This window comes from Notamacropus eugenii, chromosome 6 (assembly GCF_028372415.1).
Source record: "Notamacropus eugenii isolate mMacEug1 chromosome 6, mMacEug1.pri_v2, whole genome shotgun sequence".
NCBI classification, from domain to species: Eukaryota; Metazoa; Chordata; class Mammalia; order Diprotodontia; family Macropodidae; genus Notamacropus; species Notamacropus eugenii.
The window spans coordinates 79,609,399-79,897,756 of record NC_092877.1 but is presented as its reverse complement, the minus strand read 5'-3'; the positions used below and the strand labels follow the sequence as shown (position 1 = coordinate 79,897,756).

General features: G+C 36.2%; 1 protein-coding gene across 2 annotated transcripts; it reads right to left on the bottom strand.

The window, feature by feature from the left end:
* Positions 1-58,572: 58,572 nt before the first annotated feature.
* Positions 58,573-237,473, bottom strand: STIM2 (stromal interaction molecule 2). 2 transcript variants are annotated; one of them, XM_072620423.1, is made up of 14 exons: positions 236,917-237,473; positions 178,361-178,491; positions 168,287-168,458; positions 162,548-162,654; positions 144,119-144,233; positions 92,262-92,373; positions 89,739-89,854; positions 86,360-86,537; positions 82,794-82,971; positions 72,633-72,800; positions 71,790-71,890; positions 71,189-71,427; positions 65,081-65,336; positions 58,573-60,008 (listed from the first exon to the last, which is right to left on the bottom strand). In XM_072620423.1, exons 1-14 carry the CDS (start codon positions 237,248-237,250, stop codon positions 59,531-59,533), a joined length of 2,685 nt encoding a protein of 894 aa, XP_072476524.1. In that variant the 5' UTR covers positions 237,251-237,473; the 3' UTR covers positions 58,573-59,530. The 2 variants fall into 2 exon arrangements, with proteins under 2 accessions (XP_072476524.1, XP_072476525.1); XM_072620424.1 differs by lacking the exons at positions 162,548-162,654; positions 168,287-168,458 and having other exon boundaries at positions 236,917-237,470.
* Positions 237,474-288,358: the final 50,885 nt, after the last annotated feature.

The window sequence follows — 288,358 nt, the reverse complement described above, 5'->3', positions numbered from 1 at the left end:
GCAAGAATAACTTCTTTCTTATGGGTAAGAGACAGGGAAAGAAAAAGCACCCATTTCCTAAACCCTTTTGTTTCCAGTCAAAAAGAGGTCCCGGCATGTTTTTCAACAACCTCCCCAAAGTCATTATGGCTTCCAAACCAGCTGGATTACTTGATAATAATAATTCTTTGCACTTACAGAATGCCTTTCCTCTGAGGAGCTCCAAGTAATTTACAAACACTTATTAATTAATCCTCAACACCCATGTGAGATAGGGATGTGCTATGATGCTCCTTTTGACAGATGTTTCAAGTGGGCAAATAGAGACCAAGTGACATTAAAACTGAGTCCAAGGTCACGACATGGTCAAGCTTGCTGGACAAATTCCCAGATCCACTGGCTTGCCTCTCAGATGAATTTTTCTCTCACTTTGCTTCTATACAGTTCCATATATTTCCATGTGGCACCCCTTTTAGAAGGTTCCAAGTTTTCTAGATCCAAGAAAGGCAATTCGAACCTGGTTTTTAATAGTGTTTGCTCTAATATTTTTGGTTGGTGGTTTGGCTTGTTTTTTTTTCTTTTAAGGTATAATATAGTGTCCAAGAAGAGTCTGTTCTAAGAGCATTAATTTGTATTTAGCCCACATAAACTTTACTTGTTTTCTGAAAAAGGCTGAAATCTAGTCTAAGCAGAAACAAAAATGCCATAACAGCTCAAAGAGTGTGAAAAGGAGAACAGAAAGAAGAAAAAAGCATGTGCTGCCTTCACCAGGTCCTTATATTTTTACAGCAACATCCAATTAGGAAGTAAATGCAAATTTACTTTTACAAACAGAATGCACTTAAACCAACACTCAACTCAACTCCCTTAAACATAGTCCAGTTCTATTAACAACTAAACACTTACACTTGTCAGGAACAGCTTTTCTTGGCTGTAGGTAAAATTCTGAACCTAAATTCAGGAATGGTTTCAATGCATTTCCTAACAATTTCTTACTCAGTTGTGGGCTGGTATTTTTAATTTTTTCCCACTAAAAAAATTCTCGTAATAGGTTTGTTCCTTAAATGCAAGTAAAAGCTTGAAAAAACAGAGAATTTATACATGGTGCACCAAAAAATATCAGATACATTCCAAATGATGTCAGTTCAAGCCACATCCATCCATCTAGACTGCTTAAAACCAGGAGGACTCGGGTGGCACTATAAAATTGACTACAGTCATAAACCACAAGTACACAGAACTAAAGATAAATCATGCCACCCACCTCCTGCCAAAGAGGTGATAGACTTAAAATCCAGAATGAGAAATGCATTTTTGAACAGGGCCAATGTGGGAATTTATTTTGTCAGGCTACAAGTGCTTATTGTGAGGGACTTTTTTTGTTTTCTTTTTAATTGTTCAATGGGGAGGTGAGGGGAGATACAGTGGGAGAAAGTTAACAAATTAATTTAAATTTTAAAATTTAAAAAAAAAATCAAATTGGCTGCTACTTTCTCCCTTCAGTAAACTAAAGCTGAAGGTATGGAAGGCAGAAATCATCTGTACTGGTGGTTACTATTGCTTATAGAAAATCATCCGCCCATAATTCAAGGTCTAGCTCACAAGGCAGCCTATGCCACTTTTGGATAGTTTTAATTTTTAGGAAGCTTTTCCTAACATTGACAGTTGAAGAAACCTAACAATAAATAGCATGAACTGCCTTACAAGAGAGGAAGTTTGACTAGATGTCTTCAAGCAAAAGTTAAATTATCTGTTTGCTATATTATAGAGAGTGTTCTAATTAAGGTACAGGTTGGACTAGACAATACAAAGATTATTTTTTTCTAGTCTGGAGAGCGTTCATTTTGATACCCTGCTACATTATCAAAGACCAAAATCTTTTGACATAGTTACTTAATTAGTGTAGGGACTCTTATCCTGGGGTCCATAAACAGAGTTTGGGGGTCCATGAACTACAATGAGAAAATACATACAAATATAGGATTTTATATATGTATATATATATATACACATATATTACATATATATGTGTACATATGTATATACAATACATACATGTGTGTATACATATATACATATAAATATATTTTTTCACTAACTTCTCACTGCAGCTTTGTTTTACCTTTCATTATAAACATCATTATTCCAAGAAAGGATCCATAGGCTTCACCAAACTGCCAAAGGGACCACAGCACACACACACACACACACACACACACACACACACACACACACACGGTTAAGAATCCTGGACTTAATGGAAGCATAACAGTTTGGACAACGTATCGGATGCACAGCTAAGTCTGTAGGCAATTCTTTACATCAATGGTATATTCCATCAGCCTTAGACTTCTTATGTTGGCTGTTCCCACAGTCCCAGAGAAACATGAACAGTAGTAGGCCTTTTGCAAATGCCAAAGACACAAAGATGTGCTTGGAGTATCTAAATGAGTAGATCAAACTTCCCAGGTACCACAGAAATACACACAGGACTCCCTAAGACTAACATGGCCACATTAGCACATCAGGTGGAATAATCATTTGGCTTGTGCTCAAAACACCCCTATCCCCATGCTGCTGCTATAGATTCACTGTAGACAATTTTAAATGTCACCAGCAACCTCCTACTTCTCAGTCCTCTGCAAGTAATATACACACCACCAGTGTGTGGTTTGGTTTCCTTAGCTCTGAAATGAGGAAGTTAAGACTTTAAAGTCTCATGAGCTCAAATCTATAACCCTATGCATTGTCCTCTAGTTCATCCCCAGCAATCAGGTTTCTTGCCCCATTATGGTGCATTCTCTTCTTCCAGCTGACCACTTTATGTGTCTCTGCCTGTTATCATACATGAGTAGTCATTTCAGCCAGACGAATCCTTCCTTGCACAGACCTGATCATATATTCAACACCATATGCCCTATGTATAATGCTCCCCCCACCACCACCATTTTACTTTTCTGAAATTGACCTAGATTGTAAGGTCTAGCATGAGTCCATATTTCCAAACCTTCTTCTCTGAATTCTTCAGCCCACAGTGAAACACTCTGCACTTCTATACCTCTACAAATACTTGTTAAACAAGTGATGATTTCTCTCTCTTCCCTGTCTGCTCTGTCCCTAAATCTAATGGAAATAAAACCTAGCCAGTGATGGTCAGAGTCAAAACTTAGCAATTTGGAGGACACTCATGGGATCATAATTTTAGAACCAGAAAAGTCCACAAAGGTCATCCATTCCAACTCCCTCATTTTACAGAAAAGACCCCTAAATAATTTGTCCAAGGTTACCTACCTAGTAAAGATTAGAGGCAGTATTCAGCCTCAGATCTTCCTGACTCCAAGTCCAACATTCTATCTAAGTAAACTACTGGTTCCACACTCTGATTAAGAGGGAGTTGGTCAGACAGATTGTTATTCTCCAGAATATCCTGAATCCAAATCCTTTCCAGAGTCACTGGGGTCATGAGGTTAGAAAAAAAAATCTATAGAATAGAGAGTCTTTACTTCCTAGTAGTCTCAGCTGTATTAGGCCAGGTCAAAGGAGGGCATCTTGGGATCAGTATTAAGAGTGTTTGGGGGAGCAATGATACAAATGAACCTTCTGAAAGCCCTCAAGACCAGCCAAATGATCAGCAGATATTTAGAGGGTGTCTGTCATTTGCCCCTTTCCTGAAGGACTTTACAATCTCACTGAGGATCTACAAGACACATGAAAAAATTACTAACAAAACATAATATTGTTAAATGTCAAAAAAAGGAAACAAACAATGTGTCAGAGGTTCAGAGGTGACATCACTGTGGGCTAGGAGACAGGTGAAGGTTAAACCCATTCAGCCAACCCTAATCCTCCTCCTAATATCTTCAAGGCTGAAGACTCTGTTGAGGAGGTTCTGAGTGTACTTAAGGCCAGCCCTAGGCAAAAATGAACAATAAGTGGTCGTCTTTTACAAAAGACAGTCTAATAATTACTTTGGTTTAAGAGATAATGACAAAAGATAATGAACTGTGAGTACCATGTATTCACTATAGAATTCCCATTCAAACATTCAAATGGCTTACTAAAAATTAGAAAAAAATCGGATCTGATGAGAGATAATTGGGTCATCAATTAGGAACCCTTTTAATTGATAGCTAATAATTTAAGAGAAAAGAAAGAATAGTCTGAATTCACTGTAAAGAAACAAAGATAGAAATTACAGGTATTGCCTTTTGGGGAAAGGCAAGGGGAATAATGATTAATTTACATATGCATGTTCAACAGGGAGTAAGAAACCAATTAGTCACTTGTTTGTTGTCAACTCCTATAATTTAAAATATTTGCAAAGTACTTATTGAATTTTACATAGCCCTGTTTTATAGGGTAAGCTTCAAAAGAATAGTTGTTCAAGAAACTCATGCTTTCTCTAAAGAGACTAAGGGGAAAGCTATAAGAAGATATCAAAGCAAGTCTCTTCAACAGGAAACTTAAACATAGTAGGAAAGAATCCAAAGGCAAGCCTATTCTTCTAATAAAAGATTTCATACACTCTGGATAAATCACAGAGTAATTTATGAAATCAGTTTTGGTTAATTTCAATACAATGTGCACTGTTAACAATATATGGTTTGGTTGACGTCTGAATAAACGAACTGCACTACAATGACTTACTCCTGCACCTTCCTGATGTATCCCTATTATTCCTGATCTGATTGAGAAAGAAGGGTGAAGGAGATTCAAACATACCCTGAAAAACAAGCAGACCCTTAGCTTAGCACATTGCAATTTGGTTTTCTTTTAAGTATTTGTCCAGCATCAATGGTCACAAAGATGGACAGGAAAGGAGAAATACAGAGAGTAGTTTTGCTAGTGAAGTTAGAAGACTAGGTCAGTTTGTAGGACAATGGATTGAGCAGATGAGAGGACCAGACTACAGATCAATGCAGCTATGGTCAAAGGCTAAGAAAATGTGTATCACTGAAAATTCTTTAATACTATCACCAGGGTTAGGTTCTTGAACACAAAACCACTCATATACTATGATATGAATTCAAAAAACATAAGACTATCATTCTTATGAATTCAAAAAACAGAAAACCATCATCCTTGAAAGTTACCAAAGGGGGCAAGAAAATATAAAAATCCAGCCAAAATAGCAAAAAGATACAGCACTCTCAGCAATTGGGCTCAGATCTAGGCTCTGCCATATGCTAATTATGTGTCAGTCACCCTGGCCTCTGTTTTCTCAGTTGTAACAGGAAGATAATTTTACTTTTAATATCTACCTTACAGAGTTTTTGTAAAGAAAATATGAATAATCATTAGTTCAACTCGACCTGCTTTTTTTGGTTTCTTCACCACTATTATTTGGAGCATATCTTGAACACAGCAGAAAGGAGGGGACATCTAAGAGTGAGATACTATAATACTAGACAACTTGCTTCCCTTGCATAAGTCTAGAGAGATATGAACAAGTTCCATTTTACTAGTTTTTACTTGGAAGCAGCCATGAGCTGTCCAGTTAAAGCTGGTCCTGAAAGAGAGGAAGGGAGAGATCCTAGGTCCTCTACACTAGCAGCAAATGCTAGTGGGGGTATCCACTGGAAACTGCAGGTGCAACATCAGACAGTCACTGCTCAGAGGTAGCCTGTTTTATATTGCCACCAGGTGACACAACTTACATCACTCTCAGGAAGGACTAACACCTAATTTGTCGGTCTACTATCAAGTCTATGACTAGTATTTCTGAAAGAAACTCTCCCCTTCCTTCTTCACTTCCTTCAACCCCGATGGTGGATCCTAATCCTTTCCTCTTCATCATTTCAGCATAAACCCTTATATCTTCCCTAGCACCGTATTCACTGCATTGTACACAGCAGAAAAACGACATTGAATGAATGCATGAACAGTCATAACTTGAGGAAGAGAGTGGCAGAATAGAAATTATTGGTCTTTGGTTAGAATCTTTGAGAAAACAATAAACAATTTCCTCTCAGAAAAGCTGGGTAGGATAAGAAACCCAAAGTTCTGAGTGGGGCTTAAGCCTGTTGTAGAAACCCTAAATAGGAAGACCCAGATAGGAATTTATTCTAATGAGGCTCCAGAAATAGTTGTGAAATGCGAAAATGTGTAGACATAGCAGGTGAGCTGATCTAAAATGTCTTATCATTTGCAAGATGCTTGTTATTGGTTAATTGGACGTCATATCAGGAGTGAATGGCTGGTCTAGTGCTGATTAACAGCTCAGCCCGCCAGGGACAGGTGCCATAGAAATATTGGAGGATACAAGATACATCCAGCTGAAGAAGCAAAAATGTCTTTCTATTGCTGTTCTGAAAATAGTAGAGGAACATAAGGCATTACCAAATCTGGAGACTTTTGCTCAGTGACTGCCCTATCACTTCAGAACTAATTTTGTGTGGGGGTGGAGAAGAGCTTGGACATCTCCAAATGGATATCCCCAGTTGTGATGAGAACCTAACAAATAACAATTTGGCCCCATACCCAGCAGGGAGGGTAAGGCCCAGGGAAAGTTTACACTAAGGTCTCAGTAAGCACAGCATACAGATTCATTACACCTCTAAGGTAAATAATCAGTTCAAACACAACAGTCTTCAAAGAGATTTCTACTCACAAGTTTATCAGGCCTATGTATACATGTTTCTCAAATTTATATTTAAGAGTTAGCAGGAATATGTGCACATAGAACTTTGTAAGTTGTTTTTTTTTTCTTAAATCAACTCAGTTGTGTTTTTTTTTCTTTTAAAGCTTCAGACATGGTAAAGAGAGAAAGAGAAGTGCTCATATTTTCATCTGAATGGTTGCCATGCCCACATGCATTTCAGTTCATCATAAAGAACCGTATGTTGATAAAATTCCAGCAGCTTGAGACAAGTTTATTTATCCAATGGACCTAATTCTTCAAAGGTCATCATTTTCCAAGATGAAAGCAGATCTCTGCTTTGCCTGCTCATTACAGGACTTTAAGGAGGACCCAAAGAAATCTAAAAGGATGTTTGCCAGCTTTAAAAATCCCCACATTTCATCTCATAGATCACTAATCACATGCCCTTAATGCCAATATTGAGGGATATTGTCACCAGGCAACATGATTTACAGCAGTCTCAGAAAGAACTAAGACCTAGTTCATCTACCATCTACTGGTAGGTCTATTGATAGAATTTCTAAAAGAAAAAAATACTCATTCTTCTTTAGTTCCCCCTCCCCCCTATGGTGGGCTTTAATTCTCTCCCTGTGACTGCCAGTGGAAATGATAGGCAAGTGATTAAGCATCCTTCTGCCGCAGGTTCTTCTTTGCACAATGGTAATTCCATAGCACAGATTACATGCTCTTAGGAAAAGAACAGGAGCTTCATCTACATTTTTTCCTGAGCCAAATATATTTCGGGCATTCAAACAAACTACTCCTTATAGCCCCCCTTAGCAATGTTGTGTAGATTAATTAAGGATGGTAACAGCTCTGGGAATAGGGAACATCTTAGGATTCTGAGACAAACAGAGCTTACAGCAATTCTTAATACAGCAAGAATCATGCAAACAGTAAAAGACTGAAACAAGCCAGAAGGTCCTTACACCAAGGGGAAGGTGACTTCTGCCCAGTTGTAAAGACAAGTGGCAACGAAAGCACAAACCAGTATTTCCACATTGACATAACATGCAAGCTGTATTTGTTTTATGGATGTTAGAGAAACAAATGACACGCACACCTATACAGCAAAATACATGATACTGCATAGATAAAAGGATTGTGCTACTCACACAAAAATGTTTTTCTGAAGGGGTAGCACAAACTAAAAAAGATTATGATGCTCAGCTCAGAAGAATGAAGCCCTACCTGACCTTTCTTACTGATGGCATCATATGATTAATCTGCAAAAAACATGGGTCATGTCACACTGAAGAGTGCATGGCCACATTTGTCCTAAAGACCCTCAAGGTTTCCAGCATGATAGATGATTACATCGCTGTAGCACTAGTTAGAATGCATGATGTCAAAATCCCCCAAGTAAGAATATTTCTTCACCATATATCACTGATTACAACATAATAAAAAATATAATAGATTTCATTCAAATCCACTGCACAATTGGGAGACAGTTTTAAATGTTGCTCGTGACAAGGATGCCTTCATTATTTTAGTTACTAGAAGAATACAAATTCACCAGTTTCCTGGTCAATAAAAAGGATGATATCAGGAGTCTATAGAAATGCTAAATCTAGCAGCAGAGGCTTCTGAAGATTTATGTGTAAATAAAGTTAAGGCTCAAAAAAGGAAAGCTGTTCTTTTTTATATTTTTTTCATTTAGAAATATTTATACAAGTCTTTCAACCAAGCCCAACAGTAGACAGTTGTAACACCAAGTTCTCAGAAACTTATCAAATATTAAACACCCCATTTTGCAGAGATAATAATGCTACATGTGCCAAAAGGATAAAATAATATTTAAACTAACTTTCCTTTGTTTTTCACTGAAAGAAACTTCAGTTTTTCTTTGACCCTCACAACCCATTAAAGAAGTCACTAACAAGTCTTTGTCTTTGAATGATCCACTCTGCCCTGCTTGTCTTCATCTTCATTTATATGATGGGGACAAGGGGTGTGGGGAAAGGGGGGTAGAACTGGACTAGCTGGCCTCTAAGGTTCCTTCCAGCTTTAAATCTATGCTCCAATGATCAGTTTTACTGAAAGTAAACAATAAAATAGGCCCAGAATTGAATCAGAATTGAATTACATTTAGGAAATTGTACAGGATTTTCAAAGATGCTGATGTGAATACTACCACCAAAACCCCTATTTTAATTACAGTGCTCTACAGGTCATGCTGTATGGTTGTGAATCAATCATGGGTTTTGTTGTTGGGGTTTTTTTTTCAGTCATGTGCAATTCTTCATGATCCCATCTTGAGGGTTTTCTTGGCAAAGCCCCTGGAGTGGTTTGCCATTGCCTTCTCCATCTCATCTTATAAATGAGGAACTGAGGCAAGCAGGGTTGAATGAATTGCCTAGGGTCACACATTAGTAAAGTGTCAGAGGCCAGATTTGAATTCATGAAGATGAACTTCCTGATTCCAAGCCCAGTGCTCCATCTAGTGGACTACCTAGTTCTACTCTCCCAGAAAAATCAAAATTGTAAGTTAGAATAAGGACAATGGACAGCTGACTGCTAGGTATAAGCTGTTGTTGCTGTTGTGTTTGTCCTTCATTCTCAAAGAGAACCATAACATCAAGATTATGACATAACTTGCAATGGACTTGGATTTGAGTGAGGGAGGGCTGTGCAAGGTCACCAACCTCACTTTCTCCTCCTGAGCCATCTGGGTCCAGTGGCCTGATATTCATCAGGATGGCTGGAAATGGCCCAGGATGCACTGGGAGACCCTGGCCCTTTCAGACTAAGGTCTTATAACTCACTTTGAGTGAGATACCACAAATAGGCTTCCTTAAGTAGCTGTTCAAGGGATGGCCCCTTTAACAAAAAAAAAAAATCAAACTGGGAGGAGAAGACTCTCAGGGTTCCTGGGTAAAAGAGAAACAATTACTATTTAGTATTTATTATATAGTATTATATATGGAGAGGAAGATGCAGCTATGGAGAAAAAATTGGAAAAAAAAAATAATCCAAGCTACCAGTGATGACTTATTCATGAGAAATGGCATAAAACATATCCTTGAGAAAATATATTGCCAGAAAGGGAGGTAAGCCAGGCATAGAGGTGTGGGGGATGACAAATGGATAGCACAGAATACTCCACAAACTATTAAAAGAATGCTAAGGAAGTCCTCTGCTCAATGAAGGATTTACAGAAAGATATAGCCAAAGTTGTACCCCTACCCTGAGATCTTGGAATCATTTAAGAACCAAAGTAAGTATTGAAAAAGAATATTGAACTACATAATGCTATGTGAGATATGCCTCCAAGGAGAAAAAGATCTCACTCTGGAATATATTTCAAGTTCTAGGGGCAGAATAAAAAATGATGACACAAGGAAAGGTAGTACTTTTTTATTATGTGTTGTAAACTCCTCAATTAGCCTTGGAATATGCAAATGAAATTAAAACAGCAAAAAAGATTTTTAAAAGCACAATATAAAAGCAATAAATGTGAGTCAAATTAAATTATATCTACTTGGTAAGCCTAACAACATTTACAGCCAGCAAAAACAATGAGTAATTTCATGAATTGAGCTTTTGTGTACACTTCCATTCTAAAAATGAATTCATTTGTCACTTATTAAAGGTTTTTTTATTGAGAGCAGGCTATATCAGAAGGAGGGGGAACAGCTAATTTGTGAGTTAATTTATGTTTTCCTTAGATATGTAACCAGGAATGGCACATAGACTTTTCAAGGTTTTAAGTGCCCCAAGCCTTAAGAGATAAAGCAGATCAGAGAGGTGACTCTGCAATCATTCATGGGTCTGGATAACATGGGGTGAAAGTCACATGTGGTACTTCTGAAATGGAAGTATCCAGTCAGCCAATCAATTAACATTTGCTAAGAACCAAGTATTTATCAGGCAAAACAAGCAGCAGGAACACACACACGCAACTATAACATATATGCAAAATATAAACAAGTTTATATATATACATATATATACGCACATATATATATACACACACACATATGCATACATATACAACTATATATATACAAGATATATACAGGATAAATTTTTAATAATCCAAACAGGGAAGTCCCTAGAATCACAGGAGATAAGGAAGGGCTTCTGTAGATGTTAGGATTTTAGGTGAGACTTGAAGGAAGTCAAGAAATACAGGAGGCAGAAATGAGGAAGGAGAACATTCCAGACACGGGATACAAACCCATGAAAATTCCCCGAATTAGGAGATGATATGCCTTTTGCAAGGAAGAGCAGAGTTCAGTGCCACTAGATTATAGAGTATGTGATGGATGTAAAGTGTAAGAAGAAGGGGTGCATACATAAATAGGATCAAGTCATGGATAGCTTTAGATGCTTAACAGGGGATTTATATTTTCAGTCTTGGTGGTGATAGGACAACACCAGAGTTTATTAAGTATGTTGTGGGATGGGAAAAGAGAATGACATTGATATCTGCACTTTAGAAAGATTAATTGGACATCTGAATGGAGAATGGACTGGAATGGTGAGAGACTTGTGGCAAGGAAACCAATCAGCAGGCTTCAATTTACTGTCCTTAAAGCCTATGATTAGGGCACAATTTCTTATTCAAGTAGCAATTGGCATTGATAATAAAAGTCTAGACAGATGTAGAACCATAATTAATGAATTTTCTTTAATTCTTAAGAGTTCAAAAAAGGCAACTGAACGATTCTTTTGAGCACGTAAACTTCCTTGTATTCAGTTGTTGTTATTTTATCTCTAAAATATGAAAATAGAATTAGATTGTCTCTAAGATCTTCTCTTGGTCAAAAACAAATAAATAAAATCACACACACACACACACACACACACACACACACACACACACACACACACACACACACACACACTGAGATCAGTGAACTTTGTCAATAGAATCCTTCCCTTGGACCTTCTTCCACAGTTTTCTCCTCTTTAACAAATTACAAATTAAATCTATTCTATTAAGGTTATTCTGACAGGAGAGATGGATTTGCTGCAAGACTTCTTTAGGCAAACCAAAATTGTCTCAAGGAAGATCCAGCGTAACAAGATGTTCCTAATCAAAGTCTATGGTAAGGGAAATACATATTATATATGAAAGATGTCATCTTTTAATGAACTCTCATCTTGAAAAATGTATATTAAAATCTAGAAAGGCAGTTAAAGCTTAAAATATTTCAGATAAAGTGGATATTTGTTTACTCTTATTTAGCTTTCATTGGCTTTATCTCTTAGGGTACTTAAAACCTCTTAAAGTCTATGAGTCACTCCTGGTTACACATCTAAGGAAAATATAAATTAACTCACAAATTAGCTGTCGCCCTCCTCCTTCTGACATAGCCTACCCCCAGCATTCAATCTTACGTGACTATTCTACATAAATCTTATTAATGTATTCCCAAAGTTTTCTACATGGGGTCTACCCAGAATGCTCCAATCCTCTTTTCTTTCTAATAAAGATATCAGTAAAGTAAATAGACTGATAAGTGGTTATCCCTTGCTCTCATCTGATAAACTTATCTTTTTCAATCATTCATTTCTTTGGTCATCTGCTTTATTATAGTTATTTTTCATTGTTTCTTATTTATATTAGACTATTCATGCCCACCATGCCCCTTCTCAGCTATCTTCTGGGTAATATTAATGTTTAATTCTACAGAGACTATAGTGTTCCATGGTTCATAGCCATAATACAACAACAGACATTAAAAATACAGGCTTTTGTTTCTGGGGAAAGTTTAGGGTCATTAAAGGATCTCTGAAATTTGCCAAAGGCAAACCAGTATGCTCTTTTTTTCCTGTTTGATTCTGGGTCCAATTTACTGCCTATTTATACTATCTGTCTAAGGTGTATATATATACTGACAGACAAGCTTTATAGGTTGTTCATCTAACTGCATGTCACAACCTGGATAATAAGTATTGGATATCCACTTGGTTTTTCCTATGAGGATGATTAGATCAAATTTTGAGGAAGGATGAGTAAAGGTCTCTTCTAGAAGTATTTTAAATGTCCTGGTGAGATATTCTAGAACCTGCATTAAGTCATTCATAAACAAGATCATCTAGAGAACCTCACTATCCATAGGAAATCCCTAATGCCTTAACTTGGATTCTCAGCTGGATCACCTACTTGGCAATAGTGAACATGTTTGGTGAATATATATTTCCCTGTTTTAATCTTTTTCTGGTATTAATAATCAGAAAGTTAAAATGATATATTACTTCCTTTGCTATATATTCCAAAAATTCTAAATAATTTTGATTTATCTATGGTATTCATACATATATGGAATTTAAGGTGTTATTCTGCTCTACTAAATAAAATTCATCAACAATCAATAAACAATGAGATTTTGCATTCTTTGTATCTTTCAGCCAACTCTGTGGTGGTAAAAATGTGATCCTTGGTGGAATATTAATTTTAAAAACCCACCTGTTTTCCTACTAATACCCTCCCTTGAGGACATTCTTAATATGTGAATGCCTCATTCTCCTGAATTTTTCTCCAAATGGGACAGTAAGCTTTTAGATTTGCAATTGCGGATATTCTTTCATTCACCATTTTTCTACATGAATTTTTTTTCCAAATCTTTTTCCATGTCTTTGGAACCTTTTTCTCTTTTTGACACCTTATGTATTGATCCCTGAATGATCTCATAACAGTAAGCTCCACTACAGCTCTCCTTTATGTTCATCTGGTCCAACTCAGCTGTCCTTCCTATCTTTATGCTCTGTAGTATCATTTCTGCTTCCTTAAGAAGTACATCTGGGACTCTAATCTTAGAGTCCAAGTTTGGTACCTGATTATATATGATTAGGCAATGAGGAATGATGAAGAGTATAGAGCTGAGGATGCTTTGAGGTTGCAGACCTGTATAACTAGAAGGATCATGATGCCTTCATTAGAAACAGGAAAGTTTGGAAAAGACACAAGGCTTTAAGGAAAATAATATGAAAATGACAGTCTTGGGACAGTTGGAGAAGGAAAAGGAATCAGCAAAGGAAACCAAACAGATGTGATCATAGATATAGGAAAATAAGTGTATTATAGAAATCTTCTTGTCTCCGTGGAGGTCATCATCTAAAAGAGCATATTGAATATATACACAATAATTCTAATATAAATGAAATAATGAGATAAAACATAATCCATAAAGTTCAAAAGAAAAATAATCCTTCACCATTAGAGCAAAGAAAAGTAGCATTTGAATTAGAACTTAAAGGACGGGTAGAGATGAACAAGGGAAGGAGAGAAATTCAAGCCTTGATAACAAGGTGAGTGACGGTTAACAGGCAGTACAGGGTTGGATTTGCTCAAGAAATATAAAAAGTTCCTTGAAAGGATGGAAGAGATAGCTCAGAGAGAAAATAAAGAAAGAAAAAGATTCCTTACCTACTCCAGAAGATTAGAGATGGAACGTTGTGATGAAGGAAGGCTCACTGGACCTTTATTTCTTTCTTCATCACAATCACATAGTTAGGGCAATATAATCAACTTTCATAAAATGTGGGGTTTGAACTTCTTAGGAAGCAAGGATTTCTTATGCTCCAAGAAATGATCATATAAATCTAAGGACGCTGCCAGGAGATGAAGGATTCCTTATGCTAAGAAAAAGAAACCAATAACACTACTTGGTGACTTTCTGATGAGGGGCATTCAGGCAAGTATGGGTCAACCTGATGTGGATAATAGAGATATCTGCTATATATCCAGAGAATTCACTCAGAATGGAATGGAAGAGCTTCCTAAAATTTGAACTTGAACCTGACAAAGACTTCCATTTATGATTTTTCACATGGGGGATAATGATACCATTAGAAGAAACACCAAGTATTTCTATGATTTTGGAGTCTAAACTGAGAGAGAGAGAGAGAGAGAGAGAGAGAGAGAGAGAGAGAGAGAGAGAGAGAGAGAGAGAGAGAGAGAGAGAGAGAGAGAGAGAGGGAAGGAGGGAAAGAGGGAGGGAGGAAGGAAGGAAGGAAGGAAGGAAGGAAGGAAGGAAGGAAGGAAGGAAGGAAGGAAGGAAGGAAGGAAGGAAGGAAGAAGAAAGAGAAAGAAAGGGAAATCTTAGAGAAACAAGGATCATTTATCACTACACTGATAAAAGGTAAGAAAATAAAGACTTGGAAAGTACACATTTGGTTAAGAAGTTGGTGGGATAGGATGGGATTTAGATTTTTGCACTACAGTTTAAAATATAGGAATAATGGATTCTCATTCCAAAAACAGAATACATCTGCTGTGGAACAGTAAAAATATATTTGCTTAGAGTCTTATAAAACTATATAAGCAGAAAATGGAGAGGGCAGAAAATTTAAAAAAAAACTTCCCACTCATCTACCAAGATAGATACCACTGAGAGGGTAGCATGTATAGTAGAACAAGGATAGTATCAATATTGAGAACCTGATATCATAGCAATAACAATAGTCAATATTCATATATCTTTGACTATGTGCCAGGCATAGTGCTAACCATTTTACAATTATTATCTCATTGGATCCTCACAACAACCATGGGATGCACATGGTATTACTATCCCCATTTTACAGATGAGGAACCTAAGGCAAATGGGGGTTGACTTGCCACTTAAGGGTCACACTGTTAGTAAGTGCCCATGGTCACATTTGAACTCTTCTTGACTCTAGACCCAGCACTCTATCCATTACACCACCTAGCTGATCCAACAGACAATATTACAGAAGAGCCAGCAATAAAATCCATGGTCACAAATGTCAAAATCACAAATCTATGAATAGGTAATAAACAAACTGAACTCAACATTCTAGTGCACAGAGGCAAATTTGACCTCATAGGCATAACCAAGACTTGGTAGATATAAATGATGACTAGAATATGACTATAAAAGGGTATGCCCTCATTCTTAGTAAAAGTAAAAGATTCCATGAAGAGATGGTTGAGTAATATTAGACAAAGTGTTCCAAAAGTTTCAGTGCAGTGTTATGCTACTAAATCTTAAAATTGCACTAAGATTTTTGAGACATCCTGTAATTAAGAGGACATATTTATATGAGGAAACCTAGCAACAAGAGAGGGAAAACAGAATGGAAAACATTCGGCTAAGAATCAGTAGAGAGAGAAACAAAAGTAATATTTCCCTGGAAATATTCTGTATAGACCATCTGTAGAGAAGAAAGAAATAGATGAGGAACCCAAAAAACAGATCACAAGACTGGCATAGAGTAATGATATAGTATTAAACTATCCCTGGTGTGTGTGTGTGTGTGTGTGTGTGTGTGTGAAAAGTAGAGGAGTTAATAAATTCTTTTGTGTTCATCCTTCATTACTGAAGAAGACCATGCCATCAGAGATATGATGACATGAGTTCCATTTGACTTTATTTTGAATGAAAAAATAGTCTTATTCTTCAAATGGGAGAGGAAATGACAGGAAACTGCTCATCCATTCCTGACTCTTGTCCATGGGGCCAGTTTAGAAGAGGCAGCCTTGATCAGCAGGAGTTAGCATGGCTTCATCAAGAAGAGGGCATAGCAAGCTCATCTCACTTCCTTTTCAAATGTGGTTCCTGTATTGGACAGTCATGAAAATACCTGGACATGATCTTTGTATCCCCAATATCTTATACATAGTAGGCACTTTCTATGTGCTAAATGTTTCCTGAATGAATGGATATATAATCTGGAAGGCATCCTGAGGTGGGCAACCAGAACAATGAGGAGACTAGAAACCATGCCATGGATGAATTCAAATCAATTCCACAAACGTATATTAAGTTTCTATTATGTGCAAGGAACTGACGAGATTCAGACAAAAACAAAATCATTCTTGTCTTCCAGAAGCTAATGCCCTACTGGGAAGAATTCAATACATGCACAGATAAACGGCCTGAAAAATAAGAGAATTGGCCCATAATTGGGAGCAGTCTGAAGGGTTGTCATGTGCAAGAGGGATTAGACTTGTTCTCCTCTGCCACAAACAACAAAATGAGGAGCTTCAGAGAGGCCATTTGGCTTGACCCAAGGAAAAATTTCTTAACTTTCTCAGCTTCCCAAAATGAAATGGGCTGCCTTGTGGGGTGGGAAGCTCCAGGTTCAAAGAGTGTTTGTTGGAGATGGTGTTGGTACCATGAATGGAACACTGGTATTTTGTAAACCTTAAAGAGCTCCAGACATTCTAGCCCTAATTAAAACGGTTTTCAATTCAGGTACAAATTACATTAGATGGCCTTCCAACTATAAGATTCCATGATTCTAGAGTAGCAAATAGCTCATTTTGAAAGACAAAGATAAGGAAGCAAGGAAAAATAAGGTTGAAAAAAATTAGAGAGTACCAATTTGTTGAGAGCCTCAAATGCTAAACTAAGAAATGTCGAGGTTATTAGGTTACAGGAAGCTATTGAAGGCTTTTACACAATTAGGTCTATACATAAGTTAGAACTCTTAAACCTGAAAGGGACCTAAAGATCATACAAATCCTCTCAATTTGCAGAACTCAGGTATTAAGATGGCGTAGTAGAAAGACGCACATACACATAGCTCCGAACCCACAACCCATAGAACAACTACAAAGAAGTAACTCACGGCGAATTCTGCACCCAGAGTCCACAGAACATTGGAGCGAGGGAGATTTCTGTTCCGGAGGGACCTGCAAACCTCTCGTAAAAGGTCCTTCGTGCTGCGGACTGGGCGCCGGGACTGGGAGCTGAGTACAGCCCTGCCGTGGCCGCGGCACCGAGAGGAACAGATCCGAGCGGGCTTCAGGGACGGAATCTCCAGCGGCTGCACAAGTACCTCCACCCACAGGTGACGGGGGTCGGTGAGAGAGTCCCTTTGGCGGGTCGAGGGGGGAGTGGGGTGCCCCCATGGCTCGGGCCCCCTCGGGAGACAGAAGCTGAGGGGCAGCGGCAGACCAGGGCTCCCCAAGCAGGCAGGAGCCTGGATCCATTGTTGAAGGTCTGTGCATAAACTCCCTGAGGGAACTGAGCCTGAGAGGCAGCCCTGCCCTCACCTGAGCATCTGAATTTAATCTCACACTGAATAGCAGCCCTGCCCCCGCCCAAAGCCCTGAGGCTGGAAGCAGCATTTGAATCTCAGACCCCAAACACTGGCTGGGAGGATCAGGAGGTGAGGTGGGTGTGAGGAAAATATTCAGAGGTCAAGTCACTGGCTGGGAAAATGCCCAGAAAAGGGAAAAGAAATAAGACTATAGAAGGTTACTTTCTTGGTGAACAGTCATTTCCTCCCTTCCTTTCTGATGAGGAAGAACAATGCTTACCATCAGGCAAAGACACAGAAATCAAGGCTTCTGTGTCTCAGCCCACTCAATGGGCTCAGGCCATGGAAGAGCTCAAAAAGAATTTTGAAAATCAAGTTAGAGAGGTGGAGGAAAAGCTGGGAAGAGAAATGAGAGACATGAAGTCAAAGCATGAACAGCAAATCAGCTCCCTGCTAAAGGAGACCCAAAAAAATGTTGAAGAAAATAACACCTTGAAAACTAGCCTAACTCAATTGGCAAAAGAAGTTCAAAAAGCCAATGAGGAGAAGAATGCTTTCAAAAGCAGAATTAGCCAAATGGAAAAGGAGATTCAAAAGCTCACTGAAGAAAATAGTTCTTTCAAAATTAGAATGGCACAGATGGAGGCTAAGGACTTTATGAGAAAGCAAGAAATCACAGAACAAAGCCAGAGGAATGGAAAAATGGAAGATAATGTGAAATATCTCATTGGAAAAACAACTGACCTGGGAAATAGATCCAGGAGAGACAATTTAAAAATTATGGGACTACCTGAAAGCCATGATCAAAAGAAGAGCCTAGACATCATCTTTCATGAAATTATCAATGAAAACTGCCCTGAGATTCTAGAACCAGAGGGCAAAATAAATATTCAAGGAATCCACAGAACACCACATGAAAGAGATCCAAAAAGAGAAACTCCTAGGAACATTGTGGCCAAATTCCAGAACTCCCAGGTGAAAGAGAAAATATTGCAAGCAGCTAGAAAGAAACAATTCAAGTATTGTGGAAATACAATCAGGATAACACAAGATCTAGCACCCTCTACATTAAGGGATCGAAGGGAATGGAATAGGATATTCCAGAAGTCAAAGGAACTAGGACTAAAACCAAGAATCACCTACCCAGCAAAACTGAGTATAATACTTCAGGGGAAAAATTGGTCTTTCAATGAAATAGAGGATTTTCAAGCATTCTTGATGAAAAGACCAGAGCTGAAAAGAAAATTTGACTTCCAAACACAAGAATGAAGAGAACCATGAAAAGGTGAACAGCAAAGAGAAGTCATAAGGGACTTACTAAAGTTGAACTGTTTACATTCCTACATGGAAAGACAATATTTGTAACTCTTGAAACATTTCAGTATCTGGGTACTGAGTGGGATTACACACACACACATGCACACACGCACACACACATAGAGACAGAGTGCACAGAGTGAATTGAAGAGGATGGGATCATATCTTAAAAAAAAATGAAATCAAGCAGTGAGAGAGAAAGATATTGGGAGGAGAAAGGGAGAATTGAATGGGGCAAATTATCTCTCATAAAAGAGGCAAGCAAAAGACTCATTAGTGGAGGGATAAAGAGGGGAGGTGAGAGAAAAACATGAAGTCTACTCTCATCACATTCCACTAAAGGAAAGAATAAAATGCCTACTCATTTTGGTATGAAAACCTATCTTACAATACAGGAAAGTGGAGGATAAGGGGATAAGCAGAGTGGGGGGGGATGATAGAAGGGAGGGCATGGGGAGGAGAGTGCAATTTGAGGTCAACACTCATGGGGAGGGATAGGATCAAAAGAGAATAGAAGTAATGGGGGACAGGATAGGATGGAGGGAAATATAGTTAGTCCTGTACAACACAACTATTATGGAAGTCATTTGCAAAACTACACAGATTTGGCCTATATTGAATTGCTTGCCTTCCAAAGGGAAGGGGTGGAGAGGGAGGGAGGAAAAGAAGTTGGAACTCAAAGTGTTAGGATCAACTGTAATGTTCTTACCACTAGGAAATAAGAAATACAGGTAAAGGGGTATAGAAAGCTATCTGGCCCTACAGGACAAAAGATAAGTCAGAGACAAGGGCAGAGAGGGATGATAGAAGAGAGAGCAGATTGGTCATAGGGGCAATTAGAATGCTTGGCGTTTGGGGGGGGAGGGGAGAAAAGGGGAGAAAATTTGTAACCCAAAATTTTGTGAAAATGAATGTTAAAAGCTAAATAAAAAAAAATGTCAACAAAAAAAAAAAATTTGCAGAACTCAGCACTGTGCCACCTAGCTACTGCATTAGTATTCCTAGCACTTAGCAAAACACCTGGTATACAGTAAGGGCTTAACTAATATTTATTGACTTGCAAAATCTGAAGTTCAAGTATTAGAGGTGCTACCATGTAAAAGGATTAGAATTGTTCTGATCAATCTAATAATAATTTATTAAGTGTGTACTCTGTACCAGAAGATAGTAACTACCCTCAAGGAGTTTATAATCTAAAGGAAGGAACTCAGACCATAGGTAGAACTCAGACCAATGGCTAGATATTTCAGAGAGGCAAACTGAAGTTTGACATAAGGGGAAAAATCCATAAATGGAATAGGCTGCCTTTGGAGATTATTTTCCCTTAAGCAAAGGCACATTGGGTCTTCTATATAGGGTAGGCTAGATCCGTTTGCCTCTGAATCTAGAACCAAAGCATGCTGACTGCCCATCGAAGATGGTTTGCATTGCCCCACCATCATCAAAACACACACAGAACTTCACTGTGTATCACATATCCGACCCAGTAGGAAAACATAACTTTGGTACAAGTAAACCACTAGATAATATATAGACAGGTAGGTGGCACAGTAAATAGACCATAAAACTTAGAGTCAGGAAGACTTAAGTTCAAAACCTACCTCAGATACTAACTAGCTATATAATCCTGGGCAACCTCTCCGTGCCTCAGTTTCCCTTATCTCTAAAATAGAGAAAACAACAATACCTACTTTCCAGGGTTACTATGAAGATGCATTGAGTTAACATATGTAAAAGGGATTTGCAAACTTTAAAAGTGCTACACAAATGCTAGCAATTGTGATGCATAACATCCTAATGAATATAATGGCTTAACTGAAGCATGCATAAATATATTTCCTAGCAAGAATATGTATATATATATGTATATATACATATTCTTGCTAGGAAATTTTTTAGGGATGTTTATTTTTTCTAATTCTAGAAAATGAGAAACTAGCACTGACTATTGAACTGAACATTTCCTTTAGAAGGCAGATTCCCAGCCAAAGTCCTAGCTTGCTATCACTTTGGGCAAATTTACTTAACTTCCAAGTATCTCCAGAGAGGTTGATAACTAGACCATAAATTCACATCTAGGCTTTTGAGCTCCCTCACTTGATTATGTCTGAAGGAGAAACTGTAAAGTGAGGTGGGGATGGGGGAAAAGGAATATGAAATCAAGCCAGACCGTCCAGAGAGTGAACAAAATAATGAAGTGGAAGTGACATCATATAAAGTATAGTTGGAGGAATTTAGAGTATTTATAGTGAAGACTAATAATCATATTAATTCACATTTCTAAGTGCTTTGAGGTTTACAATATGTTTCCCCACGACCAACAAATAAAAGAGAAGTATGAGTTTTATTATCCCTATTTTACAGATGAGGAAACTGAAGCTCAAAGAAAGATATAGTTTTGTTCAAGGTCATTCAAGTTTATATATATCAGAAGAAAAGCCTGGGGGCAGGGGGAAGGAGGGGAATTGGGAAAAAGAGAAGAGAAGGAAAATTGAATGAATAGTTAGAGGGGACTGCAGATTTACTTCATGTCCTTGATGTCATCATTATTGGTAGATTGTAGGCTGTTCATGCCCATCATGCATCATTTCGTTGCCTGTTTTCAGTCACCTAAAATAATGATTCTGCAGAGATGATGGTGCTCCATGATTTATAGCTACATATAGTCACTTGTACTTTATTCTGATGGATTCCCAACCCCCTGAATGTGAGCAATCCAGCACAGTACAATGGGGAAGTGTTGAATTTACAGTCAGAAAAGTTGGGTTCAAATCCTAGCTTTGCCAATTACTACCTGTGTAACTTTGAGTAACTCACATCCCCTCTGCTGTGTTTCCTCATTTTCTTCCATTTTCTCATCTGTCAAACAAAGAGGTTAAAAATAGATGATTTCCAATATCTCTTCCAAAACCTAAATGTATGATCCTATGGTCCACAGGATAGAACTAGGAGCAGTGGATCAAAGATATAGGGAGTCAAAGCTGGGCAGAGTATAAAAAAAACTTTCTACAAGAGTTTTTCAAGATGAGAAGAAGCTACTTCTTCCAAGTATTAGAGCTGAGGCTGAGTGGTCATCTGCCAGGGATATATATCATCAAAAGGATGCCTGCATTGGCACTAGATTGAATGAAAAGACCTGTGTGGTCCTGGCAATTCTAAGATAATATTATTCAGTTCTGATAATGGGGAAGAGAGAAGTTTAATTCTATCTGGATTAACCTCTAAGATGTAAGTGCCTCAATCTCTACCTTTCCAAATTCAGATGACCCTAAATCACTTTCAAAATCTAAAGCAATAAAATCTAGTGTTAAAATGTGCAATGTGCTCGAACATAAAATTTAATCCTTCATAATTTTTGGTCCCAAACCAAAGACAATTTTACAAAATAACTCAAAATGAAACATTTAATTAGCTTCTCTTAAATAGATTTGTTTTTAAACCAGTCATCTAATTAACACACACAATCTTAGCTTTTTATTGAGTCCCTGTTTCCATAATGAGACTAATGCATAGCTCCTATTCATTTGCCTTTAAACTCCTCCTGTGTTTACAAATTATTTTTAGCTCTCTCCCTCAGTACATTTGTGAGCAATATTCATTTAAAGATATCAAGAAACCCTTCCAAATGAGAAATATTTTATATTCTAAACTGCATAGAAAGCAGAGGTGACTTTTTTCCAGAGTGCATTGCAGATGTGGCATCTTAATGCAAGTGCTCACAAAAAAAATGTAAATGAGCAACCCGCATCCCCGGAACAATTATATTTTACAATACATTGTCTTTCCTAATCGACTCAGGTTGTTCCAAGGAGAAAAGAATTGTCTTTTAGTTCTTTTTTTAAAAATTGGAGTTTATGGATTCTATCTGCTTACTGATAAATCTGACATTATTGAAAAAATAAGGTAGCAGATTTAGAAACAAAAATTATTCACACTGAAAAATTACATAATTAACAATTTTAAAGTCTTCCACAGTAAGGGCTCAAGTATCATATTTAGTGCAATGTTGCCATCTAGTGGTTAATGCAGGAAGTGGACATAAAAGCAACTTTTTAGGACATCTTGATTTGAAAGCTTCAAGAAGCAAAAAATAAAAAATAAAGGAATTTTCCGGGTCATTTGATAATGAAAAAGCGTGCAGCATGGGATTCAAGTTTTATAATGCCACAGTTTTCATTACACATTTAATGGAGCAAATGCTGGGATCTCTTTACTCCTCCCCTTTTTCTATTTGAGTTACTAGGAAGAATAAATGATTACCACGGGATGGTATGCCTAGCGGTACAGTAATTAACTAGAGAATACAGGGGGGAAATAGGAAAGGGAGAAAAGAATACTAGTGACGGGAGGAAAAGAGGACTCCAGAGGTTTGCCTCATTTTACACAGGAGAGATGATAACAAAAGACCAGAGAAGACTGGAGATTTATCTGTGTCTAGATTGAATATATGTGCGTGTGTATATACATATATATATATAAATTGGTATATATTTATACATATGTATATATATATTCATATGTGTGTGTGTGTGTAGGTATGTATACACATATGCAGCGATGTGTTGGAAACAACTCAAAAGAGCCAGTTGTTAAATTTTCTGTACAAGCATTTACACTTCAGACATTGGCAGATGCTACAAGTCTGGCCTTGATTTACTGTTTTGACTCTCTATCTCCAGACTTAAGAAATTTACAGAAAATATTAATGATGGCATTCAACTTAAAAGTGTGTTGTGTGTACTTTTTTCTGGACAGCGTATTGTTAAATGTTTATCAGCACATCACTATATCTGTGTGTATGGGTGTATATTTGTATATACATATATGTATATGTGTGAATATACTGGCTCCAATATACATGTACATACAAACATATGTATTCTGTGCCTGAGGGTTCCAACCGGTAATATTAAAATATATAAAGAAGAGGTAGACATGCCTGTGTATAAGCTTGTTCATGTCTTTGACTTTTTAACTCTTTGTTAAAGTGGGCTCTGCTTCCAGGTGGAGGGCCCACTATTCTCCAAACTTCAGGGGTTTTGTGCAGCTGTTTTCAGAGATATTTCTAGGGATCTCCTGGCCTATGCTCTGGTCTGTAAGTGACCACAAGCACTCTTTTCGGCCCTGGACCTGTGATAAGGGTCCCTGATGCCCTGGGGTTGCAAGCTCTGGTGTACTAGTACTCCTCCTAGCCCTAGGACTGCCACCCAGGACTGCTACCTGGATCCAAGTATGGGCAAAGCAACTGAGTCCTGCCTCAGTGCTAGCAAAGAGACTCTTGTAAATGCCTTCTGACCAGGTTTTTGACCCCCTTACCATCTGTGAGCTGAGAGCTCCAGAAGAAGAAGCCACTGTAGCTGCTGTTTCAGTTGCCCCAAGGCCTGCTCCTGGTTTACTGGGACCCCAGGCTGTGCTGACTCTGCCTGCACTGGACTGAGCTCCACTCTCCCATAGGTGTGACAGAACTTTCCTGCCAAATTTTCAAGTTGTCTTGTGCTAGAAATTTGTTTCACTCCATCTTTTTGAGGGTTCTGCAGCTCTCGAATTTGTTTTGAGTCACTTTTTAAAGATATTTGAAGGGGTTTAGGGTAGAGTTCAGGTCGAGTCCCTGCCTTTACTCCTCCATCTTGGCTCCACCCCACAACAAGGTAACAACTGGAGGTATCGTCTAGTTCAACCTATACCTATGTAAGTATAGAGAAAGCTCTAGATTGACTCTTCTAGAGTCAGACTGACTGTATCTCTCCCTCAGTATTCTAGGGGTACCCTCAGGGTGTATGGGGTGTTCAAACACAACTAGCACTTCTGACATGAGGGCTTTCCAAGCCCTTTTTAGAACTGCTCATCAACCTTTGGTGTTCACTTTCATCCAACTCTTAACTGTAATTCCAAGAAGCTGTAGCAAGCACTATACCCTGGTAAAACCATTTTGGCAAATGGACTAAACCAGGTTGAGGCTAAGTGACATGCCTCAAATCTGTCAGTGATTCAGGGGAATGTCTTCCCCAAGCATGTGAAGACTTTCCTCAGTGGAATGGGTGGATGAGAATAATTTGTTCCAAAGGCAACAAAGGAAGCTGAAGCAGGTGCTTTAGAGTATTTAGAACTTGGTTAGACATTAAAAATGCCAAGATCATCCACTGCATCCTGGGCCATAACTAGCTATCTTGATGTGTTGACACTGGACTTTGATGACTTTGGAAGACAGTTGTGTATAACTCTGTAGCATTCAAATCCAATTCACCAGCAAGTCAAGACACTACCCCATGATGCCCTTGGTCCTCTTTGAAAATGAAGAATTAACAAAAACAACAATGGGGGACCACTGAGGGGAATGAGGTGATTTTCTCTACTATCATCAGCTCAAGTCCCATTCTGTTGCTTTTATACACACACACACACACACACACACACACACAGACACACACACACACACAGAGTATTAGTTACAGGTGATCAGTAACCTGATATAATTTAACCAATTAATAGAAATTAATTTTTATAAAGTGATCTTTACCATAAAGACAAAGCAAGAACAGAAGTTACAAATATTTCTCCACAATACCTGAGGGCATACTCACCTCTAGACCACCTCTAGTCACTAGAAACTTAGGGCAGCTTCTCCATAGCATTCACCCCGCCCAGTTTACTTCCAAATGTGTCATGGTCAAATGGTAGATGAGTCAGCATCTCTGCTACAGTGGAAATGGGCCAGAAAGATCACTTGGGACTTTACTCCTCACCATCTAATGCCTGATAAATCCTTGCAGGGCTTCTATTTCTGGATGGCTGGTGTCCTTTGAATGCACACCAGTTTTGTGGGAACATAGAACTGGAAACTAAACTGGTTTCCATCAATTAGCAGAATGGCTGAACAAATTATCGTGTATAAATGTAATAGAGCTAAGCTATGATAAAGGGGATGGTTTCAGAGAAACCTGAGACTTGTATGACCTGATGAAGGGTGGAGTGAGCCAAACCAAAGAACAATTTATACAATAACAATAACAATACGATAACAACAACATAGTAATGATTGATCAACAAAAGACTCAAGAATTCTGATCAACATGAAAACTGCCTTCCATTCCCAAGGACTCATTATGGAATATGCTACACACTTCCTGACGGAAAGATGATGCATTTAGAATGCAGATTAAAACATGTATATTTTTGACATGATCAATGCTATAATTTGTTTTGCTTGACTGTGTATTTGGAGGCTTTTTGAAGTTTTATTCATTTTGAACTTAAATACAAAAAGACAAAAAAAAGAACTTTTTCAATATGAAACCATGGGTTTCCATTTTACACTGTTTACTCTTTTTAAAAAAAAAAAAACTATGTAATAAATACAAGACATCATTTTCAAAGCTACCCTGCTTCTCTGTGTTTCCTTCTCTTTTCTTTTTTTTCTCTGGTGTGTACCTTTTTTTTCCTTCCCTCTCCACCCTGCCCTAGAGAAGGCTACCACTAGGCACCAAAATAATTTTATATATAAAACATTATATATTATTTACACATTATATATTATATAAATAGTATGTTATATATAAATATTATATAATGTAATATATTGTATAATATATATTATATATGTGTGTATGTATATGTAAAATCAGATACTATACATACTTCTATTTGTCAATTCTTTCTCTGGATATAGGACAGTATCTTCCTTCACAAATCCTTTGTAGTTGATTTGAGTATCTAAATTCTCAGAAGGACTTAGTCATTCAAAGTTGTTCTTCAAACAATATTACTGTTTCTGTATACAACATTTTCTTGGTACTACTTATTTCACACTTCGTTATTTCATGCAAATCTTTCCATGGTTTTTTCTAAAATCAACTAGCTCATCATTTCTTATAGCATAATAATATTCCATCACAATCATATATCAAAGCTTGTTTAACCATTCCCCAATTGACAGGCATCCCCCCAATTTCCACAAAGAGAGCTGCTATAAATATTTTAAAACATATAAATTCTTCTCCTTTTTTTCCCAATCACTTTGAGAAACAGACTTAATAGTGACATCACTGGGTCAAGGGGTTTAGGCCATTTGGGCATAATTCCTGATTGCTCTCCAAAATGGTTGGATCAGTTCACAGTTCCACCAACAGTGAATGTGTCCTAATTTTTCCACATCCCTTCTAATATTTATAACTTTCCCTTTCTATCATTTTAACCAATCTGATGGGTGTAAGACAATATCTCAAAGTTATTTTAATTTGCATTTCTTTAATTGTTAGAGTTTTTTTATATGACTATATATAGTTTTGACTTCATCAAAAAACTGCTTGCTCATATTCTTTGACTATTTGTCATTTGGGGAATGACTCATATTCTTATAAATTTGACAAAGTTCTTGACATATTTGAGAGATGAGACCTTAATCTGAGAAATTGTCTATAAAAAATCTCTCCCAATTTTGTTTTCCTTCTAAATTTGTATAAAAACTTTTTAATTTAACGTAATTGAAATAATCCATTTTATACCTCACAATGCTCTCTCTTTCTCTTGTTTATTCATAATTTATTCTCCTATCCATAAGTCTAATAGGTAATATGCTCCTAAGTCTTCAAATTTTCTTATGATATCTCCCTTTATATTTAGGTCATATATATATTTTGACCTTATCTTAGTAAACAGGGTAAGATATTGGTCTGTGTCCAATTTTTGCCAGACTGCTTTCCAGTTTTCGCAACAGTTTTCACCAAATAATGAATTCTTACCCCAAAATCCTAAATCTTTACATCTGTCAAACACAGTGTTACTATAGTCATTTGCTACTGTGTATTGTATGTGTACTCTCTTCCACTGACCTACCTTTCTATTTCTTAGCCAGTACCAGATATTTTTGATAATTACTGCAAAACTTGACATAAATCCCACTTGGTCACAAAGTGTAATCTTTGTAATATATTGTTGTAGTTTCCTATCTAGTATTTTATTTAGGATTTTTGCATCTATATTCATTAGTGAATTTCATCTATAATTTTCTTTCTCTGTGTTTGTTCTTCCTGGACTGGGTATCATTTTCATCAGTTTCATACATATCTATTTCATAAAAGGAGTTAGGTAAGACTTTATCTTTGCTTATTATTCCTAATAATTTAATATTGGAATTATTTGATCTTTAAATGTTTGGCAGAATTCACTTGTAAATCCATTTGTTCCTAATGATTTCCTCTTAGGTAGTTCATTTATGTCCAGTTCAATTTCTTTTTCTAAAATAGGTTTATTTATTCTATTTCCCCTTCTATTAATTTAGGCAGTTTTTATTTTTGTAAATATTCTTATATTTCAGTTAAATTGTTAAACTTATTGGGCAAAATACCTCCTTATAATTGCTTTGACTTCATCTTTATTAGTAGTATATTCATCCTTTTCATTTTTAATGCAAGTGATTTGGTTTTCTTTCTTTTTTTAAATCATATTAACTAATTGTTCATCTATTTTATTAGTTTTTTCATAAAAGCAAATCCTAGTTTTATTTATTAATTCAATGGTCTTCTTAAATTCAATTTTATTAACCTTGCTTTTACTTTTTAAGATTTCTAATTTGGTGGTTAACTGGTGATTTTTAATTTGTGTTTTTTCTAGTAGTTTTAATTGCATACCCAAATCATCTATCTGTTCTTTCTCAATTTTATTGAAATAAGCATTGTACATTCTCCTCAGATTACAGCTTTTGCTGCATCCCATAGGTTTTAATTTGTTTTCAGATCATTGTCATTATATTTAATGAATTTTTTATTGTTTCTATGATTTGTTCATTAACTTATTCATTCTTTAATAGTAAGTTTAGTCTGCAATTAGTTTTTAATCTATATTCCCTTGTTGCCTTATTGAATGTAATTTTTATTGCATCATGATCTGAAAAGGATGGCTTTGATTTTTCAGCATCTAACTATAAAATTCTTATGCCCTAACATATGTCAGTTTTGGTATAGGTATCATGTACTACGGAGAAAAAAGTATATTCCTTTCTATTTCCATTCAGTTGTCTCCAGATATCATTCATATCTAGATTATTTAAGATTCTATTCACCTCCTTAACTTCTTTCTTATTTATTTTTTGGCTAAATTTATCTAATTCTGAGAGAGGAAGGTTAAAGTTCCCCATTATTACAGTATTACTATTTCCACTTGTAATTCATTTAACTTTTCTTTTAAAAAATTTAGATGCTAATTCCCCAAATGATAAATGGTCAAAGGATATGAGTAGGTGGTTTTCAGAGGAAGAAATTAAAGCTATCTATAGTTGTATGAAAAACTGCTCTAAATCACTATTGATTAGAGAGCTGCAAATCAAAACAACTCTGAGGTACCATATCACATCTATCAGATTGACTAACATGACAAAACAGGAAAATGATTCATGTTGGAGAAGAAGTGGGAAAGTTGGAACACTAATTCATTGTTGGTGGAGCTGTGAGCTGATCCAACCATTCCGGAGAACAATTTGGAACTATGCCCAAGGGCTATAAAAATGTGTATACACTTTGATCTAGCAATACTGCTTCCAGAGCTATATCCCAAAGAGATTGTAAAAATGGGAAAAGGACCCACATATACAAAAATATCTATAGCAGCTCTTTTTGTGGTGGCCAAGAACTGGAAATCGATGGAATGCCCATCAAATGGGGAATGGCTGAGCAAATTGTGGTATATGAATGTAATGGAATACTATTGTGCTATAAGAAATGAAGAACAGGTGGACTTCAGAAATACCTGGAAAGACTTATATGAACTGATGCTGAGTGAAGTGAGCAAAACCAGAACATTATACACAGTAACAGTCACGGTGTATGAGAAGTGTTTTTGATAGACTTAGTCCTCCACAGCAAGGCAAAGACCTAAAACATCTCCCAAGGACTCATGATGCAAAATACTATCTACATCCAGAGAAAGAAATCAGAATAAAACAAACTATATTTTCTTTTGTTATGTTTGGTTTTGTCTAGTTTTACTCATTCTTTCTCCCATTCATTTTAATTCTTCTATATAACATGACTAATGTGAAAATGTGTTCAATAAGAATGTATGTGTAGAACCCATATAAGATTGTACGCCATATTTAGCAACAAACCCTGGCTTTGGTGAGAGAACTTTCAGTTGAGAAATAAGGTCAGAAGTGAGACTGGAGAGAGTTAAGAAAGGAGTAAGGAAGAAGAAGAAGACATTGTAGACAATCTTCTCAGGGAGTTAGTCACAAAAGGCAGGAGAGATATGAAATAATGACTAGTGGGAATGAATGAAGTAAGGGGGTTTTGAGCTTGTGGGAGACAAGGGCATGGTTTGCACAAAAGAAATTAAATAAAAGATGTTATTGAGGGCGTATACGTCCAGAAAAGGAGGCAGAGCTGATAATATAACATGAACAAGAGACAACAGAAAGCCTCAGTGGTACCTTAGCTTGTTGTTTTTCTTTAATTGTTTTCAGTAGTGTCCTATTTTTCATGACTTCATTTGAGTATTTCTTGGCAAAGTTACTACAATGGTTTGTCATTTCCTTCTCCAGGTCATCTTCCAGAGGAAGAAATGAGACAAACAGGGGTAAGTAACTTCCTCAGGGCGACAAAGCTAGTAGTCTGAGGCTAGAGTTGATCTCATGAAGCTGACTCCTTGGAGTGCTCTAACACCTATGCCACCTAGCTGCCCAGTACTCCTAATATCTCTGAGATATTAAACAAAGATCGCTAACACATTGGATAGATTCTCAATGAGGGATTTATGGGAAAACACAGAAAAGAAACACATTGAAGGAAGTGTGAAATGAGTATGAATGCCATTCACCAGTAGCACCTTCACCAATTAAATCAAGAATGAACCAAAGGACCAAAATACATCACTTTAAGAATTATTAGTCACTTACATCTTTGGGTAAATAAGTTAAAAAAGTCATTTAGTAAAAGCAGGTTTTGATTAAAGGCAGAATAAGGAAGGCATGAGAGCATTTGAAAAGCAAGAGGAAGGAGGCAAATGGTGCAGAACAGGAAGGCATTCCCCTCATCAACCATGCTTGCTTTAAGTTGACCAAAATATTAACAATAACAACCCCTCAAGACCTAGTTTATGAAGTGCTTTCCTTCCCAATAATCTTTTAGGTTGGTAATACTAAGATCCCCTTCTGATACAACAGGAAGTTCAAATCCAAAAAAGTTGTGGTTATTTAGCCTTTGTGCAAGCCCAGGCATGACAACCAACAGTTTTATGCTCTTTCTACTGTGTCTCTAATGTACTCTACCACCTGTTTACCACAATCTTCCATTTTTTAAGAAGAGTCTGCTAAAGAGATCTTCTTCATGTTTGAAGACATAGCTAAAAGAAGAGAGTTACATGATTTTAATGCTTTCCATCCTTTTTAAGTATGAAAAGCATTCTTCAGTTTGCAGCTGCACTCACTGTACAAAAATCTGTTGACATTTATTTTTGCTACCTTTATTCACATTTCTTATCCAACGATGAACTAATTGCTATTTATTGTGTCTCATCATTTTATGTCCATATTTTGGTTGTGCTGTCAGGTACTCTAACAGGATTTCTTTAAATGCAACTCTGAACTTTCCCCTCCCTCTGTTATCCTTCCTCTAGAGACATAATGTCTGGTGGAATCATCCTTTGGTCAATATTCCTTGTCATACAGTTAATATTAGAACCTGTCTCTTGACTCCAAGCCCAAGCCTCTTTCCACTATCCTGTACTACATATAAAGAGAACCAGGTCAAAATAAAATGATGGAATAACAATTACCTCAACAAAATGCCGGTAAAATGTAAGATCCTGAAAGACAGCATCACCAAGAAATTAAAGTGATTCAGGAAATAAGATGTAATATTATGCTCTATAAATAACCAGAGGAATCTATGGTCCAATTTTCCAAGATTTGACTCCTAATAAGTACTTGGAAACTTAATGCTGATATTCTCCCACAAGCTTGCTGATAGCACATTCTAACTCTATTTTCCCCATTATGAAGGCTTTTGCACCAGGTATTCCCAGAGAATCTAGATATATCTAGCAAAATTCCCTTGCTATTAGTCTAAGCTACTTAACTCCATTGCCACCAGTAGTTCTAGGCCTTCTACCTGAGTTCACACCTCTGCACATTCAACCTCCTACCCACATAGGGCAAAGGACGCTGAATGTGACTCTATGACTTAATTGCTGCCATCTGTCCATATTGTCTAATACTGTCAGCTCTCACTCACTCAAATCCAATTCACTTGCATGTCATGGCATCACCTCCCTGATGTCATGGTCCTTTTTGAGAACAAAGGACAAACTGCAGCCAGCAACTGATACTGCACATGGCTGTACCAATTAACCATTTGGGGCCATCCTATGTTAGTTTGTGCCATTTACCTCAACTTCACTCCATATATATGTGTGTATGTGCATGTGTGTGTGTTTATATATACATATATGTATGTATGTATGTATACATATCCCTCTAACTTTAAAAACAATCAGTGCTAGATTTGAAGTCAGATACCTAGATTTATATCTTAGCATTGCTAATTTCTGCCTATGAATCTTTCATCTCTGATTTCATCTCTAAGACAAAGAGTTTCACTTAACATGAGGTTCATGAATTTTTTTATATTTTGAAGAGGAGAAAATTTAAGACCTATGGAAGTGATTGTTGCAAACTTAAATTTTTTTAAAAAATGTTTTTCTTCTGCCTTCTATATGGAGAGTCTGTCATAGTTTAGGTTCAGAACTATGATGGCATATTCATAGTCACTGTTGGTGCTGTTGAATATTGCTTTGGTGATACATTTGGCATCACGAACAGGATCACAGGGCATAAAAATCTCCATTTGGAGGCAGAAGAGCTTCAGAGGAAGAAACAGGTATGCCAGGATGGGAGGGATTACCTTATTCCTCCCTAGCAAAGGAATGAGTTTAAAAGCACCAGACCCTGTGAAAACTGGGAACTGAGGTTATGGGAGGGAGAACCTAGAGATTTGGAAAGATGTTTGTAAGAAATACTAATAAAACCAGGGAAAGAATAGGCAGGGGTGGGTAGGACAGGCTGGATTTTATTAACAGGTTACCATATTATGTGTAAAAGCAGAAACAAGCTTTCACATGGAAAAAGAGTTAGCAAGTTTGTATGAGAATACTCAGCATTTGGGCTCTCCTTTAAAAGAGTAAGCTGGAGGGCCACAGCTGGAAGAAAAAGTTGTTCATTTAGCTCAGGAGAAGAAACAACAGGCTGGCAAAAGAAGTGTGCATGCAACTTTTGTAAAGACCCAGCCTAGCTGCCACAGCAACAACTGCCAGGAGAGTATGTGGGAAGAATATGTAACAAAGTCAGTGGGAGAAAATAAAACAATGCTAGAGGGGGAGGCTTCTCAGGCAGAAACATACCCAATACTAAGGCAAAAACAGGAGAACTGGGTGGGGAATACAGTGTTTAGGAAGATAATTGAGGATTTTACTCAGCAAGAGGTCATAGATATTTTGAGTCAGTTCACCCAAAGGATGGGAGAATTGTTAATATTTTGGATGGTGAGAATCAGTGATGAAGGGGCTGGAGGAGTATCTATAGATGGCATGGAGTACTTGAAATTCATAGGTATTAGTCAGAATCCTTTTGTACATAAAGCTTTTGTATTATAATAATGCAAATAGGCAACAATACAACTATTCTGTTAGCTTTGGCTGCAGAAAGATGCAGTAAGCAGTATCCTACTCTATGTGGCCTAGTGAAGATAGATATTCACTTGGGAACTGTTTGAGAAAGTTAAAGGAGGAGGTAATGAAGATTGCCGTAATGATCAGAAATGCATATGAATACTATGATACCCTCTTTGCAGTTTCCCATAGGAATATAATAGTGAGGATGGATGCTCCAGCATACAAGCACCTAATTCTGACTAATAATTGGGGAAATAGAGCACCCTCTTTTGGAGGTACTAGACAAGATTTCACAGTTAAGTGACTTAGGGGACTGCAGAAAAGATAAATTTCCTTGAGAAAGAGGAGTAAATAGACAGCAAATTTAAAGTTAGAATAGTTTAAGAAGAAAAGAATTGTTTACTGCTCTGTTGAGAGCAGAGATAGATTTTGGAAGAACAGATGGTATTCCAACTAACGAACTATAGAAAATGTACCGAGAAAAGGGACTTGGTATTAGATGGAATAGAGAAATAAGAACTGCTCCTATGGATCCTCATGAACCCTTGTATCCAAGTTTGTCACACCCTCAGAGAGAATAGAAAATTGGTCAAGCCCCAGTTCAGCTTAAAAAAATACACAGATGAGATTACAGATCCTATATCAATATGACCATATATTGGAAAAATGGATCAAATACTGTAACTAAGGCATTAATAGATATTGGGGAAGAGGCCTCCCTTATATATGGAAATCCTGATAAGTTTAAACATGGAACTCCTATACCATCACAGGACTGAGAGGGGCTGAAATATCAGTCAGACAAGTCAAACGAATGATGAAAATTGGACAGCTGTCTAAGAAAGAATATACTATGGTAATTGTATTCGTTCCCAAACACATCACTGGAATAGATATATTGAAAGGTACCTGAGGGAAGATACCAATTTGCAGTGAGGAAGATAGGAATTAATACAGCTTTGGTGGGTAAAATAAAAATGGACCCAATCACTTTACCTGAACATTTTGAAGTAATTATTGTAAAGCAATATCATGTGCCAGGTGGGCAAGATGAAATTATTGATACTATAGAGGAATATGTTGAGACAGGAGTGTTAGATCCTACAACCACTCAATGGAATAATCCTGTCTGGCCACTACAAAAGTCAGATGGGACATGGAGAATGATAGTGGATTATAAACAATTGAATAAGATGACTCCTCTCTTGTATGCTGCTGTTCCAGATACCATTATCTTAATAGAAAGGATCCAGAAATATGATGGGACTCGTTACACAGTGATTGATTTAGCCAATGCTTTCTTTACTATCCCAATAGATTCTAAACAATGGGACCAATTTGCCTTCATTTGACAGGGTCGACAATACACTTTTACATGTTTGCCACAAGGATATTTGCATAGCCCCACTATTTGTCATAGGATTATGACTGAACATTTGGATGAATTAGAGCTATCTGGTGTACAGCTTACCCAGTACATAGATGATATTATGATACAGGAAAAAAATGTAAAAGAGGTAGAGAAGAGCTTGATGCTTTTAATTGAGCATATGAAAAGCAAGGGTGGGAAATTAACCGTTCAAAGATTCAAGGGCCAGCTCAAACCATAAAATTTTGGGGTATACAATGGAATAAGGGGCTGCAAGAGATTCTCCCACAAGCCCAACAAAAGATTTAGGATTTTCCTATCCCTACCAATAACAAAGAGGCCAAAAAGCTTATGGAATTATTTGGATATTGGTGACCTCACATACCATATCTAACACAAATTTTGAAACCCTTACATAAAGTTACTAGGAAAAAATATGAATTTTATTGGGGACTTGAGCAGAGTAAAACTTTTAAAGAAGCAAAGACCGCTATACAATTGACCCTAGATTTATGGCCTTTGTAAAATGGCCCAGTGGAATTACAAGTGGCTGTACAGGATGAATATGCAAACTAGAGTTTATGGCAAAAATAACAAAGCTGAAACATACCCTTAAGATTTTGGTCTAAGAAACTCCCTTCATCTGGAATTCAACATACTCCTTTTGAAAAGCAGTTGCTAGCTTCCTATTGGGCTTTGGTAGAGACTGAACAACTGACTCTGAGTCATGAGGTAATACTAAAGCCTGGAATCTCAATTATGACCTGGGTAATGAGTACCCCAGCTTATCACAGAATTGGACATGTGCAAGAGGCTAGCATAATTAAATGGAAAATGTATATTCAAAATAGATCTAAAATAGGCAAAAGTGGAGTTTCTCCTTTACATTATTCTATAGCAAACATAGATACTGAGGGAAATGGTACAAAAACCAAAGCAACAGTTGGTACAGACCTTGGTAAAATGGATAAGATGGATTAACTGAAGAACAGACGAGACATGCATGGTTTACTAACGTGACAGCAAAATATTTGGGCCACAAAAGACATTGGAAAATGGTAGCCTATAACCCATGTACTAGGCAGACTTTGGAAACCACTGGGATAAGTGGAAGTAGTCAATATGCTGAACTGATGGCAGTACATCAAGCTATCAAAACAGAACAAGGAGGACAGTGTCATTTATTCACGGATTCATGGGTGGTAGTTCATGGGTGGTAGCTAATGGGTTAGCTATAAGGATGCCCATGTGGAAAAATTGAAATTGGGAAATTTCATGGCAGACAAGCCTGGGGCAAAGAATTATGGATTATTATTTGTTCATTATTTGGATTGTTATTTGGTTACTAATTTGTCAATTTTTCATGTAGATGCTCACGTGGCCTTCACCACACTAGAACGTGAGTACAATGCACATGCAACTAGCAAAGATTGCTATTCAACATATTGTCCCTATTCTGACACCAACAGATGATCCTGTCCTAGTAAAATGGGTCCATCAAATGGCCAGCCATTTAGAGGCCAAGGCTACACACCAGGGGGCACAAGACCAAGGTATTAGTATCTCTCATTCATTGTTAAAGCAAGTAGCAGAGGAACATTATATATGTCAATTGGAAAAGGAACAAACTGTTCCTTGGGTAGTAACTGGAGAGATAGCAAGGGGGAAAGGTACCCACCCAAATCTATTAAACTGATTATCCCCTACTCCAATATAAAGGATGTAAATTTACATGTACTTGTGTTGACACCTATCCAGGTGTACTAGTGGCTTGTCCTTGTAAGAATGTGACACAGAAAAACACCTGTAAAACTCTAAATATCATGTCTTTATTATGGAACCCCAATGCAGATTCAAAGTGACAACGGGTCACATTTCAAAGGTAATAAAATGAAGAGATATTGCGTATTAAACAACATAGAATGGATATAACATATTTCACATTATCCACAAGCATCTGGGTTAATTGAAAGAATGAATGGATTATTGAATGAATAGTTAAGGAAGTTAAGTTCTAACAATTCTTATCAACATTGGAAAGATAATTTGTTCACTGTTTTACATAATTTGAAAAACTGACCAATGGGAGAAAGCACACCTCTAGCCAGAATGATGACCCCAAATCTGCAAATTAGAAAACAACGAACATATAAGATCACAAATATTGAGTATTGAACTGTGAGGCCATATTTCCCAGTACCATATCCAGGGACACTTGCTTCAGCAGGATGATTTACATTATTTAGAGGACTTTAGGTTAGATAGAAAAGAAATAAGAAAAATCTCTACTGGAATATGTACAAGAATCCCTAAAAATCATTTTGGACGAATTTTACCTAAATCAGCTAGAGGAATACATGTATTGGCTGAAGTGATAGATTCTAATTATCAAGGAGAAATTATTGTGACATTCCAAAATTTAGGTGAAGAACCTATACAGTTTTGTAAAAAAAATGATAGAATAGTTCAAGCGATTATTATTCCTTGTGAAACAATACCCCTTGTGAAAACTGACCCTCCTTCCAAAATAATGAGCAGGGGAACTGAAGGATTCTATCTACTGATAGAATAAAATTGTGAGCTAACGTACGGGTAAAATGGAAGCCAGACAATGTTCCAAAAGCTACAGAAATTATAACACGTGGGAAAGATAATACCATAACTGTTGTTTATTCCAGAGAATATGATTACCAGATTGTACCCTTAACTCATATATTTTACTGTGAATGAGGCTATGATAGTGGATTCACGGACTCCAGAAGCATGGCTGACCCTATATCTACCCTGCTTCTGGTTACCATCTCCTTGTTTCTTTTTGGCTTTTTGTATGTTAAACTTGTTTGCTAGATTTGTTTCCTGTGGGTTTAGTACTCTCCACCTGCAGATACCTGCACTTAAGTGGATGTCATCCCTCATCCATGACTGTCTCTCCTGGACCTGGCATTAACCAAGCTCTGGATGCCAGCTAAAGAACTGACCCCTCGAATGGGATCTCTTGAGGCAGGGACAGCTCTATGTACAATTTCAGCAGGAAGTAGCTATGGAAGAAGAGATCTTTGCCCCTTGCCCCAAGATTTTGGGTCCCATTCATTCAAGGGGGGAGTTATGGGGTGCTTGTGCTCACGCCCCACTCTAAGATATCATTTTATGTCCTTATTTTATGTGATCACTGTTATGTTGTTGTAAAGTTCTGTTGACACCGGTTGCCCCATTGACCTATGTAATGGATAAGAAAGATGTTGGGGCTGAATGTATCATTAATGTATTTTTGTTTAATTTGAAGAGCTTTCCCATCCACTAATAGGCCCATGTAACCTGCTTAAATCACATGGAAGCCTAAGTCACATGTAGTGGGAGAAGCTTGCTGAACAGCTTGAACAGGAAGGGTGGAGCAGAACCAGGAGAAGGTTGGTGAGATTGGTTAGAGTGGAGGAGAGAGGACACAGGCAGGCACACAGCTAAGACTGTGAGCATTTGCTTGTGGAAAGAGTCCAGCAGGGGGTGGGGAAGGCTTGGGAATGGCTTTGTCTCCTGCAGTGCTAACGTGTATTGACTTCTCGGTTACCATGATGATTTGGCTTTCTGCTGTCTGAAGAAATGTTTTTCTTCTGCCTTCTACATGGAGAGTCTGTTATACTTTGTGATTCAGAACTACACTGATATATTCAGTGCTGTTGAATATTGGCTTGACGATACAGGTCCACAATATACCCACACACAAAAAAAAAGATCTAGAATCACTGAACTAGATGATGTCTGAAGTCATTTCTAGTACAAATCCCAAGCATAGGCATACCTCATTTTTCAGTGCTTCATAGATATTGTGTTTTTTACAAATTGAAAGTTTGTGACAACTCTATATTAAACAAGTCTACTCATGCCATTTTTCCAACAGCATGTGCTCAGATCATTTCTGTGTCACATTTTGGTCATTCTTTTTTATTAGTTTTTTCATTTTCCTTTTCATTATTTTTTCCATCATTATTATTATAATATCTGTTATGGTGATCTGTGATCAGTGATCTTTGATGTTACTGTTGTAATTGTGTTGGGGTATCACAAACCAAGCCCATATAAAACAGTGAACTTAATTGAAAAATGTTGTATGTGTTCTGACTGTTCCACCAACCGGCCATTCCAATTTTTCTCCCTCTCCTCTGGTCTCCCTCTTCCCTGAGACAACAATATTGAAATCAGGCCAATTAATAACCCTACAATGGCCTCTAAGTATTCAAGTGAAAGGAAGAATCAATAAATGAGGCTAAGTTCTTATTGTTTTATTTCAAGAAATTGCCACAGCCACCCCAATCTGCAGCAACTACCACCCTGATCAGTCAGCAGCCATCCACACAGAAGGAAGACCCTACACCAGAAAAAAGGTTATGACCTGCTAGAGGTTCGGATGGTGCTTAGCATTTTTAGCAATGAATTATTTTTTTAACTAAGGTACACACATTGGTTTGTTTTTTTTTTTTTTAACTATTGCACACTTCATGGACTAGACTATAAAGGAAACGTAACTTTTATATGCACCGGGAAACCCAACATTTCACGTGACTTGCCTTCTTGTGATATTTGCCGTATTGGAGAGGTTTGGAACTGAACTTGCAACACCTCTGAGGTGTACCTGCCCACACTCCCACTCAATTTCATGTCTTTACCTTTCAAATGAAAAAGAAAACTGTGATCCAGCAAATTTAAAGCACGCCACAGGGTGGCAATATTGTGACTGTTTTTGTAGATAAAAGCAGTTCCTTGCTGAAAATACTGATTTTTCCTGGGTGTGAAAGGTACTTTAAACTTCTGTCTTGAATATATATAGCAAATACATTGGTATGCTTTTGGCAATTGATTTTTATTTGGAGTACTTAATATTTCATTAGACAAACATATGTTGGAGACTGCTAAATGGGGGTGTTTGTGAACTCAAGGCAAAGTTTGAGAAGTGCATAAACCTACATCTGAAAATTGAGCTTCTTCTGTGAATTTTTCTACTTGGATAGCCATTCTGGTTAGTAACTTGGAATGAGGCTAAAAAAAGTTTCTAAGATGTCCATACCTTGACCTAGAGAATCTGCTGATAGATATATAATACCCAAAGTGGTCAAAAACAGAAAGAAAACAAGTCCCTTATTCCCCTCCAAAATTCAATGAAGCACTTTTTATGTAGAAAAAACTGGAAAAATAGGCACCCATTGATTGTGGAATATCTAAATAATGAGTGTAATGAAATAATCAGTGTGCTATAAGAAGTATGAAGAATTTAGAGAAACAAGAAAAGGTATATGGGAACTGATGCAATGAAGTAGAACCAGGAAAATACAACTTTAACAATGTAAATGAAAATAAAAATAAATCCAAGTCTAAAGATCCTAGGGAGGAGTAGAGAAAATTAATCATTTTTCCTTCATGGCACAAGTGGGAGACAGGAATGTAGATTTATTGTATATATTGTCAGATGAAATCAATGTGATGAATGATTTTGCTTTCTAAAATGCTTTATCCATCCCCTGCTCTTTTTTTTTAAAAAGTGTTGTTACAAAGATTGCTGTGTTGGAGGACAGAAGGGGATATATTTGAAAATTACCATGAGTAAACAGAAGATCTTATAATCTATTTCCTTCCATTTGGCCTCTGCATCCATCAGGAATGTAGCAAACTTTGGGTGGGTGAGCTTGTTTGTGTTCTGTTGGATGATAATAGTCACTTTACAAAAAAGTTACTAAAACCCAAGTGGGGAAGGGGATAGAGTATAGGAATTCCCCTTCCCCACTTGTATTTTAGGGCCAAAAAGTCCTAGATCTGAGTCCTGTTTCAAATACTAGGCGCTTCACTTAAACCTCTTGCAGACAGTTTTCTCAGCTGAAAGGTGCAGATAATAACATGCATAGCACTTGCATCACACGAACCACAAGGTATTGTAAAGTTCAAAAAAGACATACATACACACACACACATATACATATATACACATATACATATATACGCATATGTACACACATACATAAATACACACGTAGGTAAATTTTAAAGCAATATGTTAGTTACCAGTTGATGTTGCTACTTCTTTCTAGTTATCGTGAAATGTTTTTGACAAAAAACAAAAGAAGATGTCTTACTGGAGTAGTACCTGAGAGGACATCTTTTGTTCTCCCCAAACAAATTATACGCATACATATGTACATAATTGTAGAAAACAAAAAGCACAGGGGGATCTTGTGTACTCTATGCATTTTGGTCATTTGTGTAACAACAAAGATATAATCTACTATGGAATATAAACATATAAAGACTATGGTTTGTCAAAGACTGCCTGTTCTCTTCTCATGCCATCATCTAGGATGCCCTCGATCTGTGTGAAGATTATTCTCAGGAACATTTTATATAGATGGCCAAGTAGGCATCTGGATCTGTAGTCCTTGATATCATTCACTTTTTTAGTGGTAACAGTAAGGACAAAGGTTTTTGTTTTTTTTCCCCAAGTCTTCGTATCCACCTTCTTTCAGATAACCCGAGGATCATCACCCATCCAACAATGTTACCTCTAGGATAGATTTCATCAGCACAAAACAAGAGCAAGAAGACACCTAAGACACCATTTAGTCCAACTCACTCATATCATAGATGAGGAAACTGAGGCTTCATTAGGTAATTCGTTCAAGATCACCCAGGTGGTTGTTCTTATTGTTGAGTCATTCCAGTCATGTCTGACTCTTTGTGGTCCCATTTGGGGTTTTCTTGGCAAAGATACTGCACTAGTTTGCCATTTCCTTCTCCAGTTCATTTTACATATGAGAAATTTTGGCAAACAAGATTAAAAAGTTGACTTGCCCAGGGTGACACAGTTAATAAGTGTCTGAGGCCAGATTTGAACTCAGGAAATTTAGTCTTCCTCACTCCAGGCCTGGAACTCTGTGCACTATGGCACCACTTAGCTACCTCAAAGGGGCAAGATGTGAAGCCAGAGCTATTCTACTGCACCACTCCTCTTACGAACTTGGTCTAGATCATGATTAATTGCAAAATACATACACTCATGGCTTTGACAGAATAACTTTCAACACTGTCTTTATAAACACAAATTTTAAAAGTATTCCCTGGGGCAAGCTAACCAACTATCTACCTTGCATGCCCCTACTCCATTAGTTAATTCCAATTAAATAAACATATAAGTGAGGAGTTAATACAATACTGATCATAACGAAGGATGAAAATTATGGCATATTGGAAAGAACTCTGGGTTTAGAGTCATAAGACGTGGGTTCAAATTTCACCTTTATTTTAATTTACTTTTATTACTTTTACCATTTTGCTTTTCTGGGTCCCAGCTTCCTCTTCTGTGTAAGAAGAGGACTTGGTAAATGACTGGATATAGGAAGATAGGCTGTACAAGGGAGAGAAGAGGGTGAAGACAGATGACTTCAAGATTACAAACTCAATTGGTTAGAAAGTAGAAGAGTTTAGAGGAGCGTCAGGTTTTGGGAGAGAGAGGATGAATTTGCACATAATGAGTCTCCTGTAAGGACTGCTTAAGCAGTAAATCCATGTATGGAACAAATATTTCTTTGGCAAAACAGTCACATAAGCACAGGATGGAGACTAATTATACCCTTCAGGAGTAACTCACTGTTAATAGCAATCAAACATTAATTCAGAATTACAGAACCTAAAAATTGCATAACATCTCAGAATTCATCTAGTCTGCCTATACCTGAATAAGAATACCATGTATATGCTGGTAGTGACAAATGCAAATAGAAACAAGGCCATAAACCTGTACATAAGGATCCCTATGTGGTGTTTTTTGACTTAGAAAAACTACATATTAATATTATCTACAATGTTGTGTTCTTATTCATTTAGTTAAGTATTTATTTATTTATTTTTAGATTATGACGTTCATTTCCACAAAATTCTGAATTCCAGTTTTTCTCCCCATCTCTCCCCTCCCCCAACCCGATAACATCTTGCATTCTGATTGGCCCTTCCCTCAATGTGCCGTCACTTCTATCACACCCCATCCTTCCCTTATCCCCATCCTTTCTCTTTTCTTGTAGGGCAAGATAGATTCCTATGACCCATTACCTGTATTTATTTCCCAGTTATATGCAATAACAATTCTCAGTATTCATTTCTAATACTTTGAATTCCAACTTCTTTCCCTTCTTCCTTCCCCACTCATCCACACTGAGAAGACAAGCAATTCAATACAGGCTATATATGTGTCATTTTACAAAAGACTTCCATAATAGTCATGTTGTGTAAGACTGACTATATTTCCCTCTATCCTACCTTGTCCCCCCTTTATTCTATTCTCTCATTTGACCTTGTCCCTTCCCAAAAGTGTTTACTTCTAATTACTCCCTTCCCTCATTAAATACTTTCCAAATACATTTTCATCTAGTTCAGGCTGCACTCAGAGGATAGGCAGTATTTGATGCCTCTCATCTACAACATCTCCAAAAAGTGGTTGTCTGGTCTCACTAGAAGACCTCCAGGGATAAGGAACTGACTACTTCCTGAGATTTCACATTTTGCTTGGGACATCTTTAACTGCTACATGATAGAATGTCCCATACATAATAAGGAGGATTTTTCCTTTGGGGTACTATGTTGTATCCCACCATCCACTTCACCCTCTGTATCTGCAGTACCCTTTCCTTATCTCAATCATAATATGAAACATGAAATCATGTCATTTGGTTCAAATTATTGGCAAATATCTGACAAATAAATCATCAGTCAGTAAATAATTACCAAAAAAAGCTTTATTTTGCTCCAATCTCAGCAAGGATATAGAAAAAAGATGCAGTTACACAAAGCTCCTGTGTCCCACAAGCTTCCTTGTCCCAAATGTATGGTAATTCAAGTAGTCTTCAGATACCTACAAAGTTGGAGGAACCATGACTCCATGTGGGTGGCAATTTTTAAGGTCTTAAATGATCAGAAAACTGCATCAGTGGTGGCAGGGGTCAATTAGGGCCTGAAGAAAGCTTTGCTGGGGGCAGAGCCAAGATGGCAGAGTAGAAGGACTACCTGTAGGAGCTCTGACCCCAGAGCCCATAAAATACCCATAAAAAAAAATGACTCTAAGCAAATTCTAGAGCAGCAGAAGCCACGAAATGACAGTGAAAGAGATTTCCAGCCCAAGGCAGCCTGGAAGGCTGATAGGAAAGGTCTATCATACCAGGCTTGGAGTGAACATAGTCTAGCCTTGGCCACTCAGCACAGCAGGGACAGGACTGGAGCAGGCTTCAGGGTGCCACCACCAGCAGCAGTAGTTCCCAGATCCCTCGACCCACAAACAACAGAGACAGCTTCAAAGGTTAGTGAGAAAGCTCTTTCACCTGGGTGAGAAGGGAGCAAGGTCCTCCCCTAGTTCTGGCCCTAGGCAGTGACAGTAGGAGTGTCCATTTTTGGAGCCCTTGGCCTAAAGACCCTGGGAGAATCAAGCTGCTGATCTGAGTCTCAGCCCTGAGTGGCAGTCCTGGGGCGAGGAGGAGCACTGGCTGGTGGAGGCTCTGGAGAGGGAATTCTACTCTCAGATCCTGGGCAGGAAAGCTTGTGGTAGCTCCCACACCAGAGTGCAGGCCAGGAGAGCAGTAAACTACTCTCCCTTGATTGCGCTACCTTGGAGGAACAGAGAACTTACAGCTCCCTAGAGTATACCCTCCTCTTGACAAAGGACTCAAAAGTCAAGTAACTGGCTGGGAAAATGCTCAAAAAAGGGGGGGTGGGGAAGACTCCAGAAGGTTACTTTCTTGGTGAACAGGTATTTTCTTCCATCCTTTCAGATCAGGAATAACAATGCATGCTATCAGAGGAAGGCATAAAAGTCAAGGCTTCTGCATCCAAAAACTCCAAAATAAATATGCAATTGTTTGAGGCCATGGAAGAGCTCAAAAAGGATTTTGAAAATCAAGTGAGAGAGGTAGAGGAAAAATTCAGGAGAGAAATGAGAGTGATGCAAGAAAATCACGAAAAGCAAATTAACAGCTTGCTAAAGGAGACTCAAAAATGCTGAAGAAAATAACACCTTTAAAAACAGACTAATTCAAATGGCAAAGGATGTCCAAAAATCCAATGAGGAGAAGAATGCTTTAAAAAGTAGAATTAGTCAAATGGAAAAGGAGGTTCAAAAGCTCACTGAAGAAAATAGTTCAATAAAAATTAGAATGGAGCAGATGGAAGCTAATGACTTTATGAGAAACCAAGAAATTACAAAACAAAACCAAAAGAATGAAAAAAATAGAAGACAATGTGAACTATCTCGTTGGAAAAACAACTGACCTGGAAAAGAGATCCAGGAGAGACAATTTAAAAATTATGGGACTGCTTGAAAGCCATGATCAAAAAAAGAGTGTAGACATCATCTTTCATGAAATTATCAAGAAAAACTGTCCTGATATTCTAGAACCAGAGGGCAAAATAAATATTAAAAGAATCCACTAATCACCTCCTGAAACAGATCCAAAAAGAAAAACTCCTAGGAATGTTGTAGTCAAATTCCAGAGCTCCCAGGTCAAGGAGAAAATATTGCAAGCAGCCAGAAAGAAACAATTTAAGTATTATGGAAATACAATCAGGATAACACAAGATCTACCAGCTTTTACATTAAGGAATCAAAGGGCTTGGAATATGCTATTTCAGCAATCAATGTAGTTAGGATTAAAAGCAAGAATCACGTAGCTAGCAAAACTGAGTATAATACTTCAGGAGAAAAAAATGGTCATTCAGTGAAATAGAGGACTTTCAAGCATTCTTGATGAAAAGACCAAAACTGAATAGAAAATCTGACTTTCAAACACAAACATCAAGAGAAGCATGAAAAGGTAAACAGAAAAGAGAAATCATAAAGGACTTTCTAAAGCTGAACTGTTTACATTCCTACATGGAAAGATATCTGTAACTCTTGAAACTTTTCTTGGTAGTTGGAGGGATTACACACACACACACACACACACACACACACACACACACACAGACTGAGGGCACAGGATGAGTTGAATAGGAAGGGATGATATCTAAAAAAATAAAATTAAAGGGTAAGGGAGGAATATATTGGGAGAAGAAAAGAAGAAATAGAATGGAGCAAATTATCTCTCATAAAACAGGCAAGCAAAAGCTTTTTCAATAGAGAGGAAAGGGAGGGGATGACAGAGAACAAGTGAAGTATACTCTCATCACATTTGGCTTAAGGAGGGAATAACATGCACACTCAATTTGATATGAAAATCTATCTTACACTACAGGAAAGTAGGAGAGAAGGGTTTAAGTGGGGTGAAGGGGATGATAGAAGGGAGGGCAAACGGGAGGAAGGAGTAAATATAAGTAATCGCTTTAGGGGAGGGACAAGGTCTAAAGAGAGAATAGAGTAAATAGGGGGCAGGATAGGATGGAAGGAAACATAAGTAGTCTTTTACAGCATGACTTTTATGGAAGTCTTTTGCATAACTATACATGTATAGCCTGTATTGAATTATTTGCCTTCTCAGTGGGGATGGGTGGGGATGGAGGAAGGGAGAAAAGTTGGAACTCAAAGTTTAAGGAATGAATGTTGAGAATTGTTTTTGCATGCAACTGGGAAATAAGAAATATAAGTAATGGGGTATAGAAATCTATCTTGCCCTATGGACAAGAGAGAAGACAGGGATAAGGGAAGGGAGGGGTGTTAGAAGGGAGGACAGATTGGGAGAAGGGGTAATCAGAATGCACAGTGTTTTGGGATGGGGGAGCAAGGAGATGGTGAGAAAATTTGGAACTCAGAATCTTGTGGAAATGAATGTTGAAAACAAAAAATAAATAATTTTTTTTAAAAAATAAAGTTTTGCTTATTTTTAGGGAAAATTCATTCCTGTTGCTGGGAAACAGAGGGATACCCTAGTCTTATTGTAGTACCTTTATCCTAATAGTTTATGTTTTTCAGTTTATCAAAAACAAGGCTGTTGTGTTTCACAGTTCTAGGTCATGCTTACCTTTTTTTGTTCCTTTGATCAAATTTTTAAAAATAATTTTTACCAGCACTTACTGCATTTGATGATGTCTTATATGTTGTTTTATCAGACCTATTTTTTATTATATTTCTCAACATTTTACAGAGCCCTCAGATAAGGAACCATCTTCAACATATGCAGGCTAACATCTTCCCTACAACTTGTCCGAATTGCTTTGTTCAGTGGTGACAAACTCCAGTAGAAACAGGGGCCACTAACCCACATACTGACTTAGAACATACACACACACACACACACACATTTGTTTTTTCATTAAAACATCAACACATTAAAATCAGATAGAAACTACATTTTAATCTGGCTCAGGCTGGACTCAGAAGTGGGTTATATTGTGACCTGCAGGCCATTTGTTTGACGCCTCTAGCCTACAACACAGAGAGACTGACTTGGTCAGAATCACACAGACAATATATTAGAGTCAGGACTTGAACCCAGGCCTTACTGGCTTTGAGGCCAGCTGTACATCTAGTATGCTATGTTGTATCATCACAAGTACTTTTACAACAATTGGAAGACACCTAACATAGAAAACAATGAATAAGATTATAAAAAGTATATCTGATGCTATTTCAGCACATTAGGAACTACTCGTTACCAGTATGGGAGTTATTTCAGAACCATGTGTCTGTGGATAATCACTGATCTATTACTATTAATGGCAATATTCTAAACCCAGAGAAGTTAAGGGACTCAGTGAAAGGTCACACAGGAAAGTAGGGAAGAAGGAAAGGGAAAAAAATGAGGAAAAGTGAGGAAAATGGGTAGCTCCAATGGCTGCCTCATCAAAGAGGATATTTTTAAGCTAAAGACCATACAAATAAGTCAACACAGTCTCTGAATGCTTACATTGCTTATAATTTTGCAAAGAAGATTCAAGACTAAGCCCTACAATGTGGATGAAGAGAGGTATTCTTCAAGTTGAGTCACATCTCATTGCAATCTCTCTCCCCTGTACCAGTCCTGCCCCCCCATTTCTAGACTTTTCAAAGTATGCAAACTGTCCCTCATGACCTGTGATTTATTTCCAACTATCCCAACAGGACATTTGTAAAATTTGATAGGACTAGAAACGGGGGTTTCAACTGCATAATTATCAAGACGTGCTTATGAAAAAATAATCAAGCTTGATTTTATGGTAAAGACAAGTTTTTTGGTATGAACAAAAGACAAATGTGCCAACAAAAGCAGTACATTATACAGTCACTTAAGGATTCAAGTTTATAATGTGAAATATTATGTATCAAATATAGAAATATACATTCAAATTTTTGTTTCAGTTGTAGAAAAAGGATGTTATTAAGAAAGCAAATATCATCAAGGAACATTAGGAATGGAAAGGAGTTGAAAGAACATTTAGCAAATCCCATCTTTTTTGAAACAAAGTTTTGGTATCTTTTGTTTCAAAATCATCTACATTCTCCAATTCATCACTCATTTCTCCAGAACTACTCTTATAATTGATAAGGAAAATGAAGCCCAGAAAGTTTAAATGATTTACCTAAGTTCACACAGGTACCCATAACCAAGACAGGTACCCAATTCACTGTCTCTGCCCAGTATTTCCTTCACTTTTATATGCCTTCCTCAATTATATTGTTAAAAAAAAACAAAACTCTGTAAATGGTTTCATGTAATGCCTATCATTTTTTGAGACTTCAGCCTCCATGTTGACTCATCTGACTTACCAATTCTTCACATTCTATGACTTCATGACCTTCACTCCATTCCACATTAGCTACTGAGAGCAAGACTACATGTTGGGCCCTGCCACCACTTAGCATGGTTCCACTTCCAGGCTTTCAAACGTGCTTTTCCTTGGCCTTTAATGGCATTTTCATTTATTTCATTCATATGCATCTAACAGAAACTTATCAGATACTTACACAAAGACAAAAACAGACCAGTACCTGTCCTCAAGAAGCCTCCTTGTTAGGGGAGGGAAATAATAAATACGTATACAAATCCATACAAAATATATAAAAAGTAATTTGTGTGTGAGGAGGGCACTCAGAACTGAAGAGGGGAATGTATGAACCAAGGACAGCCTTTTGGAGGAGATGGCACTTTGGCTGAGTCTTGAATGGAGCTAAGGATGCCAAGAGGGGGAGATGAGGAGGTCAACATTCCAGGCCTAGAGAACAGCCTGTATAAAGACACAGAGAAAAGAGATAGCCCGTCATTTACAGGGAGCAACAAGGAAACCAGTTTAGGGGTAATGTGAGATTAGTATGGAAAGAGAAGTAGGAGTCAGACTCTGTAGGACTTCAAACACCAGAGAGAGGAGTGTGTGCTTTATTCTAGACAATAAGGAACTGCTAGAAATATGGAAGGGAAGCTAGGTGCAGTGGATAGAGTGCCAGGTCTGGAGTCAGGAAGACTCATCTTCTTGAGTTAACCTGACCTCAGACATTTACTAGCTATGTGACCCTGGGCAAATCACTTACCCTCCATTTGGATAAATTTAATCATCTATAAATAGGGATAATAACAGAAGCTACCTCTCAGAGGTGCTGCAAGGATCAAGTAAGATATTTGTACACTACTTAGCACAGTGCCAGGAACATAATAGGAAATTTCAAGATAAACTCTTGGACTAGTTCAGAGGATGACCCATCTAACTGAAATACCATAGCCTAGAAGTAGTGAAGTGGCACATGGGACAGTCAAGTCCACTGTAAATGCTATACAAATGCTAGCTGTCATTGTATTATGGACATTGGCATTCTACATTCACTTTTCTCATGTGAGTTGGGCTGAATTCTTCTGTGTGACCTGAAAGTCACTGAATAGACTCTGCTGTGTTCCAGTGCATGATACAATCAGTCCAATGTGATCAATTAACAGCAGTATCAGGAAAACTTCACCATCAGCAATGAACCTCTTTCATTTGAACTCTACATAGGACAGCCTCCATGAGAGTGTCTTAGGCATTGATGAGCATAGTTCTTCCTGTTTATGCCTCCCTTGATTTTAATAATGTAAAGGTTGATAAAAGTTACCTCTATTTTTCTTACTTTTCAAGGAATTTTTCATTACTGTTATGCAAGAGACTTGTTAGCCTTTAAGATGACATTTTTCTCCAACAAATCTGATTTTTTTAAAATAAAAGTAAATGACAGAATTCTGTTTTTCATTTTTGTTAGTCAGTTAAAGAAGTGGTTTGCTAAAGAATACCACATGAAAATCTGACTGCTCATTTCTCATATTTTCAAATAGGATGCCTTTGACATACATGTAGATTATTTTAAAAATTTTTTTATTTGTTTTGACATTGAACTCTTTCCAAATATAACTTTCCAGAGATCTATTTATTGTAACAAAAAGAAAAAAGGAGTTAAATAAAACTAACCAATTCACCAAGACTGACAGCATATGCTATGTTCCATATCTTAGTTCTACCACCTGGCAAAGGAAGAAGATATTTTTTTCTTGCTCCAGGCAAACCTAATTTGTTATTTTCAAAATAACTAAATAGCTTAAATACTTTAATTTGAATAATTAAGTTAAATACAAAATAATTATTCTCCTAAATATTGTAATTAAGGTCCCAGAACCACCTCTAGAGCACGATGAGTCATAAGACTAAGTCTTTGTGGAATAATAAGGTATACCTGTTTTTACTGCACTTCGCAGTTATAGCTTTTTATACATAGTTGTATGCATGCTGTTTCCCTCATGAGACTTAGGGTTCCTTGAGGGAGAGACTATTGTTTGCTTTCTTTTGTATTCCAAGCACTTATGTGCCTGGCACATAGGAAGCACTTAAGAAATGTTTAGTGACTGACAATAAGGAGAATCTGTCTATGAACAGAGGCTGCTGTTGTCCTTTGTTCATGAAGAGGACCATGACACCAGGAAGGGGATGTCATGATTTGCAAGAGAATTGAAGTGAGGAAGGGCTGTGCAGTCATCAGCCTCTCTCTCTCCTCTGGAGCCAGCTGGGTTCAGTGACAAGCTATAGATCAGATGGCCCCAGATGCAGGGGACCTTGGCCTTTTTAAGCTTTTCTAGGTCTCGGTTTGCCTCGCACAATGTTCATCTGGTGACTGAGATGAGCAAAGAGGCAGAAGCAGACAGGCAGAGACAAAGGAAAGGAAGAGAGGGAGAAAGAGAAATACGAGAGAAGATGGGAGAGTTCTGTGGCAAAGGACAAACATGGGTAATGAACCGTTTTCCCTGCTCTAATCTCTAACACGCTCTTCTCTGCTACCTTTTGCCTGCTGCCTTCAGTAAGAGACAGCGTGCGTGTCATTACTCTTAAAGCCTATGTTAAGGGATAGCAATGACGACTACATTCCACTGAAGGAAACTTTTTAAAAAGTGAATGGGGTGGCATCATTTAGTAAGTGCTCCCAAAGACTTCAATGTATTTACAGCTTTGAGCACTGTCATGATTCAAATGTATAAGCATGTTTGGATGCCTCAGACACTTAAATCCATCAAAGCAAGTAAAGCAATGAAGTAGCAACTAGAAGGATTATATTTAGACCTGTTCAGAATAAACAAACAGAATCATACCCAGAAGTCAACCACCCTTCCCCCAAATGCTGAGGGAACCCCTTCAAAAGTACAATGATACTGGTTTTCACAGTCTTTAGTTGCTAGTTGCATTGTAATGCAATAATCAAACTCTGGAGAAAAATAACATAAACTGGCTTGGGAATGATTTTCAGTTGAATGGACTTGAGATTTTAAAGGTTATTCTCATCACAAACAAGGTCAATGGTATATGTCATATAAAGTACAGGTCTAATATATATGAGAATTGAAAGTTTACGTGAAGAAAAAATGTGGAGCCCGCTTTGCCTCAGTTTTGCCTGCCTTTCAGGACTGCTGTGAGGATTAAATTAGATGATAATTTCAAAGTGCTTACTGAGCATAGGGCTTGGTACATAGTAAGCACATATAAATGTCAGCTATCATTATTAGTCTTGCTACTGGTGTCCTTTGACAACAGTCCATCCCCAAAGGCCTACTCCAGTCCAGCTCTGTATTCCTAACATAGTCTTAAAGCTTAATGATTCGGAAAAATGTAGGCTACGGCTTAATCACTGGTCTAAGGGTTTGCAAACTCTAAATAAGCACTCTTATTCCACAACATATCTATATACTTCCAGGGAGCCTGGAAGAGTAAAAACTATGCCCTAAGTAAAAGCCATTTTTAACAAAAGTGAGGTATCACCTGTCACTTCCTAGAACACTATTCTACACAGAGAGAGAATCTAGAAGTGGAAAATGGAAAGACAAGATGGGAACACCAGAGCATGTGTCTGAATCCTTAATATGGATCTTATTAGAGATAGAAAGTAATGATTAAGTATATAAAGACTTGGGAATGGAAGAAATGTGACACTTTGTGATCCTAGAGAAGGACTTCACTTAGGGTTCAGTTATGAAATAGGTATCAGAATACTGGATAAAGGGCCAGCCTTGAGGTTGGTGCTCAAGTACCCTCTCTGACATTTACTAGTTTTGTGACGTTGAGCAAATCATTTAACCTCTCAAGAAACTCTCTAAGATTATAAACTGCAAAACAGCTGCCAATCTACACTGGGAATTTTCTTGACCAGAAGCTCCACTGATTTGGTCACATGTCCAGACCAAAACAGACAAAAAAAAAATGCTTCCAGGATTCCTCATAGAATAAACATTAAGAATGTGGAAAAGGGAAACAAGATTGCTAATAGGGATCCCAACTACTGCCTCTTCTTTAGAGATCTGTGATTCATCAGTGCCCCCTGACCTTTGAAATATTTTTCGATGCCATTTCGTTATGCCACAAAAACAATTTGGGGGGAGGTGGACAGAGGATCCAAGATGGCAGAAAGAAGCCAAAAGTTGCTTGAACTCTCCCCAGTTTCCCTTGGAAGCAATGTTAAATCAAGTCTCTAAAGGAATTCTAGAGTGACAGAATCAACAAAAAGGCAGAATAAAATAATTTTCCAGTCTAAGATAACTTGAAAGGACTTCAGGAAAGCTTTGTCTTGCATGGGTAAAAAAGGGAGCACAGCCCAGCACAGAGGGTGTTCAATCAAGCCAGTGGGAGGGTCTTACACACAGCACAGAATATCACCTGAGGCCACATGGTCCTGGCTCAGCAGACCAGTGATATATATAGCAGGCTGGCTGTGAGGCCTTCAGCCCCAGCACAGCAGGCAAACTGCCAGCCCAGGAACCTCGGGCACAATAAGCAAGACTTGACTGGGTCACCCCAGCACAGCAGACAAGCCGCCAGCCCCAGAGGCGCTGGCACAGAAAGCCAGTGATCAGGACCCTGGCCCTAAAACAAGAAGTTGAGGACAGGACAGTGCCCCCTTTACCCCAGGAGCAGAACTCAACTTTTAAAAATGAGCAAAAACCAAAAAGAGCCCTGTTCATAGAAAGCTACTAAAGTGATAGGGAAGATCAAAACATGAAGAGGACAACAATGTAAAATATATGTGAAGTCTCTAAAGGGAATATGAATGGGTCCCAAGACCAAAAAGTCCTCTTGGAAGAGCTCAACAAGGATTTTAAAAATCAAGTAACAGACATAGAAGAAAAACGGGGGGGGGGGAGGGGAAAGGTGTTGAGTTATGCAAGAGAATTACAGAAAAAGAATCGACAGCTTAAAACATAAAGTACAAAAATTAATGGAAGAAAACAACTCCTACAAAAGTAGAATTGGCTGAGGCAGGGAAGTGGCACAGTGGATAGAGCACTCCTGGAGTCAGGAGGACCTGAGTTCAAATCCAGCCTCAGCCACTTGACACTTACTAGCTCTGTGAACCTAAGCAAGTCACTTAACCCTGATTGCCTCAGCAAAAACAAACAAGAACAGCACCCTAGAATTGGCCAAATGGAAAAGGAGGTACAAAAGCTAACTAAAGAAAATAATTCCTTACAGATTAGATTTGGGCAATTAAAAGCTAATGACTCTGAGACATCAACAATCAGTCAAACAAAATCAAAAGAAAGAAAAAACAGAAGAAAACAAAATATCTCATTGGAAAAACAACTGACAGAAAATAGATCCAGGATTTAAGAAATTATCAAGGAAAATTGTCAAGGATATCCAGGAAAACTGATATCCCAGAACCAGAGAGCAAAATAGTCATGGAAAGAATTCACCAATCACTTCCTGAAAGAGATCCCCAAATGAAAACTCCAAGGATCATTGTAATCAAATTCCAGAACTTTTCATGGAGAAAATACTGCAAGTGGCCAGAAACAATTCAAATATCAAGGAGCCACAATCAGGATTGCATAGGATTTAGCAGCTTCTACATTAAAGGATTGGAGGACTTGGAATATAATATTCCAACAGGCAAAGGAGCTTGGACAATCAAGATTACCACTCAGCAAAGTTGAGCATAATCTTCCAGGGGAAAAGATAGACATTCAATGAAATAGTAGACTTCAAAACATTCCTGATGAAAAGACCAGAGTTGAACAGAAAATTTGAGTTTCAAACACAAGATTCCAGAGAAGCATAAAAAGGCAAAAAACCCATGGTATTCAATAAGGTTAAACTGTTTACATACTACATAGGAAGAAGATTCTTGTAACTCTTAAGAGCTGTATCTCTATTAGGGCAATTAGGAGTACACTTAGAGAGTGTGGGCATAAGTTGACTTTGATGTGATGATAAAAATATTTTTAAGGGGTGAAACAAGGATTGTACTGGGAGGAGAGGAAAGGAGGAGGCAGAATGGAGTAAGCAAAATCACATGAAGAGGCAGGGAAGACCTATTATAGCATAATGTGAGGACTGTCTGAACCTTACTCTCATCGGATCTGGCTCAAAGAGTATTCAGTAAAGAAATCTATCTTACCCTGTAGGGAAGTAGGACGGGAAAGGGAAAAGAGAGTGGTGGGAAGTGACAGAAGGAAGGGCAGCTTGAAGGATGGAGTGATCAGAAGCCAAACACTGATGAGGAGGGACAGGGGGAAAAGAGAGAGACAGAGAGAGACAGAGAGAGAGACAGGGAGACAGAGAGAGAGAGAGAGAGAGAGAGAGAGAGAGAGAGAGAGAGAGAGAGAGAGAGAGAGAGAGAGAAGTATAAACGGGAAAAATAGGATGTAGGGAAATACACAGTAATTATAACTGTCAATGTGAATGAATGGGATGAATTCTCCCATACAACAGAAGCAGATAGCAGAGTGGAATATAAACCATAATTCTAACAATACATGGTTTACAAGAAACACATTAGAAGCAGACACACACAAAGACACACATACACAGAGCAAATACAAAAGAATAAAAGACAGGAGCTGAAGTTTGAAAAAAAGCTGGGGCAGCAATCCTGAACCCAGACAGAGCAAAACTAAAAACAGATCTAATTTTAAAAGACAAAGAAGGAAACTATATCTTGCTAAAAGGTACCACAGAAAATGAAGGAATATCAATACTAAACATATATGTACCCAGCGGCATAGCATCCAAATTCTTAGAGGAGAGACATACAGAAAGAAATAAACAGCAAAACTATGCTAGTGTGGGACCTCAACCTCCCCCTCTCACAATTAGATAAATCTAACCACAAAATAAAGAAATTAAGGAAGTAAATAGAATTTTAGTAACGTTATATATGACAGACCTCTGGAAAAAACTGAATGGGGATAGAAAGGAATATACCTTTTCCTCAGTGGGATGTGGCATCTACACAAAAACTGACTATGTAGTAAGGCATAAACATCTCACATTCAAATGCAGAAAAGCTGAAATATTAAATGCATCCTTTTCAGTTCATAATGTAATAAAAATTATATGTAACAGAGAGCCATGGAAAGACAGGCTAAAAACTAACTAGAAACTAAATAAGCTAATCCTACAGAATGAATGGGTCAAACAACAAATCATAGAAACAACCAATAATTTCATTAAAGAGAATGACAATAATGAGACAAACATACAAAAATGCATGGGATGCAACCAAAGCAGCACTTAGGGAAAAATTTATATCTCTAAATACTTACATGAATATAACAGAGAAAGCGCAGATCAATGAATCTAAGCATGCAACTAAAAAAGCTAGAAAAAGAACAGATTAGAAATTAGAATTAGAGTGAAAAGTGAGCAGAACAAGAACATTATGCACCTTTATAGCAACACTGAAAAAAACAAGTAACTCTAAAAGACTTAAGAACTCTGATCAATACAATGTCCAATCAATATTTCATAACACACTGGGTTAATGATGAAGGCTAATATCAACTTTCTGATAGAGAAGTGATGGACTTGAGGTGTAGAATAAGACATCTTTTCTTTTATATAACAGATGTGGGGATTTGTTTGCTTAACTATGCATATTTGTTCATTTTTTTTTTCTTTTTTGCCCCAATAGTGAAGGGAAAGGATTAGGGGGGAAGAGGAGGGAGGAAGAAGTACATATCCACTTTTTAAAAATAAATTTAATTTTTTTTAAAAAAGAGTCACTTTTCTCCTGTGTAAGGCAAATAAAAAGTAATAAGTTAGTTAATCTAATTATATATTCACCAAAACAAAGGGGGAAAGGGCTACATATCTTGGAAGTTTGTAAACTATCATATAGTCATAGTAATGGAGGACCTAAAATTGCTCTCCAGCCACTTTTCTGCTTCCTAATTACTACTAAGTACTCTGCCAGAAAATTAAAGGAGTAAGGCAGGTTCTTGAGCCTCACTGACCTCCAGGTCCATGGTATATCACCTATACCTTTGTGCTTCCTTCTTTCTATGCTCCGAGGAAAACATTAATACTTTTACTTAAGGATTCCTTTTTTTACTGAATAACACTATTAGATAAAAAAGATTTTGCGGACTGGCCTAGAAGCCCAATTACTATTTCTATGAGAAAATGATTCTTAAGTTAAGCAACTAGCTCAGGAATGAACTTTTGGATTAACCTCTTGGTTTTACAAACAAATCCTGATAGTTTCTTATTTTTATCTTAAAAATTCTTCCAAATCTGATTGGGGATTCAACATTTTATGAGCTGTTAGTTTTCAAATCTAGCCTTTAAAGTCACTTTGGAAGCCACTGCATACACTACTGTGAATGGCAACTAGCATTTTCCTCCTCACAGTTTTCCAAGGATGTCTGAGCAAATCAAAGCTGTCTCAAAAAATGTAACAAAATAAGTCATTTAAATTACAGTTGAATCTCAACTTCAGTCTGGTTATAATGAATACACTTTTCATGGCCTATCACTGACATCTAAACTCCCAGCATCTATTGATGAGGCCTTAGGCATTCTATATAAACATGACAAAGGCATTTTTACTTTTTGTATGTTAGATTAATGGATCCTAATTATAGAATCTCTAAAATGTAGTTCATGCTACCTATGAAAGCAAACATGCTGCAAGTCACATATGGCAAACTTGAGTCCAGCCCCTATGCAAATCATGTGAAATTCAAATTAATTACAATTAACCAGGTTAAAAATGCATTTTAAGTGCCTATTAACCGCAAAGTTCCAAATAAATGTGAACTTTCTATTGCTTCAAGGAAGTAAATCATTAAAAACTTATAACAAACTCTTTATCTGTAAAAAAAGACAAAGTTAGAAAATGAACTTAGTTATCTACCATACAGAGAGTCTTCACTAGTAAGGCCAGAAGATTTAAATTCATTTCCCAAAGTTGACAGCTGAATGGCAAACAGGATGCTGCTCACACTCTGGTGCCTGGTAAATCAGTCAAGTGAATTTTGGGTACTTCAAGCACTTCAGTGAAGGTCTCTGAGTCCTTTCTAATTCTTTATAACTTTCCCCTCACTTTTGAGCATGCTTTACTTTTGACAATATCTCTTCCATCCTGACCAAGTCACTGGAAACCATGCTTCTACGTCTTTTCTATACCTTTCAAGTCAGTGTATCCTAATCTTAGTCAACAGGTTTTTTTTTCTTTTTACTTCAACCTCTTTTTATCTTCATTCTGGAACTTGTGGATCAAGCACCCTAAAAGCTAAGGGGAATCAGTTAGATCATTCTAAATTCTATTCTAAAGAAAAAATCTTAACAAGTCCTTCAACAAATATTAAAGAGAATCAATAGTTATAAATTTACGTGAGATTTCAACTGCTAACATTCATAGAAGTGAAAGCATTTCTTTGGAGGGAAAATTCTTGTTTACCCATCAGTATTTTTACATAATCTTAACAGAAAAGTGCAGCTAAACACCTCTTTTTGAAACTTCCATGATGTGCAAGAACTGACTCCAGTTAATAAGTATAAGTCTTTCATCCAAGCACACGAGGCATTGAAGAGAGAAGATCTGATTTGTTTTTTAAGTGCTGAGAGGTGAAGCCCAATGAATTCCAAGCATTATACATTTTGTTGCTCTACGTTAAACCTGTTTAAGTAATCCAACTAAAGCTATTTATTGTTCTATCTGAATATTACACCTGAAATGTCAATTTAATGAAGTCCAAATTGATAAAAACACAAGACTAAATGCACCATACATGTATATTTGTTTGCCTTGATATAAGAACATTTAACACTACATATATATTATAAAGAACAACAAGAATTTCTTTTGAAAACTCAACTTCAAAAATGCCACTATTATTTATATGGCAATGAAACAATAAGCTTACCACAGCTTTCAAGCAACCATAACTGTTTTGGTGGAGAGTTACCCTCAACATAAATCAACACAATCCCACACAATAATGTCTCCAATTTATTATCTTTTCCACAGTACAAAGTTTCACAAACCAAATATCCTCTGTAGTTATTCAAAGTCTGTAAACAAGTGCCCATATTTCCCCCCCAGTTTAAGTTTGTGAATGTTTTAAGTCCTTCAGTCAAGTTCCAAGTATGTCACTTGCAAAAAGAATCAAGAAGCTCAGTTCATTAAATTATGCATATCTTTTATCATACAGCCTGCAATGCAGTAAAATCACAGTGAAAGCCCTTGGGAACAAACAACAGAAACAAAAGCCATGATCTCTACAGCAGGACTTGAAACTTGAGAATAATAAAGGTGTCTAAAGAAGCTTCCCCTAATAAAAGTGTAGGTTTCCATTTCCAGAAATCAAGTCAGTTAGAAATCCTAGGTTCTATTTAAAAACCCATTTAGATTTAAAAGTGAAAACAGCCTCCTCTCCTTAGTCATTTTATAAGCCCTAGACAGTTTCACTTGCAGAGATTTTTTTTTCCAGTCTGGAAAACAGTAGTGCAATTAGTTTTACTTTAAGTTACTTAGTCCAGTATTGTAAATAGCTCTGTGGAAAGATAAGAAGATGCTCTGGTAAACAAGAAATTTTTGCAAGCCCATGTGGGCTTACTAGTCCATTAAAGCTCAGAAGTCCAAAGTGGCTTTCAAAAAAAGTTTTTTATATACATAACTAATAACAAAGCAGAAATAAATAGGCAGGAATAACTGTAAACTGTCTCAATGTTTTAATGATTTTTTCAGTGACAAGCTGGTATGACGTACGGATGGCAGAGTCACTTTAACAAGCAAACAGTTGCCTTTAAGGGCATTCCATTATGGCATTCATTCTGGAAAGCCCGAATGGAATTACATTCCTAAAATTTTAAAATAACAAAAAAATTTCTTAAGTGAAAGATAAAGAAAAGTTTAATGATGCCACACTTGTGGATTTCTACTAGCCAATTCATTTGGATTTCTTCTTAAAAAGGCTTTTAATTTTTGATGGCTTTTTGCTTTTCTCTCCATTCTGACAAAGGTCCTGCGGGATACTGCTTATCCTGGGGACATTTCGGATTTCTTGAATGGGTTTGCTTTCATTGTTGGCTGATGAAGATGAAGTGTGGCGAGATTTAGAAACAGGCATACCACTAGAAAGTTGGTTCATGCTGCAAGATTTCTCCAAGATACCATTATAAACTTTGCTTGCAGGACTGAATATCATACTCTTAGTTTCTGTCAGACCTATACAATCAGGAGAACCCCTGGAAATATTAACAGTTACTGGTGAGCCTCCTCTTGATGAATCTTCTAATGAGAGTTCCTCCCTCGATATTTTTCGAGGAGATAATGTATGGTACATCTCAAGGCTTGAAGGCGGAGACTGTTTTCTTCCAATGGATGAGTTTAAGGAGTCACATTCTGAAGCTGTATCTGGTACTTCCCTGAATGAGATAAAATCAAAACAAAAAAAGGTAAAGATAAAATGCTAACAGGAAAAGATGACATTCTAATTTACTCAATATACAATTATATTCACTCTACTGTGATTTGAAAAGGGGGATACCTAAAGTGAATTTCACAAATTTCAATAACCAAACCAAGAATAATCTTCATTACTAAGATTTACATTATTTGCAATAATGTAAAAATATGTTTAATTTAGGAAAAGGAAGAAATGATGAAATATTTTTATTTCTAATCTGGAAAATATATCTATAACAAATTGAAAATAGGACCGCCTTATTACATTCTAGGTAGTTTAGCATTTTTATTTCAAGATTTACTACAAATCATTGTCTCTCTCGATGTATTTTTTTAGGTTCTACATATACAATCTTATTAAACATATTTTCACATTAGTCATGTTGTATAGAAGAATTATACTGAATGGGAAGAACCATGAGAAAGAAAAAACAAAACAAAAAAGGGAGTAAATAGCAGGCTTTGATTTGCATTCATACTCCATATTTCTTTCTCTTGATGTGGATGGCATTTTCCACCATGAATCCTTTGGAATTGTTTTAGGTCCATGTGTTGCTGATCAATGTATATTTCAAAGCACAACTGAGTATTACCATTTGAAAAAGTTTTCTTTGTCTTCCTTCTCCCAGTTATTTTCTAAATTTTTTGCTCAACTGGACAGTTAAAAATTTACAATGAAAAATTCAGTTTCATTTACTTCAAGAAAAAAAAAGGTAGATAATCAATTGAAATGCATAAAAGTACAGCTATGAACATGCTAAAGATTATATCATTTAAAGGCAAGATAACACAAAATAAAATTGGCCAAGTTGTTCTATCTTATTTAAATTTTTTTTATAAAAATGAACATCCCTTTAAAAATTGCCTTATAACTGCCATGTCTTTGGAAGAATAAAATAAAGATTTACACTGGAAAGTTCTACATTAGAGTCAATTAAATTAAACAAAGGGAACAAGTAAAAATGTACACTTCCATGGGTACAAACATTAAGAGAAATACTGTAATTTTCTATTGGGAAAGATGTTATCCTAACCCCTGGTTTTTCAGTATCTGGTTATACTCTTAGTTTCTGTCAGGTACATGATCAGAACATGAATCATCCCTGGATAAATTCTCAAATTAGAATTACTCCCTTGAAAATTAGATTGAAGTCTTTTGTTTTTATAGCCCAATCATTTCTCACTTACCACTCTTACTGATCTCTTGATATTTTTAAAGAGACAAAAATGTTTGGCCTATGACAATATTTTAGGAAACTCAGTTAACTTCAAATCAAGAATTTTAACCTACAATAGGCAAAAAAATTTTAATCTCCTTATCCACCAAAATGTACAAATGAAAGGATTATAAGCAAATAGGTATCTTTCTAAACCCATTTCTTCAAGACATTTCTATTGCTTCTTTCCCTCCCTGAGAAAAGTAGAGAGAAAAAAGGGAGAATAACATGGTAGAAAGGAATAATGAAAAAAATAAGGGAGATAGTCAAGAAGAGAAATAGTTGACAAAAGGTAGAAATGGAGTATAAATAGAGAAGAATGCTAAGTAAGGAAATTGTTCATAAAACTATCTGTTATGCTACTGTTATTCTTACAAATCACAAAGCCATCCATTTCCGAGGAGCAAAGCACCATGCAAATTTTCCAGAATCGTCTGGGTGTCTGAAATGAGTTATAGGCCTGAAGAGCCCATGTAGGAGCATACTCTCAAAGTCACCACTGCCACTCATCCTAAGAAGCACAAGGTAGGTGAGAGCATTGCCTTTAAGTGACATAATCTTCAGGAAGCTGAAAAAATTAGTAACACATTTCTGGTACTATAATTAGAAGTGAAAAAGCTTCCTTTTTGGTAGAAGAGCATTTTAACTAAACCCACATATCACTGTTACCCTGGGAAAGATGAGTCCTGTTACTGCTGGAGTAGCATTCCACAGTAATAAGCAGAAACACTGCCCATTCACTGCATTCTACAGTCTAAAGTTACTAACTTAATACTTTAGTAGAGGCATAATGGAGAGCCAGTCTCAGGTTCAGGAAAACCTGGGGTCAAATCCAGCTTCAGATATGTATTGCCTTTGTGACCCTGGGCAAGTCTAATGTTTCAGTTTCCCAGGCAACTTTTTAAAAACATGAATTGTAGAACAACTATTGATCTATACTGATTTAAGGGAGTTTCCTCACTAGGAGTTCTCTACACTGATGAAAGCACAGGTCCAGACCAAAAATAAATAAAAATAAAATAATATAGTATGCTATAATGAAATGAACACTGGATTGGACGTGGGAAGAACTGAATTTTAGTTTGGATTCTTTAACCAATTGTGATTTTCAATAAGAAGCTAAACCTTAAGCATAACTGTAACAATGCATCCCCAAGGTGTGGAAACGAACTTGTTCAATCACTACCAATGACTAACTAAGAGAAGAGCTCTCTAGTTTACAATCATTACTAATGTATTTAGAATGATCTCAGGTTCTTCTCCACAACTGTCTCTTCCCTATTCTACATAATCGTATGACTTCAAGACACTGATCTTTAACATGCATTTTATCTTAATATCTAGAACTGTTACCAATAATTTGTTCTGCACAAATAGTAGTGCCAAAACATTCACGACAAAAATTACTAGAAAAAGAAGTTGACTGAATCAAAGATACAGCCTGAGGTCCTAGGGATGTCAATATAATACAAGACTTAGAAGGAGATTTCCATCATACTGGGTAGCTTTCCTATGAATCCAACAGGTTAAGAAAGATATGTATTATGGAATATATATTATATGTAATGGCTCTTTTTTGCAATGGCAAAGAACTGGAAAGTAGGAGAATGTACATCAATTGGAAAATACGTAAACCAATTATGGTATATGAATGTAATGGAATACTATCATAAAATAAGAAATTATAAAGGGGATAATTTCAGACAAATTTGGGCAAGTTTGAATTCACAGTGAAGTGACCAGAACTAGGAGAACAATTTATACAATAACATTATGAAGAAAAACCACCTTTGAAAGTCTGAGAATCTGATCAATGAAATGACTAAATATGATTCCAGAATATTCATGACAAGGCATATTATCCTCCTGATAGAAAGGTTCTGGACTCAATATGCAAAATGAGATATATTTCTGGACACAACCAGACTATACGACTATACGGATTTGTTACGAGAATGTCACTGTTGTTTTTTAATGGGGTAAAGAGATTGCTGGAACAGAACAGAATCCACATACACACACACACACACACACATACTCACACACAATAGCAAAAGAGAACAAAGAATCAAAGACAAGCAAAAGAGCTTTGAAAGGTGGGGGTTAAATTTGTTGTGTACTAAAAATAAAAGCAAGCAACATATAACAGACTGAAATTTCATGTACAATCCTCTGAGTTTGTACAATGTTTACTGAAATGCTGATTTTTATCAGATGGTATGTGTTGAAGTTCAATTCAGAATTTTTCTTTAAAGGCACAGATGTATGGAAATCTGTGCTGGCGGAGGGAGTACTAGACTAGAACACACGAAGTCTGTCTCCTGGTCTATTTATGCATGGAGCTACTACTTTCATTTCATCATGTGCACATGCTTTACTTAGGCGTGTGTGAATGCTGACTTCACAAGCTTATAAATTCCTAAGACAAATTCTTTCTCTGTAATTTCTTTGTACAACATAACAAATAGATAAATAATTAATTACATGATTGATAATTATGCCTTATTTTACCCAGGACTTCTCATTTCAAAGCACTTGGGCATAAATTCTCTCACGAGTAGAAACACAGTAAAATTTACAGCAAGGAACAGTGTACACATGTGGACAAATATCCAATCCAGGGTTATCAGTAACTGGTTGGAGGCTCCACCAAACTTCTTCTTCTAAGACAGGAGGGCCAAAAATTGAATGGCACATGTCATTATTCCTTGAAGCGGTTTGGTTTTTTTATCCCTCAACTGCCTCTGCAATCAAAGAGTTATTTCATTATAATTATTAATTTACTTGATCTTTTGTTATGTAGCTTAGCTGTTCTCTCTCATTTGGCTGCTTCGTGTGTGAAATTCTAACCCAGGTTAAAAATATTTCACAAGATAGTATCCATAAAAACCTAATAAAACTAAACCCCTTAATATATTGGAAGGTTTCTTATCCCTACATACCCAAATGAATTTGGGGATCAAGCAATTCAAGTATGCTAAGATATTTAAACTGAATTTTCCACATTCCTGGGTTTTCTCTACTACATATGGCAAATTTTACTACAGAAAATTTTATGTCTACAGAAGTACAAGGAAAATTAATCCTATAGATTTTTGCCAATTTATGCAATCTAGATTCTCTAAAGGTCAGAATTAGAATGATGAAAGACAGTATTATTCCTTAATGACACTAGTCTACTAATCACTTCATAACCAGACTTCCTTTAAACAAAGTGATTATTTTGCAACTGTTAAGCTGATTCTTCTGTTTCTTTTTGGATAGATTTTTATAAAAGTTAGAGCAAATTAGAGAAACAATGGTTGTAAGAGACAGTCTAGGCTAGTGTCCTAGCACAAAAGCCTCATGACAATTGTAGTTAACAAAGTCAGTAACAGAATCATGGGCAATTAGAGCTAGATATCATCCAGTCCCACCACTTTATTTGAAAGAAAAGTAAATGGAGATCTACAGGTGTCAATGACTAGCTCAAAATCCTGGTTCCTATGATAGTGTTTCATAATTTCCAGCATATTTTCTCATGCAATCCTCACAGTGATGTGACAACTTCCTTATGAATTGAGACTTAATGAGGTTAAGTGACTAACACAAGGTCATAATCTAAATAAGTACACAGGCTGGGATTAGAACCCAATTCTTCAGACTCCCAAACCAGAGCTCTGACACATTATATCACACCAGTCACATCAACATTTAAAGGGGAGAGAGGGGATCATGGTTCAAAGACAAGCTCTCCTAGGATGCCTCACTGACATGCTACATTTTAAATGCCTCTGCTCAACCAATTTTTAAAATAATCAGTTCAGTAATCATACCACTGTTTGTCAGCAGTGAAGTAAATGGCCTCTTCCTCTTCTTCCGTGCGATAAAGAGCAGGGCAACTTGAAACTGAAAGAATGTCAGGATCAGGGGAAGGCAAAGAATGTTGTAAGTGCTGAGGATGCCGAGGATGAGGCGTATGTGAAGGAAGCTGAGCATGTGGAGACTGTGGGGACGACGGCACAATACTTCGGCGAGAACGACATAGGCTGCTGCTTCTTGCTAATGACATGGGAGGTTTCGGAATGGACCCTACAAAAAGAAAAAATATTTAAAGAACACTCCCCTAAACAAAATTCAAATTACAATGATGACCATAGGCTCCCTTTATTCATATGATTTATTCACATACATAAGAGAATTATGAGATAGCACTGTCTGACCATCTTTACTTCATTTATCCTCTGACTTTGGGCTGATACTATTAGCTCATAAGAAAATTAAGTCTTTTTCAGAAATAAGTACTTATTTTGAAAGCAACTGGCTTAAAAGCCAAGAGAAATGAAAAGAACATGTGCATAGAAAAACAACTGAATCATAACATCGCCAACTGCCTAACCTCTTTACTGAGTCATTCCAAAGATGACTAACACGGTAAAGTTTCACAGAATTAGTATAAGAAAGTATTTAAAAGATAATGTTTCAAACTGAAAAAGCATTAATGGTTCCTGATATTAAATAGGCCTTCTTTAATAATGCAATCATATTTTAGATTGATTTTAGGCAAACAGTTATCTTTTCAGATACTGCAATCTAATACAGATATTAAAATCAAATAACTTCAAGAAGTTATAAATTAGGGAATCATTTTGATCTATGTTGCTTAATATTTTGGTGTTTTTGCTTCACCTTCTCCAGAAATTCTAACTGAACTGATGCCAACTGATGTGTTTTTCTCTGAGGCTTTGCTTGTATATGTTTTAGACTTGTTTGTCTTTTTCTGAGTTTGCCTTGCAGAGGTCCCTGTCACGCTTTTCAGGGTGGAACACTTTTTGTTTGTTCGTTCTTCCAGTCTATGTCTTGACTTCTGCCTGGATAATGGGCCTGGCCTTTGTCACATTCTTGGTCTTGTCGTCGCTTTCTTTGGGGTACTGAGTATTGTATTATTTCTGGACTACGGAAGAGCTTGGGTTCAGAACTGCAAGTACTTTTTAGTGCTCCCAAAGTGATCTGACACAGGGTAAACTGCTGCCCTCCTACTCCAAGCTCTACAAATTCCTAGGTTCTGGTTTGAGCAACACTAGAATGCTATATAGAACTCTGCCCGTTATAGTCACTGTGGAAGGCTCTCTTGCATCAGAGTGACAGAAATGGAGGTTCCGCTCTGGTCTGGGTTTCCTGTCCTGGTTGTTCCTCTACTGTGGAGGTGGAGTAGATGCTGAAACTGAGATACTGCTCTTTGCTCCTGTGATCTAAGCAACATCTAAGCTGCTCGCTTCTGAACTTCCTTCTTTCTAAGAATCCTAATGCACTCCAAGTGCTTCCCTCCCCTTCCCTCTACCCTTGGGAACTGGGAAATAAGAAATATAGATAATGGGGTGTAGAAATCTATCTTGTTCTACAAGAAAAGAGAGAAGATGAGAATAAAGGAAGGGAGGGCTGTGTGTGATACAATGGAGGGCAGACTGGGGGAAAGGGGGGTAATCAGAATGCATGGTGTCTTGGGTGGGGGGAGGGAAGAGATGGAGAGAAAATTTGGAACTCAATATCTTGTGGAAATGCATGTTGAAAACTAAAAATTAATCAAAGTTTAAAAAAAAAAGCAAGCTTGGGATTTTAAAACCATATACTGTATTAAGCAGCAACAAAATTTATTTCCAGTACTTTATTTCTATTGAATAGCTCATTCCTAAGGACATACATATATACACACATAACCCTCACATACTGTGTGTGTGTATGTGTAGATACAGCTATAGACGTGCGCACACACACCCACACACACACACATATTCATCCTTATCATCCTTAGATTACAGAGTTTTTTCTTCCTTTGATGGTGTGCAATGCTACTACTTTCAAAATTTACTCCTGAAAGAAATAATGGAATCTAAAGGCAAATTAGGTATACTTTTTAAAAACTTTATTTTTCTTGGGGTTTTTGGGGATGGTGGGGTGGTTCTTTCACATACTAATCTGGAAATCTGTTTTGCATAACTGCCATGTATAATCTATATCAGATTGCTTTCCTTCCATATATATTTCCATACACACACACACACACACACACACACACACACACACACACACACACATACACACACACGTATATAAACCCTCCAACTACCCAAACATTGAGAAAAGTTTCGAGAGTTACAAATACTATCTTTCTTTTCATGCTTCTCCTGATTCTTGTGTTTGAAAGTCAAATTTTCTATTCAGCTCTGTTTTTTATCAAGAATGCTTGAAAGTCTTCTATTTCACTGAATGACCATTTTTTCCTCTGAAGTATTATACTCAGTTTTGCTGGGTAGGTGATTCTTGGTTTTGATCCTAGTTCCTTTGACTTCTGGAATATCATATTCCAAGCCCTTCAATCCCTTAATGTAGAAACTGCTAGATCTTATGTTATCCTGATTGTAGTTCCACGATACTTGAATTGTTTCTTTCTGGCTGCTTGCAATATTTTCTCCTTGACCTGGGAACTCTGGAATTTGGCTACAATACTCCTAGGAGTTTTCCTTTTGGGATCTCTTTCAGGAGGTGATTGGTAGATTCTTTCAATATTTATTTTACCATCTAGTTCTAGAATATCAGGGCAATGTTCCTTGATAATTTCATGAAAGATGACGTCTAGGTTCTTTTTTGATCATGGCTTTCAGATAGTCCTATAATTTTTAAATTGTTTCTCCTGGATCTATTTTCCAGATCAGTTGTTTTTCCAATGAGCTATTTCACAATGTCTTCTGCTTCCATCTTCTCCATTCTAATTTTTAAAAAACTATTCTCTTCAGTGAGCTTTTGAACCTCCTTTTCCATTTGGCTAATTCTGCTTTTTAAAGCATTCTTCTCCTCATTGGCTTTTTGAACCCCTTTTGTCATTTGAGTTAGTCTATTTTTAAAGGTGTTATTTTCTTCAGCATTTTTTGGGGTCTCCTTTAGCAGGCTGTTGACTCATTTTTCACGATTTTCTTGCATCACTCTCATTTCTCTTCCCAATTTTTCCTCTACTTCTCTTACTTGATTTTCAAAATCCTTTTTCAGCTCCTCCATGGCATGAGACCATTGCATATTTTTTTTGAAGGTTTTGGATGCAAAAGCCTTGACTTTTATGTCTTCCTCTGATGGTATGCATTGTTTTTCTTCATCTGAAAGGATGGAAGAAAATACCTGTTCACCGAGAAAGTAACCTTCTATAGTCTTACTTTTTTTCCCTTTGTTGGGTATTTTTTGCCAGCCAGTTACTTGGCTTTTGAGTCCTTTGTCAAGTGGTAGGTATACTCTGGGGACCTGTAAGCTCTCAGTTCCTCCAAGGTAGCACAATCAAAGGAGAGAAGTTTACTCCTCTCCTGATCTGCACTCTGGTCTGGAAGCAATCACAAGCACTCTTCTGCCCAGGATCTGAGAGTAGAATTCCCTCTCCAGAGCCTCTAGCAGCTCCACCAGCCAGTGCTCCTCCTCACCCCAGGATCGCCACTCAGGGCTGAGACTCACATCAGCAGTTTGATTCCCCCAGGGTCTTTAGGCCAAGGGCTCCAAAAATGGATGCTGCTGCCACCTGGGGCCAAAGGTGGGGAAGGACCCTGTTCCCTTCTCACCCAGGTGAAAGAGTTTTCTCACTAACCTTTGAAGCTATCTTTGGCATATGTGGGTTGAGAATCTGGGACCCACAGCTGCGCCTGTGATTTCACGTCCTGAAGCCTGCTCTGCTCCTATTCTTGCTGAAACGTACCGTGCAGTCAAGGTTGGGCTGTGTTCCACTCTGAGCCCCTTGTGATAGACCTTTCCTGTCAGCCTTCCAGGCAGCGTTGGGCTGGTAATCTCTTTTACTCTGTTGTTTTGTGGCTTCTGCTGCTCTAGAATTTGTTTAGAGTCATTTTTTACAGGTACTTTATGGGCTATGGGAGGAGACCTACGACAGGTCCTTCTTTCTACTCCACTACTTTGGCTCTGCCACACACCACCACCCCCCCAAGCTTGTTTTTATTTCCACTTTCTACCTATATTTTCTCACTGTAACTATTCTGATTTGGCAGCTAAATTTTTTAAATTATGCACAACAACATCTGAAACTAACTCATGCTTTTCATATAGATTTTTTTAAAGTATATGTATAAAGTACTTTGTAAACCTGAATATGGCACAAAAATGTCCTTTATAGTCTTCATTACTATTAACTGAAAGTCTGTTTTAAGGTAAAGCATAGTAGCATTAAAAGCACTGAGCTTGGAGCTAGATGATCTGAGACCAAGTCCTAGTTCTGTCATGTGTCTTTGGCCAAATCACTACCTAAGACTCTATTTCCTCATATATAATATAGATAGAAAGCCAATCTCAATGTCAGGAACATCTGGGTTCAAATCTACCTCTGGTACAAACTGGCTTTGTGACCCTGGAGAAATCATTTGAACTTCTTTCTTAGTGCCCCCAGGCAACTTTCTAAATGTATATATTGTAGAGCAGTTGCTAATCTGTACTGATAAAAGGACTTTCATCATAAGAAACCCCTACAAATGAAACCATGGGTCCAGAAAGAAAAGGAAAGGGGAAAGGAAAGACAGGGAAGAGACAAGGAGGATATAAGGAGGGAGGAGAGAAGGAGTAGCAAAGGAAGAAGGAGGAGGAAGGGAGTGAAGAAAAAAGGAGGGGAGGATAAGCAAGCCTACTGTTTAACAATGGAATATCCAAGTGAAAATTTAGCCTGAAACCAATTAAGTTTTTTGTTGTTCTCTGACATTCCATATGCTAACATCTATATGTCTCCTCCACCAAACTATCTGATGGGCAGTTTTGCTGTTCTTAACAGTAGTAATAATAAGTCCATAACGATAATAATGACATAATAAAGACATTATTAGAATAGCTAATTTTCAGAATAAGCACTTCATTTCACAGACATGCTATAATATTAGAAATCATATCAATAAGAGAAAACAAAATTCAGTTAAAATTTATAAATTATCATGTTTCTATTCCAAACTTTGATAAAGAAGTAATACTTGGGATAAAAAAAATCCATATTGGGTATTATATATGCTCAAATGTCATAAATCCAAAATTTTCATTTAAGTATTAAAGCCTCACAACTATAGATAGTTTAGTTAATGTATAGTAAGGGCTAGCTAATTTTACAGGGCTTGTTTGCTGTTTGGGTGATGTATTTTTTTGGTTAGAGAAAATCTGAAATGTGGTCTACCCAGTAAAAGAAGTTTCGATACGTGTTAGTGGAGGGAGGTAGTGCCAATAATAAAATTAGGTCATCTTGAAGTATGGTGATAGTAAATTTAATATATATAAAGAACTGTGCAACCCAAAGTATAACAGTCATCCCAAAAGTCTTAACACAATCTAAGCACTAATAGCTGCTAGCATTTATACGGGGTATCTCGAAAGCCTTAGTGCAGATTTAAGTACTAATAGCTTTAAACTATCTGTGCTACTGTGCCATCTACCTTACAAGACTTGTTATGCCCTCAATTTTAAAAATGATTTAGCTTTCTTTAACATTTGACATATCTATTGTTCAATTATCCATATTTTTTGGACAGTACTTTCATCAACTATTAGTTATTGGCTTATGTACATATTTGCAACCTCAACGATGAGACATCTCTAAAGCAATCACTGCCTAGTGCTTCTTTGTAACCACAATGCCTTGTGCAACAGGTGTTTAATAAATACATGCTGATTGGTTCATTAAGCAAATTCATCCCCAATGTTTATTTAAATTCAATAAAGTCATGGTTTTACAATTTATACTTTTGAATTCTGAGTATTTAAATGATAATGCAAAAAAAGCCTTAGAGGAAGAGAACAGATAAATGTCAGGCAACCATAAAGAAAGCTATGCTAGAAATCTAGTAGTTTTTTTAAGTTATATCATCAATTTAACTATTTTAATTATAATCATTTATTATATCATATATTTTAACCATACAACCTACCTGAAAATTGTGAAACTATTGGAGGTGTGTCTTCATCTAAGTCATCAACTCCACCAGCAATTGGGTAGGGTGGAATAGAGACTCTAGGCATCACTACCCAACTGTGATCGGAATAAAGAGAAGACGTCAGGCTAGGCAGGCCTGAGTTATGCGCTATTTGAAATCCACAGATCTTCTCAATCTGCTGCCAGCGAAAAAGTCGCTCTCGTAAACAAGTTGTCAACTCAGAGAGAGCTTTCCTGGGAAAAGTTAAGACAATAGTTAATTATTCATCACCTCAGTAAATTTGATGTGAAATGACAAATGTCACTTGTGGAAAGAGACCTACATTTTTAAAGGAGTTTTTCTTTTTTTCAGCATTTTTGATGTCATTTGTCATTTAAATTTGTCAAATAAAGAGTTCACAGTAGAATAATTAACCCCATGTATTTACCAACACTGATAAAGGAAAAAAATTAACCATTCCTAGAAGGCCATAATAGTTTGTACAATTTACCTAATCAAAATAATATGCCAAACTCTGATGTAAATGTCTTTGTAAATGTAAACTTACAATTTAAAAAAACATGTTAAAAAAGATTACTGATGTTAATTTTCTTACTTTGCTTCAAGAATTTTATGGTCCACCTCATCCAGAGATGAGCTGTGTGCAACATGCAGAGTCCCAAAGACTGTGTTTCTCTTTTTTTTTATCTTCTCTGCCTAAGAATATCAGAAAAGAAAGAATGAATCTAAACATCAACTTAAAACACATTTATACACAATACCTACACATGAATGAAGTTTATTTTACTTAATATAAATTTAATAACCATGGAAATTGCTACAAAATTAGCAACTCAGAAACCAATTTTATGGTTTCCAAAAAACGGAACAATGGAGTGGATTGCTTTCTCAAAAGGCAATATTAATCAATAAAACTCAAATCCCTGTTCTAAAGAATTTTTCCCTAATCTCTATTGCTGAAACAAACAAACAACAACAAAACCTGAATCTTTCCAATGAGGCTACAAAAGAAGTATTAACTAGACCCTATTAAAATGGAGAGAGGGAGTCAGTTAAGTAGCACTTGGGTTTACTAAAAACCAAGCTAACATTTCATCTTATTTCAAACAATTAAATAAGGTGTCAGATAAGAACCTCCAGTTACTACTAATCTGAATCTGATATGATGCATCAACCTAGAGGAGAAAAGCTCCATATAAAACATTTATAGTAACGATGAAAAATGTTACCTGTCATTAATTTCCTCTGGTAAAATACATATTCTTCCAAATTTAGAGTAAATTTTATAACCTAATACTACAGAAAGACTAAATCTAAAACCCCAAAAATATGCCTCAGGACACTCCAATACCTTGGAAGTTAGAATAATGCCATCCTGAATGGTCTTATTAAGAAACAAAATCAACATGCTCTTAAAATATGAGACAAAATAAAATACCTCATCTTTAGCAATTGCTAATTGCATTTCAGCATTCTGTCTTTTAATATTGTAGTACTGTACTTCCACTTCATGTGTTAACTGAAGCCATTTTTGCAATGCATCAGGAACAGACCAACTACTTCTAAGTTCAAATTCCTTCTCAGCTTTTTTCAGAGCCATCCGAACCTTAAAAATGAGGAATACGTAAATGATTAAGATTTTACTATGTACTAAATTTATTTTTAAAAAGCCATCTTCATTCTTTTAATGGTTGTTTTAATATACTGTTCTGGACAATTTTTTTTTTAAATCATCACCTGGCAGTCACACATACTTGTAATACTTATTCAGAGCTATTGTCTTATATCAAATGGGATGTTTGTGTTGAACTGGAAAAGAAAACGCCTAAGTCAGACCTTAAGTCTATGTCATACCTCTATGAAATTTCCCACACAGCAAAAACTTAATTCTTGCTAAATTAATCACTGAAGGCAAGATATGGGTACTGGACAATGACAGACAATGGCGGTAAGAATCTAGAGAGTGGAATTACTGTGTAACATGGATACCAGGTAAAGAGTGGTAAATCAATGATCTGGAAGTAGTACTAGGACATGGCATTAGAGATAAAATCAATTACTCGTCTCCTACTGAGGGAAGAAATGAAAAGAGAATTTATGTGAAAGGGGAAAAAAAGCCCTCAAGAATTTAATAGCTTAGCAAATTCAAAGTGTCAAAAAAAATGAGTAAGTAGTCAAAAACCCATTTCAGGCTACATTAACAGAATTATTCCCAGGTAGGTAATAACTGCATCATTCATTGCCCTGGCTAAGACAACATCTGGAATACTGTGTTGAGTTTGTGGCGCTTCAGTTTAGAAAGGACACTGACAAACTGGAGTCAGTCTAAAAGAGAAAAACCACACTAGTGAAAGACTTGAAATCATGTTACACAAGAATCACCTGAAAGAACTATAGCTGCTTAAGCTAAATCAGAGACAAGAAGAGACTTGAGGGAAGGAAAGTAATCACTGTCTTCAAATATTTGAAAAATAATGAGGAAGAGAGGGGATTAACCTTATTCTGCTTGATTTCATGGAAAGAAAAATAGCATCAACAGGGAGAAGTTATAGAGAGGCAGATTTCAGTTCAAAAAAGAATTTCCTAACAATGGGCTACCACTATTACTCAGTCATTTTCCTCTTTTGAGGTTCACCATACCTACCACCAATCAAAACCTGGATATCTGTGTCTACAGACCTGTCAGACGCTCTCCTTCTTTTCTCAATGAATTCAATACTCCCAACTCCTGCTCTCATACCAGGTATTTCAACATATATATTGATACTCCCTCTAAAACCCAAACACACCAGGCGCCCAATTTACTCATATTCCATGACCTATATTTCTTCACCCTACTTCAGCCACACACAAGGATGGGCATACCTTTAAATTTATCATCACCCCAAAAGGCACAACTTTCATGTTCATGAACTCTGAAATTTCCCTATCTGATCATAACCTATTAGCATTTCATTTTTTACCTTGCTCTTTGTCCATATCATGACCTCTAATTCTTCCATCCCTCAGTTCTCAATCCCATCAACATCAACATCACCCCTCCACTAGTCACAATCTTCTTCCTTATCCATCTTAACACCTTGGTGAACCAGTTCAACTATACATGGCCCTTACCTCAAGTCCTCTGCCCCTGTATATTGCTGTATACCCTGACAAGTCCCAACCTTGGATCACCACCACTATCTACACTTCTATGCATGTGTTGCCAAAAAAAACTGGAGAAAGCTACCTAAACATGCTGAGTCCATTACAAATTTATGTTACATAACTTCACCTGAGCCCTAAATTATTAGGGGTGAGGAATCTGCAACCTTGAGACCCCATGTGGCCCTCTAGATCCTCAAATCCCAAAGGATTGTTCTATGAAGTTTGGATTCAGTCAAAGGGCTGCACTTCAAGACCTAGAAACCTACATGGTCTTTGAAGACACAGGTTCCACACTCCTGTTAGACAATCCCTCTTTTCCCTTCCTCCTTATCTTGTATCACCCAGTTAAGATGCCTTGTGCCACTATCTCTTCTTTCACCCCATCTCACATGAGGAGGTGGGCATTTACCTTGTCAAAGGTAACCCTTCTGCATGCACAAGTCAACCCATCCCCAAAAGAGGATGCCCAAGCCCTCTCCATCCTTCTTATTCTCACTTACCTTCAAACTCTCTGTGACTGCTGGCTGACTCTCTACTAAAAACATGCCCATGTTTCATCCATTCTCAAAAAACCCTTACTTGATACATCTATCCCAGCTAATTACTGTCCTATATCTTTTGTGCCTTGTGCAGCTAAACTCCCTGAGAAAGTCATCTGCAAAAGATGGCCGCATTTACTCTTCCCTCTCTTTTTAATTTTCTACAGTCTAGCTTCTAACCTCATCATTCAACCAAAAATGATCTCTCCATAGTTATATCTTAATTGCCAAATTCAATGGCCTTTTCTCATTTCTCCTCCACGTTCACCTCTCTACATCCTTTGACACTGTCAGTCACAAAAACTGGTACAGAAAACAAATGTGTGGCTATGTAACACTCCACTAAGTCTAAGGGAAAGAGCCTAGCGCCTCCGTCTGTGGCTAATTCTGACTCTTCAGAATGAACTGGGGCAATGTCGAATGTGAATTGCCCTGCATGAGAGAAGGCTGCGATGCTGTTGAGGCTCAGCCTCTAAGGAAGACACAGATGATGAGGAGTCAGAAAGTGAGCAATAGGGGAATTTAAGGAATGAAGACTGAAATTACCAAAGATCCTGAGAGAGAAATAAATAATTTTATTTATCAATATTAATAACGAGGAAATATAGGGTCTTGATCAGGTAAGAGTCTAGATAGTTGTGAATATTGCAAGAGAAAGAAAAATTAATCAATACCTGATGAAGCAGAAGTCTCTGGGGATTGCTAAGAGGGTATGGAACGACAGTCAGATATTCTTTAATGTTTTAACAGATGAATAAGAAATATAAAAACAGAATTTATGGCCTCCATAGTAGAAATAATTGGTAAACAGAACAACTTGAATTGACAAATCTCACCAAAGAAACAAAAGATATAACTGATTGGGAATGCAAATACACAGAAGTAAAGAGCGATCTGAAAGAGATTTAAATAGCTATTATGTCACAAGAAAGCCTGATCTCTATAGTAAAATACACTGATATCAAAGACAGGATGTAGAGAGACAACTTCAGAATTAGAGTGTTCCCAGAAAATCACAAGTTGGACACCTAAACTTGATGATGCAAGAAATAATACAAGAAAACTGAAAAGAACTTCTAAACACAAATAACAAAGTGCCAGCTGAATGGCTCTAGATATCACTTCTAGAAAGGAAAAAAAACTCTATGACATTCACTCCAAGAAACTTACTGGTTAAACTTAACATTTCCAAGGACAAACAACAAATTCTACAAGGGAACGGAAGAGTAATCTGCAGATATAAAGGAAAGGAAATGTGAATTACACCAAGACTATTCAGCATCTACTATAGTGTATCATGAAGAGTAAAGGAGCTCAGGATGTAACCCAAGATGATGTGCCCTCTAAACTGAGTCTAACCATTAGTGAAAAAATATGGATGTTTAATATAAAACAGTTTGAGGCTTTCTTAAAAAGAAAACTAAACTTTAATAAATTATTTGCTTTTCAAATACCTTAAACAGAAATAAAAGAAAGGTAAACAAATGGAGCAACTAAAGGCAACAAAAAGAAAATAACAACAAAGAGATCATTGAGAGATTTCTTCCAAAAAACAGAGGAGACCAGGGTAAAGGCAGAAGACAAACAGAAGTTATGGTGGGAAAACAGGCCTGAAACATCGTAAACCTCACAACATAATACCTACAAGTGAATCAATGTTTTAGAGAGACTAAATTACAGAAAAAGGGGACAGGGGGAAGAAGAGAATAGAAGGGAATATGTGATGTACCCTAATCAAGTCAAAGGTTCATGAAGAATAATGCCTCTAATCTCTCAACAAGAAGAGAATCTACAGAATCAACAGCAAGGAGGCAAAGGGAAATAATGAAAGAGAAGAACAAACGGGGAAAATCTCATTATAGTGGAGAAAGGAGGGTGTCCCACTGAACAATGTTCCCAAAAGGAATAGAGCTTCTATAAAGAGACATGAGGACATTTTAATAAACATGATAAATATCATCTGTAGGGATTTGGTTCTTAGATGGCACCGACTTCATCCTGCCTTGCCAGGAGAAACAGAGCTCTGGGGGGCAAATGACACCCCGAAAAGTGGGAGAGCACGGACCCAGGGAAGAGATTTCATGGCAAATGGGGCAAAAAATGATGAGAACAAAGGTTAATAATGAGCTGCACAATGAAGGACACAGAAAATCTTCTAACGGGGGAATAACTTATCGCCTGTAGGAATTGGTATTTCTAAGAATAAATCACAACAGGAAAAATGTGCCCAGGGAATGAAACTTCTAAAGCAACAACACAGAAACTATTTAGAAAAAAACTAGTCACTTTTGAAGCTTTATAATTCCATGAAGAACACAGAGGCTAAAGGACTAAACAAATGTAAAGGCCATCACTCACAGGATAGATGTCTAGAATAGATAGAAAATGAAGATAAACAATAAAGAAAATGAGGGAAAGAAATCTTTTTTTCCAAAAAGACACAGGAAATAAAAATTCTAAAAGACTAAAAGAAATACAAGGTGAAGTGAGGAAAAGAAGAGGGATTTTACTTCACTACTTATCTGAGAGTAAAAATAGGGAAAGATTAAATAACTAAATAAAAGTTATAAAGAAAAAGGAAGTAAGGTTAGCTTCTTAGTAACTCCAAAACTAGGAAAAGGAGAAACAATAGATGGGGGAATGAAGCTGAAGGGAAGAAAGCCAGAGTGGAATAAAGTTGTCTTAAACTGAAGAGACAAAGTACTATGTTTACAAAGGAAGAGGGAAAAAATTCCAAATTCTGGGGAAGAGGATTAGACACAAAGAGAGGAAAATATAAACCTAACTCTTGTATCTTTAAGGGTGAATGGATTAAACAATCTGATAAACTGGGAGAGGATTCTAGGAAAATGACAAAATAGGTTGGAAAACTTTCAGCTCTCCGAATTTCCTCCACAAAAAAAGACAGAACCACATCAGGAAGAGTGGAAATAAACAAAAGTTGGAGAAAAGCAGCAGTCCTCCTAAGAGAATTTAAGAAGATCCTGAGTGATGTGCAAAGACTTCAAAGACCCATTCTGCAGAATCAACAAACAGCTAGCACTGAGGGTACTTGGTTGGGGAGGCAATCTCAGCCTCAGGAACTTTCACCCATAAAATAGTGTGGAGGTCCAGAGGCTGAGGAGAAGATTTAATGACCTTCCACTGTAGGAGGAAGCCAAGTACAGCTATGTTGATCAGACAAGCCCTGGAGAAGAAGCTAGGACACTGGGAGAATGCAGTAGCAGAGGGGCAGGGACCCTGCTGGCTGTGGACATTAGCAGGAGAGCACAGTCACTGGTTGCAGCTCCAGGACTGAGAAAACAGTTGTAGTCTACAGCTACTAAAGGGACAGTTGGGAGTAAGACTGTTTGAGAGGTAAGGTGCTTGGGGGCCCTAGATGAGGCTTAGCAGTGGAGAGGAGAGACCTCTGAAAATAACACTAAGAAGGACCTAAGGTTTGAGGAGTCGTTCCCCATACCTCAGGCCTAGAATTTGGTTATACTAATAGCTGCTAAAAATAAAACAAAATAAAAAGAGTAAACAAAGGAAAAAACAACCCAACCACAGAGAGCTAATATGGAGGTAGTGAAGATCTGGGTTCATATTCAGAGGAAGATAATGGAGCTGTAAAAAAAAAAAAAAAGCCTCTCCTTTTCAATGATAAACATCAAATGGTTCCAAGCACAAAAAGAGTTCTTGGAAGAACTTAAAAAGGACTTTAAAAAGAATCTTGATACAATATTACAAGAAATTATCAAGGAAAATTGCCTTGGAGTTCTAGAGAAGGCAAAACAGAAAGAGAAAAAATTCACTGACTATCACCTGAAAGAGATCCCAAGAGGAATACTTACAGGAATATCACAGCCAAGTTTCAAAGGTCCCAGGTTAAAGGCAAAATTTTGTAGCAACAAGAAAAAAAAAAACCAATGGAGCTACAATAAGGATTACACAAGACCTATCATCTCCTACACTGAAAGATCATAGGTTTTGGAATATTATATTTCATAGCAAAAATAGCTAAGGTTACAATCAAAGGTAGCTTACTCAGCAAAGTATAATCCTGAATAGGGAGAGGGGAAGGGAAGGGCATTTAACAAACTAAAAGACTTTCAGGTATTTATGACAAAAATAGTAGAACTTAAGGGAAAATTCAACATATAACATCCAGGAGAAATATAAGGTAACCATTAAAGACCAATTATATAGGACTCAATAAGGTCAACTTGTTTACTTCTTATATGTGAAATAGTTATCCGTAATCTTATGGTTGTCATCATTATTTGAGTAGTTTGAAAGAAAAGTTTGGGCTGAGCTGTGCATGATAGGATCATTAAAAAAAAACTGTGTAAGGGAGAGATAAAAAGGAATAATTATTTCATATAAATGAGGTATAAAAGGAAGCACTGATAAAGATGGTAGTAGGGAGAAGGGGAGGTAGTGCTGGAAACTTACTCTCGTTGGAACTGGATTAAAGAGGGAACAACATATATATCTAGAAGGGCATAAACATCTTTTAAATTCAGAAAGAAATAAGAAGGCAAGGGGATAAGGGAGGGATAAAGGAGGGACTTTCATGGGGTAGGGTAGGTTAAGGAATAAGAGGGCAAGGTAGCCGATAAAAGTAAAACAAAGGAGTGAGGAAGGACAAGATAAATAAGGTAAGAAGGATGGGGAAAAATAGGAAAAAGGAAAACACAGAAATAATTACAGCTTTGGAATGTGAATGGAATGGATTTACCCAAAAGATGGAAATGGATAGCAGATTAAAAATTTGAATTCAACAATATGTTGCCGCTTTTAGAAAATACTATAAAAATGAGAGATACATGCACACACAAAAAGGCAGGAGTAGAATTTATTATGTAAAAAAAAAAGGGTTGTAATCATTATCTCAGGCAAAGTTAAAGCTAAAACAGATTTAATCAAAAGAGAAAAATAGGGAAGCTACACTACGTATCAGCAATATTATATAAAATTGTTTTAGATCATTTGAAATTATCAAACAGTATAAAATACCTAAAAGTATACCTACCAAGAAAGACAAAGGAACTATATGGTCATAAATATAAAAACACTTTTTATACTAATAAGGTAAGATATAAATAATTGGAGGAATATTTATTGTTCATGGATAGGTAAAGCCAATATAGTTTTTAGAAATGAAAATTTTACCCAACTAATGTATTTATTCAATGCCATCCCAATTAAATTATGAAAAAAACTTACTGAGTTAGAAAAAATTAATAACAAAGTTTATCTGGAAGGACAAAAAGTCAAGAATTTTAAGGAAACCAGGGGAAAAAGGATGTAAAGGAAGTACCTTCAGTAGGATTCGACCTTAAACTATAGTATAAGATAAGAGCATTATGAAAATATAAAATGGATAATTTTGATTATTTTAAATTAAGATTTTCTTATAAAAATAAAACCAATATAGTCAAGAATACAGGGAATGCAGAAAATTGGGGGGAAAACTTTCAAAGATAATCTCTCAGAAAGGACGTGTTTGTGTGGAATATTACTGTGGTGTAGGAAATGAGCTGGTTGATTTAGAAAAACAAAGATTTGGTCTATAAAGGAAGATGCTATCCACCTTCAGAGAAAGAAATGAAAGTGGAAATACACATAGACATGTATGAGTGTATATGTGCATATTTGTAGATATCTCTCTGTGTGTAATTGCTTTTAACTGTAGACTTGGGGGAAGAATAAAGTAAAAAGTGGAAACAGAGAACAAAAGAAAACCTACAAGGAAACAAAGAAAAGCTGGGTAGCTTTGAAAACAATGAGTAGTATTTATTATATATAGGTTTCCTTAAGATGGAAATGCATTGTTTTATACTGAACTCTCTCTTACACTCTGCTGTGTACACTGCAATGTTCTTTTTTTCTTTTCTCATTATGTATTTAAGATTAAAATAAATACTTACCAAAAACCGAGAAAAACAATTTAATAAACTGAAAAAGAATGACAGGTTGGACAGGACAAGAAACACACTTAAAAATACACACACACACACACACACACACACACACACACAGAATAAAAACAATATGCTGGAAAAAATTACTATCAATAGACTAATCCAAAATAAGTGAATTCAAAAAGTAGGAGTTGCAATCACATTATCAAACAATGCAAAAACAAACATTCACAACATAAAAAGGGATAAAAAAAAAGCAGCTCAATTAAGCTGAAAGGAACCACAGACAACAAATCAGTCTCATTATTAAACTTATGTGCTACAAGTGCCTTAGCATCTAAATTAATAAAAATAAAAAAAATGAACTGAACTACAAGAAGACAGACAGTGATACAACAGTAGCTGGAGGTTTCAATGGTCCTCTGTCAGTTTTGGACAAATTTAAGAGAAAGACGTAAAAAAAGCAAACACAGTATTAATAAAACTCAAGAGAAACTACAGCTAAAAAGTTATGATGTCTTCTAAATAAAAATGCTAAAGAATATACATTTTCCTCAGAAATGAAAACCACAAAGAATTGAGAGACACATGGGGAGACAAACTTGAGGCAGAGTGATATGAGCAGATCTATAAAAAACAATATACATAATACAAAAAATGCAAATGGAAAAATAAAAACAAAAGAAATGGGATGTTGTATAATTATAATGATCAAACTTGGTCCTAGAGAAAAGTTGGAAAAAATGTAACTCTCATCACTTTTTTGAAGTGGTGGAGGACTATGGATATAGCATACAAAATATACTGTCAGAAATGGTTAATGCATTGGTTTGTTTGGCTAAATTATTTTTTTCTCTTTTCACTAGGTGTGTGGGTAGGGATATATCAAAATCAGTGCAATAAAAAACACAAGATGAAAAAATATCAAAAAAAATCTGTTGAATGAACATTAAACGGCAACAAAGTTCAGTTTAAATATAGCTGATAGAACTGCTCAAAAATAATCAAAGCTATATAGTTCATTTTAAAGAGATAATACAAAGCTAAGTAAATAAACTAACAAAAATTATAAATTATTATCTGCGTGGTGAAAAATGTACTTTTGAGAAAATCCTTTCAAAATATGGAATCTTAAATATTAAAGAATTAATCTCATTAAACTGAACCAACTTTTAATTTCTAAAGGAAAATATTCAACATACGATTCTGTCCTTATCCTCCTATGGCTCATGGTTCCTGGCCAGAAAGGTGGGTAGATGCTTTAAAAATAAATAAATAAAACCCCTAGATTATTTGCTAATAACTGAAGTTGTAAAAATACGTCCTTTCCCCAAGGCCTGGTGTGCAACACCTAAATACCCACATTCAAATGCAATTTCTTTGAGAGAAGGAATATGCTGAGACAGATAACCTTTACATATCATAATTTTTTTTTATAAAGCTAAGCTGTAAAAAGTTGTGGATTTTTTTGCATATACACATGCTTACTTTTAAAGTAAGTTAAGTTGTTTTTAGTGATGCTAAAACTTAAGGTCATATTAAATCTTTTTTTAAAGCTACATCTTGGTATCTAACTCAAGAACTGGTACACAGTGGAGACCTGTATCTCTGGAGAAAATTTTCATATGGAATGTTTTAAAATGACTATCTCCTAGAAATCAAAATAAACAAATAAGTAAAGGAATGAGTGGACAGACACACAGACAAAAAGCAGATAGCTGATTGGAGACTGTAATTCCATTCAACATGACTTATGAGAAAAGAATCACCATCAAAACGTTTTGAGTGGAAGGGGATTTAAAAGGTAAATGGATGAGCATGAGGGTACTTTAGTTATGTTACTGACTAGATATTGCTCCAAATAAAAATTTGCCTCATTATTTATGTTGAGCTATATGTGTTGTCAGTACTTCTTCTATAAATACAAAATTATGTATAAGTATAGCAAAATGAAGCAGGACACAAATACATAATATGTACATATATTAGAAAAGGGAAATTAAATACCTGTTCCAATTCCTGCTCTGCATATTGGCGTCTACTCAATTCACATTCAGCTCCCTCTCGCAGTTCTCTCAGTCGACAAGCCTCCTCCTTTGCAAAATTAATTTCATCCATCATTTTGCGCTCTAAATTTTGCTTTTCCACAGCAACATTTCTATTTTCTTCTTGTGCCTTTTCAAGCCTTACAGCAGAATAAATAGCAAAGAAAAAAGTTCATTAAAAAGTTGAAAATGTTATATCTGACTACAGAATTAACCATAAGAAGATGCAGGCTAAATTTTTCAAAGGGAAGTTACAGCACTTTCAACAAAATATTGAGTTTATAAAAGCAGCAGAAAGCTTGCTTATGGTTAATTGGATTTCTTAAGCTAAAGGAGTACAAGTACAAAAATGTTCTCTTAAACAAAAAGAGCATATAAAAAATTCACAATTTACCTTAATGTAAATTAAAATGAATAAAACTCCACATTTTCTCCAAAATTCGATTTTCCCAATATTCCTAAATTTGTTTTTTAATTTGCTGAATATTTTGAACATTACTTTTAAAATATATTAATAAATAGATGATATCCTAGAATACTAAATAAAACTTTCATATAACCTAAGGTTCCATATGAATTATTTTAAAAGTACATCAATCCATTTCTGGGGCCACAGCCAAGATGGGAAAGTAGAGAAATCACTCTGCTGAGCTTGCCCAACACTGCCCTCCAAACAACTTCAAAATAATGCCTCAAATCAAATTATGGAGCAGCAGAGTCAACAAAAGGTCAGAGTGAGAAATTTTTCCAGACTCAGACCACTTAGGAGATAAGAGAGATCTGTGACATCACAGTGGAGGTTGATTCAGAGTCCAAGTAGATTAAGCACCAATGATAAGACTACCTGGTGGCAACAGAAGCAAGAGTAGCTTAAGAAACTCTCAAGCTAGAAATGGTACGGGGACTGAGCAAGTGATCAGAAAGAGACTACAGAGGATCCCTGTCCTAGCACTGGACACTGTTTGGCAACTCCACTGTCTGTACCCACAATAGTTCAAGGACAGAGAAAAGCACTTTTGGTCAAAAAAGTGAGAGTGGCAGTCCTAAGGGGCAGTATAATTTTGGGTAAGAAGAGATCAGGGACCCTGAGGAGTAATATCACTTCCAGTCCCAGATGAGCAGGGACCCTGAAGGTCAGGATCAACTGCAATTTCAAGGCATCAGGAGCCGTTACTGGATACGTACCAGAGTTGAAATCAGGAGAGTAGTGACTGCGCCTCTTCCCAGATCACACTACCTTGGAAACACCAAAAACTTGCAAACCCCCAAAACCAGCTTTGACAACAGCAGCTCAGAAAAAAAATTTAAACTTAGGATAATGGGGCAGGACACAAATACATAATATGTCCATATATTAGAAAAGGGAAATTAAATACCTGTTCCCAGGATAGTGCTCAAGCTGAGAACAGAGCCCAATTTTAATATAAAATTCAAAATCAACAAACAGGGTGGGGAAATGAGCAAACAAAAAACAAAGAAAAAATAACAACCTGACTATTAAAAGCTACTAAGGTAACAGGGCAGATCAAGATACAAACTCAGAAGAAGACAATGAAGTCAAAAAAGCTACAAATAAAACCTCAAAAAAATGTAAAATGGACAGAAGTCCAACAAGAATTTCTGAAAGAGATTTTTAAAATCATTTTCAAACTCAAATAAGAAGAGTAGAGGAAAAATTAGGTAAAGAAATGAAAGAAAAGAAAAAAATTATGACAACACAATCAACAGCTTGGCTAAAGAAAAAAATGATGGCAAAAAAAAAATACTGGAAAAATACCTTTAAAAAACAGAATTGGTCATATGGAAAAAGAGGTAAAAAAAAAATTCAGTAATAAAAGTAATTCCTTAAAGTAAGAACTGGTCAATGGAAAAATGTTAAAAAAAAAAAAAACTCACTGAAGAAAAATAATTCCTTAAAAATGAGAATTGGACAACTAGAAGTCATCAAGAATGTGAAACATCAAGAATGAAAAAAAGGAAGAAAATGTGAAATATCTCACAGAAAAACAATTGCAAGAAAAAATAAAATAGACCAAAGGAAAGAATTCATTTTACAGAGCTAGAAAAAACAATAAAATTTATCTGAAAGAACAAAAAATTAAGACTATCAAAGGAATCAATGAAAAAATTGTGAAAGAAGACAACCTAGCAGTTCCAGATTTCAAACTATATTACAAGGTGGTGATCATCAAAGCAATCTCACACTGGCTAAGTAATAGAATAAAATGTAGCTGTCAGATCTATAGTTAAGGGAACAGCTCATAACCTAAACAAAGAGACAGGATTGTTGGAAATAAAAATGGAAAAGTCTGATTATATGAAATTAAAAAGTATTTTGCTCCAAACAAAACTAATGCAACCAAAATTACGCAGGCAAGTAGGAAAAAATTGTATAGCAAGTTTCTCTGACGAAGACCTCATTTCTCAAATATATAGGGAACTGACTCAAATTTATAAAAATAAGAGTCATTCCTCAGTTGATAAAAGGTCACAGAATATGAACAGGCATTTTTCAGAAGAAATCAAAGTTATTAATAATCATATGAAAAAATATTCTAATTCATACTGATTAGAAAAATGCAAATTAAAACAACTCTGAGATACTACCTCACCCCTATCAGATTGGTCAATATGACAGAAAAAGAAATTGAAAAATGGTGAAAGGGATGTGGAAAAATTGTGACATTAATGCATTGTTGGTGGAGTTATGAACTAGTCCTACCATTCTGGAGAACAATTCAGAACTATGCCCACAGGGCTATAAAACCATGGATACCCTTTGGCCCAGCAACACCACTACAAAAATATTATAGCAGTTGTGTTTTTGTGTGTGGTGGTGAAGAGTTGGAAACTGGAGGCAGCCCATCAACTGGGGAATGGCTGAACAAGCTGTACTATATGATTGTGATGGAATAGTACTGTGTTATAAGAAATGAGCAGGATAGCTTCAGAAAAACTTGGGAAGACTTCACTGAACTGATGCAAAGTAAAGTGAGCAGAACCAGGAAACCACTGTCCACAGTAACAGCAATATGGTGTGATAATCAACTGTGCAAGATGTAGCTACTCTGATCAAGACAATGATCTAAGCCAATTCCAAAGGACCCACAATGAAAATGCTAACTACCTCCAGAGAGAGGACTGATAAACTCTGAATGCATACTAAAGCATTTTTTTTTTTACTTTTTTCATTTTTCTTGTTTTATTTTTGCCTGTTTTATTTTGTAACATGGCTAATAGAATAGCTTTATATGACTCAACATATATAACAGATATCAAATTGTTTGCCTTCTCAAGGAGAGTGCAGGGATGAAAGGGAGAGAAAATCTGGAAGTCCATTTTTCTTATTTTTAAAAATTTACATGTAATCAGGAAATATTTAATGAATTAATAAAAATATATTTGTAAAAGTACATAAAACATAAATTTATGCTAAATTTTTATAAAAACTACTTTACCATGTAATTTAGTTATTAATATCACAATGTTAAACAGCTTACAAGATATGTATCTTTTTCTCTTCCATACCTCTCTTGTAAGTCCATTAGACTTTGCTCTGCAGTCTGTAGGCTCTCCAGGTCTTTCATCATTTTTGCAACATGTTCTTTGGAAGTCTTATTCTGAGTATAAGCAAACCAGCAGCCTGCAACCCCAATTACTATAGAAACTGTGAGCACAAAGTCCTTCATCCAGTTGTGAGGTGGACCTATGTCAATAATAAAATATGTACATGTGATATAGGCGTTAGAATGGCAGCTCATAGGAGAAATTACTTTGGAAAAGCAGGAAGAACCTAGATTCCTACAGTTTGAACTTCAGTCCCTTTTAAAAACTGTTTGATCACAAAAGAAATGTTTGAACTAATATTCACACGCACATTTTACATCATTACAGCAAGGAGAGGGTAGAGAAAGCAGATGGGACACTCCCTTATTACCAGAGGAAGTTTCAACTCTTCTACCATTTACTGTTTTTCTGAGTGTTTGTTACTCAGCCGTTTTCAGTCACATTCAAGTCTTCACGACTCTATTTGGGGCTTTCTTGACAAAGACACAGGAGTGCTCTGCCCTTCACTTCTCTAGCGCATTTTACAGATGATGAAACTGAGGCAAACAGAGTTAACTGATTTGCTCAGGGTAACATTGTCTGAGGCCAAGTTTTAACTCAGGAAGTTGACAATCTGTGCCAATTAGCTGCTCCCTCTGGTATGTAATCAATACAAAAATCAAGAGCAGTAGTAGGCAGGAAGTACAGTGAACTAGAGCAAATAAAAAGCACAAACTCTCAGGTAGAAGTTGGTATCAAAGGTCAAAAGAGAAGGTATCATGGTCTAGTGGATACCACATTTAATAGAATTCAATCTATAGATCACTAACTAAACCAATCACATCTCAAAAGGAATGAAAAATAATTACTATCTCAGCTCTTGCACTGGGTTTTTATTTTTTATTGTTTTAAAGTAGGGTAAAAGAAGGGCAGCAGCTAAAGGGACAATAAAAGCCACGTTCCTCTTGGTTCCTCATATGGCAAAAAGAGATTTGTAGCATGAAATCTCTCTGTACTGCTAAGGGCAGAAAAATAATACTTTTCCAGGCCTCTCAATTATTTACCTAAATGGATCTAATTGATCAACTGTGTTCAGATTTCAAAGGAAAAAAATATTGAGCATAGTTCATTGCCAGATCAAAGTTTCAATCCATATTAGCATAAGGACACTGTAGATTCCCAGAACACTATTTAAAATAAAAATAAACTAAAAAGAAGCCTAAATAGTTTTCTAGTACCAAAAATGACTTCTCTAGAAAGCTAAAGAGCCCAAGGTAACAGAGACACAGAACATAGTAAGAAAGAGCCTCTAAAATATTCCTTACTAGAGAGAATATTAGTCTATTAAGAAGTTTTTGATGAGAGAAAATTCAGTAAGGTTTTTAAAACATGTTGCATCAGAGTTTAGGAAGTACAGCTCAAAATGCAGTTTCCATGTGCAGGCCTCCTTCTATACACTGTCTCATATACTTGATAAGCATTATGGATTCTTTGGAATAGCTAAATTCAAAAAATGACCTTGACCCATAAAAGACATGTTCTACAAAGGAACAAAACTAAAATTCTAATATTTTTATACTCTTTAGCACTAGTTCTTAACTTTGTTTTACATCATATATCTTTTCTGCAGTCTGGTGATTCTAAGGGAACCCCCTCCCAGAATAATGTTTTTAAATAAATAAAATAAAACTAATTATACTGAAGCAGAGTTGTCAAAATATAAGTAACAAAACTCCCCCATTTCAAGCTTATCTCAGCCTCCAGCTCTGATGTGAATTGGTATATAACTTAAGTGTATAATTATTAGAAATAAACTGACTTCACAATTGAAGAACAAGCCATTACATAAAGTGGAAATGATTTAAGTTTGATTTAACTCTTAAAATTTCATACATATTTGCCGATTTTAGAACATTTCTTTCTAATTCTAATGTGAGTGTTTAGAATCATTTAATAATTGAAAATTTATTTTTAAAAGTTAATGAATCAATAAATTTTAACTGGTTTATTATAATGTTTGTTTTCATACATTACTTTTGAAACAAATTAGCTTGATAATATTTTTATTCACAAAATTATCTTTTTATAAAGCCTATTCCTTCAAAGCTCAGTATACAGAGAAATTTTCTATATAATTTTTTTAATCTTCCTACTTAATTGCCATAGAGTATGGCCCAAAGGATGGAGTTCAATATTTGGCAAGAAAAAGGTTCAGAAAGGGTTCTTCTCCATGGCTCAGTGGGTAAAGTACAGCACTTCCAGACTGTCTGGCCTCCAGGGATCTATAGCTTTCACTACTGGTTCACCTCTAGCACATATCAATAGTAGTATATATTGTCTTTCTATATTCCAGTAGGGAAAACTGTTTTAGCAACTTGTTTTACCTAGCTCGGTTTTATATTCATACCAAAATAAAGTCATTCCACCCACCACTACAACAATCATTTTTAGCAAGCGCTGCAAACACCAAAGGTGTGTGAAAACTATATTCTGGCAATATAGATATAACAAAACAAGTTTTAATTTTCAAATTTTGCCATAACATATTTTCATGTATTCTGTTTATTTATGAGAAAGACGAATCATAATCTATGATCATTCCCCCCCAAAAAAATTCTTCCTTAAAATATATAAACTTTTAAGGAATTTCCAGAAGAATTCTGGAATTAAAAAATAAAAATACAATAAATAACTTTATTTTTTTTGAAAATGCTATTTATATGAATACTGAGAAATGATTGAGAAATAGACAAAAACCCTTTAAAAAATTTTCCATGCTGATCCTTAACCAGTCTGAAGAATTACTAGCTAATGATTAAAAAAAAAAAATAGCCTCTAACAGAGAAAATATAATACTCTTATACTATTCCAAGTATCGTCAAATGATAGAGAGACTAATAATGTATCTTTACCTTAAATCAGAGCAATCAATTACAGGTTGGTAAACAAAGAATCTGACTGTAGAGTAAATGCAATCAATTGTCTTAATGGCCAGCATCATCAAGTAGCAGTGATCAAATTGTCTTATTCAAATTTTTCCCCCCAATTTCTGATTGATTATTTCCCCAATGTTCAGGTTTAAAAACATTCAAAGACGCAAGCTAAGTATAAAAATGTTAAGTCAGAGTTCTGCCAATCATTTCTATAAACGATCAGTTCTATAAATTTCAGGCTCCACTTCTGACATAACAAAATTGTAGAACATTTTAACCCTAAGTCTCTAAAGTATAAATTAATTCCCTCTTAGTCAATAACCAATTCTTCCTACATATTTCCTACTATTTCATGCTATTTCTAGACTCAGATAATTGCTAGTTCTTTAGCTTATCCTTTCCTCTCTTGGGTTAGAAAGAATACTAACGTGTTAGAGGTCCAAATAAAACCACATCCAATGCCTTCAGTTGAAGCTTTTGTCTATGACTCCGATCAATGATTTTCAACTGAGAAATCACAAATGCAGGTTCAGGTCCTGCTATCCTGTTCATAAAAAAAAATGTTGAAATGAGAACTCATTCATACAGATACACACATATATATGTGTATGACATTTAATTTTTTTCATATATATAAGAGTTTACATATAACCTATTTGCAAAACTGAAGCAAAAATTATAATGAATCACTAGATTGTGATCCACAATTTACTTAAGGCTTTAATTTTTTTATCTGTATCATTAAAACAGTAATTTAATAAGTATGAGAATATCTCCTATCATTCTTATTCAGGCTCTTTATAATTATCAAAGCAGCTTACAATCACTGATAGATTATTATTACTAGCATTTTAGATAAATCGAAAAGTGTACATGCCATTTATGCCTTTGTCTAAATTACTGAGAAAAATGTTATACTGCAAAAGATCAAACATTGTTTCTTGGAGTATTCCACTAGAGAACTTCCAAAATCATTAATGAATTACTCTTTAGATCTATCCCTTCAGTTAACTGTGAATTTACCTAATTGAAATCTCTTCTAGCTCACATCTTTCCATCTTATCTATGGGAATAGCATAATAGCCTTTATAATATTGTGCTAAAAGCAAGGCAGACATACTAACAGAATGGATTTCTTAAATGAAATACAAGACTAACTACAAATCTATCAAATATCACTTATTACCAAAGCAAAAAATGACGTATTAAGGAACCCAACCTTAGAAAGGAAAATCCAGCATAACATAAATAAACTGCCTCCAAAACTCAGTCCAAAATGATTTACAGATGAATTCTGATAGAAAAGCAGTGAATGCTTATGCTACTAAAATTATTCTTGACAGTAGAATTAATGAAGGAAGAACCCTTTGAGTTTATCGAGTCTAGTCATCTCATTTTACAGTTGAGGAAACTGAGGCTTAGAGAGGTGAAGGCATTTATCCAAAGCTATCCAATACCAAATTGTAGAATTAGAATTTGAGCCCATATCCTTTTGCCAGACTCCTTTTGTGATGGAAAAGTGGTTCTCATACCAAATCAGGGGAGAGGAAGAGAACTATATATCACTTTGTCTAGTAAATATTTTGCAAAAAAGTTTTAAGTGAAATATTAGCAAAGTGACTACAGTAATATCTACAGTGTATCCAAAACTGTACATATCCAACTACAGTAACATCCAAAAAATATTCATTTATAACCACGTGGGATTTATACCAGGAATATAAGGATGATTCAGCATTAGGAAAATAATAGCACATCGATAAACAAAGAAAAAAACCTTTGACAGTGTAGCTCTCATTTATGTTAATCCTAAAACCGTGGGCATGGGATGGAGTCTTCTTTAATAGGATCACAACAACATATGTTTGATCTTTTGCAGTATAACATTTTTCTCAGTAATTTAGACAAAGGCATAAATGGCATGTTTGTCAAATTCACAAATGCTGCAAAGCAAAGTGGGACACATTGATGTAGACAAGATAGGATATCCTAAAAAGCATCCTAACAAAATTCCAACAAGACTAGAATATCGGGCTGAAATCAACAATATGAAATTTAACAAAGATAAATGTCAAGGTCCACACTAGGGTTCTAATCTCCTTCACAAGTGCACGGCGTGGAAGGTCCGGCTAGAGAACAGCTTCCTTCTCTCAAAGGTCTGGCAGTTTTAGAAGACTCCAGCTGAATGTGTGCCAATGGTGTCATATGGCAGTCAAGACAGTGCAACACAAAGCTGCATTAAAAGTACAGAGTCTACGACTAGAGGCAGAAAAGTCCCACTGTACTCTACCTTGGTCACACAGACAATACCCAAAGGATTCTGTTCAGTTTGGAAAATGCCTGAGAGATGGTTTCAGACTTTAAATTACCAAACCAGAAGAAAATATTCTAATTTCATACTTCTCTTGGAACTGAGTAAGATACAGAAACTCACACACTGAAAAGCCTCATTCCCTTCAAATGATCCTTATATGGCTGATTTTAAGGCAATAGAAAGATTCTCACTGTCCTACTCTAGACACTCTCCAGTTTATGAATATTCCTTCAAAAATACTTTGTGCACTCAGCTACAGTTGCACTGGCCACATATTATTCAGCACAAAGGGACTCAGAATTCAATAGTAATTAATATACATGCCCCTCCTTACAGTAGCTGTGGTCACCAAAGGCTGGCCACCTCACACAAGATTAAAAAAAAAAAAAATGAATTCTTCTCCTGTCAAACCATGAGGGCAGGGAGTGTGTTCCTCTCTTACCAGTATGTTTGTCATACACAGAGATGTTCTTAATGTATATCTACATTTACCTCAAAAATATTTATTAGTAGAAATTTATGATATCTCTTTTAAAATATATCTCTGGTGAATTTATGTTTTCATTTGAATCTATAGCAATCACACAGTTTCCACAATGACTTTTTAAAAAATAAAATAAAATAAAGAAGGAATCACCTGGGAAGGGTTGTTCCTTTGACGTTGTTATCCCTAAAATTCTTCTCATACTGAGGAAGTTCAACAAATTCTATCAGCCACTGAAGGGTGTCTTCAAGTGTCCAATTGTGAACTAGAAAAATAAAATAAAGGGTTCCTTTCAAACATATTTTCTTTACAGAAGAAAAAAATAAAAATTACTATAAAGGAAAATCAAGTCATTAGGCTAGAAAATTCATTTGATCCATAATGAATGCCTAAAGTATATCTAGTACCCAGAGGAGAAGAACTACACAACAACCAGAAAACCTAATTCCTGCCTCAGGAGGCTTACAATCTTTAATGGACAAGAAAGAAAACAAAAGCTTCACAATGTTTAAATGGATGCACAGTGCTAAGAATAGCCATTTGTGCATATTTTGGGAGTAGCTACTAAAGAATTTCAGGAAATGTCATCAGATGGATTCTGAGTGACGGAAGGAGAGACAAGGGGAAAGAAGCTGCTCCATGCACAAAGGAACCACCAATAATGACTTAGAGTTGAATCTAGGAAAAACGAATGTGGGAGAGAATTAACTTATCTAAAATGGATAAAGAAAATACTATCTGTCTAGAGAAAAGCTAAACAATACAGTTTGTAATAGAATTGAAGATTCCAAAGTCCATTGTAAAACTTGTATATATTATTTTGGGGAAAGATATTGTGGAGGGTTTTGAGAACAGGACTGATGAAATGGAAACAGTTTTAAAAGACTGCTTTTATTGCAATATCAAGAATGAGATACAAAAATCTGCAAGCAAGGAAGTTCTGATAAACAGCGTTGCAGCCAATAATATTTGAGTGAAATATCAATGAATTCCATTGCATTGATTCAAGATGAAAGAAAGCAACATCACATATAAATAATTGGATAAACATGGCAGAGAAGATTAAAGAAAGTTTAAATAACTCCTATATCATATGACTGAATACAAAGCCTGTTAAAAAATTATTAAATACAGAATGTCAAACATGGAAAGAAATTCAGAAATTATCTAGGACCAAGACTCTCATTTTACAAATGAGAAAACTAAAGGCAAAAAAGCTGAAACGATTTGCCTAAGGTAGACAGCTAATTTTAGTATTATATTTGCATAATTTTTAGGCTCTTATTTTTAGAATATGAGAAATAGTTAAGCAAGAGAAAGAGTGGTGAGAATCAACTATGTACAAAAAAGCTTCAGATTAGTAAAACAGTAACATTTGCTAGCAAAATACAATTCTGGTCATTTAATTTCTTCAAGGACTCTTTAAAGATACTGTATGAAGAAATTTCAAGTAAAAATGGGTCTATATTATTATAAATATACCTGTGACCCTGATTAAGTCACTTAACCTCTTAATGCTCTGCATAACTCTTTTGCGCTACAAATTACAGAGAAGGCACAAGCCTACACTGGTAGGAGTTCTTCAACTGGTAGCTTCCTATAGCAATTAAATCACAGGTCCAGTCCTCATCCCTGTCTCTTTTGTCATCTGAGGGGCAATGTACCATAATACAAGGAATTTGTAAAAAAAACCTGGTGTTATTTTCTCTCATACTTAATAGCAATGTGGCTATTAGCAAGGGAGCTCACTGATACAGAGTAGTCCCAAATAAAGAAAGTCCTTCTATCAATTCAGCTTGGCATTGCGTGTATGTTACCTGGCAATTTACTTTTCTTGGGTATCCTTTAGAGACACAGTATAAAGAAATTACAAGTAATAATAGGCTTACATAGTTATCCTGTGTATTAACAGAAATGTTATCTTAGTTTTCAAATTTGACATGAGAATCTTTTCTTTTAATTTTTAGGTAATTCCAAAGCTGTATTTCAATGTTTTTATTAAAGTGTTTTCTCAGGACCTAAATTCAATCATCCCTCATAGAGTAAAACCATAATTCAGAGTTATATATCTGCACCTGCTAGCAATTCTGTCAAATGACTAATGACATCAGCAAGAGACAGAAGTGGTAGGTTCCTCTCACTCAATTTACACGCTAGTGTAAGTCATTGTACTCTTATGCCTCTTCTTATTCAACAAGATCTTGGAATGGGAGCTGCTCTATCTTAGCTGCTAAGAAGCTCCATCATGGCATGTGCATGCGTGCATGGGCATGTGCACAAACACATGGAAACAAGATTAGACTCTTGGTGGAATTTTTAAGGCTAGTTGTCTGATCAAGAACATAAGTCCCTAATCTCCAACTAACTTGATCATCAAATTTATCTTAATTCCCAGAGTCAGCATATAGAAGTAAAGATAAAGTACATCTGTTTTCAAAAAAATATTAATACTTCAAAATGATGTAGCCTTAAAACTATCTGCATAGTTTCTAACGGCATATTTTCCTTGGTAATGGTTGGTTTTATTAAAGACTAATAATTAGCTCTTTGCCATTATGCTATTCTATTTATCTTGTAATTCAATGAGATGCAAAAGAAATACATATATTCTCCTTCATATAGCCCTTACCAACTCATTCAATTGTTTTCAGTCTTGATGGTCAATGATATAACAGAGCAGTGTGCCTGGCCTGTTTGATGATGGTCCCTCAGAGAAGCTTATTTCTTTCTAGGTAGTCACTGTATGGTGTGCAGAAAAAAGTCAGTCCCACTGGATGCTGCCCTGGTCAGGTCACAGAAGAAGTTAACTGTATTCTAGTTTTAGGCAGACAAAAATAACCTGCAGGGTGCCTAGAAAATAGTGACTGTAATTGTTCTTTAAAGGAGGGTTTCTTAAACTTTTTCCACTTGTGTCAGTGCTCTCATTAATACAAGTACTTCTTTAAAAGGTGCAGACTTTAACCCAAAGAACTCTGTGACACTCTTGTCCATGTCCACCCATCAATCCACCATTCAATGGATTAACTCAATGTGCTAGGACCTTTCCCCGGAATTCCTGACACATATATAAAGGTACTAACAGAGCCCATAGGCAGTACACTGATTCTTCTTTGCTACTGCTACAGTAACTCACCCATCTCTCTTTTTTTTTTTTTGATGATACATCTCCAATATTATCCTTTATGCCATTTCTCATGGGTAATTCTTCCTTGGTAACATTTAAGTCTGTTCATAGCAACTATGGCTAACCCAGAACATTAATTCTTTAGAGACTAAGGTATTCCATGGTGCACAGCCACATAGCAGCTTACTGTATGGCAGCAAATTTCCCAAAAGCCATCCAAACTATGGTTTTTTCTGTTCAATTTTGGGCCCAGCTCATCATCCATCTGCTATGTCTATCCCATAAAAGTGAATACACACACACACACACACACACACAAAATGCCAAGCTGCACTGGTATAAGGTCTCTTTTCATTTGGGACTTCTCTATATCAATTAAATCCTTAACCGATGGAACTGACTTGCCAAAAGCCATATAGCTATAAAGTATGAGAGAAAGTATTAAAAACTAGGTATTTTCCTAAGTTCCTTGACTGGGAAATTCTAGTACAGCATGTTGCCTCTCAGGTGACAAAAGAGACAGGGATAAGGCCTAGTACTGTGATGCAACTGATATAGGGAGCTTGCAATGCAAGTCTACTAATGCAAGTCAGCACCTTCTCTGTAATTTATAGTATTAAAGAATTACTAAGAGCACTGAGAGGTTAAATAACTTTCCCAAGGTCACACAGTCAGTATGCATCAGAGGCAAGACTTGAGGCCAGGCCTTCCTAGATCTTAGGTCAATGCTGTTTTTTTGTATATGTGTACACAAACACATACATACACGTATGTGTATATGCTTACTACATGATGTATATATTTCATATCTATATGTTATATGTACGTACACATATATCTACTAATGTACCATGGATATGTATATGTATGTATATGGTTTTCCATTCAATTGCAAATCACATTCTGAGTATCTTTCATTCCACTGTTTTTCCTCCTCATGTGGAAAAGTAAAACTGAATTATGTTTAGTGATTATGGATCTCACAGAGCTTCATGCAATCAGCACTGTGTCAAACTCAAACAAGAATATCTTGAGATCTGAAACATCGAGAGGGAATTCCTCATCTTTGGAGTCTCCGATGGGTATCCTCCATGACAGTCGCAGAAATCAGATATTTTGGTTATTTTTTTGTTGCTTTAAATTACCATTACTCCCAAATGTATCCCTCCTACTCCCCTACCCAATTAGCCATACTTTCTAAAAATGATTTTAAAAGACAAGAGGGGAAAAAAAAGCAGTTTGACAAAACTAACCAACCAATCTGATAGTATATCCAATGCTAGTAGTTCTTTATCTTTGATGAAAAGGGAGGTGCATCTTCTCATCTCTTCTTAGAGCCAAGTTGGGTCACTACAGTATTCAATTTCAGGTTTTTTCTTCTTTTTATTTACGCAGTTGTAGTCATTATGTATGTGGTTTTCCTGGTCCTACTTATTTCATTTTACACCAGTTCAGGTAAGCTCAAAATTCTTTATATTCATTCTTTCTTATGAGCAAATTTATGTGCCACAACTTATTTAGCCATTCTCCAAACAATGGACATATGACAAAAAGTGCCGCTATGAAATATTTTAGTCGCCAGAAGATATTCTTTTCAATAACTGACTGCCTTGGAATATATATATGGCAGTGGAATCTCTGGATCAAAGGATAAGGAAAATTCAGTGTGGAGGTTTTCCTAGCATTATTTCAAATTACTTTCCAGAATGTTCAGACCAGTTCATAGCTCCACCATTAGTGTATTAACGTGCCTGTCTTCTGAGGTCCCTCCAGTACCATGCTATAGATTTCTGTTGGTCAGTGGTACATACATTTGTCATACAGCCTAAATTCTTCCAACGTATTTTACACTTGGCTATCTACAAGTTAAATTATTGGATTCATAAAGCATAGACTATGATATTTACTGGTAAACTCACAGACAGTAAGAGAAGAAATATAAATTCATATTTTCATTCACCTTCTGCCCATGTGAGATTTTGAGGTGCTAATTTTTAAACTGTCTAGGTAATACTGTTCAACTAAAATTGTTTGAATTATGAGTATATAAGAATTACCACAATAGGTAAGACCCACATGTCCCTACAGGGTAATATACCATTTTGCAGAGTGGCACCCAGGGACATATTTTAGAAGGCTATGACTGTATTCACTGATAATAATAGCTTATATGGAACATTAATTGTTACAAAGGACCTTGCTCACAAGAATCCTGCAAGGTATTTTTATGCTCATTCTAGATATAAGGAAATCTACAAGTTTAAGTGACTTGGACACAGAGCTATTACAAGTAAGAGATACTATCTGAAGTCAGGTCTCTTAACTCCAAGCTTGGTACTTCCCATTACAACATGTTTCCTTTACAATGATGGAAACCTCAATCTAAATATTCTTTTTTTTTTCAATCATATCCATTTTATTTACATTCATAAAATATTCCATACTATATTTCTCTTGTTAAAATTTTCTTGAAGGACATATCTCTGAAATTTGCCACATCTTTTGGAATAGTTGAGGCAACATGGTTTGGTGGAAGGAGTGGAGGGTTTGAAATCTGGAAAGACCTGGGTTTAAATCTTTTCTTGACATTTCCCAGCTGTGTGGCCACAGACAAGTCATTTAACCTCCCTCAGCCTTCTTTTCTTTTTTTTTTCCTTCTTTATTTATTTATTTATTTAACTTCTAACATTCATTTTCACAAAATTTTGGGTTCCAAATTTTCTCCCCTTTTGTCCCCTCCCCCCACCCCAAAACACCGAGCATTCTAATTGCCCCTGTGTGCCAATCTGCCCTCTCTTCTATCATCCCTCTCTGCCCCTGTCTCCATCCTATACCCCTTTACCTGTATTTCTTATTTCCTAGTGGCAAGAACAGTACTCGACAGTTGTTCCTACAACTTTGAGTTCCAACTTCTCTTCCTCCCTCCCTCCCCACTCCTTCCCTTTGGAAGGCAAGCAATTCAATATAGGCCAAATCTGTGTAGTTTTGCAAATGACTTCCATAATAGTCATGTTGTATAAGACTAACTATATTTCCCTCCATCCTATCCTGCCCCCCATTGCTTCTGTTCTCTCTTTTGATCCTGTCCCTCCCCATGAGTGTTGACCTCAAATTGCTCCCTCCTCCCCATGCCCTCCCTTCCCTCATGCCTCCCACCCTGCTTATCCCCTTATCCCCCACTTTCCTGTATTGTAAGATAGGTTTTCATACCAAAATGAGTATGCATTTTATTCCTTCCTTTAGTGAAATGTGATGAGAGTAAACTTCATGTTCTTCTCTCACCTCCCCTCTTTATCCCTCCACTAATAAGTCTTTTGCTTGCCTCTTTTATGAGAGATAATTTGCCCCATTCCATTTCTCTCTTTCTCCTCCCAATATATTTCTCTCTCACTGCTTGATTTCATTTTTTTAAGATATGATCCCATCCTCTTCAATTCACTCTGTGCACTCTGTCTCTATGTGTGTGTGCAATCCCACCCAATACCCAGATACTGAATAGTTTCAAGAGTTACAAATATTGTCTTTCCATGTAGGAATGTAAACAGTTCAACTTTAGTAAAGTCCCTTATGACTTCTCTTTGCTATTTACTTTTTCATGCTTCTCTTCATTCTTGTGTTTGATAAATATTCTTGCCCTATGAAGTTGATAGTAGATAACATAAAAGACGAGTCTAAGAAATAGGTTCAAGTAAGAATGACGCTAGCTTTCAAATTCTTAAGGAATTTGTTCACTCAGTGATGTTTTGAAATTAGCAACAGAACCACAGCCTACTCTATCCCTTAATATTTTGTTAATATTATTTCATAATTACTTAGATATGTAAGTGTAGTTTCTCCCAATAGAACATAAATTCCTTGTCAGAGGGGACTATTTTCTTTCTGTGTCTCAGGCACCTAGTACAGTGACTGGCAAAGAATAGGTGCTGGATAAATGTGTGTAGACTGACTGCACCTCTAACAAAGAGATGATGGCACTAAACTGGAATTAAATGAAGTATCAGGTAACAACTGATGGGCATAGTACCTAAATCTTCAGTCATCTATTTGTAGTACGTGAATATCTCATTTAGCTGTCTTTGCAAGACATTTTGAAAATCAAACTGATACCTGTACCTAAGAGGCAGATTAGCTTAGCAGACTAAACACAGGACTTGGGAGTCAGGAAGAACTGAGTTTAAATTCTATCTCAGACACTTATTAGCTTTATGACCATGGGCAAGTCACTTAACTTGTCCAGGCTAAGTTTCCTCATCTGTAAAATGGGGATAATAAGACCACCTGCCTCACAGCTTTGGTGTAAGGAAAAAATAACAGAGCTTTGCAAACTTATCACTAGATAAATGTTAGCAATTATTAATTTTTTTAAAATTCTGAAATACATGACTGCCAAAGTTTTAACCGACTGGACTATTTCTTTCTATGACATATTTGGCTGGACCTACAAAACTTTTACAAGGAAAATATCATCTGAAGAAAATGGATAAGACCTGTTCCTCTGTCAAAAGTGCACTAATATGTAGGTCTTGCTGGATACTTTTTATACCCAAAGTTCACAGCTATTAATTTTTCAAGATCAAGAAATTTTCACAAGAGTTTTCCATATAAGCCATTTGAAGACAAAAACAAGTCCAAAGACAAAAGGAACACAAATGACTATCAGGACCAGAAGTGAGCAATACAAAGTAACAAACAGACCTTTGGAAAATAAAGATAACTCAAAATAATAGAACAGCTGGAAGAACAAATCAATGCATTGGTTATCTTTTTAAAGTCTGAATGTATATGTCATAAAAACAAAAATGAAGTTTTCAAAGTGAAACAGAAAACTATTTCAATATAGAAAGAACTCATTTCTCAAACCTATGTAAATGATTATCCAAAAAATAAACTTAGATTTTTAGCGTAGGAATATTAATAGAAGAGCGCTTTGGGGCAGCTTTCTATTTGATCTGCAATTTTATGTGATTGTTTTATGTAGTGTTTTAATGTCTCACAGGTTACTAAAAATAATGAATTTCATTTATTCGGTGAAGTACAATTTGAAGCCAGGGCTTCATTTGTTTAGGGTTAATGAATGATGTTCTCCCATTATAACTCCATGATACAAAAGATAAAGAAATAAACTGTAGAACATCCTGCCCACTACTGCATAAAGTACAGTAGAATGGAAGGAGCACTGGATTTGGAGCTGAAGTCTCTCAATATCTGTCACTTACTTTTGGGTCCATGGACAAGTCTGGGACTCACTCTCCACAGCAATGGATTAGGTAAATTTAAAGGTCACTTACACTTCTAAATCCATGATTTTAACCTTTAACTATGAGAACTTAAAGGGATTTGCCCAATAACACACTGGTAACAAGTAACAAAGAGGAGATGCAAAAACAGGTCTTCTGAGGACAAAGTGAAAATTATTTCCCTTGCTGTTATTTAGATCGTTATTAAATTGGTGAAGACCCTGAGGACAGGGATAGTGTTCTTATAATTATTTGAGTGAATGTGTATGTATGTATATAATGAGATACTTCTCAAAAGTATTTATTTAAAAGATATGCCAAGATATTTTTTTTAATTACTAAAACCTTTTGGACACAAAGAATTAAAAAACAATAAAACCTGAAAAGACTACTGCCACCCCCTTTTAACAGAACACGCTTCCTGAGAGAAAAAGGCTTTTTAAAAACCCATTATTAACAGAAAACATATTCTTTAACTTGGACAGTACTGGGGAGTATTTTAATTGCATTGTTATAGTGACTGTGCAAAATGTTCGTGTATCCCTGATTTCAGTTTGCACCATTTCATAAAGTCTTACCATGTCTATATCCCAAAGAGATCAATACAGTGACTGTGCATGATTCTAGAAGAATGATAAAGAAACATATTATCTATCTCCTGACAGGTGATAAATTCAGGGTGCAGAATGACTCACACATATTTTTGTATAGAGCCAATGATGCTAATTTGTTTTCCTTGACTGATGCAGATTTATCAAAAGGAATTTTTTTTGTTTCTTTTTCCAAAAAGGTACAGGGGTGAGAAGGGGAGAATCTGTTGATTTAAAGGAAAAAAGACACTTTAAAAACAGAGATTGAGAGGTTGAAGAATGCACTTTCAGATAAAGTCACTGTGCTGTTATGTTTTCTTCGTTATTCTTTATTAAAAGGAAGGCTAATGGAATTGGAGAGGAATCTAGGAATGATTCTAATGTAAAAATAAAACTTGTCAATAATCATTTTTTAAAAAGAGATCAAAGCAAAAAGAAAAGGACTGTATAGACAGAAACATTTACTGCAGCTCTTTTCATAGCAGCCAAAACTGGAGGAGTCTGCTTAGTGGGGGAAAATTAAACAAATTATATATAAAAGAATACTATTATGCATAAGAAATGACAAACTAGTCTTTCAGAAGAACCTAGGAAGATTTCCATGAACTACGACGAAGTGAAATAAACAGAACTAGAAGAATAATTTGCACAATGACAAAAAAATTTTTTTAAGAAGCAACTGGAAAAGATTTTACAACTGACCGGTGAAACGACAAATTGCAAGTCCTGAGGAACAAAGATAAAACATACTACCTACACCTTCTGCAACTAAGGTGACGAACTTAAAATGCTGAAAGAGACATATATTGTTGGATATAGTCAATATGAGATTTGTTTTGCTGGGCCGTGCATACTTGTAGAGAAGGCTTTCTTTTTCCTCTTTTAAAAAAAAAATGCTCAGTACAGAGCAAGGGAAAAATCATGGAAAGAAGAAATAATAAATGAAAAAAATAAAAATATTAAAGTTTTCCCATGATTCTCTGAAATCAGTCTTCATATGCTTTAATATTATGCTATAAATATTGCATAGTAATATTTTATTATATTTATGTCACAACTTAAATATTCCCAGTTTAATCAAACCTTTTTTTAAAATTAATGTTTTCAGTTTTCTTCAATCACTTCCATATATCTTAGATTTTTTCCCCCTCCCTCCTTCAATTTTCTCCCTTCTTCCCCCTTCCTTCCCCAAGATGGCATGAAATCTTATATAGCTTGTACATATATATTCTAATACATGTAGTCATGTTGCACAGAAGAATTAAAATGAATGGGAGAAACCATGAAAACAAAATAAAACATAACGTAAGAGAAAATGGTCTGCTTCATTCTGTGATACAATTCCATAGTTCTTTCTCTGGATATGGAAGGCATTTTCCCTCAAGAGTCTATTGGGAATTTTTTAGGTCCCTGCATTGCTGTGAAAGGCTAAGCCTACCAGAAAAATTCCTCACACACTGTGGTTGTTGCTGTGTACAAAGTTCTCTTGATTCTGCTCCTTTCACTCAGCATTAGTTGATATAGGTCCTTCCATGTCTCTCTGAAGTCTTCCTGTTCATTGGTTCTCATAGCACAACAGTATTCCATTACATTTATATACCATAACTTGTTCAGCCATTCCCCAATTGATGGGCATCCCCTTGCTTTCCAGTTTTTGGCCACTACAAAGAGAGCTGCTATAAATACTTTTGTACAAGTAGGACCCTTTCCCCTTTCTATGATCTCTTTGGGATACAGTCCTAGAAGCAGTATTGCTGGGTCAAAGGGTATGCACATTTTTGTAACCCACTGAGTATATTTCCAAATTGCTCTCCAGAATGGGTGGATCAGCTCACAGCTCCACCAACAATGAATTAGTGTTCCAACTCTCCCACATCTTCTCCAATATTTATCATCTTCCTGTTTTGTCATGTTAGCCAATCTGATAGGTATGATGTAGTACCTCAGAGTTGTTTTGATTTGCATCTCTCTAATCAATAGTGATTTAGAGCATTTTTTCATATGACTACAGATACCTTTAATTTCTTCCTCTGAAAACTCCCTGTTCATATCGTTTGACCATTTATCAACTGGGGAATGATGTGTATTCTTGTACACTTGACTCAGTTCTCTATATATTTCAGAAATAAGACCTTTATCACAGACACTAGTTGCAAAAATTTTTTCCCAGTTTTCTACTTCCCTCCTAATCTTGGTTGCATTGTCTTTTTTGTGCAAAAACTTTTCAATTTAACGTAATGAAAATTATCCATTCTGCACTTCGTAATGCTCTCTATCTCTTGTTTAGTCAAAAATTTCTCCATTTTCCATAAATCTGACAAATACACTATTCTGTGCTCCTCTAATTTGTTTATAGTATCAGTCTTTATACCTAAATCATGCATCCACTTGGACTTTATTCTTATGTATGGTGTCAGGCATTGGTCTATGCCTACTTTCCGCCACAATGTTATCCTGTTTTCCAAGTAATTTTTGTCAAACAGTGAGTTCTTATCCCAGAAGCTGGGGTCCTTGTGTTTATCAAACAGTAGATTGCTATATTTATTTACTATGGCGTCTTGAGACCCTAACCTATTCCACTAATCTGCCTCTCTATTTCTAAGCCAGTACCAAGTGGTTTTGATGACAGATGCTTTATAATATAATTTGAGATTTGGTATGGCTAGACCATCTTCCTTACCATTTATTTTCATTAGTTACCTTGATATTCTGGACTTCTTGCTCTTTCAGATGAATTTTGGTAATATTTCTTCTAGCTGCAGAAAATAATTATCTGGTAGTATAAATGCTATGGCACTGAATAAGTAATTAATTTAGGTAAAATTGTCATTTTTATTACATTAGCTCGGTCTATCCACGAGCAACTGATGTTTTTCCACTTACTTAGCTCTAACTTTATTTGTGTGAAAAATGTTTTGTAATTGTGCTCATATAGTGCCTGGGTTTCTTTTGGCAGGTAGACTCCCAGATATTTTATAGTGTCTACCATTGCTTTAAATGGGATTTTTCTCTCTATCTCTTGCTGTTGGGCTTTGATATGATCAATAATTTGATCTGACTTGATTTGATATGATCAATAATGCCGAGAGTTTTCCTAATATTGAACCAGCCCTGCATTCCTCGTATAAAACTTATCTGATCATAATGTATTATTCTTATGATAAGCTGCTGTATTCTTTTTGCTAATATTTTATTTAAAATTTTCGCATCTACATTCATTAGAGACATTGGTCTATAATTTTTTCTGTTTTGGCTCTTCCTGGTTTAGGTATCAGAACCATATTTGTATCATAAAAAGAATTTGGTAGGATTCCACCAATTTTCCCAGATAATCTATTTAATATTGGAATTAACTGTCCTTTAAATGTTTGATAGAATTCACTTGTAAATTCATCTGGTCCTGGAGATTTTTTCCTAGGGAGTTCAATGATGGCTTCTTCAATTTCTTTATCTGAGATGGGGTTATTTAACTATTCAACTTACTCTTCTGTTAATCTGGGTAATTTATGTATTTTTAAATATTCATCCATCTCATTTATATTATCAAATTTATGGGCATATAATTGGGCAAAGTGATTTCTAATTTCTGTTTTCATTTCCTCCTCATTGGAGGTTAGTTTACCCTTTTCATTTTTGATATCAGTAATTTGGTTTTCTTTTTGTTTAATTAAATTGAACAAAAGTTTATCAATTTTATGGGGTTTTTTTTTTTTCATAAAAACCAACTCATTTTTATTTATTAGTTCAACAGTTTTCTTAACTTCAATTTTATTCATCTTTCTTTTGGTTTTCAACATTTCTAATTTGGTATTTACTTGGGGATTTTTAATTTGTTCTTTTTTGAGCTTTTTCAGCTGCATGCCCAATTCACTGATCTCCCCTTTCTCTATTTTATTCATGTTGGCATTCAATGTTATAAAACTTCCCCTAAAAAATGCTTTTGCAGTATCCCATAAGTTTTGGTAGATTGTCTCATTATTGTCATTCTCTTGAGTGAACTTGCTGATTGTTTCTATGATTTGCTGTTTAACCCACTCATTCTTTAGGATTATTTTAGTTTCCAAATAATTTTTGGTTTATCTTTCCATGGCCTTTTATTATATATAATTTTTATTCCATTGTGATCTGAGAAGGATGCAGTGACTATCTCTGCCTTTCTGCATTGGATTGTGAGGTTTTTATGCCCTAGCACATGTTCAATTTTTGTATATGTGCCATGTACTGCTGAGAAAAAGGTATATTCCTTTCTATCCCCATTCAATTTTCTCCATAAATCTATCACATCTACCTTATCCAGAGTTTTATTCACCTCCTTAACTTCTTTCTTGTTTATCCTGAGGTTAGATTTATCAAGTTCAGAGAGGGGGAGGTTCAGGTCCCCCCAGTAGTATAGTTTTACTGTCTATTTCTTCCTGTAACTGCCTTAACTTTTCCTCTAAGAATTTGGATGTTATATCACTTGGAGCATATATGCATATACGCATAATGATATGCTTTGCTGTTTATGGTGCCTTTTAGCAGGATATAATTTCCTTCTGTATTTCTTTTGATTAGATGTGTTTCTACTTTTCCTTTGTCTGAGATTAGGATTGCTAACCCTGCTTTTTTTACATCAGCTGAAGCACAATACATTCTGCTCCAACCATTTATCTTTACCCTGTTATACATCCTCATGTTTCAAATGTGCTTCTTAAAAGCAACATATGGTTGGATTATGGTTTTTAATACATTCTGCTATCCATCTCCTTTTTATGGGAGAGTTCATCCCATTCATTCACAGTTATGATTACTATCTGTGTCTTTCCCTCCATTCTCTTTCCCCCCGTTTACATTTTTAGTTGTCTTTTCACCCTTCCCCTCTAAAATAGTTTTAATTTTTGACCATCACCTTCATTGGTCTTCCCTCCCTTCTTTCAGACTCCCTCCCTTTTATTCCCCTTTTCCCTTACTACTTCTTCCCTCCCTTTAGCATCCCCCTCCCTTTTCTTTCCCCTTTCCCCTCCTACTGCCTATATAGCTAGTTAGATTTCTACACTTAACAGAGTTTGTTGTTCCCTCCTTGAACCAAATCATGTAAGATCTTAAACAATGCTCATCTCCCCTCCACCTTTCCCTCTACTGTAATATGCTTTGGGGCCTCTTCCTGTGATGGAATTTACCTTTTTCTGCCTCCTCTTTTTCACATCTACAGTTACAATCCCTTCATACCCTTAAATCACATTTTTTTCATCATATCATTTAATTTTTACTCACTCCCTATATCTATGTATATCCCTTTTATATATCATAATAAATATACAATTCTCAAGATTAACAAGCATCATTTTCCCTTATAGGGATATAAATAGTTTGCCCATATTGAATAACAAACTTTTTTCCCCTTGTTTACATTTTCATACCTCTCCTGAGACTTGTGTTTTAAGATCAAATTTTCTATTGAGCTCTGGCCTTTTCATCAGGAAGGACTGGAAATCTCTTATTTCTTTGAATGTCCACCTCCTTGCCTGAAACAGTATACTCAATTTTGCTGGGTAATTAATCCTTGGTTGTAGTTCCAGCTCCTTTGCCTTACGCAATGTCATATTCCAATCCTGCCAATCTTTTCATGTAGAAGCTGCAAGGTCCTGTGTGATCCTGACCGTAGTTCCTCGATATTTGAATTGTTTATTTCTGGCTGCTGTAGTATTTCTCCTTCACTTGATAGTTCCGGAATTTGGCAACAGTATTCCTTGGTGTTTTCAGTTTGGGATTCCTTTCAGAAGGTGAATGGTGGATTCTTTCAATGACAATTTTGTCCTTTGGATCTAGGACTTCTGGGAAGTTTTCCTTGATCATTTCTTGGAAGATATTGTCCAGGTTCCTCTTTTCATCATAGCTTTCTGGTAAACCAATAATTCTTAGACTTTCTCTCCTGGATCTATTTTTCAGGTCAATTGTTTTTCCAATGAGATATCTTAGATTTTCTTCTATTTTTTCACTCTTTAGATTCTGTTTCACTGACTCTTGATGTCTCATAGAGTCATAGCTTGGACTTGCACAATTCTAATTTTTAAAAAATTGTTTTCTTCAGTTAACTTTTGCATCTCCTTTTCCATCTGTCCAATTTTTCCTTTTAAGGATTAATTTTCTCCAGTTAGTCTTTGTACTTCCTTTTCCATTTGTTCAGTTTTCCCAGTTAGGATTTGTGCTTTCTTTTCCATTTGTCCAATTTTCCCAGTTAGGTCTTGTGCTTCCTTTCCCATTTGTCCAATTTTCCTTTTAAATTCTTCTGTGATTTCTTTTATTCATGTTTTTAAAATCATTGTCCAGTTTTTCTTCTACTTCCCTAATCTGGCTTTTAAAATCCTTCCTGAGATCTTCCAAGAATGTTCTTTGAGCTTGAGACCAGTTCATATTTCCTTCTGAAGTGTCAGACGGGAGTACAGTCTCAATGCTGACCTCTTAAGTATTCATGTTTTGGTTCTTGTCCCCACAGAAAGGTTCTATGATCTTTTCTTTTCTGGTTTGCTTCTTGCTCATGATGATCACCCTTTTCCTGGCTTTTAAAGTGGATCTCTGCTCCTGGGGCGCAGGGGGCTCTATCTAAGCACTGTTCTTGTGCTTAGAACTTGAGGCTTTGTGTATTGTGGCCTCTAGTTCTTTCAGCTAGAAGCTAAAATGCTGCAGCTTACCTGGTACTGAGCTGGCTGGTGTTGGAAAGCAGAGGCCAGGTGAAGTCTTTCTGAGTTTCCTCAGAGTTACCCTGGAGCTAGTAGTGTTAAATGTGGGGAAGGGGTAGTCTGGCCACAGGAGGTCTAATCTCCTGAGCTAGAGCACAGGCAAGCTCAGTGGTTGATGAATCCTGTCTGTGCTAGTGTCTTCCCAATTCCCCTGGCTGTGCTGAGAAAGGCCCATGGTCCTGGTGTTGACAATTACATGCTCCACCCCCCTGGGGCTCAGGATCTCCTCCTGGTTTGCTGAGACTGGGTTGTCTGGGATAGTTCCAGCCTTGCACTTGTTTCCCTCAGCCACAGCAAAAGGAATCCTCCCCTTGAGATTTTCCTAGCCTCATTGGTAAAGAGACTATTTACCCTCTCGGCTGATTCTACTGCTCCAGGATTTTTCCTGGATTTTTCAAGGTCAACAAGGGGAGGAGGATAGCATCCATGATCACTCCATTTCAGCCACACAGAAAGATGATCAGACTTGATCCCCATTTCAAAACTAGTAACTCTAAAACTACGTTATCCTTTTATCACCCAATCTCTTCCAAACCTTATTACTAAATCTATTCCTCATTCCCAACCTAACACCCAATCACTCTATCCCTCAATATTTTTCTATGCTAATATCCCATTGCTGGCTATACTCTCCTCTTTTCCCAATTTCTACAATTTAATTCATAAATTCAATTTGACACTATCCTCTACATTCAAATTTCTTTCTCTCATCAAGTCACAACTACACTCTTTGTCAAATGCCAATCCACCATCCACTATCCACCCAATCCAGAAGAAGTCATGCAACTATGCTGCCTAAACCCACTACAAAATTATGTCTCCTAATCTCAACAGTGCTTTCACTGCAATAAGTCATCCATCCCTAATTTATTCTCTAGTCTACTCACAAAAGCAACTCTTTTAAAACCTTTTCTCTCTTCTAAAGTTATTTTACCAAAAAATGTATTGACCATGATATCCCACTACCCAGTTAACTATTTCTAGCATAAAATATAAACTCTTCTGTTTGGATTTGAAAGCTCTTCACCAACTATCCTTTTCCAACCTTTTCAGCCTTCTACTATACATTACTCCATTCCACACACACTGTAGTCTAGGCATTTGGTGTTCTTGCCATTCTAAACACAAGACATTCCAGCTCTCAATTGTATGCCTTTACACTGATTATCTGCTTTGCCTGATTTACCCTATAAGTTCAAATGCCAACCTGTGGGGGTCTCCCCAAGCTGCTACCATCTTCCCCAACAAAGTTACCTTAGGTTGGCTTTGTATGCATGTCATGGATACTTTAAAATATTCACAGTGCCTGCCAGGTGGCAATATAATCTTCTGGTTGGGGGTGGGGCATTTTGTTTTTCTTCTTCTATCCCCAGCATCAAGTCTAGGGCTCAGTATACTTAATAAATGTCATGACTGTTACCCCTCCATAAAGAGTTGCCAAGTCCTATTGATTTTATGTACTCTTTTCTCCTGACATAGCCACCATCCTGGTGAAGGCCCTCAATACTTCATACCTGGACTAATGCTATAGCCTGACAGTTGTCTCCTGCCTCAATTCTGTCCTCAATCCAATCCATCCTCCATTTAGCTGTCAAATTAAATTTCCTAAAGAAAAAGTTAAACCAAGCTATTCCCCACTCCCACCTCACAATTCAATAAATCCCTATCACTTTTAGGAACAAATAAAAATCATTTGTTTCACTTTCAAAGTCCTTCACACTCTGGCCACAATAGCCTTACCTCCCCCACCCACATCCTCATCTAATAAAGACCACATTTTAAAGACAAACAAGTATGAAAAACTTAAGAAGTCTCACTGACACAATGAACAACAATTATTATAGAGAACCCAAGTTAATACAACGATGAACATTTTATGTAAATTTGGTAATAAATGAAAATGCTTCTTTCATGAAATAGTGGGAAAAGAAGAAGGGAAAGTAAAGGAAAAAAGAAAGCCTTAGTCTAAAGACATCTATTCAACATGCTCCCAGATAGTCCCAATATCTCAAAACAAATATTTTTTAACCTTCAAAATAAAGTATGCATTATGTTCTAACAAATAGGCTCATTATAGTCTGATGAGCTCTAAAAAGCTCTTAGATTAGAGATTGTGTGCTAAAAGAGACCCTGGAGGTTGTCTCATACTGCCTCCCCTCTCAAAAGTAACATTTTAAGAAATCATAAGTGAATGCTGCTCATTTCTATTAGAACCAGGGCGAATAGTGAAGACAGAAATAATTCACACTTGCCCCAAAAGGAAGGAAAAGTCTCAGGAATAAAGATTCAAACTCCAGAGCTCCCACCTCAAAGAAAAAATATGGCAAGTATCTAAAAAGAAACTATTGAAGTACCAAAGAACCAAAGTCAGGTATATTCTACTTAAAAGAGAGAGATCTTTGAATACAACATCCCAAAAAGCAAAAGAAGATTTACAAAGAAGCATAATTTATCCAACAAAGCTGAATATAATCCTAGAGGGGGGTAAAATAGATCTTTAATTGATTAAGAGGGTTAGCAACCATTTCTGATGAAAAGACCAGAGTTTAATAGGTACATAATACACAAAGACAAGGGTGGCCCAGAAAAACTCAGAAAAGTAAATTTATTTGAGCAACTGGAAGGAGTTTTATGATGATGTAATGCTGACATTTTAATAGGGAGAAAAGTATATGTATCCCTTTGGAACCTTAATGTGTCCAAAGGGCAATGAGAAAGCTAAAGAAGAAAAACAGAGGACATGTGAGTGAATTGGTTCTCTTCTGAGTGTTAGAAGAGGTGTAAAACAATTCACGTTTAAACAGAAAAGGAAGAAGGAGAGGTAGAATTTGTTATTTCTTATAACTGGAGTCAAAGTACACAAAACATGGTTTGTGGGGTGGGGGAGTGTGCATTATATGAATTTCATTCTTATCTAAAATGGAAAATAGAAGGCTGAATATACATATGTACAAAAAGAGCTATTACAGAAATATATCAAACTCTACAGGGAAACAAGTGGCATTGCGGTGGAGGAGGATGGGCATATAGGATATATTATAGATATAGCTATTGTGTGGATTCCTTTTGCTTGACTCTTTTAAGTATTTATGTTACAAGAGTCTCTCTTTCTTTTTCTCAGTTGAGGAGAGGGAGAGAATTATCAATAGTTATACCAAAAATAAGAGTCATAGAAACCTTTTAAAAATTAGAGAACAGAAGGCAGTTCAGAAGGAAGAACAGAGAAACAGGAAAATTTTGAAGTAATGTCTAATTTAATGAATATTCGGTTTTTTAAAAGCCAATTAATAAAAAATGGAGATGACAATTTCAAACAAAATTCTCTTTTTTGTATGCTTTTGTTCATGTATTCATGAAAATGTTCTTTTTTGTCATTTAAATTCAGAATTTTATATTAAAATTAAAAACAAAAAATATCTTAAAATATTTAAGCTGAGGAGATATAGTAGCTCTGAATCTCCAGTCTAATGCTTTATCACAGAATAGAAGTGAGCCTAGGTTCTAAGAGGTTATGTCAGTGAAATATATATTCTGGCAAGTACTACCAGACTGAAAAAAGCTTTAAATCTAAAGCCAGGATTGGTCTCTATATCCTACAGCTCTTTTAAATGTTTTCTTTGTTTTAAAGCATGAAGACCAGAATGTAACATTTCTGAACAATGAATCAATTATGAATTAAACTATCTAGAAAGTAACCTTTTGTCTGGAACTTGCTCGACTTGAGCAAATAATAGCAGTTCTATACCTTCATTTCCATTTTAATAAGTGATAATAAAACCCTTTTAAACTTCCTAAGCCCAAATGTCCAGACGATATCTTCAGGAATCCCCAAGCATATTGCAAAAGGCCATTACAGATTAGGTCTACTTCAAATTAAAGTGACTATCATCCTCCCTAGGGGTTATTCCAACCTTTTCCTCTTTGAAAACCCTCTGTGCCGCATAATTCCCTCCCTGCTCAGTACATCTTTTGCTTTACTGTGAAAATTGAGCCCAGCTCCTATTATACTCCCTTCCCCAACCCTTCTTGCAATGCTTCAAAACCTCCCTGCCTCTTCCTCCATGTCTGCCCTTTGAAAGTCTTTCCCTCTGCCAAAGTTATCTTCATTTACCTATCCCCCTTTACGTACATTCCATTGTAACATTGCCTCCTTCCCCTTGCCTAGAACAACTGCATCCTTGAAAAGAAAAATTTTCACTTGATTATGCCATGTATTCAAGGCATCTGTTTTTTCTCATTTTCAATGTCAACCTCCCAGAAAGATTCATCTCTAGTTACCTCTACTTCCTCACTACTTTCTCATTTCTCAATCCTTTTTTAAATTACTATTTTATTTTTCCCCAGTTACATGTCAAGAACATTTTTATCTTTCATTTTTACAAGAGTCTGAATTCCAGATTTTTCTCCTTCCCTCCCTCCCCTCCCTTTTTCTGAAAATTTAACATAGCTTATACATGTGCTATCATGTAAAAATATTTTCATATTACTTGTGAAAGAAACAGATCAAAAGGAAAAAAAAAACAAGAAAAAATAAAGGGAAAAATATGCTTTGATCTGCATTCACAGTCCATCAGTTTTTTACCTGGATACGGACAGCATTTTCTTTCATGAGTCCCTTTTACTTGTCTTGGATCATTGTGTTGCTGAGAAGAGCTGAGTCATACATATGCTGCTGTACGATGTTTTCCTGATTCCGCTCATTTCATTTCACATCAGTTTTTTCTGAAATCTGCCTGCTCATCATTTCTTATAGGACAATAGTATTCCATCACACTCATATACCACAGCATGTTCAACCATTCCCTAAGTGATGCGCATCCCCTCAATTTCTGATATTTTGCCACCATGAAAAGGGCTACTATAAATATTTTTGCACATGTAGTTCTTTTTCCCTTTTTGATCTCTTTTGGACACAGACCTAGCAGTGGTATTACTGGATCAAATATGTATGCAAGTTTTATAGCCCTTTGGGCATAGCTCCAAATTGCTTTCCAGAATGACGGGATCAGTTCACAATTCCACCAACAGTGCATTCATTAGTGTCGCAATTTTCCCAAATCCTCTCCAACATTTTCCTTTTTTGTTATATTGGCCAATTTGAGAAGTGTGAGGTGGTACCTCAGAGTTGTTTTAATTTGTATTTCTCTAATCAAAAGTGATTTAGAGCATTTCTTCATATGCCTACAGACAGCTTTGATTTTTTTCATCTGAAAAGTACCTGCTCATATTCTTTGACCATTTATCCATGTGGAAATGGCTTGTATTCTTGTAAATTTGACCTGGTTCTGTACATATTTGAGAAATGAGTCCTTTATCAAAGGCATTTGCTGTAAAGATTGTTTCCCAGGTTTCTGCTTTCCTTCTAAACTTAGATACATTAGGTTTGATAATACAAAAGTTTTTTAACTTAATATAACCAAAATTATCTATTTTTCATTTTGTAATGCTCTTTATCTCATGTTTAGTTATGAATTCTCCCCCTCCCCATAGATCTGACAGGGAGATTATTCTTGCACTTATCTGATTTTTATGTCTAAATCATGCCAAAGATCTGTCAAATTTAACTTTTTTTTAATATTCCATTTACCTCCTTAGTTTCTTTCTTGTTTATTTTTTAGTTGGATTTATCGAGTGTCTCCACTACTACAGTTTTGCTGTCTATTTCTTCCTCTATTTCACTTAAGTTCTTTAAAAATTTGGATGCTATATAACTTGCTGTATATATTCTCAAAATTAATATTGCTTCAGTGCTTATGATACTTTTCAGCAAGAGGTAGTTTCCTTCTTCATCTCTTTAAGTTTATTTTTGATTTTACTGTGTCTGAGGTCAAGACTGCTACCCCAATTTTGGTTTGTTTTTTTTTTACTTCAATTGAAGCATAATAGATTCTGCTCCAGCTCCTTACCTTTACTCTGTGTGTGTCTCTCTGCTTCATGTGTATTTCCCAAAAACAACATATTGTACAATTCCAACTTTTTAATCACTCTGCTATCCACTTTCATTTTATGGGAGAGTACCTTCCATTCACATTCACAGTTATGATTACTACCTGTGTGTTTCCCTCCATCCTCTTCTCCCTCCTGTTTGTCCTCTCTCTCCTTTCACCCTTTCCCTTCTCCTCAGTTTTACTTTTGTCTACCATCTCCCCTGACCTACCCTTCCTTCTGCCACTCCCCAGTCCCCTCCCTTTATTTGATCTCCTCTCCCCCTACTTCCCTGTCAGATAAGATAGATTTCTGTATTCAACTGATTGAGCCAATACTGATGAGACTAAGGTTCAAGTGATGCTTGTCAATCACCCTACCATCTTCCCCTCCACTGTTACAGGTCATTTGTGCCTCTTCACATGAAAATATTTACCCCATTCTATCTCTCCCTTCCTCCTGCACCCAGTATACTCCTCTTTCCGATTCCTTATTTTATGTCATTCCATCAAATTCACTGTACCCATATCCTCTATGTATATTCCTTCTACCTGTGCTATTAGTGATATGATTTTTAAGAATTATAAGTATCATCTTTACATGATGATAAAATAGTTTAGCTCTACTGAATGCCTTATGTTTTCTTTTCACTTTTTACCTGCCTATGCTTCTCTTTGGAACTTGATATGAGGGGTTAAATTTTTGGTTTAGTTCTGGTCTTGACCTTTTGAAACCTTAAAATCATAATTTATTGAATTACCATTTTTTCTCTTGATGAGTTATGCTTAATTTCACCGAGTAAGTAATTCTTGGTTGTAGTCCTAGCAGCTTCTTTGCCTTCTAGAATATCATATTCCATGATCCTCCAGTCCTTCAATGTTGTAGCTGACAAGTCCTGTGTGGTCTTGACTGTGACTCCCTGATATCTGAATTGTTTCTGTCTGGCCACTTGCAGTATTTTTTCCTTGATCTAATGGTTCTGAAATTTGGCTATAATGTTCCCTGGAGTTTTTATTTGGGGATCTCTTTGCTGAGGTGATCAATGGATTCTTTCAAAGTCTATTCTGTTCTCAGGTTCCAGTACATCAGGGCAGTTTACCCTGATAATATCTTGAAAGAGGTTGTCCAGGTACTTCTTTTGATTATAGCTTGCAGGTAGTCCAATGATTCTGATATTGCCTCTCCTGCTCTATTTTCCAAGTCAGTTGTTTTTTCCATGAGGTATTTTACATTTTCTTCCATTTTTTCATTTTTTTAAATTTGTCTAATAGATTCTTGATGTCTCATAGAATCATTCTCTTCCACTTGTATAATTCTAACTTTTAAGGGGTTCTTTTCTTCAATTAGCTTTTGTACTTTCTTTTTGACTTGGCCAATTGTACACTTTTTCTATTAATTTATTTTAGTTTTTGCTATTCCTCTCCACAAGATTTTGAATTCCAAATTCTCTTCCCATCTCTCCCCTCCCCCACTCTAAGACATCATGCATTCTGATTACCCCTTCTCCCAATATACCCTCCCTTCTATCACATTCTTCCCTTCCTTTATTGCCATCTTCTCTATTTTCTTATAGGGCAAGATAGATTTCTATACCCCATTACCTGTATTTCCTATTTCCCAATTGCATACAAAAACAATTCTCAACATTCATTCCTAAAACTCTGAGTTCCAACTTCTCTCTCTTCCTTCCTCCCAAGCCATCCCCACTGAGAAGGCATGCAATTCAATATAGGCTATACATGTCTAGTTATGCAAAAGACTTCCATAATACTCATGTTGTGAAAGACTAACTATATTTCCCCTCATCCTATCGTACCCATTTATTCTAGTCTCTCTTTTGACCTTGTCCCTCCTCAATTATTCCCTTGTCCCATTTGTCCTCCCTTCTGTTATCCCTGCACAACCCAGTTATTTCCTTCCCCCCTCCTTTTCCTGTAGTGTAAGATAAATTTTCATACCAAATTAAGTGTACATGTTATTCCCTCCTTAAGCCAAATGGGATGAGAATAAGGTTCACTTTTTCCCCTCACCTCCCCCCCTTTTCCCCTCCATTGAAACAGCTTTTTCTTGCCTCTTTCATGAGAGATTTGTCCCATTCCATTTCTCCCTTTCTCCTCCCAATATATTTCTCTCTCATCCCTTAATTTTTTTCGATATCAGCCCCACCTATTCAACTCAATTGTGCCACCTGTCTATATGTATATAATCCCTCCAACTACCCAAATACTGAGAAAAGTCTCAAGAGTTACAAATACTATCTTTCCATGCAGCAATGTAAACAGTTCAACGTTAGTAAATCCCTTATGATTTCTCTTTCCTGTTTACCTTTCTATGCTTCTCCTGAATTCTTGTGTTTGAAAGTCAAATTTTCAACTCAGCTCTGGTCTTTTCATCAAGAATGCTTGAAAGTACTCTATTTCACTAAATGACCACTATTTCCCCTTAAGTATTATACTCAGTTTTGCTGGGTAGGTGATTCTTGGTTTTAATCCTAGTTCCTTTGGCTGCTGGAATACCATATTCCAAGCCTTTCAATCCCTTAATGTAGAAACTGCTAGATCTTGTGGTATCCTGATTGTATTTCCACAATACTTAAATTGTTTCTTTCTATTTGCCTACAATATTTTCTCCTTGATCTGAGAACTCTGGAATTTGGCTATTATATTCCTAGGAGTTTTTCTTTTTGGATCTCTTTCAGGAGGTGATCTGTGGATTCGTTCAACATTTATTTTACCCTCTTGTTCTAGAATATCAGGGCAGTTTTCCTTGATAATTTCATGAAAGATGACAGCTAGGCTCTTTTTTTCATCATGGCTTTCAGGTAGCCCCGTAATTTTTAAATTGTCTCTCCTGGATCTATTTTCCAGGTCAATTGTTTTTCAACTGAGATATTTCACATTGTTTTCTATTTTTTCATTCTTTTGGTTCTGTTTTGTAATTTCTTGGTTTCTGATAAAGTCATTAGCTTCCATCTGCTTCATTCTAATTTTTAAAGAACTATTTTCTTCAGTCATCTTTTGAACTAATTTGGCTACTTCTGCTTTTTAAAGCTTTCTTCTCATTGGTTTTTTGGACCTCTTTTGCCGTTTGGGTTAGTCTGTTTTTAAAGGAGTTATTTTCTTCAGCATTTTTGGGTCTCCTTTAGCAAGCTATTGACTTATTTTTCATGATTTTCTTGCATTGCTCTCATTTCTCTTCCCAATTTTTCCTCCACTTCTCTTACTTGATTTTCAAAGTCCTTTTTGAGCTCTTCCATGGCCTGAGAAAAAACTGCACATTTTTTGGAGGTTTTGGATGTAGAAGCCTTGACTTTTACGTCTTCCTCTAGTGGTATGCTTTGTTCTTCCTCATCCTAAAGGATGGAAGAAAATACCTTTACTCCAAGAAAGTAACCTTTTATAGTCTTATCTTTCCCCCTTTTTGGGCATTTTCCCAGTCAGTTAACTTGACTTTTAAGTCCTTTGTCAAGTGGAGGGTATACTCTAGGGATCTGTAAGTTCTCAGTTCCTCCAAGGTGACACAATCAAGGGAAAGGAGTTTACTCCTCTCCTGGCCTGTGCTCTGGTCTGGGAGCAATCACAAGTTTTTCTGCCTAGAATCTTCTCCAAAACCTCCACCAGCTCCACCACACCAATGCTCCTCCTCACCCCAGGACCGCCACTCAGGACTGAGACCCAGATCCGCTGCTCTATTCCCTCAGGGTCTTTAGGCCAAAGACTCCAAAAATAGATACTGCTGCCACAGCAGCTGCTGCCACCCTGGGGCCAAGGCTTGGGCCAAGCCCTGCTCCCTTCTCACCCAGGTGAAAGAGCTTTCTCACTGACCTTGGAAGCTGTCTTTTGGCATTTGTGGGTGGAGAAATCTGAGAACTGCAGCTGCTACACGTGATTCCACACTGTGAAGCCTGCTCCAATCCTGTGCATGCCACATGCCAAGGCTGGGTTGTGCTCTGCTCTGAGCACAGTGTGATAGACCTTTCTTGTTGGCCTTCCAGTTATCTTGGGCTGGAAATCTCTTTCACTCTGTTGTTTTGTGGCTTCTGCTGCTCTAGAATTTGTTTAGTCATTTTTTACAGATATTTTATGGGTTATGGGGGTACAGCTAGAGCAGGTCCATCCTTCTACTCCACCATCTTGGTCAGCCAATTGTATTCTTTCCATTTGGCCAAGTTTACTTTTTAAGCAGTTTTCCAAGCTGTTGACTCTCTCATGATTCTCTTGTATCACTCTCATTTCTTTTCCCATTTTTTCTTCTACCTCTCTTATATTTTTAAGCCCTCTTTTGAGCTCTTCCATTTGTACTTTCTGGGCCTGAGACTACTTCCCATTTTTCTCTGGGGTTCTGCCCATAGGTGTTTTGACATTGCTGTCCTCTTCTGAGTTTGCATCTTGGTCTTCGCTGTCACCATAATAACTTTCTGTGGTCAGATTCTTCTTTTTTGTTTGTTTTTTGTTTTGGTTTGGTTTTTTGCCTTTTTCCTTTTTTAAATTTGAACTCTGCACCCAGGGTGGAGAGGGCACTATTTTAGGTTTCTTGTGCCAGTGGCTGAGACCCTGGCTATTTACCTGGTGGTGTGCTTATGTTGCCCTGAGGCCTCCAGGGGCCCCTTGTTTCTGGTGCTGTGCTGAGGGAGTGGGGTCAGGGTGGCTGGTGCTGCTGGAGTCTGTTGGGAATGTGGCAGCTTACCTGGTGCTGAGCCGGGATCCTAGTGCTGGTGTCTGGCATGTGCTGAGATCTAGGGGTTGTCCTGTATTTCTCCAAGTCTACAGTGAGTCACATGAAGGTCTGGCCACTGGAGGATGCCTGTTTACCCAGGGCTATACCGAAGCACATGGTGGTTTCTCTCAAGCTGGAGTCTGCCTGGCTGTTTAGGCACTTGAAGGGGTGGGAGGAGTGGGGGGTTTCTGATGTTGGCATTTGCCTGCTCTACCACACTGAAGCTCAGGATCTCCCATGGATCTACTAAGGTGGGACCTGCTAAGGTGGGACCTGCTGCTGGTGTCCTGGAATGTGCTTCTCTTTTTACCTGAGTGACAGGGAGCTTTCTTGCCAATCTTCCAAGTTTCTTGGACTGTTTCACCTCATCTTTTTGCTGGTTCCAGTTTCAAGATTTGTTTGCAGGCACTATTATTTATGTTTGGAGGTAAATATGGGAGAGTTACAGCAATTTACTGCTTACTCCATTATCTTGGTTCTCAGAAGTCCTGCCCCACGCCCCACCCAGTCTCTTGAAATACAACTTCTAACCCCACTATTCTACTGAAACTGTTCTATCAAAGGTTATCAATCACCTCAACTATTAAATCCAATGCCTTTTACTGCAGGCTTACCCTCTCCGACATTGTGTTCAGTTTTTTACACTGCTGATTTCTCACCTTCCTGGATACTTTCTTTTCTTGGCTTCTACGAGAAGATCTTCTCTTCTGTATGTCTGACAACTCTTGCTTAAAGGTCCGTTCTGGGTCATTATTCATCCCCCTGCTCTCTAAGAATCCAAAGATTTGTTCAGAGCCTTTTTTCTCCTAACTGTCCCTTGAGAATTTCATCTATTCCCTATGGATTCAATGATCATTTCTATATAGATTAAATGCTAAATAAAAATTAGTTAAATTGAACTTCAAAGTAAAAATGGCTAGCCTTTATATAATGCTTTAATATTTTTACATTCATCACCTCATTTCATCCTTACAATGATATTAAAAGGTAGGCAGGCATTAAAGGAATTATTATGTCAATTTTGCAAACAGGTAAATCAAAAGTCTATACCTAAGTGGCCTGGCAACAGAATATAAGCTTCCTGAAAGGAGGAGCTATTTAATTTTTATTTTTTTATCTCCCAAATACTTGACAGAGAGTAGATTCATCCATCAACTGACTAAATGCCTAGGATCATAAAGGTTCTACGTGATCACAGCAGACTTTGAATTTAGGCCTTGTGACTTAAAATACAGAGCTCTTTTCACTACTCCATAATAATTTTTCAAAAACTACAGCAAAAAAATATTAGAATGTAACTATTACTGCATCCCTTTAAAACAACACTGTACAAAGGAATATATTTACAACTTCATTAAGTGAATTCATACAATCTGACATATGTCCTAGGGTAATCTCAGTCATAGAAATACTGTTCTTTCCAAATTTGGTGAGCACAAAATTATATCTAGAACTCGTTTTATAAAAAATAGAAGAAAATTTATTTAAGAACTTTGTGATTTGGTAAATATGCAGATCTTATGTTCCCTAAGAAGCTTACCATGTTTTTTTAATTTAATTATACCTATTACCTCTATAATTTTAAATTTCATTCTTTTTTATTGCCATCTTTGGTAAGAAATCCAAGTAGACTCAAGTGACCAAACTTTCCAAAAAGCAGCACTACAAACACCATCCTCCTACCGAAGCTTTATTCATGGGTATAATTCGGAAAGCCATCCAACCAACGTTAGCAGTACAGCAGGTCTCAGACAACACAGACATCTTGCCATCTGTGCAGCTGCCCACCTCTGGCTACTGTTCAGATTCCCAGACTCCCTTCATTACCCAGATGAGTTAATCCACTCAGTTTTGGGACACCATTAAGACAGAATCACTACAGATTTAAGTGAAACAGCATTTCTGGCCTTCTATAACCAGCTGACCCATGACACATCTTCATCCCAGCTGATAACGTTTAATATAAATGTTAGACTTTAATAACGGTCAAAGTTTGAATTAAGAAGAGCCTGGACCTAATAGTCTCCTTTGTTTAGAGGATGCCTTTTGATGGGCAAATGGGACTTCCTTATCAGACCCTTCTTCTAGCATCCTAGTGTTAAGAGAAAAACACAAATACCTTGGGGTGTGACTTCAGCTTTGTCAAACTTTGTTAAGATAAACAACTTCAGAGGCCTGTTTAGGACAGGATGTCTGTTATCTGGGTGATGGGACTTTTTCCTTATCTTAAATCACAGAGACATGCTATGGAAAGAAGATGCCCATAGCTTGGGATCATAAAACCCAACTGAGGCCACTTTGTTTACAATGTGTTTATCTAAGAGAACTCCTTCCTCATGGCAAAATGTACTTAAGACAGTCAATTTCTGTAGTAAGTCAGCCAGTTCTGATCCTGGCTCCATACCGCTATGTAACTGTTAGCTTTATGGGGAACTGATTAATTAATTAAATCATAAAATGTATGCATTTAGCCTGTTGCCTTTTCTCTCTAACCAAGTTTTCAGGTCAACACAGACAAACATCCTACCAAGCCACCTAGTAAGAAGCTCAAATATCTTGGCATCTGTTCTTCCAGTAGCCCCATACTCTCCATCTTTTTTTCTACCTCTTTTTCAAGGGGAAAAAAAACAAATATACAAGACTGGAAAGGACATGAAAATCTACTGCCCTGTGCTCAATTTACTTCTCAAAAGGCAGTAGCAAATCACTTAACCTCTCAGTGCTCTAGGCAACTCTCTAAGACAATCAAGTGTAGAGAAGGTGCCAACCTGCATTGTTACAAGGAGTTTCCTCAATAAAGGAGTTAACTATATCAGCAAAATTAACAATTCCAGTGCCTATCCCTTGTTTCTATGGTTTTATTTCAAATCCCTGGGATTCTAAGTCATAAGACAACCTAAACCAAAGGGACTCTTTCTTTGCTATCACTTCATACATTGCTCATTGTCAGCTCGATCCCTTCCTATTCCTACTTCCTATCAACTTCCACTTTCTACTTCTATTGCAACCTATGAAATTCTCATTCTATTTATAATAAATTGTCCATAATAAAGACCCTTTGCTCTCACAATCCTTGAAATCAACATAAATATGGCTCTCCCTTAAAGACAGAGCATCCCTGGTCATCACAACTAGTAATGGAGGTATCTTCTTTCATATTCTGAACAAAATGGGCCAAGGGGGGAATACGCATGCATCTTGGTACTCAGTGCCACTAGTGTGTTAGTCCTTCGTTGCCAAAGAAGACTATGCTATCAGAGAAATGATGACATGACTCGCACTTGGTTTTGTTTTGAGTGAGGGAGGGCTGTGCAGGTCACCAGCCTCTCTTCTCCTCCACAGCCATCTGAATCCAGTGACCAGATATTCATCAGGATGACTGGAAATGACCTAGGATGAGGCAATTGGGGTTAAGTGACTGGCCCAAGGTCACACAGCTAGTGAGTGTCAAATGTCTCAGGTGAGATTTGAACACAGATCCTCCTGACTCCTGCACTGGTGCTGCCCCAATGTCACTAGTAAACCCTCCTTGTATTGCCTTAACTCAGATAATTCTGCTTTGGAGGCTTATTCTATCTATATATAAAAACCTATCCGGGAGCTACATATTTATCCCCAGTCTCTCTTAAGTACCAGTCTCAAATCATCAGCTACCAAACAGAGCTCATTACCTTTTTCTCTCATGGTTCCAATTTCTACCACCAATCACCCCAGTCTGCAACTTGGTAATTAGAGGTAGGTAGCATGGTGAATACAGTGATGGTCCTGGAGTCAGGAAGACCTGAGTTCAAATTCAGCTTCAGACACTTAGGAGCTGTGTGAGTGTGGGCAAGTCAATTAGCTTCTGTTTGCCTCACCTTCCTTGACTGTAAAATGGTTATAATAATAGGACCTACTTCCCAGGGCTGCTGTGAGGATCAAATGAGATAACAATTGTAAAGCACTAAGTATATTATCTGGCACATAGTAAGCACTATGTAAACGTTAATTATTAATAGTCATCATTTTTTTTCATTTCTCTCATTCCTCATATTCAAGTTAATGAATTCTGTCAATTCTACCTCCACAAATTTATTTTTGCATCTCTATACTGAGATCAGCGTTCAGAATTTTATCACCTCTAACCTGGACCACTGCAACAACCTCCTAACTGGTCTAACTGGTCTCCCTTCCTCCAATCTTTCCCCTCTCCAATTCATCCTTCACACAGTGGCCCAATGTGATACTGTTAAAGCACAGGTCTGATCATGCCACTGTTACTCTCTTTAAGAAGCTTTATGGCTCCCCATTGTCTGGAATGTAAAAATCAACTATATTGTTCGACATTTAAAGTTGTTATAATCTGGCTCCATCTTATCCCTCCAGGATAATCACACAATACTCTCTCTCATACACTCTATGCTCCCACCAAACTGGCTTACCTGTTAGTCCCCATATACAATGCTTTACTCACTACCAGTCCTAGGAACCCTTTTCTCCCTTTAAGGCTCAACTCAAGTGACATCTCTCTCTTCAGGAGGTCTTTCCTGATTTCCTAAATTGTTAATGTGCCCCTCCTATCTCTGTGTATTCATTTTGCATGTAGTATGCATTTCTTATCTGTGAACATGTTATTCACTTTAGAATGTAAGCATTTTAGGGCAAGGCCATCCAGTCCACATCTGGACAGCCCTGATTTTTAGCAAGCTATTCCTAGCTATGGAGCTTAAACTTGCTCCTTTGCAACTTCTACCTCACTGTTTCTAGTTCTGCCCTCTGAGACTAAACAATTAAGTCTAATTCTTCTTCCATACCATCAGTTCTTCAAAGAAATTTTAAAATAACTATCATGTCCTCCTCCAAATTTGTAATTGGCCTAGTGCTTAGCCACTGTGCCTAGAACATACTAGGTCCTTATTGAATGTTTTTTGATCAACTGATTAGTATCAGTGGCAATCTTAATACTGTTTACTACTCTAAGTGAAAGTAACACTACTGGGCTTCTACTTTTTGGGTATTAATTTAATTAATTTTTTTTGTTCGAGAGTATTATACAGCCCAGTTAGCACGCTTTCACTAAGACTTCAGAGCCTTGATACACTAATCTATTCATCTAACTGTTGAAAAAGGACCCACAAATTTCACTTTTCAGATCTCATCCTTCAGTGTCAGCAACAGACTTGTCATTTCTGTTAACTAAGTCATCAAAACTCTGTGTGTATGTGCGTGTAGTTTAAATTTTGGCCATTTTACTTTATCAATACAGCAATGCTGAGTAAGGAAGTGTGTGTGTGTGTGTGTGTGTGTGTGTGTGTGTGTGTGTGTGGTTTAAATTTTGGCCATTTTACCTTATCAATACAGCAATGCTGAGTAAGGAAAGGAAGTAATTTCAGGCCACATAGTGGTCACGAACCACAAGATTCTTTTTTTTGCCCTTGTGCTTTCTGGTCTCTAGAATGCCTATGCTTTGACTTTTTGAGAAACATTGCTTCAAGTCTTACAAGTATGAAAGTGATAATTAAAAGAAAATAACTATGTTCGTACAGAAGTTGGCAAAAGCAGCAGTAGCTTATGTTTAAACTGAGATATTTATCTTATTATCATAGAACTTAAGAGCTGGAAAAATAAAGAGGTATCTAGGAAGATATTTAAGATTCTTTCAATTCAAATTCTGATTTTCTATTTTTTTAAAGTCACAGTATTTGGGGTGTATGGGACACATTAAAAGCTTATATTTAAAAAAAAACTATAAAGTGCTAACAAGAGATATAACACCCTTTATACCAAGCAGCTTAATATTGTACAGAAAGTTGTACAATAGGAGTTTACTAATTTTCAAAACCTGGAAGACTATATGTTGTATCCAAAACAAAACACCTCTGTGCAGACTCCATCACAGGCCAGTTACACGGAGAATATTCATTTTAGCATTCTTAGAAACTATCCATTCAGGTTAGGATTGAGGAGAAGGGCGAGGGGCAGGCAGGGAGAGGGAAAAAAAAAGGCAGGTAAAATATAGACATAAGCCCAAAACACATTTTTACTAACAGCCCCAAAATGTCTTTTTTTCTTTTTTCAGAAGCCCCCAAATACATATACAATGTGTGTTCTATTGTCATAATCAGATTCATGCAACTTAACATGCTCATTAAAAATACACGTTATTGATGAGGAAAATTTGAAGCTCAACAGACACCGAAACAAAAAAAAAAAAATCTGTCTTAAAGTGACTCACACTGCATTCTGAGATAGGCTTACCTTTTTTAAGGTCTCAGGTTGTCATTCAGAAGTACACAACTAGTAGGCAGAAATCTCAATTATTATAGGGATGTTCTAGCCTCATTATTGTTAGACTGCTGACAACAAAGTTTGGGGACTAGACAAAACATGGAAAATAATGAGATTCCAGTTCTATAAGTTTATAACACTAACTGTTCAAAATCAAGCCAAATACAATTGTGCTTAAATCACAAAGACATGAAATTTCTTGGCTTCTCCCTTTATTCCCCTCCAAGAAAATTAAACTCTTTCAAAGGGAATGTCATTAAAAGTTTTTCAATGAAACATACATTTTTTAGAGATAGCCAAAGTGGGAATTTGTTTTGCTTAACCACATATATTATACAAAGGTTTGGGTTTTTTTTCTTTTTTCCTCCCCCCAAAAAAATATAATAATGTTTGTTTTTTTTTAAAAAAAAAGCCTTTTATTAGAAAATTTATCTTAAGATGGATTTGGCAAAAATCAGAAAAAACCCAAGAGTCAGTAGCATTTGAAAAGTAATTCTCAGTCAAACACAAGTTTTCTGAGCATCTCAAATTCAAAGCTTTAGCATTTTTTCTAATTTACTATATCAAAATCTTGCCTACCTTTATAACATTTAAGTGAAATCACACTGAGATAGGACTGAATGGAACCCATGTGTAAGAATATGCTATTCATAAATAAATGTCTATTATTGGCCTGTACATTTTGAGTTGTTTTCCCAATACTGGTGATAGGTTTCCAATTAAACATTTACACGTTCTTGCTCAATCCTACAAAGATACACCTACAACAAATGACTCCCCCGCTCTTCCTTGAAATTCTCTCTTCCCTTAGTTTCAGTGACACCATTTTCCTGGTCTCCTCCTCTGTCTCTGATCACTCCTCAGCTGTCTCCCTAAATGCATTTCTTAAGTTAACCCCTCTACTTATGGGTCTTTCTCCTGTGACTCTACTCTGAGTGTACTGCTCTTCTCTATTTATGCTCACTTCCCCTTAGTGAACTCATTACTCTTAGGCCTTCAACTATTACTTATGGAAATTAATTTCAAATTAATATCTTTACTTTTAACCTTTAAGTTGCAATGCAGATTTGTATTTCCAAATGCTGTGTCATTTTTATGTAGATTTATATTGTCACTTCAAACTTGTTACATCCAAAATAAAATTCGTTAACTCCACACCAAAAATATCTTCCCTTCCCCACTAGTCCCTCACTATTAGTAATAACATGGTTCTTCCAACTTCTTAGGCTAGAAGGACTAAATAGAAATAGTCTTTCAATTCCGATACTTTATCTCTCATTCAATCTAGTTGATTTTTCTCTAAAAAATATCTCTTGGATTCACATATTTGCCTCTATTTCTAATACAACATATTAGTCTAGGATAGTATCATCCAGGATCTGAATTAATACAAAAGCCTTTTAATTATTTGTCTGTCTCCAATTCCTTTACCTATCTACCTAAATCACCACTGCCACAGTTTTTTTCTATTATTACTTTGATTATATCACTCAACTCCAAATTCGGCAATAGCTCCCTATTGTAAGTCCAAATTCCACTACATGCCTTTCTAGATTCTCCATAGACTGGTCAGGTGCCACCCTACCCATTCAATCTTATTTCCTATTAATCTTAGACCCACACCCTCGGTTCTAGCCAAGTGAGTGATCTCATTATCTCCTGAATGTTTCATGTTCACATATGCCTCTGCACCTTTACTCGGATGTTTGTTGGACCTGGCATACCTTCTCTACAGCCCTCATCTGTCTAAATCTTTCTCATCTTTCAAGGCTTGGATCAAATTCCTTCTGTGAAGCCTTTCCAAGAACTCTAGTCTACAATGGACTGCTCCCTTCTCTGAATTCCTACTGCACCATAATCAGCAATCAATAATTCAGCACTCAATTACTTTCTAAATGTTTCATATGTGCAAATATTCTCTCCTCAACTACATGAAGTTCTGGGTAAGGGCCTATACTACAAACACAGTATGTGCTCAACAAATACCTGATGACTGAAGACCCAAGTAAATTTCCTTCTACCAGATGATTTGTCCCTTTGTTACTTCAGCTTCTGTTCTACACTCCTTTGATTAAAAAAAAGAACAAAAAGATTACTTAAGTAATCAGAAATGATTGTGAAATCTGAAGGATCTACATAGGATTCGCATTCTTCAAGATACTGTAAAGTCTAAAAGTGAAGCTGGAGGACAAAAATTGGGTAAAGAGAAGAAAAGCCAAGCATTACAGTAAGTATCACTAAAAACTCTAGTAAAGAAGACTTTCATATGCAAAGTAACTACTTGATATAATACATAGAAATTAGAATGAATATCCATAGAAAGAAAAGAGCTTTCTAGACAAGATCCTTAACCATTTCAAAGATGTGGTATATCCCAAACATCAAAACAAAATTAAATAAATTTAAGTTGGCCAGCTAGGTGGCACAGTGGAAAGAGTGAGAGGCCTGGAGTGAGTTAGATTCATCTTCCTAAATTCAAAACTGGCTTTATACATTCAGTAGCTACGTGACCCTGGACAAATCACTGAACCCCGTTTGCCTTGTTTCCTCATCTGTAAAATGAACTGGAGAAGGAAATGGCAAATCACTCCAGTATTTTTGACAAAGAAGACCCCAAATGGGGTCACAAAAGGTTGGTCACAGCTGAAAAAAGACTGAACAAACCTAAGCTATGCTTGAAATAAATGCACTGCATAATCAAATGTAAAACCTGGCTTGGTAACCTTAGAAAATTCAAATTTCCATCTAATTTGTATAACTATATATACCTTCCAACACTGTAGCCTCTATATCAACAAACAACAAGAAAGCATAATGAAGACAGTTTAAAGAAGACAAAAGAATTATTTTAAAAATAATCAAAACAATTGACGCACTTGGAGGAAAAGGGAACTATAAAGAGTCAACAATTTCTGCTTCCGCATTAAAAAAGAGAGAAAAAGAATTAGTCCTGTTTGGAGTAGAATTTGATGTTAATGAATATTTTACAGAATTGGCTTGCATGCATTTTAATGCCCAGGATGGTAAGCAAAAGTCAACCCCTCCCACCCTCCCCAAATATTAAGAAAGGTCAATGCAACAGTTGCATAGGCAATTTGCTCCCAGTAGTTGGAATAACAAAAAACAATCTGCTGTTCAAAACAAGCCCACTGATTCTAAATAGTGAATCACAAACAGTGACAAGTGGCCAGCCCTCATTTTTACCTTCTGGAGAAGGTTCTGCTACTGTACTTCCAAACTGGAGGTATCCCTTGAGTCTGTGAACACAGCAGAGGAAAAATGTAGAGCAATTCAGGTGTGTAGAAAACCATAAGAAGGCAATTCTGCACAAATTCACACTCAGCTTTTGAAAAGTATATCTTTAGTAAATTACGATGAAAGGATGACATAGTTAATTACATTCCAGAAAATGTTCTACCTTAATAACGAACCTGACAATATTCAAAATATTCTTAGAGAGTTTATGAAGAAAAAAGTACAGATAGATATAGTGGCAATGTAGCTAATTTATGTACACTATCACAACACAAATTATAAGTTTCTATTGTACCATTAGAGCTGACCAACAAGGTATTAAAAGATACATAAAAGAAGTCAAGTTCATTTGAAACTCAACTATCTTTGCCAAATACAAGAAGCACAATTTTATTCACCTTAAAAAACTAGACATCATGGGTCCTTGGTTCCTTTCATTTCTAAGATTCTCATCTCCTTCTATTTCATAATTCTCAACAGGAAAAGTGAAGAAGAAAAGAAGCTAACATAACCAAACATTCCTAATAACTATACCTTATAGAAAGGAAACAGTAACTGAAATACTAAATATATGATTATTACTGAGAGATCAGTAACATTTCATGGCTTCCAAACTTACATATTTGGCTACTTCTATATACCACAAAGTGAGTTAGTTATTTGATTAAAAGAGGGTCAATAAGAGCTTGTAACTGAATGGACATAAATTACTTCTTATTTATAGGAAAGGGTGTATTCCTAATTTCTAAGTGCCTTGAATTAACTTTTATGTTCCTTGGCTAATAGAGACTCACCCTGAGCATTTTTTAATGTTTGTTTATAGAACTCTTTATTGATCAATGTGAATTCATAATCTACTTTATACATAAGAGAAATGAAGGGCTTTTTTATCAAAGGTACCAGTAAGAACATTTCTAATATTCTGTGTGTTTTTCTACCCAAAAAGCAGATCTTACTCTGGCGATATAACATTGCATACAATCAAAAATGAATAACTTCTTTATTGAAGGGTTATCTTTCAAATCAGAATATTATAGAAATGTGTATGAAAGCCAAAATGTTAACAAAATAGCAAATACATGTAACAAGCATTAAGTTTTTTCTTAATATGCCACATAATGTTACCTTTTCTATACCTATGAAAATAGTTTAGAGCCCCACCAAAAAAAAAAAAAAAAAAGATATAGTAAAAATTCCAGTGCATCCAAAACAAAGAGGTTCTTTACAACAAAGCTGTTTGCAAGTTCCAGATGATGGCCCAAAGTAATAGATTCTGTTGATCTGGTGAAGACAAATTCTCACAATAACATGATACAATACTTTCGTTTATTCCACATCCACCTACCAGACAGAAAAATGCTATATTATACGCAGTTTTTAAATCACTAACAAGAAGGGAAGAGCTGACTGAAGTGATTTGGGCTCTACTATAAGGAAATTGCATGGTGCAATGAAAAAGCTGGCTGGATTTAGAAACACAGAATCCAGACTAAGGGTAGCTATTTTACTTACTGTACAATCTTAAGTTTCCTAGGCCTCAGTTTTCTCAGTTTAAAAAATGAGAGGCTTGGCTTAGATAAGTTTCAAAATTTTTTCCAGCTATAAACTCCACAATGCCTATCATCCTTTAGACATCAACATGCAACAACCTCAAATGTGCTCATCCTTTCCAAACACATGCCAAATAAGTCAACTTGACTGAAGAAGGAAAACTATGAAAATTCTCAACAAAAAAGGACCAGATGTCTTTATCACATACTTTGTAGCAAGTGAACCAAGGTGGTCTCAGAAGACCTTATCTGTAATATTATGCTTGCCTCTCAAGAGCACTTTTCTCCTCAAAGTATTAGAAACAGCAAAACTTAATGAAAGTGTAAATAACAGGTTTTAAACAAGAAAAATAGTGATGAAAACATTGTATTCAGAAAATGAAAAGATATTATCATTGTTAACCTATTTCTCTATAAGGTTGTATTTTCATTTTACTTATCAAATTAGAGACATATAATTTGTGGATATGGACTAGACCTGTGATTTCACTGTTAGTGGAAACTCTCATATAATGAGAACTCCCTTTACAATGCAGGTTGGTGCCCTCTCTGCAATACATAGTATTAAAGAGTATTACTTAGACCTAGAGCACTGAGAGGTTATATGACTTGCCCAGGGTAAAAAGCCAGTATGTCTTAGAGGGAGAGTTTGAACTTTGGTCTTCCTGGCTACCAGGTCAGCCTTTATCCACTCTGTACTAAAATCCTTCATGGAAATGTGTGTATGTGCATGCGCACACACGCACACACACGCACACACGCACACACACGCACCAATTTCAAAAGGTCTAGTAAGTAACTTTTAACATTGCTTCATTCAATTTATTAAGGTCCTCCTATGAGCCATACATCATTTTTGGTAATGGGGGTAGAGGGACAAAAATGTAACTGTCCCTTCCTCCAAGAAGCATAAATTCTATTGAAGGAAACAACACACACATAAAGGGTAGGTAGGTAGATGAATGGGTGCCTATACAGATGGATCCAATGAATGAACAAATGAATACAAGTGAATACAAAGTGGAAGAGTTGGGTCAAAATCAATCAATTCAATTTAGCCTCAAAACATTTATCCAGCAGGAATACATTTCTTGTGCTTATGCCTGATATATTTATGATGTGAAAATACATTCCAGCCAATTAATCAACCCATTAAATACTTTACATTAAGTGTGAAAAGTCCTTGAAAGCTATTGGATAAATTGTATTGATGCTGCACAGCTTGTGTTGTGTGGTGTTGTGTTCACCTTTTCTTTACGAAGAGGACCAATGACATCACAGGGTGATGTTCTGACTTGTGAGTGAACTGCAAGGCAGAGTTGCACAAAGTCATAAGCCTCACTCTCCCTTCCAAAGTCATTAAAGTCCAGTGGTAAGACAAAAGGCAGCACGGGTGATGGTCCAGAATGTAGTGAATGACCTTAGAGACTTCAATGTCTGACCAAACTCTAAGTGCTCCAAAGCACCTGTTTTAGCCACCTTATGGGTAAGGTATTTGGTAAAGTCCAGTGGGGAGCTGCATAAAACCAGAGGGATAGGTCAGAACCCAAGAGATTCAAGTAAGCAAGAAGACCTCAGACTTTCCCTTCCACTTGACCAACGACCATTCCAATTCCACAAGTCTAGCTGGTTTCACATGTTCCCATCTGACTCCTAGTAGTATCCCCAGAACAGCTGATGGCAAGAGCCATGGACAGATTGTACAGAGATTCACAGCTCTACAAGGAGCTCAGGAAATGACTACACCACATATAAGAAAAAACATTTTAAGGACTTCAGCAAAAGGACTTCTGGGAATTGTTATCCCTTGACATAACATGTTTTCTAACTTTAAGACTACTCTCCCCTGGAAATTATACGTACTGGAGAGTATGTCATGGACTTTGGGGGGAGGAAAGGAAGACATTTTATACCAACTGTTCTTACAATACCATCTCAGTAAAATGCCCTTTTCTAAAACGCTAATTACATCTGGCTAACTTATCATGAGAGGAAAGCCATGAGCAGGGACTTCTGAATATATATATCTATACATACATATATAATTTACATATACATATCACTTATATATATAATATAAAATAATACATCATTAAGAAGACACTTACGTACACTATGGAATGTGTATATGGAATACCCTATAAGCTGGGGGTAGAGAGGGAGGACATGGGATGGGACCTGTGGCCTCAAGGCCACATGTGACCTTCTAGGTCCTTGGGTGTGCCTTTTGCCTGACTCCAAGTTTTACACAACAAATCTTTTTATTAAGGGGATTTTCTGTGAAGTTTCGATTCAGTCAAAGGGTCATACTTGAGGACCTAGAAGGTCACATGTGGCCTCAAGTCCACTGGTTCCCCACCCCTGCCCTAGAACCCTGAGAGAACCCAGAAACCACAATCCAGGCACTCAAGTCCTTATTAGGAGTAAGGGTTGAAACAGTAGATCCAGAGTATGCCCTACAAAAATAATTTGAGAGAAGTCACTAGCAATTAGCACCAACAGGAAAGGCTAACTGTTCTAACTGTACCACCTCTGTAAAATATCCCTTTCTAATAAAAGCTTAGTGAGCTAAAGGTGTTCAGATTTAAAGGAAGCTAAGGATCCTAAGAGAAAAGAACACATTCTATTCCATGGAAGGGCCTATGCAAAATCACAGCTATGGAAAGTCATATAAGCACAACAGTAAAAAGGATAGCTTAGACTGCAGAATGTGGGATGGGAAGTAATATATAGTAAATCTAGCAAGGCAGACTGATGTCAGATTGTGAAGGTATTTAGTAATGTAGATAAAACATATCATCTACCTGGAATGCACTAGAGACACAGCAGCAAATAACCTCTTGCTTTGTTTTACAACTCAATCTTTTACAACATAAAAGAAAAATGCTTTGTCATGATACTTTCAGAGTAAGAAGAAAAATTAAGGATTGGAGAGACTTGGTGTTTGGAAGACAATCATGTACTATATTAAGAAAAACAATATTAAAGCAGAGATACTCAATCTCTACTTAACAGGTATGTTTTCACCTTCACCAACAAGGAAAATGGATCTTCTGATCAGAAAATCAGAAAAACGGTGAAAAGGGAATTATGCCAGAGATAGGTGATAAGCCAGTAAAAATGTACCTAGATCCTCTAAATGAGTCCAAGTCTCCTAAACCAGATGAATAACAATTCAGGGTACTAACACTAATACCTGATAGGTGGATAGTGTCTTTTTTTTTTTTTAACTTTCATTTATTTATTTTCTTTTCAACATTCATTTCCACAAAATTTTGAATTCCAAATTTTCTCCCTATTTCTCCCCTCTCCCATCCCAAAACACCTTGCATTCTGATTACACCTTGCATTCTGATTACGCCTTCCCCCAATCTGACCTCCCTTCTATCACACCCCTCCCTTCCTTATCCCCTTCTTCTCTCTTTTCTTGTAGGGCAAGAGAGATTTCTATACCTCATTACCTGTATTTCTTATTTCCCAGTTGTATGCAAAAACAATTCTCAACATTCATTCCTAAAACTGGGAGTTCCAACTTCTCTCCCTTCCTCCCTCCCCACTCATCCCCATTGAGAAGGCAAGCAGTTCAATATAAGCTATATATATATGTAGTTTTGCAAAAGACCTCCATAATAGTCATGTTGTGAAGGACTAACTATATTTTCCTCCATCCTATCCTGCCCATTTATTCTATTCTCTCTTTTGACCTTGTCCCTCCCTAAAAGTGTTTACTTCTAATAACTCCCCCCCTCCCATTTGTGCTCCCTTCTATCATCCCTCCTCCCCACACCATTTATCCCCTTCTCTCCTACTTTCCTGGAGTAAAAGATAGGTTTTCATATCAAATTGAGGGAACATGTTATTCCCTTCTAAAGACAAATGTGATGAGTGTAAGCTTCATTTTTCCCCTTTCACCTCCCCATTTTTCTCCTCCATTGAAAAAGCTTTTTCTTGCCTCTTTTGTGAGAGATAATTTGCCCCATTCCATTTCTCCCCTTCTCCTCCCTATATATTACGTTCTCACCCCTTAATTTTATTTTTTTAGATATCATCCCTTTCTATTCAACTCACCCTGTGCTATGTGTGTGTGTCTGTGTGTAAAATCCTTCCAACTCCCCAAATGCTGAGAAAAGTTTGAAGAGTTACAAATATTATCTTTCCATGTAGGAAAGTAAACAGTTCAACTTTAGAAAGTCCCTTATGATTTCTCTTTCATGCTTCTCTTGATTCTTGTGTTTGAAAGTCAAATTTTCTATTCATCTCTGGTCTTTTCATCAAGAATGCTTGAAAGTCCTCTATTTCACTGAATGACCACTTCTTCCCCTGAAGTATTATACAAAATTTTGCTGGATAGGTGATTCTTGGTTTTAATCCTAGTTCCTTTGACTTCTGGAATATCATATTCCAAGCTCTTCAATCCCTTAATGTAGAAACTGCTAGACCTTGCGGTATCCAACTGTATTTCCACAGTACTCAAATTGTTTCTTTCTACTTGCCTGCAATATTTTCTCCTTGACCTGAGAACTCTGGAATTTGGTTACAATATTCCTAGGAGTTTCTCTTTTCAGATCTCTTTCAGGAGGTGATTGGTGGACTCTTTCAATATTTATCCTTGGATTTTAGAATATCAGGGCAGTTTTCCTTGATAATTTCACGAAAGATGACGTCTACGCTCTTTTTTTGATTATGGCTTTCAGGTAGTCCCATAATTTTTAAATTGTCTCTCCTGGATCTATTTTCCAGGCCAGTTATTTTTCCAATGTGATACATCACATTATCTCTGTTTTGTCATTCTTTCAGTTTTGTTTTGTAATTTCCTGATTTCTCATAAAGTCATTAGCTTCCATCTGCTCCATTCTAATTCTTAAAGAACTATTTTCTTCAGTGAGCTTTTGAACCTACTTTTCCATTTGCCTAATTCTGCTTTTTAAAGCATTCTTCTCCTCATTGGCTTTTTGGACCTCTTTTGCCAATTGAGTTAACTTATTTTTAAATGTGTTATTTTCTTCAGCATTTTTGGGGGTTTCCTTTAGCAAGCTGCTGACTCACTTTTCATGGTTTTTTTGCATCACTCTCCTTTCTCTTCCCAATTTTTCCTCCATCTCTTACTTGATTTTCAAAATCTTTTTTGAGCTCTTCCATGGCCTGAGACCAATGTATATCTATTTTGGAGGTTTTGGATGCAGAAGCCTTAACTTTTAGGTCTTCCTCTGATGGTGTGCATTGTTCTTCCTCATCCAAACGGATGGAAGAAAATACCTGTTCATCGAGAAAGTAGCTTTCTACAGTCTTATTTTTTTTCCCTTTTTGGGGCATTTTCCCAACCAGTTACTTGACTTTTGAGTCCTTTGTCAAGAGGAGGGTATACTCTGGGGGCCTATAAGTTCTCAGTTCCTCCAAGGTGACACAATCAAGGGAGAGAAGTTTACTTCTCTTCTGGCCTGCACTCTGGTCTGGAAGCAATCACAGGAACTTTTTCTGTACAGGATCTGCCTGCAGGGTTCCCTCTCCAGAGCCTCCACCAGCTCTACCACCAGCACTCTTTCTCAACCCAGGAGAGACAATCAGGGCTAAGATCCAGATCAGCCGCTCAATTCCCCCAAGTTCTTTAGGCAGAGGGCTTATCTTGTTCCCTTCTCACCCAAGTGAAAGAACTTTCTCACGGACCTTTGAAGCTGTCTTTGGCATTTGTGGGTTGAGAAATCTAGGAACTGCTGCTGCTGGTGGTGGTGCCCTGAAGCCTGTTCCAGGTCCTATCCCCGCTGCACTGCCCAGCTCACAATGGGCTGTGCTCTGCTCTGTGCCCAGTGCAATAAACCTTTCCTGTCGGCATTCCAGGACGTCTTGGGTTGGAAATCTCTTTCACTCTTGCTTTGTGGCTTCTGCTGCTCTAGAATTTGTTTAGAGTCACTTTAACAAGTATTTTATGAGCTATGAAGGGGAGCTTCTACAGGTCTGTCTTTCTACTCTGCCATCTTGGCTCTGCCCCTGGTGGATAGCGTTTTTTTAAAGGTTTGCAAAGTGTTTTATATGTATGATCCTATTTGATACAACTATTCTATGAGGTTCATGGTGCAAACTAACCCCATCAGATGAAAAAAACTGGAGCTCAGAGTGATTAAATTATTTGACCAAGAGTAATGAAAGGACCTACAGATCTAAACACTAAAGTTGAGTGATCTTTAAGAAATTGTGAAGAATGGAAAAAAAACCCAGAAAACTTGAAATGGATAGATGTTCTAATTTTCAAAAGAGAAAACCTGAGATTTTAGAAACCAGATTGGTAAATTTGATGGAAAGGTAGAAATGATTACTGGGACTCCTGACAAGTCATATCAGGATAATATCATTTCCTTTTTTAAAAAAACTAGGTTACTAGACAATATATCAGGACATTCGATATAACACAGTCTATTCTTTAACAAAGCACTTGCAAAAGTGCTCATAATATCCATCATGCTTACCTTTTCCCCACTGGAAAACTGTACTCCATCCTTGCAACTACCCTATGTACTGATATGTGAGCTTTTCCTTTACCTTGCCTGGATCAAGGTAATCCTTCACCTTACTTCTCTTTACTTCCTGGCCATCTCCAAATGATGCCATGATTGCAACAGTAGAGCTAGAGTTTAGTATAGTGTGTGGCACATATTAAGTGCTTATAAGAGTTTTATTTATCCACCTGTCAACTATTCATCTGTCTAATCTTGTGGGGGAAAATGCAGAAACCTGGCCTGAATGACAGCACAATTAACAAGACCTGAATTATCTGAATTAGTAAACAAAGAATATTGATCACCTTGGGAAAAGTATTCTAACAGCATTTCTATGGAGCTCTAACTAATCTCAATCCTAATTTATTCCACACTTTTATCAAAGTCTTAGATAAGGATAGGTAGGTAGCATGCTTACCAAATCTGCAAATACAAGGAAGAAATATATACTGGAATCTAATACTGGAATCTAAAATGGTCTTGACAACACAGAACAAGACAAGATGAATTTGTCAGGTTTTGCAAATTCATCATTATACCCAATATTCAATCACAGAAACTCCCTCCCTTTGATATAGACTGGGAATTTGTCTATGCCTTATAATTTTAGAGAAGTTTGTAGAGCACTGAGAGGCTAGGTGATTCATCTCTGGTCATACAGTATTTGTCAGTCAAGATTTACACTCAGGTGTTCCCTGAATCCAGGGACAGCCAGCTCTCTATCCACTCTACCAGACTGTATAGATGAAATTCTATAGACAGATGTAAAGTATTCAATTAGATCTTTTTTTAAAATAATTGACAACATGATAGTATGAGAGAGACCTAGGTTAACCATTTCTATGGAAAAAAATCTTATGAGTTTTAACTGACAAAGTCAAAATGGCTACCCACAAAGCCATGATCCTCACCTTAATGAAATTTGTAGAATGAATTTGACATTGGCCACAGTGTATATATTCTATTGACTGGATCATCCTTACCTACTGTTTTTGGTTATACGTACCAGAGAAAAACTGACAGGTGGGAATATATACCAAAGTAAACCTAAAAGAAGGAGACTTAACATGTCTTGAAACTGTAACATGAAGAACAATGGAAAGAACTGGGTATGTTTAGTCTATGAAAGATTAAAAACTGGATAGGATATGCTATCTTCAAATATTTGAGACAATCTCAAGGGGAAGAGGCATTCTACCTATTTCTTAAGGGGAATTCCAAAGCAAAGTAGCAGAATCTTGTATCAATACCGGGGAACTTCTCAGGAATCAGTGGACTGAGAATAAAAAATGCTGCCCCACAAAACAGAAATCTCTTTCAGTCAAGATCTTCAGGCAACAGCTGGAATACAAATTTCTTGGGGAATCTACAGAACGAATTTGTGTATAATGTGGAAGACTTAATTTAGATGGCCTCTAACATCCCTTCTAAATATGAAATTTGAAATATGGCTTACTACTGTAAAAATAAAAATGGTGGTAGGATAACAGAATTCCTGCCCAAAACTTCAAAAGATTTTGTCTTCAAGCAGTTATCTACATTGTGGTTTTGGCATACATCCTACTGGGTGTTAATACCGCCAGAAAAAAACTTAATCTTTTTAAGCCAAGGTCAGGTAAGGAAGCATTTATTAATTGCTTCCTATATGCCAGGCACTGTTCTAAGTGCTTGGGATATTTAAAAAGGTCAATAGATATATAAATAGACTCTTCCTCTGAACATTCACAGTCTAACAGGGGAAAGAACATGCAAGTAACCATGCAAGATCAATTAGTGATACTCTCAGAGGGAAGCCACTAAGGTTTGAGAAGACTGAAAAAGGTTTCATGAAGAAGATGGGACTTTAGCTAAGATTTGAAGGAAGCCAGGAAAGCTAAGAGACGGAGATGAGAAGGAAGAGGAAAGAGCTAGTGAAAATATTCCAGGTCAGGAAATGGAGTGTTCTGTGTAATGAACAGCAAGAAGGTCAATGTCACAAAATCACAGAGGATGAAGGGAGGAATAAGTTGTAAGAAGACTGGAAAATCAGAGGGGGCCAGGTTGTGAAGGTCTCTGAATGACAAAGAACTTTATATTTGATTTTAAAGGTGACAGGAAACCACTGAAGTTTACTGACTTGGAGGATACATGGTCAGACTTGAGTTTCTGGAAGATTACTTGACTGGTGAAACTTGAGGCAGGGAGATCAATCAGAAGGCTACTGTAATAATTCAGCTCTGAGATAATGAGAGCCAACACCAGAGTGGTAGTAGTGTCAGAGGAAAGGATGGGGCATATACAAGAGATGTTACAAAGGCAAAAATAACAGGATTTGACAACTGTTTGGATATTGGGAGTGAGAGAGAGTGAACAGTCTAAGATGACGTCTAGTAAAGAGGCTGGATGACTGGGAAGACAGTAAGACTCTCAACAGTAATTCTGGAAGTTTGGAAGAGGGGAAGGTTCAGGACGAAATAAATAATCAGTTGAACTTGGGATATTCAGATCAAGATGTCCAAAAAGCAAGTGAAGTTGCAAGTCTAAAGATCAGGAGAAAGGTTAAGACTGGATAAATAGATTTGAGAATCATCAGCATAGAAATGATAATTGAATCCATGGGAGATGAGACCACCAAGTAAAATAATATAGAAAGAAAAGAGAAGAGGGTTCAGGACAGAGCCTTCAAAGACTGAATTCTCAAGAAACTTAACCACAAAAGGGAGGGAAGATATAGCATGAAAGCAAGCAGGGATGGATCAACTGAGAATTTTTTGAGAGTAGGGAAAGATGTCTATAAGCAGTAGGGAAGCAGTCATAGACAGGGTAAGTTGGAATACTGTGCTAGGTGCTGGCTATACAGATAAAAATTAAATAGTTCCTGTCCTAAAAGCATCTTAATTCTATCAGGTGAGATAACAGATAAATAAATAAGTATATATAAAATATCAAAGATAAATGCAAGGGCTTTTTTTTACTGCTTTTGATAGACAGGAAACTAGTATCTGGAAGGATTAGGAACAGTTTATTATAGAAAATAGAGTCTGAATAGAATTCTGAAAGAAACAGAAGATTCCAAGAAGTTGAGGAAGTATATTCCCAGAATGGACAGTGGAAATAAGTGATATATGAACAGGCAGGAGAGGCTCATTGGGCTGGACCACAAAGTACAGAAATGAGAGGAGTGAATAATAATGTTAGACAGGGTAGAACTAGATGGGGAAGGGCTGTGAAAACCAAAGACAAGAATTTGCATTTGATCCTAAAGGCAACAAAGGATGCCTGGAGTTTATGCAGTAGGGAATTGATATCTATTCAATTTTTTAAAAATTGTTTTGCTGGCTATGTGGAAGATGCAACGGAGAAGGGAAGTCTTGAGGCAGAGAGATGAATTAGGAGACTGCTACAAGAGACCAGACAAGAGGTAATGAAGGTGTGAAAGAAAAGGTGAAGGTTGTGAGGGAAGGAATTCAGTATGAGAGAGGTTGCTGAGGGAGAAATAACAAGATTTAGCAACTGACTGAAAAAGTGTGGTGACTGAGAGACCATACCAAGTATAGGAACACCAAGTTGAAAACCAGTGTGACTTAGCCATGAGGGAATAACCTACAACCTGGAGATGAGTTAAGTTGCAAAGGCCTGGCTTTCACAGTCTCCTCTAATTCTGCTTGGAGTTCAGAAGTCCATGTAGTCTCATATCTGAATATGCTCGGCCAGGTCTAGAAGATATAATTCACTATAATCTTTTACAGGGATAATAATATGCCCCACTCATTTAGAATTATTGTTAAAATAAAGGATCAGGTATGTCCAGTGGCAAGGAAATATATATGCATATACATGAAAAGTTCACTTTTCTCTGTAATGAAAGCATAAGCAGCTATGTCTTTGCATTCCCCACAATGCCTAGCATCATATTACACACACAATATGCATTCAGTATATACCTGTTTGTGGTTCTATTTCTCTGTGGTACACCACTTCATATGGTTGGCATTTTCAGGGTTTTTTGTTTCCTAGCAGTACTTAGCACTTCCCTGTTTTTATAACTGATAACATACTCTGAACACAACTGATCAAGGCTGGAGTGCAATTACAGGAGCACAGAAAGCTAAATATCTCTGAACAGGGATCAGCTCAACAGCCCTAGACTTATTCGTGTCATTTTCTAAGCAAATGAACTAACTAGTCATTCACCTATACTTTAATATAATATTTATCGAAAGAGAAGGGACTTACTTTCACATAAGATTCCATTTTCATTTAGGACCACATTTTACCACAAGTAAAAATTTATTTTAGAGAACAGCAGTTGCTATAATCTTCCTGAAGGTAAAAAATTTAACAATCCTTTCTATCAGAAACTTATTCTTTATATCTAAGAGGGAGCATAATACAATATTAACAGTCAGAACACCTGGGTTCTAATCTTGGTCACACCACTCAAACAATCCTTTAACGAATAACAAAATGTTAATTTCATCTGCCCTAAATTTCTCACAAACTGTGAGTACCCAACAAGATAATGGATGTGAAAGGATACTATCAATCATAAATCATTATTCAAACACAATCATCATTGCATTTAACCTAAAGTTCCTCTGATAAAATGTGAACTCATTTGCTCTTTTGTTATGCTCAAAGGAAACAGAGAAGACTTCATCTCAGGATTAGCTCTCCAGATAAAGACACTTTTATTTGCTTAAAAACTAGTATTAAACTGAACTATATCCTTTCCTTCTCCCCACATGAGTAACTCAGTGCCTTTATATCTCTCCCCCCCAAAAAAGTAATAATTTAATAGCACTTTTCTAAACTTTGTCCTAGTTGTCCTAGACTGGTAAAGCCTTCTTTAGTTCTGAAGCCCAGAATTATACACAATGTTCTTTAAAAAAAAAAAAAAAAAAAAGCATTTAACTAGTCTATTGTAGGAAAAACTACTTCACAGTTCTTATGAATATTATGTTGCATATTTATGCTACTACTAGGTATTCTTACTAACAAAGCACAACATTAATGAAGTAGTGTGTTTTTCACCCTAAGACCTAAAATCTTCTCAGATATTCTTGTACATAATTATTTCCATTACCATTTTTATGGGCATAATGTCATTTTTAATAAACTTCTCACATTTATCAAAATCATTTTGAATTCTAACATGACATTCCAATACAGCTCACTTTCACTGAATTGTTGTTTGCAAACCAAACAAGTAAACTTTCTTGATGGAAGTATCATTTGATATAATAATAAAAATGTTAAACTATGAAAAAATATAAGTATACCTATATAACAATACTTTATTTCTCCCCAGTTAACAATTATCTAATCAATAAACAATCTCTAGGATTTGAGGTTCTTTATCATGAGCCCCTCAGGCAGTCTGGTAGAGCTTATGGATTCCTTCTCAGAGAATAATATTTTAAAATGCATAAAATATAATATGTAAGACTAAGGAAAATAAAGATATAGTTATTCTCCTTGTCACTTTAAATATTAATATTATATTGTATATTACAATGCAAATATATACTATTTATATATACATATATATTAACAATGAACCCCAGGCTAGGAACTCCTGCTTAAGATTCAGACTTCCATGAAGATATGCAATGATCTGATAAGATTCCTATTTTTCCATTTACTTGTTGAATTTTTGATGTAGGAGACAGCCTGGAGTTAGGAAAATCTGAGTTCACATTCAGTCTCAGACACTTAGTAACTATATGAGCCTGTGTCTCTTGTTTGCCTCCACTGCCTCCCAGGATTGTTGTAAGGATCAAATAAGATATATGCAAAGCGCTTTTGCAGACCTCAAAGAACTACATAAACTTAGCTATTACTGTCAATACTATAATCATCACTGTTATTACATAAGATAAGCTCAGCTGAAAAGTTATCACTGAGTCGGTTCAACAACCTTAGTGAATGATGGGTCATGTAACTGAATATTTTAGAAAACTGCAGTTACCACTTTAATAACCAAAATTTTTATTTAAACGATTTTTGACAGAAATTGTTCTAAGACTTATACATCCCAAATACAAAAAGCCACATACATCCCAATCTCTGGAAACAGAAAACACTGAATCTGACTGACCATGTTTTGATAGATTCCGGTCATAATACAATTATTCTACCACGATAATGCCTCGGGAATTATGTAGGGCCTCTTGTAGTAAGTAGTGCCAGATTGCCTTCTTTCTTTTTACAAGTCTTTGACTTACTTTTTAGAGGCCACAGTTTTATAACATACCTACAACATAATACATATGTATATAAGCCCAAACCTACATACACATATAAACACTGAAGTAGATATGTTGCTTATGTGCACTTAAGCATAAGTATTAGTGTCTTTGTGCTTATACATCAGGACAGATATATAGTATACACATTACAGTATATATGTTTATGCATGTAGAATACTAGGGCCTCCTTTAACTTTCAGTGACTCGAGAATGGCTTCACAGCTTTTAATTTACTACTTGATTTTCTACACACTAATATCATCAATGAATTCAGAAATGCTCCTGTAAAATAAAATGTATAGTCTCTGTGGTCACCACTGTGCTAATACCCTGACACTGGGTTCACTGAGAGTGCTTTTTCACTTATTCTGGAGTCATGAAAAGATAAAAATTTGAAACTTTTAGATATCAGACACACAAATAAATGGATTATTTTAAAACATTTAACCTTCTCCCTTAATTTGTCAATTCTATTACCTTGCGAGAGACAAAAATTAGTTTGATAAGCACTTTGCAAAGTCTTGCTAATTATTACCTGGTAGTGTATTATTCTCAAGAAAATAAATGTCATATTAATTTTTACCAGTAATTGTATATAGATAATAAGCTCATATATAAGTAATATAAGAATATTCCTTATTCAAAGAGAAGCATTTAAAGAACATCTTTCACACTAGTTAGAATTATAATTATTAATAAGGAACAATAAATTTATTATATGTTTCACAATAATAATGAAATTACAACTACTAGATGCTTATATTTGCAAAAAGGATATAAAAGACCACCAGCATAATCAAAAAACCTGTAATTTCAATGTCTATATCCAGAAAATTATTTTTAAAATGTTCTCTATATTTTAATTTCCTTTATATATTTTACATATTTAATGATTTTTTAGCTTTCTTATCTGTACTCCTAAATATTTTACTATTCTTTTACTTCCAGTTTTTACATTTTTCTTTGCTTACTATATGTAACAAACAATATGTTATCTTACAACTTCTTTTCAAGACTGCTTTTAAGACTAGAGATTTGAAGAAAAAAAAAAGTATTATGCAATGAGTTGGGAACACACTTATTAAGCATTTTCTGTGGCCCAAGAAATGTACCAAGAAAAAATGCAGATAATCTCTTGTCTCAAAGAGCTCGTGCTCTAATTGGGCTAGAATATTCATAAAGCAGAACAGAGTTCACGTCAAGATGGAATGATCAAGTGGTACTCAGGTTCTGGTAGGTAAGATGGCAAATCCCTGAGGACTTCGGGAAGCAATGGCAGGACAAATGGCCCCAGACCAAGAGAATAGTGGGTCCAAGAGTCAGAGCAGAGTGAGGATATGGGATACATCCAGTAGAGCTGGGGATGAAGGATTTATCAACATTTATCTGAGAGTTCACATCATTCAGCACAGCTTTTAGATTAATACAAGCTTTAGGAACTATACGAAACTGAAAAGCAATAGAGGTTGATGATCCAAATGAATTCATGATTCGCTCCTTCTCCCCTCCCCATGTACTGATGACTTCAACTCCTATTAAAACCTTCACAGAGTCTGGGTTGGGTCAGAAAAAGAAGACTGGATTTAAATCAGTCAATTTGGTTAAAAAAAGATCAAAACTACTGGCAATAATTAGATTCTTCCATTCCACGTGACTCTCATAACCAAAACTTATTCAGAAGTGTTTTATTTGAATATTTATCTTAGTGACTGATAAACTAAATAGGTCCATAAGTAAATTAATCCTTAAAATCCTGAAAACTTATCACCAGACATTGTCATTTATAGAACATTACTGATGAAACACATTTTTTCACATACTGTTTTGGGAAAAGAAAAGAGTTAACAAAAATTAAATGGGGAAAAGATGAAAGGTTTGCATCTTAGCATTTTGAGTTTTTTCTTACCTTCTGATGTTTTCCATCTTTTCCACAAGTCTTCAACAGTAATATGTTTATCTTCTCTATGCAGATGGCTATGTTTATTAGTAGCATCCTTATATTTCATATCTTCTCTGATAAACTATAGAAAAGAAAAGTCTAGGTTAAACACTAGCAAACCTAGAAGAAAAATTTATTGTTATTCGGAATCAGCTGAGGAGAAGATCAAATATCAAATGAACTACTACAGAAAAAAAGTCTTAGACTTTATTATATACGGAGAGGAGCAGAAAATTCTGAGCTTGTCTCTAAAACTGAGACCATCTGGACACCAGAAAAAAAGCAAGTTTGGTCTGAACATGATGAGCAACATAAGGCTGATGATAGAGAAAGAAGCAGATAATGACTGCCTGAAGTGATCCCTGGTCAATTTAGGAAATAGGAAGTCTAACTGTTTAAATAAATAGTACCCTGAGAAACAGCAGCATGAAACAGAATTAAAAAACATTTACTTCTTTGACTATGAAACATCTTTTACTTAGAGAAAGAGAAAAACTAAGGTTCTTTTTAATCTGTTTATACTAAAACTTAAAAGTTTTTCAGATTTCTTTTCAAATAAATCACCAATTCTTATTTTTAAAACTACTGAAATATTTTAGTGCTATAAATCTATAACAAATAGTTTTTGATAAAAGAATATTCAAATAATTCCTAGTTAAAATATATTCTCAAATATACTTCTGCACACGTACTTGTTCTACATAGGTCCGCATATTTAGACCTGGAAGGAACTAAGAGACGATCTAGTCCACCTTGCCCACACTCTCTCATTTTACAGCTAAAGAAATGGAAATCATAGGAGTTAACATCATTTGCCCAGTTGCACAGATACTAAGTAGCAGAGTCATAATTTACAGTCACAAGTTATCACATATGAAGATGGTACATCATATGTGAAGCCCAGAGTTTGGAATATATAGTACAGGAAGAGAGTAATGTCTAATGAGGCTCAAAAGAAGTGCTAACTTGACTAGATATCATTTGACCCACCAGAACAAAGAATCTATGATGCACCCTTCCCATGCAAGGCACTATGCTATACACCAAGGCTACAAAGACAACCTGGAAAATAATCTCAGCTGACAAGGAGTTTACATTCTTCTAAAGCGATATAACATTTAAACACACAAGCATAAACATGCTAGCTTGACAAGGAAGGAGAAAGTACTAATAACTAAGATATCCACAGAGTTATCCCATAGGAAGTGGTAAATAACGTAAATCTTAAAAGAAGATAAGAATTCTAAGAGACAGAGGTGGCAAGACAGTATACTCTGGATATGGGGAGAGTTAGGACATTAGAGTTAGTGGTGCAAAGCCATAAAATGTCAAGTTTGAGAACAGCAAAAAAGACAGTGTGATTAGAGCACAGAGGGATGAAAGAGAGCAATGTGAATGAACCTGGAAAGGCAGACTAAAGTCAGACTGGAAAAGTGTTCAGTGTCAGGATGAAAAATTTGTCTTTCATCCTAGAGGCAATAATGAGCCACTAAAGGTTCTTGAGCACAGCAGCAAGAGAGACCATCTTTTGCATCTGTGTGGAGGAATAGACTGGAGGAGGAGAAACTAGAAATAAGAAAATCAATAGTTCAGGCAAGAGGCATAAGATTGTGAGTTATGGTGGTAACCACATGAATAGAGAGAAACAAACAAATATAAGTTATGCTGTCAAAGTAGAAATGACAAGACTAGCCCCTATGGATCTAGATGACTAGAAAACTGGGAATGATAACTAAACAAAGAAGTTTGTAGAGGGGCAGGTTTAACAAGGACACCAAATTCCATTTTAGACATGAAAAATCAAATGGAATCTAAACTACTAGAGTACTTTCATTTGGAAAAGTTCAATAAGAAACTAGTGATGTACAAGCTGTCACTCAGGGGTAAAATATAGAACAAGATACACCAATTTGAGAAACATCTTTATATGTAAAGATCTTATATAAGTAAACCCATAGGACCTAATGAGATTCTCAAGTGAAAGAGTACATGTAGAATAAGAAGGCCCCAGATAGAAGTGTAGTGGGAAACTCTTCTTAAAAGTTAAGATATAGACAATAATTCTTTCAGAAAGACTGAAAAGCAGTGAGACAAGGAGAACAAAGTGAGTGCAGTGTCATGAAAATCCTGAAACAAAAAAGTGTCCAAAAGTAGAAGGCAGTCATCAATGTAAAATGGTAAAGAAAGTACACGGTAGGGTAAGAAATAAGTACGAGTAAAAAGGGGGGGAGGAAACTCCTTCAATTTTGCAATGACGGTATCATGAAGATGTCAATTTCAATTGAGTGCTCATGTCAAAAACCATATTAAAGGGGCATATAATTTATGTGGTAAGAGAAGAAGTTCACAGTAAAAATCAACATTTGGGTCTCAAACACAGTGAATTTAGAGTTCTGGGATGATATTTTGAGTCCAAATGTAAGACTTTAAATGCATCCTTTACAATTTCTCTTTAGACTCATCCTACCATTATAATCTGTTGAGAGTGGACAAACAGGTCACAAACAGCTGGATACAAGTACAAGACACTCTTACCAAGCCAGAGGAGATACAGGATCTATTAAGAGATGAAATAATTAGTTGCAAGAGCATTTGTAGGAACTGTAAGCTGTACGCATATTGCCTAAAATCTAAATCCAAAGTTTCTTCACTGTGTGAAAAACAGTAAGACTGAAGGAAACAGATCATCACAGCAGGACGTAAAGGAAGTAATAAAACAGGGATAAATAGCACCTATCTCCCAGAACTGTTGTGAGGATTCAATGAGGCATTTGTAAAACTCTTAGTACAGTGCCTGGCATACTGTGAGACCACATAAATGCTTGTTGCTGTTCTCGTTGTTGTGAATAATAAATGTTTGTTGACTGACGTGATACAAAATGGGAAATTCTCTCCCCTTCTATACATTCCAGCTTATCAATTCTCCAATTGTGAACTGATGGCAGAATACAGTAGGACTAACACCATATATTATCAGATGCATTAGATAATAAAATATGCTGGTTCAGTTAAACTTAAAAGAAAGAGAAAGCCTGTGCTATTTAAATAAACCAATCTTAGAATGGATTTGTGATCAAAGGATATAAAATTTGAATTCTGATTCTGCAATTGGTCACCTGGGTGACCAAACATAGTTATTTAACTTCTCTGGGCATAAATTTCCCCATTCATAAAATGAGAATATTGAAATATGTCATGTTTAATATATTTTCTTGCTCAAAACCTATGGTACTATCATCTCAGCTGACTGCCATTGTGCAAGCAAAAGAAACACTGTAATCAGTTATTCAGAACTATAGTGTTTTTGAAATTATGCAAACAATTCAAAAAGTTAATTACAGCTTAACTTCCAAACTGCTGAAGGGAACCGAGTGATATTGAAAATCTATGCAACATCTGACAAAGTCTTATTTCTATATTACATAAACATACATTTTTAGAAACAGAGCAAGTCACCATTAGTCCTTCAGTGTCTACTTGACAGTTCTGAGTAACAATGAACATACTACCTTCTTGGGCCACACTTTCTTCTTCTAGACAATTCTAATTGTTGGGAAGCTTTTTCTTACAATCAGCCAATTCTGTCTCTCCCCCAATGCCACTTATGCCCTCTAGAGAGGAGCTATGTAACATAGTTGATTTCAACTGCTAACATCTGAATTAACATTCAATGGCTATATGACTCTGGGCGCTTTATTTAACCAGGAAGTACAGTGGAAAGAGTGTCAGGCCTAGAATCAGGAAGACCTAAGTTCAAATCCAGCCTCAAATGGTTACCACTTGTATGACTCTGGGTAAGTATTTGCCTCAGAGAGAAGGAAATGGCAAACCACTCTCATATCCTTGCCAAGAAATCCCAAACAGAACAGTCATATACAACTGAAAAACAATTTATTTAACCCCCTCAGTACACCAGGAAATTCTAGGCCTACAAGTTGAACAACTGTATGTGGCTTTTGAGATTTCTTTTCACTCTTTAATGACCCTAAGATCTTTCTTAAGTTCCAATTTCACTCCCTCCCTTGCCCCTTCCCTTCCTCCACCTATTGAAAAGGAAAGAAATATGATATCTATTACCATTTGAAGTCATGTAAAACATATTTATGCATCTGTCATGTTTCATGGGGGAGGGGGGGCGGTGTGAGGGGGAAAAAAGAATAAAGAAAGAAAAATGCTTTAGTCTACAGCACAGAAATTGGGAAGACATAAAGGAACTAATTCCAGGAGGAAGAAAAAATGGAATTGTCTAAAGAGCCCTATATGGATATACAGAAAACTTATCAATTTAAAAATAAATTACTGACTACAAAAGTGAGGACAGGTGACAGAGGATGACTAGAGAAGTGTGGCATGGTCCTATAAGAGAGTCATATGCCAAACTGTAACTTTACAACATCTCTTGCATATGTCCCCTTTTGTCCACTCTCATGGACATATCCTCTATAAAACCACCAAAAGTGTTTTTCCTAAAGTACAAAAGCTGATGCACAATTCCTTGGGTGCAACCCAAAAACTGAGTCCAAGTTTTACAGAACAAATTCTTTTATTAAGGGGATTTTTTCTGCAACGTTTGAATTCAGTCAAAGGGCCACACTTCAGGGCCTGGAGGGCCACATGTATCCTCGAGGCCACAGGTTCCCCCTCCTGGTCTATACTCTGAGTCCATTAGTTCTGTATTTGGAGATGGGTAGCATTTTATATCACAAATCCTTTGGACTTGTGTTGGATCACAGGCCTGCTCTGAGTATCAAAGTCCTTCATAGCTGCTTATATTTACAATATTGCTGTGTAGACTGCTCTCCTGATTCTGCTCATTTCATCAGTTCAAATACGTTTTCCTATTTTTCTAAAACCATCTTGTCCATCATTTCTTATAGCACAACAGTATTCTATCACAATCATATACCACAACTTGTGCAGCCGTTCTCCAGCTGATGGGCATCCCCTCAATTTCCAACTCTTGGTCACCATAAAAGGAGCTGCTATAAATATTTTTATATACCCTTTTCTTTGATCTCTTTGGGATACAGACCCAGTAAAATTCATGTCACTTTTTCTGAAACCATTCTCTTCATCATTTCTTATCACACAATAGTATTCTATCACATTCATATACCATAAGTTGTTCAGCCATTCCTCAACTGATGGACATGCCCTCAGTTTCCATTGTTGCCACCACAAAATGAGCTACTATAAATATTTTTATACATGTGGGTCCTTTTCCTTTTTCTTTGCTCTCCTTGGGGTACAGACCAAGTAGTTATATTGCTAGGTCAAAGGATATGCAGTTTTATAGCCCTTTGGGCATGGTTCCAAACTGTTTTCTAAAATGGTTAGTGACCCTTTCATCTTAACATTTACAAGATGCCTTACTAGAGGAAGTTTCCTCAATGTGAACTTCCTAATAACGAAATCATATTTTCAAAATCCCCTATTTTCCCTTCTCTGTCAAAAGCACCCTCTGGAGCTAAGGATAACTCAAAACCCTCTTCCACGGGAGAGCCCAATGAATGCTCAAATGTACTGTGCTGTTCTCCTCTTATCTTTCTTGACACTAAATATCTCCAGCTTCTTCAATTATTTATTGTACAGCATATATTCTCCAGTCTCCATACAATCTTTACACAACACAGTTTATCAATACATCTAAGTAGGATACAGTGGGGTTCTAACCATTTAATTGGGAAAGCTACGCCTTTCTTAATATGAACATTTGTGGCTACAATGTCACATAATGACTCATGATACTGAGTTTGCATCCTCTAAACCCCACAGACCAGTATCAAAAACACTGCTTTCTAAGGACATCTCCCTTTCTCCTGTATTTTGGAACCAAAGAATAGGTTTTTTAAATTTATCCTATTGACATTTCTCTTTAGATTCTGCCCCTTATTTTAGTTTGTCAAGATCTCGTCATCTCATTGATAATGGAGGATGAGTTAGAGATGATAATCAACAATCTCAACGCTGCTATCTTATCTGAATACTCTGACAAATTTCCTAAAGTAACCAGGTATGCTCTGTAGCTGTCGGGAATGGGATCTACTAGAGCACTCCAGGTTTTATTTTGTGTTTTTTTTTTTTTTAATGTTCCTGAAATTTTCTACGTAAATCAATTTTTCGACATTGAAAACATACATTGAATGCAATTGAGACAATGTGCTACTGAAGGAACTTCTAAATGTACTTAGAGTCTAAGAGGAGTGTAAGTCCAAACATCCCTTAAATTCAGACAAATTCCAAAGAATCTGAATGGTAATCTGAACAGCAAGACTATAAGAAAACTTATTATCTCCTTAACACCTTGCGGTTTTACCATCCCACATCATCTTAAGTGAGAAATGCCTCCTTTATATAAGGTAAACTTGTAGATGAAGCACCAAGAGTTGGGAGTATCCCTGGAAAAGATTTCTGCATAGAAGTGCTTGGGCTGAGTCTTGGATTCTAAAGGGTAAAGATGAGCAGGAAAAACATTCTGGGCAAGAGGGACAGATAAAGGCAAAGATATGAGAAAGGGAACATCTGGGAGATGGAGCTTCCTTTGTAAGTAACAAGGAGGTCAGTATGGCTGCACGTACAGTCAGTGCATGGGAAAAGTGATATATAAGAAGGGTAGAAAGGTAGGAAGGGACCATAATGGGAAGAGCTTTAAATATCCAAAATATAGCTTCTATTTGAGTCTCAAAGTAACAGGGAAACACAGAAGTTTATGAAATAGGGGAATGACATTGTTAGACTTCTGCTTTAGGGAAAACACTTTCGGTGGCTACGTAATCCAGGAGAGTGGAGAGAAGAGAATATATGCAGTAAATGTTGTGAAGACACAATTTGGCATGTGATTATCTTACAGGACCATACCATACTTCTCTAGTCATCTTCTGTCACCTGTCCTCACTTCTATGGTCAATAATTGATTTTTAAATTGAAATCAATTAACAAATTTCCTATGTATTCATACAGAGCTCTTCAGACGATTCTAATTTTTCTTCTTCCTGGAATTAGTTCCTGTGTGTCTTCCCAACTTCATTCTTGAATTTCCCATCCTTGCCAAGCTGTCATCCCCTTATAAAATTTTAGTCCTTTCGAGCCTGCCTTTCCTTCTTCTTAAACCACCAAGATCCTTTCCAGTTCTAAACCTGTGATTCCCACTGAAATCTGCCTTTTCAAAATCAAAGGTGCATATAAGGCAATAACTAGCTGTGCTCTCCTTTATCATAAAATGCAGAAGGAAGTAATATTTTAATTCTAGAAAGCAGTTCCTGTTAGTGAGAATCAGATATAGAATAAAATTTCTCCCTTGCTGTTTGAAGAACCTTTCCAAGGATGAAAATGTGATTAGGAAAAGTCAAGAAATTATTAGTTGCTCTAGTTTTGGCACAGAACTCCGGAAAATGCCTGGATAATTAAAGTTTCTAACGTTTTTCTATCATGTCTTACAGATTATTCCTCTTTCTATCCAGATTTTGATTTTAAAAAAATGCTTCTGTTCCCCCCCTCCCTTAAACTTTATTCTAAAGCTCTCCATCATGTTTTCTCCTTTTGATTCCTGGATTTATTCCTGAATATGCCTTATTAAACTGGAACACAAGTCCACCCCATATCCTTTTTCCCTGCTGCCCCTATTCCTTTGGAATAACACACATCAGATATAAATTTCATACCATCAAGTTTTAGTAATAATTGTGAAATTTACCTTCCTGTATTAGGATATCTAATTCCTCTTGCTTGTTGCCTAACATTTGTACAATGCTATATAAACATTTGAGGCAGTGGTTTTACTAATGGCTTCTTAATTAGATTTACTGTCTTGTGAATTTCTAGGTATCTCAATAGCTCTTCTGCTTTTATGGTGATTATTCTTTATGTTATCTAACTTGATAGAAAAACATTAGAAGTTTTCTCCCTCCCCAATACTTTACCTTTTAAAGTATCTTTGGTTAGATCTGAAAGACAATTGCATCATTAATTGCTTATTAAGGTATTTTCAACTGAATATCTTGTAGGCATCTCAAACTCAACATGTTCAAAACAGAAATCATTATTTTTCCCACCCTTTTCTCACCAATCTTCCTCTCAATCTAACTTTTCTATTTCTGTCACAGACACAACCATCCTTCCAGTCATTCTTGACTCTTCATTCTCTCACATAGCCAAACACTCACTAAGTCTGGTTGATTCTACTTCAACAATATCTTTCACATCCAACTCTTCTCCACTCACATAGCCACTAACCTAATCCATGACTTACATCATGTCTTGCCTGAACTACTGAATGATATGTTTATCAGATTTCCAGATGATAAAAACTGGAAAGGATAACTAAAGTGTTAGATTACAGCATCAGGGTGTAAAAAGATGCTGAGGTAAGAACCTATGGGCTGAATTTAATAATATGAAATTAACAGAGAAGTGAAAATTCTACACTTAAATTAAATAAAATCCAAAAGTATATAATAGCAGAGATGTGGTATGATAATGGTTAAAGGAATTTGGGGGTTTGAGGGAAATGCAAGTTCATCAGCAGTTAGCATTATGCTAGCCTAAATAAGATAAGACATGGGCTGAAATAAAAGAAGCATGTGTCCAGAACTAGGGAGATGATAATCTTATTGTACTTTGTCCTGCTCAGAATACTGTGTTCAATTTTGGGAGCCACATTTTAAGCATAACACATACACTGGAAAGTTACTAGGTAAGCACAACCAAGATGTGAAGATACTTTAAGATCATGCAGGACGAAGATTGTTTGAAAGGGGAGGGGTGTTTAGTTGGAGAGATTATTTTAATATGAAGGTAATATAAAAGCAAAAGACAATGCCGTTTCTTAAAGATGCTGGATAGTAGGAGGGATGATCAAGGAGATAGGGAATTTGAATAGAAATAATGAATGTAAAAGATACCAAATTTGCTCTGTTTGGTCCTAAAAGACAGAAGCAGAAAAAGAAACAAAAAGTAAGAAAAATTTAAGTAGATTTAAATGGGGTCTGAAATTTGACTTTCACAAGACAATACTGTGCCTCTGTTGTCCATGGGAGTCACATACACACATAACAATAACAAAATCTCTAATTTATGTAACTTGGAAATTGTGAAGGTTATAAAAAACAAAAAACTCTCAAAAAGAATTTAAATTATTTGATAAATTTTTGTTTCATGCAATGAGAACAAAAAATTTTTACTTAAGCATTGCACTTTTAACACCAAAAAGAAATGCAATGAACTAATCTCAGTTGATGGACAAAGTGAAAGGCAGAGAAATTTCTCGTGAATTAAAATGCTAGAAACTGGAGGGCTTTTTCAAACATTATGTCAATTTTGTGGTTTCAATAAATAAACTCATTAAGGACTTGCTGTGGGTGAGGTACAATGCTAGGCACAAAAGATTTTTTTCTTTAAGCAGACCTGTGATTTCATTAGTGTAGTGAGCTTCCTATGAAAAACTTTTAACAAAGCAGACTGACACTTCATGGGTAATTTATAGTCTTAGAGAATTCCCTCAGGTACTGAGAAGTTAAATGATTTACCCAGATTCACAAAGCCACTGTGTGCCAGAGGCAGGACTTGAATTCAGGTGTTCCTGCCTCTAAGACCATCTCTCTCCGTCAACCACCTATATCACCTCTACAAAGATGATAAGACAAAAAAAGAAAATAGTACCTTATCCTCAAAGAGTTTACATTCACTTAGGGGAGATAACACCTTTGTTTTTAAGTTCTATAATTCAATGTGGCCAACATGTTTGAAATATCTGAGTAATAGCTTCCAAAACACAGAGCTCCAGAAGAATGCATATTAAAGAATTTCTAAATATAATCTCATATGCTTTTTGTTCCATTCTATAATTTTTTCTTGGCAGTAAATTTACAAGTCTAGTGAGGCCAACTGGGATATGACACAACCTAAGTTTCCTTTTAACAACTTAAGGAAGCTACAAGAAGATAGATACATCTCACTGTTACCTCAGTACATACAGTAATCCCTTATTTATCTGAAGGTCACTTATCTGGAAACCTTACCTATCTGAAAATTTACCAAGATTCTTAGAGTAAGCAAAAAAGATCTTTGAGCAGCCACAATAGTCCATGCACTAAAATTCATATTCTTTAATAAAAGGAGAGACCCTTGGGGCCTCTCTCAGTCTTTTTTTTTCTTTTTAATTCAGTATTTCATCAAGGTAGTAAGTCTCAGGGACGGAATTTCCTCAGCCAATGCAGAACTGCATGAACTCCATACTTATAGCCTTGTGGCCTGGGACATCAAGAGGTTAAATAATGTGCTCAGAGTTGTATGTGTGTGCATGTATTTGTGTATTCACACAATAGTTGGTGAAGGAAGTAGGAAATCAGATAAATAAAACTGTTGGAATTATGTGTAAAAACTACTGAGAGAAATGGCCTGGCACAGTAGATAGACAGTTGCTCTTGGAATCAGGAAAGCCTGGGTTGAAATTCTCCCTCATTTACATATGCATACATACGAGTGTATATCTGTATACACACATACCACATAGATATGTATGTGTGTATATACACATATACACAATATGTACACATATCTAGATATGATTTCCCAAATCTGTTCAACAATTATCTAATATATGCTATATAAAATGCCCTGAGTTAGGTCCTATAGAGAACAAAAAAGAATAAAATGCAGGTCCTAATCTGCAATAATAGTCTAGGAGAGATAAGACAAATATATAAATCATTAAATTATAAGTTGGAATTCTATTTAAAAAGTATACAAAATCTCACAGGTAAAAGAGTCTTGAGGACACGTAAGGTATAAACAGACCTACATTACTCAATAGTACTTAAATGTACAGCTACATTGGTGGCAAAGCACAATAACTGAGGCTTTTAATGATGATCCCCAAGTTATCATTATATTCAATGTATTCCCTTTGGGGGTTGGGGAAATCCATAATACATTTTAGAAATAAGTATGTCCCGAGTGGTTTAAGGGACTTTAAAGAGAGATAATCTTTAATTTTGTGGGAAAATTCATTCATATGGAAGACTTCAATCAACCCCTGATATTAAAAAAGGCATTACTATATTAACAGCATTTGATAGTTGTGATTAAAATACCCCAAAACAATCAACACAAATATTTTTTTACATTTTTTATGACTACCATTATTTTTTTCCACAATACTGGGTACCCTTTACTAATAATGTACATAAGTAGTAGCTAAGGACAGTAGAAAGAATGGTTAATGCCTCTGGAGTCGGAGAATGTCAATGTGAATCCTGGCTGTCCTAGTTAATTCTTACCTATGTGACCTTGGCTGGACAAATCACTCTCTCTCTCTAAACTTGGTCTCCCAACCTGTTAAATGAGTGACTGGGAGAAGATGATTTTAAGAGTACTATCTCTAGATGCAGAAGTTACTAATTCAAATCCAATTTATTATTATAATTACTTGTGTGACTGTCAGAAAGTCATAATCCCCCTGGGCCTCAGTTTCCTTATCTATATTATATAAGGTTCTAAAGCAAGATTCCTTAGCCTTTTCTCTGAGTCAAGGAACTTGTGCTGCCTGTCACAGCAGATGTACCTTTTCTCAGAATGCATCTAAAAGCACAAAATAAAATATATAAGATTATATAGGAATCAAATTAGATTGAAATAGTTATTAAAATATTTTTTAAAAGTTCAAGGACCCCAGATTAAGAATCCCCAGTCTATAGACTACCTGGTCCCTGACATCCATTCGAGGTCAAAATCTATGATACAAGGATCCCATAATTCACCAAAGCACTCTACCAGTATCTGTTTCCTCATTTGTAAAGTGAAGGTGTTTGTATAAATAACCTTGTAAATCCCTTTCCAACATGATTTTTATAAGAATTATGAAAGTTAAAAAATGATGAGCTGAGTAGAATCTGTTATTCTTCAGATGAAACCAAAAAATAAAGGATGGCAATGGTTATCCCAGATAAAGCTGCATTAAAAATAGACATGTTTTAAAGAGATAAGTAGGAAAACTACATTAGCTTAGGGAAACCACAGATACGTAAACAGTATCAATACTAAACATACCCTCCAAACAGGATCTAAGTAAAGGAAAAGCTAATTGAACTACAGTAGAAATAGCAAAACAATCACTGTTGAAAACCTTCAAAAGTTCACCTTTTAAACTGAAACAAAAAAAAATCAACGAATAAATTAATAGAAACACATTTATTAAGTTCTTTAAAAGTGCTAAGTGCTGAAGACATGTGCTTTCAAAAAAGACAGTCCCTACATTTTGACTGGAGGGGAAAACATATATGAGGGTACAAATGCGAAGCAGATGGAAAGTGTTAGATGGCAAGTAATAACTGGAAAGATCTTTGTTCATGGTAGGGCTATGTCAACATAGTAAAAATGATCATACTACCTGAATTAATTTACTAATTCAATGCTATAACACACCAAAAAGACCATTTAACAAACTAAACAATAACAAAAATAAATCACAGCAACTTCAGGGCAAAAGAGAAAAGAACTGTAGAGTAACACTACCACACAAGGACAGAAGCCATGGGAAGACTGATGTCACCAGGCACCAGCACAGGTAGGCAGTCTCCCAGAGTGCCCAGATCCACTGGAAGGCTAGTGAATGTAAAAACTACCAGACAGAGCAACTTATTGGATATGTAAGTTGAAGAATAATGATTTGGGGATGACACCAAAGTCGTGAGCCCAGGTGACTAAAAGGATAGTGATACTTTCTAATAAGTAGGGAAGTTTGGAAGAAAGATGAATTTGAAGGAAAAAGATGAGTTCTGTTTTGGACATGTTAAATTTGAGATGTCTGTGGAATATTCGTTTCAAAATGTCCAATAAGCAATTGGTGATGCTATACAGAAGCTCAGGAGAAAGACAATAACACAACAGAGAGATAGATAAATACACAGACAAATGTAGTCATATAGTTATGGAGTCATTGTCATGGAGATGATAATTCAACCTATAAGAGCTGATGGGATGACCAAATGATAAAATAAAGAGAGAAGATCACAGAGCCAAGGACAGAGCCTCAGTGTACACCTACAGTGGACAGCATGAAATAGATAATGATCTAACAAAGAAGCCTAAGAAGGAGAACCAAGGGAAAACCGAGAAAGCACAGTCACAAAAACCCAAAGTATCCTAAAGGAAAGGGTGAGCAATAGTGTCAAAGATTGCAAAGCTGTCAAAAACAATGAGGAATAAGAAAAGGCTATTAGATTTTGATAGCGATCATTAGTAACTTTGGAGAAAGCTGTTTCAGTTAAATAATGAAGTCAGAAGAGAGTTTAGAAAAGAATGGGAGGGAAAAAGTAGCTGAAAAAGAGACAGAATGTTAACTTAATAGGATATAGGAACTAATAAAGATTTTTTTAAGGCTTAAGAAAACTTGGGCATGTTTTTGGGAAGCAATCAAGGAGTCAGTGAATACAAAGAGACAATTAGGAAGAGGGCATGAGAGTAAGGATAATCTGCAGAAAAAGATGAGATAGTATGAGATAAAGACCACATGTAGAGGGATTGGCTTTGGCAAAAGAGAAAAGCAACCTCTTCAAATAAAGGAAAAAAGGACAGATGACATTAAGGGTTCATAAGATGAGGGGAACAGAAGACAACAGACCACACAACATAGTTGCATGACTTCCTCCAGCTTTATTCAACCAGGCATGAGTAGGAAAAGAAGAGCCAAAAAGGGGGAATGAACTAGGGTTGGGATTTGGTAAGGAATTTGAGAGTAAAAACCAGTGTAGCTTCAACTGCTAACTAAGGAGAGAAATATAGACTTAGGAGGAATAAGGTATAGAAAGAGAAAGAATGATAGAAAATTATGATCATATAAAGGAATTTTTTAAGTTCCTGATCTTGAAAGCAGAACATTTGTGGATGATGGCTGAGACTTTAACTATTTGTTTGCTTTTATGTCCCCAGGGCCAGTGTGGAATTCTGCAGAGTAGATGATGCTTAATAACTTTTTGTTGAATTGAATTGTTAAAAATTGTCCCATAATACAGAAATTCATAGCTTCATGAACTACAAAAACAATTTTAGGCCAAGATGGTGGAGTAGAAAGACGCACATACACATAGCTCTGAACCCACAACCCATAGAACATCTGTATAAAGTAACTCACGGCGAATTCTGGAGCAGTGAGGCCACAGAACAGTGGAGCAAAGGAGATTTCTGTTCCAGAGGGATCTGCAAACCTCTCGCAAAAGGTCCATCGCGCTGTGGGAGTGGAGTCCAGCCCAGCCCTGCTGTGGCCGCGGCACTGAGAGGAACAGATCCGAGCAGGCTTCAGGGACAGGATCTCCAGCGGCCACGCAGGTCCCTCCACCCACAGGTGATGGGGGTCGGTGAGAGGGTCTCTTTGGTGAGTCGAGAGGGGAGTGGGGTGCCCCTGTAACTCAGGCCCCCTTGGGAGGCAGAAGCTGAGGCAGTGGCAGACCAGGGCTCCCCAAGCAGGCAGGAGCCTAGATCCATTGTTGAAGGTCTGTGCATAAACCCCCTGAGGGAACTGAGCCCAAGATGCGGCCCTGCCCCCACCTGAGCACCTGAACTTAATCTCACACTGAATAGCAGCCCTGCCCCTGCCGAAGCCCCAAGGCTGGGGAGGAGCATTTGAATCTCAGACCCCAAGCACTGGCTGGGAGAATCAGGAGGCGAGGTGGGTGTGTGGAGAATATTCAGAGGTCAAGTCACTGGCTGGGAAATGCCCAGAAAAGGGAAAAGAAATAAGACTATAGAAGGTTACTTTCTTGGTGAACAGGCATTTCCTCCCTTCCTTTCTGATGAGGAAGAATAATGCTTACCATCAGGAAAAGACACAGAAGTCAAGGATTCTGTGTCCCAGCCCACCCAATGGGCTCAGGCCATGGAAGAGCTCAAAAAGAATTTTGAAAACCAAGTTAGAGAGGTGGAGGAAAAACTGGGAAGAGAAATGAGAGACACGAAGTCAAAGCATGAACAGCAGGTCAGCACCCTGCTAAAGGAGACTCAAAAAAATGCTGAAGAAACTAACACCTTGAAAAATAGGCTAACTCAATTGGCAAAAGAGGTTCAAAAAGCCAATGAGGAGAAGAATGCTTTCAAAAGCAGAATTAGCCAAATGGAAAAGGAGGTTCAAAAGCTCACTGAAGAAAATAGTTCTTTCAAAATTAGAATGGAACAGATGGAGGCTAATGACTTTATGAGAAACTAAGAAATCACAAAACAAAACCAAAAGAATGAAAAAATGGAAGACAATGTGAAATATCTCATTGGAAAAACAACTGACCTGGAAAATAGATCCAGGAGAGACAATTTAAAAATTATGGGACTACCTGAAAGCCATGATCAAAAAAAAGAGCCTAGACATCATCTTTCATGAAATTATCAAGGAAAACTGCCCTGAGATTCTAGAACCAGAGGACAAAATAAATATTCAAGGAATCCACAGAACACCGCCTGAAAGAGATCCAAAAAGAAAAACTCCTAGGAACATTGTGGCCAAATTCCAGAGTTCCCAGGTCAAGGAGAAAATATTGCAAGCAGCTAGAAAGAAACAATTCAAGTATTGTGGAAATACAATCAGGATAACACAAGATCTAGCAGCTTCTACATTAAGGGATCGAAGGGCGTGGAATATGATATTCCAGAAGTCAAAGGAACTAGGACTAAAACCAAGAATCACCTACCCAGAAAAACTGAGTATAATACTTCAGGGGAAAAATTGGTCTTTCAATGAAATAGAGGATTTTCAAGCATTCTTGATGAAAAGACAAGAGCTGAAAAGAAAATTTGACTTTCAAACACAAGAATGAAGAGAACCATGAAAAGGTGAACAGCAAAGAGAAGTCATAAGGGACTTACTAAAGTTGAACTGTTTACATTCCTACATGGAAAGACAATATTTGTAACTCTTGAAACTTTTCAGTATCTGGGTACTGGGTGGGATTACACACACACACATGCACACACGCACACACACATAGAGACAGAGTGCACAGAGTGAATTGAAGAGGATGGGATCATATCTTAAAAAAATGAAATCAAGCAGTGAGAGAGAAATATATTGGGAGGAGAAAAGGAGAAATTGAATGGGGCAAATTATCTCTCATAAAAGAGGCAAGCAAAAGACTTATTAGTGGAGGGATAAAGAGGGGAGGTGAGAGAAAAACATGAAGTTTACTCTCATCACATTCCACTAAAGGAAAGAATAAAATGCACACTCATTTTGGTATGAAAACCTATCTTACAATACAGGAAAGTGGGGGATAAGGGGATAAGCAGGGTGGGGGGCATGATGGAAGGGAGGGCATGGGGAGGAGGGAGCAATTTGAGGTCAACACACATGGGGAGGGACAGGATCAAAAGAGAGAACAGAAGCAATGGGGGGCAGGATAGGATGGAGGGAAATATAGTTAGTCTTATACAACACAACTATTATGGAAGTCATTTGCAAAACTACACAGATTTGGCCTATATTGAATTGCTTGCCTTCCAAAGGGAAGGGGTGGGGAGGGAGGGAGGTAAAGAAGTTGGAACTCAAAGTGTTAGGATCAACTGTCTAGTAATGTTCTTGCCACTAGGAAATAAGAAATACAGGTAAAGGGGTATAGAAAGTCATCTGGCCCTACAGGACAAAAGAGAAGACGGAGACAAGGGCAGAGAGGGATGATAGAAGAGAGAGCAGATTGGGCATAGGGGCAATTAGAATGCTTGGTGTTTGGGGGGGAGGGGATAAAAGGGGAGAAAATTTGTAACCCAAAATTTTGTTAAAACGAATGTTAAAAGTTAAATAAATAAATTAAAAAAAGAAAAAAAATAATTTTAAAAGAATTTTTGTACTTTTAGAATCTTTTGTCTTTTTGCAATTTAAGAAATTATTTATTGAATTGGGACACATCTGCTCAAATTTCTATTTTAGGTTGTGAAATGATTATGTAACGTAAACCTGAAAATGCAAGCAATATATTAACTACGACATGAATCAATCTGCTTTAATAATACTTTCAAAATGCAAAAGCTGCTCAATGCTGATATTAGGAAATAAAACACACTTTAAATAGACACTTGATAGTAGTTGCTGTTCAAACTAGTGTAGTGGGAGGGAAAATGTCAGTATGGTGAAAATAAGCGAGAGCTACCACTCTTCAATCTTAATATCTTATTACAAGTTTTAAGAGTAATGAAATAAGCAAAAAACTAAACACTTAAGCATTCTTAAAATTCTTAAATAAGAAAAAGCAATTTCATGCTAACTTCAAAGAAGCAAGTCTCTCAAATGAGATGCTGCCTTTTTTTTTTCACTACAATTTCGTACTTTTTATGAACATTCTGCTAAAGACAGCCATGGCTATATATCAGATTTAATACTCAAATATAGGTAGATTTCGAAATAATTACTCAAATCCCATATATGGTATGTCTTCTCTGATTTCAATCTAAATCTTTTCAAAGATTATGCCATTATTACTGATTCCTCCTATGCTGTTTCTGATCTATTAACTTAAACTGTAAGTGAAACAGATGGCTTTGTTTCTTTTATATTACCTTTCCATGCATTCTGAGCTAGGAAGAAAATTAAAGTAGTATAATTGTTTAGCCACTTAACAGGTTACACCAAAGTAAACTGCATTCTCCAACTCGATATCTTTAAAAAGAGGTCAAACTCCAACATTTCTGGTAAGAAGAACAGTCTAGATGAAATTATTAAGTCTTTTGTAGTCCTATGATCCTATCACAATAAACTTGTCAAGTTTCATTTTTGAAGTAGGCCTAACCAATGAGAAAAACAAAACTCCATCACAAGCTAATGAAATGAAATACAGTGGGATGATGGGGAGCAAAGATAGAGTCATTAATAAGCACTCCGTAATAAAGAAAAAAAGAAAAAGAAATAATAGCAAATATTATTGGAATAGGATGAGTTCTATCATTCAACTGCCTGTAATAAGTATTCACTAGGCCTTTTGTATTTTACTTCTATTTCTTAGAAAAGTTAAACAATCTCCTTTCATTAGAAATGAGTCTACATGTGCACACATACATATACTTTACACGATTTCTAGGAAGAATGTTAGTACTTAACTCATATTTAACACATCTAAGGGTAAGACTTCATGCTCAATTAAAAACACCAGTTTTTCTGTCTGGAAGCAGATCTCTTGGCTATATTACAATAAGAAATGTATCTGGCATCAATCAACTAATTATAAAATAATCTCAAGATAACTGAAACCAAAAGAACCCAAATTCTTCCATTTTCATTTTTATGAAAATCTTTCTGCATAACATTACACAGAGTGACCAAATTTATGAAAAGGTAGTTTTTAAAAGAATGACAAACTATCAACAACTACATGAAAGATCATTCAAATCACTAATGATAAGAGAAATGCAAATGAAAACAACTCATACCCAGCAAATTGGCAAAGGCAAAAGATGGAAATAGTCAGTGTTGGAGAGGCTGCAGGAAGACAGGCACACAAGAACACTGGGTGAAGTTGTGAATTGGTCCAACCATTCTGGAAAACAATTTGGAATTATGTGAGCAAAGTCACGACAGCATTCATATCTTCTGACCCTGAGATCCCACTAAGGGGCTCTTTTTACAAAATGATCACAAACAAAAAAGCTTTATCTTTACCAAAATATTTCTAACAGTACTTTTTATGGTAGAAAAAAACTGGAAACAATATGGACTCCTATTGCTTGTAGACTTACTGAACACACTGCAATATATGAATACAATGCAACATTATTGTGTCATAATAATGAATATCAAGAGTTCAGAAAAACTTGGAAGATTTGCATAAACTGATAACAGAATAAAGTTAGCAGAGCCAAAAGAACAATATACAAAATTAGTACAATAATGTAACTAAAAGCAGCACTAACACGAAGCCAAACACTAATAATATGCATTATAATGACTACAGAACAGATGAAGAACCTCTCTTTTTTAAAGAGAGGTTTGGATACTACATTTGCAGAGTGTTGTATGTATTGCCAGATATGGTCACTGCATTACAGTTGGAGACGGGGTTGTGTTTAACATATTGAAGTTGGAGACAAGGTGGAGAAAGGATTAGTGTTTAATGCATAGAAATGATTATGATATAAAAACAAAAGGCATCAAACTTATAAAAATCTATTATACAGTAAACTAGACATAGTAGGTATTTTGGTTGGCTTTATTAGGAAAGCGGGAAGGAGGGCACTTAAGTCACTAAACAGTCAAACTGTCTGAAGGAGACCTTGCTATCAGGCATATGCTCCCAGAGAATATAGAGTAAGATGTACCAAAAATATTAAGAGGAGCACTTGTCATAGCAAAGAACCAGAAACAAAAGTAGGCACTCATCAAATGGAGAATAGCTAAACAACCTAGGGTGTAATAAACCTAGCAGAATAAAATGGTGCTGTAAAAGGGGGTATATTTACAAAAACCTGAAAGGCAAAATAGCACAAGGGAAAGATCACTAATTCAAGTTGTAGACACTGGGTTCAAATCTCCCCTTTGACACTTGCTGTATGTCTTTGGATACATCCCAAAACCTCTATGGGCTCAACTTCCCCCTTTTTTCAAATGAAATAGTCAGACTAGCTAGTCTCTAAGGTCCCTTCCGGATCTAAATGAATAATCATGTGACTTATATATCTCAGTAAAGAGTAAAGAGAACAGAGAATAACTTACACATAGACTACTTAATTTGGGACTATTTAATCCCAAATACTTATGAAAGTGGTCTATGATTTCCGGTATGAACAGTGATTCATGCATTAATCTATGACTGCTCCAAAAAGCCAAAGATCACTCTTGCTTTCCTTCTACCTCTTGAGAGAAAGCACTATATGAAGAATAAGGCCTGTTTTTGCAGACAAAGGCAAAGCATATCCTTGTCTTGCAGGACCATATTAATTATTGGGGGCATGTGAGAGGCAAAGGGGGATGGATAATAACATAGTTTTCAAAGAAAAAAAGGAAAAAAATCAACAAAACATTAAAAAATACAAAGAAGAGAGTAAAAGGAAGTTCAGACAGGGATGAGCAGAGCTGTTTTAGAAATACGGTTATATTTAACATGTAATATAAGTCCATGTATATATACACACATATATGTGAGACTGCCAATAACATATAAAATCATCTTTTTCTTTTATTTATATATGGAACTGTTCATATGGTGATGTTTATCAAATTTATAATAAAAATATAAGAAAATATTTTTTAAAACTTAGTAACCTTGAAATTTTGTTTTCATTTTTTAAAAAATCTACCACGGAAACAATTAGTAAACTTCAAAACTGAAATGTGACATTTATTATCAATCACAATGATTTTATTAAGCCATTTTGCTTAAAGGTTTTCAGAGAATACAGTTTGCCCAATGAAAGAAGGATGGGGCATTTGCAGCTGCTGAAAAATATCTGTCATATAAAAACAAAATTCACCATTAAAAAAATTGTTAATCCAAAAAAGGATTTAAAATTAAAGTGACATTACATATTTGAGAAATGAGCCGTTACCAGAGAAATTTGCTGTAAAAATTTCCCCCAGTTTCCTGGTCTCCTTCTAATCTTGGCTACATTGGTTTTATCTCGTGCAAAACTTTTTTAATGTGATGTAATCAAAATTATCTATTTTATAGGCCGTAATGCTCTCTGTCTTTTGCATCATAGTTGGTCATAAATTCTGCCCTGATCCATAAATCTGACAAGTAAAACATTCCCCAGTTCCCTAATTTGCTAGTGATATCACCCCTTAGGTTTAAATCATAATTTGACCTTATCTCAGTATATGGTGAGATGTTGGTCTATACCTAATTTCTGCCAAACTGCTTTCCAGTTTTCCCAGCAATTTTTGTAAAATACTGACTTCTTGTCACAAAATTTTGCATCTTCAAGTTTGTCAAACACTAGATTAGTACAGTCATTTACTATTGTATATTATGCGTTTAATCTACTCCACTGATTTACTACTCTATTTCTTACCCAGTACCACACCATTTTGGCGATTATGACTTTTTATAATACAGTTTGAGATCTGGTATAGTCTCACCTTCCATCACATTTTTTATTAATTCCCTTGATATTTTTGACCTTTTGCTCTTCCAGATGAATTTTATTATTTTTTTCTAAGTCTACAAAATAATTTATTAATATGATTAGTAGGGTACCAAATAAGTGAATTAATTTAGGTATAATTGTCATTTTTATTATATTGATTCAACCTACCCATAGGCAACTGATACTTCTCTAATTATTTGGATCTACCTTTATTTGTGTGAAAAGTGTTCTGTAATTATGTTCATATGGTTCTTGGGTTTGTCTTGGCAGGTAGACTCACAAGTATTTTATATTGTCTGGAGCTACTTTAAATGGAATTTCTATCTCTTCCGCCTGGACTTTGTTGGTAATATATATAGAAATGCTAATGAATTATGTGGGTTTATTTTATAACCTGTGGGTTTGCTAAAGTTGATTGTTTTAGCTAGTTTTTTAGTTGATTCTCTAAGTATACCGTATCATCTGCAAAAGATTAATACTTTTGTTTCCTCCCTGCCTATTCCAATTCCTTCTATTTATTTTTCTTGCCTTATTGCTATGGCTAGCATTTCTAGAACAATACTGAACAATAGTGCTGATAATGGGCATCCTTGCTTCATCCCTGATCTAACTGGGATGGCTTCCAGCTTATCACCATTACAAGTAATGCTGACTGTTGATTTTAGATAGATATTACTTAACATTTTAAGGAAAGCATCATTTATTCCTATGTTTCTAGTGTCTTTAATAGGAATGCGTTTTGTATTTTGTTAAAAGCTTTTCCACATCTATTCAGGCAATCATGTTATTTTTGTTGGTTTTGTTTCTATATAATATGGTCAATTATGCTGACAGTTTTCCTAATATTGAACCAGCACTGCATTACAAGTGTAAATAATACCTGGTCATAGTGTATGGTTTTTGTGACATATTGCTGTCATCTCTTTATTAGTATTTTACTGAAAAGTTCTGCATCAATCAATATTCACTAGGGAAATTGGTCTATAGTTTTCCTTCTCTATTTTGGCTCTTCCTGGTTTAGATATCAGCACCATATTTGTGTCATAAAATCAAACTGGTAGGAACTCTTTTTTGCTTATTTTTGCAAAAAGTTTATATAGTATTGGAATTAATTGTTCCTTAAATGTTTCATAGAAGTCACTTGTGAATTCATCTGACCCTGGAACTTTTCTTAGGTAGCTCATTGATGGCTCTTTCAATTTCTTTTTCTAAAATAGGATTATTTAAGCATTCAATTTCCTCTTCTGTTCATCTGGTCAACTTATGTTTTTGTAAATATCCATCAATTTCACTCAGATTGTCAGATTTATTGTCCTACATATAACTGGACAAAGTAGCTCCTGATAATTGTTTTAATTTCACCTTAATTGCTTGTGAATTCATCCTTTTCATTTTTGATACTGGTAATTTGGTTTGGGTTTTTTTTTTCTTCAAGCCAAATTAACCAATGGCTTATATATTTGTTGGGGGGTTTTCCCCACAAACCAGGTCCTAGATATATTCATTAAATCAAAGATTTTCTTACTTTCAATTTAATCTCTTCTTTGTTTCAGGATTTCTAATTTGGTGTTTAATTACCGATTATTAAATTGTTCTTTTTCTAGTCTTTTTAGTTACATTCTCAATTTATTGATCTGTTCTTTTTCTATTTTATTGATGCAAGAATTTAGAGATGTAAATTTTCCCATAAGTGCTGGTTTGACTACATTCCATAAATTTTGGCATGCTGTCTCATTGTTGCTATTCTCTTTAATGAAATTAGACTGATTCTATGTTTTGTTCTTTGACCTACTCATTCTTTAGAATTAAATTATTTACTTTCTATTTAATTTTTAATCTATGTTTTCGCAGCCCTTTAATAAATATAATTTTATTGCATTATGGTCTGAAAAGGATACATTTATAATATTTCTGAGTTTTCTGTACTAGCTTGTAAGGTTTTTATGCCCCAACACAAGGTCAATTTTTGTGACAGTGTCACACGCAGTTGTGGAAAGGGTACATACTCCTTTCTATTTCCATTCAATTTTTTCGAGAGGTCTATCTTATCTAACTTTTCTAAAATTCTATCCATCTCCTTAACTTCTTTTTTTTGTTTACTTTATGGTTAGGTTTCTCTAGTTCTGAGAGGGGAAAGCTGAGGTGCCCCACTAATGTAGTCTTACTATTTTTCTCCATAACTCATTTAACTTTTCCTTTAAAAATTTGGATGCTATAATATATAGATTTAGATACAACTTCATTGTCTTTAACAAAATGTAGTTTCCCCAATTTTTCCTTTAAAATTAGGTCTATTTTTGCTTTTGCTTTGTTTGAGATAATGATTTCTAGTCCATTTTGCTATCCATGACTGTTTCGTGGGTGAACTCATCCCATTTACATTCATGATTACTAACTGTATTTTCTTACATCCTATTTTTTCCCTACTTTTTCTGCTCTCTTTCTTTTTACCCTGTCCCTCCTCAAAAGTCTGTTTTGCTTCCAACCACTACCTCCCTTAATGCATCTTCCCTTCTATCTATCAGTCCCCCTCCCCTTCTCTTACCATTAATCTTTAATTCTTTTACAAGTTTCTAATCCACTTAGATTTCTATACCGAACTGAGTGTGTACATTATTCCCTCTTTGAGACAATTCCAAGAGTAGGTTTCTAGCACTGACTTCCATTCCTCCTATCACCCCCACCATTTCAAGGGCTCTTCCTTTTGCACCTCTTTTATGTGAAATAATATTCCCCCTTCTTTCTCCTCCTTTCACCTTCTCCCAGTACAATCCTCTTTCTTAGCCCTTCATTTTTTAATTATTCCATCATAGCCAACTCCTACGCCTGCCCTCTACGTATATTCCTAACTGCTCTAACAGCAAAGATCTTTGGAGTTACACGTGTCATTTCCTACACAGGAACGCAAACATTTCAACTGTACTGACCGCCTTATCATTCCTCTCTCAGGCTGACCTTTCTTCTGTTTTTCTTGAAACTTTTATTTGAAAGTCAACTTTTCATCACTAACGCTTGAAAATTCCTCCATTCCACTAAATATCGATTTTTCATTAAATATTTATTTTTTCCCTGAAAAATTATACTCACTTTTGTTGGATATGTGGTTCTTGGTTGTAATCCTAGCTGCTTTGCCCTCCAGAACATCATATTCCAAGCTATCTGTTCTTATAATACGTGAGCTGTTAAATCCTGTGGCTCCATGACATTTGCATTGCTTCTTTCTGGCAGCTTGCGATATTTTCTCCTTGATCTGGGAGCCCTGGAATGTGGTTAAAAAATTCCTGGGAGTTTCCATTTTGGGATTCCTTTCAGGAGGCAATTGGTGAATTCTTTCAATTTCTATTTTATTATCTGGATTTAAAATACTGGGGAAGCTTTTCTCAATAATTCTTTGAAATACCATGTCTAGACTTTCTTTTCTCTTTTTTCTCCAAATTTATTAATTTGTTTTTAGTTTTCACCAATCAGTTCCATAAGTTCCAAATTTTCTCTTCCCTACCTCCAACTTCCCCAAGATGGCATGCAATCTTACATGGGTTCTACACATACATTCCTATTAACTACATTTTCACATTAGTCATGTTTCATAGAAGAATTAAAACAAATGGGAGAAACTATGAGAAAAACAAAACATAGCAAAAGAGAAAACAATCTGCTTCATTCTGCGTTCCTACTCTATAGCTCTTTATCTAGATGTGGATAGCATTTTGCATCATGAGTATTTTGAAAATGTTTTAGGTCTTTGAATTGCTGTGAAGGGCTAAGTCTATCAAAAACAGTCATTGCACACTGTGGCTGTTACTGTATACAATGTTCTTCTGGTTCTGCTCATTTCACTCAGCATCAGTTCATTCAAGTCTTTCCAAGTTTTTCTAAAGTCTGTCTGTTAATCGTTTCTTATAGCACAATAGTATTCCATTACATTCATATACCACAGCTTGTTCAGCCATTGCCCAACTGATGGGCATCCCCTCAATTTCCAGTTCTTGGCCACCACAAAAAGAGCTGCTATAAATATTTTTGTATGCGTGGATCCTTTTCCCATTTTTATGATCTCTTTGGGATACAGCCCTAGCAATGGTATTGCTGTAACAAAGGATATGCGCATTTAATAGCCCTTTGGGCATAGTTCCAAATTGCTCTCCCGAAGGTTGGATCAGCTCACAGCTCCACCAACAATGAATTAGCGTTCCAGATCTCTCATATCTTCTCCAACATTTATCATTTTCCTGTTTTGTCATGTTAGTCAATCTGATAGATATGATGTGGTACCTCAGAGTTGTTTTGATTTGCATTTCTCTAACTGTGATTTGGAGCATTTTTTCATATGACTATAGATAGCTTTAATTTCTTCCTCTGAAAACTGCCTATTCAAATCCTTTGACCATTTATCAATTGGGGAACTTTTTTTTTCTTTATCATGGCTTTTAGGGAGTCCAATAATTCTTAAATTATCTCTCCTCAAACTATTATCCAGATTTTTTTTGTCTTATTGATTCTTGATGTTTCATAGATTCATTAGCTTCTAATTACTCAATTCAAATTTTTAAGAAAATATTCTCTTCAGTGAACTTTTGTACCTCTATTTCCATCTGGCCAATTCTGCTTTTCAAAGCACTCGTCTCTTTGATAGATTCTTATGCCTTTTTTACCTTTTGGTCAATTCTGGTTTTAATATATTATTTTCTTCAGTAGTTTTTTGTGCCTTTTTATCAAGCTATTGACATTCTTTTTATAATTTTCTTGTATTACTCTCATTTTTCTCTACTTTTCCTCTACTTCACTTATTTTACTTTTTTAAATTCTTTTTGAGCTCCTCCACTAATTCTTGTTGAGTCTGTATCAAATTAACTTTTTTTTGAGGCTTTGCTTATAGCTGCTTTGACATTATTTTCTTCTGAGTTTGTGCCTTGATTTTCCCTGTCATACTACTAACTTGATATGGTCAGATTTCTTGTTTTTGTTGTTTGCTCATTTTTCTAACCCATTTCTTGACTTCGAACTTTGAGTTAAAGTTAAGCTCTGTTCCTGGGGTGGAAGGGACACTGTCCCAAGTTTCAAGTCTTTCATACTACTATTTTCGAAGCCACCTCTGGGAGACTGTAGGTTTTCAGGGCTTCCAAGGTGGTATGATCAAAGGAGACATGTGGTCAGTGCTCTCCTGGCCTGTGCTCTGGTTTTCATCCAAGAATGGTCCTTGTTCCCCTATTGCCACCAGTGCTAGCAACCCTCTTGGCCCTAGGACTGTGACCAGGTCCCCACAATTGCTAACGTTCTCTTTACCTTAGAATTGAGATCAGAGTCCTTACTCCCCAATGAGTGACCAAAAGCACTCCTCTAAACCCTGGAATTCCAATCAGAGTCTCTGCTTCCTGCAGTAGTCATAAGTGCTATCACTCATCCTGGCCCTGAGAATATTACCTGGAGCTATGTATGGGCAATGCAACAGTGTCCTAAACCCAGCACCAGCAAAGGGTTGCCTGCAATCTCCTTTCAACACATCCTTCCACCCCACCCAGACCTGGTCTGTTGGCTGAAAGCTGCTACTGTCATCAATGCAGCTGCCTCCAAGGCCAATGGCTGGCACCTTGGCCTGTGCTGCATGATCTTCACTGAATCCCATGCCTGACCACCAGCTCAGTAAGACAGACCTTTTCTACTGACCTCTTAAGTTGTTTTAGATTAGAAAATTGTTTCACCTGAACTTTTGCTGTTTCTGCCACTCTAGAATTTTATTTGAGGCATTATTTTAGAGTTGTTTGGAGGAGAATTTGGGAGAACTCTGCTGAATGTTTCATTATTTTCCCCAATAATCAAGTGACAAAACATAAAATTAAAATAACCTGAATACAATTAGTGAACATGCATTATACTTTTCTAAAAGGCACTAAAATACATTTAGTCTTAATGATAGCAAATTATGTTATTTAATGTGAGTTTTCTTTCCATATCCTGTGCCTGGACATGAATACTAAAACAAGATGTTCTTTGTAGAACAATTAATTTTCACAAAATTCCTTCTTTGGTTCCTTATTGTAGCATGGAGGCAAGCCATGGTTTTCAGCGGCAATGTCAGTCAGTACTAGTATGTCCTAACACAAAAACTTCCACATTTCAGACACTAGAAGTCTTCAAGATCATCTAATGAAAACTAAGATGGCTATAATGATTTGCATTGGTAAAGAGAGTACCAACACCAATAAAATCACAAATCTTTCAGAAGTGAAGTTCTTTGCTAGTTCTTCACACAAAAGTTGAATGACCACCTGTTAAGGATATTGTGGAAGGTCATATATAGGTTAGAGTAGAAAGCCCCTGAAGTACCCTCTAAATGTACCGTTTGTTACTCTGAAAAAATGTTTGCATTGTAAAAAGTTCTATTTATCACTGATGTATTTTAACTAAAGTTAAAGTCATGCTTCCTATGTAAATCTTAAAATACCAAAAAATGCCACAAACATAAGGTCCCGATTTTTTTTTATTTGACAGCATTAACACTCCCAACCACTCTACCAGATGAAGGCTGTGGGACCCCTCAACCAAAAACTTATCCACAATTTTCTTGATATATTTATGACTTTGAGAGAAAATAACCCTAAATTATAGCAAAGGATATTGTTTTTACTGTATAGTCAGATACTTCCTGTTGTAAAGTTACTGAATTTGTCATGTTAATATAATAAACATTTATCCCCACATTTACAGGAGAGGGTAGAAATGGTATTACTTTCCTAAAATTAAAGTGGAACTCTTTATGGGTGCTGCTATAACCGTGTCTCACATTTTTCTTGGTAGTATCAGAAGCCAGAAATAAACTGAGATGTACAAAAATAGGAAAATATAGGAAAATGTGATAACGTATAACCAGATGGATATGCAAGAATTCCAACTGTCCAAAACAACTATCATTTAATCCTTTTCAAAAAAACTGTGAGTATTTTCTGCTGCTATTTTGGTATATTATTTTCATAAATATTTTTTCCTTTTTTACAACATATCTATGTATAGTGAACTTTACCTTTCCCAAGAAATAGAAATACACAAATGTTGACAAAGATATTTCACAGGTGGAATCTTTGCATGGAAGTTTAAAATACAGTTTTTCACACAAATTCACTTTATAGCTACCTATACAATACTAGGTCAGATTAAAGTCATTTTTAGAAATTTTTCAAAGACTGTTAAGAGAAAACTACAAAAAGGAGTCCAGGAAGGAAGAAAAATGAGAAATAAAAATAATGGGGAAAAAAGAAAGAAAAAAGACATCTGTGAAAGTCATAGCCAATCAACCTTTTATCAGTACTGATTACTAAAATATGCATTAACAATATATACTCATATCAATTTGCCTTTTAGTCTACTCAGAGGGCAACTAAGGAGGCACAGTAGATTAAGAGCCAGGAGTAAGACCTGAGTTCAAAAGTGACCTCAGACACTTAGTAGCTGTACTTAATCCTATTTGTCTCAATTCATCATCTGTAAAATGAGCTAGAGATGGAAATAGCAAACGACTCCAGTATCTTTGCCAAGAAAATCCCAAATGGGGTCACAAAGAGTCAGACAAGACTGAAAATGACTAAACAATAAAATAACTACAAAGAAGAACCTACACAGGAGGCAACAGTAAGTAATAAATGTCTACTATGTGCCAGGCACTGTGCACCAAGCTAAAATGGTAAAAAGTTACCAGTTAAACCAACTAAGGGTGAATTAAAGAATTAACTACATGAGTCAAATCACCCGAAAAAAAAAAAACTGGTATTATATGCATCTAGACATATACAAAACAGATAATCCACTGTTTTTCAACAAATGCAGAAAACAAAATGAAGGAAGAGCATGCAGTTTCAATTTCACATTTTAAGGGCCATAAGAATTACATTGTACTTGTACCCTCAGCACCTACTATAATGCCTGGTATGTTATGGACATTTAATAAATACCTATCCTTTGCTGACTAATTTAAACAAAGCTATAACTTATGTTGGGTTCTGGGATTTCAACAAACAAACTTTCATAGCCACATTAAAACTGAAAACAGGATTTACTGAACAATAATACAACGAACTAATATATATCTGGAACAGCAAGATGGCACAGTGGATAGAGTATGAGGCCTGGGGTCAGGAAAATTAATTTTCCAGAGTTCAAAGCTGGCCTCAGATAGTTATTACCTGCATGACCCTGAGCAAGTCACTTAATGTTTGCCTCCGTTTCTTCATCTATAAAATGATCCAGAGAAGGAAATGGCAAACTTCTCCAGTATCTCTGCTTCGAAACCCCAATTAAGATCACAAAACATTGGACAGGACTGAAAAAAACACCTGAATGGCAACAAATGACAACAACAATAGGTATGCCTTCCAAAGAGGCTGTAATCCCAAATCCCTCGTTAGACCTAATCCAAGAAAGTCAAACCACATATCTATCGATCTGAACACCAAGAAATCCAGTGATTCTAGAAGGTCTACAAGGCTATTTTATTTTGTTTTTACTGAAACAGGTGAAAATAAATATTTTTTCTTCTAATCTGTGGTATAAAAATTCTATCCACCTCTGAAACATCAGTGATAAAGTAAAAAAAAAAAAAAAAAAAAGATTCTACCAATGAATATTCAGTCACTCTGGTCATCTCAATTTGAATAACCCCCCACTCCCACCCTCCTGTCCCAAGAGTGATGGAGCCTGAAGGAACCAGGCTATAACACAACTAGTATCATAATAAGAAGTTTAACTTTGGTCTCAGGTGCTCTGTTAATGATGATGATTAATACCAGCATTTATATAGTACTGTAAACTCTACAAAATACTTTACACTTGTCATCTAATTTGATCCTCAATATTCCCTCAATTTTTTTTCAACAGCTGCACAGAACTAAAAATTTCTCTGAGCAGAAAATTTTTACTCAGAACTTTAAAAGTTTGGGTTTTTTTAAATAATATACATAATACAAATACTTCTAATGACAAATGAAAATCTGTATACTTTTTATTAATTGAATGATATGATAAAATTCATTAGTTTAGTCAGAATGTTCCCATCAATAGTCACTATTCACACAATTGTCTTTGCTTTCCTTTTCTAATGGTGGCATCATCTTTATACCTGACTTTGAGTCTTTCTCACATAATTTCAGGTTTCTGCTATTAGTAAAGCAATAGCTCCAGTCAATCATCACTTTTCATCCATTTGAACATAGGAAGGACACCTATTTCATTTCTAATGAGACCAGCCAAGATTATATGACCTCACTGGAAAAATCCAATGGCAGTTGATAAACCAGTTATAACATATAGAACATCAAGGGAATAAAAGTAAAAACCAATATTAATAAGCTGACTTAAAATCAGTATTGTTTTTAACAGAAAATTTCAGCAGTATGGCAACAAAGAAATGCTACATGATTTGTCCAGGTCACACAACTAGAAAGTGTCTGAGGTAGGATCTGAATTCAAGCAACCTCTTTAAATCATCAAAATTCTAGTGTATAATTTTGTTGTTCATTTGTATCCAACTTTGTGACCACACTTTGGGATTGTCTTGGCAGAGATGGTGGAGTGGTTTGCCCTTTCCTTCTCCACCTTATTTTACAGATGGCAAACTGAGACAAAAAGGGTTAAGTAACTTGCCCAGGGTCACACAGCTAGAAAATGTCTGAGGCCAGATTTGAACCAGGAAGATAAATCTTCCTGATTCCAAGCCCAATGCTCTATCCATTGCACCACCTATCTGCCACTGGGTCCAATTATTCCCCCTCCCCCAATTTCCCTCAAAAAATTTACCATTTTGATTACACAAAATTGGAATGTTTTTGCACCAACAAAATTAATGCATCTAATATAAGACGGGAAGCAGTCAAATGGAGGAAGGGGGGAAAAAAACTTTGCATCAAATTTCTCAAAGGGTCAGTATCAAAGATATAGAGGCAATGAAAAAAATACTTAAGACTAAAAGTAATTCTCTAAAATGCAAGTTGTCAAAGGATATGAACAAACAGTTCTCAAAGGAAGAATTTCAAACTATTAACAACCATATGAAAGAATGTTCCAAATTACTGTACTAAGAGAAATACCAATCCAAATAATCTTGATGTATCACCTCATATCCAGCAAACAGGCAAAGATAAAAAAGGATGGAAATAATCAGTGTTAAGGGAGATGTAGAAAGACACAAACACTGATACACTGTTGGTGGAACTATAAATTAGTACAAGCAGTCTACAAATCAATTTACCATTATGAAATATAGTCATGAAAATACCCTTATTCTGTCTAAAAACGATTGTGTTGCTATGTCACATATACATAGTTACATAAACAATGGCCCCAAAGAAGGCCCCATCAACTCCAAAATATTAATACCCATGCTTTTCATAATAATAAAGAGCTAGAAACAAAGTATATAAATATAAGGGAATATTACTGTGCTGCAATAAATGATGAGCAAGATAAATACAGAGTAGCATGGATCCCCTAACATGAACTGATGAAGAGTGAACCATCAAACAATCAACAATGAATGTTCTAAAATTATAAGCCAAAAAAAACAGTTTTGAGGAGACTTCCCTCCCCTTTGATCTTTTTGCTGAGATTATATGGGAGTGGAAAAGCACACAGATGTGGAATAGTTCATATAATGTAGATTTTTCTTTTGATGTATTGATTGGTTTTGCTTAATTTTCCCTCCTCTTCCTCTTAAAAATATTCTTTGTTACAAGGGATGGCTCTCTGAAAGCAGTAGAGAGACATGAGAAATTCAAGTGATTAAAAGGATAACAAAATCTACTTTTAATGAAAAAATAAAAGAAAAAAATTTATTCAGATTCAATGATTCACAATCTTGCCACTCAGTAAAAGTTATACTACCACATGTTTGATTTAAGACCATGCTAGTGACAAATGCTTTTTACCCATATGGGCATGTAAAAGATATCATCCACAGAGGCAATAACAGCAGCTCACACTTAACACTTTAAAAAGATTAAGATAAATAACTAATAACTATTTTGTAAATACATTTTAAAACACTGACAAATGATTGTCTAATTTTGCTGTTCTGCTACATACAATTTCAATCAGTTATGGCATTGTAGATAAAAAGCCAGTCTGTGGAGTCAGGAAAATCTGAGTTTAGCTGTCAAATCTGATACAAAAAACTTTGGGATACTAAGTAAGCCACAATATCACTAGGATACTAAGACTGAAAATTTCTGATTAAGTTACTGATCTACATGACAAAGGATATTTACTCACTGGGAGTTCTGGACACCATAAAATAATTCTATAGAATAAAGTATTCAAAAGCAGTTAACTTCTCAAATAATTATGCATAAACTCTTCTGTTTTTAATAACTATACTTATCTTTTGTAGTGATTATAAACTTGAACCAATGAGAAAGGTACAATATGAAGTAAAATAAGACTTTAAAATCTTATGCCAATTTTTTAAAAGGAATAAAATGAGCCCACATTCTAGAATCACTTTAAATTAATAAATAACATGGTACAGAAAGAACATTAGACTTAAGAGAAGAACCTTCAAGAATTTTAATACTTATTTGACTTACTTTAACACCTTGAGCAAGCCACCTTAACTTCTCTAAAATTTTATTTCCTTAAAATATAAAATTTTTCATAACTTCAAAAATACCTTTCACAAACTTCCACAAAACTTCACCTAACTTTAAAATGTAGTAAAAATTTTTTAAATGATAAACAGATAACTTCCAATAGTTGGTTATTCAATAAACATTTCTTAAGTAGCTCACCATGTGCCAGGCACTGTGCTAAGATAAGTACTAAATTCCTCAACTAAAGTGCCCCCTTATTTGTTACATGGAGGTGACCCTGGGTCTACAAAGCTATACAAGCAAAAACTCTAGGACATCCTACCAGCTAGAAACGGCTTTCAGTATAAGCCTGAAGATATTATGACTATATTAGGAACAATATTTTAGGCTAGACCCAAATTAGGTCAGTCTAATAACTAAGGTTGGAGATTTAAAATGCAATTAAAACCATCTTTACTATCCATCTCTGGAGAAACCCTGAGGTCCCTACCCTGCTCTAACCAGCAATTTCTAACTGCCCCCATCAAACTCACACATACCCCAGCAATTTCCAACCACCCTTGGTCCTGAAACACCTGGCAAAGCTAACCCAAGGACATTTTTGTAATCTCATTTCTCTAATTTCTCAACACTCTCCTCCTGCAGCTAGACTGAAAGATTAAGCTTAAGTTAAAACGACTTCACAGGGCTACTCTCTCACTTCTTAATCACCGCAGTTATCCAGCAACTTGCCAAGCTCAATCAGAAAAACATTCCCTATAGGCAAGTGAAGTTTCAGCTGAAACTCTTGATAACTGTTATCCCTATGTTGGGCCTTTTTATACCCAAGTGACCAAAGAAGACAAACAGGCTCCTCATCCTCTCAAAAAAAAAACAAAAAACTCAGCTACATGCTGCTGGAGCATCAGTCAGGTGGGAAAAGGAATTAGGAAATGGGGGGAAGGGAAGAGGCAGAAAAGAGAAAAGAAACAGGCAAGAAGATGCAAACGCAACCCTGCCCTCAGCAGTTGCTCCTACCAAAAAGCAACTTAGAATGCCTCACTCCCCATCATACAAAATCAGTACAACTCCTACCACAAAAAAACTAAATTCAAAAGATTGACAACAAGATTCATTAAATTCATTATGCCCTGGACAAAGGACATGATAACCTTTGAAGGCCATCTCCTAGTAGGCAAAGGGAAATATGGAACTGGAATTCAGATGATGGAGATAATACCATTGGGCCTTTAAAAACTCAAGTTCAGTAAAAGTGAAGAAGGAAGAAGAGAGGCTTAAGGGTTAAGACTTAAGGCATCACACAACTAGCTAACAAAAGCAGGTAAAATGGGAAAAAAAGTTTTTTTCTTTCTGAATAGAACAAAAATTCTGTGGAAAGGGAAAAAAATGAAGCAGAATGAGAAACTATACATAGTTTTTTTAAAAGGGAGAAAGGCATGGAATTATTGTCCCTGGAGAGGTAGAAGTAATTGATTAATCTCCAAGAGTTAAATATCAGAGCGCTGAAGGAATAACCCCACGGTCAAAGTTGTATAAAGCTATCATTCTTTAAGTCTTAAGAGAACATGAAAGAAAAACTTGTTCCACTTACTTCATCACTTTCCTCTACTTCAATGCCACCATCTTTGTCATCATCCATCTGTTTGTGTATTGTTCGAAGAGCTTCTAGACTAAATCTGTCTTCTTCGGTAAAACATGGTGGACTTAATGAAATGCAAGGATCTGTAAAGAAAAAAAAAACCAGACAATTACTGATCAGCTATAAAAGAACAGGTTAACTTTATGCAAGTTTGAAGGGAAAAACTGTTTCAGTTTAACATTTCTTAAAAATAATGCTACACATAGCAGTACACATTCTACAAATGACAAAATTTCAACCAATCCAAAATAAATGGATGTTAAGTTTCTATTTCATAAAATATTCCAATATTAAATTCAAGTTTGTCTTTCTCTACTTAAGTACACTATTTCAGCACATATAAATGTCCTTCTTACTCCTTTTCAATATCCACATTTAACATTCATCCAAAATAACATATTTAATAATCTCTCCAGACAAACTGATCATGAATGAAGTCATAAATGACAAACTAGAGTAAGTAATTTTTCTACAATCCAGTTAAACAAAAATATGACTTTCAGAAATTATCTGGAAAACAAGAAATCATAAAACTAATAAAAAACCAATAAAGAAAAAGATTTAATAAAGCATTTATTAAATGTCTGCTATGTACTAGGAATTGTGCAATGGTGTTATCAATATTAAGAATTAAGTAACTATTATTCTCCCAGGACTCATATTCCAATAGAGGAGAGAAAAGGAAAAACTAGAATTAACAGAGACTACGAATTAGAAAGCTGGTCTTTTTTCTTACAACCACAGGACCAAATACGCTCTCCCAAAACAAAAATCTTAGCTATTTTAAACAAGTTCATAGATCATTCAGCAATAGTACATAGCGGGCAAATGATTTAAAGAATCACAATTTTACCAAGTTTCCTAAAGTTTCCTTGGTTAACATCCAAGAAATTAGAAAAAACTAAAGTTTGAGAAGGAATGTAGGTGAACATGAATTGGGAAAATGGATAAAAAACTGCAGTATGTAAATGAAATAATTTTTAACCATTAAAAATTATGAATGAGAAATAAAGATGAACATGTGATGAATGAACTGATAAAGAGTAAAAACTAAATAGAACAAAAAAAACCAATATGAACAATAACTACAATAGTATATATCACAAAAGCAATTTTCTTAAAAAAGCAGAAAGCCATGGCTTTAGCAAGGAGATGAAAAGGTAAACTTTTTGTTTAAGAAGTTGGGGTCTATGTTGGAATATCACATACAAAGAAAGATGTGAGTCCTATAGGATAATAACTTTTTTTTTTCATTACAGTCATCAGTAAAGCTTAAAGGGGAAGAAGGAAAAGAAATGTAGATTTTTCCTTATCAATAGCCATGGTCTTGAAAACCCATCAAGAGGTTACCCTTTATACCAGTGTACTACAGGTAACAGAATACCTGATTTAACAAGAAGATCACCAACTCAAAAGGCCCTCCTGCTACCACATTTAGTTGGCTTGTTAACTAGTCAAATGTTTATACATATATATAGGACTTACACAGATTTACTCCTGACCATTTTTTAAAAAATCTTACAAGCAAACAACAATCCCTTCATATCTCCCTAATGGAACTTTCCTAAGCTTCCCTTTTTCACACCTTTTCAGCTAAGATTTTTTTGCTCCATTTCACTTAGGTAATTGAACTCATTCACAGAGTGCTCCCCTCTTCTCAAATCACTCAGATGCCTTCTGCCAATCATTTCCTTGTTCACCCTTTTCTCGAACAAAGGGGCAGCCTTTCTCCTTGCAAAAACAAGTCTCCCTATAAGCACAAGTGATTATAATTTATTCCATTTTCTCCAGCAGTTGCCCCGTCATTCTCTTTCTCTCAATCATCACCTGTCTCTCCCTATTTACTGGCTACTTCCCTACTGCCTACAAAAATGGTCCCCATCCTTAAGAAAACCCTCATTTGATCTGTCTGTCCCTGCAAGCTATCGTCCTTTCTCTCCTCATCTTTTTTTGTGGCTAAACTCCTTGAGAAGGCCATTTACAGTAGCAGCTCACACTCCTGTTCCTCTCATCCTTTTCTCTGCAGTCTGGCTTCTGACCTCTTCATTCAACTCATACTGCTCTCTCCAAAGTTACCAATAATCTCTTACCTGACAAACCCAAGGGCTTTTTTTTTCCAATTTTCATCCTTGTTGATTCTTCCTACAGTGTTTGAAACTGGCCATATCCTCTTCTCCTTGATACTCTCTTCTCTACATTTTCATGAAACACTCTCTCCTGGTTCTTCTCCTACCTGTCTGTCTGGTCCTTCTGTCTCTTTTGGTAGATCTTCATCCAAATGATGCCCACTAAATATGAGTATCCCTCACAACTCTGTCCTGTGCCTTCTTCTCTTCCTCTATACTATTCTGCTTGATGATCCCATCCATTCCCATGGTTTCAATAATCACCTCCATGCAGATAACTCTCAGATCTACCTATCCAGTCCTAAACTCTCTCCTGAACTCTAGCCTCCTATCTCCAAATGCCTTTTAAATAACTTAAGCTGCATGTCTCAGATATATCTTAAATTCAACATGTCTTAAAGTGAACTTGTTATCTTTTCCTTAAAAACCATGCCTCTTCCTAATTTCCCTATTGCTGTTGACTGTATCATCCTCCCAATTATCTAGGCTTACAAGATAGCTGTCACTCTCAGCTCCTTATATCCAAAGTAAAACATGCTGACTTTACTTCCATAATATTTCCCATATATACCAACTTCTGTCCTCTGACATTGCCTCTACTCTACAGCAGTCCCTTCATCACCTCATACCTGAACTATTGCTATAACCAGCTCATTGGTCTCCCTGCCTCAAGTCTCTTCTCACTCCTGTCCATTGTCTACTCAGCTGTTAAACTGAACTTTCTAAAACTCAGGACTATATTACCACCACCCCCAATTAGTAAACAACAATGGTTCTCTTTTACCTTTAAGATCAAATATAAAATCCTCTGCTGGGCTTTAAAAGTTCTTCACAAATTGTCCCTCCCAATTTTTCCAGTCTCCTTACACTGCTCTCCTTATTGTTCCTCACACAGAATATTCTATTTCCCAATTCAGGGCACTTTCACTCACTGTTCCTATCTCTGGCTCTTGGTTTCCTTGACTTCCTTCAAGTCTCAGCTGATGCCCCATCTTCTGAAAAAGCCTTTTCCAGTCCTCTTTAAACTCAGTGCTTTCCCTTTGAGATGACCTCCAATTTGTCCTGTATACATCTTGTTGGTATACAGTTGCTTACGCCTTTCTCTCTCCATTAAAATGTGAGCACCCTGAGGACAGGACTCTGTTTTCACCTGTTTCCTCAGTTCTTGGCACCAAGCCTGGCACACAGTAGATTACTTAATAAATGTTAGTTGACTGACTGACTTGAAATAACTCCTCCCTGCTATGAACTGATCCAATCATTCTGGAGAGCAATTTGGAACTATGCCCAAAGGGCTATAAAACTGTGTATACTCTTTGATCCAGCAATACTACTGCTAGATCTGTATCCCAGAGATCATAAAATAGGAAAAGGACCCATATGTACAAAAATCTTTATAGCAGCTCTCTTTGTGGTGGCCAAGAACTGGAAATTGAGGGGATGCCCATGAACTGGGGAATGGCTGAACCAGTTGTGGTATATGAATGAAATGGAATACTACTGTGCTATAAGGAATGATGGGCAAGCAGACTTCAGAAAAACCTGGACTTTCATGACACTGGCACTCAGTGAAGTGAGCAGAACCAAAAGAACAAGGTACACAGTAACAAAAACACTGTGCAACAACCAGCTTGATAGACTTAATTCTCAGCAAAACAATGATCTAAGACAATTCCAAAAGACTCAGGATGGAAAATGCTGTCCACATCCAGAGAAAGAAGTGATGGGGTCTGAATGCAGATAAAAGCAGACTATATTCTCCTTTTTTTCTTTCTCATGGTTTTTCTCTTTTGTTCTGATTCATCTTTCACAACATGACTAATGTGGAAATATGTCTAATAGGATTGTATGTGTATAACCTATATCCGACTGCATGACATCTTGGGGAGGGAGAAAAAAAATTGGAATGTAAAATCTTATAAAAGTGAATGTTTACTATAATTCTTCTATGCAACATGACTAATGCAAAAATGTGTTTAATAGGAATATATGTGTAGAGTCCATACAAGACTGCATGCTGTCTTGGAGAGAGAGGGGGAGGAAGAGGGAGAAAATAAATTTAAAACTCATGGAAGTGAATGTTGAAAACTAAAAACAAATACATTAATAAATCTGGAGAAAAATAAAAGTGAATGTTGAAAACTATCTTTTCAGGTAATTGGAAAAAAATAAAATACTATTAAGTGAAGGGAAAAAAAGAAATAACACCTTACCACCTCACTATCAACTCTTCTTTTAGCTGTTATGGTTTTCAGTGATATTTCCAAATCTACTGTTTGACCTGAGCAAAGTTACAATCTCTCTGGGCCTCAACTGTTTTATCTGTAAACAGAGCTGAAATAAATCATCTCTAAGGTAATTTTCCAGATCTAAACTCTATAAGTTGAGGGACTGTCTCTAGAGTCAAATATGAACAATCTTGGCAAGAAGTAAGCTGGAAATCATTTGCAGCCTATTAACTCAAATACTAAAGTTTAAGCTATAACAAAACTATTTAGCTTGTGTGCAAAGAATTTCAAATGTGTATCACTAGGATAAAAGAGAGGAGCATTGTAGGTGGGAAGAGGCTACAACATAACAAGCAAGAAACTTGAGTGAAAAACAATATAGAATATCATCAGAGAAATGTACGATAAAAAAAAAGATGAGTTGGACTCATGGCAGAGGAAAGGGATTACAGTGTGATAGCCTGAGGGTTCTACTGCATCCATAAAACGTAAAGTGAAATCAAAGAGAGCCTCCAGAGCACTGGGGGGACCTTCTAAGACACAATTACAGGAAGACATGGACAAATATCTGACAGGATTAGGAAACATAAATCGTTTGAAATCTGCATCACATTGATTGGGAATATCCCAATCAATGAAGTTCACAGATCCCTTTGACTTTGAGTGTCTTAAGACCTTTTTTTTAAACAAAAGTATTTTTTAAATCAGGTTTCAATATATTTCTTTCATAATTATTTTATGTAGCCTGCCATACTGACATGTTGGTTGGTATTGAAAAGGACAGCATAAAAGAGGGAGACACTCTGAGAAACGAAATTAATATCATTATAAATAACCAATTACTAATTCAGAACACAGATTAAAACTGTATAGAAAAAATAAGAGTTCACCTTATTTAGCTCTTTAAGGTTGATACAGACTCTAAGATCCCAATGAACTAATGGTAAATAAAAAGGCCCTGAAAACAGCCTAAGTATCTGCATGAACAAGAACAGTTAATTCTACTTGCAAATATTTTAAATGGACAGTAATAAAGATATATTCTTAGGTACTTATAACAAAGTGCCATAAAATTTCCTATATATAACTACCTTCAACAAATCTAGCTGTTCAACAAATTTTTTAAAAGACAGTAAACTTGCAAATGTTTGCTGATTGTCCACTGACACAGAGCAAGGAAAACTGAGCAACTCCTTCTAGTTAAGCAGCCTTTGTTATAAAGAATTCTCACTGATTCAGTACTGGGTTAGGCAATCTTTCTAAGGCATTTAACTCAAAATTTCAAGGTTTAGTGATTTCATTGGTATGGAGACTTCTCCCAGAAATGCCACAGAGGCTCTCCCACTTCAGTTATAAAGTGACTTTCAGGAGCTGATATGGCTGAAGAACATTACTTGTTAACTAGGCTTCTCAACAAGACAGTCTGACAACAAACCTGTACTGAGAATTTAGGGTAACTACCCCTCCACAATAAGATATCAGATTAGAATGTTAGTGGTAGTTTAATGGAGATTAAGATATAAGATTAATTTAGAAGTAACATTATATGTGAAAGAAATGCAAAAATTCCATTCTGAACATTTCTGACATAGGATGTCACTTCAAGTACTTATTTTATTAATATTGTCATATTATAAACATACTGTTCTTTTTCTTTTACAAAATACTCTAAAATATGTTTTACCTTATTTGATACCTACAACAATCCTGAAATGTTGAAGAATGTTATCATTATCATTTTACCAAATGAGGACAATGAAGCTCAAAAAAGTTATGATTTCAACAAGGTCACAACCAATAAGACCAGAGCTCTCCTGCCCTCTTTTATGTGTTATCTCTCAAAATCAAAACATGAATTCATTGAGGTCAAGGACTGCCTCAATTTCCTATTTGTATATTTCCTTAGCACACTGCTGAGCTGCTTGGGGGCAGCTAGCTGGTGCAGTGGATAGAGCACCAATGCAGGACTCAGAAGGACCTGAGTTCAAATCTCACCTCAGAAACTTGACACTCACTAGCTGTGTGACATTGGGCAAGTCACTTAATCCCAATTGCCTCATCCTGGGTCATCTCCGCTCATTCTGATGAATATCTGGTCACTGGATTCAGATGGCTCTGGAGGAAAAGTAAGGCTGGTGACCTGAACAGCCCTCGCTCAGTCAAAACAAAGTCAAGTGCAAGTCATGTCATCATTTCTCTGATGGTATGGTCTTCTTCGGCCACAAAGGACAAACACACCACTAAGCTTCTTAATAAGCATTTACTTAACCAACTAACAGGTTTTCTGACTATCAAATCCGTTGGTTTTTTTCCCACCATAACACATCACTTATTTTTTTCTCACTCATTCGTTCCCTTCCTAATTCCATTTCAAGAAGCTTATAAATTTATGAAGAGTGCATGTGGCATGGTAATAAGAGGCAAAGGAGAGAACTGGGCAAAAATGACCTCCTAGCAAAAGAGAAAACGAACACTTTGAGAAAGAATATGGCTTCATAAGAAGGTGATATCAGAGCTGAGTGTTAAAGGAAAAGAATGTTGTTGAAGATGAGAATCATAGATTTAAAACTGGAAGGGAAGTTGAAGGTCATCTAATCCAACCCTATCCTTTTATAAATGAGGAGCTAAGACCTAGAGGATGAGAAATGAATTCCATGTGTGGGGAATGGTCTGCCAGAATTTATTAAGTTTTATTTAGTGTGTCAATCCATTAATTATTTGCAGTGGACCAAACTTTAATAGTAATAATAGCACACATTTGAATATAGACTTACTTTTACATAGTATACTGTTTGGTTTTGTTTTTTTCCATACCAATCTTGTGAGATTTATAAGTAGTGTAAGTATTTCACTTAACCCCTCAGTGTTCTGGTTCTCTTAGACTAAAAGTTGCAGAGAAGGTGTTAAGTTATTTAGGTGATACCTACCCTATCCCCTGTGCATAGCAGGGTACCTGGAAGGAGTTTGATGAATTCTATTTGGTGGTATACTTTCATTGCTAAACTTGCCTATTAAAGTAGTTACATTGTTATTGGTGCATTCACTGAATGTAATTTACAGAAATGGTTTTTAAATTAAGGAATATTCTGTAGTTCACAAATTTTAAGAGTATTTACAGTGTACAAATAGGTATTCTGTGTCGATTAATATACAAGATAACTTTTTTTAATGTTATTGGGAGAATAGGACAGTCTAGCTGAGAGAGCTCCTCCTACCCCTCGTTCTTGTAACACTCTTCCTTGTTTCTGTATTCTTATTAACTAGCTACTTAATCTATATAAATAAATTAAATAGCTCAATAATCTAACATTGTAACATACATTTTTTTTTTAACCAGTTCTTCCAACTTGTCAACTTTTAGAGGAACTCTCATTATTACTTTCTCATGCTTCCTCTTTTTCTTAACCTTTTTGCCTTTGGCAAACATCTGTTCTACCTCCTTTCCCTCTATATCGTAGGTGAGGAAATTGTCGTAGGCTAAAAAAATTGCACTAAAATGCCTTTTGGTCTATTCTAGAACACTTTTAGCACCTTGTAACTTTAATCTTAGGATTTATTCATTAGTAGGAAAAAACTGATTCTTTGGGATCTTTCCTAAGTACTGCCATGCTAGGATTGAGCTGGCTCTCCTTTGTGAGTTCCAAACTGCAAAACAACAGACTGTTGGAGTAAAAAATTTTGTTTTTTGCTTCATTTTGAGAAGAAGTTAGATAAATACTCTGCAGTGCACCAAGAAACTGCTCTGTGGTTGTGTATACTTCAGAGTGAAGTTAAATAAACTCTTTCCCCCCCACAAAAAAGCAAAATAAAATCTCTAAAATGGCTTTTCTAAGTTGGTCACTTATTTCTCTGCTGCTCTAACCTTTTGTGATTTTCTGTTGGCCTATAGAATATAATACTCACTTCTTATTCTGGCTCTCCACAGTTTGCCTACAATTCACCTTGTGGCAGCTAGGTGGTGCAGTGGATAGAGCACCAGAGAAGGAGTCAGAAGGACCTGAGTTCAAATCTCACCTCAGACACTTGACACTCACTAGCTGTGTGACATTGGGCAAGTCACTTAACTCCAATTGCCTCATCCTGGGTCATCTCCAGTCATCCTGATGAAAATCTGATCACTGGACTCAGATGGCTCTGGAGAAGAAGTGAGGCTGGTGACCTGCACAGCCCTCCCTCACTCAAAACAAAGTCAAGTGCAAGTCATGTCATCATTTCTCTGAAGGCATGGTCTTCTTTGGCACCAAAGGACAAACGCACACACACAATTCCTAAACTGTTTTGACCTTTCTAATTCTAAAGCTATAAAAAAGAAAGCCAAAATCACCACATAAGGGACAACAGGTAATGAAGTTTTGTGAAGCACAAACCATTCTAATGTAACAATAAGAATGACAAATAAAAGCAGAATCAACAAATTAAGCTGCTACGGTATTCTTTAGACAGGTACATTAATAAAAATACTACAGGTAAAATTATAAATAATAGAAGACTTTTGATTTTACTCCATGTGACATACTTCCCAACAAATCAAAAAGCTCTTAGCTTCATGATTTGCTGGTAAGTATACATACAAGATATGCTGGTAAATGAATATATTAGAAAAAGAGCTAGTCTTTCAGTCACCAGATGTTAAGTCTCATCTGTGACAAAACATGCTAACAAATCTACATTACTTAACCTGTCAATGCCTCAAGCACCTAAGATTCTAATTTGCATAATAGTTATTTATCTGCATTATGGTGGAGGGAGTCTTATCAATGGGCTTCCACCGTTAAAAACAAGACAGGTCAGAACCAAAAATTTAAAAAATAGGAGGGAGAGACAGACAGACAGAAAGACAGAGAGAGACAGAGACAGAAAGACAAACAGAGAATATGTGTGGGGGAGGGGAGGGCGTGCATCTTAGCACCAATGTTTTTCAGGCTTGGCAGGTATGGATATTCTTACATCCTTGCTCAAATACATGATTGGTCCCACTTCAATGACTTACTACTTGTGTGACTCTACAGCAAATCATTTCATTTCTCTGAGCCTCAGTTTCCTGATTTATAAAAATGGGATGATAATAGTATCTACCACACAGGTTTACTGTTAGGATCAAATGAGTTAATTGATGCAAAGTACTTTGTAAACTTTAAAAAGAACTATATAAATGCTATCTATTATTATCATAGCTTAGAATTTAAAGTAGACCTAATTTATGTATATTGTGACTACACTTCTTTCAAGAATCTAGAAACCTTTCCCCAAAGTCCATAAAATATCTGTTAAAATGACTATAAACAAATTCCAGAGCAGCAGAAATCACAAAATGACAGAGTGAAAGAGATGTCCAGGTCAAGGCAGCCTGGAAGGACAACAGGAAAGGTCTATCACACTGGGCTCAGAGCCCATGGAGTGCAGCCCAGTGTTGGCCACAAGGCAGGGACAGGACCAGAACAGGCTTCAGGACACAGAATCCCGGGAAGCAGCTGAGGTTCCCAGATTACTCAACTCACAAACGCCAGAGACAGCTTCAAAGGTCAGTGAAAAAGCTTCTTCACCTGGGCGAGAAGGGAGCAGAGCACTGCCCTAGCCTTAGCCCCAGGCAGCTGCAGCGTCCATTTTTTGAGCCCTTGGCCTAAACACCAAGCCACTGATCCAAATTCTAGCCCTAAGTGGCCATCCTGTAGTGAGGAGGAACACTGGCTGGTGGAACTGGAGGCAGTTGTGGAGAAGGAACCCTACTCGCAGATCCTGGGCAAAAAAGCTTATGGTTGCTCCCAGACCAGAGCACAGGGCCAGCAGAGAACTCTTCTCCCTTGATTGTGCCACCTTGCAGGAACTGAGAACTTACAGGGCCCTAGAGTACACCCTCCATTTGACAAAGAATTCAAAAGTCAAATAACTGGTTGGGAAAATGACCAACAAAAGGAAAAAAAATAAGACTACAGCAAGTTACTTTCTTGGTGAACAGGTATTTTCCTCCATCCTTTCAGATTAGGAAGAACAAAGCATACCATAAACTTGCCATGGAAGAGCTCCAAAGAGATTTTGAAAATCAAGTAAGAGAGGTGGAGGAAAAACTGGGAAGAGAAATCAGAGTTATGCAAAAAAATCATGAAAAGTGAGTCAACTGCTTGCTAAAAGAGACTCAAAAAATGCTGAAGAAAGTAACACCTTTAAAAAACAGACAAACCCCAAATGGCAAAAGAAGTCCAAAAAGCCAATGAGGAGAAAAATGCTCTACAAAGCAGAATTAGCCAAATGGAAAAGAAGATTCAAAAGCTCACTTAAGAAAATAGTTCTTTAAAAATTAGAATGGAGCAGATAAAAGGTAATGACTTTATGAGAAACCAAGAAATTACAAAACAAAACCAAGAGAATGAAAAAAATAGATAATGTGAAATATCTCATTGGAAAAACAACTGATCTGGAAAATAGATCCAGGAGAGACAATTTAAAAACTATGGGGCTACCTGAAAGCCATGATGAAAAAAAAGAGCCTAGATATCATCTTCCATGAAATTATCAAGGAAAACTGCCCTGATATTTCAGTACCAAGGGGTAAAATAAATATTGAAAGAATCCACTAATCACCTCCTGAAAGAGATTCAAAAAGAGAAACTCCTAGGAATAATGTAGCCACATTCCAGAGTTCCCAGGTCAAGCAGAAAATATTACAAGTAGCCAGAAAGAAACAATTCAAGTATTGTGGAAATACAATCAGGGTAACACAAGATCTAGCAGCTTCTACATTAAAGGATTGAAGGGCTTCGAATATGATATTCCAGAAGTCAAAGGAACTAGGATTAAAACCAAGAATCACCTACCCAGCAAAACTAAGTATAATACTTCAGGGGGAAAAAATGGTCATTAAATGAAATAGAGGACTTTCAAGCATTCTTAATGAAAAGACAAGAGCTGAATAGAAAATTTGACTTTCAAACACAAGAATCAAGAGAAGCCTGAAAAGGCAAACAGGAAAGAGAAATCATAAGGGACTTACTAAATTTGAACTGTTTACATTCCAACATGGAAAGAAAGTATTTGTAATTCTTGAGACTTTTCTCAGTATTTGGGTAGTGGAAGGATTACACATACACATATAGACAAAGGGCACAGGGTGAGTTGAACAGAAATGGATGATACGTAAAAAAATAAATTTAAGGAGTGAGAGAGGAATATATTGGGAGGAGAAAGGGAGAAATGGACTGGGGCAAATTATCTCTCATAAAACAGGCAAGAAAAAGCTTTTTCAATGGAGGGGAAAAGGGGAAAGATGACAGGCAAAAAGTAAAGCCCACTCTCATCACATTTGACTGAGGCAGGGAATAACATGCAAGCTCAATTTGGTATAAAAATCTTCTTACACTACAGGAAAGTAAGGGAGAAGGGGATAAGTGGAGTGTGAGAGGGATGACAGAAGGGAGGGCAAATGGGAGGAGGGAGTAATTAGAAGTAAACGCTTTTGGGAGGGGACAAGGACTAAAAAGAGAATAGAATAAATTGGTGACAGGATAGGATTGGGGGAAATGTACTTAGTCTTTCACAACATGACTATTATGGAATTCTTCTGCATAACTATACACGTATAGCCTATACTGAATTGCTTGCCTTCACAGTGGGGATACGTGGGGAGGGAGGAAGGGAGAGAAGTTGAACTCAAAGATTTAGGAACAAATGATGAGAATTGTTTTTGCATGCAACTGGGAAATAAGAAATACAGGTAATGGGTTACAGAAATCTATCTTGCCCTACGAGAAAACAGAGAAGATGGGGATAAGGTATGGGAGGGGTGTGACAGAAGAGAGGGCAGAATGGGGGAAGGGGTAATCAGAATGCATGATGTTTTGGGGTGGGGGGAGGGGAGAGATGGGGAGAAAATTTGGAAAACAAAATCTTGTGGAAATGAATGTTGAAAACTAAAAATAAATAAACAAATTTAAATAAAAAAGAAAAGAGAAAAAAAAGAATCTAGAAATCTAATGGAACTCCAGGATTCTGTAAAACTTTAAACTACTAACCAACACCCTACTGCTGTTTGAAAACATTCTAAATTCAGTGGTATTTACAATTTACTTTCGTGATCTGTATTATTAAATAATTTTGAGTAAATGGAATGCAACTGACATCAAGTTAGCCAGGGCATCTGAAACTTAGGAAGATATAAGGATGATAATCTATATTTATGTTTAACTTTATGTATAAAGTGGTCTTATATGTATAACCTCATTTGATTCTCATAATTCATTAATGCAAGTAAAGGAACTATCATTATTCTCTATCTTGCAAATGAACAAACTAAAATTTGGTTGACTTCACAAAAGTCACAGAGCTAGTAAATGTCAAACTCAAATGGACTATTGCAAGTTTAGTGCCCTGTTGAACAGCACCCTATTTTAGAATACTAGCTTTTTAAAGCAATCCTGCAAAGTTAGAGTAAAATGACACATTCAAAGTAACATCAATCACAGAGTAGTAGAAGTATAAATTATTGTACATAGATTCAAAATAGAATGGAGGCCTGAGAGGAGGGCAGAAGGGGAGAAAGTATGTTCAAAAATGAAAGAAAATTTGTAATTTTTGAAAAACATCTGAAGATTGTAAACAATTTAAAGCTACTCCCATAAAACATTTTGAATTTATCAAAACAAGGTTGACACTCAATAAATAACACCTTCTCTATGTTTGACCTTAGTTTCATCTACACAGGAGGGATCTGTAAATTTTAAGGGGAGCACATAATAAGAAAACATTGAAAATAAAGAATAAAGGAAAATAACAATAAAAAAAGAAAGTAGGAATATATGAGTACCTAGAGCTATCGCCTTTAGATAAACTCAATATATTCTGAAGATGTCATTATCTTCAAGGGGATAGGTTTCTATATGGATACCTCTCAGCTCTGGCCTTCACTCATCATTTACTTCTACAGGGCACTGAGGATGAAGGTGATGGTAATGGTAGAATTAAGTAATAGTAGTGTCTTCTTATTTCACAGAATAAGTTTCTGTTTGGCTCAATCTAATATTCAGGGAGTTCAATCCTTGGGTAAGATTTACCCCCATCTATTCTAAAGTATTAACTATTCTTGATATTTTTTTCTTTCTTAGCTTTCCAGCCCATACCTCTTATTTCACTTCTTCTACGTATTTCTGTATTACTTATGGCTAGGGATGTTCTTTTCTCTATGGTTCTACTTGGACTTGTTTTAGATTTACTCTTTTCTTGGTTTATCTCATAAGCTTCTCTCAATCCAGTATAATGTGGTCAACATTTCCTGCTTGTTTATTCCTATCTCCTGTCTCAATTTCTTACTTAGTGGTTAAGAAGGAATTTCTTACTTGTGGTTAAGAAGGGCTTGGTCTTCTTCAAAAATCATCCGGTTTTATTTTCTGCCTGTTTTACATTTGTTTCCCTAGAGTCCAAGCACAATGCCTAGCATAGAAGGTATTCAACAAATATCTATGGACTCCTTGATTTAAAGGATATAAGCAGTTCTCAAAAACTGCCAACTTAAATGTTAAAAACCATATGAAAGACTTTTACAAATCAAAAATAATAAGAGAACACAAATCAACTAGTAATATCTTTCAATGTATGAGAAGATAAGCCTTTTGCACAGTTTCTGCAATGGGTATTCATACAATGAACTGCCTTTAGATGTTACTAGGTCTTTTTAAAATATCTTTAGGTATAGAATACTTTATAGCCATACTCTCATACAAATGCAGGTAATGGATAATTCAACAAAAAATGTTTGTTGTTGAGTCATTTTAGTTATGTCCAACTTCGTGACCACATCTGGGGTTTTCTTGGCAAAGATACTAAAGTAGTCTGCCATTTTAAATAGCTTGCAAGAAATAGTTTCTTCAGTACTTTAAGGTTCTAAATTTTCATTGGTATAGGCCAAAAAACAAAAAAAACAAAACAAAAAAAACCTCTTTGTTTAAGAGTTATTCTGGCCATAAATTCCATCACCCTGATGGTAGCCTTGTAATGAGTCTCTCAAATATAGTCCAACAACAGACATCATCAAGCACATGCTCAGAGTCTAACAGGAATTCCCAGAACACTCTATTAATAGGATATTTAAAAACTCTGTTACTTTCATGTCATGGTGAGACACTGGAAGAAGGCATTAGTGGACATATATCATCCAAATACAGTATTCATGATTAATTTGTCCAGTTGTAAATAGTCCACCTTCTGCTGCAATTAATTTTAATAAATGAAATAACAAAATCATAATCTAGTTTTCTGATGTTATTAAAAAACTATCTGAAAAATTAAAAATAAACTACTGCTTTAAAAGATCTAAAATACAATTTCTGAAGAGCAAAATCTATACCATTGAATTGTGAAATATGTTTAACCTACTTCAAACAAAAAGGACATAATTTGTAGAAAACTATGATTACAGTGAGTCTTCTTGACTAACATTTTAAAAAACATATTATTTTAACCATGCAAAAATCACAAGTTTTTATTGGGTGTAAGATTACCGTTTGAAACTAATGAAATTAACAAAGTGTATTGCTTTTTTTTCTGAAAACTTTTCTTTTCTGGACATCAAAATGGCCTACAATTAGAGGTTACAGCACCTGTTGTAACGCAAGGCACAGAGTTCTGAGCATGGAGTTAGAGGACCTGAGTTTAAATAAAATGAGATACTTCCTAGGTATATGGCCCTGCATAAGTATCATTTAACCCTTCTGTGCCTCGGTTTTCTCATTTTGTAAAATAGGATGATAACAATAGAAACTACCACCCAGGACAGTTAAGAGGATAAAATGAAATAATATTTGAAAAAGATATTATTATGATAGGGGTACCATAATAATAGTGAAGAATATTGGCCTCAGAGTTCAGAAATCTTGTTCTATGCCTGCAAATAACTACTTCCTATGACCTGAACAACTCAACCTCTCTACCTCAGTTTCCTCATCTACAAAATGAGAGTTAAGCTAGATGACTGGAAGAATAATTTTATAAGAATAAAAAACAAGGCTCTGTTTTACTAAAATATTCTGTGAGTCTAATTTCCAAATGAAAAGCACAAATGTAAATATGCAACAAAATAACTATTATTCAGTAATCTACCATTCATTTCCAATCACTGTACCATTCATTCAACTAGAGATACCAATGTGAAAATAGTCGGTAAACTTCGAGACCAGTGTTTAAAGACATTTAAAAATATATCACCGCTTACTAAATAGTGTTCAATATCTCTTAAAAGAAATATTTTCATCTGTTCTTACAGTACTAAATCTACTACTAATTTCAAAAGGTATTTCAATCTATCTTCACATACCAGGACAAGAGAAACTCAAGGAAGGCATTTGGATTGGACTATGAAGAAAAGAAGGAAGTCTATTCCAAGAACTGGAGGATAGCATGAGAAAATGAACAGAAACAGAAGAGGGCATCTGGTGATGGAGCAAAGTATAATTCACTACAAAAAAGAATACCAGACGTTATTAAGAAAACAGGCTAGACAAGTACATTAGAGTCAAACTATGTAGGAAATATAGATCTAGCATTGAACCTAACAAGTAGATTCACTTCTAGGCTTTCATTTTTTTCAAAATCTTTCCCTTAAAATGTTTTCCTGCCAAACATATTTCAGTCTCCTTAGGCACCAACGTCTCTGGCCTTATTTCTTACTATTTACTTACTTCCATATCTGTTACTCTACAACCTACTGTGACTTTAAATGCTAAGGTCAGATGTTTGAGCTTTATTTGATAAGCAATGATGAGCTTCTGGAGGCTAGTTGTTTGTCTTAATAACAGTGACAGGCATAGAAGAATCTATTTAGAAAATTATCCAAACCATAATGATCTTATATCTGATAAGGTAGGTACAATGGCGAGAGCAGGAATGGAAAAAGAGGAATGGACACAAAACACTAAAAAGAAAACAAATCAATAAGATTTTTTTCAACTAATTAAACTGTCTAGAAAATAATTTAATTATATACTGGATGTTGCTTCATTAACTCATACTTCAACTCATAACTGTCCATATTCTAAAGCTGATCCAGCCATTACAAAGTCAATTACAGCCTACACTGTCGTTATATATGATAGATTTTGAAAAATTAAGTTGAAAAGTAAACCTGTTAGGATTGCTACTGAAGTCTATTTACCTCCTACTTAAGGAAAAATCGGCTGCATGTAACAAAAAACAGGCTAATTTCATGTAAGGTAACAGAAAATGAGAAAGAAATCAGTCTATCTAGACTGACCCCAATACCAAACTAATGACTGTATTCTACTAATAACTCACAACATCATTAACTGCTAAGAACTTGGCTTACTGCACTAAAAGTTATTTCTGATTCTCATGATTAGGATTTTCATAAATAATTCCACTGTGCTTTTTCTTCCTCTCAATTTTTATTTGAACTAATGATTGTTTTAAAATTTAACTCTTAGTTTCAAAGTTAAAATTTTCTGTACATTTTAGTTGTTTTCCTATCAAAAACTAATGTTCTTGTCACGTATTATACTGAAAATCACTATATACATTTTAGAGTATTCTGATTTACTTCAGATTCTATGAAGCACTACATAAATGAGCTCCCTAAGTTAAGGACTTCCAAGGCTGTTTTATTTCAAATCTATAAGGAAAGTCAATAGTGACTTTTGTGTCCTATTCAATTATATACAAAGGAGATAGCCTTAGACAGCCTTAGACAAATACTATACACTTTAATAAAACAGATTCAATCCAACTTTCAATGGAAAATAATTTAGGGGCACACTAGTATCATAACAAAAGCTACTTATTCTCCATAATTTAATGTTTTCTACATCTGTCTCTATCCTTTCCCTAACATAAATAAACCCTGTGATATCTTAACTGCCAAATCTAATAATTTTTCCCTCATTCTTTATCCTTTGTAACAACTTTTGATATAATTAATTACAATATTCTTATATATATCATATATAAATACATATACACATATATATAAATACATACACACACACACATATATATACATATATATATTTCACTCACATAGACACCTATCAACTTTAGGCCATCACCTCTCATCTGGACTACTGCAAAAGATTCCTATAGTAATTGGTTTCCCTATGTTGTGTCTCCTCTTTCCAACCCACCCTTCCCACAACTGTCAAACTGACAGCCTAACTAGCTATAAGAAACATAAACTTTCCTGTTCGTCATCACAATGTGTTTCCTTCCTGTCTTTCCCATTTTCTTGCCCGTTACTATCCTCCACACATACTGTCCCCTTGCTATTGTTCATCAACTGGATCCCATCTCCCAACTCCATGGCTTTGCAGTTGCTATCCCTCATACTTTGAAAGCACTTTCCCCTTCACTTCTATCAGTATCCCTAAGTTTCCTCCCAAGTTTAGCTCAAGTGCTACCTTCTAGGTATGACCTATTCTGAGTCACCTAACTGCTCATTTATTTCTCCCAAAAATAATCTTTTATGTTTTGTATATATTTTTATACATGCAGACTCTCCCCCAATAAGACCATAAACTTCATAAGTACTGGAACTGTTTTCATTTTTATCTTTGCAAAATGCATGACACAAGCACATAAAAATTAAGTACTGTTAATTGTCACAGCACCAAGAAATCCTTTAACTTAATCCTTTAAATCATTATATATTTCTAAAAATTTTATAGTAGTTTTATATCACTAACAACTAGACCAAAGATACTTTAAATAAATGTCTAAGAAAGTGGTGTAAAATCCAAATACAAATGATCCCTGTGAATTGCATATTAACTGAAAAAATCACAAATTAACATTATCTGTGTAGTATTATCTTTTTATTTTCTTAAACATTTTCCAATTACATCTTAAACTGGTTCTGACCTCACTTGGGAGTCTGAGAGTTCTGTGCACAAGAGGTGGGTATGATGCTGATCTAAGACATTTATTTAATCTCTACCTACTTCTTATGATTTTCTTCACTAAGTTATTAACTTGGGAATGCAACAGCAAACAGTTTAAAAGAAAAATGGCTTAGGAATACAAAGACCTGGATTATTCTCTGAGGTCTGCCACTAACTTGAGGTGTGAATAACAATAGCAGCTTTCACTCACAGGCATATTTTAGCAGTAAAATGGTCTTTACAGCTTCTAGGTCACAGGATCAAAAAATGGACAACTAGACAGATTCTCTTATCGTCAACAATTCTCAAAACTCTTCAAAATAAGAACTATGAGCAAAAAATCTCCATAGATTAAAACATCAAGAACCCTGGGGAAGTAACAACCTGAAGAAGGCAGAGAAAACTAATCCTTAATATATGATCACTTCACCACCTTCCCAATCAGGCCCCACACTTCAGCAGAATTGTACAACAGTATCCATAGGCTTATGCTCTGTGATTCACTCAGCAATTTCTTGCTGGTACTACTGCAGTCTCTACTAAAACAAAATGCACCCGTCCTCACATTTTGTGTAGCAACAAGCAACAGAACTCAATTCTGCCCCCTATTCCTGTGTGGAAGAAGTAGAAATATAGAAAGAACTAAAGAAAAGATATAACTAGAGCAAGATATTAGCTTGTGAGTGGGAGATCCAATAGTCTTGAAGGAAAAGGGACTAATTAGTAACAAGCTGAGGCCAGTTCTGTCCCTCCTTCCCCCCTACCTCCAAGTCCCTGGGAACTGGAACTATGGCCAGCGAAAAGTGAATACACCAAGGTAGGAAGAGACTAAGGTAGCTTCAAGGTCCAGGCTTGAAGGGTGGGACTCCCCAGCAAAAGAAAAGGAATCAGAAATACAATACTTTCTCCAACAGTGAAACTGGTAAACCATCCATTTCTGATCATTGTATGTGATTTCTGTCTATGCCCTACTACAACTCTTCTCCTAGGGGGGTATCAGACAAATAGGGGAACTTAAAGAGAGAAAGAAATTCTACAAAGAAATTAACCTTGATAAAGTGCTCCAAAGTAAATCAGCACATAACATTCAGTTACTTCAATGAGATGAAAACAGAACAGGATGATTTAAAAAATTTTTGGAAAATACAGTTTAGCTGATCCAACCATTCTGGAAAACAACTTGGAACTATGCCCAAAGGATAATCAAACTGTGTAAAGTATCCCAAAGAGATCATAAAAATGGGAAAAGAACCACAGGTACAAAAATATGGATAGCAGTTCTTTTCGTGGTGGCAAAGAACTGGAAACTGAATGGATGTCCATCAAATGCTGATACAAATGTAATGGAATACTATTGTTCCATAAGAAGTGATAGCAGGTGGACTTCAGAAAAACCTGGAAAGACTGGTATGAACTGATGATGCTGAGTGAAGTGAGCACTGTACACTGTAACACTGTACACCATATACACAGTGAGAGCACCGAACAGAGGAACAGCAACATTATGCTATGAGCAACTTCGATACTTAATTTTTCTCAGCAATGCAATGATCTAAGACAATTCCAAAAGATTCCTGATAGAAAAATGTTATCTACATCCAGAGAAAGAACTATGGAGTCTGAAAGCAGATCAAAGCATACTATTTTCTCTTTCATGTTGTTCTTTGTTTTTAATTTCTCATCGTTTTTCCTTTTTGTTACAATTCTTCTTTCACAACATGACTAACGTGAAAATATGCTTAATATGATTATACATGTTATCTTGGGAAGGGGAAAAAAATTTAGAACTCAAAATCATATAAAAGCAAATGTTGAAAACTAAAAAATAATTAGGTTTTTAACAAGAAGAAAAAAAGAAAATGTGACTCAGGATCAAGAAATGAAAAATGGTCAAAGACTTTCAAAATAGCCAGAAGCCTTAAACTTATGCATCACCAATATTATTTCATCAAGAAAGTAAGAAGTAATGGAATGTGAACAAAAAAAATTCCAAAAATATTACCAACTACAAGTTGACAAAATGGAAACAAATAGGTTCCAAAATAGGGGTCATTTCTTCATCACCTATCTATATTAAAGTTAAAATTTAAAAAAAGGATAAATTAAGGCTAAAAGATAAAGTTGAGAAAATCACCTCAATCAAAACAAATACATATAAAACAAATCTGTCCTGGAAACAATATAATTTTGAAGATACTTAAGTATCAATTTTCCACATATCTAAAATGGTAGAAGAGATCAAATTATTGGGGAAAAAATAAGAGGGTTATTATATCCCCAAAAAGACAATTAAAAGCTCATCAACTAGTGACCATATAACTCCTTTCTTATCTCTATAATAAACTTTATGAGAATGATCTACATATGTGCCAAGAATATGATTTTCACATGAATGAACCAAATATATTTTAGAGGGCATACTTAATGATAACACAAGAAGGTAAACAAGTAGGCTTTCGCAAACCATATCCTACTACAGAGTACATCTTCAAAGTCATACAACTGGGTAAAAATTACAATGAATTAAAAAGATCCCACTACATTTGTTTCTTGATTATTTTTACAAGACTCAATTTCTTGCGACAAAAACAAAACAAATTCATACTCATCAGGGAATACATATGATCTTGAATTCTCCAAGGCTACACCAGTGGAATGTAAGCTTGGGTAGGTCCTACATATGGAATAACTTCATTAGAATGTAAACTACTTGAGAGCAGGGAATATTTTTGCCTTTCTTTGTTTCCCAAGGACAACACAGCACCAAGTACGGTCTAATAAATACTTATCGATTGATTGATTGATTGTAGTCCAATAAGAGAGAGCATTAGAAGTAACCTAGGTAAATGTGCTGAGGTTACATACTACGGAAAGGAAAGGAAATAAATATTTGTATACCTCCTTATTAAGAGAAATTATTATTTCTCTCTTGTATTTAACAACTAATTATTGCATCAGGTCCAAGTTTTTCTCCTTTTCTACTTCCTCATCTAGAAATCAACTAGTGTGGGAAATCTTGGGCAAAGACTTATCCAGACTAAAGGTCTAATCAGACAGTAAAAGAAATTCTAAGATTAAGCTAATGGATGGATTCCTGCTCACTGTGTTTACTCAGATGGGTTTGGAAAAATGTGGACTCTTTTTGTCAAAGAGGTAGTGTGAAAACTGATGTCTCTTTGACCAAGACTTGGGTGATTCAAGTCAAGTACCTCAAAACCCTCAATGGAAGACCCAGCTCCCCACTATAATATTCATTCTCTCATTAACTGTTAACCAGAATTGATTGTCACCCTTAGGAATACCTGCTCTTCCACGGGCATATAAACTGTAAGCCCACCACTACAAAGGGTCTTAGGCATTCAAGAGTGCCACTGACTTCTTTTTAATTAATAAACATGGTAGCCTTATTAATAAAATTATTGAATTACCCAAAAATTATGCCTCAGACCTTTTAAACATTGCGTTATACATGTCAGATGCTTCTTAAAAACATGATCTCATTTGACACTATCTCAAGGTGATGAATTCTGGGGCTACTAACTATTACACGAAGGCCTAGAAGAATTATAATCTGTTGTAGATGTTATATAGAATAGATAGAATCGAATCGAATCAAGGATCCTTGGAGTTTAAGTATATGTGTGTGTGTTCATCCTTCGTTGCCAAAGAAGATCATGCCTTCAGAGAAATGATGACATGACTTGCACTGGACTTTGCTTTGAGTGAGGCAGGGCTGTGCAAGACACCAGCCTCACTTCTTCTCTAGAGCCATCTGAATCCAGTAACCAGATATTCATCAGGATGACTGGAGATGACGCAGGATGAGGCAAGTGGGGTTAAGTGACTGGCCCAAGGTCACACAGTTAGTGAGTGTCAACCGTCTAAGGTGAGATTTGGACTCAAGTCCTCCTGACTCCTGCAGTGGTGCTTTATCCACTGCACTATCTAGCTGCCCAAGTATATAAGCACACTTCAGTGTAGAAGCTATTATATATAACTTATCAGGGATCTCTAACCTTCCTCCAGATAAGACTTCTACAATTATTTTTTACTCCAGGCAAAATGCTTAATGGCAAATGCAGTCAGATAAAGTTAGCCACTTGTGTGGCTAAAATGCAAAAAGTTAAACTGTTTCAGGTGCTGGTAATAAAACCTCTCTTCCCATTTAATCCTTCCTCCCCCTTCTCTTGTTTAAAGGAAACCAGCTCTTGCATAGGGTCCAAGAAAACTCCACCATGATATGACACCAGTTAGAAGATTAAAGCAGTCGCTTGCTTCTATCTCAGGAACTACTATGGCATGTAAAAAAAGTAATGGTATAGAAATATATTTGTTTATAAAAATTGACAACCACTACTATGTACCAATGCATTCTTCCTTCCTGCAGAATTCAATTATCTCTTTTAAGAAGTGGTTTAGAATGACCTAAGATGCAATGAATGAAGCAATTCATGAAACTTTAAGGCACATTCTTGAACATTTTTTCCTGAAACAGAATAAGCATGTGAATTTACACTGAAAACTATCTTCCTTTTTCATAAATAAAATAGAACGCAAACATAAATATTATAAAGTTATTTTTTCAGGTCAACAAAATGGAAATTTTTAATACCTTACAATTATCCTGTCAATTTTTAATCTGTATATTTAAAATTACCAAACTCTAAAATGACAATTAGGTTTTTTTTAAGGAAGGAGAGTTTGCTTAGTTTTGCTACAGCAGTCAAAGGAATGTACTATTTATGCTATTTCTATAGTACCCAGGAGTAAATGAATGAATGACATAACATTTATTAGGGGCAAAGTGCTATGCTAAGCTGGAGATACAAAAAGAAAAGCAAGTCAGTCCATATTCTCAAGAAGCTCACTCTCTAAAAGAGGAGATAACCCACACAGGAGCTTACTACTGCAAGCCAAATGGGAAAGTCCCATGAAAGACCCCAGGCCCTTAAAGCTTAGTCAGTACACCTCTACTATTTGCTAAAAGGAGAACCTCAAATGAGGACTGACTCAATGTCAGTACCTCAAAATTATTTCTAAACTTCAAGATAAAATAACTTCACATAATCTGACTTACTCATCTTAAAAGTTATTCAACTCTGTTAGTTATTCAACTCTATTCAGTTCCTAGATTTTTGGGGCTTCGGACACTTTTACACTCCTAAAAATTATTTAAGAACCTCCTAAGGGCTTATGTTTAAGAGGGTTATATCTGTTGATATTTGCCATATTAAAAATTAAAATATTTTAGTATTATTATAAAAAAAATTCTTTGTGGAAAAAAGTGCATCTCAGGTAGCCACAGGCCATATCACTAGCTTTTAAAACACATTCAAACAAGTTTAAGTTTCTCGGTACACTCCTGAGTGGGGGAAATTTAGCTAAGGACCCCTGACTCCACAGGCACATAGTATTCACGATTTATTACTCATAGCAAAATGCTCACATAGTTTGGTTGTCTTCTCAATATGTAAAAGTACAGAGTTCAATAAAACCTCTTTCATATGAACTATTAGTTAAAAAGTACAAATATTTAACAAGATAAAGCAACTAAAAAATCCTGTTGAAGCAGCTACATTTAACGAAAGTAATGTAGACTGCTACCAAGTATTAAATAAAAACTTAATAAGCAGCAGCACACATTACAATATTTAGATGGATTTTAATCTCTGTAAAGCACAACAAGGATTTCTTTGTCAGAGTTCAAGAAAAGAATCCAGTACTTTGATGGCAGTTTTAATAAATGGAAACTTAGAAACTAAAGTCTTAAAATTCCCTTCTTTTTTTCTTATAGTGTCACATGCATTTTATACTTAATCCTCTGCATAAGGATACACTGTATTATATACTTGGAGAACTTAAACTATAATAACTTTAAGGGATTTCATTAGCTAGTCACTAAATAGTTTACCTACACCAAAATATCTTATGTTCTTTTCAAAGTATTTTTACTCAGAAATCTTGAAAGGTTAGATAAATTTGAACAAATGTCTAAATCAGCCCAGCTTTGTATACAGATTAAAGAAACTACAAAGGAAGAACTCAGTTCTAATGCAAAAGCCTATCTATGTGTATATGTGTGTGTGTGTGTGTGTGTGTGTGTATACACACCCACAAAGGCTCAAGAACCTACTTAAACAATCTCTCAGTAAGTAAGGGATAAAGGTACTCACAATAAAATCAAACAATAAATGTGTTATTCATTTTTTTCAAATGATAGTTTTATGATTGACAAAAAAATTCATGAAGAAAATTAAGTGCAATAGAACAAATAATTTGGTTGGGCTTCTTTTTTCAATAAAAATCCTTCAATTCAGTAAACATCACATTTCTTATGTAAGCAGAATGTTCTGCTAGGCAATTAAAACAATTTCACAGGTACATTGTAGCAATTACTGAAAAAAAATTCAAACTCTAAAAAAAGGTGTCAAATGATTGCTCTGAATTATAAATGGACATAACAATTTACCTGGTCCATAACAGTCCCCTTTATATTATGCATCCTTATTGGACTTCACCTATGAAACTTAATCAGACATTATTATCTAGAGATATATATGCATATGAAATAATACACTTTGCTAATTATGAGAATGTGTTTAAATGACTGAAATTAACTGCTAGGGATATACAGTCATAAGGAAAGGATATAGGAAAATGGTAGTTATGATGCAAAAGTATCAAAATGAAATAATTTTAGCACAAAAATATTTAAGCATGACTTACCATCCATTAATTATTTTAAATGCTGGTAAGTATATGAATTTTATTTTATGCATTTAAAATATTATACTGAGGAGTCCATGGGTTTCAAACTAACAAAAGGGTCTATGACACACAAAAAAGTAAAGAAGCAACACAATAAGGTAAAATAATACCTCTACGTGGTAATTTTTACTAGCTATCTCATCAGTGCCAGAGAACTTCTGCAAACATTCAGACAGGAGGAAAGGTTGACTTATTCCTGGCTTGTCTACTGCCTCTTTCATCCCTTTTTTATCCTTACTCTACAATCTTCCTTAAGGTTGCTTTGAGGTTCACTCTATCTCCCCGCATCACCCAAGTCAGTTGCTGTAATCGGTCATTCTCCAGGTCCCCTCCCCTCGATTCTCAAAGAGTTAAGCATTTAGACCAAATCCCCATAGTCCTACCAATTCCAAATTCTGCCTTTATAATTAGGGGCTTCAACATACTCATTAATATCACCTTGAAGCTCTGGTCTCCCAATTTATTAACCTCAAATTGCAACACCCATATTTTCATATCATTTCAGTCATCCAGTCACTTCATCTGAACTGATACTTTAAATGCAACCATCTCTTCATCCTTTGATGAAAAGGATGAGGATTTCCCTTCCATCACCTTCTCATCACTCATGCATTCAAATCCCTATTCTAGGCCATCATTATCTCCCACCTCCACTACTGTGCTAGTCTCATTATCCATATCCCTGCCCTACTTCTTGCCCCTCTTCAAACCATCTACCACACAACTGTCAAAGGGATATTTTTTTTCATTTTTTAAAATTTATTTATGTTTCAGATCTCAACATTCACTTCCACAAGAATTTGAATTCAAAATTTCTCCACATCTCTCCCCACCCCCCACCCCAGGGCAGCATTCACCCCATCCACCCCTAACTCCACTTTGTCCTCCCTTCTGTTACCCCCTCTCCTTCCATCTTCCTCCCCTCTATTTTCCTGTAGGGTAAAATAGATTTCTATACCACATTGCCTGTACATCTTATTTCCCAACTGCATACTAAAACAATTTTTAACATTCATTATTAAAGCTCTGAGTTCCATGTTCTCTCCCTTCTTTTCTCCCCACTCACCCTCACTGAGAAAGCAAGCAATTCAATATAGGGCATACATGTATAGTGATGCAAAACACTTCCATAATAGTTATGTTACAAAAGACTTAACCACATTTCCCTCTGTTCTATCCTGTCCTCCATTAATTTCATTCTCTCCCTTGACCTATCCTCCCACAATAGTGTTTGCTTCTCATCATTCCTTTCCTCAATTTGCTGTTCTTTCTATTATCTTCCCTCTCTTATCCCCTTCCCCCTGCTTTGTTGCAGGGTAAAAGAGATTTCCACATTCAGTTGAGCATGTATTACTCCCCCCTAAAGCCAAAACTTCTGAAACTAAGGCTCGCTTATTCCCTTTCATCTCCCCCTATACCCTTCCATTGTAAACGCTTTCTTGCCTTTTATGTGAGATGATTTGCTACATTCTACCTCTCCCTTTCTCTTACTCCTAGTACATTCCACTCCACAGTAAATTTTATTTTTAGGTATTCTCCTTTCATATTCAGTTCATCCTATGCCCTCTGTGTGTGTGTGTGTGTGTGTGTGTGTGTGTGTGTGTGTATACATGCACATACACTCATACACCTATGCACATATACATACCTACACATAAATGATATGCACATACATAACCATACACACAAATACATATATTCCCTCTACCCTAATACTGAAAAAGGTCTCATGAGTTACAAATATTATCTTTCCATATAGCAATGGAAACAGTTCAACTTTAATGAGTTCCTTAAGGCTTCTCTTTCTTGTTTACCTTTTCATGTTTCTCTTGATTCTTGTATTTGAAAGTCAGGTTTTCTATGTAACTCTGGTCTTTTCAACAAGAATGCTTGTAAGTCCTCTATTTCATTGAAATTCCATTTTTTTTCTCAGAAGTATTATACTCAGTTTTGCTGAATAGGTGATTCGTGGTTTTAATCCTATCGCCTTTGACCTCTGGAATATCATATTCCAAGCCCTTTGATCCCTTAGTATAGAAGCTCCTAAATCCTGTGTTATCCTGTTTGTATTTCCACAATACTTGAACTGTTTCTTTCTGACTGCTTGTAAAATTTTCTCCTTGACCTGGGAACTCTGGAATTTGGCTACAATATTCCTAGGAGTTTTCCTTTTGGTGTCTCGGTAAAGTCTTTCCATTTATATTTTACCCACTGGTTCCAGAATAGCAGGGCAGTTTTCCTTGATAACTTCTTGAAAGATGATGTCCAGATCAGTTGTTTTTCCAATGACATATTTCACATTGTCTTCTATTTTTTCATTCTTTTGGTTTTGTTTTGTAATTTCTTGGTTTCTCATAAAGTCATTAGATTCCATCTGCTCCATTCTAATTTTTAAAGAACTGTCTTCTTCAGTGAGCTTTTGAACCTCCTTTTCCATTTGGTCAATTCCACTTTTTAAGGCATTTTTCTTATTGGCTTTTTGGACCTCTTTTGCCATTTGGGTTAGTCTATTTTTCAAGGTGCTAATTTCTTCATCTTTTTGGGTCTCCTTTAGCAAACCGTTGACTCATTTTTCATGATTTTCTTGCATTGCTCTCATTTCTCTTCCAATTTTTCCTCCACCTCTCCTACTTGATTTTCAAAATCCTTTTTGAGCTCTTCCATGCATGGCCTGAGACCACTGCATATTTTTTTGGAGGCTCTGGATATAGGAGCCTTGACCTTGCTGTTTTCTTCCAGGTGTATGCTTTCCTCTGCCTCATCCAAAAAGTTTGGAAGAAAATACATTTTCACGAAGAAAGTAATCTTCTATAATCTTCTTTTTTCCTCTTTTTGGGCATTTTCCTGACCAATTACTTGACTTTTGAGTTCTTTGTCAAGTGGAGGGTATACTACCCTAGGCTTCAGAGGTTTTATGCAGCTATTCTCTGAGATATCTCTAGGGACCTGTAAGTTTTCAGTTCTTCCAAAATGGGATAGTCAAGGAAGAGGTGTTTACTCCTCCTGGCCTGTGCTCTGGTCTGTGAACATCTATAATTGTGAAATTTTTACCACTGTTGTTATTATTATTATTAAGTTTATTACATCAATTACATCACCAACCCTGCATTCTTACTATAAATCCAAACTGATCATAACATCTAATTTCTCTGATATTTTGCTGCAGTTTCTTTGCTAATATTTTATTCAATATTTTTCCATTAATATTCACTAAGAATATTAGTTTGCAGTCTTCTTTCTCTGCTTTGTCTACTTCTCCCAGATTAACATACCAAGGGCATGTGGGTATGGGTATGTGAAGTCTATCTATGGCTTTTTCATTTTACTTCACCGAAACTGGGCTGTTTTTGCTGTTTTAATCTAGATATTTTGTACTGCTATAGTCAACCATTTAATTTGCAATCAATTCTATAGGTATATTATTGAGCAAAATGGTTTTTAATAATTTCCTTTAATTCTCCATTTCTGATGAATTCTTATTTCATTTTTTGTACTGGTCATTCAGTTTTCCTCTCTTTTTACAAACAAGATTAATGACTTTACCTATTCATTTAAAAAAAGCTTTTAGTTTTTATTCATCAATTCATCAGGTTTTCAATTTTGTTAATATAGTTTTTTTCATTTTCAGGATTTCTCCTTTTTTATTTAGGTGGGATTTTATTTATTGCTTTTCTAGGTTTTTTTTTTTTAAATAAATTGCATGCCCAACTTACCGATCTGTTCCCCTGTTCTTCTATTGATCAAAGTCACCAGCAATATAAATTTTTCTCTCAGACCGCTTTGGTTACATTCCAGATGTTTTGAATGGTGGATGTCGTTTTCTTTCATAAAGTTCTCTATTATTTCTATAACTTATTCTTTGACCAACTACTTCTTTAAAATCAAATTATTTAGACTCTATTCAAATTTAGATCCTTTTGTCAAAGGCCCCATATTGATTATAATTATTTTGCTATCATCAGTAAGATGTTTAATATTTCTACTTTTCTCATTTATGAAGTTTTTAGGTTCAATCACAAGATCAATTTTTAGCAAAAGTGGCATGCACAGGAGAAAAAAATGTATATTCCTTTCTATCTAATGATTTATGTCCAGAGATATAATATAGCTTACTATGGGTTTCTTTTTAATGTTGTAGTGTATCTTCATTTATTTTGTCAAACATTTACCACTTATATTTTTTATTCGTTTGATTTTATTTTTTTAAAGCACAAAGATTTTTTCATTCTTTTTTTTTCAGTTTCAACTTCTTTCGTATCTTTCTGTTATATTTATCTAGGTCTGAGAAAGGTACCTTGAAATCCACAACTATAGTTTTGCTATCTCTCCCTAGAACTTAATTAACTACCATTACATGCTTAGATGCTATGACATTTAATGAAAACATATTTAGTTTTTATATTATCACATTATCTACGGTTCCTTCAAGCATAAGGCATTTTCCCCTCTTCATCTTTTAATCATATCTATTTTTATTGTTGACTGGTCTGAGCTCAGGTTTGCTACGCTTGATTTCTTGTGTACATCTGAAACAAAGTAAATTCCTGTCTAGCCTCTCATTTTAACTTTCAGTGAATCTTTACCTACCAAGTATATTCTTATAAACAACATGTTACTGGAATTCTGCTTCCTAAACCATTTGATTAACATCTTTTGGTTTAAGGATGAGTTCATGCCATTGAAATTCATGGTTTTCCCCAATCATATCCTCTTATACTTTTCCTGCCCCTTATCTCCTTCATTTACAAAGAAAAAGAAGTTGATATAAAAGAAAGAATATGTTCAATGCTAGTGAACTGTATCCAAAAGGTACACACAGGGTCAAATTCATAAATCAACAAGATCAAGAAGACTAAGGAATGAAAAACTATTTTACTACTGATTTTTAAAATGTTAAGATCACTGCAACAGCCTAGATACACAAAAATCAGAAACAAAATCAGTACTGCCACATTCAATTATACACAAGAATGGGGGGAAGGGGAAAGATGTACCTGGAAACACCTAGGAAACAAAAAAAAGTGGCTGGGAAAATTGCAAAGTCATGCAGTTAGAAATAGGTTTCTGTCAGAAGTTTAGCCCATATACCACAGGAAGTCTCCAATGGATAAGTAAACCAAATATAAAAGGTTGCATTTTTTTTTTTTAAAGATAATGGAAGATGTCTTTTACAACTATTACTATAAAAAGAATTATTAACCAAATAAAGGTGAAAGGAATAGATTTTAGGTAATTTCAGGTATATAAATGAAAAATGGTTTGCATGAACAAAACAATAAAGCTATTACTGAAAGGGAAACTCTCAACTGAAAAAGTGTGTGTGTGTGTGTGTGTCTGTATGTGTGTGTGAGTGTGTGTATCTCTGAGGAAAAAAGTCTCACAGCCAAGATATGTAGGAAAGTAGCACTATTATGTAAGACCTGGCAGCTAGGTGGTGCAGTGGATACAATGCTGAGCTCGAAATCAGGAAACACTCATCTTCCTGAGTTCAAATCCGGCCTCAAACACGCCAGCTGTGTTACCTTGGGCAAGTCACCTAACCCAATTTGCCTCAGTTTCCTCATCTGTAAAATGAGCTAGAGAAGGAAATGGCAAACCACTTCAATATCTTTCCCAAGAAAATCCCAAATTGTGTCGCAAAGAGTTAGAAGCGACTGAAAATGAATTAACAAGAAAATGTAAGAACAAGAATCACTCCCCAAAGGAGAATTTCCAACTACCAATAACCATATAAAAGATTATTCCAAACCACTAAAAAAAGAAAAATATAATAAAACAAAGTGAATTCCTCCTCACTCAAAATTAGAAAAAAATGGAAAAAGGAAATAGCCTATGCTGGCAGGACTGCATATTAATACATTGTTAGCGGAAATGTAAATAGGTCCAAACATTATGGAAAGCAATTTTAAATTATATGAGAGATATCATTATATCTTGTTCACATCTTTTTAACGCACTGTGGGGTATGTACTTCAAGAACATCAAAGATAAAATGACCCCATATATACCAAAATATTCACTTAATGTGGTAGAAAAAAATTTGGAAACAAAGCTATTGTCCATTGATTGCAGAATAGCTGTACAAATTATGGGATATCAATCTAATAGAACAGCATTTCGACATAAAGAACAACAAATATGAGGAATTCAGACAAACAGTTCAAACTGACACACAATGAAGAATCAAAAAACAATACATATGATGATGACAATGCCACAGATGAAAGGAATACTGAAACAGAGTCCAACATTCTATAATGACCAGTGAAGAGATGAAGAAATGGATTTCCTTCTTTTCCTCGAAGTTCTTGACTATGTGTGCTAACAGCTGACTTAAATGTGTATAGTTAGTTTTAAATGTTTTTCTTTGTTATAAGGAAGGGTCATTGGATGGGAGGAATACATCTAGAAACAATTATAATGCAAAAACAATACTCATGATAAAATATTTTAAGACATCAAAAAAATTAAATAACAAATTCCAAAAAAATAAGACTAAATTAAGAATTTGTGATTAAAAAGTATTTTAAAACTGTTCTCACTCTAATGGTAACAGTTAATATTTATATAAATAGGTAGGAGGTATAGAAGGTAAGAGCACTGAACCTGTGTTACCAGGTGAGTTCTTCTCAGAACTCAGAACTTTCTGGGAAAGGGTCCCAGATAATCCCTCTTCTATGGATTTAGCCCCTATATCTCAGATGCCTGTTTCCTCTACTCCTAGGGTCCCTTTTTCCAGTGGTGAGTTCTAACTGGAACCTCAATTCTGGATTAGAGCCCAAACCAGCTTTCTTTCATTCTCTCAACTAAGTCCCCATATGGGTAGTTTACCTTCTCAAATTAGGACAGGGCTCTCTTTCCTTTGGCTTAAGTACTTAGCACTTAGGAGCAAAGTGACACTCAGAAAGGTTAATAAGTAATTCAAGGTCACATATATAACTAGAGTCTAAACTAGGGCATGAGTTTCAATGCTCTTTCCATCAAGTATTCAACTTTTTGATTTACATGTCTTAAGTTCATTTCACATTTTTTTCCATTATCTTCCATAGGATGGTTATAAATTATCTTCCTGCCTCTAACTGAATTACTGGAGCAGATATTTTCTCTTTCAGAGGAATATGAAGTACAACAAACTCTTCCTCTATGTCAGTCCTTATTTTCTTAGTTCAGATTAAGGCTCCTTTGTTTCCTAAAATTTAAACCCAGTAACAATTTCATGCTGTTATTAGCAACAGCTTTTTTGGAGGATATGAAGTTACAGACATATTCCAACATTCATTCAGACAGGCACATCATATAAATTTAAATTACTGCCTTCATGCCCAAAGGGCTAAAAAATATGCACACCCTTTGACCCAGCAATATTGCTTCTAGGACCATATCACCAAAACATCATAAAAATGGGAAAGGGTCCTACGTGTTCAAAAAATATTTATAGCAGCACTCTTTGTTCTGACCAAAAACTGGAAATCAAGGGAATGCCCATCAATTGGGGAATGGCTGAATAAATTATGGTATATGAATATAATGGAATACTATTGTGCAATAAGAAATAATGAACAGGAAGACTTCAGAGAGGTTTGGAAATACTTATATGATATGATGTTGATCAAAAGGAGCAGAACCAGGAGAACTTTGTACACAGCAACAACCACAGTGTGTGAGGATATTTTCCAATAACCTTAGCACTTCATTGCAATGCAAGGACTTAAAAAATTCCCAATGGTCTTTTAAGGCAAAATGCCTTCTACATCCAGAGAAAGAACTATGGAATTTGATCGCAGAATGTAGCACATCGTTTCCTTCTGTATTACATTTTAGTTTGTTTTATGATTTTTCCCATTCATTTTAATTCTTCTAGGCAACATGACTATGGTGAAAATGTATTTAATAGGAATGTATGTGTAGAACCTATATAAAATTGTATGCCGTCTCGAGGAGGGAGGGGGGGAAGTAGCAGGGATGGAGGGGGAGGAAGGGAAAAAAATCTGTAGTGATTGTATAACACTGAAAATAAATAAAATTTTAAAAAAATTTAAAAATAAGTATTTCAAAGGAATAAACAAGCACAAAGAATTGCTTTTTGAAAAGAAAAAAATATTACTGCCTTCACACACCATCAGCACTATATCAAGTATACACACAACCCTGCTGACTGACATGTATCCACAAAACAAAGATGTCTTCCTTTTCTTTCAATTACAAAAGGAATATTACTTGATACATTTTAACTACTGTGTCTCAGGAAAGAACAGAAAAGTGTAACAGATATTAAAATTTACTATTAAAGATCTCAGCCTACTCATGCTTTAATTTATACCTGCTACTACTAGAAAAAGACTGTCATCTTCTTATAACCACCAAAATATAATGTGTATAACACACTTATTGCCTTTTGGGCAATTTTGTAACAGACACTTTAAAAAACACTGTATCTGTAATTTTGAAGTAAAGACTATCTAAGAATAAAAAGCTCATGATCTTCTGATGTGCATAAAGAGCTCTATAAACCATAAAGCACTTATAATAAATGCAGTCACTCTATTTCCATCTATCAAACATTAATTTATTAAGTGTCTACATAACTAGGCTTTGGGGAAAAAGAGACAAAAAACAGATAATCTCTACTCTCAGCAAGATTGTATTCTATCAAGGTAAACAACATATACATATAAAGCATAGAGTACACAAAAATAGAGGAAAAAATACAAAAAAATAAAAAGTAGTTAGAGCAGGAGCACAAAAAGTTGGAGAGATCACATTACATGAAAGTGGTTGGGTTGCATCTTGAACAAAGTGAGGGACTCTATGTCATGGAGGGAGTGCATTTCAGGCAAGATGATCAGCCAGTACAAAAACAATAGGAGTGACTTCTGTGAGAAACAGAAAGACAGCCTGCCAAACAATAGAGTACAAGAAGAGGTATAATATATAATCAACTTGGAAAAATAGATTGGGATCAAACTGTGAAGGGTTTTTAAAGCTGAAGAGAAAAGTATGTATATAGTGTTTGACCCCTCGAGTTTTGTTGTTGTTTTTTGGTTTGGGGTTGTTGGGTTTTTTTTAGTAAAGAAGTATGGCATGGTCAGATCCGTGTTTGAGAAAAAAGCACTGTGGCAAGTTCTGAGAAGGATATATAAGGAACAGGGGCAAGGAAACCAATTAGAAAGTCAATCCAAGCAAGATGTGATAAAAGCCTAACTCATGTAGTGGCTGTGTGACTGACTGGAGAAAAGCATCTGCTACAAGAGATGTTGTGAAGGCAGAAACAGCAAGATTGTACATTTGATTCGAGGGAGAATACTAAGGTTAAGAATCTGGGAAGTTGGAAGAATTCAAGTGCCCTGGACAGAAATACTAAAGTTTAGGAGAGCAGAAAGTTGAGGGAGAAGGGGAATATTATTGTTGTTTCCTTTCCACTAGGGGAAAACTGATGATGGAAAAAAATTTTAGATTTGGAATCTGAGGGATCTCTGATTTTAAATCCTTACTGTACTATCTTATTCATACCACCTGTATGAACTTCCCCCCCCCAAAAAAATTTATATCTCTAAGCTTTGGTTTATCTATCTATAAAGTAAGGGATCTTAGACTGTGTAACCTCTAAAGTCCCTTACAGCTCTAAATCTATGATCCCAAGAACAGTAACAGTAAGAAAAGTAGAAGTAACTAGACAACACAGGCAAGAGAGGGTTTAATTAAATGGGATCAAAAGAGCACCTTACCTCCAAAAAAGACATCTGGGCATGAAAAGAGAAGGCTAATAAGATAGCAAGCGGGCAATTTTAAGGCGTCTTCAATGACTCCAAACCACTTTACAAATATCTTCTAACCTATGTTGTTCTTCCATCTTCCCTTCTCACTAAACATTTCACTAAATAAAAATATGTGTTTGATATGTAAAATATTTTCTCATTATTCTGCATGGGAAAGAAGTGCTAATTTATAAAACAGATATGTGTGTGTGTATACACACACACATATGATTTAAAGAGTTATCTCATGAGGAAAAATACGAAATTGGTTCAAAATTATGGGATTTATTAACACTAGTCACACTGGCAGAACTGAAAATCTTATTTTACTAAGAATTTGCCATGTTAACTATTAATGGCATTAACATTCCAGTAATTCAATATGTAATTGTCAAAGCTGTCCTGCCTGTGATTCTTTCTGATCTTCTGTATACCTTTTTAAAATACTTTGATGATTTTCTGTCTTTTATTTCTCTGAGATTTAAACTTTTATTGAAAATTTCATGAAGTCCAAGTGTTCTAAGAAAATCTAAAACTTCTCATTTTTTCTGGCCAAAAATGGAGTCTTTTTCATAACATAACTACTAAATGAATTCCATTAGGTTATCATGGCTAACCTCTTGGATAAACTCAAGAGTTTCATAAGAGCTTAGAGACAACAGCCTCCTTTCTCTATTCTTGTCCACTTCTCCAAGAAGATCACAAATACAGATAATACACATAATAGTAGCCCTCTCTTCTTCTGAGGATTGCTTCTATTTGACAACTGCACACTACAGTTTTCTCATAAATGCACAGTGTACCTCTCTTCTCTGAGTCTCAAGTACAAATCTAAATTCAATTAAGGCCTTAAGAGAATCAAAGATTCATTCTGTACTTTATTTTGTAGTCTAACTTTGATCCTCAATCTCTTTTAATCATCATGGACAAGAAGCCCTTTTAATTTTAACAGTGGTATTGTGAGTGTGTGTATCCTTATATTTAAAAAGATCACTGGACTCCTGAATGTTAACATCCTGCATTTCTAATTTGGTTAGTTTTGTACAATGGAAGTGAATTTGGAATTTTGCCCTTCTCACCTATTCAAATGTTATTTACTTGAATAAATATTTATTAATGTGAATATAAAATAATGGCAAAGTGGATAGAATCAGGAAGACTTTGGTTTGAATCTGGCCACAGAAACTTAATTCCTCTGTTTGCCTCAGTTTCTTCAAACGTAAAATGGCACCTACCTCCCAGGGTGGTGAGGATCAAATAATATAATTCACAGGGCCTGGCACATAGAAAGTGCTACATAAATGTAAGCTATGTTTATTGTTGTTGTTGTTACTTAGCACTTGACTAACAAATCAAAATTTCCTATTTAAATTCAAAAGCAAGAAAATCCCCCCTCCTACTTGGCCCCAGTTCACAATGTATTCATTTATAGGCGGGATGTCAAACTGCATACTCCTTTTCTGTAGAATAAAGCCCACAGAACAGGCATACGTTGAATATCATGTGGGAAACTGAATTATATGGCCTCTTATGTGACTTAAACTATCTAATAATGAAATGAGCTTCATCTTCAAGAACTGAGTTCCTAACCACTGAAAGCAATTTAATTCTATCAGAGATAGTGTAAATAGATTCCAATAATGAGTAGAAGATTAAAATAGGGGATTTTTAATTTTGAGATTCTAAGATCCACCACCAACAAAGAATGTCTTTGCTTATTAGCAAGGAAGTATATTCCCTAATAAAGTATAAACATCTTGAAGGCAAGGACTGTACCTTAATCATCTCTGTATCCATCAGAACCAAAAATTACGTTTGGTAGGTAGTAAAGACTTAATAATGTTCACTGAATTGAATTCTATTTCACATATGTATTTTCTCCAATCAGAAACTATTCTAAGGGTAGAAATGTCCTTAAAAGGTACCTACCTAGTTAACCACTGTCTTAATCTTATTTGATTGGATCATTTGGTCTTTTAGGTTTCTTTCCCAGTAAAAAAATTTTGAACGTGTCCCTCTCCCTATCCTGCTCTGAGCAATTTTTTTAAAAAATTCTTCAACATATACATACTATACAATCCAATTAAATAAATTCCTACATTAATCTTATCCAGAAATATCTCATTATTTTAAATTCATCACCATATACCACATAGTCCAATTAAATAAATTCCCACATTACCCATGTCCAGAAATATCTATTTCAGAATCTTAAGCTCATCATCTCTTCATCAGGGCATAGGTAGTGTGTTCCATCTTCATTCTTTTGTATTCACAATTTATCATTGTGTTTCTCAAAGTGTCAAAAATCTTTCCAGGTTGTTTTTCTCTATAATGTTGATATCATTATATAAATTTAAATTGTTCTACTAATTTTGCTCACTTACATCAGTTCATAAAGATCTTCCCAGTTTTTGTTCATTTCACATAGCTAATAAATGACTGAGGTGGGAAGTCAACCCAACTCTTCTTGACTCCAATTCTAATGCCGTCTCCATTATACTGAAATTGTTCTCAAATCAATGGTACATGTATCCCAAAGGACAATGAAGGTATTAGAAGTATATGGATTACAACATATTATCAATTATGACTTACCAGTCAACAGGCAAACATGAATTACAATGTATGTTTTCTTACTTCTGACTTTAAAGGCAAATGTTTAGTGGAAAGGAAAGAGAGCCAATTCAATTTAGCACAGATTTGCACAACAGTTTGGTCGGAAAAAAACTGGAAAGAATTTAAACTACCTACTTTCTTAAAGTAGGTTTTGTATTCCTCCTGCCCAGATGTCTTCTTTCGATTTCATGTTATTAAGCACTTACTAAATACTGGGAATACAAAGAAAGGCATACATATGACCCTTGCCCCCAAGAAATTGACATTTTAATGGGGAAGACAGCATACAAATAATTAAACACATAAGCCTTCATTTTACAGATCAGGAAAATGTGATTGAGAAAAGTTAACTGACCTGCCCAAGCTCAGAGAGGTAATAAATAGGTATTTGAATCCTCAAAGGCACCATGCTGTCATCCCAGAAAGATATAATAATACTAACTGCATATAGTATGTAATAAGAGGAATATATAATAATCCCCACAATAGTAATTTCCTTATTCCCTTTAATTCTATGTTATCAATCATATGAATCGTTAAAGAAAAAGTATTACTACCAGCACAAGCTCTTGGACAACAGTAGGAACAGGGAGAGAGACCTGAGCAGATAAAGGAGCAAAACTCAGGTTAAACAAGTGAAGTATTATAGATACTAAAGGTAGGTCTAGAGAATAAGGACAAGGAAAACACTTTAAATTGATTTGGTTAGGGGGGGTAAGTGCAAAATAAATTAAATGATGCTGGATGCTGTAGTTCCTACTGAGACAACTAATCAGGAAGTATTTTAAAACTTCTTTTTGTCCCAATCTGATTTCCTACAAAGTTTCAAGATGCATTCTGAGAGCAATTAGTGAAAGACTGAGTTACCTTTTCAAAATAGAACATCACAACACAATCAACAAGTACTAGCTAGACTGAAGTCACTTTAAATTTAAATGATAACCTAGACTTTAAAACTTCAAATTATATTGCAAGGAAGTATTCACTAAACAAAGATAGATGATTTCATAATCATTAGAAACATTTTGGATTTGCATAATCGAGACTCAAGGTCTTAAAGTATAAATCTTACAGAGAAAGAATTTTCTTCAAAGATAACATGTATTATCACTGTACAACTGGTACCCAAGAGCCACAGTTCTATAAAGATAATGGAAAGTTGTTAGCCATCTTTACAGAGACTTAAGTAAAGAAATCTAAAATGGCAACAGAAAACTTTGATTAGACATGAGGAAGGACTTGACTGTAAAGCTGATTAAACACTGGAACAAACCACCAGAAGAAGCTCTACATTTTTTTATCTGCAGAAATCTTTAAGTCTTTTTCCAGTATACTTTTATATTTTTATGAGATTGTCAATGACATACAGTAATCACTATAGTGGGAAAAAAGGAGCACTGGACTGGGAATCAAGAGACCTGGGTTCTGTGTCCCAACTTAGTTTTGTGACAAAACAAATCACTTGATTTTTTCAGGGTCTCTTATCTATATGGGGGAAGGCTAAGATGATCCTTAAATTCTCTTTCAGCTTTAATATTTAATGATATGCCATTTTACTAACAAAAGAAGGGGACACAGATGACAAATGAAAACTACTGTTGACAGAATTAAATCAGAACAATAATAATAACAGAAAGCCTAATTCATTATCTATAAAAGGCTCTGCAGATTTGATAACAGCAGTTGGGAAGATTTATTCTATTAATATCAGTCCTTTTACTTTAAGCCATAAGTACTATTGGAATCTCTTTAATAGTTCTTATCAAGTCATCCAGTTCACTCTAGATGAGGAAATGAGTAGCCCATGGGATCATTATTACATTAAGAGTAATTTTTTTAATCACATATTTCTTTCTTAAAATTAGCAATGGACAATCCATACCACATAGGCCTAGAACAGTCGTAAGTCCAAACCTTTCATTTTATAAATGAGGAAAGTGAAGCTTAAAGGGGTTAAGTGAATTGCCTTGCACTAGACTGACCCCAGGGTCCTACTGTAGTGAATTTTTCATTATACCACAAATAGTAATTTGTATCATCTCCATTTTCTTCACATAGGAAATTATGAGTCATAAGCAAAGTTCTATTTTCTGGTAAAGGAATCCGTATGCCAATTAAAAGAAAACATTTTTATTCATCCAAACCTGTGATTTCATAAAGGAACTTGCTTCACAGGGACTGGTAAACAAATTTTACAGAATTTTATCATCTTAGAAAGTTGCCTGGGGCACTAAAAGGTTCAGTAAGTAGTCCACAGTCACAAAGCTAGCATGTGTCAGAACAGAACTTAAATAAACCATGTCTTCACGACTCCTAGCCTCTATTCATTAAGTAATGCTGCCTCTTTAAGAATATATATTCAGCATAAATGGAAATTAATACGTACCATGAATCCATCCCCTCTGCCTCTGAAATTCCTTGCCATCCCATGTTAAAGACAGAATATTGTGTAATCAATTAAAAAATATGGTATAAATTATATTCCAATCTGATCAGATAGGAAGAACACAATAATTATATACACACGTAATAAAGACTAATAACAAAGTAACATGGGGAGAAAAATGAAGTAAGATTTTCATTCTTAGGCCCCATATTCAAAAAGGTACAATCTTCCAAGGAGGAATAAAGAAACCACATTTTTTGCATAACTCACACTGAATTAAGGCTGTGATGGGTGAAATACCTCTCATTGCTGCTCCTTCTTCTAAATAATCACTGTTCCACTTCTTCAAGCTCCAAAGATCCCCTAGATACAGTCATCACGCTCTCCCTCTTCAGCTATAAAATGCTTCTGTAGCTTCTTTTCCATTCAGTTACTAATATAACATAATCAAAGCCAAGTGTGACTGATCTTTTGTGAGACTAACCTGGCCAAAATACCAGAGATTAATCAATATATTAGTTCTTTAATTAGTCAGATGTCATCAACTTGACTGAAAAAAAGAACTACTCAAAGGCTATGAAAAACTTTACTATTTGACAATTCCACCCCCAAAGGATAGCTGGTCCCCACTGCCCACCATTACCCCATCTACCCACCATCTCCTGCCCAAGATTACAGGCAAATAATCCACCCCCTGCTGAGTTCTGAACTATTTTTTTTTTTCTGGGCCCTTTTAATTCTCATCAAAACTTTGCAGCTAGTCCACTTCCATGCAAACTGTCTTTAAATTTTTATAAACCTCATGTAGGCACTTAATAAAAATAAAGGTGAACGAAGCCAAGATCTAAGATTAGGGGCAGCTACGCAGCTGAACTCTCCCAACATTCTCAACAAAATAACTTTAAAATAAACACTTCAAATTATATTTTGGAATGGGAAAGCTAACAAACGGTTGGGATGAGATATTTTTCTGGCCTACAAAAACTTAAGAGGTCAGCAGAAGCCTGTGAGCCCTGGATGAAGGCCTGTCCAAAGGCCACACAAGCAGCAGTTATTACTATCCTAGCAGCAGCAGCTTCAGGAACTCTCTGCCAAAACCCGTAAGGGGGAGGGTCTGACAACGGATGAGAACGAGATTACAGGGTACAGGTGCACTGACTGATAACTCTACTGCCCATTCACAGCTCTGGGTCACACTTTCAGAGCAGAAAGGAACAATGGTGGTGAGTTACAAGGGAGCAGGGACCACAGTCACAGTTCCAAAGCAAAAATAAGCACTAGCACTTATGGATGAAGGAATCCATAGGTCTTTCCTGGGCAAGGCCGCAGCACAGACCAGGAGAGCAGTGATCACGTCTCTCCCAGGTTCACACCACCTTGGAAACATCAAAAACTTGCAGACCTCCAGAACTAGATCAGAAAACCACAGCATGAAAAAGCTTGCTTGGGACAGTGCCTTCCAACTCCCAGATGAGCTGAGCCTAACTTTAACATAATTTAACATAATTAACTTTAACAAAGTGAAGAAATTAGGCTAGAAAACTGAGCAAAAGATTAACAATAATAAAATAATCTGAGTATAACAAAATTCTGAAGTGGCAGGGAACACCAAGATAAAAACTCAGAAGAAAAATAACAATGTGAAAACAGTTACCCAAAAAAAGCCTTCAAGAAAAATGTTAATTGGCCCAAACCAAACAAGAGTTTCTGGAAAAGTTAAAGAAAGAGATGAAAGTGGAAAAGGAAAAATTGGGAACAGAAATGAGAGTGATGCAAGAAAGTTATGAAAAGTGAATAACTTAAGCTTGGTAAAAGGCGTACACACACAGAAACTACTGAACAAAATTAACACCTTAAAAAAAACAGAACTGGACTAATAGTAAAAGAGACGCAAATATCCACTGCAGAGAATAACTCCTTAAAAAATGCAGAATTGGCCAAATGGAAAAAGAGGTACAAAAGCTCACTGAAGAAAATATTTCCTTAAAAATTGGAATTGGGTAATTTGAAGTTAACTCCATGAGACATTAAGAAGCAATAGAACAAAATCAGAAAAATGGAAAAAATAGAAGAAAATGTGAAATGTCTCACTGGAAAACCAAAATGACCTCAATGAGAAAAAAATTTAAAAATTACAGGACTGCCTGAAAGCCATGATCAAAGAAACAGCCCAGACATTATTTCAAAAAATTATCAAGGAAAATTGCTCCAATATTTTAAATCTACAGTAAAAAAGAAATTGAAAGAATCCACCAATCACCTCCTGAAAAAGAGATCCCAAAAGGAAAACTCCCAAAAACATTACAATCAATTTCCAGAGCTGCCAGGTCAAAGAGAAAATAAACATCCAGAAAGAAACAACTCTAATATTGTGGAGCCACAGTCAGGATAACTCAAGATTTAGTGGCTTCCACATTAAAGGACTGGAGCATTTGGAATATGGTATTCCCAAGGGGAAAAAAATTAGAAAAGAAAGAAAAGAGATTGAGACATTTTTAAATGCACAGAATGGAGCTAGGTGGTTCAGTAAAGCCAAAAACCTAGAGTCAGGAAAATTTGAATTCAACTCCAGCCTCAGCCACTTAGACTCATGTGTCCCTGGGCAAGTCACAACCTCCCTCTGACTCAGTTTCCTCATATGTTAAGCAGGATAATAATTGCACCTGCCTCCCAGGGTTGTTAAAAAGATAACTGTGAAGTACTCTGCAAATCTGAAAGAACTATCTACATGCTAGTTTTTGTTATTATTAAGAACACAGGGAGTTCAAAACGAAACAGAAGCGAAGTTCAACTTTGAAAGTGATAAGTTAAATTTATATTTAAAAAATAAAATGCATATAAGAGAGGTTCACAGTTTAACATATAATCTTCTCTGCTTCACTTTGTATATGAGAATGTTCTGGTATTCAAAAAATTCAGAAAAGTTTAAAATATGAAACTGATAGAAATATATGTTAATGTAAAAAATTCAACTTCATAAGAATAAAATGGTAGACAACAGTTTAGCTGAAAAAGAATTCAAGTTTTAAGCCACAAGTTCAGTAAAGTCGACTGTGTGTCACGGCAGGCAACCAAGAAAGCTAATGTAATCCTAGGCTGCCTTAAGACAGGCACAGAATCCAGAAATAAGGAAAAATTATATTTTCACTATACTTCATCAGACCAATCCAGATCTCAAGTATTATCTTCAGCACTGAGTATAATATTTACTAAGGACATTAACTACTTAAAGATATTTGAGAGGAAGACAACCAAAAGAATAAAAGGCTTCAAGTTTATGATTTGAAAATCAAGTGAAGGAATTAAACATGTTTAACCTAGAGAAGAGAAGAACAAGGAAGACGTGTTAACTTTCATCAAGTATTAGAAGGAAAAAGGAATCAAACTTGTTCTTACTGACCCCAGAAGGCAGAACTAATAATAATGAGTAAGTAGTTATAAGACAAATTTAGGCCTGACTGAAAGATAAATTTCACAATAAGAGCCATCTCAAAATGAAATGGACTACCTCAGAAGTAGTAGGTCTTATACAGTCAAAGACTATACTTATATGTGCATTTGTCAGTCATGTTACAGAGATTCTTTTTCAGGTGAAGGTTGAATCAGACAGCCTCAAGGACCCCTTCCAACTCTAACATTCTGTAGTTCATCTTCATCATAATTTCAAAACAAAAAATAAAAATCTCATCTCCTTTTAGGGTACAGAAACTTAAACAAGTGAATCTGAGTTAATTATTAAGTGTTTTCCATAGTTGTGCGAGATATAGGAAAAGTAAATATTATGGTGATTCAAAGTTACTGCTTGAGAGGATGGAGTTTTATTAAAAATTTTAGATAATAAATAAATGAATCACAGAAATTAAATCAAGCATTTCTAAGAGTCAGAAATTCCTTCTGATATAGATATATTCATTCACTATATTTTACCCCCTTACTTTAAACTGTCCCCCTTTTTAAAGAGGTTACAAAGATATTAAGTAGTTAAAATAACAGTATTATAGTACAAATGACTTGGGTCACAGTATTAAATTAGAAGAGACCTGAGAGACCATTTTGTTCAATTAGTACTTGAGAATCTCCGCTTCAAAACCCCTAACATGATCTGGACTTTTGGCAAAGACTGCTCAAGGAAAGGAGAGCTTTAAGCTCAAATTGTCTCTGTGCTCTACTTTCATTCACCAACAGTTGATTAAGGAGATCACGGTGTGGTTCTCTTACTATTGAGATTACTGTATTTAAAAAAACAATAAACAAATACAGAACACATACAAACAAATAGATTCTATGAGGGACAGAATAGTACCAAATGGAAAAATCAGGAAAGATCCTTTAGGATCATAGGATCTCATAGATTTAGAGTTAGAAGGGATCTGAGAAAATACTAAGTACAACTTCCTCATCTTACCCATAAGGAAACTGATGTAGAAGCAGGTGAAGTGACTTGCCTATGAGTCAAAAACCTAATAAATATTGGTTACAGAATCTGAAACCTAATCATCCTGACTTCAAGTCCAGTGTTCTAACCTTGAAGGAAGTACCATTTGTGCTGGGCCCTGAAGTCAGAGGTGAGGAGAGGGATAGCATTTCAGACATGGAGCATAACCTGTGCAAAAGCATGGAAAAGGGAGGTAGATTATTATATGAATGATAGGGAATAATAAGCAAGTAGTCTGGAAAAATAAATTTTAGCCAAAAGGTGAAGGGCTATAAAGGACAAACTTTAATTGACAAACAGAAAGGTTTGTATTTTATCCTAAAGACAACAGATAACAACCGAAGTTCCTTTGGCAAGGTAGTGACAAGCTATAGCAGCTGTGGTGAGTACAAAAGTTCTTATTTTCTCTATAGACATTTTCACCCCAGAATCTCAGAGTCTGCTGTATTAATATTAAACTTATTAATAGCAAGCTACAGTTCACTCCCAACCATAATTTGCATTTTTAGAGTCAGTGTTAGCATTTCTGTATGGGAAGCAGGAATAGATTTAGAGCGAGGGTCTTGAATTATTTTTTAAAATTTTTTATAATTGTACTTCAATATAATTAGTTTCCTTTGCAATCTTACATATTTAATTTTTTGCATTAAAAATATGATTCTGAGGTGTCCATAGGTTTTATCAGACAGCCAAAGTGGTCCCAATACAATAAAAGTTAAGATGAAATATGATTGCTATCAGTCTCCAAGAAACTGAAGCTCTTTCAGGTCAAAAAAATATTAGACTTGTTCTTCTTGGCTCCAGAAAACAGAACTAAGAATCATGAGTGGAAGTTGAAGAAAAGAAGATTTAAGATTGATGCAAGAGAAAACTGCCTAGCAATTAAAGCTATGCAGATAAGGAATGTCAGAGCCTCAGAAGAACTCAACGGTCACATGTTAAAGATACAGTAATGATGATTCCCAGGTAATGATTGGTCCAGAAAGCCTATGAAATTCCAATAAACTTCGATATCTGTATTCTGAGATTTCACTTGTTTACAGTACTATAGTTTTCTTCAATTACTTATTTTTGCCTCAGCACCACTTATATTTACTTTCATTTTGAATTGCAAATTTTGCATACTTGGTTTTAAGAGTCTACACTTCAAATTTTATTAGTTCACCCTACCACCTGTAAATTCACAACAAAGACAATTCATCAAATATTTATTATCTACCATAAATGCTAGTTGGTGGGAATATAAAGCCAGATGAACCTAATCAACTGTCCATTCAGTAATTACATATGATCTCTCCTCACCAGAAATTCAAATAGCATGACATTTTACTAGTTACCATCATACTAATCTTATTTGATATATTTGATCAAATATTTCTTAGGGGATGAGCCAAGAAACAGTTGTGCTGTAAAGTACACAAGAAACTGCAATCCATGAAAAATAGAAATGAATTCTTGTAGTACACAAAGAGACCAACAAAAAAAAAAACCCTATAAAAACAATGTACATACATTTCAAATTTAAAGTACCTAAATACTTTAGGCTCAATAAAGATACAATGAATTACACTGAAAAAAACAAATCATACAGTTTTTTTCACCATATACATTAATTCATTTCTGAAGCCCATTAAAGTTTTCTTACTCACTTAATCTCAAGTTTCTAGCAATTGTGAAATGGGAACTTTAGAGATTTATAAAAAACCTGATATAGGGTCTAGAGAGCTGGCCTGAAAGTAACAAAGTCCCAACTACAGTACAAGGTGTTGTGCCACCCTGGGAAAGTAATTCTCAAATTTCCCAAACCACAATTAGACACACACACACACACACACACACACACACACACACACACACACACACACACACACACACACACACACACACACACACACACACCCTTTCTAAAGACACTGGAGTTCCTCAAAATGTATTTTATATCTTCTGTTAAAACTTAGAACGTGTATAATAACACTGAAACCACAGCACATATTCCTGTAGCAACTATAAATTATGAAGAATATACATATATGTGTATGTTCCTTTTCTATTATGTCAAATATATCAATTTAAATAACTACACATAATATGGTTAAGTTCTATGTAAAAACTTAAGATATACCATGGTTTGCTCTTAACAATAACTTAGGAAATTATTATTTGGATGATAACCTGACAAGTCGTCACTCAGGAATGTTTTCATGAAAAGAAAATGCAAATAGAAATTACTTGACTATAAAAGCATTTGTGTACACCTAAAAGAGCAAGTCTAAAGAATTAAGTCTGCCTGATGAATCAAGACTAGTTCTCAATAGCAAATAAGATTCAGAATTTCAGACTCAAACCTAAGTGCTTCTTTGATGACATCATTCAAAATTTAAATAATTTCTCAAATATCAATCAATAACTACTGAAAAAGCATCCATGAGCCAGGATCTATGTATGATAGGCTCTGAAGAAACAAAGACAAAAATGAAGCAGTCCTTGCTCTCCAGCACCTATGATTTTTTTAATAACATTTATATAGCGTCTACTACGTGTCAGTACTTTGCTAAGTACTTTACAAATATAACATCTATAAATACAAGGAAAATAAAAACAAAATAAATACACAGTTGTTTAGGGAAGGAGGGCAGAAGAAATCTGGCAGGAAAGGGAATCAGGAAAACCTGCATGTGGAAGGTCTTGCTTGAGCAAAGTATAAAAATGTTTATAGAAGTTCTCATCTTAGAGGAAAAGAACTGGAAACTAGAGTAGTGCCTACCAAATGAAGAGTGGCTGAATAAATTATTGCATATGAATGTAAGGGAACGCTGCTGCACCATAAGAAATACCCAAAGAAAAGTTTCAGAGAAACCTAGGAGTTGAATCAGAGTGAAATAAGCAGAAGCCAAACAATTTATATATTAACAATATTGTAAAGGCAAACAACTTCGAAAGACTTAAGAACTTTGATCAATGTAATGACTAACTATGACTCCAAATGAAAAAAATGAAGCATATTTCTGATAGAGGGGTGACGGACTCAGGTGGAGAATAAGACATATGTTTTGGGACATGTATAACATTGCTATTAGTTCTGCTTGACTATGCAAACTTGATGGGGGCATCTGTTGTAATGGATGGAGATGGAGATTTGTGGAAGAAAGGTTAAAGACAGAATCCACTGAAGACAGGATGAAAATAGTCCAGAGACAGAGAACAGTCCAGTTTGGCTAGAATACAAAATAAATGAAGAGGGTAATATCAGATAATAATGGAGAGGCAGAGGTGGAACCAGTTTGTGGAAAGCCCTGACTATGAAAACAGGAGTTTACACAAAGTGATATCATCATAGTACTACATTAGGAAAATTACTCAGGTAATAAGCAATGCAAACGATAGCTTGGAATCTGAATAGACAAGAACAAAAATAACCAGTTAAGAAGCCCTTACAAGAGACTCAGCAAGGGGCCTGACAACCTGAAGGGCTGGTTGCAGAAGTGGAAAAGAGATGCCAGATGCACAAAGGGTTTGGGGAGTAGAAAAGAACCTTAGTGTTATGAAGAACTCATGCCAAGTGGCATGAAAAACTGACTCTAAGATTACAAACCTTCTCTCCTATTTCCTCTAGCAGATTACATCCTAAATAATCCCTTCTGTTTCTTCAATCTCCCAGCCTCTATGTACTGGCTTCTTTACAACCTTCAAAAATGTCCAAGTTTGCCCATCCTTCAAAAACAAAACTCACTAATTCCGATAATTTCCTCATGCCATTTTTCTACATCTCTCTTCACTGTTGCACTCCATAAAAAAGTCTACTCTAGCACTTCCATTTCTTCTCATTCAATCAGTCTGGCTTGACTTTAACATTCAAATGACACTGCTCCCTCCAAAGTTACTAGTGATCCTTTGATTGCCAAATGATATCACCTTTTCTCAGTCCTCATCTTGCTCTACCTACCTAATGTACCTATTACTGATCACAATTCTCTCCTGGATACTTTCTCCTCTCTGGTTTTCATGGCACTACTTAGTTCTGTCTGTCCTCCAAGCTATTTTTTTCGATCCTTTGCTCACTCATCACCCATATCACAACTCCTAACAATGATTACTCGCCATGGTTCTGACCCAGACCCTTTTCATTTCTCCCTCTATACTCTTCTCTCTTGGTAACCTCATCAGCTCCCATGAATTTAACAATCATCTCTATAAATATATGTGGGTATGCATACATATAAATAAAGGATTCTTAAAGTCAAGTCTACAAAGTGTCAATAAAGATCAAACGATTAAATCTGCCTTTAGAAAAAATGGTATGGACACTAGTGACACGACAAATTGTGTCTCAAATCTAAAGTCACCTTCAAAATACAAATTACTATAATGATATCACACATAACTTAGTATTCAATCCTCCACTCAAATCTTGCACTGCCGCTATACATCTTGAAGTTGACCCGTGAGTTCTCAAAGGCTCAAATATACATGAGACTACAGAAGAATGGTTCCAAAAGAGGAAAAGAATGGTATCTACCACAGACCCCAAGTACCATCAGGGGCAGTTCAGTGTCTGCTCCAAAGAACATTCCTGTCTCTCAGGTTTTCTTAACTTCTTGGTGATTCCAATAGGCTTTCAACAGGCTCTCTCTACTCTAGATACACCCCTATAACAATAACCCAGGCGGTTTTCTTGAATAACCTATGCCAGAAGTCTGACCAGCTCCCCCTCCCCCTGGCTACAGAACAGTGAAGTTCAACCTTTTTTGATCACACATCATTATCAGTTAAAAAAAAAAAAGTTTGAGCACAAAGACTCAATAATTGTATTTATAAATCATATACATACAAGTACTACTGTACTGATATTATTAAATACAAAAAATGAACCTTTAAGAGGATCATTAAAATGAAATAATATTTTATTATATTACTTTTCTTAATCTTGATTTAATAGTCTGAGACACAAGGATTCAAAAGTCCTTCTTTATTCTATTTATTCCCATACAGTTAGTTGTGCTCTAACACTTGTTTTGAAACAATTAATCTGTTATTAGGGAATTTGTATATTAGGGAACATTCTGATACCCAATTTCTTCCACAAGAAATATCCAGAACAGCCAAAACTACTCCACTTCACAATAACTTACAAAATAAAAATATAGCCTTTCTGTTGCTTCAAGGCCCAACTCAGTGCTTAGCTGAGAGTTCCTCCATGAAACCTTCTTTGATGTACTCTGTTAGAGTACATATTTCTCAGAGCTTTTCTGTTTAGATATGTCTTTGTCTTTATTTTAACTTGTATCACAGTTATACACATCCTTTATCTCTTCTAATACACTATAAGCAAGAAACTCAGCAAAATTAGATTACAACCTCTGCTCTATAGAAAATAAATAACTGAATAAGGCATCTGATAAAAGGATGGAAACCTAAAAGGCTCATATTTACATTTTATTGCAGCATAATTCTTTGGCTAGCCAAATTGGGTGACTGGGGAATTGTTTTGGTTGCCAAATCTTTTAAAGGACATAACAGTGGCTGCTTTTTATTAACAGCTTTACAAATTCCAATACAACAAAATCAATCTTTTCTGTTCATAGGTGTTTATTTTATGAAATTGCAAAAGCCATGTGTTTCTAATGCAGAATGTTTCAATATTCTAAATGACTAAATCTAAAGGACTGATAACCTGTTTTCCTTGCCCTTTTCCCAAGGTTTTGATGGAAAGGAAAAAACGGGGGTCTTCCCAGTATAATTAATGTCAGTGTTTAATGTGATAAATAAACACTTATTTAAATTTCTTTACAAACCTCAAAGAGTTCAAATTTTAGGAAATTATTTTCTAATACAAAAAAAATAGAGTATGACAATATTTTATAAAATATTCTAAAGGTCTGACAAAACTATTGTCTCTAAATTTAAAAGTAGCTGTTTATTCATAATTACAGGTTAATGCTTTATGAACACTAGGAAAGTAAAGTTTTCAATCTTTTTCCATAGTAAGAGGAGACTATGGAGCTTTTAATTATACTAAAAACTCTATATAAACTATTAGTTTCTCAAAACCTGGTAAATTTAAAAGCAATCTCCAGGTCAACAAAATAATGAGACTTCAATAAGCAGTTGATACTCAGTCTCAGGTGAAGCCCAGCACTGACTTGCTAATTTCTACATTAGTTCTAAAGATCATAAATGTCCTCCAAAATAAAGAGGGTTTGCTTATTAATCAGACATAAAGAAGTATCACTGACACATTTCAAGTGTCCATAACTGCAGGTGATGGTACTAAATAATAATGCTATAAAAATTATTTCAAAATATAACATTATTCATTACGCTCTGACTAATGTTGAAACTATCTGATTCACTTTTACATTAACTGCAGTTTAACCATCACATGTACAAAACATGCATACCCAAAACATTGTTCAGAAAAATGTTAATCTACTTGGGCTTCCTGAGTATCAATACTTCAATACTTTTACCAATGTTCTTGAATTCAATTTTTAAACTATTTATTAAGGGACTACTTTTATGGAAGGTACTATATTAAGCAAATACAAACACAAAAACAAAACGTTTGCTGTCCTCCAAGAGCCTACCTTCTATTGGAGAGAGACCACATGATAGATAAATGTCTATGGTAAGGAGTGAAGGAGATTGAGGACAGAGCATATCTAAAACTCCTAGGACTAAGTGAGAAAAAAAGTTAATGAAGGGAGTGGAGCAAGGACTGGGACAAGAATGAGAGGAAGGAAGGAATGGAAGCAGGAATTAATTCATGGAGGTGGGTGGCCCCTGACCCAAATCTGACAGAAAGAAAAGAATTTTGAAGTTAAAGATGGGAAAAGGAGAGAAATAGCATTCTAGAAATGGGAAAAGACACAGAAGTGAGAGAAGTCATGTCAAATTCATGAACCAAGAGTTTAGAGAGAATACAGAGTTTGTGAAGGTCAATACTGAAAAATGACTGTTGAGGTGAATTGTGTGTGTATGTGTGTGTGTGTGTTCATCCTTCCTTGCCAAAGAAGACCATACCACCAGAGAAATGATGACATGACTTGCACTTCACTTTGTTTTGAGTGAGGGAGGGCTGTGCAGGTCACCAGCCTCCCTTCTCCTCCAGAGCCATCTGAATCCAGTGATCAGATATTCATCAGGATGACTGGAGATGACCCAGGATGAGGCAATTGGGGTTAAGTGACTTGCCCAATGTCACACAGCTAGTGAGTGTCAAGTGTCTGAGGTGAGATTTGAACTCAGGTCCTTCTGACTCCTTCTCTGGTGCTCTATCCACTGCACCACCTAGCTGCCACAAGGTGAATTGTAGGCAAACTGTGGAGAGCCAGAATAAGAAGTGGGTATTATATTCTATAGGCCAACAGAAAATCACAAAAGGTTAGAGCAGCAGAGAAATAAGTGACCAACTTAGAAAAGCCATTTTAGAGATTTTATTTTGCTTTTTTGTGGGGGGGAAAGAGTTTATTTAACTTCACTCTGAAGTATACACAACCACAGAGCAGTTTCTTGGTGCACTGCAGAGTATTTATCTAACTTCTTCTCAAAATGAAGCAAAAAACAAAATTTTTTACTCCAACAGTCTGTTGTTTTGCAGTTTGGAACTCACAAAGGAGAGCCAGCTCAATCCTAGCATGGCAGTACTTAGGAAAGATCCCAAAGAATCAGTTTTTTCCTACTAATGAATAAATCCTAAGATTAAAGTTACAAGGTGCTAAAAGTGTTCTAGAATAGACCAAAAGGCATTTTAGTGCAATTTTTTTAGCCTACGACAATTTCCTCACCTACGATATAGAGGGAAAGGAGGTAGAACAGATGTTTGCCAAAGGCAAAAAGGTTAAGAAAAAGAGGAAGCATGAGAAAGTAATAATGAGAGTTCCTCTAAAAGTTGACAAGTTGGAAGAACTGGTTAAAAAAAAAATGTATGTTACAATGTTAGATTATTGAGCTATTTAATTTATTTATATAGATTAAGTAGCTAGTTAATAAGAATACAGAAACAAGGAAGAGTGTTACAAGAACAAGGGGCAGGAGGAGCTCTCTCAGCTAGACTGTCCTATTCTCCCAATAACATTAAAAAAGGTTATCTTGTATATTAACCAACACAGAATACCTATTTGTACACTGTAAATACTCTTAAAATTCGTGAACTACAGAATATTCCTTAATTTAAAAACCATTTCTGTAAATTACATTCAGTGAATGCACCAATAACAATGTAACTACTTTAATAGGCAAGTTTAGCAATGAAAGTATACCACCAAATAGAATTCATCAAACTCCTTCCAGGTACCCTGCTATGCACAGGGGATAGGGTAGGTATCACCCAAATAACTTAACACCTTCTCTGCAACTTTTAGTCTAAGAGAACCAGAACACTGAGGGGTTAAGTGACTCACCCAGTTACCTACTTTCTACCTGATAACAAACAGTCAGTTTTCTCATCTGAAAATAAGGAAAATACTTACACTACTTATAAGCCTCACAAGGTTGGTACGGAAAAAAAACAAAACAGTATACTATGTAAAAGTAAGTCTATATTCAAATGCGTGCTATTATTACTATTAAAATTTGGTCCATTGCAAATAATTAACCGATTGGCACACTGAATAAAACTTAATAAATTCTGGCAGACCATTCCCCACACCTGGAATTCATTTCCCATCCTCTAGGTCTTAGCTCCTCATTTATAAAAGGATAGGGTTGGATTAGATGACCTCCAACTTCCCTTCCAGTTTTAAATCTATGACTCTCATCTCCAAAAACATTCCTTTCCTTTAAGACTCAGCTCTGATATCACCTTCTTATGAAGCCATACTCCCCCTCAAAGTGTTCTTTCCTCTTTTGCTAGGTAGGTCATTTTGTCCAGTTCTCTCCTTTGCCCCTTATTACCATGCCACATGTACTCTTCATAAATTATAAGTTTCTGGAAATCAGATTCTATTTTTTCAACATTCTACTCCTTTAATAAGCAGCACTTCCTATTGTTGAACTGAAATAAACACACAATGCTATGTCAATGACAAATTCTAAAAAATCGATAAAATGTCATAAAATTAGAGAGAATCTAAGCAAATATTCAGATAGAGTATCTAAACAATTTAATGATTCTGAAGCATGGGATCTACAACATATTCAGATCAAATTTTATAAATATTCCTTAGGTAAGAATGGTACCTAGGAACTGGAAGACTACAGGAAACCCCCTTGCTATTACAGCTGGCAACCCTGGGATTTCCCTTCCCTCCTCTCACTACCAGATGTTCTCTCTAATCACCTCCCACTCCTCCAATGACATATCTATTCTGATGTTCTCTTCAGGCAGGCTACGCAGTAAGAGGCCTGGAAAGAGGGAAAGAGAACAAGGAGTGGAGGGCAGAATGTGCTCCAGCCTTATCATCCTTTCACTGCCAGTTCCCTTTCTATGTTCCAGCTTTACAAGTGAGAAACAAAACTCAGAAAAGTAAGTGAATTGCCCAGGGTCACAGTGCTAGTAAATGGCACAGCCAGAAGCTGAATCCAGGTCATCTGATCCCCAGGCCTTTGAGTAAAACAGCTATTTACCTAACTCGACCTCAGTCCCCTCATCTGTAAAATGAGGGGTTGGATTCAATAATGACCTCTGAGACGCCTTCAGATTCATCTATGATCCTATGATCATCGAGCACTTGTTTTTGATTTGGCTTTTGTAAACTTCTAAATTATTACATAAACCTTACTGTCACTATTACTAGATATAATTAAAAAAGAAAAGAATTTTCCCCTCAAATACACATATAGCAAACAAATGGGACCCTTTATACTGCATTTCCCTTTGCTACTACTAGTCAAAAAACAAAAAACCTTAGAAAAACTCAAAAAAAAAAAGGTCAATTATAAGGAAACTAAGCCCCTGTAGTATCCTAAAGCAGGCTAAAGAAAGAGAAAATTTAGAAAGATACAATAGGTGGCTACAGTGGAAATCTATCAGGTAACCCCTGAGGCACTCTTAAGAAAAGGAAGTGAGCAATTTGTCCCAAACTAGAAATGATTACTGAAGATAAACCTACAAATAATCTAACTGTCCCATAGTTCAAAGGGTCCTTGGGAAGCTCATTTCTATCCCTAACCTCCAATACACAACCAATCCTCCATGACAAAGCCCCAAGAAGCATCAATAACGGAAAAGCTAGAACAGTCTCAATTCTACTGAGAGGAAGCACGTAATAAACTTAGGTTCGGACTCTGGCTAAGACACTATTTAGTTGATATGACCAAGGGCAAGCCAATTAAACTCTCTGAGCCTCAGTTTGTACAGACTGGGCTACATGGTCTCTAAATGACTCTATGAACAACAGTATATAAGCAATGAAAAGCTGGGAGACAGGTTCCTACTATCCCAAATTGAAACTTGGAACATATTGTCCCATGTCAACATCATTATGTGTGGTGGTTACGTTCTATATTACAAGTAATACAGTATATGCTTCAACTTTATGAACTTTTACAGAACAGCTTTGAGAACCTAATCAATGTTTACAACATTGTTTCTTTAGGAAAATTCATTCTGAATTCCAAACCATTCAAACAATAAGGGTCTGTCTGAAGGTTTAAAAATCATTCAACAATACAATATATAATTATACTTGCTATGGACTTGAAAATGCAATTTTAATCTAGTTTCTCTTCTTTTAATACACTTTTGTGGTCTATTCTTTAATAAATTATTTCAGTTTCAGAATAACTAATCATTCTTAAATCTGATTTACAAACTAAACCTTTAATCCAAATAAAATCTAAACTATTTTAGAAAGCAGCATCAAAAGGTAAGCTAACAAATCCATAAAATGGCCTTATGAAATTGGATTTGAAAATACAGGAACCTGAAAAAAATTTTTTTTAAACCATATGAACTTTGAACTGATGTCGTGAAACAGAAGTGTGAAAACCTCAGAATGAACAGATGATTAAAACTCCACTTTATTATAATACCCAAGAATTCCCTGACTATGCTGCCTGCTAAATTGCTTTCAATTTTACTCATGAGAGATATACAATATTGGTCAATTTTAATTACTTGGATTATGGTTAAACAACAAAAAAAGTATAAATATAAATACATGTTACCTTCCATACACTTCCTCGTATACTCTGAACCCCACCCCCTACTCCTACAACTCATACACACAAAGAAAATTTACACTTGATCACTCTATAGCAAGGAAGTGTTTCTCAAACTGTTGGTCTCAGTACCTCTTTTACACTCTTCAAAATCACGGAAGACTATATTCTTAAAATCTGAGGATCCTAAAGAGCCTTTGTTTACATAAATAGGTGTACCTATCAATATTTACTGTATTAAAAAGTAAAACTGATTGTTAAATATTGATTAATTCATTGAAAATAATAAACCCATTAGATATTAACATAAATATTTTTATGAAAAATAACCATATTTTCCAAAAGAGAAAAACATTTAGTAAGAAGAATAGCACTGCTTTACATATTTTTACAATCTTCTTTAATATCTAGTTTAATAGAAAACAGCTTCATTCTCATATCTGTCTGCTTCTGTATTCAACAACTTCCATGCTGTTTTGGCTCAAGTATATGAAGAGACTCCAATTTAAAACAGATAATGTAGTTAGAAAAAAAGAAGTATTTTAATAGGCATGTAATGTCTTAACATTATTATGAAACAGTTTTGACCTATAGGGCTCCCTAGACTCCCCCTAGAGAGAATACCCAGGGGTTCAGACCAGACTTTTGAGAACTTCTGGGTAAAGGCAAAATAGGAAATTCAGAAAATGAAAATCCAATGTGATAGTTCACCAGTTCATTCTGATGGATTTGCTACATTCTATATATCAAAGTATTAGTTTATTCAAGGCTATGCCGAAATAATTGATTTTCTAAAATTAATAAATGTCTTAAAATATATCAAACACCTTAATTAAAATAGTCAAAGGAGTCAAACTTCATTGAGAGAAAATGTTTGAATGCAAAGAAAGTCTAAGAATTTTCCAAAGATGACTGAACATGATAATCTGAAAAGGCAACAGTAAAGACCAGGAAATGGTTTTGGTTGTCTATTATAATAGAAACAGGAAGAATACTCATTGCTAATAGAGATCTTTAATCAGGAATAAGAGAATGCACAATCATTCCCTTAAAATGCTCAAGGATATTCAAATTTCAAAATTTACACTTCTGTCAGGTTCTCTACTTACTAACTGCTCTAACCCCCAAACATTTTAACACTGTCTCTGACATAAAATTTTTAAGTTCAATCATTCCACTTCCTGAAGGTTACATACAATAGGTATGATGTTTAAGGTTTAACATGACATTTCACAAATAAAAGCCATTAAGCAGCATAATAAGGAACTATTAATAGAAACAGAATCTAATTTATTCAAAAGGTACCTTTGAAATCATCTAGTCCAACTTCATGCCAAACACTTCAAACTGATAAACTGTTCATGTACCCATGTTCTAGATTCCAAGGCTATCATAAAAATCTAAGAGTCATGAGATTTGATGGGGAAATGAACTAAATAACTTGAGTACTATGTTTTAGTTTCTTGCAAACTTTAAATGCGAAATTTTAACTTGCTAACAACACCAATATTTAAACAAAGGGGAGGAGTTAGAAACAAATTACAAACTCAGTATTATGCCACTGTATGTAACATAAAAGTCAAGTGAACAATTAAGTACAGACCTATTTGTGCAAATCACCAATCTTTTGTTCTACAGAAGTCTACCATTCCTTCTTTGGATACCAGAAGTATTTGGAAAGGAACCAAAGTCCTCAAAAGGATTATTACAACAGAAATTCCATCAGACTATCTGCATCTTTGTAGGACCTGTGCAACACCAAACATTTTGTGAATGCTCATTAAAGTATCAAGTTTTCTCAAACATTTGCTCAACTGTCATTCAAAAAATACTTCTATAAAAGATGAGCCAACTATTTAAAAGACATTTTCACTTCAAGTTCCTTTCTACAGCTACTTCTCTAATATCTACACCTCAAACCTTAGTTTCTCCTTCCATTCACCAATAAACACCTTACACAGTTACAGTTCTTCTGTAACTGCTTCTTCATTAACACGTTAGCTTCTTATAAAATGTTTTCAAGTTTTCCAGCTAGTGAAGTCAATAAGCATAAATCAAACAATGAAGAGTAACACTGAAATTAAACCACCAATGCTAAATTCTAGAATTATCAAATTATCCAATCTTTTTTAAGTACGTTCCTTTTTTTAAAAAGGCATAATATAACTTGTACTCATTTGTTGCATTCCCTACTAAAATGTGAGAGTGAGCTTTGTTTTCTAGCCCTCCTTTCCTCACTGTACGATAACCATCCTTTCAGTGAAACTGACTGCTTTCTCACAGAAGCAAGTGGCTCCCAAAATTAGTCCTCCGGGCATCCCTATTAGTAACTTCTGGACTCCTGTTGGAATGTCACTCCAGCTAGACCAATAATGGGTGTTCACTGATGCCATTTTATTTCATCGCACTACTTTTTCTTTCAACTAATGGGCCTAAATAAGTTACTTCTCATATAAACACCAAACTCATATGAACAACCCAGATAAATAAACATCAATTTCTCCAAGTAGCAAACATTGAGGCAACAAATCTTTCAATAACTAAAAACATGTCTCATCTTCCCTGTGGTCAGAAATGCTGCAGCTAGCTCCACAATCCCAGTTCTCATAAAACACAAGTCAGTCCTGAATGCCCGGTACTAGATAAATTAAGATAAATATCTAGGTACTTGCCCGGAGTCCTCAACGCTATCTTTCTCTCCAAGGGGCTGCTCACTCTCAAAATAATGACGGCCCCCTACAGAAAGCCAAAGGTTCCCCGCAGCAAATATTAAACTCTTATTACGTATTCCAAGCCTCTTCAGCAGTCTCCCCAGGGGCATTTTGCTTAGCATGGACTCGAAAGCGTGCGAGTCATTGCCAGGGAAGCCTTCGCAAAGGCAGCACCGGGGGCAGCCCCAATACCGCAATGCTGCTGCTGCTGCTGCTGCCTTATCCTTAAAAACCCATTCACCCCCGTCCCCCTCAGCCTCGGCTGACTGCAGCGCGGAAGAGCTCACCCGAGAACTTCGGGGAGGCAGAGGAGCAGGAAGAGAGGCTCGCCCCAAGTCGGGGTTTAGTGCGGAGTTGGGAAAACGGGGCGGGGGGCACCCCCAAGAGTTTGCAAAGGCTACCGGTGCTTTCACCTGCTCCGCCGGCCCTCCCCTCCCCCAGCCCCCCCGCACAGACCCCGCGATCTTGGCCTGGCCCGCAACGCTCCCGCACCCCCGCCCCCGCCTCACCTGTCACCAAAGCCGGGCTCTCCCCCGTGGAGGCGGCGGCGGCTCCCGCCAACGACGTCCTCCTCCCGCGAAGGCTCCCGGGCACCAGCTCGCATCCGTCCGCCGCTCCCGCGGCCAGCAAGCCCAGCACCAGCAGCGCGGTCCAGCCCCGGGCCGGACCCCCGGGGCACAGGGGATGGAGGCGAGGCGGCGGGGAGGCGGCCGCGGGCCACGGCCACGGCCACGGCGGCGGCGGCTCCTGGGGCCGCCCCCGCTGCCTCGGGCTCTCGCCCGGAGACAGCCTGGTCCCTTGGGCATCGGCGGCCTCGGGGGCTCGGGTCCGGGCCTCGCTCATTGGTTCCGGTAATTATTTTTAAACGGAGAGGGGGTGGAGGCGAGAGCGGGGGAGAGCGAGCGAAGCGCCTTCAGGCCGCGCACGATTCTCGGCGCGGCCGTCGCGTCGGAACCCGGGGCCGCTGCTCTGGCGCCTCCAACCACCCGGCAACAGCGCCAACGCCGGCGCCGCTGCCGCTGCCGCCGTCGCCGCCGCCGCGCATCCCCCCGCCCCCTCCGGCCTCGAGCTCGTAGTACCACGCTCGAGCTGGCCGCCTCGGAAACCTGCTCCCAGCTCCCCCCTCCCCCCCGGCTCCCTCCCCTCGCTCACTCGGGCACCAATTCGCGCCGCGCCCCACCTCCTCCCGCCTCCCTCCCCTCCCAGAGCGCAGGCGCGGGCCTGCCGGCGCATGCTTAGTGAGGCTGCCTCCCAATACACCCCTCCTCCTCCCTCCTCCCAGAGGCGTGGCCGAAGGAAGGGGTGGGGTGAGATGCAGAGAGTGGTGCTCTTTGAAGGGATCTTTCCCTCTGGGGCTTAGCCACGCACCAAATTGGGGCGGAGACGTTGGGGAAAAGGAAGGAAGGAAGACCTCCCCCACCCCACTCCACCCCACCAACCCCAGCCGACTGTGGGGCTTTGAAGGAAAGTCGGCTGCTAGTGAAAGTCATTTGGAGAAATAGAAACAAGAAAATTTGAAATTACCAGGGAAACTTTGTAACCAGGAGCGCTTTGGATTTAGCTTGTGCGCCTGGAGAGCCCAATTTTACCCGTTTCTTCCACCAGTTAGAGTTTCTGTAGTTGAATGGCAAACGGTAGCCCGGAGGAGGGGGGAGTGCGGGGGCGTTGGGAGGGGCTGCTCATTTTTAGGCACCCCCCCCAACGCACAGGTGTGGCCCACAAACCCCGAGGTTTGGTTTTCGTGCCACGTTTTAATGGTTTTGGGAGGTGGGAGAGAGGAGACTAGAGGTGGAGGTTTTGTTTTAAGGAGAATTGGATCATCTTCGTCCTAGGCAGATGACTGACACATTTTTTCAAGTACTGTAATTAATGTAAAGCGGTGCTGAAGGTAAAGTTAGAAATAATTAAAAGCCCTATGTACTCACATTCATTTTCCCTAGTACACTCATGAGCAGCTATGAAAACATAAAAAGGGGGATTCTGAATAACACGGGGGTCTCTTTTTTTCTTCCGGAAAAACTTACCCAAGCACCCACAGAAGCATCTAGAGGATTTCTTAGCTGTGGGCAGGCGGACAAGTCAAGGACAATGAGATGCATTCATTCTTGGAGAAGCAGATCTACCACTACAGAGAACAGTGGAGGATTTCTTTGCCGACAATCAATCAGTCCACAAATGTTTATTGACAGACTTCTTAAGGACACGGTGGATAGGTGACAATTCTTTGCAGGGCAACTGGGAGGTTAGATTTCCGCCGCTGGAAACCCACCCAGTCAAATATTTGTCGAGTCCTGGCCATATGCAAATCGTTATGCCACGGTCCAAAGGGAGCGCAGGGGTTGGAAGGAAATAGTGGGCTAAGTCCCTATTATAAGCTCATAATTTGGGGGAAGTATGACAGAGTGAAGGCTCATAAAAAAGTTAAATCAACAAGCATTTATTCTGTGCCTCAAGAATTTACAATCCTATTAGGGAGATAAGATTTATCTCCATTAAACAATTAGAACATTCCACAAGATAATTACATAATCAAGGGCAAAATTGTGGTACAGAATGAACGCTAAAGCACATAATAAGCAAGAAACTAATAATGTTAGCATAAAGCAACAGATAAGTATCATAGGATCAGAAATGTAGAGCTGGAAGGAACCATAGAAGTCATCTAGTTACCTTCCTCATTTTACAAGTGAATTGAAACCCAAAAAGGTCACACAGGCAATAAGTGGCAGAAATGAATTTGAACTAAGATCCTATAACTCCACATTCAGCAGTTTTCACGAGGCTCTGAGAATGGGGGTTTTGTATAATGGAGTACACTGTGGGGTTTTGTTCTGTTTGTTCCTTTGGTTTTTAATTTCTATAATCTGCAGAGGCCAGACGGTCTTAGTATGCAGGGCATTTGGAGGCTGCCGAGAAAAGAGGAAGTTTAAACTCAGCTGGGGTTGGTGGCAGTAGCTGAGAAAGTAGAGGGATGCTGCAAATTGAGCCTCTTTTGCTCTTACCTCTATTTCTAGTAACAAAGTTGCTGATAATGAAGTGTGTTTCTGGAATGCATCTTCTTCAATAATAGAGTAGAATGCCTACGGACGCAAATGAAGGAAGGGAAAATTCCACTCTTTTAAGACACACCTACAACTGGCATCAGATTTCTCTGGATCCCTACATACTTCTACTTGCAAGGCCAATATGTGAAACCTCTGCACCAGATGAACTAGTATCCTGTCTCCGAATCAATCACTCCATCGAGAAGTATTTATTAAGGGCCTACTATGAGCCAAATTGTGCTATGAGCTAGCTCTGTGCATTACCTCCCTGCTAACTCTGTTTATCTCCCAACCTCGGTTCCATAGGAACTGAACAATCAACAATATGAATTGAGGTCCTTAAGTGATTAGGTAGTCACCCCCACCCCCTTACACCAGAATTCAAATCCCTCTTCCCCGAACTTAATAGCTGTGGGACCCTGGGCAGTCACTTAATCTCTTTGCCTCAATTTCCTCAACTGTAAAATGGAAATAATGACTGCACCTAACTCTCAGGGTTGTGAGGATCAAATGAGACATTTGTTAAACATGCTGGGCACATAGTTGACACTATACAAATGTTTATTCTTTTCCACAGGTAAAATCCGCAAATATAAAACGTTGTATAAATGTTAACCCATTTTTAGGTCCTAATACCACTCTCCTCTCTGCCTCTTTTTCAAAAGTTAAATAGGGGCCCGCTCGATTCCCACCTATCTTTTAAAATCAACATGCAAAATCATAGCATTTCGAAGCTGGAAAGGACCCTGGTGGAGCCCCAACTACTGCTGCCCCCACTTCACTCTCCTTTCACCAATTCCTCTTAGACTTGCTTTCTGCAACACGCCAATTAATCATTTAATTACACACTGTCTGGTTATAGTATTCTTTAATGGTTACATTTGCACCCGTTTTTGGTTTTTTCTTCCCTGACTACAAGACAAACGCCTTGAGGGCAGGCGTGCTATCCTGTCGGTATTAGGGTTCCTTTGGGGCACCCCAGAGGGTCAGGGCACAGCACTGCTGGCACATTCACTAGCAGCTCCCGGGGGTGGTCCTGGCAGGTGTGGGCGCCTGCCTGGTCATCCGACTCCCTGCCTCCCGACCATGCTCTCCATGGGGTCTGCTGGCTAGGAGACGCGCCCGCGCCCGCGCCCGCACCCGCACACCCACCCGCACCCCTCGGCAGAACCGCAGCAGAGGCAGCCACGGCACCCAGCCCGCCCTCGCCCAATTTCAGAGCTCTTCCGCATCTTCCTTCCTTCCCCCGCCCACGTAAACCCCAGCTCCAAAGAAAGGCTTCGGAAGCGATGGCTTTCCGACAGCTTTGCAGAGGTTTCGTGGCGCTCACGGCGCTTGCGTGTGCGCATGCTCCGCAGAGTCGATACCCTTTGGGGGTGGCGCGACGAGTCGGCAGCCCGCCTTTCTTCGGGGTGCCTGCCCGCAGTCGCTTCCACTTCCGGGTCCCTAGCGCCCGCAGCTCGCTGATGCGTGTTAGTGACGTCACCTCTTGGTTGGCGGGCCGCGAGGAGGGAGGAGGAGGACCGCGAAGGCGCCCGGGGCTGCGCCCCTGCATCCTCACCTCTCCTGCGCCCCGAGGGACGGCTCTCCACAGGGGTCCGAGCGCCGCCCTGCGGTGTGCCCCTCGGGGCCCCAGCGATGAGCAGACCGCCTTCTCCAGGGCTCTCGTAGGACCGGAGGCGGGCCTCAGTTTCCGCAGCTGTAAAGTAAAGGAGTTGGTGTACCAGATCTAAATCTACGGTCCTAGTAGGGCGTTCAGGCCGGTCCGCTCTAGAGCCAGGCATTTCTGAAGTGCCTTCTCCCTTCCCACCGACCCCCTGCGGTGCATACTCAGTGAAACCGCTCATCGCCCTGGCTGCTTACTGCCTAGCTGGGGGAGACGGCATTTACGGGAGGGTTTGGGGGGGGGGGGACAAAGAGGTTGGGTGAACGGATAAGAGGGGGGAGGGAACAGCCCGCGCAAGGGCACTTAGAAGGTAGAGTGCCACATACCTGTTACACATAGGTAAGAGGTCAAACCATAGCTTTAGAGATCCCAGGAAGAAAAATCCATCAGCATTCATTAAGTTTCTACTATAATGCCAGTAACTGTGCAGTGCTAGAGACGCAAAGACCGAAATGAGAGAATCCTTGCCCCCAGGAAGCTTACATTCTACTAGGAAGAAAGTACATACAAGTCAATATCGTTTTTAAACAGACTGAGGAAGGAGGATGCGGTATGAACAACCGTGGCAATCAAAGGTCTCCTGAGGGTAGCAGCACTTCATAACCTGAGCCTTGAAGGGGGCTAGGAGTTCTGAGACATGGAGATGATCGGCTCTGCCGGGTTTCTTAATCTTTTCTGTGTCTTGAACCACTTTGGCAGCCTGGTAAAAATCTATGGATCCCTTTTTTAGAATAATTTAAAATGCATAAAATAAGATATATAGGATGACAAAGGAAATCCATTTCATTGAAATACAGTTATCAACATATTCTTAAACAACTTCATATTTAACTAGTTCAGTGAAAAGGCATTGAGGGCTTGAGTAAGGGTAGTGTCCGTGTGAATGATGATTATAACAGTTCTCCTTTTTGTAACCCTTTATGAAAGGGATGGGAGATTCCACAGATACTAGACAGCTGTCTTGTGCAGAACACTGTTAGGTTCCTTGGGAAAATACAAAAAGAAATTAATGGGAACTGGAGAGTGGGATCCTTACCATCAGTGAGTTTATATTAGTAGACACAGAATGGAGGCCAGGAAAAAAGTAATATTGAAAGTAATATATACAAAAATAACCATATGTACATAGTTATGATTCTACAGAGCTATATTATTTATTGCAAGGACTGAATGACCAGAGCAAGATTGAGATCGAAACCTGGGAAGGCTGGAGGAAAATTGGGAGGCCTGACTTTACTATTCTAAGGTTTTAGTACCCTGAATAACTTCCTTTGGTATTTGTCTCATTAAACTGTGAGACTATGGGACTTTGCCCAAACCTGACAAGTCAACAGTTCATTAAGTTTCTCTCCTAAGAGCTCATTAGGTTAGCTATAAGACACCCAACTGGAAATGGAGAAAATACATGATGGACATAAACATTATAGAAACAGAAAGCTTGAGCTTTTTCAAATGAGATATCTGAGATCCATAGAACTCGAGCAAGAAGGCTGAACTATTCAACTTCTAAAGTCTCTTCTTCCTCTAACTCTCTGATTCTATGATCTTTGATAGATGGATTCCCTCCAAAAATGCATATTTTGACACATCCTTGGATGCAATCCTATAAAACTCTTATTTACATGCCCCCCCCCCCCCTCCAAATAAGTTTACCACAGAGAGTCTACCTAACCTGCTAGGAACCCTTCCCTGAGTTCTCTTGACATTACAAGGATACTAACATTTGGGAAATGTATACCTTGCTTGATATTAATGATCAGAGGGTCATCAAATAGCCTATTGTCTCTTTATTTCATCTTCCAAGGAATCTTGTATAATTTTAACATGTACATGAGAGATCCCTTGTTGTCTGAGAACCTTTAAGATAACATTGTGCTCTATCATATAAAAAATATTAATAATCAAATGAAGAAAACAGCATGGGCACAAATAGATGAGTTAGTCTTTGAAAGAAGGGACACCTCTTCCTCAAGACTGCAGAAAAAGAAGAGAAGTAATGTGGAGGGGGTTAAAGGTGTAAAATAGGAAGATAACTGACTTTATGACCTGTTTTTCTTATTTTTCTCAAGTAGGAGAAAAGATCATTTAAAAAGATATGAGTGGGTGTGGCCATAGGACCTAATGAAAAGAAAATGTTGGAAATAGACTTGAAGCTTTGAGGGCTCAACTAAGATTAGATAATATGAATTGACAGTAGATTCTATCTGCATGGTTTTGTGACTTCCTTAGGCAATTCAGTTTAATTGAGTAGCTAGCTGAGTTTGCATATACCAGTATTCTGCTGGAGCTGAGTTGCCTCTCCTTTTCCCCTTTGTGGCTAATCCACTACTTTCTGCTTTTAATAATATCCTTTGTGTAACTCTTCATGTGAAAGTCATTGTTGAAGTCAATTTAAATCAATTACACATCTTTCAATACCCTTCAGGTTATGTGTAATTTTAATTCTTCCAAGATCTTGTTGTTAGACTATTTGCAACCATTTAGTATCACTAGGAGATTACTGGTGCTGAGACTGTGGCTTTTGTGGCAGGAAACAGTTTGGGGTTTTTGAAAGTGCAGTGTAGATTTACCAATGAGATGCAACCTAATCTCCTTTAACAAAATTCCAGACTTAGTACTTTGTCTGGAGCACTTAGCTAAAACATTGGTGAAGGGATGCATAACACTTGAACATTTTTCAAAGAAATAATGTAAATTTTGTTTCTAGAATAATGTTCAACCCACTTTTGATATTTTGTTATATTTTACTATGCTAGTCTCAGAGGAAACAATTTATATTCTCGAGTATTATTATATCGCGAAATTATAGAATTAGAGTTGGAAATCAAGCAGTCCCAACTTTTTTTTAAATCCTAAGGCTATTTTAAAAGTACAGAGTACACTCTATCACTATTTTGTAAGCCCCCAAACTAAAAGCATGTTTACCACTAATGAACAGTATGGTAAGGCAGATGGGAGAAGGCCACAGAAATGTACTCCCATAAGAGGTAGCATGTGTGGGAGTAGACTTCTGGAAAAGCTGGTGGCTTATCTTAGTAAAGGAGGTGGAAGCAGAGACAATGGGAAACTCTTAGAAGGCTTTGTGATATACTTCTATCTTTGTTTATTTATCTTCTGGCTGGAAATCACTCATGAGTGATTTCCTATCCAGAAAAAAGTTCTTTTTTTTAGAAAAAAAATGACTTTATTTGTAATGTAATGAAAAGAATAACAGACCACATATTATTAGGAGACTTACATCCTTGTTTGCTGACACTTAATTAGATGAATGAACTCAGTCCTTTCACCTATCCAGGATTCATTTTTCTCATCTGTAAATCAAGTAGATGGAACTCGAATCTAGTCACTACATAATCTCTAAGGTCTTTTTCAGATATTGGTGGGGAAAGAATAAAGGAAAACTAGATTCTGGTATACTTAGTAATGACTAAATTCTAGGTGTATGTTTGCCTACATGATGTTTTAATTTCTTGCTGTTACCCCAAGCAACATCAGGACATTTTATGAATGCTTGTCATAGTTTTAATGGGAATGGTCCTTTAGTAGTTAATGCAGCAAGACTTTAGATTAAATACTGAAACAAAATATTCAGGAAGTCATTTAATACATTTATGGGGTTTCATTTGATTTCAAGGGGAAAAAAGTAAAATTTTAAACAACTCTTTAGAAAACATTCTTTGCATAGAAATAAAAACACTTAAGTTTTTAAAATGAAAACTTATTCAGCTGGAATTTTCCAAAATTATTATGAGGTTTATTGTAATTTTACTAGGAATCAGTATCCATGAACCATTGCAGAATATAAGACCTAAAAAAAAGTTACAAAATGATATTCATTAAAATTCTTTTAAGTGCATTACTAATAATGCCTGAGATTTATATGATGTTTTCAAGTTTACAAAACATTTTACATATATCATTTAATAATAATATCTCATGTTTAATAAGTACCTATTATATTCCAGGCACTTGATAAATATAGTCTCATTAGATCTACACAACAACTCTGGGAAATAGATGCTATTATTATCTCCACTTTATTGATGAGGAAACTGAGGCAAAAAAGAGATCAAGTGACTTACCTAGGCTCAAACAGTTAGTATCTCAGACCAGATTTCTATCCCCTGGGCCATCATTTGAGTCTCAAGAAAACTCTGTGAGGTGGATACTCTAATACTTCAATGGAGCTGTGACCTCTCTGATGAGGGTTCTTCTTCAGCACTGCAAATCATAACCCATCCATGTCTACCTTTTCTGTATCATTCTTGTCCATGTCTTCCCATAAATTTGTGACAGAGTGTCCTTATGGGTATTATTATCACCATTTTGCTGATGAGGTAACTGAGAGGTTAAGTGATTTTGCCTATTGTCATATAGTAGAGGTCGGATTTGAACTCAGGTATTCCTGACTCCAAGTCAGTGCTCAATCTATAACACTACATTGCCTCTAATATTGGCAGCTTCTCTTGTATGACATACATATATGACCCATATGGGGTTGTGATCCACAATTTAAGAAATGCTGAAGGGATCACCAGTGGAAAAAGTTTAAGAAGCCCTGCAGAGCAGAAGTCAGAGAATGAGATCTGAATAATTAAAATGTAATTAGGAAATGTTTAAATAAATAAAAATACATTACGACATAGATCACATTAATTTGGTTTTTTTCTTGAGTCAATATATGACTAGCAAGGATCCATTTCTTTTTGAGTTTGACACTATTGCTCTAGAGGACCATCTGTTATCACTAATTATATCCCCTCCTCCTGAATAGTCTTTCCTTACTGGTTTTTCATGGCACTTCTCTCACCTGGTTCTCTTCCTACTCACAATTGCTTCATTGCTGGTTCATCATCAATTTCTTGTCCCCTAATTGTGTGTGTCTCCCCAGGTCCTTCCTAGCCCTCCTCTCTCCTTCCTCTAAACCCTTTCAATTCTCATTAGTACTCAAATCTCTATATCCCTAATCTGTCTCAAGAGCTCCAATCTATCCAATCCAAAATTTATATTCTTTTTGTACATTTCTACAAGTCTCTCAAATTCAACAGGTTCAACAGAATTCATTATCTTTGCTCCTAGACCCACCCCTCCTCCAAGCATTTCTGTTTCTGTTTTGAACATCTTTCTTGTGTCCTACTTTTACTACCTCACCTATTCATCTTTGGCATCTTTCTAGCTACCTTGTTTTGGAACCTCAGAGTCAATCAGCTCCTCTCTTTCCTTACTCTTATATCTAATTAGTAGTGTAGCTGTTCTTCATATTGAGTGGGATAGGTTTAGTGAAGACTTCTCAGATTGTTGTTCTTCTCCCAGGGGTGAGGTAAGACTGAGAGGCTCAAGGTTACTATATTTTTAGAACAGAATAATTCCATATAAGGATATAAAACTGTGTAGTACATTAGGGTCTCAATGATTGGATAAAGTTTACCTAATTCTTCAATGTCTTCATTTCAAAAGGGATTGGTTAGATTTCGTGTCTAGAATGTAAGATCATATTCTCAGCTAATGAGAATAATGGTCAGTGGGGGGGGGGGAGGGACTTGCATTAGAGTCTATATAAATCAGTGCCTTTTCTTTGTCTTCGGCTTTCCTACTCCAGGTGAACTGCTGTAGGATTGTCCAGATTCTCGAGAATCGAATAAATCTCTTTTCTGTCATCACTTTGAGAGGCCTCTGAGTAATTGATTTATGTAGGGACCTGAGCCATCCCACACAATATCTTTTAGGTTTTGTTTGTTTTTTACTATTTCTAATTTCTTATGCATTACATTGAGGACTGTAATGTTAGAGTCCAAGTGTAATGGCTTTATTGTAAATGATTAAGAAAATTTTTTAAAAATAAAAATCTTTACAAACATCTTCTAAGTTTTCATTTTTGTTATCTTTCCAATTTCATCCTTAAATGTCCTCAGGATATTTTTGCTTAGTTGGCACTCATACAAAGTTTCCATAAATTTATTTTTCATTTCACCATTTCTTGCTGTTTTATCAGGTTATACTACTTATACTTTTCCAACCTCTTCTTTCATAAGAACTTAAATAATTTACATTCTAAACCAGTATTCCCTTGACTACAATGTCTTCCCCCTTGGCAAGGGGATCAAGTGTTTGCTTGCAAAGGTCATATCTAGGCTCTTTTCTTCTCTTTGTTGTGGTAATTGATTTATATTCTTTTAGCTTCCTTAGGAAGGGTGATAATCTGTAACAAAATTTGTTCATTTATCCATTTCTCATTTTTCAACATCAGTTCTAGTAGTTTTATGAATCCATGATCTCATCTATGTGATTACCTCCACTGATGTAGCTCAAGAGCCACATTTCCTAATTACATTTTAATTGTTCATGCTACATAACTTGTATCCTATAAGTGTTCCACAAGGGGTCCATTCATAAAAAAAGTTCTCTTGACACTGTGTGGATTGTAATGGAACATGCAGGCTTCTATTAGTTATCCTTCACCAATGCCACATGAATGGCTCTGGTTTTTCCCCTGTCCTACATTTCTCTAAAAGCATCTTTTACCATTCATTCTGTATAATTGTTTGTAATATCTTATTTGTAATATCTTATAGCCTGCCCCTATTCATCATGCTCTCCTAAATTGCCTTTTGGATAATCTTCAATTTTTATTTATCAAAGACTATTGTAATGAATGACTTGCAGCCTTACAGCATCAGCAGATGAATCAGCTGCTACTAAAAAGATTGTCCTTTATTTCATGAAGAAACTTTAAGTCTTTAAAATAACTTTGTATTTTACCAAAGGTTATCCAGACTAATTTCTTCCTCCTTTGCAGTTCTTGGCCAAGTTTGCTATCCATTTGCAATGTTGCTCCAGGATAAATATACTAACGGATGAGCTTTATAGGTCATTCATTCAACTGCATATATTAATCTGCAATAGACACTATACATTCTTCATCTACTTGGAGTTTTTGCTTGGATACATAAGCCAAATTATTTTGAACAATTATGGATTTCACTTAAGATGCTCTACAATGATCAATGATTACATGGTGTAATAAGTACAATGAAAAGCAACTGGATGACCTCACCTGCCATAGGAGAATTCTTTTTCACTTGGAAACTACATTGGACATCTTCCATGAGAGTCCAGAGAAAGTGTTTCTCTATTTTGAAGGGTCACTACATGAAACAACTATCTTCCTATATCTTCTCTATGGTTACTTCCTTTGTCATCAGCCATCACTGCTTTAGGGGACTCTGCTACCAATTACAATCACCAGTAGAACCTCTGATAGGATTTCCGATGGAACCTCAGGTCCTTCTAAATTCACAAGGTTGCCACCTTGAAAGTTTCTTTTTAGCATATCCATTCACCTAAAATGAGGAAAGAACAAATGCAAATTAAACAGCATACCATGTGCTCACAGACACCTGGTGGCCATGAAGGGAATGAAGCTTGCCACGGCTCCCTCATCTAGTACTTACCTCAGTTTCCAGAAAAGAAAAGAGACTGAAATATAGACAGATCCTACCTTTTGTAGGTGATGTCAGTTCTGGTTTAACACTTCCAGTCATCAATTCTTCCAGCTCTGCAGCCAGTTAAGAGATTTTTCCATCATTACACAGCCCCTCACTCATTAAAATCACCTTTCAAAGTACCACATATTGAATTAAAACCAAGCAAATGTGAGCATGTACTGTATAAGTTACTAATGCACGCAAATCTAGGCATGCTCTAAAGACTGGTCTCTCATAAGCAAGTCCCTTTGTATGCATAGTAAATACCTTTTTCACCTTAAAAATATTTAAGGTCACACTTTCAATTAAATTTGGTTAGCATTTATTAAATGCATATTGTATAAAAGACATTATGTTAGTCAGTGAAGATACAAAGACAAAACCAAAACTGTCATGTCTTCATAACTATGATTCTAAGCAACCTTTGTCCTTTTTTCTGACATTCTGCCACTGTCATGGCAAAAGTTAGACAAAATTTTTAAAAATTGTACTTTTCTTTGTCTCATGGGTGGCCATGTAAAAGAATTCATCCCCAAGTGGCCAGACTGGTGGAGATGAGCCTCTTTACACTTGGACTAATCACTGGAAAGTAGTCATAGCCTGTTTCCAGGACTATTTAAAAAAATTTTCCAGCATAGTAGAACCTACTAGAGCTTATGTTCTTTTGACAAACTTTGCTCCTTGAGAAACTAAGGGCGAGTCTACACCCCATTGAGGCTTTGGAACAGAACCTCATAGAGTTGTCTGCATTATCTTTTAATTTTCCGGTTTTTTTCTATTTTGATAATTATTTCATTCTTTGCTCTAACAATCTAGTAGTTTGTATGGATTGGAAATTATTCCTGTATCAGTAACTAGTTACTGAAATGTAATCATTTTCATTTTGTATGCTGTTGTTTGAAACTTATCATATCCAGCTCCTTTTACTCTCTCCTCAAAATATTAAGAAAATAATCATGATATATAATTATGTGATTTTTGTATAATCCAAAAATCTTCTACTTCTCTTGGGTTTTTGCTCCCAAACCAAGTTTTCCAACATTTTCCCATATATTAGCTATATCAGCCATTGATAATAAGTATTGGATTGAATTGGTACTTAGGGTTAGAGAGATTGAAGCTATACTATCAGTTTTATTATTCATATTCTTGGAAAACCAGTGGTATAATAATTAAAAATATTTTAATAGCAACTTATCTGTGTATCACCAATTCAGAAACCTCAAACATCTTGAACTAAGCAAAGGCCTTGAGCAGCTAAAATAGATTTCACAAAGTCCTCATTCCAGAGTCTATTTAACAGCAAATTAGAAAGAGCAGATGGGGTTACTAGACACAGGCATTCTGGAAATAGCAAGTATGACAGCTTACAACTGAGAAAAAGAGAAGATACAGAAATAAATATATTAAAATCAGGCATAAGACTTAAAAATTTCAAGCAGTGTAGGGCCACTTAATGTCCATTAAACAGCTCTACATGTTTTGATAGCCCTTAATAATGAAAATAGATTGTATTCATAACATTTTAAAAATACAGAACATCTTCATATCCATTAATTCATCTGATCCTCACAACAACCTTGTGAGATAACTTATGAAAGTGTTACTATTCTCATTTTACAAGGGGAAGAAATGGGATCCAAAAGATTAAGTAATTAATAAGATCATAATATTATTAAGAAAAGGACCTGGGACTCATGTACAGTTCTTACTCCAGTTCATTGTTTTTTTCTACTGTAACCTCTTGTCCATAACCATAGCTCTGAGCTCATTGAGAAAGAGTTCAACTGGAGGATTTAATAGTCATATTTTGGTTTGTATTCTCCATCTAAGGATTCCCGTGAAAATATGAAAACTTAACTTATGTCTCTACAAGTGCCTTCTAGCACCCATGCAATCACTCAGATGAAAAAACAGGTAGTCTGGACTTCATCAGGGATCTATAAAGTCCGTTTACTTTTTTAGTATTAACCCAGATAGAGTCCCCTTGCCAGGCAATGTCCCAGTCTTCTCCTGCATGTTGTGCCTCTCTGCTGTGCCAGTCCCTTTTCCTCTTCTCATATCTGCCTGGAGAGGGTTGCTCCTGCATTTCCAACTCCCTTTTAGTTTGGCTCATTGGTCTGTGTCTCCATCTGATATCACTTTCTCTGGGGGAGGAAATCTGGAGGGTAGAGAATGATGGAAGAAGAAAAACATTCATGGCTCCTGAGAAGACCTTGTGCCTATGCAGGTCTCTGAGACTGTATCAGTGTATTACTCTATTTCAGTCTTTCCCTCTCCCTCTCCTTCTGTCTCTGTCTCTGTCTCTGTCTCTGTCCCTCTCTCTGTCTCTGTCTCTCTGTCTCTCTGTCTCTGTCTCTCTGTCTCTCTGTCTCTCTCTCTCTCTCTCTCTCTCTCTCTCTCTCTCTCTCTCTCTCTCTCTCTCTCTCTGTCTGTCTCTCCCTCTGTTTCTCTCTCTCTCTCACTCTCCCTAACTTTGTGTGTAGCCCCCTTTTAAAGCCAAAGCCAAAAGTGTAGCTCAGGTACCAGAACAAAGATCACACCAGTGATACTCAAAACAAGGGGTATTTATGCCTTGTGAAGAAGACACACAGAAAGGAGATACATCTAAATCACTCTAGAGCATGAGAGTATCTCTCTGTTACAATACTGTGCAAATACTCCATCATCCTAATGACTCTGAGTCATCAAGAAAATATTAAGATACATTTGGTTTACTCTTTTAGAAATTAGTAACATGTGTAATACATTCTATGACAATCTCTACCAAAAGTAACTGAAATGAAAGAATTACTGGGGTAAGTTTAAATGACTGGGCAATTCACTTTGATGGAACACCTAATTCCCCTTATATTGTTTAGTTTTTTAAATAAAGATATTAGTTTATTTGGGGAAGTTGTCTTAGGTTTACATTTGAATATAAGCATACAAAATGTTTTGGAGCTTCACAACACCATAAAAATAATTAAATTATGAAGACTTGATTTATAAACTCCTGGAAAGTTGCAGTTTATCAAATCAGGACTCCATCTCAATATTCCCTAATGCTCTTCACTTCCTCTTAGAAGTATCATCACTTCTCAGACTAATGAAAAATACTAGCCAAAAATAAGATGCTATAAATTCAAAGCCTTTATAGTTTACATCGTCCATCACTTGGAGATAATTGTAGTAGCTGTATAGGTTTAAAAAACCACCTGTTCAGTTGTTGGCTGATGGGGAAATAAAAGAAGATAATGAGTGCCAACAATGGATTTTATAATAGAATCCCTAATTACACTAAGAACTTAACCACATTCTTGCTACTAGGAAATAAGAAATACAGGTAAAGGGGTATAGAAAGTTATCTGGCCCTACAGGACAAAAGAGAAGATGGGGACAAGGGAAGGGAGGAATGATAGAAGAGAGGGCAGATTGGTGATTGGGGCAATTAGAATGTTTGGTGTTTTGGGGTAGGGGTAGGGGACAAATGGGGAGAAAATTTGGAACCCAAAATTTTGTGAAAATGAATGTTAAAAGTTAAATAAATTAATTAAAATTAAAAAAAGAACTTAGCCACAGTTATCTGTCACTGATGATCTACAATTTAGATAGTAAAAAGTTGATCTTATTATTTTAATCATTGAAATGATGCCTAAGGTTGCAAGAAGTAATAGAACCTACTGTTGTAATTCCATCAAATGCTTATTGCAGTGGATGCCTGAAAGGCTTGTTATCACCTGACACTGGGGAAAACATCTGACATCTGCTGAGGGAGCTGCAGAATGCCCTGAATGCCAGAAATGACATTCAAACTCTTCAGTTTCTTATCCAGGGGTCTCAATTCTCTGAACCTCAATTTCCCAGGATCTTCCCAAACCAGGAACAAAAAGCTACTTCCCATTTCCCCAAACTATGCTTTCCTTTCACCAATCTCATTTTTCCAACATACCCTGCACATGAGACACCTAGCTCTTGCTTAAGACTGAATTAAAAAATATCAAATTAATACATGTCTTTGTTTTCAATTTACAATTCGAAAATTAATTCAAAGGCAGAGACTGGAATGGCTGGAGTTTTATTATGTGATTGTTTTTCAGCTTAGGACCTAGGAAACAAAAAGAGAATAAGATTGGTAAGATCCTAAATTTTTCTTTAAAATCTCAGAAATTATTTGATAATCCTAACTATTCTAAAATAAAGAACAGGTAAACTAATCATATCCTGAAAAATCCATAGAATAAGGAACACTGTTCCTTCAAGCTATCCATTTTCATTTTGTATAAAATAACCTTCAAATAAATAGTGATAGCTATTTCTACTTACTACAGTGTTGTTTGAATTTTTAAAATATTCTTAAAAGAATATAATTTAAAATGTCGATAATTTATTATGAATATGTTTGGATTTAGCAGTCTGCATTTTATATAGAGTTTGATTTAATCATATATTATAAATATGTTATATCTCAATGCAATTCCTACTACTGTAATTATGAATACTTCTACATCTCTTGTCCAGTGCTACCAGATTTACTCTCTCTATACACAAACTGCTTCTGGAAGATGGGGTGTTGGTTACTTGGTTATAAAAGACCTACATGAATTAACTGGACAGAGGAAAAATAGTTTTCATGTTTTGAATTCCTACAAAAATAATCACTTTTTAACTGTGGTTTTCATTTGTATTTTAAAGCACAAGGAAGCTTACAAGTTTACTCTGTCACCCTGTCCACTTAACCCAGTATTACAAGCTTAAAAGGAGTCACTGCCCAGAGATTGACCTACAGAAGTCCATTGGGTCTTGTGAGATTTTAGGAGATGTCAACACTTTTCAGTAACTGAATCTGTGATATCTTTTCTGGGGTTGCTAGGGATGGATTTTAGGGATAAATGACAAGTTATGCTTGCAAACATGAGAAAGCTTCAGTAATTTTCTTATTTTCATATTCAGTTGAGTTTAACAGCTAGCATTCATTTCATGGATTCAAACAGAGCCTTTCTTTACGCAGTAATTATACAAACTATATTCTACCACCAAAGAAATTAGGTACAATTTTGTGAATAGATAGCAAACTAACAAACATCAACAATTTCCCTAGTGGGAGGAAAGGAGTAACACATAGATTGTTTGGATGGGAAATCAAAATGTCCAGACATAAACTGAAAATGTTAACCACTGTTGTGTGTAGACTCTGATATCAATAACTGGTTAAACTATTTTTATTCAATTAATTGCTTATAACTTTGATATCAAGTAGGAAAAGTTTAAACAAGTTTTTAACCATAGGCCCAAGTTTCTCAGTCTCTTCCCAACGATTTACACTAACAATAAAGAATAATTGCACAAATCATACAAAGCAACGAATAATGTTCTTGTTTGGCATTGAAATGTAGCCAAAGAGAAACATTCAGTCCTGCACAAACAAAAGTATGTTTGGTATTGGTTTCAGATACCTTCGAGCTCTACCTGACTGTATCAGTGTTTCCAAACCCAAATTTGTGATTGTGTTTTCTGTCATTCCTTCCTCTTATACTAGGATACAAAGGAGAATTGACTCCTCTGCATGGATATCAAGCAACATAAGACCAAACTGGAACCAGAAGACAACTTTCACTGGTGACGAAACCCCTGGAAAAGCGAGGTCTGCTGCATAGTAACATCAGCCAGGCAGCCCACTTCCTACCTGTACAACTTCAGCTGGAACCACTGCAGAAAAATGTCCCTCAATCGGAACACCTGACTCTACAAATACTCCCCCAGTCTAGCACCCTGGATCCAGTTGGTGGACTCAAGCTGGCAAAAGAAATGAATCCTGAATGTACCCGCCCTGTATTGAAAAGGCTGCACCTGCAAAAGGAATTGGCACACGTGTTGGAACTGAAGCTTGGGGATTAACCAATATCAGACTAAAGCTGACTGCCTCCCTTTTGCTTTTTATTTCCCAGAACAGCTTGTCTACGTGCAGGGGTGTACTGGAGACAACGATTATATTTTCAGTGAAATTTTCAGAAATTTTCAAAGGCTACAAATTAGGGTTTGTGATTTATTTTGTTGATTGTCCAAACTTCAGAAAGTATTGATAATGCAGATTAAACTTAAAAATGTGTTCCAAGTACATTTTTAAATTTTTTCTGGAGAGATATTTATCAATATACTCCTGGATTGTGTGAAAACATTTTGAGTCACTCTTATGAGGAGACTCTACAGGTCGAGTAGCAGGAAATGTATGCAGATATGGTTCAATTAAGCCATGGCTAAATATTTTGCTTTGGGGTCCAACTGAGGCATCTTCATTTAGGAAAACCAGTTCTTCCGATTGCCTGGGCTGCAACAGTTATTTCTGGTTCTCTGAGGTAACTGAATCTAATCTCTCTCCAAAATCGTAGCCTAAACTCACTCCCAATCTCTGAGACCGCTGTCTTCATAGCCTGACTCTCCTGAGAGCTCAGATCCCTGATCTTGACCCTGTCATTCAACCAAACTAGTTTGCCGGCTTAGAAACCCCAAGATTTGACCTCACAGACCCAACCTTTAAAACCCCTGAGTAGTAGTCCCAAATTGGCCTTCTACTTCCTGTTCCTTTCGTAAAGCAATGTATTCTACACACACACACACGAATGTCTGCTGCTGAAGAAGCCACATATGATCTTCCTTCTCTTCCTTCCAAAATAAAATCTCCTGGATATACTCCAGGAGATATCAATATCAATATCCAATATCAATGTTTCCAAACCCAAATGTGTGATTAGGTTTTCTGCAATTCTGCAGAATTCCAATTCTCCTGTTCCTTCCTCTAAACTAAGAGACAAAGGAGAATTGCCCTGACTGTGTGGATGTCAATCACCAAACTGGGACCAGAAGATAACTTTCATCAGCAATGAGATCCATGGAAAAGAAAAGGTACAAAGTCACTTTTAAAAAAACAACCTAATCATTCTCTAGAGTCTCTGAGGAGGAGTCATTTATCTTTTACAACAGTTATAGCCTTCATCTATGGCCTCTAGATTCCATCCTTTCTCTCATGAAAGGTTTTAATTACACAAGCAATAATTTGATGATATGTAGGAAGGGGGCTATATCCTAGAAGTCCCAACACTGGATAATCAAACAATAAGCATTTATCAAGTGGCTACTATGTGCCAGGTATTGTGCTAGAAAAAGGGCAAAGAGTCCTTGACCTCAAGGACTTTAACTTCTATCAGGAGAAACAGCATGAACATATATATGTATGTACATGTATATACATATATGTTGTATATATATATACATGTAGAAGAGGCAAAAGCAGTTCAAGAATCAGTAAAAGCCTCATGTATGTGGCAGCACTCGACCTGAGCTTTGATAGAAATTCGTTACTCTCAGAGGCAGAGATGAGAAGAGAATGTATTTCAGCAATGAAAGACAAAGACTTTCAGGTCTTTGCTAGTTCAAAAACTGCTGATAAAAATATTTTTGTATTTACTGAATCTTTCACTCTGTCTTTGACTCCTTAGGGTCTAGTAAGATCCAATTAAAAAAAAAAGAAGGAAAGAAGGAAGGAAGGAAGGAAGGAAGGAAGGAAGGAAGGAAGGAAGGAAGGAAGGGAGGGAGGGAGAGAGGGAGAGAGGGAAGGAAAAAAAGAAAATTGTTATGATGATTATTGTTTAGTTAAGATTTCCTTCCCTATCCTGAATTTGGCAAGATAATTTCTTCCGTTCTTCTCTATTTTTTAGAATGATGTGACTTTTTTGTATTTAGATTATGAGTAAGTTTGCAGTTTATCATGGTACATGATCTAAGATAATGATTTAAATCTAACTTATACTTCTTTTATGGTTGTTTGCTTTCTAGTTTTCCTAGAAGTTTGTGTCCTAACCCCAGGAATTGGTACCCTTGAGTTTATTAAATACTGAGCTCTTCTGTTCTATTGCTTCTGGGTCTTACTTACCAAGCCTTTTCCCTTGATCAGTTTTTTGATTTTTTTAATCAGTGTATTAAAAGAAAAAGTCTTTTCTTGGGCTTTCACCCTGATTAACAAGACAAGGAAAAGAGAACTAAAAGTGATGACATATTAAAAATATGTCATCATAGTACCAGGATGACAGACCAATAACTAGAAATTATCCAGGGATTCCAGATGGAGCCGGCTTGTATTGATCACTTTTATAACCAGATAAAGACAATTGGGATAGATTCACATCAGCAGAAAGGAATGGGTCACTGCATCTCAGCTCTTCCCCAACTGCCTGTACAAGACATGTAACAGGGAGGAGATTACTGGCTACATGATGGATAGCAGGGAATTCAAAAGTTGCAGACTGCTTCTCCCAACTCTGACAAGCAGGACTGGGAGCCAAGGGTCACTGAATCAGCAAAACTTTTAAAAAGCATGAAAGAATCTTCATGAGGTTTCTACTTGGGACTTCCCTGGATTCCTTATTGCTCGTATTTCAAGGGCCTACAATAACATTTTCCAGTCATTCTCTCTATATTTCACCAACTTCATTTTTCATGGACTCTGCACTCCATTCAACAATTTGCAATCCTTTTAAAACAACTTGCTCTTACATATTCATTTATACCACCTGGCATTCTCCTTTTTGCCTTCATCACCCAGTAAAAATCCAGACAATATTCACTTCCTTCTGGGAAGCATACTCTATTTATCCTTTTGTTTATATTCCTCCTTTTCTTACTTGAAAAGTCTATTTGTTCACATCAGTTTGTACTCACTTCTTTATTGCTTGGTTAGTGGTCTTTTTCACTAACCTATATTATATGCACCAACTGTTTATTAAGCTCCTTCAGGGCAGGAATTGTGACTTCAATTTGATTTGTGTCTCTCTCCATGGTTTCCAGCACTGTGTTCAGTACATAGTGGGTAGTCGGTAAATATTGACAACTTAGTACTCACTTTATCATAAGAGAAAGCATCAAATTGCATGCCAGAAAAGTGTTTTCCCAGCAGGAAAGCATCTTCTAATTACAAGGGCTTATTGTATTGCCTTGACCTTTCCCTTTTGACTCAGTCATTTATTAAAACACCAAAGTTTTACAGCTTTCAGTTGTGTGTGGAACAAAGGATAATAGAAAAGGGAAAATGTTAAACTAAACATTGGAAGAGTAGGTAGGAGTTATGAATATGAAGAGTTAAAAAGAGACTAAAAATTCTAAAATTTTGCCTTTAGGAGGAAAAAAATTGAGCTTCTAGGGCTCATTAAGGGTTTACATTATCTTTGCTTAAATAGGTCACAGCCTGAAGACAATACCTGCGTGAGTTTAAAAATGCCTGAAGCATGTGATTCTCAAGGATACCAGGTCTCCAAAAATAATAAGCATTTATGAACAGAACAAAGGAAATTATTTCCTACCCAAGTAAGGCCTTAGGGCAAAAGAATTATAGTATCCTACATTTTTATGCTTGATTTTTTTTGACAAAAAAAAAAAGATGGAGTAAATGGAAAACATGAGCTACTGTTTTAAAAATATATATATTCAGTGTATATTTCTTTGTTGCGAATACTGGAAATTTTAGGCACTAGGAGTTCTTGAATATCACTGTTGACTTCTTAATACCACACAAAGATTGCCCACTGTAGAAGGATTTGTTGAAAGAAATGACTTTTGCTGATATACTATTATATTTAGTAAACATAAAAAACAACAGCAGACGCAATAATATGATTAAAAACTTTGGCTTTTCGAAGTCGCTTGAGTTTCCGTACACTTCAGCTCTTAAAAGCATCCTCATCATTTTTATTGCATAACTTCTAAGAAGTTGAGTGAAGGCTCTCACCGAAGTCAATGCCATTGGAAAATTTGGATTTTTTTCACTTAGAATCCCATGTTCAAACCAATACTCTTTAAAAAGTTTTATTGGTGATGCCTTTGATTTCCTCATTACCATCATTTCTGAATTTATCCCACCCATTTCTTTCTTCCCACATCCCCCCAAAGTGAGCTTTCTCTTGGAGCAAAGAAAAACACTTAAAGCAAAACCAATCAACAAGGTGGCCTAGTGTGACAGACAGACTACACAACTTAGTCTTCCCTCTTCAATGGAAGGAGAAAGTTACATGTCCTTGTCTCTTGTCTGGATCCAAGATTCAGACCAATACTCTTGATTCTCCATGTGTTTGAGAAGTTGCATCATTTTACTTAGCTAGCAGTCTAGGTTATCTAATGTAGCCATGAATGGACTATTTAATTTAGCAATATTTTACTAAATTGAGGTGCATAATTGGGGGTTCATGAAGACCTACTAAGCCAAGGAAGCTTTTCCCAATACCTCTTACATTTAGTGCCTTCTCTTTTGGTTATCTCCAGTTTGCTCTGTACAATTCTTGTGTGCTATTTTTATACCTATTTTCATGCCATCATCCTCATTAGACGGTGAGCTCCTTGAGTATGGAGATTGTCTTTTATCTTTCTTATGCCAGCTCTTAGTATAGTAACATAGTAAGTAGGTGCTTAATAAATACTTGTTGACTGACTGACTACATATTTCTGGATGGGGATGTTCAATAGTGTTATTGGACTAAAGAAAAGGTTTACTATGAAGGGGGAAATTTTTTCTTTAGTTTCAACTGACTTTGTCCATTGTTCCAAAAAAGAATATCATGGAGTACAGGCCTGGCTGTATGGGTAGAACTACTGAAAAAACATAAATTTAGTCCCAGTTCCTTAATATGTACAAAAGCAAGACAATAGGGAAATAAAATTATTTTCCACTTAAAAGAAATAAATCAAACTTGATCTTCTCTTGGTACACAAGAAGATCATAGGAAAAACTGGGATCATTGAGCTAGAAGAAATGTGGCTTTTGGTGACCTGGAATATCCAGCAAGAAACTGGCAGGGAGGTTGTAGACTTTTATCTAGTTGATAGTGACTTTTGCTGAAACAGAAACTAATTGGAGAGGTAAATAGGGCTAAAATATAGAAAATAGGAATGGAGTTGTCCTCTTCTTTCTGGATAACACCTTTAGAAGCTGTGGATGCTTCTAAGTCTCTCTCAGTCATATTCATTCTTATGGACTTCTTTAACTTCATGTCTGTTGGCCCAGACTTCTGCAAATCTTGAACTTGAAGGGATGATTACACTTCTAGAAAGTAATACTCTAGCTATCCAGTTTAATTTTTTTTTTTGCTTATGATGATTAACATTTTGTAGTAGAAATAAAATTTCCCACGTAAAATTTTTCTCTGTTCTGAATCTGGTTACAACCAGGTCAAACATGTACTCTCCTCGATCCTTAAATCCTTTTCTTCTTTTTTTATTTTATCTTATTTTTTCAATGAAGAAAAATCTCTTTTTTTTCCTTTTACCTAACTTCCTTCCCCACTGGAAAAAAATGTGAAAATTTTTGTCACATATCCCTAAATCACACAACTAAGGGCCTGCTAAAAGTTTATAGATCCCTGGTTTGAAGTCACCCCTATGGGGAGCATAACACTCAGTCCTCAGAGAACACAGCAGCAATATCCCAAATAATATAGACCGAGATCATATGAAGCCCAGCATTCTCTCTGGCAATCTACAGAACCTAACCCTATAGTGATTTGAGGCACAAAGTTCTAATTTAGGAGGAAAGGTTGGAAGAATGAGTCAACAAAAATGATTTTTTAACATAAAGATCTATTATGGTGCCAGAGATACACAAAGGAACAAACCTAGATGAGAATAACTACAAAGCATTTTTGAAGCAAAACCTTAGTGCTTTGCCTGGCCGCAAGGCCACATAGAATTCCTACAAGAGTAAGCAAGAGTTTTAAAAAGTAAAAAATTATAAATGAAATGAGAGTGCTAGAAGAAAGAACTGGAAATGAGATAAGAGAGCTGGCTTGAAAGGAGAATTAACAGTTTAACTTAAGAGGCACAAAACTTTGCTCAAGTTCTTGAAAATTGGAAAGCCCCAACATGGTATCACATACCTATAAATACTAGTTATTGAAGATGCTAAGGCTGGTTGATTTCTTGAACTCAGGGGTTCTGTGTGATTGTAGGCTAAGTTGACTAGGTATCTATACTAAATTTGTCTTTACTAGGGTGAGCCCTTTCAAATGGGTGGCCTCCAAGTTGTCTAAGGAGAAGCAAACCAGCCCAGGTAGAAAATGGCATAGTTCAAAGCTCCCAAGTGGATTGGTCACATTAGGCCCATGAGTAGCTTTTGTATTTTCACTTGGGTAAGATAGAAAGACCTAGCCTTAAAAAAAAAATTAGAATGGAATAAATAGAAGCTAATTACTCCCTTAAACGACAAAAGACATTACAACAAATCAAAATATTAAAAAGTAGAAGAAAATGTAAGGAATCTCATCAAGCATGACACAGACCAAAGTGAGAACATTTAACAATCATTGAATTATTTGAAAGCCACTACCAGAAAAGGAGCCTGGATACTATATTTCCAGAAATCATTAAAGAAAAACTATGTAGGTATGTTAGAACTAAAAGGCATGGTGGAAGTCAAAAGAATCTACCAATCACCTCCTGAAAGAAACATCAAAATGAAAACTGCTAGGAATGTCATAGTCAAAATCCAGAACTTCTAGGTCAAAGAAAAAATACTGCAAGCATCAAACAAGAAATAAATTCAAGTTCTAAAGAAGTACAGTCAGAATCACAACAGTTTTATCAGCTATATTATCCACTGTAAAGGATCTTTGTTCATGCCCTGCTAATTAATCCCCAATCCTAGATAATCCCCACAGCCTAGTTTTTCTACTATGACTCGTCTTCTGAGCAGTGGAGTGCCCCTGGAAAAAAGTAAGAAAATGTGATTACAGGATCCAGTACAAATTTATGCCAATTTAACTTCAGCTTGCCTTTTCGTGCTGCATAGTGATTCTTTCAATCATCCCTTATGGGCTGCTAATTCCATTCCAGGCAACAGCCACTCCAACTCTTCTCTTTTATCCTTAAAAGCACAATTCTGCCTACTCCCACCTCACCTCCTACTTTCTTTTTTAATTTTTTTAATTTTTATTTTTTTTAAATTTATTTATTTAACTTTTAACATTCATTTCCACAAAATTTTGGGTTCCAAATTTTCTCCCCATTTGTCCCCTCTCCCCACCCCAAAACACTGAGCATTCTAATTGCCCCTATCACCAATCTGCCCTCTCTTCTAACATCCCTCCCTTCCCTTGTCCCCATCTTCTCTTTTGTCCTGTAGGGCCAGATACCTTTCTATACCCCATTACTTGTATTTCTTATTTCCTAGTAGCAAGACCAATACTCGACAGTTGTTCCTAAAACTTTGAGTTCCAACTTCTCTTCATCTGTCCCTCCCCACCCATTCCCTTTGGGAAGGCAAGCAATTCAATATAGCCCATATCTGTGTAGTTTTGCAAATGACTTCCATAATAGTCATGTTGTGTAAGACTAACTATATTTCCCTCCATCCTATCCTGTCCCCCATTGCTTCTATTCTCTCTTTTGATCCTGTCCCTCCCCAAGAGTGTTGACTTCAAATTGCTGTCACCTCCCATTGCCCTCCCTTCCATCATCCCCCCCACCCTGCTTATCCCCTTGTCCCCCACTTTCCTGTATTGTAAGATAGGTTTTCATACCAAAATGAGTATGCATTTTATTCCTTCCTTTAGTCGAATGTGATGAGTAAACTTCATGTTTTTCTCTCACCTCTCTTCTTTTTCCCTCCACTAAAAAGTCTTTTGCTTGCCTCTTTTATGAGAGATAATTTGCCCCATTCCATTTCTCCCTTTCTCCTCCCAATATATTTCTCTCTCACCACTTAATTTCTTTTTTTTTAAGATATGACCCCATCCTCTTCAATTCACTCTGTGCACTCTGTCTCTATGTGTGTGTGCGTGTGTGCATGTGTGTGTGTGTGTGTAATCCCACCCAGTACCCAGATACTGAAAAGTTTCAAGAGTTACAAATATTGTCTTTCCATGTAGGAATGTAAACAGTTCAACTTTAGTAAAGTCCCTTATGACTTCTCTTTGCTGTTCACCTTTTCATGCTTCTCTTCATTCATGTGTTTGATAGTCAAATTTTCTTTTCAGCTCTGGTCTTTTCATCAAGAATACTTGAAAGTCCTCTATTTCATTGAAAGACCAATTTTCCCCCTGAAGTATTATACTCAGTTTTTCTGGGTAGGTGATTCTTGGTTTTAGTCCTAGTTCCTTTGACTTCTGGAATATCATATTCCATGCCCTTCGATTCCTTAATGTGGAAGCTGCTAGATCTTGTGTTATCCTAATTGTATTTCCACAGTTCTTGAATTGTTTCTTTCTAGCTGCTTGCAATATTTTCTCCTTGACCAGGGAACTCTGGAATTTGTCCACAATATTCCTAGGAGTTTCTCTTTCTGGATCTCTTTCAGGTGGTGATCAATCGATTCCTTGAATACTTACTTTGCCCTCTGGTTCTAGAATCTCAGGGCAGTTTTCCTTGACAATTTCGTGAAAGATGATGTCTAGGCTCTTTTTTTGGTCAAGGCTTTCAGGTAGTCCCATAATTTTTAAATTGTCTCTCCTGGATCTATTTTCCAGGTCAGTTGTTTTTTTTCCAATGAGATATTTCACATTATTTTCCATTTTTTCATTCTTTTGGTGTTGTTTTGTGATTTCTTGGTTTCTCATAAAGTCATTAGCCTCCATCTGTTCCTTCTAATTTTGAAAGAACTATTTTCTTCAGTGAGTTTTTGAACTTCCTTTTCCATTTGGCTAATTCTGCTTTTTAAAGCATTCTTCTCCTCATTAGCTTTTTGAATCTCTTTTTGCCAATTGAGTTAGCCTATTTTTTCAAGGCGTTATTTTCTTCAGAATTTTTTTGGGTCTCCTTTAGCAAGGTGTTGACCTGTTTTTCATGCTTTTCTTGCATCCCTCTCATTTCTCTTCCCAGTTGTTCCTCCACCTCTCTAACTTGATTTTCAAAATCCTTTTTGAGCTCTTCCATGGCCTGAGCCCACTGAATATTTATTTTGGGTGTTTGGGATACAGAAGCTTTGATTTCTATATCTTTCCCTTATGGTAAGCATTGTTCTTCCTCATCTGAAAGGATGGGAGGAGATATCTGTTCACCAAGGAAGTAACCTTCTATGGGCTTATTTTTTCCCCCCTTTTCTGGGCATTTTCCCAGCCAGTGACTTGACTCCTGAGTTTCCTCTCCACACCCACCTTGCCTCCAGATCTGCCCAGCTAGTGCTTCACCTCCTACTTTCTTGAGCCATCAGATTAAGTTAAAGCCATCAGATATGAGCTCCCCCAGTAAATTAAACCCATTAAAAACACTCTGTGTCTTCTCACATCTTTCTCTGCCTCACAGAAAGAAGTGACCATCCTCTTGGATCAAGCTAACCCTTCCACCTGTATTCCTGATCTAGTCTACTTCCATTTCCCTTGAAAACTTTTCCTCTCTGAGTCATTTCCCCTCTATTTGTTTCTTCTCCTCCACTGCCACATATGCTTAGGTCTCCCCTTTCTTAAAAAATCTTTTTTTTATTCTTCTAGTTGTCATCCTAACTCTTTCCTTCCTTTCACTGTCAACCTCTTTAGAAAGTCAACAACAGTCAATGAGAATTCTTTAAGCACTTAGTGTGTGCCAGGCACTGTACTAAGAGCTGGGAATACAAATAGAAGCAAAAAGAAAAACCAGTCCCTGCCCTTAGGATTCTTACATTTGGATGGTGACATGTAAAAAAGGAAGCTGATAAAGGGAAGGGAAGAAGATAATTATGGGTGAGACACAGTTAGAAAGTCAGGACTAAAGAATCCTTTCTTCCCAGAGAATAAGGAAGGAGTCAACATGGTTGGCCTGAACCCTTCCTTGAAAAGGAAATTCTGGGAGAAATTGACCAATCAGAAGAAGGGGTCCCAGGCACAGACTAATCAATGCAAAAGGAAAAGACTTCTGGGAATGGTGGTAGTGAGGAAGTTACTAAGATACGATAAAGAAAGAAGTCTGAAAAGTCAAGAATGGAGCGAGGAGAGGAATACAAGAACAGTTTGTATCATTGTCTTCACTCAAGGCAAATCCTTGACCCTCTTCTTTTTTCTTTCAATACTCTCTGATTTACTTCTTCAGCTACCCCATCTATGTAGGAAACTTCCGAATCTAACTGTTGGTATTCCAAATGTGAAATCTTTATCAATGACCAACAATTGACATACAACTCCAGGAAATTAATCCTATTGAAGTTTAACATTCTCCAAAAAGACTACTTAAAGGACATTAATATATACTAATAGGCCTGCTTTCTTACTTTTACATATATTTGTGAGAATAACTTACAAACATATTAAGGATATGCTTAAGAAAAATATGAAAAAGTAATAGGTAGGTTTCCCTAATTGACATTCTACAGAAGATCATAACTTTACAGTCAAACTGTTATTTGAAAACTATAGAAAATCTCATTGCTTTTGACTATAAAAAAGCATTTGATTCAATGGAATAAAAAGGCTCTCTTCTCATAAGGTATCTCCATACATATAGCAAAATAATTTGAAAGAACCTTTTTCAACCATTCTCTTCTTAATATCAAGAGAGACACAAAATAGGGAAGCAAATGGATCTCACAAGTATTTGCCATTGTCATGGAAGAGATCAATAGCATCCATGTTGGACCTCACTATGAGTACTAAGGTTCTATACAACCTTTGGTTTACTGTTATATTGGACTGATTGTACCAAGTCTTGAGTTTGGCTGACTTATCCCTACAGGAAAAAAGCAAATGGAAGAAGACATACTGTCTAAACCACAGTATTCAGTTGAATGTACATATAGAGTTCTTCCATCAATCAAGTCATGTTAACAAACATTTATTTTTAAGCATATGCCCTTCTGTGTTCTGGGTACCATGCTAAGTGCTAGGGATACAAAGAAAGGCAAAAGATAGTCTTTATTTTTTTAGGAACTTAGCCTAATGGAGGATACAACGTATGAACAGCTACAAAAGCAAAATGTATACAAAATTGGAGATAATCTTAGAAAGAAGGCAGTGACATTAAGGGGATCAGGAAAGGCTTCTTGAATTTGTGGAATTTTGGCCAAGGAAGCTAGAGAATTCATGTATATGTGTCTCAGGGAGACACTGAATACAGATAATAAATTGAGTCCAGAAATGAAATAGAAAGAGAATAAGTTGTATTTCTTTTGGAAGCTTCAAAGTTTTTTTTTAATATAATTTTTATTTTTTTGTTATTCTGAACTTGTCAAATACCAACAAATATGAACATTTCTGTGTTGAGAGAACAGAAAAAAAGATTATATTTGAAACTGTAAGCCTCTATTACATACAACTAGGTTTTTAAAAATATATGATAAATTCAATACATTAGTTTCAAAATTGTTGTGTTTATTTCCTTCTGAACTTTCTTCTATTCTGGGCATTTAAAAAAATGTTTCAATTATTCTATTTTCTTCTCTCTTTTTGGCATCACACTCACTAGCCCCCTTCTCCAAAATCTCCTCACCCTAAAAACCGTCTCTTGTAAAAAAAAAAAAAAGTGTGATCAAGCAAAAAACAATCCATACATTGGCCCATGTCCAAATATGCAACTAACATTCTGAATCTCTTGTCCATCACTCCTCTGTCAGGAAGTGGCTGGTATGCTTCAACAACTGACCCCCTTTGGAATCACGATTAGTTATTTCACTGATCAAAGATCTTTTAATGATCCTGAGCTTCTCCTTGAAACAAAGAGTTATCCTTTTTGATAGTAATATTTTTCCGATGTGTCATAGGATAGGACAGTATCTGAAGGACTGAAATTAGGCATCATCCTAAGGGCGATGGAGAAATGCATCTTTGGTATGAATAGGCTCTCACACATTACAAAACGGGATTTATGTAATAAAAGTGGTATATAAGATGTTATCAAATAAATGTTAAGGGGAGATGTAGATAGGTTGGGCATATGCAAGAGAGAGGGTCATCATTATAGAGCTAAAGAAATCTCAGAGGCCAGCTAGTTCAATTCCCTCATTTTACATATAAGGAAATTGAGTTTCAGGGGTGTAAAAGTGACTTGCTCAAAACTATACAGGCAGCATCAGAAATAGTATTAAAACCCAGGTCCTCCAACTTCAGATACACCTTAGTTCCACAATGCCTAAACAGCTCAAATACTTTATTTGTATCATTTCTATGTCAAAAAACCGCAAGGAAATCACACACTCACACCCACACTCCCCACCACTCCCCCTTTGGCAAACTCTAGGGAGAGTATGGAAAAGACTTTCACAGGATAGACAAGTAAGGACAAGGTGTGAACAGCTTTGGAGGAAACTTCCAAATTGATGAGATCATCAATCCATTAGTGAACTGAAGTATCTGCAGTCATGGAGCCTTGGAAACAGCAGATACTTAAATATATTCTTGTTGAATTAGATTGGGGAATGGAGGCTTATGTGCGTATGAAAGGTAGTGTGGTAGAGTGGAGAAGTTAGCCTTCGAGACCAGAAGAGCTGGATTCAAATCTTGCCTCTGAGAAGTGATAGCTTTATGACCAGAGGCAAATGACTTTACCTTTCATTGCTACCAGGCAACTCACTAAGACTATAAATTGAAGGGAAATTGCAGATCTAATAACAATACTGATAATTAACACTTATACAGCACCTAGTATGTGCCAGGTACTGTGCTAACTGCTTTACAGATTATCTCATTTGGCCTCACAACAGCTCTGGGAGATAAGTGCTATTATAATTCACAATTTGCAGCTGAGCAAACCGAAAAGAACAGAGGTTAGGGGACTTGCCCAAGGTCATTAAGTATCTGAAGCTAAATATGAACTCAGATCTTCCTGACTCCAGGTCCAGCAGTCTATCCACTGCACCACTTAGTACTAATAGGGACAATTTCCTCACTGAGAGTTTCATAGACCAGTGAAAATATCCTCAATATATGTGTATATATATTACATACATACACATATGTATATACATATATGCAAGTATATATATATTATGTATAAATTAGCTTCGTAATTCTAGATTAGTATTAGTTAACATTTGTTTAGTGTCTATATAAAGGTACAATGTTTTGTCTTCTCTAAGAAATGGCAAGAATATTCTGGAATTCAACTATTTGGTTTTGACCTCACTGTTACTGAAGGTTATGTTTAAACCACGTGCTTGAGCTTTTTTGTGTCTATATCATAAGTGGCATAGAGATATTTCTTTTTAAAATACAGATTTTTTGGTCAACACATTTATACTCTTGTTCCACATTGCTTTTTTTTTGATACCTATACATTTTACATTCACCTGATTTTATAGTTTATACCTTGTTTAAATGAAACATTTTCCTCAAAATTTCAAATTTATAGAATTGATCAAAATAGCACACTCAGAAATAGATCTCGACAAAATTATGAGCGGCAAGCTGACACACTTCTAGAGAAAATTAATCCTTTCATAACTGATTCATCTAGTTACATGGTTCTCTACTCCTTTTCTTTTTTCCCCTTCCCCAGCAAGAGAAATTGTATGTGGAACGTAGCAACATTTCTAAACAATTAAAATGAAAATTGGATTTTGCATTAAATACTTAAATACTGAGCTTTTTAGATGTTTTTAAGTTCTCTAAAATAAATTTTCATCCATTGCAGGCTATATCTGTATAACTTTAAAATACCTGAATCATGAAGCCACTGTCTCTATCTAAATCTATTTAGATCATTCACAATAAACTATAAATATCTGATAAGTGCTCAAGACATTACTTTTCCTGGGACTATTTGCATTTTAACTGCCCTCAGTTTTAACAAGCATTCAGCTAAAGGATTAGTTTTGAAGTTAGAATTTCAAACATCTATACTGCCTGATTTCCCAAATGTAATATAGCTCTTCCTCTTATTCAATTCCAGTTTACCTTCACTGTCCATTTGTAGGTTCTTCCCAAAACATATTTAAGGATGGACCACTTCAATGAACTACTCATACAGCTGCATATCAGAGTCTGAATTAAAAGAAAATTCTTCATCCATTCACTTCTTCCTGTGTGGAAGACTATTAGGACAAACTCTTGAGTGACTGTTGATCTCATGTAGGAGGTTTTATCTTGTGCTAAGGCTTGATGCAGTAAGCACAATGCTATCTGGTTATTATTGTGGATGGGGATTTTTTGGACCTCAAGGACACTCTGAATTTGTACCACAAGATGATGAAGGCTATCACTGACTCTTCCTATATAAAAGACATCTAGAGCACATCTTTATTTTTTTTTTTGTAACAAAAACCACCCGCTTTTATTTCAGCCAGTGAGCCAGGTTCCAATGACACTGTCAGCTCAACCCCAGTGAGAGCAATCTAAAATCTTTTGGCCTTAATTTCCTCATCTGCAATGACTTATTGGACTAAATTATACTTAAGCCTGCAAGCTCTCCAATTCTAGAGCTCCATGAATTGCATGATGGCATCTAACTGGTAAAAGGCGATATTAAAACCTACCGCTATGAAACATTCTAAATACCTAAATGAAAAGCGAATAAGGGGAACTACATTTCTGTGGGTATGATTGTGTAGTCAGGGAAAACCCCAAGAGATGCAAGAAATTCCTACATACACCATATTTTAGATTGGTGATTGGTGACAACAAAGGTCAGGAAAATCCTGCAACATATTGGGAGTGCTATAAGAAACCCAACTCAGACAACATTCTTCCATAGAGGTGTAGCATAGTACAGGGAGGAAAGCACTGACTTTGGAGTTAAAGGAACAGCAATTGAATCTTGGCTCTACTATATACTACCTGTGTGACCTCAGGCAAGTTACTCAGCTTCTGGGCCTCGAGTGTCCTCTTCTGTAAAATGAAGGGGTGCACTAATCCTTTTCCAAGGTTCCCTCTGGTTCCACAGCTATGGTCCTTGGATCTATGAAACCCTCTCTTACCCTTCTTTCAACTTGGTAATGAGCGTTTCTCCTTAGACTTCACATACTAGTTTGTCTTGCACTTTTAACACATTTACATAAAATTATATAATCTAGTTATTTGTGCTTTTGTTTTATTGTCTAAACACCGTAAGGGAAGTGATATTTTATCTAAGCTCTTTCTACCCTAAGTAGAGGAAGGGAATAAATATTTGTATAAGTGCTTTACAAATATTATCTTATTTCACCCCAAGTACCTAATCAGAATCTCTGATCATAGTAGGCACATATTAAATATTAATTGATTTTAATACAAAATCTAAAATTTCCTGGGCTGTACTTTTCTCTTTCTTCCTCTACAAAAGTTTTAAACTCTATCAATTGTGTATTATCTCTAATTTTAAAAAGAAAGTCAAAGGAATGTCATCTTGTCAGAAATACACCTATGTATACAGAACCACATAAGAAAGTCCGTAAATAAATATCTTTTGGTGCAGAGTTGGCCTCCCACCTGCAAGTTATGTCATCATCTTCCTGATGTCATGGTCCTCTTTGAGAATGAAGGACAAACCACACACATAATTTAAAGTAGGAGAAAAGGACATCTTCTCCACCCTCCACCAACTCTCTATCACATTCCTGGGCCTATGACAATTAAAGTGTGGTCCAACCTGCTTAGGGTGTTAGTAAAAAAAAAAAAAGCACTTTGGGTGTGTGACATTTACATAACACCATCATTTGCATGTATGCTCCAAGTGTACAATAGGACATAACTGGGGAACAGATGGGGTGCTTGCAAGCACTTGGATAACTGAGGACTGAGAAAGTAAAAAAAAAAAACTAAGATTCTTTCCAAATTCAAAATAATGGGGCAAGTTCAAAGGAAAAGTATGTGTAATTCTTTTGGACTTAAGAAGTCTATATTCTTAAAGTAGAATGTTGTACTGAAGTACATATGTTAGGAGTGATAGGGTATGGCCTTGTGGGGTAGCATGAAGGTGATAAGCCCTTCAGATCTAGCCCTTAGCCCTCAAATATGTACAGTCCCCTGCTGTGATGCTCTGGAAATGTGAATCTGGATGCAGAAATAGTCGCCAGAGATAAGTGACAACCTGGAGAAATTTGTCACCTACACAACACACTGTACTAATACTTGGATCAGGTTACATTAACTTGCTGAAGTAATTCCCAGGGTATAAAACTCACCTACTGGATATTCAGCCTATGCTCTCTGTCCACATGGATCACAAAATGCTGGCAAATCCCAATGTAGCATCGATGTTTCCTCCTTGTAGAATTTAAAAACTAACAAAAAACTCTTAACTGCCCCTAAGGAGATCTACCAGGAAATAGTATATTTGTTGGCACATGCTCCCTGCAAATGAAGCTCGTTGCCCTCTAAACTATTTGAGAGCAAGACCTTTTTTCTTAAATCATGAATGGTTCTCCAAAAATATAATCACCAGTCCCCAGGTTTCTTTTGAGGAACTCCATACAGATAAGGATACTCCATTTGATGCAGATTGAAACCCAGCAAAAATGGTATATCCTGACATTTAAAAAATAACCTTGCTGCTCTGAGGCTTTCCCCATTAAAGCACTTTGGACGGGCAAACATTTTAGAGTAAACTTCCCTTGGGCGGATTTTATGGTCCATTAACGTACAAGTTATTTCCTCAAATGAACTGCTAATAGCCTATTGTTTCTAGAGAACTGTATATTTACATCCACACAACTTTAGTCGATATAAGTAGAGACAATTGTTTTGGTAAAGACTGTGGCTGTAACGTATAATGAACACCATAAATGTAAACCCTGTCCTCCTAACCAATGCCACCACAAGCATCAAACATCTTACTCTAATATTTATACAATAATACTTGTATTAGATTCTATGAAACCATCTCCAGCAATGTTAAACAAACATAAACTTGCTTGAGTGATGTAGTGGAAAGAATTCTAGACTTAGAATCGAAAAATATGGGTTTCAGTCTTAACTATCTCAACTGCCAATTGTGAGAACACAAAGAAATGATTGCTTCAGCTCCAAGCTCTTGAGTTTTTTCACTTTTTCAAGATGGGGGTTAGGCTACATGATTTTTAGGGTCCCTTTCTTCTTTAAATCCTATGATCCTAATTTACGGTTTGATACTTTATCTACAAGGATGGCCCATAAATGTTTTGGAAGTGACAAAAACGATGGAGTTATAATCCAATGATTAATATATCAAGAGTATCAGGGTAAATTCTACCTTCACCAAGATCTTTTTTCATCGTTAAAAAGTTTGGTCACCCTAGACTAGCCTAAACTGCTTTAATATGTTCATATGCCTCAGCTTCCCTGGATTGGTAGCCCTGAAAGGTTCATGACAGAGCTGACTGACAATTGTTTTGCATTAACTATCTCCCTCATATCACGAGAACACCAGCCTTGGAGTCAGGAAGACCTGTGCCTCTTATACATATTAGCTGTTTAACCTTTCAATGACCAATCATCTCTCTAAGTCTATATCAGTCAATCAACACGTAGTTATTAATGACTACTACATGCCACAAACAGGCCTAGGCTTCAGTGCTACAATGACAAAAAAGAAAACAATCCCTGTTCTGAGAAGCTTATATTTCATCAGGGAGTACATGTATATATATATATATATATATATATATATATATATATATATATATATATATATATATATATATATATATATATATATATATATATATATATATATATATATATATATATATACACATATATGTATATGTGTATATATGTATATATATGTGTATGTATCACATATAATATATATGTATATTCCAAATATAGATGAAATGGATAGGATCTGCATCAATAAAGGGAGTTTTCCACACTGAATTACAGATTCAGACCAAAACTATAAAAAAAAAAAAAAAAAGCCAGTGCCTAATGAAATTACCTAATTTGGATTCTCTAGTCAGGCAATGAGTTACTTAAATCAGTTTTTCTAAGGCAGTAAATGGATGCCCTGAAAGTAACCTCAAAGAGTCTTCTTTGAAAGTAACCATCTCAGAAGATCTTTCAACTTGAGTTTTGCCTGATCATTCCATATGTTGACTATGAATTCACTCTATATGTCTAGTGAGATTGTCTCACCCACAGAATAAATTTCTTATATTGAAAAACAAATGGGTTGACACCATTTATTCTGGACACTTTGCCATCTGACCTATTTCATCTGGAATAGCATCCTCTGGAACACATTTCCTGAGACCATGCCCCACTCTTCCCTATCGTCAGTTAATTCATTAAGCTTTGAAACTGCACAGAAGCTGAGCTATCCTCTTTGGTAAATCAAGGAGTGAAAACTCATCCATTACTTTACCTAGTCAGTTCCAGATCATGCTTCATATTTCATAAAGCCTTGGGCTGACTGGTGTGTGTTCTCTCTGTCTCCCACTTTGTTTTCTACCTCTGACTGTGAGGACAAAAATAAATCAATACGCTACCATGGCTTCTGGATAAGGCTGCCCTACTGCTATATTTATGGTTCTGGTGACTGTGGATCAAAATTTCCTTTTCTGGCTGCCATTCACCCATTTGTATTCACACTCCTTCCATAAACCCCTTAAGAGCAGGGACTGTTTCATTTTTGTAGCACCTAGCACCTAGCTGTCACATAGCACCTAGCAGTCACTTAGTAAATTTCTCATTCATTACTATACTATATAGATGGTTACTGGAAAAATACTTTAAACTTGTGGAATTGATAGTGTCAAAAAATAATAGACAAGAAGAATATGCAACACAGACTCAAATAATCTAATGTATTGTTCTTATCAAATGAAATAGAAATACACTTTTCAATTTTAGTATGCTTTTTACTTTATCCTGACTTTTTAGTGATAGCATTCAGAAAGCAGAAAAGGAAAAATGAAAGGCAAGGAAGAGAAGAAAGCAAACTCTTAGACATCAGAATTATGGCTATGTTCAAAAGAGCTGCTGAGGAAAGGAGGACACATGAGGTTCAAAGATTAAAGTTGTTTACCTTTTCCCTGTCATTAGATTAAACAAACACGTGAAAGGTTATATAAAAAAGAAAAAGCAACTAGGAAACCTCTTTTTAAAAAGTATGCTTAAGGGAAAGGATTGTCTGGCTTTCACAGTCTCATACCGTGCCGTCAGGTTGGACTACATGATTATAAATGAGGTGCTTTCTTGTTATTTCTATCCAAGGGGTTTTTTGTCCTGCAGTGTATTTAGAAGTACCACTTGCTTCCATCCTCCACCCGCTTCTATACTACTAACATTATAACACTTATATATTCCCATATCCTTGGCTTTTCTGTTCCTTAGGCAGAGACAGTATTGTCTTTTCTTCTGTGCTTATAAAGATATAATTTAATGATAACAGTATTTATATAGGGCTTCAAGTTTTACAAAGTACGTTACATACGTTATCTCATTTGACACAGGAAACAACCCTGTGAGGTAGGTGACCTTACTATCTTTATCTTACAGATGAGGTAAATGAGTCTGAAATTTGCCTGGGATAATATAGTTTAGCAACTATCTGAAGCAGAACTTGAACTCAGGTCATCCTAACTCCAAGTCCAATGCTGCATTCATTATTCTGTTGGTCTAATAATCTGACTCCAGTTCTTTACATTTGTCTATGACAATATACCTCCACAAAATCCTAATCCAATATTTGAATCCATAGGTGCATATATCTAAAGCTATCATTTTACAAATAAGTAAACTGAGACCCAAGGAGGGTGAGTGAGGTCACACACCTAGTAAATGACAAAACTGATATTCTCTCCAAGTGGCTTCTTGATGTGTGGAGTGTTCCTGAGAAAACTGTATGTTATCATAGGTTCTCTCAAGGTAGAAAGATTTCAAACACAGACCTAGAAATAGGCTTTGTCTACTATTTTAGGACTAGCCTCAATAAGCTAGTAGGTGGATCAATTTTTTTGGCCATGACAATTTAGGAAACAAAGGAAAATACAAAATAGTCTTCCATCCTCTATGGTTCATTCTACACTCTTGCAGGACTGGTAATAGATCAGCATAAAGGGAGGCAGAGAGTGCCACTCTTAATGTGTTATCCTTGCCTAGTAACCAATGAGTGGACATACTGTTTTAGGAACTGACATATCAATCTTGACATTCTTGTTATAAATGAATCCAGAAGGAAAAAAATTGTAGCTAAATGAAGGGTTGTTGCACATGATTCCCTTAGAGAAAGAAAGAAAGTGACTAGTGGAATTATTTTTATTATGCATCTGAAATTTTATGAGAAACTTCATGTCATAAGGAAAATTGATCATCTTTTATTGCTGAGCTAATGTTAAGTATTTGCAAAAAAGATTACTAGGCAGATAGTATAATTTTTGTGCTAGTATCTGTTACAGAGAAAGAGAAGATAGAGAAATTCTATGAAGAACTTGATGAGACCCTCCAAATTAAAAGATCATCTATGTTAGTACTTGACAACTGCAAAGCAAAGATGAACTTAGGGAAGGAAAGCAAGAATAAGAATAAACTGATGCACATTATTTTTCACTTTTTTCCTTCCTTCCTTCCTTCCTTCCTTCCTTCCTTCCTTCCTTCCTTCCTTCCTTCCTTCCTTCCTTCCTTCCTTCCTTCCTTTCTTCTTTCCTTTCTTCTTTCCTTCCTTCTATCCTTCCTTCCTCCCTTTCTTCCTTCCTTTCTTCTTTCCTCTTCTTTCTCTCCCTCTCCCTTCCTTCCACAAAACGACTAATATGGAAATGTTTTATAGGATTGTACAAGTATAGGAGAGAGGGGAGGCAGAAAGGGATAGAATTTGGATATCAAGACTTAAAAAGAAATGAAGTTAAAAATTGTTTTTACATGTAATTAGGGGTGAAATATTATTTTAAAAAAGAATAAGACTAAACTAATTGAGAAACATCAAAGACATGTAAATATTACAGAAGCTTTATACGCACATTGCTTGAATAGTCTTCTAGAGGACCATTGGCATGTACTGAACTTAGCACCACATAACACAAAAAAATGAAGTGGATTTTAATGTAATAGGCAGAAAATGATTACCAAAGAGGGGTTTTTTTCCACATTAGTCACCTGTATACAGACAAATGAGCAGAGATCAAAATAAAAACCAAATCAGAAGAAAAAATTAAAGTGAAAAGATACTAATCAGTCAATAAACATTGATAAAGTGACTGCAACATATCAAACACTTTATTAGGTACATACAAAGTCAAAAGTGACATAATTGCTGACCTAAAGGAACTTATATTCTACTGGGGAATAAAACATTGCCACAGATAAATGAATACAGGATATGTAAAAATGAATGCACAGTGATGGGGATTCAGGAAAGGTGGTGATCCTGAATTCTGAATTCAGGGATTCTGAAAAATGGAGAAGAAAAAGGAGAGCTCTCCAAGCATGTGAATATGTTACATAAGAAGTAGACCAAGTAGGCTGAATATTGCTAATTCTAGCCAGACTTACTTTTAATTTGTAACAATCAATTAAAAAGATATCACCTTCATATATATATATATACATATACATATATATGTATATGTATGTGTGTGTATATGAATGCATAAATGATATGTATACACACACATATACCCTACCCTATCTCTCCCAGATAGACATCCCTTATAATAAAAAGAGAACAAATAAATAGGTCATTAAAACCAATCAGTACATCAACTGAGTCTGTTCCACAGTTCTACAGTGTTCCACACTCATATTCCTCAACTCAGAAAAGAAGGGATAGAGGTAAATTCTCCTAACTCCTCTTTGAGACAAAGCTCAGTAATTATAATTTCAAAGCATTCAATTTTAATTTTGCAGTTGCTATTTTTTGTATTTACGTTGTTGTAACAGTCATTATGTATATCGTTTTCTTGCTGTTCAATTCTAACCAGTGAGGACTGTACTGAAGTCAGTTCCTACTGACTGGTGAGTGCTAATTGTTCATTTTCATGGGCCTATATGCCTTGGAAATAGGCAAATGCTACAGATCAAAGACTGACTGTTTGTATTTTGGACTATTTAGATTTAAGAAAGAACTGGAGAAAATATTAATAATGCAAATTAAACTTAAAAAGTGTTACATGCATTTTTTAAAGAGCCAGTTGTTAAACAATTGCCAGTACAACACTGTGCCAGCTCATATACCATGAGTGTTCCTATGCTTCCCTGTATTAGTTGTATTGATCATTTCTTACAGTGCAATAATATTCCATTATATTCATGTATTGCCATTTGCTTAGCTATTCATCTATTGATGGGTATCTACATTGTTTCCAGTTCTTTACTACTACAAAAAGTTCTACTACAAATGTTTTAGTATATTAGACCTTTCTATTTATCCCTGATAAATAACCTAGAAATTTCTAAGTCAAAAGATATCAATATTCCATTCCCTTTTCAAAGCATAATCCTGAATTAAACTGATTTATTAAACAAACTTTTAATATTAATATTGGGAAAGAACAGATATTGGCACAGACTATCACCATTACATAAGGAAGTTTAACCAATAAAAAAACCCTATAAACTGCCTAACCTAGCAAACATTTTATCTCTACACTACACAGAGAGATATAAAATGCAAGGGCAGTATCAGTTAAGAATATGAACTCATTTGTAAAATGTTATGGAATAGGAAGTTAGAAGATTATGAGCAGAAAATATGATCTCATAAAACAGCAGGAAGCAGTAGAGGAAAAAATAAGTATACATAAAGCTTAGGAAAAGCTTCAATTAAACCAGGCCATCCTATACACATTTATCTTTTAATATTTAAGGATCAAAGTGACAGGAAGATGACCAACCAAAATGGAAAAGGTCTATAAAAATTTCTGCAACACTTTTCTTCATCTCTGAAAGCAGACCTACCACATCTGCACCCTAACATCAGAATATTTCATTGGCATAGGAAACTGGAAATGGTATTAAAGAAAGCATACATGGCAAAAGCAGCTAGACCAGACATATACCTAGAGATGACCCATACTGGAGGCAAAACAAGTCTGAGTGTGTTAAGGGCTCAGTTCTTAACATACAGGAGATATGAGAATGCTAAATGTTTGTGGACAGGGAGACTCATATAATCATTATAATAAAAAAAATAATTAAGGAAATTTCAGTAACTATTGATCCTATCCCTACTTTTTCTTCTATACAAAATCTTTATGTGAGTAATATGCACATCTTTCAAAGATATTCTTGTTGGAGGTAAAATAAGAGAACACATAGTCTTTGGCATATTATGTCCTCCAGTAGATCACATCTTTATAATCATATCATTAATTGGGAGGTGCGAAGAATGTAAGATTGCCCTGTGCTTGTTTGTTGACTTTAAAATATTGGTTTCATATAATAGAATTCCACTTAATGGGTTCCCCTCTGCCACCTATGCATATGTTAAAATTGAAAATGAAAAAATGAAACAGGGGAGGAGCCAAGATGGCAGAGTGAAGGCAGGGACACACCTAAGCTCTCCCCCAAGCCCCTCCAAATACCTGTTAAAAATGACTCTAAACAAATTCTAGAGCACCAGAACCCACAAAAAGACAAAGTGAAACAAATTTCCAGACCAAGGCAACCTAGAAAGTCTATGGGAAAAATCTATTGCACTAGACTGAGAAGGAGCACAGTCCAGCTTAGGTTGTGCCAGCACAGACCAGGCCCCAGCAAAGCTGAAATAGGGTGAATCACTGGCAGCTGTGGCAGTTTTCAGACCTCTCAACCTACAAATGCCAAAGATAGCCTAAAAAGTCAGCATAACCCCCTGGCCCCAGCACAACCCTGGCCTCTGCAAACCAGGATCAGGTTTTGGGAGTGACTGAATCAGCAGTAGTGGCAGCAGTGGCATCAGTGCCAGTGGTGGCTTCTTCTGGAGCTCTCAAAGGTGTACTTTTGCTGGCACTGAGGCAGGACTCTGTTGCTTTGCCGATACTTGGATCTGGGTCACAATCTTGAGTAGCAGTCCTGAGGTGAGGAGGAGCACTGGCATAGCAGAGCTTGTGGCAGCAAGCAGTTACAGGGCATAAAAGAGTGCTTGTGCTCACTCATAGACCAGAGCACAAATCAGGAGGGGAATAATCACCTCTACTTTGATCATACCACCTTGAAGGAACTGAAAACTTACAGGTTCCTAGAAGTATCTCTGAAAACAGCTGCAGAAAACCCCTGAAGCTTGGGACAGTACACCGTCCACACTGAAAGCAAATCCCTACCTTAACAAAGAGTTAAAAAGTCAAGTAATTGGCTGGGGAAATGAGAAAAAAACCTCAGACTATAGAAACTTATTTTGGTGACAAGGAAGATCAAAACATACATTCACAAGAAGACAACAAAGTCAAAATTCCTACATCCAAAACCTCCAAGAAAAATATGAATTGGTGTCAGGCCATGGAAGAACTCCAAAAGGATTTTGAAAATTAATTTAGAGAAGTAGAGGAAAAATTGGAAAGAGAAATGAGAGTGATGCAAGAAAATCATAGAAAATGAGTCAACAGCTTGCTAAAAGAGAACCCCCCAAAAACTGAAGAAAAAAACACTTTAAAAAAATAGACTAGACCTAATAGCAAAAGAGGTTCAGAAAGTCAATGAGGAGAAGAATGCCTTAAAAAGCCGAATTGGTCAAATGGAAAAGGAGGTCCAAAAGCTCACTGAAGAAAACAATTCCTTAAAAATTAGAATGGAGCAAATGGAAGCTAATGGCTCTATGAGAAATCAAGAAATTATAAAACAAAACCAAAAGAATGAAAAAAATAGAAGATAATATGAAATATCTCATTGGATAAACAACTGACCTGGAAAATAAATCCAGGAGAGACAGTATAAATTTATTGGACTATCTGAAGGTCACAATAAAAAATGAGGTTAGACATCATCTTCCAGGAGATTATCAAGGAAAACTTCCCTGATATTCTAGAACCAGAGAGTAAAATGAAATTGAAAGAATCCACCAATCACCTCCTAAAAGAGATCCCAAAATGAAAACTCCCAGGAATACAATAGCCAAATTCCAGAGTTCCTAGGTCAAGGAGAAAATATTGCAAGCAGTCAGAAACAAACAATTCAAGTATTGTGGAACCACAATCAGGATAACATAAGATTTAAGCAGCTTTTACATTAAGAGACTGGAGGGCTTGGAATATGATATTGCAGAAGTCAAAGGAGCTAGGGATTAAAACCAAGAATCACCTACCCAGCAAAACTGAGTGTAATCCATGAGGCAAAAAAAATTGATATTCAATGACACTGAGAAATTTAATGCATTCTTGAGAAAAGATCAGAGCTAAATAGAAAATTTGACTTTCAAATATAAGACTCAAGAGAAACACGAAAAGGTAAATGGGAAAGAGAAATCATAAAAGACTTATTAAAATTGAACTGTTTACATTTCTACATGGAAAGATGATATCTGCAATTCATGAGATGTTTCTCATTATAAGGGTAGTTGGAGGTAATATACATAGACAGAGAGCACAGAGCAAGTTGAATATGAAGGGACGATATCTAAAAAATAAAATTAAGGGATGAGAGAGGAATGTACTGGGAAAAGGAGAAAGGGGGAAGTAGAATGGGTTAAATTATCTTACATAAAAGAATCAAGAAAAAGATTTTACAGTGGAGGGGAAGAGGGGGAGGTGAGAAGGAATGAGTGAACCTTACTCTTATCAGAATTGGCATAAGAAGGAATAATTGCACACGCAATTGGGTCCGGAAATCTCTCTTACCCTAAAGGAAAGTAGGGGGAAGGGAATAACAGAGGGGGGATAGAAGAGGGCAGATTGGAGGAAGGAGTAATCAGAAACAAACACTTTTGAGAGGGACAGGGTCAAAGGAGAAAATAGAATAAAGGGGGGGTAAGATAGGATGGAGGGAAATATAGTTAGTTTTTCACAACTTGACTATTATGGAAGCGTTTTGCATGACTCCACATGTATAACCTATATTGAATTGCTTACCCTCTCAATGAGGATGGGTGGGGAGGGAAGAAGGGAGTGAATTTCTAACTCAAAGTTTTAAAAATGAATGTTAAAAATAGTTTTTATAATGTGACTTTGGAAATAAGATACACAGGCAATGGGGTATAGAAATCTATCTTACTCTACAGGAAACTAGAAGGGGTGAGTGATAGAAGGAAGGGCAGATTGGGGGAAGGTGTGATCAGAAGCAAAACACTTTTGAGGAGGGACAGGATGAAAGGAGAGAGAAAATAGAATAAAGGGGGATAAGAGGAATAGGATGGAGGGAAATACAGTTAGCAATAGTAACTGTGAAAAAAAATTTTTGAAGCAAGTTTCTCTGATAAAGGTCTCACTTTTCTAACATATAAAGAACTGTGTCAAATTTATAAAAACAAGAGCCATTCCCCAATTGATAAATGATTGAAAGATATAATCAGTTTTCAGATATCTATAATCATAAGAAAAAATATTCTAACACTGTTGATTGGAGAAATGCAAGTTAAAACAATTGTGAGATACTACCTCATACCTATTAGATTAGATAATAGGACAGAAAAAGGTAAATGACAAATGTTGGAAGGGATGTGGGAAAAATGGGACATTAATGTGCTGTTGTCAGAGTTGTAAATTGATCAAACCATCCATAGAGCAACTTGGAACTAAACCCAAAGGGCTATAAAACCACGCATATCCTTTCACATAGTAATACCACTACTAGGTCAATATCCTAAAAGAGATTTTAAAAAATAGAAAAAGAAAAGGACCTATATGTACAAAAACATTTATAGCAGCTCTTTTCTGGGGGTAAAGAGTTAGAAACTGAGGCAATCTCCATCAATTAGGGAGTGACTGAATAAATTGTGGTATGTAATTGTGATGGAATACTATTTTACTATAAGAAATGATGAGCAAGATACTCTCAAAAAAACATAGAAAGACTTCCAGGGGTTGATGCAAAGTGAAATGTACTGGGTACAAAGTAATAACAACATTGTATGATGATCATTTGTGATTAGCTATTCCCAGCAATAGTTATCCATGGCAATTCTGAAGGACTTGGGATGAAAAATGCTATCCATCCTCAGAGAAAGAACTGATGGTGTCTGAATGAAGCAACTTTGGGGTTTTTTTCACTCTATTTTTCTTGAGGGTTTTTTTGATCTATATTTTCTTTCACAACATGACTATTATGGATATGTTTTACATGACTAGACACATATAACCTATATAGAATTGCTTGCCCTCTCAATGAATGAGGAGGCAGGAAGGAAGAAAGTGAGGTAATGTGGAACCCAAAGTTTAAAAACAAATGTTAAAAAGTATTTTTACATGTAACTGGGGGAAAATAAAACACAAAACAAATACAAAAAAGAAGAAAAAATGAAACAGATACTGGTGATGATAGTTTGAATATTGATATCAAATAGGGAAGCTCAACAGAGATGTTTACCACCACCATGGAAGAGTTCCAGGAGAGAGTTAAAATCAGAGGTTATTTCCTATAGTTGGGGGAAGTCTTCCAGATAAGTCTATTTGTAGTTGACAAAGTGATGACTGCATTAAGGCCTGAAACAGCACAGAAGCTCCTGACACCCATAATCACTCAAAAGAATTTGACGTATCTATCCACACAGGAAAAAGCAAGTGAGCAAAGAATTTAGACTTATTGTCTAAACCAGGACATGCAATTGAACAGAAAACTCATGAAGTGTGCATTATTGCATTTGGGAAATTGTGCAATGATTTTTAATAATGTCCAGCTTCTCTGTGAAACAAAGACAAAGGTTTTGTTATTGTTTTAATATGATCTGTGTGTGTGTGTGTTTGTCTATTTTTGGTGCTACTGCATGGTTGTAAGACTTAGAATACTACAACATCCCAAGAATTAAAGTCCCAGATCACTCAAGTGGAAAAACAGAAGTGTATTGTGGGCATGAGTAGGGTACAACATATTATCAAACAAAAATTACATAACAGAAGTGGTTTGAAAGTTTATCAAAAACCTATCTGATCAGAAAAGGAGGCAGACCAATAATGTGGCAAGAGCAAGAGATAGTAGATGGATGGCTCACCCCCTGAGGTATAGGATATAGCCTTCAGCATGATGGGCAAGCTTCTTCCAAGGCCCAGCCTAAGCAGCTGGGCCCTCTCTGTAAGTCTCTCCCTAAACTCCTTTCCTCCACCTCACTTATAGCAGGCAGACTCCCTGTAAGATCTTTCAAAGAGGACACAGGCAAACATGAAAAATTTTGTAAGGCATAGCATCTACATTTATGCAAGTGGTCTCCATATTTATGGAATCACAGATCTATCAAAGAATCAAAGAAGGTTACTGAAGACCATGATGATCATGTCCTCTACCCACTCAAAAAACCTTCAGTAATTTCCCATTGCCTGCTGAATAAAGTATAAGTTCCTTAACCTGGCATTTAAGGTACTCCACAATCTATCTCTCATTTACCTTTCAAGCTTTATTCTTCCCAACATTCCATGCTCCATTCAAACTGTCCTACCTTGTCACCTGCCCTCTCTTTTCTTCATCATACCATTCTCCCCACATGAACTATATATATATATATTCTTTTTCTTCTCAAACTATATCTGCTGAAGTCTTATTCTTCCTCTAAGACCCAGCTTAAAAAGCCATACCCTGCATAAATCTTTTCAATAAACCCCTTCCCTCTACTGCCCCTTGGCTCCAGATGGAAGTTACACTTGTCTCTCCAAATTTCTAACAACAATTTTCTTTGCTTTCCCCTTTGACTTAACTCACATTCCTTTGTATCACAGTTACTAGCATCAGAGTTAAATTGTAAGCTCTTTGAAAACATGTCTGTACTGTCTCTCCTTGTATTTCAATGTTTTGCACAGTATCTCAAATATAGTATGTGTCTGATAAATATTTGTTGGATAAATAAATGAATGTTTTGTTGGTTGAATTAATATACGAATGAACAAAGGACAGTGAACAGTATAATGATCAATGTCTTTACTTTCAGTTCTTCAGAAGATTCAGGTATATTTTAAAAATAGATCTAAAATAAAAATTTCCAATACTCATGAAACTTTATGACCACTACACTCATTTTTCATAATTCATGTGGGGACAAATGACACTGCCAGAAGAAACCTGGAAAGGATCTATGACACCCAGCACAGAAAACAGAGAGACGAGTTCCATGTAGTGTTTTATCACTCATTTCAAATAAACTTTGGATTTTAAAATCAAGAAGGGAAGATTTTGGAAGTGGCTACATAAATGGTGTCAAAGAACCAGGACTGTGGTTTATGATGTCCAAGTGATATAGCTTAAGACATATCCCTAAGGACAGGGTTTATCTCATGAAGATTTGAAGGAATGTGTCCCATCAGGAACCTGTCTTTGTAATCAAGGAGACTTTGAATTAAAAACAGAAGGAGAAAAATATTCATGTTGAAGATTAACCTTAGATATTACAGAAGTTATCAACTATGATAAAGAAGGAAGAATAATAGTAGTGGAGGTGACCATTAATTTATAGGAAGAAATAACAGAATAGATTTCTAAAAGAAAACCTCAAAAAAATCATAGAGTTGGTGTTGAACATGAGTTCAGATCAGCTTCTACTACTTACTCTCTGTGCGACCTCAGATAAGTCAAGGTAAGTCACTCAGGTAAGTCTCTGCCTTATATGTAAAATAAGAGCATTGAAGTATGTAATTTTAAAGTTTCTTTTCTCTCTAAATCCTATAAGCTTTGAAATAAATGGGAAGAGACTTCATAATGGCATTAGAAAGGTATGTAGTTTTTTTCAAAAGAAACCGATCTGACAATGGGGTATCAATATTGTATTTTATAGAATTTGTACATCAAAATGTTTATATCAATACTTTGTTAATAGCAAATACCTGGAAGCAAAACAGATGCCTGTTAACTGGGGAATGAATAAACAAACTGTAGTAAATGAATGTAATGCAATATTACTGTGTAGTAAGAGGCATTCAGTATGATGAACAGAGAAGCTTAGGAAGATACAAATGAGCTAATGTAAAATGAAGCAAGCAGAACCAGGAAAACAACGTACAAAATAGCTAAAACAGAGAAAACAACACCAACAAAGTAGTTGGAAGTAATGAGGCAAAATTATAATGACTAACCTTGGTCCCAGAGAAGAACATGAGAAGGTATCATTCCTTTCTTTGCAGAGATGGAGGACTATGGGTATGAAATACCATATATGATCAAACCTTTTAAATATGTTGGTTAGTTTTGATGACTTTTTTCCTCGCTTCTTGTTTTTCATAAGTGATGGTCCCAGGTTGGGGTAGGAAAGCAGGAAGGATACTTAGGAAATATAGATGAGATAAAAACAACACATATTTAGAGGTATTTTAGTAGAATTAGACCCTCAATTCAAAGAAGCTTTTTTGTATTTACGCATCTGAAATGACGTAGAAATTTTCTCACAGGAATGTATCCTTGCAAGTCCATGTTAAATATATATTTTCCTCCCTAACAATGACAAAAATAATAATGGACACCTATGGGGAAATCAAGGACCTCAGCAGGGAAGGATGACAGGAGAGAAAATCCTGCAGTGATATTGCCCTGACCCTCTGGTCAGAGAAGGAAAGAGGTGATGAGGTCCTGATGTCTATCATAAAACAATCACAGAGGTAATAAATCCATAGTGTAGTGAAAAGAACATTGAATGCATAGGACCTGGGGTCTATTACAGCTTCCACATTCACAGGCAAGCCCCTTCTGAGCTCCTGTTTCCTCATTTGTCCAATGTTAAGGTTGTACTTGCAGTCATTTCCATCTCTAAATCTATGATTCTATGATAAAGTAATAGTGAAGGAACTCAATGACTCACACAGGTGCTACAAGTGACATTTGGATGGGTAATTTGGAATCTCCACTATCAGCCTAAGCAAAAATAGCACAAGGAAGGGAAATTTGTGAGGGGGGAGGGGGAATTCCTATGCCACCTTAAAAAGAGACAAAAAGGAATATTTGGGAGTTTCCTGTGCTACTGTTCCTTTGAGAGTTCTCTACATAACAGAGAAAGGGCACTTGTCTTGGATAGCTGGACTCTCATGGTTGCACCAAGCCTAACAATATGACACAGTTGGACATGTTGCTCAAGCTTTCTGGATCTTATTATTCTCATCTGTAAAATAAGGATAACACTTGTCCTACCTAAATCATGCAGGGGCTGCAAGGATCAAAATGATGCATGTGTAAAGCTTTTCAAAAGTGCCTAGCATGACAGAAATGTAAGGTGGCATTATTATATATGAAGTGAAGCCCTTCCTGAGAAATATGTAGTAAATAATGCTTGGCCTCCAAAATACCCTAAGTTCTCAAATACTCCAGTGGATCAGTCATCTCTTTAATGTCCAGGTTCCCTCCAAAGTTGCAGATCCCAACCCATCCTTGTATGGCCCTCCTGCTTGATTTTTTGCCATGCCCTCCCATAAGTTTTCAGTAGCAGTCTTACCCAACATGCTGGAGGTCTTCCTTGATTTCTCCTGACATCTCCAGTGTACCAGTAAAGCACTGTGAATCACCGACCAGCTGTCATCCCTTCTTCTGGCCACCTGACCAGCTCTCTCTTCATATCATATTCCCTTCATATCACATTCCATATTCATATTATATTCCTCGTATCAATTCCTGGTTGGCATTTTATTCCCTTTCTTCAGAGTTCCTTGTATGTTACAGTCCAATAGGTACGTGGAGATGGGAGACTGGAAATCAGAAGAAAGTGTAGGGATACCCAAGTAGATTTAAGTCATCAGCATAAAGATGATAATTGAATTGGGGGAACATGTGAGATCACTCAGTAAAAGAATATAGAAGGAAAAGAGAAGAAGGCCCAGCTCAGAGCCCCGAAGAATACTCAGAGAGAATGTCCTGGATGAAGATGTAGTCACTGTAACATAGAGCTGGTGAAAATTATTTGTCTGTATTTTTTTTAAAAATTCAAAACTAAAGTATTTAAAAACTGCATTTGAGTTTTCCTTTCTTATGACCCTTTGAATAATTACTAGCTATATGAATGAAAGAAAAAAATAGTTTATTAATGGCTTTCTAAGTACTAAGGCTTAGTGTTAAATGCTCGAGATAAACATAAACAAGCAAGGAGTCTCTGCCTTCAAGGACTTTATAATAAAGGAAGAGAACACATATGGAGGAGCTAGCCTTGGAAGGGGAGGGCAGGGCAGGCGTAAGATTGGTGATCTCCAGGACGTGGTAGGTGCTGGGTCTAGGACCTCTTTGGACCTCTTTGGGCTCAGGAGGTGAATGACTTTACTACAATAACATAGTAAAGGAAGTTAAGGATGTATACAAACAGATTTTATGCCCATGTCTCCTAACCTCAAGTTCTGCATTCTCTTGACTAGGCTACATTACCCTTTTAAAAAAAATTTTATATTGTTATATTACATTATATTACATTTTATTATATTATGTTCTGTTATATTTTAAATTGTCACATTATATTATGTTATATTGTTACATTATGTTATGTTATATTATATTACATCACATTACATTATATTAATCATATATCATATCATAACATATTATGTTATACTATATTACATTATATTACTTTACATTAAATTATGTTACCTTACATTACATTATGTTATATTATATTATTTTATATTAATATTCTATGGAGCACCTGTGTTTTTTTGGTGTTAATTATTAGGCCAAAATTAGCACAGGCAGCAGAGAATTGATCCATACTTTGTTGTATCAGCTTCAGAGGCTGCACTGAGTGCACAATCATCTGCAAACAGAAAATCACGCACCAACACTTCCTCCACTTTGGTCTTGGCTTGTAGCCGTTTCAAATTGAAGAACTTACTATGAGTACAGTAGTTGACTTTGATGCCGTGTTCATTCTCATTGAAAGCATTTGACAACATGGCTGAAAACATCATGCTAAAAAGCATGGGAGGAAGCACACAGCCCTGTTTCACTCCATTGGTGACTGGGAAGGCACAAGAGCATTGTCCACTATCCAGAACCCGGGCAAACATGCCATCGTGAAATTGTGTGACATGGGAGACACTGACACAGGACCGCTCAGCATGGTGTGCCCACATCAGAGAAGGCGCTGTGCTCTACAAGCAAAGAAGAATTGAAACAGCACAAAGGAAACACAGGATGTACAAATTTAGAGTATCCACCCCAAATGTTCACATGGACTATCTGTGCCCAACCTGAGCATTCTGACCTTGTATTGGCCTGATCAGCCACAGTCGGACACATTGAAACTTCACTTTATCGTGGTGATATCATTTTGGACCTCTTCAAGAAAGAAGGGCAATAACCACCATATTATACTGTATTGTATTATATCGAATTATATCATATTATATCGTACTATATTTTTCATCTTTGCATTCCTAAAATGTAGCACAGTGCTTTACACATAGGCACTTAATAAATGCTAACTGAATGGAGAAAAGTTCATGACTTGCGAGGTATATTTGAGCATTGTTGCCTACCCTCTTATTTTCTCCTCTTCTTCCTCCTTCCATGGAAGTCTGGTACTTGGTTCTAACTGGAGAACTTTGATTCAATCCCATCCCACCCCATACCACTTTCTGACCAATCCAATCCTACTCCTACTCAACTTCCTCCCCATACCCTGTAATTTCTAATTCTAGATCCCCTATATGTACTTTCTTCCCTTAAAAGATTATAAGGGCCTTAAGGACAGAAAACCATTCTTGATCATTTGTATTTCAATCAATCAATCAATAAACGTTTATAAAGCATCTACAGTATCTCAAACAGTATGCTAAGTAATTTGTATCCCCAGCATTTATGGTTCCTGGAATATATTAAGCACTTAATAAATAATTTTCTCATTCATTCATTTATCTACTAATTCTTCAAGGAGCCATCAGAAAGGAACCTTTGGATACAGTTTTAAAATATTTTGGGTTTGAATTTTTAAAAATATA

Bases quoted from the DNA above. Each gene is read 5' to 3' on its own strand.
- STIM2 (XM_072620423.1), bottom strand. From the start codon at position 237,250: ATGAGCGAGGCCCGGACCCGAGCCCCCGAGGCCGCCGATGCCCAAGGG. The intron at 86,538-89,738 runs GTTAGTATTCTT...TTATTGACATAG, and splicing joins TTTATTTGGACCTCTAACAC to GTCCACCTCACAACTGGATG. The intron at 65,337-71,188 runs GTAGGTTGTATG...TTCTTTTTGTAG, and splicing joins AATAGTTTCACAATTTTCAG to GGTCCATTCCGAAACCTCCC.